The sequence below is a fragment of the Argopecten irradians genome, chromosome 4 (genome assembly GCF_041381155.1).
Source record: "Argopecten irradians isolate NY chromosome 4, Ai_NY, whole genome shotgun sequence".
Lineage (NCBI taxonomy): Eukaryota > Metazoa > Mollusca > Bivalvia > Pectinida > Pectinidae > Argopecten > Argopecten irradians.
This window is the reverse complement of record NC_091137.1, coordinates 36,795,766-37,063,762: the sequence shown is the minus strand read 5'-3', so window position 1 is coordinate 37,063,762 and position 267,997 is coordinate 36,795,766. Positions and strand designations below refer to the sequence as shown.

General features: G+C 35.3%; 11 protein-coding genes across 13 annotated transcripts; 4 read left to right on the top strand and 7 right to left on the bottom strand.

Annotated features, from left to right (window-relative positions):
* Nucleotides 1–5,153: 5,153 nt before the first annotated feature.
* Nucleotides 5,154–20,360, bottom strand: LOC138321532 (AP-3 complex subunit mu-1-like). Its single transcript, XM_069265280.1, has 13 exons — nucleotides 20,222–20,360; nucleotides 13,109–13,187; nucleotides 11,096–11,201; nucleotides 10,537–10,649; nucleotides 9,701–9,825; nucleotides 9,070–9,229; nucleotides 8,507–8,620; nucleotides 8,168–8,241; nucleotides 7,876–7,981; nucleotides 7,529–7,687; nucleotides 7,301–7,351; nucleotides 6,869–6,937; nucleotides 5,154–6,133 (listed from the first exon to the last, which is right to left on the bottom strand). Exons 1-13 carry the CDS (start codon nucleotides 20,254–20,256, stop codon nucleotides 6,068–6,070), a joined length of 1,257 nt encoding a protein of 418 aa, XP_069121381.1. The 5' UTR covers nucleotides 20,257–20,360; the 3' UTR covers nucleotides 5,154–6,067.
* Nucleotides 20,361–31,963: 11,603 nt separating this feature from the next.
* Nucleotides 31,964–101,152, top strand: LOC138321531 (collagen alpha-1(XI) chain-like). Its single transcript, XM_069265279.1, has 62 exons — nucleotides 31,964–32,430; nucleotides 53,880–54,044; nucleotides 54,597–54,822; nucleotides 56,720–56,879; nucleotides 57,566–57,829; nucleotides 58,476–58,523; nucleotides 58,759–58,821; nucleotides 59,262–59,336; nucleotides 60,126–60,191; nucleotides 60,596–60,652; nucleotides 61,183–61,236; nucleotides 61,807–61,860; nucleotides 62,476–62,529; nucleotides 62,911–62,964; nucleotides 63,415–63,457; nucleotides 63,586–63,596; nucleotides 64,420–64,464; nucleotides 64,933–64,986; nucleotides 65,451–65,495; nucleotides 66,068–66,121; nucleotides 66,445–66,543; nucleotides 67,631–67,675; nucleotides 69,945–69,998; nucleotides 70,443–70,487; nucleotides 71,047–71,154; nucleotides 71,444–71,497; nucleotides 72,196–72,249; nucleotides 73,077–73,130; nucleotides 73,853–73,897; nucleotides 74,347–74,499; nucleotides 75,534–75,587; nucleotides 75,936–75,989; nucleotides 76,128–76,181; nucleotides 76,515–76,568; nucleotides 77,091–77,180; nucleotides 77,694–77,747; nucleotides 78,249–78,302; nucleotides 83,738–83,791; nucleotides 84,064–84,117; nucleotides 85,304–85,357; nucleotides 85,896–85,949; nucleotides 86,751–86,804; nucleotides 87,091–87,252; nucleotides 87,811–87,864; nucleotides 88,059–88,166; nucleotides 89,799–89,906; nucleotides 90,435–90,488; nucleotides 90,878–90,931; nucleotides 91,295–91,348; nucleotides 91,886–91,993; nucleotides 92,459–92,512; nucleotides 92,981–93,034; nucleotides 93,380–93,433; nucleotides 93,815–93,922; nucleotides 95,084–95,137; nucleotides 95,388–95,423; nucleotides 96,087–96,122; nucleotides 96,578–96,902; nucleotides 97,668–97,780; nucleotides 98,929–99,003; nucleotides 99,357–99,566; nucleotides 99,965–101,152. The coding sequence occupies exons 1-62, from the start codon at nucleotides 32,313–32,315 to the stop codon at nucleotides 100,112–100,114; spliced, it is 5,076 nt and encodes a 1,691-aa protein (XP_069121380.1). The 5' UTR covers nucleotides 31,964–32,312; the 3' UTR covers nucleotides 100,115–101,152.
* A 386-nt stretch (nucleotides 101,153–101,538) lies between these two features.
* LOC138321528 (uncharacterized protein C05D11.1-like) lies at nucleotides 101,539–126,627 on the bottom strand. Its single transcript, XM_069265276.1, has 22 exons — nucleotides 126,318–126,627; nucleotides 123,731–123,813; nucleotides 123,012–123,170; nucleotides 118,463–118,672; nucleotides 117,759–117,881; nucleotides 117,097–117,237; nucleotides 116,361–116,471; nucleotides 115,867–115,958; nucleotides 115,256–115,427; nucleotides 114,315–114,425; nucleotides 113,757–113,900; nucleotides 113,405–113,587; nucleotides 112,751–112,853; nucleotides 112,467–112,603; nucleotides 111,971–112,151; nucleotides 110,982–111,067; nucleotides 110,213–110,364; nucleotides 107,686–107,922; nucleotides 106,351–106,444; nucleotides 105,468–105,628; nucleotides 104,402–104,554; nucleotides 101,539–102,653 (listed from the first exon to the last, which is right to left on the bottom strand). The coding sequence occupies exons 1-22, from the start codon at nucleotides 126,460–126,462 to the stop codon at nucleotides 102,593–102,595; spliced, it is 3,039 nt and encodes a 1,012-aa protein (XP_069121377.1). The 5' UTR covers nucleotides 126,463–126,627; the 3' UTR covers nucleotides 101,539–102,592.
* A 135-nt stretch (nucleotides 126,628–126,762) lies between these two features.
* On the top strand, nucleotides 126,763–143,560 carry LOC138321529 (cyclic AMP-dependent transcription factor ATF-6 beta-like). The gene is made up of 14 exons (XM_069265277.1): nucleotides 126,763–126,933; nucleotides 131,142–131,233; nucleotides 131,954–132,068; nucleotides 132,419–132,531; nucleotides 133,006–133,312; nucleotides 133,819–134,006; nucleotides 134,463–134,540; nucleotides 134,719–134,826; nucleotides 135,277–135,380; nucleotides 135,701–135,961; nucleotides 136,550–136,696; nucleotides 137,606–137,711; nucleotides 138,193–138,277; nucleotides 138,898–143,560. The coding sequence occupies exons 1-14, from the start codon at nucleotides 126,861–126,863 to the stop codon at nucleotides 139,026–139,028; spliced, it is 1,908 nt and encodes a 635-aa protein (XP_069121378.1). The 5' UTR covers nucleotides 126,763–126,860; the 3' UTR covers nucleotides 139,029–143,560.
* A 669-nt stretch (nucleotides 143,561–144,229) lies between these two features.
* Nucleotides 144,230–159,993, bottom strand: LOC138321530 (outer dynein arm-docking complex subunit 3-like). Its single transcript, XM_069265278.1, has 14 exons — nucleotides 159,851–159,993; nucleotides 159,258–159,378; nucleotides 157,158–157,279; nucleotides 156,046–156,123; nucleotides 155,574–155,738; nucleotides 152,967–153,071; nucleotides 152,637–152,759; nucleotides 151,971–152,093; nucleotides 151,468–151,498; nucleotides 151,114–151,226; nucleotides 150,426–150,586; nucleotides 149,890–150,052; nucleotides 148,875–149,000; nucleotides 144,230–145,224 (listed from the first exon to the last, which is right to left on the bottom strand). The coding sequence occupies exons 2-14, from the start codon at nucleotides 159,352–159,354 to the stop codon at nucleotides 145,012–145,014; spliced, it is 1,620 nt and encodes a 539-aa protein (XP_069121379.1). The 5' UTR covers nucleotides 159,355–159,378; nucleotides 159,851–159,993; the 3' UTR covers nucleotides 144,230–145,011.
* Nucleotides 159,994–168,004: 8,011 nt separating this feature from the next.
* Nucleotides 168,005–177,407, top strand: LOC138321526 (quinone oxidoreductase-like). 2 transcript variants are annotated; one of them, XM_069265272.1, is made up of 9 exons: nucleotides 168,005–168,222; nucleotides 169,252–169,360; nucleotides 171,227–171,379; nucleotides 172,787–172,950; nucleotides 173,344–173,395; nucleotides 174,120–174,269; nucleotides 174,941–175,042; nucleotides 175,502–175,594; nucleotides 176,725–177,407. In XM_069265272.1, the coding sequence occupies exons 2-9, from the start codon at nucleotides 169,268–169,270 to the stop codon at nucleotides 176,884–176,886; spliced, it is 969 nt and encodes a 322-aa protein (XP_069121373.1). In that variant the 5' UTR covers nucleotides 168,005–168,222; nucleotides 169,252–169,267; the 3' UTR covers nucleotides 176,887–177,407. The 2 variants fall into 2 exon arrangements, with proteins under 2 accessions (XP_069121373.1, XP_069121374.1); XM_069265273.1 differs by lacking the exon at nucleotides 168,005–168,222 and adding an exon at nucleotides 168,295–168,459.
* A 1,160-nt stretch (nucleotides 177,408–178,567) lies between these two features.
* On the bottom strand, nucleotides 178,568–206,468 carry LOC138321527 (ciliary microtubule inner protein 2B-like). Its single transcript, XM_069265275.1, has 6 exons — nucleotides 206,065–206,468; nucleotides 182,194–182,429; nucleotides 181,393–181,568; nucleotides 180,587–180,725; nucleotides 180,025–180,246; nucleotides 178,568–179,209 (listed from the first exon to the last, which is right to left on the bottom strand). Exons 1-6 carry the CDS (start codon nucleotides 206,124–206,126, stop codon nucleotides 179,118–179,120), a joined length of 927 nt encoding a protein of 308 aa, XP_069121376.1. The 5' UTR covers nucleotides 206,127–206,468; the 3' UTR covers nucleotides 178,568–179,117.
* A 5,885-nt stretch (nucleotides 206,469–212,353) lies between these two features.
* On the bottom strand, nucleotides 212,354–216,620 carry LOC138321525 (uncharacterized). Its single transcript, XM_069265271.1, has 2 exons — nucleotides 216,463–216,620; nucleotides 212,354–215,072 (listed from the first exon to the last, which is right to left on the bottom strand). Exon 2 carries the CDS (start codon nucleotides 215,022–215,024, stop codon nucleotides 213,450–213,452), a length of 1,575 nt encoding a protein of 524 aa, XP_069121372.1. The 5' UTR covers nucleotides 215,025–215,072; nucleotides 216,463–216,620; the 3' UTR covers nucleotides 212,354–213,449.
* A 2,179-nt stretch (nucleotides 216,621–218,799) lies between these two features.
* Nucleotides 218,800–225,548, bottom strand: LOC138321522 (probable peptidyl-tRNA hydrolase). The gene is made up of 5 exons (XM_069265269.1): nucleotides 225,256–225,548; nucleotides 222,414–222,630; nucleotides 221,374–221,473; nucleotides 220,943–220,994; nucleotides 218,800–220,519 (listed from the first exon to the last, which is right to left on the bottom strand). The coding sequence occupies exons 1-5, from the start codon at nucleotides 225,433–225,435 to the stop codon at nucleotides 220,151–220,153; spliced, it is 918 nt and encodes a 305-aa protein (XP_069121370.1). The 5' UTR covers nucleotides 225,436–225,548; the 3' UTR covers nucleotides 218,800–220,150.
* On the top strand, nucleotides 225,534–237,041 carry LOC138321523 ((3R)-3-hydroxyacyl-CoA dehydrogenase-like). Its single transcript, XM_069265270.1, has 8 exons — nucleotides 225,534–225,616; nucleotides 231,229–231,348; nucleotides 231,599–231,786; nucleotides 232,589–232,684; nucleotides 233,607–233,692; nucleotides 233,947–234,074; nucleotides 235,607–235,681; nucleotides 236,787–237,041. The coding sequence occupies exons 1-8, from the start codon at nucleotides 225,568–225,570 to the stop codon at nucleotides 236,801–236,803; spliced, it is 759 nt and encodes a 252-aa protein (XP_069121371.1). The 5' UTR covers nucleotides 225,534–225,567; the 3' UTR covers nucleotides 236,804–237,041.
* A 442-nt stretch (nucleotides 237,042–237,483) lies between these two features.
* On the bottom strand, nucleotides 237,484–257,435 carry LOC138321521 (band 7 protein AGAP004871-like). Of its 2 annotated transcripts, XM_069265267.1 has the most exons (9): nucleotides 257,281–257,398; nucleotides 250,045–250,224; nucleotides 244,865–244,995; nucleotides 243,892–243,964; nucleotides 243,565–243,647; nucleotides 242,765–242,968; nucleotides 241,839–241,894; nucleotides 240,388–240,466; nucleotides 237,484–239,922 (listed from the first exon to the last, which is right to left on the bottom strand). In XM_069265267.1, the coding sequence occupies exons 1-9, from the start codon at nucleotides 257,306–257,308 to the stop codon at nucleotides 239,713–239,715; spliced, it is 1,044 nt and encodes a 347-aa protein (XP_069121368.1). In that variant the 5' UTR covers nucleotides 257,309–257,398; the 3' UTR covers nucleotides 237,484–239,712. The 2 variants fall into 2 exon arrangements, with proteins under 2 accessions (XP_069121368.1, XP_069121369.1); XM_069265268.1 differs by lacking the exon at nucleotides 250,045–250,224 and having other exon boundaries at nucleotides 257,281–257,435.
* Between the last annotated feature and the right edge of the window lie 10,562 nt (nucleotides 257,436–267,997).

Genomic DNA, 267,997 nt, shown 5'->3' with positions numbered 1-267,997 from the left:
CATTTATATTTGCAATTTTTACAAACATACCCGTAACTAGAGAGATTTATGATGTAAGAGACTATACTCTGTATATGCACTGCTTTGACACATTTACATCAAAAAATATGTTTTTTCTTTTGATACACTGTACTGATAATCTAGTCAAATTATTTATACTTCATTTTAATTTATTTTTTGAGGTAGTTTTGCCAAAATTCTTTTATTTCATTTAAAAAATAGCATTCCATTATTTTAATGTCATGTGCAATCAAACATAGTTACAGGTATAATTCACTTTTATATTCTGATATTTTGACCATGCATGCAGTTTCCCATAAGTGTTCATTGTTTATTAAGTCTACTTTTACAAAATGATTTTATATATTATTTACATATAAAGCTAATTAATCTATTTTAACTCAAGAAGGTTGTCTCAAATACAGATTTACATATATTTCTTGGTTGGACTTAGTCACCTGACCAAGGCAGAGGTAGAGGGCTTGTTGTGGAATGTCAGACACCTTAACCACTTAGCCACCCTGAACCAGAGGTGGAGGGCTAGTGGTGGAATGTCAGACACCTTAACCACTTAGCCACCCTGAACCAGAGGTGGAGGGCTAGTGGTGGAATGTCAGACACCTTAACCACTTAGCCACCCTGAACCAGAGGTGGAGGGCTAGTGGTGGAATGTCAGACACCTTAACCACTTAGCCACCCTGAACAAGAGGTGGAGGGCTACTTAACCACTTAGCCACTCTGAAGCATAAGCTTTGGAAGGGGTACACTTTATCTATTTATTAAAACCTCTTCTCACAGCGAACTAATTACATGGCTCTGTGTATTATTATATATCACTGATAGTCATTTGAGAATTTCCGTCCCCATCTTTCTTATTGTCATATAGTTGTATAAAAATGTATCAAAAACTGTTGACCATCTTGTCAAATAAATTATTAATAATATTCACTTGTGTATGATTTATATTTGACTTTGATTGCTGTTACTTAACACAATTGATGTAGAGTCATGGGACTTAATTAAAACCATTGACACCTGTAATTTCATAATGGACTGTTCTAGTCCTGAAATTCAGAGAGTCTAAGTTTAGACTTCAGTGGTGAACAGTTGTGTATCAGTACAGCTTTGACGATACATTTATCAAGCAATGGTCACAGCTACTTCTGTTATCAATAACAGATGACAGTAATAATAGTTGTCTTTGCATTTTTATCCCCCGCTTTCTCCGAAACGGGGGATGTTAATTTGAGTTTGTCCGTCTCTCCGTCCGTCTGTCTGTCCTTCTGTCTGTAACACTTTGTTTCAGTGCAATAACCGTAACAAATTTTAACCGATTTTCTTCAAACTTGGTGACAAGGTTAAATGTCTTATGGGCTTGGCCAAGTTTGATCGCGAGTGTCAATGGAACTTATTTAGCGGAGTTACGGCCCTTTGAATTACTAAAAACGTCATTTTCTGCCATTTCCTTACAATGTGTAACAAATGTAAACCAATTTTCTTCAAACTTAGTTACAAAGTTGAATGCCTAAAGGACTCGGCCAAGTTCCATCGCGACTTTTAACAGACCTTATTTAGCGGAGTTATGGCCCTTTGCTTAAATAAAAAAAAAAATCAGTTTCTGCGACTTCTGTACAATAACTGTAATAAATATTAACCAATTTTCTTCAAACTTGGTAACAAGGTTGAATGCCCTAAATGTCTGGCCAGGTTCAATCAACTCTATCAGCAGATGTTATTTATCAGAGTTATGGCCCTTTAATTTACTCTAAATGTCACTTTTCTGCAGTTTCTGTGTAATAACTAACAAATGTTAAAACGAATATTGTTTAAACTTTGTAACAAAGTTAAATGCCTTAAGGGCTAAGCCAAGTTCGATCGCCACTTATGGCAGGTATTAAATAGCAGTGTTATGGCCCTTTGATTTAATAAAAAAAAAATGGTCATTTTCTGCCACTTCCGTACAATAACTGTAATAAATATTAACCTATTTTCTTCAAACTTGGTAACAAAGGTAAATGTCTTAAGGGCTCGGCAAGTTCGGTTGCCATTTTTGGCCGACATTATGTAGGGGAGTTATGGCCCTTTGATGTACTAGAAACGTCATTTTCTGCCATTCCCTGTACTTACGACGGACCTTATTTAGCAGAGTTATGGCCCTTTGATTTAATAAAGAAATGTCATTTTCTGCCATTTCCCTGAAATAACTCTAATAAATATTAACTGATTTTCTTCAAACTTGGTAACAAGATCAAATGCCTTAAGGGCTTGGCCAAGTTCGGTTGCCACTTTTGGCCGACATTATGTAGGGGAGTTATGGCCCTTTGATGTACTAGAAACGACATTTTCTGCCATTCCCTGTACAATAATTGTAACAAATGAAAACCAATTTTCTTCAAGCATAGTAACAAAGGTAAAAGTCTTCGATCGTAACTTACAACAGACCTTATTTAGGAGAGTTATGGCCCTTTGATAACAAATGTAAACCAATTTCCTTAAAAGTTAGTATCAAAGTTAAATGCCTTAAGAGCTCAGCCAAGTTTAATAGTCACTTTTAGCAGATATTATTTTACACATCTTACTTCTGAATAGGACTTCAGTTTATTTTTTCATGTTTCAACCAAGGTAAAACCTATCCTCAATAATGTTTACCTACAATATGTCTTGAGAGCGGGGGATTGAAATTCCACTTATTTGCTTGTTTAAAACAGCAATCTTAACGAAAATCATCTGTTCAACGCTTGAACATCTGGGTCAAATTAAACAACAATTTTTAAATCAAGATACTAGTAAATCATTTCTTTTGATTCGTTAAATTGACAAAATTTTACTTATTTCTGAAGTACTCTATTCATTATCATTTGCCAATTTGAGAGATGTAAGTGAAAATTTAACTAATCATGTGATTAAACTAATTAAAGTTAGAACAACTGGGCCAAGCATGAAAATGATCCCAAATATCATGAACAATCATTTGACAATGAACAGTGAATGGCAGACTTTTTGAACATCCTTGACCTTGGGAGGGAAAAAAACAACAAGAGTTCATAAGTCAATAGCTAAGTTTGAATTTCACATAATTATTGTCAATTTCTTCAACAATGTATGTTCATTGAAATCTTGTAACAGTTATTTCGTCAAATAAATAATTTTATGACCTAACTTGCAACAATCGTTGCCTTTGTGTCTCAGAAGACCTGAACAATGTTGTGTTAGTGTCTTAAGTTTCAGTAGATCATGCCACACCAAGAATTCCAGTGACAAAGCGCTGATTTGCAGATGCCAATGGTCATCAGATCCTGACCTTCAAATCCTTACCCATAACTCAAAAAAGGAAGATCAGCTGATTACAGCTGGTAAGTTGCAAAGGCTGTTTTTACAATGCTATGTACAGTCCGTATACCCTCTGGGTATCCATCGATCTCTACGGAAGTGGATAATGGCAGGTAATCTCAATCACCCTTCCTGCCACTTAACTCATTCATCCCTGAAATTTCATAATAGACTGGTCTAGTATTTGATTTCAAAGAACCTTTATGTTTTCGGAGGTGACTGAGATAATAAGAAATGAAGATTTAATCAGTTATATGAGGAGATGATCCTAAAATGTAGTGTCAGACGTTAGAATTCTAAAATTGGCTTCACATTTACAACACAATACAACACCTTGTTTAGATCAAGATTTTAATGTGAAGAAATCAACTAAAATATTACAGTTAATTTCAGAATGGTAACATATAATATACATGTACATGAATTAATGAATACAACATTTAAACAAAACAATCATATCCAATTGATATACTTTTTTAACCAACATTGAATACAACAATATACTTTTTAATTTAAAAACATTTAAAGGGGGGGAAATTCATTCATGTTTTTCTTTCTGAACTCTTTACTTTGTGTGCCTAGCAGGCTATTGTTCTGGTTCATTTTTGTATGTTGGGTAATAAGCAAGACATATCTTTTAAGGTAAGATCTATTCTGGTTCAGGACTATCTTATGTCCTCTTAACCAGACTCATATACATTAAACCCAGATGCAACCCACATTATAATGAATGTACCATAGTTATGAAAAACTCTAGAATCTATGTAGTATATCTGTTACTTTAATTTTGAAAACTGTTAAAGTTTTAAATATAAAATCGTTCATTTACGTATTATGGCAGTGAATCTATTTGAATATATACCTGATTATAAAGACAGGTTTCTAAATTATTGGTTCTTCAGCTTTCATTGCGTACAAACTAAAACCAAATCTCATTTAAACAAACTAGTTTGAGATATTTGTTATATGCTTTTTTTTTATATCAATTGTGAAACAAGAGACAACTACAGCATAAAACATGTCGCTTTAGTTGGTCTGGACGTAAATGTACGAGGGATCTTATAAGTAGAGAGGGAGGAAACCAGAGTTCCTGGTGAAAACCCACATGTTCGTGCAGGTGATCCCTGACCTTTACTCATCTGTGCCAGGGATTAAACCCTCAACAGGATATTGAAGTAAGAATAGCTTAACCACTGAACAAGCTACTCATTCATCAGTACATCCGTCCAGGGGTTTCATTATCTTTCAGGAGAGGCGGTACAATTTCATGGGGTACTTTTCTATACTATCTGTATGCTATCTAATGTAATTTAGCCCAAATCAGGCGGTACCACAGCCAGGTTCAACCGGCAAAAAGTACCGGGAACTGCTTGATATTGAAACCCCTGTCCTTCTCTTCATAAAGCTGTGCTATCTTTTTGAAAGATATGGACGATATATCACTCAGTCAAGCGATATACACAAATATGATAGAACAATAAAGATTTTTTTGTTCCAATATTTCAACAAAACATGGTATTAATTCATTCACCCCTGAAGACTGATTTGAGCTCTTCTGATTCAAAGATTGGAGCAGTTCATTATGAATTTTCAGGGGTGAATGAGTTAATAATATATAATAAATATAGTACAACAGAATATATATGTTCAGACAGGAACACAGTTTGTCCAATATCTAATTACTTCTTCATACATATACAATGCATAGCATATGTTATAAAACTAATTAACATAATTTCACAATTAAAACCATCAGTATAGCAGAACAATTAATTGGTATTAAGCACTTATATATTCTTTCATTCATACTTCCAAATTTCTACACATCTGTAACAACATCATACAGAATCGAGCACTTTAGTTCACAAAATACAGCGTAATGTATTGAATGACTAATGTGGAAACGATTAGATAAAACAACGACCTTTTAAACAATATCATGTGAACTATTTTCAAAACAAATTCAGACAAAATTTAAAAGATTGACTCATCTTACATGGTGAAGTTTGAATACATAATCTTTAGTCTCGATACAAGAATATATTCATGATTTTCTTTATTTTATTTTCTCATGAGTATTTGTTTAAATGTTGCTTGATAAATGTATAAATAAACACTTCTGCACCACATTTGTTCCCGATCAACTGATAATTTATTCTGAATTAATTAATACAAAGAAATGACATTTAGTGATACAATATATACCCTGGTTAACACACCTAGGAGCACTTTTTATGGTTTTTAAATATAATGTAAAGTTCATTCTGAATAAATTCTAAAAATCGTTCAATGAAATGGATGTGGAAAAAAGACATAGAACAAACTTGATTTACATCAGTATTCACCATCTGGTAAGCTACTGCCACACCAGGGTGAAATGAAGGGAAGTAACTCTGATAGAACAAAAATTGAGTTCTAGAATCTTGGTATTCATGTTGCCGAGATTGAGAATGATGAATTTTTTTGGGCTTATATGTCTTATTACAGTTGATAACTTCGGGTGATTCAGCTCAAAGTGTGTCCAAATACAGCCTTCTGAGTTTAAGGATGTCCCAGGAATATGATGTTGAAATACTTCTTTTAAGTCAGTGTGAAGAAGCATCAATCACTCGCATCACTTTACCTCATAGAATAATTATCACAGATTCTCTCAACACAAGTAGTCCCACATTTACCTGTAGTTTATTCAGCAGACATGATTTCACACAATACAGCTACACTATATGTCTTTTAATCATTATGTCCGTACCTGGAACTTGCCGGCTTTTGTGATATATTTTACTCCCTTGAATGGCTTGTATTTCTGATGGAAAATATAACACAAAAAAATATTAAACATTATTAAAACGTAAAAATAAACTAATTCACATACCACGGGATACCCGATAACGTTTGTGCGGGACTAGTATCTCCAGTGTTGATAGAATGTAATTCTTTGTAATCTTCCCGCTGAAATGACGTTATCCCGTGATAACGTCATTTGATGTCATTCCATCACCACTGGATATACTAGTCCCGCACAAACATTTTCGGGTATCACGTGGTACATGAATTAGTCCCATTGTGAGACATATTTTGTTCTACTAATATGATGTAGTAGGTGATAGGTGAAAGTAAAATCAAATGTGGACATGGAATGTATACTATTTAACTTGGTTTAGTTTAATTAGTTTAACATCCAATTAACAGCCAGGGTCATTTAAGGATGTGGCCAGGTTTAGATGGTGGAGGAAAGTTAAAGTGCCCTTAGGAAAACCATCGACCAGCAGTCAGTACTTGACAATTGCCCCATATGGGATTCTAGAACTAGAATGAACTAGAATTGTCATCCAGGAGTAGTTGTTCTTTTGATTTCTAACAAAGGGGCATAACCATATAAAAGGTCAATGCATATATCGTGTCCTTGTATAGATTATGTACATCTACACTGCATAAGGATTATATAAACCTTGAAATTCCTCACGCGTCTACAGATGGACAGACCAACAGATAGATGGGTATAAAAGCTACCAGTTATCGAGTACAGCGTCTATCTTACCTCTCCATACATGTCGAGTCGGTTGACTTTGATACCAGACAGGGCCAGCTGACTAATGGTGAAGTACATCTGTAACAGGAAGGTCACAATCAATGGTGGTGTACTATGTAGGTAACAATGTGCTCAGATTATATTTCTTAATCATAGAAGTAAAAATGTTCATAAACAAATTACCTCGTTCTATATATATATAGTACATTATCAGTTCATTATTGTTTTTATCATTATATCAGTGTCCCTAGAATTACACAATGAATTAAAATCTTAAAAGTCTCACAATAGACCCATGGCCAACTAGATCAACCCAATGGAATAACAAACATCGACCTTCAATTTGTCCTACATTAAGTCTAATATATGTGCTTCTTCTAGCTTATTGAAGTTTGTATTTGTATCCCATTTCTTCAGTTACGATGTTTTGTCTATACTTACATTAATGGTTGGATTTGATTCAGGTACTGGGGCACCAGTCTGTAGATTTACCTAGCAAGACAAAAAGTCAAAGACATCTTTTTGTGTGCAAAATACAGATTAATTTTGTTACTGGAAACCAACTTTCTTTTGCAGCTTCTAAATTTCTAGATTTCTGTATCAAAATAAGGTTGCAGAGAGTAACTTTTTATACAAACAGAGGTGGTCTCTAAGGCAATTGTTACTTACTGTTCCTTTAATACTAGGTAGCTTAGTGGTGTCTATACGACCTATATCCCAGGTCATCACCTTGGAGACGGGGTCAAAGGTGTACTTCCCTTGGTTGGGGGTCAAGGTAGCATTTAACACTGTCTTTGGAAAGGGAACTTCCATAACTACATTTTCCACCTAAAAATAGATTTGTGTATACAGTAAAGAAAAAGTAAAAAGAATGCATAATTTTAAAATGCAAACTTTTTCCATCTTATATAACTGAATCAGTGCTATTTCAATTTTTCAGATCCAATTTCAGTTGTGATATTAATTTGTCTTTAAAGGTTCCTGACTGTAGGTATTCAGTATCGTGATCTTATTACCGTTTTTCCCATGGTAGTCTTGGGTCCCACTGTCACCTCAAACCTGCCGGAAGACCCCTCTCGGAACATAATGCTGTGTTTCAGGTAAATCGGTATCGCTACAAGGCTGCAACAGTAAATGATCAATTAAGATTGATAATTAATATTCAAACTAACACATATATTGGTTATTGCATTCTGACTGTCATAAATTTCAAGTTGACATTTATAAAGTAATGATACACATTGTTGTTATAGTGCACAAAAAATTTATGATTTATTATTTTGTAAATGGAAATGTTAATTGACTCACTTATTAGATGTGATGTGGTAGGATATTAGTCTAAAGTTGCCATCGGGTGGTACAAAGGACAGGATTCTCTCACTCTGTTAAATTAAGACAAATCAATACAGAATGAAAGAAACACAAGGACAAAGTATGATTAAACCCATGAAAATGTAGTCAAACCTGCCTATAAAGACCCCCCAAGAGCTACAAAAAAGTTATCTTATAGCCAAGTACGTAAATGTCAGTTATTGATCTTAACTAAGCTTGCTCAAATTTATCTTAAGTAATTTTATTCAACATATAAAAGTTTTCTTTTGAGACACATTTGATGAATTTAGCTACAATCTGTATAATTAGTCTTACCTCCCATCTTTTGAATCGTACACATGGATGGAAACTGACGTCGTCTAGAAGACGCGAGTTGATGAAGGATAAGGTTAGATCAGGCATCCCAGTTAGTTTGATTAGGCAGTCAATCTGTATAATGATAATAAAACCTTGTGTCATCCTCACTTAAGTTAGCATCCACAGAACAATCACATGATTTGTAATGAATGATTTTCTTTTTGTTAGGTTTCATTTTATTTTCAAGGGTACATTTGAATTTATACTATAACAATTTAATATATGAACTCATATACCGAAACTGCTAACGTGGATATTTTCTTAAGCATTTTGACTTCATAATTAATGTAAATTTCCATCATACCACATTTACAGTACTATGCCTTTTGTACTTTTACACTAAAGATTTACGATCAAATAAAATGAACAAAAATCTTTGAACTTCCTGGTCACCATTGTTCAAAGTACATGTTCAATATGTCTACATCATTCCTGTTATAGTTTGTACATTTATATAATCCTGTATCTCTTTCTACACGACTATATACCTGTTATAGTTTGTTTCAGATTTGTACACTTACATAACCCTGTATCTCGCCTGTCACGGTTGTACCAGATTTGTCTATAATCGCATCAATCTCCTCAATAACATCAAAGTAAGCCTCATTGTTGGTATATTTGACTCCTGTCCGTCGCCAGGGAATGTTGGACAACTGACCAGTGGGCAGGATTCCACTGACACTGTAAACAAAATTTTGATATTTTTCTACATTGTTCATGACTCGATGAATGTCAAAACTATATCCAAATATAAATAGCAGGAAATACTACCCAGGAGATTGAGTTTTATCCCGCTGCAGGCAAAAATCTTGTATTCCTATTAGTTTGCCTCGCCCCATACAAGCTTAGACCCTATATTCTTCCATTTAGGCCAATGAAAAATTGTGTAACTAATAATATTAGACTAATCCATACAAGAATGAAAGTAATGTACATGTATACAATATTTTTGAACCCTCGACAAACAGGACAACTTTCATTCCAGCCTAAACTGTCTGCATTAGAAATTTTCCAAACTGCCGAATTTAGTTTCCTTATGAGTCAATATGTAATATTACTGTAATCCGTTCCCTGACATTTCATCTGTACTGCAAATTTTCTGGACCATTGGTGTCCAGATTACCAGGGTGCCAGTGTACTTGTATAACTGACCTGGTGTTTTTGCCTGTGACAGTGTCTGTAATGGTCCTGAGGAAATTTGGAGGTTTGATCAGCTCCTTCAGAATATTTAGCTCCACAGCCAATGGGAAACCATTATCAAGCATCTCATCAAGTAACTGAAATCAGTCAATGTCATTATTACTGTGATACAAATGTCAAAAATATGACATGATATTGTGATAAGAGATGTGATCATTGAAATAAACATTAGGCCATTGATTTAAGTATACAATACTCGGTAAGTCTGTATTTCTTATTCCATTAATAGCTAATATATGATCATTTTAGAAACAGCCAGGATCTGGTGGTAGACAAATATACTGATGTTCTACCAGAAATCCACCAAACTATGACCTGCAACTGCCATATAAAAATTGCGAGAGAGAAGTGGAGAGGTTATGGTAAAATGACTTTGACTTTAGATTCAGCCATGGCATTTTCTACTTTTGAGAATCTTGAGGTCTTTGACTACAGCGGTAATGTGTCTGCATACTTTAAGCAATCGACCACCGCTGCCAATAGGTGAATGGTCAGCAGTATAATCTTTGCACAATACAAATACTCTGCCACCACGGTATGACTATAAAATTCATATTATGATCTTTGGCATCAAAATCTTAAGGTTTCGACATAACGTCAATCTATGTAGAAAGCTAATAAGAATGTATTGCAAGGTCACTAGACAGATTTCAGTTGCCACCTTCATGTTTGTCGCCTATCACAATACAGTGAACATTAAAGGTATATTGCAACCTATGCTACAGGATATGCTACCATGTAAAAGGCATAAAAAATTATGAATAATTAAGCGAATACACAAGACCTACCTCGTAAACAATTACATAATGCTCCTTCAAAACACTCTCTGTGCATTCATTGAAATAATCTTCAAATGTGTCAAAGATCCGATGCAGGAACTCTATCACAAACATTGGAGGCACTGAAACAAAAATATCAAACTATCTACAGAGGAATTAACTCAAACAATGTCATTGTCATAGGCATTGATGGATCATTTAGGATTTAAAGAGGAGCAGAAAAATGCACTGCCAGACTGCTAGGGGCTTGAACCAAGGATCTCTGAATATTAGCCAAATGCTCAACATATTTTGCTACCTGGATGTCATCAACTGACATGCTCCAAAACTATTACCAGATTTTATTCAATATTTACAGAGTTGCAGGTAGGTATGAATTGTCATGACATGTTTTTTATGCTTGTAACATAATATTTTCCAGAATAAACAATATACTGTTTACTAAACAAAGTAATGCTTTTACAAATGATACCTATTTGCAAGGGAATAAATCTGTAATATGCAATGATAGAATAATGTGTATATATATATGTACTGACAAAAACAATCAATCGCTATCTGTACATACCTTCTGTAGTGACCACAGCCACATAATACAGCTGGTTCCTGTAGATATTGATGAGGTAATGATGTGGTGTGGATATCACAGGAGGAACATCATCAGCAGAGGCCGCCTAAACATAAGATATATAAACTTTTTATACTAGACATCATATAAAAAAAAAGGCATCACCAGTATCTGTACGCTCACCTGGTTTGTAATGCCAAGTAATATTCTGAATACAGGTTCATTGTTTCTTTTCTGAAGGAATTTTGATATTTACCTCTAAATCCCCTATTGGGTCCCACCCCTGCTGCCCCCAGGGGGTCAGAGCCAAAATTTATACAAGTTCTGTTCCCCTTCCCCCAAGGATGTTTATGGCCAAATTTGGTCACAATCCAAGCAAAACTCTAGGACAAGTAGCGATTTATAGGATTTACCTCTATTTCCAATATTGGGCCCCACCCGTCCTGCCCCTGGGGGGCCAGAGCAAAAATTTATACAAGTTCTGTTCCCCTTCCAAAAAGAATGTTTGTGATCAAATTTGGTTACATTCCATTCAGAACTCTATGACTAGTAGCGATTTAAAGAATTTACCTCTATTTACTCTATTGGGCCCCACCTCTCCTGCCCCCAGGGGGTCAGAGCCAAAATTTATACAAGTTCTGTTCCCCTTCCCCCAAGGATGTTTGTGGCCAAATTTGGTTACAATTCATGTAGAACTCTATGACTAGTAGCGATTTAAAAGATTTACCTCTATTTCCCCTATTGGGCCCCGCCCCTCCTGCCCCCGGGGGACCAGAGCCAAAATTTATACAAGTTCTGTCCCCCTTCCCCCAAGGATGTTTGTGGCCAAATTTGGTTACAATCCATGCAGAACTCTAGGACAAGTAGTGATTTATAGGATTTACCTCTATTTCCCCTATTGGGCCCCCTCCTGCCCCCGGAGGGTCAGAGCCAAAATTTATACAAGTTCTGTTCACCTACCCCCATGGATGTTTATGGCCAAATTTGGTTACAATCCATGCAGAACTCTAGGACAAGTACCAATTTATAGAATTTACCTATAATTCCCCTATTGGGCCCCGCCCCTCCTGCCCCCCGGGACCAGAGCCAAAATTTATACAAACTCAGTTCTTATTCTCCCAAGGATATTTCTGGCCAAATTTGGTTACATTCCATGCAGAACTGTAGGACAAGTAGCGATTTATAGAATTTACCTCTATTTCCCCTATTGGGCCACATCCCTCTAGCCCCCGGAGGGCCAGAGCCAAAATTTATACAAGTTCTGTTCCCCTTCCCCCAAGGATGTTTGTGGCCAAATTTGGTTACATTCCATTCAGAACTCTATGACTAGTAGCGATTTAAAGGATTTACCTCTATTTCCCCTATTGGGCCCCGCCCCTCCTGCCCCCGGGGGGTCAGAGCCAAAATTTATACAAGTTCTGTTCCCCTTCCCCCAAGGATGTTTGTGGCCACATTTGGTTACAATCCATGCAGAACTCTATGACTAGTAGCGATTTAAAGGATTTACCTCTATTTCCCCTATTGGGCCCCGCCCCTCCTGCCCCTGGGGGGTCAGAGCCAAAATTTATACAAGTTCTGTTCCCCCTCCCCCAAGGATGTTTGTGGCCAAATTTGGTTACAATCCATGCAGAACTCTATGACTAGTAGCGATTTAAAGGAAATGTTGACGGACGGACGGACGGACGACGGACGCCGCGCCATGACTAGACATCATATAAAAAAAAAGGCATCACCAGTATCTTACTATTTCCGATCGTTTTCATCATTTCTATATTTTTATGTATTACTTGAAACTAAAAGAAAATATTTTATTATCATTTCAATAGCAGCTACATAACAAAGCACATTTTTTGGAGGAAGAGAAGGGTTCAAATAAAGAAAATTATACTAATCCTATACTACTTTACAGGTGAAATTTATTACCTGTTGTTTTCTGTGATTTTACCACTATAATAATAGTATGAATAATAACATGGGCAATGGGGGGACATTAAGAACTAATTTAATACCAACCTTTCCTTGAACTTCGAAGAAATAGTCACATATTGATTTATGAATAACACTTTTCCAGTGTTTTTCCATAAACACATCTCTGCAAAAAACATTATAAAAAATAGTTATAAAAACATTTTCTTAAAAATAAGCAGTACACTATGAAAATACATTTAAAAAGTCCAAATTTTATCTAATTTTTTATCACATATATTTCATTCCTATAAGGTTTATAGACTGGAATAAAGTTTGGCACTATTTGTTATTCCTGGCAAAAACGAAAAACTTCTGAATTAACACAAAAAGTGACCTGTACTGTAGACAAAAAAAATGAGACATTTATGCCTTTATACTTAAATAAATTACTAAGAGATTCAAAGGTGATGATGACCTGTTCAATCAATAACATATAATCTAAAAGCTATCACAGACTTGCACAAACCTTTAAAGATTTACAGAGAGCGATGCTCAGCTTCCAAATCAGACAATGTATTGTTATTTCTCTTTGATGTACATCAAAGGACAAAAACTACTAATTAAACCATTGTCGCACAAAGAGCCTTCAGTTTTGCAATGCCATATTCCAGGGGTAGACATCACGGCAGTGATAGTAACCCCTGGAGTATAGAGGATGATGGAATGTATGTTCCGTGGTTATTAATTTGTCAATTAAAATATGCATCATCTTTATGATTGCAAACTAATTTAGTTTATTTCGAATAATTTCATTCAAGAAAAGTGAGATTGAATTTCTCAGATGCACACAACATCAACAAACCATTGTACTGATTTTTAAGTAAATCATCAATAAGTTATCTGATTATACAAACACAGATAGGTGTAAACTCGACGTTGGGATATATTTGAGCATTGTTTATGATGTATATGATGGCGATCATACACCAGCTTTCTTAACAATATACAACGATAAATATGGCTATAGCACAGTGTTGATACCATCATTTTACAGTCACGAGTTTGGCGGATGGTTAGAAATTTCCTCTGAAGATCGGCTGATCTAAATCGATCATCATCACACTTTATTTTACATTTTTCAGTGACATATTTTGGTAAAAATGTAGAACTGGTTATATTCTACCATATTTTTCGACTTTAGGCTGATTATAGAGACATATTTTTGCACTAGAATAGGATGATGTTGCATTTTACTGTCAAGTGATTTTCAAAAATCAAAATGGCTACCACCTGATCCAAATTGATCTTAATTACCTTTTCTTTACATTTTTCATTGTCATATCTTGATATAAATGTAGTACTCATCATATTATCGACCATATGCTGATATATGGACGCATTTTTTCCATATAGATTAGGATAATGTTACTTGCTACTGACATGTGTTTTTCAAAACTCAAAATGGCTAACTCTTGAGGACGAGTCGAGGCGACCTTCTGTGAGTAGACAACTTTTCTGTTCATTATTTAAAAATAACATTATATCATGTAATAAGAATGATACACCCCTAAATTTCACATTTTTTGCCCAATACTTTATAATTATCCCCATGAGTGTATCGAAACTCCAAAAATTTCTAGACAGAAACCCGCCCCAGCTAGATGTTCGTAGTGATCGTACAATCATTTTCGTCTCTGATAGTAAGGGCCTAAAACTAAGAGATGTAGCTGAGACGCCTATTGAAAAAAGTATTGTGTGGTACTGTCGCCCTGGCCAGAACACCCGAGTTTCGATTAACTATATAGTTGAGAACTTGGAGCCCTTCATTAGGCGTTACACTAAGGTGTCAATATTTCTCTGGACGGGCACGTGTGATCTTACCAAGAAGACTGGTCGATTCATCAGCCTACATGAGGCCCCTATCGACAATGTAATAGAGCAGTACAGCAGACTCGTCTCCCTCAGTAACAAATATGGAGACTCTGTAAAGTTCACTATTCTAGAGTGCCCTTACTACAGTATCCGGATATGGAATGCGAATAAAGGCTATGAAAATCCTGAAACACTCGCCGACTCAGACTCTATCTTAAGAGCAAAAATAGATGAGCTGAACAAAGGTATCCACGTCCTAAACCGCGAATTAGGAACAGCCTCTCCCAAACTAACCCTTGACATGTTGAAGTCGAGAGAGAGCAACAAAGCCTACACAACCGAAAAAATATCATACTCGCTTCTATCTGACGGGGTCCATTCCACCAAAGTTCTAAACAAATACTGGCTGAGAAGGATCATAGAGTACTTTGTTGCTGAACACTAACATTTATGTATACTAACTAGTTTCTGCTCAGTTGTTTGGGGATTGCTCCGCCACTGAGCTAGTAAACTACATATTTGTACAACATACAAGAACTGTCTTTAAATACCACATAGTATAGTTCATTTCTGTCTACCTAGTGTATTCACCATGGACAAAGACCAGCGCAATAAGAGGTCCAAACCAGAAGACTCACTACATCTGTGTGGCCAATGTGAAACAGAACTCAACACACACACGAATCATATTCAGTGTGATATTTGTGGGTTAAACTACTGCCAAAGATGTTCGAGGATTTCGGATATGGCCTATCAGTGTCTTATCAATAGTGACATAGATAACATGACCTGGTCATGCAGAGTGTGTAAAAGAACAAAACCAACTCTGGACCATATTAATAACTCCCTCAAAATGTTGTGTGAGAAAAACGAGGTCAGACTCGACAGCATAGAGAGCAGGCTAAACCAACTAGAAACCACCTCCAAAGAAACCAAGACGGAACTTCACAAAGCATCTACAATGATGGATAACCTCAGAGAAAATGTCTTCGATCTAGTTGACGAGAGAACGAAAGAACTTCAAGAACGACGTTCCAAGGAAGAAAATGTGATATTGTTTAATATGCCTGAATGTGAAAACCAAACACCAGATGAAATAAAAACCCATGACACCCAGGTCTTTAACCAGTTATGTACAGCCCTCACTGGATCCATACCGGAAACACTCTCCATGTATAGACTCGGCAAGCATAACAAAGACAAATCCAGGCCACTAGTAGCTGTAATGAAGGCAAAACAGGAGCGTAAACAACTCCTGGAGAAGGGAAGAAATATCAAAGACAGAGCACCTCCATCTCTAAAGAATGCCATATTGACAAGAGATCTTACCAAACTACAACGTGAGGAAAGAAAGGCAAAATTCAAAGCAAGAAAGACTGTGGAAAACTTAAAGGAGTCCTCCTCAAGCTCAAGCTCCTCTGCAACCAAGATAAACAAAAAATCTAAGGAGAAAGACCTGCTGTCTGGGGATAGCCCCGCCACAGGTCCTATCCGAAACCCTAGTCATCAAAACCCTTCAACCATCCAGAAATCAACAACCGTGGATGACGTTAGGTCACTACAATCAGTAGACTTTATAAGTCCTATAAGGCCCAGCCAAAGGTCAGCCAAGTTGAGAATGGTTACAGCTAGTGTATATAATGATACAACTCTCAACTCTTCCCAAATATCCATCATGGACGACCAAGAGGAAACACTAGCATATGCAATTGATTCGGACGATGACCCGGTCAACGATACCATTACCGAATCAGGTTCCCAAAAGACCATATTATAGGATACCTGTTTTACCAGTTTTACCCAAGATGATGTTCATAATGAAGTATGTGGGAAACTAACTACTATGTACTCGAACTGTGATACACTAACACAAACCAAAAAAGCTGAATTAGAAGACATTATACGGATTAGTCACCCTGACATAATATGTTTAACCGAGATTCTTCAAAAAACACCATCATATACTTATGACGATCGCCACTACAAGATAGAAAACTACCACCACTATGTAGCTAGCAACATGAAGAGAGGAGTAGTGATCTACATTAAGAGTAACATCAACTCGGAATACGTTGAGCTAGACCCTCTAGAAGATCAAGTATCCTGCACCATTAATCTACGAAATAGAGACCAACTCCTTATTTGGAATATCTATAGGAGCCCAAATAACACAGAAGAGAACAACAATAAAATACTAGAAATCTTTGACAGGCTGTATACTATGAACTTTACACATATATTAATAGTAGGAGATTTGAACTTCAAACAGATCAACTGGGAGACTATGTCAACAACGGTCGGAAACAACCACCCTGCTAACAAATTTTTGTCTACTATCGAGGACTGCTACATGTTTCAACACGTAAAGGATCCGACTAGATATAGAGAAGGCCAAGTAAGTAATATCCTGGACCTGATCATCACAAATGAGGAAGGAATGGTGGAAAATCTTGAGTATAATCCAAGTCTAGGTTCCAGTGACCACCTAGTACTAGCATTTGACCTAATCGTGTATGTTGATAGCAACCCTAAAGACAACACTAAAATAAGATACAACTTTCATAAAGGAGACTATGAAACTATCAGGCAAAATCTTACAAACATCCAACTACAAGACATTGAGAACTGTTCTAATGTATCGGAAGCCTGGGAAGTCTTCAGTCAACAACTCGATAGGGAAATTAGGGAGAACATTCCACTACATCAAACTAACAGCCAAAGAAATTCAAAACCATACATATCCAAAACAGCAAAGGATGCAGTTAGACGAAAACGGAAATGCTGGACCAAATACCTACATTGTAAATCTGCTCACAATTTTGCTGAATATAAAATGGCTAGGAACCGAGCTACACAAACTCTGAGGCATTCCAAATACTACTACGAAAAAGACCTGGCTGACAAAATAAAAAAAATCCGAAGCTTTTCTGGAAATATGTTCGAACTAAAACTAACACAGCTACAACGATTGGAAATGTTACAATGCCATCAGGAGAGCTAACATCGACCTCCGAAGAAATAGCCAACACTATGAATAAATACTTCGCCAGTGTGTTTACTGCAGAGGAAAGAATCAGAGAAAGACCACACCTTTCAACCAGAAATTATGCTGAACCCCTTGAGACGATTACTGTGACTGTCACACAAGTTGAAAAAGCCATCAATAAAATCAACCCTAACAAATCACCAGGTCCAGATAATATCCATCCAATGCTGCTGGCAAAAACAGTTAATGAAATAAAAAGTGTACTAACTATTATATTCAACAAATCAATCCAAGAAGGGACACTCCCAGACCCATGGAAAAAAGCCAACGTCTGCCCAATATTCAAAAAAGGTTCAAGGAAAGACCCAAGTAACTACAGACCAATCAGCCTGACCTCAGTACCTAGCAAGATTTTACAAAGAATAGTGAGAGACGAAATTGTCAAACATATGGATACCAACAACCTATTCACAAAAGAGCAACACGGTTTCAGACAGGGACGTTCATGCACCACTCAATTACTGGAATGCCTGGAAGACTGGACAATATCAATGGATGAAGGGCACAATACCGATGTGATATACCTGGACTTCAGCAAGGCGTTTGACAAGGTATGTCACAGCTTACTGCTACACAAACTGGAACAATATGGTATTAAAGGGAGAGTACTCCAATGGATCAGAAATTTTCTCACGGACATGGAACAACGAGTAATTGTTAACGGAACACGTTCCCATAGTCTACCTGTAACAAGTGGAGTTCCCCAAGGAAGTGTTCTGGGACCTGTACTGTTTCTGATCTATGTAAATGATATTCCAGAAGTTGTGCCATGCCTCGTTAAAATGTTTGCTGACGACACCAAACTTTACAAACAAATATCTACTCCGGGTAGCAGACAAGAACTACAAAATAGCATAGATAAAATGGTAAAGTGGGCAGAGAACTGGCTGATGACTCTCAATCTTACCAAATGTAAACATATGGAGATTGGTAACAACGAGAAAACATCCCAATACAACATCCGGAACGAATCCTCAAACATAACTATCCAGAAAGTCTCAACAGAAAAGGATCTAGGTGTGATCATAGATGAGAAGCTGAACTTCTCGGAACAAGCTAACATAGCAGCACAAAAAGGAAATCGTATCATGGGAGTAATTTTTAAGTCATTTACATACATGGACCAACATATATTCAGAACTCTTTACAAATCCCTGGTACGACCGCACTTAGAATATGCCACTACCATCTGGTCACCATTCCTACAAAAAGATATCATCAAAATCGAAAATGTCCAACGGAGAGCTACAAAGAGGATTAAAAATATCAAAGACTTGTCCTACGAAGACAGACTTAGAACATTGGGTCTCCCTACACTGGAGTATAGACGAAAACGTTGTGATTTGATTCAACTATACAAGATTATTAATAAGCATGATAAAATAGTCTCAGACACAATGTTTAGTAGTCGACCATACCAGTCAACCCGAGGAAATACCCACAAACTGTTCAAGAGACAGGTCAGGCTGAATACAACAAAAAATGCCTTCTCCAATAGAGTCGTCAACCACTGGAATGCATTACCAAACGAGGTAGTCAACGCCAAGTCAATCAACAGCTTTAAGACTCAGCTAAACAAATATTGGAAGACCAACAACAAGTTTGTCCTAAGCGAACATCCTTAGTGAGGCCGGTAGTGTAACTTTAAAATAGATTTGGTCTAAGGAAACTGCAAAAGAGACTCTATTAAACACATATGCAGCCTATAGACCAATTCTAATCGCCAGTCTACTCAGGTTTATATACTCATTTACCATTAAGTAGTACAAGTTGTTTGGGGATTGCCCCGCCACTTGTATCAGTGTTCCCCATTATATATCATTGTATCAATCTACCCTATAGATAGATCATAATTTTATGAAACTAAATCTATTAACTAGTACATATACACATAGGGTACCCTCAATTCATTTGACACCAATATTTTAAAATGATACATATTTTCAGTCCCTATGACTGGAATTTATAGATATTTTATTTTTTTGTTAATAGTGATACTTTTAAATTTTTGTAAATAACTCTATAATATCTGTGCGTGCGTATCCGGAACTCAAAAGTCGGTGTAGGAGGGGGAAAAACCCCTATCTCCACCAAGATCTATAATACCATCAATGCCTCTCTACAAGTGTGTACACTTTCAACGAGGCCGCCATCAGCGAAGTATCAGCGAAGTACTCATTTTACAGTCACGAGTTTGCTATCATTTTAGAAATAGGTTGCCATCGACAGCCAAATGTAGTTGGATGCTGTAACATTACGAAGAAGACTCATTCTTCGTTTGACGTCATCAAACAACTTACCCGCTATTGTTAATGATGAAAAGGCTGTGTATCATGGTGAAAATAAGAGAAATATGAATATTTTATCGAGAAATGTCATAAAACTACCGGGGAGGCAGGGCCACGACGAACCGGAAGTTTGTATTCTTCTGTGTCGTTCAGACGCTTGAAGTTTGCGTCAATTCTAATCAGCGCATCTAGTAATACTAGAATCCGGAATGTCAAAAATCTTTTGCAACGGTCGTGATAGAATTATGAATTCCAGCTGCACATAATGATTAACGATAGTCTCGTTTTTCACAAGGTTTTTTTCAAATGAACTGAATATTTGCATTTACAAAATATTTGGTTCTTTATGAGTTATAGCAGACAAAGTACCAGGGAAAAAGGCAATGGCACAGCACCGCACCTTGACATACCGCCAACAGAGCACATTTCTTAATTCCATATAGGGAATTAGTGCCATGGATTTATTTTTTCGGGACGCAATCAATTATTTTTAACAATTTTAAGAAGCTCAAACTTTTCAATGATAGAAATGGTGTAAAGCAAGCATTAAACTTTCGTAAATGAAGAAAAATACCGATTCGTTTGTTCCTGACTAATGATAGCGAAAAAAGACAACACAAAAATCTTCATTTATCGTTGTCAATTTTGACGATAACTCAATAATTCTGTATGTGTGCATAGGCGAGAGGGATTGATTTGTGTGGATTTTTATTTCAGCTTTAGAATAAAAGATAAAAACATGTGCAGTGGCTAGTGCAAATGAGGGCTTCAAGGGCTACGTAAAGGGAATAGTGAAGTCTTCGATTGTGGTGCATTGTACTGCTGATTAAAGAAAGAGATTCGAGTAGATACGGTAATATTTTGATGTTTCATAAGTGGATATTTACCCCTGGAAACATACATGTAGGTCAGTATTATGGATAATTCAACAACCATTTGATTGATTGCGGCATCTGTTGAGATGGAAATTTTGAGCAGAAGCAGGGCCGTTTTCGTTTATTTGGAACAACCGGTTGAACTGCTAGTTAAAAAAACTATTTCAAGTAAAAATTCCCGACGGACCTGATGTTTTTATACAGGCAGGCCTGAGAGGGCTTTGTCAAGGCTTGTCTGAAACCGATATAAACCACCAGCTCATAAACGAAAAACTGGGTCCAACAGGCCAAACCGTAAAATCGAAAACGACCCTAATCTTAACTAAAATAGTGGAGATTTGCTTAAGGATCTGCTCTGGTGAAAATTCAAAATTTTCTGATGACCAATTTTCTTTTACTAATATAGATTTTTGGAAATAGGAATTCATACCAAAGTTGAAAATGTAATAAAAATAATATGGTGGTGTGCTTGATTTCGAGCTATTATGAATCGAAGATAACTATTTGACGTAAATTATGATTTTACCGGAATTTCATTGTTTTAAGCATACACATACAAACTGAAGCAATATTTTGCAAATTGGTTGTTTGATAAATATGCATACACTGTTTTCTGTAAGAGAAATATAACAGTGTCAACTCATTATTTTTGCTTCACAGAAAAAGTTCTGATGACTGACTTTTTTTTTTGCAGTTTAAAAGAAAATAAGTTGCTGTTTCTAAAACCATCATCAAAATATGGGGCCAGTGTGCTTGTTTTTTTGTCCCGATACAAAATCGCTTATTTTTCAGCATTTCTTAATAAAAAATTGAATCACTTTATCTTCACTAAAATGTAAAAACTAAAAACCAATAGGTTAGGATTCCGACCTTAAATGATTATCATTTTCATCTCAGTGGACCCAAAAAAAGATTTACAACAAAAATTAACTTGATATAGCTAAATATGTTGTCACACGGTCGAGTAAAGTAAAAATATTGAGAAAAAAAAAGCGAAATTTTACCTCTTCACAAAGTGTAAGAAATGCACATTTTCTTAATGGCCGCAAAATTGGGAGAGGCTTCATCAAATTCGCACTGAGAGGTGTTGGACACAAGCAGCGAAGAACGCGTTCTGTTAGTTAAGGTTGAAGAGAAACGAGGTCAGAACATTGAGGACAGGAGACCGATAACCTCTTGTTGACCCACCATCTCGTGGATGTTCTGAGTTGGTTTGTTTGTTTGTTTGTTTGATTAATTAACGTCCTATTAACAGCTATGGTCATGTAAGGACGGCCTCCCATGTATGCGGTGTGTTGCGTGTATGTTGTGCGAGGTGCGTGTTTTGGGAGACTGCGGTATATTCATGTTGTGTCTTCTTGTATAGTGGAACTGTTGCCCTTTTTATAGTGCTATATCACTGAAGCATGCCGCCGAAGACACCAAGCAACACACCCCACCCGGTCACATTATACTGACAACGGGCGAACCAGTCGTCCCACTCCATGTATGCTGAACGCTAAGCAGGAGCAGAAACTACCACTTTTATAGACTTTGGTGTGTCTCGGCCAGGGGACAGAACCCAGAGCCTTCCTCACAGGGGCGAACGCTCAACTCAAGGCCAAAAGTGAGGCGGTGCCAAGGGAGGCATTAGGAAAGATAAAGTCAGTTAGGAAGAAGAGAAAAGATAAGATCCTAAATTTAGTCGCCTTTTACGATCATGCAATAGGGGCAGCAGGTACAATTCTAACGCCCTACCTGTTTAGTTGGTGGTTGAAACGTCAAGTGAGGATTGACTCAAATGGTGACACTCAACGGTCCCGCTGCATAGTCTTCAACATCGCAACTGTTTGTTCACGACACCATGTAAGATTATCGTGTTTATATTATTTTTGTTTATGATCAACACTTTGTTGCTGCTGTGAAAAGCTTGTTCGTGAAACACAAAGAAAAGCAAAGGACAATCGTCTTGAAGGAAGTATCATTAACATTCAATGCTTTGGCTATGAACGAAATTCCATTTTTGGAATGGTCGCTGTTCTTTTGATATATCTTTTTTCGTCTCCTTGTAATAGTAATACAGTACAATTTCATTGAAACACACTGCCAAAGATATTGAACGGAACATATCCGATCTATAATACTGAAAACGTCCCACTTCTAGTCGTCGAACTTCCTTAATGCTGAGCGCTAAGTAAGATCATAAACTATCATATTTATAGACTTTGGTGTGTCTCGGCCAGGGGACAGAACCCAGAGCCAACCTCACAGGGGCGAGCGCTTAACAGAAGGCCAAAAGTGAGGTGGTGTCAAGGGAGACCTTAGGAAGAAGAAAGTTAATAATATTTTTATTGAGAAGAAGAGAGAATATAATATCCCAATTTTAGTCGTCGCCTTTTACAATCATTCGATGGGGCACCAGGTACAATTCTAACGCCCTACTCGCATGGCCCATGTAGATGAAAGTAATATACGTCATAAAGGAGAAAAAGTCAGTCAAGAAAAACAGAAAATCGTTTACCAGATTTAGTCGCCTTTTTGCGCTCAGGGAATGGGCAGCAAGGAAACGTTTCTATGGTTAGTGTGATTTGACCGGATGTGGTATCCCGCTGATGCTGACCGGATGTGGTATCATCGCTGATGCTCGTTGTAAATCCCCGCCATTACTGAAGTATACTACGGTACACAATTTTTAGGCTATCATATCTTTAGGGCTTTGCTGACGTCTATCGGATATGTAAAACAATAAGAAATCGTCAGAATCACTGATACAAACTTCGAATTGTATGTCAAGCGATCACTTCTCATCCCACTGACTGTCAGTGGAGACTATGATTTAGCATGGATTTGACCTAGATATGTATGCAGTGTGTTGCATTATATGGACTTTTTGACCCAAATTATTCAAGTTCGACATTGTAATCTAGATTTGTGTGTTGGACGTAGTGACCTAGATTTGTGTGTTGGGCGTGTGTTCTAGATTTGTGTGTTGGGCGTAGTGACCTAGATTTGTGTGTTGGGCGTAGTGACCTAGATTTTTGTGTTGGAGGTAATGACCTAGATTTGTGTGTTGGGCGTAGTGACATAGATTTGTATACTAGGCGTTTAGACCTACATTGCATTTTTGACTTTGTGGCCTTGATTTGTATGATGAGTATTGTGAACTAAATTTGTAGACTTTGCATTATGATGGTGAATTATAATTTAGACATTATGACCTATATTTGTATGGTGGCTGTTGTGACCTAGATTTGTTAAGTGTGTTTTGTCAATGAAGCAGAAGACGCTTTATCTTTCTGAGCACATTCTTCATTACAAAAGCTTATTTTATTTTTACGCTTTATCTTTCTGAGCACATTCTTCATTACAAAAGCTTATTTTATTTTTATTAATATGCCGACATCATATATAGTTTTTCGTGTTTTACCATGAATTATTTGGGTTTCGAACCAATTTCATACATTTATTTGATATTCGAACTTTTGAAAAATGAACCTCCTAAATATTAATGCGGAACTCTTGTCTCTTGGCAACCAGTATATAATATAGCTACCCTTTTGGTAAGGAAGATAGGTCTACTGCCGGTACCACCATTTGTGCTATTTTAACTTTACCTTTACCGTTATCAGACAACGTGATATTTGATTCTTGCAGGCTTTTCCACTAGTCAACCCTCTTTATGTAAATTAAAAAAGAAACATACTGTTCTGTAACGTTTTCATGTCCATGTTCATTCATTTCTCAGACTTTAAATTTATTTATGTATAATTGCACAATTCAAAATTTAAATTTTATTTGAATGAATAATACACACAATGTACAAAAGGAACGTTGGTGATGCACAAAGCAAATGTAACGGGTTTAATCACTCAACCTGAATGAATTTGTGTTGTAAGTTGACTTAACATCTATACTTGGCAGAACCTTGTTTCCCACACTGTAAATGGCAGAGAAGCTCCGTCTCGTTCAAGGGCTCAGGCGATTGGTGGAAGACGATAGAGCAGTGAACCATGACAGTATACCAGATAGGCCATCAGGTGAATAAGATCTGTCAATCCAGCTGTCTCCCACATGTAAATGGCGCTTAATGTCTCTCGTTTTATTGTTTCAAAATTATGGAAACTAAATAGAATAATAAAAGAAAATATTAAATTGAAAAACCAAATTGTAATTGTTATACTCGGACGGCAACATACCAAAGTCATGACAAGCAGATTAACATTCGCAGTTGAATTTTTGGAATTCGAAATACTGAGTCAGCACATAATTCTTCTTTCAGAAATATCACCAGATATTCGACTCTTACCATGTCCCCCTTTTGGTATATACATAGCATCAACCTTGTGTTTTGTTCGTGGTTTATTAGTGATCGCGTGGCATATTTAACGAAGTATACAAAAGGCATCCTTGGTATTGAAAATCACCATACAAAGACCTGCTTTGTCTTATAAAGTTATGCAAACTGGAAAGTTTTGTAAATGGAAGGCGACTAAATATGAAGTTAACGAGTACAAATGCTGACTCATGTGACGTGGTAGTGCTCTTAGCTAACACCAAGGTGTCGACACTACAGAGCTTCCATACATTTACTTCCATATTAACTTCAAGAGGGTTGAACGATCTGATAAGCTTTCCTTACCGGTTGTGGAGGTCTCTGTTGTCTACATAGCCTATCGTGCATCTTTAAATGGTTTGCATGCTTGAATGCTTGAATGCAACTTTTTACTTTTTTTTTGTTGCGTATAGGTCATACCCAGGGTTTGTTTGGAATTTGGAGATACTTTCATGAATGAAAACTAATGAGTACAATACTGAGAAATGTAATTTCTTTATTGACCATTTTTAAGTATATTCAGTATCACCAAATTAAAAACAATACTGAATGACATTTCATCGTACAATATGTATATTGATGTTACATTTAAATACAATGTATATAACATGGCATAACATATTTTTCAATTTGTCTTTATCTACAAGCTAGATATTGTTTTCTTAATTTCAAAAGACCTATCAAATTATCCAGATGAAGGAATTTTATCTTTATATTCTATACATCCTGAATCGAGGTATTTGTATGATTCATTTTCCTCTTGCCTTCCATGAAAACTTTTACCTCCGCCTACTCAATGTGCAAAAATCATCTTTCATTTTTGTAAAGATTCAAATAAATGCTAGAGAAATAGAAATGGTGTCTTATTTCGTATTTCCTTACACATCATTTCATGTTCAGTAAATATTACATGATTGGTTATTTCCGGTGCGAAAAACCTTTCTAAAGCTTTAACATTTCATATTTCTGAAATTCAAACGTTGGACAAAAAGTGCTTAGTCACAGTTGGCAAGTTTGCCCAGCTCAGCATGCCACGTACTAACCCAGAGAACTGCCTCTCTCTCAATAAGGCGGGTATAAGCGAGTTGAAATATATACTATGTAAGCATTTCTTGATATAACATTGGCATCGTTTAAAATATGGATGTTACCACCCTACTTCTAATGGAATCGTGCGTTCATTATTTTAATAATCTTTTTGCTTCGAACCTTGACATATGTCTTAGATTTTCATTGTTTTCTTTTCGATTGGTATTTGTTATTTTGGAATAAATGACGCTATAAAGGACTCTGACGTTACCCTGTTTGCTTATTTGTGGTTTTTTTTTGTTGTTATATAAACGTCCTATTAACAGCCAGGGTTATGTAAGGACGGCCTCCTATGTATGCGGTAAGTTGCGTGTATGATGTGCATGTTGCGTGTTTTGGAAGACTGCAGTATATTCGTGTTAAATATTTGTGTGCTCAACCGAAAGCCAGAAGTGAGACGAAGTCAAGGCGTTATGAAGAAGAGAAAAGATAAGATTCTAAATTTAGTCGCCTTTTACTATCATGCAATAGGAGCACAATGTACTGTTCTAACGCCTTATCTGCAGAGTAGCTTATGTTCACGATAATGAGTTCTCATACGACTATTGGTTAGTTTTATCAATTCCATTTCTTTACCGCAATTTCGTTTCATAATCTGAACATTAAACTCATCAACTCTTAAAGACATATTTAGACTCTTCTAAATCAAAGACTAAACCAGTCCATTATGAAATTTCAGAGGTGAATGAGTTAAAATATTGATTACTTCAAACGAGACGGTGGCAAAAAAGACGTTTAGAAGAAAGAAATATCAAAAATCCAATTGGTACTGTAAGTACAATTCTAACGGCCTATCCAATATTCACTAACATAACGGACGAAACAGCAGGAGACAGCCTGCTTGTGTCATGCTGCAAGAAGGAAAAACTGAAAGATATCCTTAACATATACATATGTCGGACCATCTTATGTTCAAAGCTTTGATAGTATCTGAATGCAGAATCCTTTCACTATGTAAACCTATTGAAAATATAGTATAAATGCATTTTTGAAATAATACAGATTTTTTTTATTTTTATTGGTTTTGTTTCATTTTGTAATCTCTCTGCTCCTTTCCTATATCTGAATAGTATTCTAGAATTCAAACCTTATCCACACAGTTCCAGATTTTACAGCAGGACATATTATAAGTATGGGGAGAGCACACGTTTGCTACCACTTTTTACAATATTTCTTATCACCTAATATCTCAATTGGACAGTAATTACACATCCAGTCACTTGTAAAATTAGAATCACTTTTACAAAGGCGTACCGTAAATATGCACTAAACAACTGCTCACATATAGCTTTGTTAGTACAGATCATTCGTAGTGGTTTTTTTTATCAAAGTGGGAATAATGAGTCATTTTATTCTTCTTTTTAAGTCGGTAGTTATTGTACATAATATGTTTCTACAAACAGCAATTTCAAATATCATTTAATTTGAAGAAAATGACATTTTAATTACGTCATCTTCTTATTAATGTTTCTTTTCTATTGTAATATTTATTTAGTATCATTTTTGGTTTATGTGTTAAGTGTCGGTGTCAGTTAAAAAAAACAGGAAAGGAAATGTTTGCCGCAACGACACCACACCTAGCGCAAATATTTTTCATGCTTTGGATTACGTATTTGAAGTCATAAAAACCGCAATCGAGAACAAAGTGTTTATTCAAAAGCTATTCCATATTTTTTTTACTCCGCTCCTGTTGTCCCATCCTTGCTACCCAAAGTATTTATGGTAAGTGAGAAAGCATGTGTTATGTGGTTTCATCATAACGTTCGGTGTTAATAAGTCTAACAGTGTATTAATCTACAGTATTCATATGGGGATGTGTCTGTTAAATGCAAGACGAAATAATCGTATTTGCATCATATTTTTTTCTTATTATTTATTCATGTGTACTTTCTGTTGTGTTTTGGAACTTTGCTACAACTTCGTTCATAGAAAAAATCGTGGCTAGCAATAGTTGCGGATTTATAATACAAAATTCGTCTCACAAAAACATTATGTATAAAAGGCTAAAATTTATTGGTAGCATTTAAAATACATTGTAGTTTTATTTAGTTATATTGCGAATGCATCTTGCCTTCTTACTGTTAAAATTAAATTTGTATCAAAATAAATGTTGACATTCATAAAACTTAAAGTCGTTACGACCTACCAACAGCTAGTGTCATTTAGAGATGACGTCCCCTGCATGTATTGTGTTGCGCGCGTGAATATACATATGTATCTTCATGTTTTGGGGCGATAGCAATGACCGTGTTACCCTTAAATAAAAAGACAGGTAGTTGAAAACATTAAACTGGCTTTATATAAGTTACTGGTAAAAAATGATAAGTTCGTCACTTTAAATAAAAAAAATAGCTGAGGATTTACAATGACTTTATATGTTACCGATAATGAATGCAAGGCTTTAAACCAGAAAAAAAGAAATTGAGGAAGTTTTAAAATGACTATATATGACCTATAAAAAAGAAGAAATGAAAACAACCAAAATACTAAATAAAAAGAGAAGAAGTTAAGGGAATTTTAAAATTACATTTTATGTGACCGATAAAAATCGATGAATGCGTTACATTAAATCAAAAGAAAAAGAAGTTGAGGATTTTTTTGATGAATTTATATGTGACCGATAAAAATTAATAAATATTTCACTTTGAACAAAGAGAAATTCAAAACAGTTGGAAAATTTTTAAAATATCTATATGTATATGTGACCGTTCAAAATCAATAAATATGCACCAAAACATATAAAATCTACGGCGGCGTATTAGGGCCACTATGTAATTTTATTTATCTTGTATGTACGACTTAGTATCTTGGTGACCCTAATACGCCGCCGTAAAAATCAAAAGAAAAGTAGTAAGGAAAATTTTATAATGAATAATGATTTTATATGTGACCGATAAAAACATTAAATGTGTCCCTTTAAATCAAAAGAAATGAAATTAATTTTTTTATAATGTGGCCGATTGTGACCGATAAAATTAATGATTGTGTCCCTTTAGATAAAAGTAGTAGTGGAAATTTTAAAATGACTTTATATGTGACCGAACGTGACCGATAAAATCAATGAATGCGTCCCTTTAAATAAGAAGGATATGTTAGCCTGAAATTCCCGTGCGTGATGCCAGTGTAGGAGGGAAAGTCGTGAGTGATAGACCTGTGTGACTAGTCCACACTGTCAGCAGTTTTATAACCACTGGGGTTGGCACGGCTTGTTTCAATTAAATAAAATGCAACGTCAGCCAAAATGATTGAAACTCATAAACCCTAATATTTCCTTTAAAGTAGATATTAACACAATACCTTAATTAATAAATGGATAAAAATACAACCTCCCAAAACAAGTTGAAATAAAAGAGAACGACAGAAAAAATGTTATCATTTAGAGAAAATTTTGTGTATGTGGCCGGGAATGACCCGAGCATGCTGCACGTTTCCGATTGAAACACACCACGTGTTACATACAAACCAAACAGAGCACTGACATAGCCAAGCAAATTAAAACACATAAAGATGCATTTCACGGACAAACGTTTAAACTCCATACAGTCGAGGCAATGGTCGTATCACGGGGGAGAGATAGGAGTCTGTTTAACAAGGCCTGCTTCATTGTAGGGGGGTCATTCACCTGCTGCCCTGTAGACGTGGGGAGATGTTCTTCGATCCTAGATTACAGGGTTGTTAGTTTGCTGCCAAACTGGTCGTCTAGTCTCTTTAATTCATTGATAATCTATGATACGCATTAAGAACATTCCTTCGAATAAAATTGTTATAATTTGCGTCACATTATTATAGATACAATGTACTCCCGAAGACATTTTAATATTTATATTCCATATTCCATATTCGCAATGTTGCAATACTGGAATACATTCTGTAAAGAGTTTAAAGCACAGAAGAAATAAATTATTACAATTTACAGTTTTTGTTTGCAAACACTATAGTTTTAGTTTCGATGAATATCTTCCATATAAAGAAAGTCAATGTTCTCAGTAGGGAAGCCAGACCACCTGATAAATGTTAAGGTCAAGCTACTGTTGTCATGTTCTTCGGAACTGAAGTAACTGATAAAACGATAGCTAAACTAGTGTGTTTAACACTAAAAAGTATCAAATCTCTTGACCTAGAATACTAGAATAATTTTCTGTTTCATTTCACACGACTCCTAGTCATTCGGTAAGGCTGGGGAACTGTAAGGGGGACGATACTTTAAAAGTAGTGTTGATATACGCTTTAGTAGATCCACAGGTGCAAAATTATCAAATGTATTGTCAGTTTTCTTCCATATTAAAAAGCTTTGAAAATACTTATCAGAACAAGTGCCAGTCTGATGAACTCTAAAAGTTTATTCTACCAGAATTCATGCATTGTTAGATTAGACTTGATGTAGATTCTGTAACGTGCATTGTTATACTGTATAAAAAAAATGGATACCTAAAAATAAACATGGAAAAGTCAGCTTATTCAGAGCTCGTTAGTCAAAAGAGACAATGTCAGACAAGCCCCGCCTTGGTGGGGAATAGAAATGCTGACTGTGTTGGAGGCAGACCAGGAGGAATATGTTGCACAGGTTGTGCAAGGTTGATATAAATACCGTGTAAGGCCCTGTTAGGTTAACATCGCTGGTAATAGGCATACAGAGCTGTTACAGTTAAAGCAGGTGTTCAAGCTGAATGCAAAAAAAAACTAAACTGTTATGAAAGGAAATATGAAAGATATATTTAAATTTCAAAGTGAGATTGTGCAGATTCCCCTACTTTTTATTTATGTTTTATTTTTTTTTTTATTTTTGGGGATCATTTTTGTTTGTGTGTTTTTTTCTTATTGTGTTTTTCATCTCAAACCATAATTTTAACTCTTCAAGCTTTTTAAATGCATGTCTTTAGATAATCCAAAACTGGCTTAAATTTTAGTACTGACAGTGATTGCATTTTATTCTTCTTAGCCAAATTCGTGACAATATCTTAATTATTTGATAGCTTATATATCTTTTTATCCATTCGTTTCAATTGTAAATTGTCAATTTCTTAATGATAAGCACACATTATCTACTATCAGTAAAGGTAATTTCGCAAATTAAACTTTAAATTGTTTTTAGTCTGCAATATAGTTTTTCAAATGTGTAGATATTAATTTTCTAAAACGATATTTAAGATAACCTCTCTATACTATAACATTTTTACAATTTGAATCTTTAAAAAATACGTTTCTTGTATTTTTCTTTTCTAGAAAACTCTGTAAAGCATAGAAGCTTGAAACCCAATCTGTGAGGAAAGTGGGCCGAGTGGGGATGGTATTGGAGAGAAAAAAGTAAGATTTTGTAAAAGATCTGATACGGTGTCTGCCAATATGTGAGCCAGGGGTCAGGGGCCACAGAGCTAGTTCCAGGCATCGTCTTATCAACGTTACAGAGTATTCTCTAACATTTTATGAGTGATTTGAGTGTACGAGTAGGGAGACTGCCTGCCTGGTTGCTTCGCTTCCCTCCCTCCCTCGCCTGCAGATTCAGCCACTGAAACAGGCAAACTGACACATTTTTTGACTACGTCATCAGGAGGAGAAAAGCTGATTTTGTTGGTGGCGTTTAGTTGTAGACTGGTTTAGTGGTTACTGTAGCTCACTCCGACCGTTCCAGATCGGGGTTCGAGAGTCGGTAGTCACAATTAAACCAATACTTTGACAACTGTGACACGTGGCGAAGAAAGTCTTTTCTTTGTAAAAGACTTTCTGGAAATTGGGAATTGGAGGAAATGAAGTGAGGACACTAGATATTGAAGGAGGTGACAAGATTTAATAGATCTTTTTTGAAATTCCTATGTGAACTTCGGAAACAATGAGAAAACCTTTACAAAGTTGTTCCAGGACTAATATAAACATGGAATTAGTTCTCGTATCTATCCTGCTATTTTTTGCAGTACCGTCATCAGCTCAAGGCAGTGGACGTGATCCAAGTGAGTAGCCACTTCCCATAATACATTGCGACAGTCGCCACATCACAAAACCATTCGCCATCTTGCATCGTTGTCACCATGTTATGTGGTACCAAGGGTGAATAGAATCTAGGTCGATACATTCATCCTCCTTTAATACTTTGAATTGTCCTGTCCTTCAGCGTTTACATCTATTCTACCAACCTAAATCTTCTTTTACGCACTTTAAGAGTTATCCTTCCATAGTTCTGCATTTTCTTTCTTTCCATGGTTGTTTCCAAAACGATCTTGCACGACTAAATTTTCATTTTAATATTACAAGTTAAAAACCATGTCTCCCTGAATTAAGTATCATTTCAATACAAAATACCAAGTTTTATTACTCTACTTTGAAGCTTTTATCTTCACGAATTCTTATTTTTTTCATTTCATTCATTGAACTTGTAGAGTGTTTACATTGAATCAGAGTTGATGAAATTTTAGAACGAATCCATATTTTATTATAATTATAATCAAAATGAAACATTTTTAGCAAAATGTGCCTTGCATATCAATAAGTACACATATGGTACATTATCCTATATTTTTTCTTTTATTTCCGTATTTCATAAAGGTTTTCTGTCAAATGGATGATGTGGATTGATGAAACTTTGATAATAACGTTATCGACGAAATTAACATGAGAAGGCGAATAACTTTAAAAAGTATTTTTTTTATGTTTCAACGTATTTTGAAAACCGGAAATGACGTGTAGGCTTACCTACATCAGAAAAGTTGCAAAGATCAACAAAATTTGCGGCCGAATCTGATATTTGAAATTCCTTACAATTTGAAAGTTTTATAAATGCATCAAAATATTCGTTTATCAATTCAGATTACGGAAAACAGTAAATAGTTTATTTATACGGATATCTATGGATAGTGAAATAGTGTAGATCAATGGCCACGTCGACAATTCCAAACCTCACGCAAGGGTTATAAATCCACATTTATTTCCTACTTTTCCTGCAGCAAATCTACCATTTTGTCGGTTGAAGTATGTACAAATGTACTCTTTCAACACATGACCTTGACATTGATAAATACATTATCAAATGAATATTCCTCATAAGGAAGTATCGGAATCGTTCAAAGATTTACTTTTAAAACATTGATATATGCCTTAAGCAGAATTCACATTACTAAACATTGGACATATTGCAATATTTCTGGCAAGCTTGATGTTAAAACTTATGTCTCTCTATTTTACAATAGATTTACAATAGTTTGCCGGCTTAGATTCACATATTTTAAGTGGACATATTGCAACACATTCTTGGATGCTTTATGCCAAGATATCTGTCACTCAAAACTTTACTGTAGGTGTACAATGCTTTGCTGAGATTTGCATATTTTACTTTCTGGCAAGCTTAGACATCTGTCTCTCAAAACTATACAATAGTTCACTAAGTTTCATATATAGATTCGCATATTTTAAGTGGACATATTGCGACACATTCTTGGATACTTTATGCCAAGATATCTGTCACTCAAAACTTTACTGTAGGTGTACAATGCTTTGCTGAGATTTGCATATTTTACTTTCTGGCAAGCTTAGACATCTGTCTCTCAAAACTTTACAGTAGTTCACTCAGTTTCGTATATAGTTATTGACAATAACGACGGCCTGCTCTGAATATAATGTATTGCGTATGTGTATCGTTTTGGGCGACTGCGGTATTACTATGCTATCTCCCCTCACAATATTGGTTATATGTTTCTCTTGTAATTGATGAATTTGTGTCCGATGTTCTAATGATATAGATGAAGTTTACTGTAGCAGTTTTTGTACCACTAGATCATTTTTGATTGGTCATTTAACAATTTAAAGAACTATTGAGGGCAGATTAAATTTAAACTAAAGAAAAGTGAAATAGTTAATTAAAGTTTTAATGAACTACCATTTGTTTTCATTTGTACATGTAAATAATGACATGAAAAGTTATATTTTCAAATAATGATATGCAAATTCATTAGAACAATCTTAATTTAAACAGAAAGGTATGTTATTGAACATTAATCGACTTGTATAATAGCATTAACTAGCTGTTATATATTCGTTAAAAAGACGAATATTTGAAATTCAATGTTAATCAGACATAAACTTAAAGAAAACATATGATTAACCATATATCACCTGTGATTATAGTATTACCTGTTATAATTGGTAAACAATGAGGCGAGAATTTGATGTACCGTTGAGTGGCGCAATTAATTATGAGGTTAAAGCTATAACAGGAACACATGTCGACCGGCGAGTTTACTGACTTGCTGTCATAAACTTTGCTCCCCTCTCTCTCTCGCTACTGGTGTGATAAGACACGAGATAGCGGGGAGGAAACCTATATAAATCTTACACTTCTGAAGTTGCGCGAGTTTATGGAGAATTGTAGCTTGTTGTATCTGACTTAAATTACACGCTGTCAGCGTTTTGTATGAATTGTAAGGCTCTGGCTTTAAAATGGATGTTTTACGCTGAGGAAAGGGCCCAGACTCCGGAATAAAACAATACGGACAAATGTGTGGCTTATTAGAATGTTTAAAAACTTTGCAGAACAAAAACCAAATTTTATCTTCAACAAACACCGGATGTTACTTTAAATTAAATGAGAAGTTATAATATTGAATCGCATATAACAATGGAATTATGAATTATTTCTTTTGTGTCATTACTAAGCCATATGCTGTGCAATGCAAGGAGATACTTGTACAGACGCTATTGTGTGTTTTCAATATAATACAAAGTATTATTTGCAAACATGCCTTGGCGTTGTTAGAAAGGCCAAAATAACGTTAACCGAATTCAGCGATACGTCACTTTTTGTACAAGATATATCCGTATTTGCTGATTAAGGGAAATACAGCACTATAAATTTGTTTGATATTATCAAAGAATCGTATAATTTTTGTGCATCATACACACTATAAAACACCACCTCCCATGGCCTTAGTGGGTTCAGTCCAAGAGAAATTACACCTTGCTCATCTGTTTCTTATCAGTTATATTAGTCGGCTTGTCTTCATGGACAATTTGCTCAGTACACTAAAACTGCATCTTTTCAAATGAATAACAGTTTTCTTTCCTCGGTTTACTCTGCCTTTGTTACTAAGAGCGATTATTTTAAAATTTGACATTCGTTTCTGCATCTGTAGCCACAGACGGATTTAAAACATCTGATGTTTAGAAGGGTTTACGAGTAAAGTTCTGTAGACATTCGTCAGTAACATGATACAATAATCAGATGAGGTCTTCCCGGGCAAACGACCTCAAAATAACTAGGTCACATGGAGATAACAAAACACGTGGAATCCATCATGGCCGCACGATAATGACGTTTATAGTTTTGCACAGTTAGTGTTTTGCATATGAGTTATAGTTGTTTAACTTCCGGATACATAAACCATATCGTGATCTTTTAAGTGTTTATATATTTGATCTTTAATAAACATATGTTTACACATTCAGAATATTATTTTCCATTCCGACTAAAATGCATATCCTTATCAGCCCTTTATCAAACAGAACAATAATGTTTTTATTTTCATATGTGATAATAGCGTTTCATTTTTCGGTAAATTGTTCAACACTAATATTTCTAATTGATCAATAATATATTTTCCCTAGCTAAAAGCTAATTAAACGAAAAATAAAACACATTACAATCTAAAATCGAAAAATGCAAGAACAAGATCCAGTTGTCATCATCTAATTACCCGGTAGACAATTTTGGGATACAGTTTAACGAGAAAACATCGCACCTCTCTGACAGCAGAGCGCTTATCGATACAGACTATCATCCAGTGAGAACATGACAGAATAGAGTCCACATTACTTTCTAACTAAGAGTCTTCATCACTAGACATATCCATAGTAACTGTATTGTTTTGCTCTCATATTGCACCATATTGTAAAAGGCGACTAAATTTAGGATATAATATTTTCGCTTCTTCCTAACTGACTTTCTTCTTTCTAGTCTCCCTTGACACCACCTTAGTTTTGGCCTTCACTGGCTGGCTTTGGCTGGCACTCACGCTCGTTCTGTGAGGAAGGCTCTGGATTATGTCCCTTGGCCAAGACACACCTTAGTCTATAAAAGTCAGAATAAAGGGAGTGTGACGACGGTTTATTTTCATTTGTCAATGTAATGTGACTGGGTGGGGTGTGTTGCTCATTGTCTCTGACAGTATGCTTCAGTGAGATTATAACATTGCCAAACTATTACAAAGGCAGACAACAAGAACATACCGTAGGCTTCCAAAAGATACAGGCCATTCACACAAACACACCACCTACAGGGAGATCTTCCTTAAATGATCTTAACTGTTGACGTTAATAAACCAACCAACCAATTTACATTGGTCTTTCTGGATATACCTCAGATATAAATCATTTTTATTGTGTTATAATCTATTTAGTTCCGCCACCTTATATAACATTTTAGGGGACAACACAATCAATTTATAAGTCAGACGGTTTCAAACCAACCATTGTTACAATAGGCGAAGTTGAAATGACATTTAAAGACTTGACCATCTTGTTCCCCATGGCTCGAGCCAGTACAGAGACACCAAAGTTTTTTTCAGTCATTTTTGGCAGTAAGTGTATGATTTGGGTTCCTATCAATTACTGTGAAAAATAAACGTTGTTGTTCTTTCTTAGTATTTATAAACGTTTCTGTTCTTGCTCAGTATTTATAAACGTTTCTGTTCTTGCTCAGTATTTATAAACGTTTCTGTTATTGCTCAGTTTTTATAAACGTTTCTGTTCTTGTTCAATATTTTATAAACGTTTCTGTTCTTGCTCAGCATTTATAAACGTTGGTGTTCTTGTTCAATATTTATAAACGTTGCTGTTCTTGCTCAGCATTTACAAACGTTTCTGTTCTTGCTCAGTATATATAAACGTTGCTGTTCTTGCTCAGCATTTACAAACGTTTTTGTTCTTGCTCAGTATTTAAAAACGTTTTTGTTCTTGCTCAGTATTTATAAACGTTTCTGTTCTTGCTCAGTACTTTTAAACATTTCTGTTCTTGCTCAGTATTTATAAATGTTGCTCTTCTAACTCAATATTTATAAAACATTTTTGTTCTTGCTCTCAGTATTTTTGATAAACGTAACTGTTCTTGCTCAGTATTAATAAACGTAACTGTTCTTGCTCAGTATCTATAAACGTTTCTGTTCTTGCTCAGTATTTACAAACGTCGGTGTTCTTGCTCAGCATTTTTAAACGTTGCTGTTCTTGCTCAGTATTTATAAACGTTTCTGTTCTTGCTCAGCATTTATAAACGTTTCTGTTCTTGCTCTATTTGTTCAGTATTTATAAACGTTTCTGTTCTTGCTCAGTATTTATAAACGTTTCTGTTCTTGCTTAGTATTTATAAACGTTTCTGTTATTGCTCAGTATTTATAAACGTTTCTGTTATTGCTCAGCATTTACAAACGTTTCTGTTCTTGCTCAGTATTTATAAACGTACTGTTCTTGCTCAGTATTTATAAACGTAACTGTTCTTGCTCAGTATCTATAAACGTTTCTGTTCTTGCTCAGTATTTACAAACGTTCGGTGTTCTTGCTCAGCATTTATAAACGTTGCTGTTCTTGCTCAGTATATATATAAACGTTGCTGTTCTTGCTCAGTATTTATAAACTGTTTCTGTTCTTGCTCAGTATTTATAAACGTTTCTGTTCTTGCTCAGTATTTATAAACGTTTCTGTTCTTGCTCAGTATTTATAAACGTTTCTGTTCTTGCTCAGTATTTATAAACGTTTCTGTTCTTGCTCAGTATTTATAAACGTTGCTGTTCTTGCTCAGCATTTATAAACGTTTCTGTTCTTGCTCAGTATTTATAAACGTTTCTGTTCTTGCTCAGTATTTATAAACGTTTCTGTTATTGCTCAGTATTTATAAACGTTGCTGTTCTTGCTCAACATTTATAAACGTTTCTGTTCTTGCTCAGTATTTATAAACGTTTCTGTTATTGCTCAGTATTTATAAACGTTTCTGTAAACGGTTGCTGTTCTTGCTCAGTATTTATAAACGTTTCTGTTCTTGCTCAGTATTTATAAACGTTTCTGTTCTTGCTCAGTATTTATAAACGTTTCTGTTATTGCTCAGTATTTATAAACGTTTCTGTTCTTGCTCAGTATTTATAAACGTTTCTGTTCTTGCTCAGTATTTATAAACGTTTCTGTTCTTGCTCAGTATTTATAAACGTTTCTTTCTGTTTCTTGCTCAGTATTTATAAACGTTTCTGTTCTTGCTCAGTATTTATAAACGTTTCTGTTCTTGCTCAGTATTTATAAACGTTTCTGTTCTTGCTCAGTATTTATAAACGTTTCTGTTCTTGCTCAGTATTTATAAACGTTTCTGTTCTTGCTCAGATTTATAAACGTTTCTGTTCTTGCTCAGTATTTATAAACGTTCTGTTCTTGCTCAATTTATAAACGTTTCTGTTCTTGCTCAGTATTTATAAACGTTTTGTTCTTGCTCAGTATTTATAAACGTTTCTGTTCTTGCTCAGTATTTATAAACGTTCTGTTCTTGCTCAGATTTATAAACGTGTTTTGCTCAATTTATAAACGTTTTGTTCTTGCTCAGTATTTATAAACGTTTCTGTTATTGCTCAGTATTTATAAACGTTCTGTTCTTGCTCAATTTATAAACGTTTCTGTTCTTGTCAGTATTTATAAACGTTTCTGTTATTGCTCAGTATTTATAAACGTTTTGTTATTGCTCAGTATTTATAAAAATTTCTGTTCTTGTCAGTATTTATAAACGTTTCTGTTATTGTTCAGTATTTATAAACGTTGATGTTCTTGCTCAACATTTATAAACGTTTCTGTTATTGCTCAGTATTTATAAACGTTTCTGTTATTGCTCAGTATTTATAAACGTTTCTTGTTATTGCTCAGTATCTATAAACGTTGCCGTTCTTGCTCAGCATTTATAACTTTTACTGTTCCTGCTTTAATTAAAGGCAAGGTCGCTTGAAGAAGAAAAACCATTTTGACTTTTTAAAATTTAGTCTTTGTGCAATACGATTTATTTCCGCTGAAATAAAATCATATTTGTTTTTTTTTAAATACTACAAACTTATCTCATGATCATCTTACACTTAAGAATGTCGAGAAATGGGAAGTTCCATTGTATGACGGTCAATCAATTAGGAAAATATTTTATTCATCCATTTGTAATATTTTAAAGGTTAATGACCTTTCTATAGCCTAGGCTATATACTCTATCCGTTGCACTGTATGCTTGACCACTATGAGGTCTGACCACTGGTCAGTGTTTTATGTTTATGGATGAATAACACATGTAGGTTCACGTGGTGTTATGAGCCATGAACGATTACCAACTGTTACGGGAACATCCTCCTACTCGTAAATGTTGTTTCCTCTGAAGTTACTTGTGTCCGCATCAGGGACGAAATGCGTTCATAGCCAAACAGATCATTGTACTTAATAGCAAAGTGAGTCTTTTTCAAATTTCAAGCAGATACCATACGGCCAATCAAAATTGTGAATTATATGACCCTGGGGTCTCCGGTTTCCCCCTGGGGAGCGGGTTAAGTTTATTATAGTTTATATTGGGACAACACATTTTTGAGCATTATATGGCCATTTGTCATAGGAAATTAGTCAATTGTTGTCAGAATTATCAGTATGAGATGGCAATTAAACAAATTTTCTATGACTGACCCCAGGAACCTTAGGGGCGGGCTCAAAAGGGCTCAAATAGACTAAAACTTCAAAGATCTTCTTCTGAATTTCTGGAAATAGTAGAATCAAATACTTTTCATAGATAGAAAGGTCTAAAGGTCCTTTACAAAAATTGTAATTTTAAGAACATTATTTGCTTATTTTTTCATAAGAAATTAGTCAAACTGAGTAAGAATTATTAGCCTGAAATAGCATTTTAATACCATATCCATATTGGTCCTGGGGCATAAGGCCAATCAAAATTGTAAATTATGTAACCCCCACCCCCAGGGGGCTGTGGGAGGGGTCAAAAGGGGAAAAATTGGCTAAAATTTCAAAAATATTCTTCTCCACTCACAGATGTGGCAGAATCAAATACTCTTCATAGATAGAAAGGTCGTAAAGCTCTCTATAAAAAATGTGAATTATATGACCCTGGGGTCTCGTGTTTCCCTCTGGAGAGGGGGTCTAGTTTACTTTAGTTTATATAGGAAAAACACATTCATGAACATCATTTGCCTAGTTTTCATAGGAAATTAATCAATCTAGGTTAGAACTATTAGCCTGAGATAGCATTTAAATCTCATATCCATATTGGTCCTTGCCGACCCCCGGGGCCAAAAGGGGTCAAAATGGATAACATTTCAAAAATCTTTGTTCTGAATTCGCAGATTTGATGGAATCAAATACTCTTCATAGATTCAAAAGTCAAGTTTATAAAATAACTGACTGCCTTCAAGGGCCTGGTAGGCCAATACATAGTGGTTATATGTCTTTGTTTCATTCTGTATGTGAACTCAGGTGACGTTAAGGTCCACGGGCCTCTTGTTTTTTCTGGAACGCCTGTCCCTATGCCGGAGGCTCTTGGTCCTGCCCCAATTGTATACTATTAATATAGCGATAATAGTTGCTGTTCCTGTATGACACTCTGCTTATCAGGAATAGGAATATGACGACTGGTTTTGCTATACAGAGAAATGTAAACGATACATAGGGTGTATTAGGGATTTGCTCTCTGGTTTCTATGGAAATACGTGTTAGTGAGGCAGCACTGTAACGTAGTGAGGAGTTTCCGTCATCACAAAGAGACCAATAGCGAACATACCATAGTCTTCTAAACATTTTAATAACACAAGGACGTAAAGGTCTATTAAATTACCTTAGAATTAATTACTGAAGTCACTAATAATGTGACTTCTTCAGTTGCTTCGGTGAACAAGATAAAACAAATTGAACAAACACACCCCTTTTGAGACCACCTGCTCTGTATGAAGCCTCAGTTGTTAATATGGTGCAACACATATACACAAAGGTAATGTTAACAATAGATTGCACAGATGCGTGTAACCACTAGTTGCTACTTGTATTTAATTAGATTTAATTAGCACGCAAATGAGTCCTATCTAACGAAATGTGTAAAGAGGTCACGGACATTTTGAATTAACCTTCGCTTTTGGCCACAGGTGGTAAACACATGGTTTATTTTCACGGGTTATAAACATTTTATTTGTAATTTATTATCCGGTTTAACGTATATAATAGAAATCATAGAACAAGTGGCCTGCCCTTTGTATATCGTGACCTGGTCATATTTTTTACGTTATAATCCATATCTAATATAAATATAAAAGCCCTTTGATTCGGTCAATTTGGTGTAAATAATGGTCCTGGGCTTCGCCCTCGGTCATTACGTAATTCTACTGGGAGGTATAACACCGTATTAAAATTAAAGATACTCCAACGCTGACAAATCGTATTGTTTCAATATCAAGAAGAGGAGCAGACGATTTAGTATTTTTCTTCAGTTAAAAAAGTTACTTATTTTACACCATTACCTCCATTGAAATGTTTGAACTTCTAATTCTATTTTAAGCTAATAATAATATTAAAAATGATTAATTGCATCCCGAAAAAATTCCTTGGCACTATATCATATATGGAATGAAGTACTGATTGCCCATGCAACAAAGGCAAAATAAATTATTTCATATATATTTTTTGTGTTAATTAAACATATATATAGATGATTAAACATCAATTATTGTTCAAATGATTAATATGATATGTGCTCTGTCGGTGATGGAGCATCTTTAACAAATATCCATAACTGAAATCATACAAACTTGTATTTATAAGCTAGTGAGAACCAAAGTGTCCTCACATAGGGGAAAAGGTTTTTTACGAAGCGTAAGGCAGTTTAAAGGACTAAAATTTAGAAAGAGACAATATGAACTTTATAATCCTACAAGTCTCTGCGTATAATCTTGCTTTTTAATTTACAACATTTTAATACACAAAATAAAAACAAAAAGCATAAACGATAATAATACGAAAATAAATATTATAATGCACTTTACAGTGGTGGAATATACCACACTGTATTTCAGGATATATCTATACATTACTGGTTTAAGATTATGGTACCGAATTGAGTACTCAAACTTAGCCGGATTTAGTAAATGCACTTTGAGTTAAACTGCGGTTGAAACGCCAATTTTTGTTTCTTTAACAGCATCCACGTATAAACTCCTGCCAAAATACTAAGTCATCAAAGTAATGGGTGACTAATCAATGTGTACTGTTTGGAAATATATCAACTTCTGTCTAAGAGCAAGATGCAATCTTAATTCTTCTTTTAATGTACACAATATAAACTTTAAACAAAAGAAAAATGTATTTCACTGTTCTGATTTCCCATACCTTGGCCTTACAAGCGAGGATGTTTGAACTTTATTTGTTATATTCATAAAAGGCGACTAAATGTTGAATTTTAGATTTCATTTTCTTTCTTCTTTTGACCTTCAGTTAAGCATTCGCCCCGATGAGGACTTTTCTGGGTTCTGTCCCATTGTCGTGATACATCATAGTTTATCATTTGTAACTAATACTAAAATTTGATTTGATTAGATTTGATCAAAGTGAACGTTTCTGCTCAAGCCGACTCGATAAATAATCCTACATTACAGAATGGACAAGAGAGTTTCGCTATCACAGGAAAAGCAACATGATTATACCTCAGTCTCCCTAAACTCGCCACAGACAACACAGTCAAATGCTGTTCTGTTTAAAGGACGTTACGCTCGATCAACCAACCAAACTCCTCCTGTTTCATGATTTTTGATGCATGTCGCATTTCAGAATTATGGTTTGCCATTACCCATTCTCTGTCTTGTTGTGGTCAGTTTGGTATCGTGTCTGATGATCTACCAATTGATCTTCGCTACAGTGGGCGACAGTATAGAGTCTATCAGGCACTAATGTTTCGTTTCCGGCTTCGGCCAGTTGTTATGTTCTGCAATGACCGTAACTGTTACTAATTGGACATGCCTACTCTGACAATACAAAATAAAATGGTATGACAGCGGGTCAACTAATTTCATTTTCGTAATTCCGTAACAGATAAGCTAATATAGTTTTGTTTTGGTTTACGATTACGTCCTATCAACATCTTATGAGTTGTTTTAGGGACGGTTTATTCTGGCCCTGCAGGTAGGGCGTTAGAATTGTACCTGCTGCCCCGATTGCATGATCGTAAAAGGCGACTAAATTTAGGATCTTATCTTTTCTCTTCTTCCTAACTGACTTTATTTCTTCTAATGCCTCCCTTGGCACCGCCTCACTTTTGGCCTTGAGTTGAGCGTTCGCCCCTGTGAGGAAGGCTCTGGGTTCTGTCCCCTGGTCGAGACACACCAAAGTCTATAAAAGTGGTAGTTTCTGCTCCTGCTTAGCGCTCAGCATACAGGGAGTAGAACGACTGGTTCACCGTTGTCAGTATAATGTGACCGGGTGGGGTGTGTTGCTTGGTGTCTTCGGCGGCATGCTTCAGTGATATAGCACTATAAAAAGGGCAACAGTTCCACTATACAAAAAGACACAACATGAATATTCCGCAGTCTCCCAAAACACGCACCTCGCACAACATACACGCAACACACCACATACATGGGAGGCCGTCCTTACATGACCATAGCTGTTGATAGGACGTTAATTAATCAAACAAACAAACAAAGAACGGTTTATTCTTGATGTCGTATGAAAAGCGTTTTTTTTTTTTTTTAATTTGTTTTATTTTTTTATGTTGGGATACATGGACATGTATTGTGGTGTGATCGTCAAGTGTTCTCCGGTAATATTAGAAACTTCGCCCTCAATGATTTTGTTTGTTTGTTTTATTAAGTTTAATGTCTTATTAACAGCCAGAGTCATTTAAGGATGGCCTCCCATTTGTCCAATGAGTTGCAGTGTATGATTGTTTGCTTGGTGTGTCTCTGCTATGAGCCAGTACCCAGAGCCTTCCTCGCAGGGGCGAGCGCTCATCTGAAGACCAAAAATGAGGCCCTCAATGAACCAAACTATGAAACATCTTAAAAGTTAAAATAAATCTATAGCAACGAATTTTATACTAAATAATAGTTCTGAACTCGCTAACGCCTGAAAGTCCATAATGGACTGATCTAGTCCATGGTTAAGAAGAGTTTAACTGTGCTTTCAGAGGTAAATGATTAAACAATTGGACCATATACCTCTAGTCACCATTCATCAGTCCTCCCACTTTCTGAGTCAGTATAGTAATCTTTTCATAGACTTTGGCCCGGACACAGAATCAAAATTATTGATATTCGTAACATTTTCCAGAAATTGATATATAATGGACGGTGTCCTCTTGCGAAGAGTCTATGGAGCGCTTTAGCTAGTTGTGCTGCTGTTGCTCAGCGATCAGCAAAAACAGACGAGTGGATGAATTTTCCTCTTATGTTTTCTTTTATGGAATAACATTTGTGGTTGATATGCTATGTCACCCTACCCTTCAATTTTGAAGAAATATGACACGTTCAATGCTTCACATAAAAAGTTCTGACGATTTATCTTTTTGTTGCTTGTATAGCTTTAAAGAGAAAAGTTTGCTATTTATAATATTGACGTAAAAATTGAAAGGTTCTCGTGCTTATGTTTGTTTTAATTCTCTAGTTGTCGGTTCAATCACTTTGTTGGCGGTAGAATATAGTGTATAAATGTATAGTACAGAGTGTCCTAAAATATGTCATATTTAGAGAATATCTTCAGGGTGAAAACAAATTCATCAAATCACAATTTCAATGTACAGAAACTGATTAACCTAAATATGCATTATACAACTGTACTTTTATAAAAACATTAACCAACACCAATGACAACAAAAAATGAATATATCCACTTCATCTTATAGATGGTAGAATGCCCCCAGTAACTCAGCCGATAATAATATGCAGTAATATAATATAAGTACATGTATAAGGAACAATGATGTAATGATCAGTTAGAAAGACATGAAAAACGTAAGATGATATCATTTTGTAAACACGACAGACGGACACAGAGAGGTTTTACACTTATTAGTCCACCTTTACATAAGTCAGATTGATCAATTGTCTTTTTATATTACATTTGTACATGAACAATCAACATCTAAACAAAGTATATTTACACATTTCTGTATTTCTGTAACTAGAAGCTTCATTGATAAATCTTCCAAGTAAGTCCAATTACCTTTGAGTATATGTGCTTAATCATTAATTACATGTATTTTGATGACGGAAGGGTTTTTTTCCTCAAAATATTTCTTTTTATATAGTTTTGTCCAAGACTTGATTACATGTATTTTCCACATACGAGTAAAACATATTTTTTCTTCAACTGCTAATACATTACAGTTAATTAATATAATATCTACGACATATGGGAATATTCTAATACCATCATGATTCTATTGCTAAATTTATTGTGTGCTGAAAGTCTCAGACTCAATTGACTCGGTAACGGTTTTGTTAGGTAAGATTGCTGTGATACTTTATTCACCATTTGCTTGTACAGATCACAGTTACTCCATATATGTAATATCCTGAAACCTCCATGAAGTTGATTCCTAGTTCCTATTCCCTATTCCATTACTCATTCGAATCATAACCACTAATTAACATTAGAATTCAAAATGCATTATTATGAATCACAATCATCAATTTGACCTTTGGTCAAATACATCATTGTGATTCATAATAATGCATTTTGAACCATTTCTGATGTTAATTGTAGTTTGAATTTGAATAAGAAATCATGGAATCGAATAAGTAATGGGCCCTTAATGAGCAATTAAAAGGTAAAATACATCATTGTAATGCATAATAATTCATTTTGAACCATTTCCGATGTTAATTAGTAGTTAGAATTCGGATAAGTAATCAGGAAATCGAATAAATAATGGAATAAAGAACTAGGAACTAGGAATCGACATCACGGAGGTTGTCTAGAATTGTTTATACGTTCACTGCAATAAGTTTTTCGTCTCAATTGCTGCACACATATTTTCTAAAGAATGGACAACATTATTATTAAATAGACTTAGCTCCATTACATTTGTAGTTCGTGTACTAAGCTTTTTCGATACGATTGCATGGTCACTTTGGATGAACTTTGAAATCTGCATAATAGGAAGCCTGTACTGGCTTGTATAGATGCCTCTTGATTGCCATGGCTCGTTGTAGATGTGGTTGCCCCTTAGTGGATAACTTCACTACTTGTCAATACTTCTTCCGCTGTGACGTATATACTGGTATAAGTTTACATAATATTGAAAGTTCTTCTCCTTTTTAAAAACATGACAAAATATATAGACACAATGCCTCACTTATGATTAAAATATATTGATACTTAGAAACACTTACGGTCACTTTGACATTCTTTTGGAGTGTGGGGTACTTAATCCTCAAAATTCTGAGAAAGATGAAAAATAGCATGTAGAATTTCGTAATTCATTATTCCCACTGAAGAATAAGCATCTTTCTAGTTTTTTGTTGTTAAAATGTTGATATCATTGATGATTGGATTTTAAGTGGACTTACAACTGGCTCGACATTTTTTTCATTTATCTAAGTAAGACCAAAAGTAAGTCATTTATCAAAGAACCTTTAAATAATTTGACTAATATTCTAAGAACGCCACAAAATCATCTGCATTCAATAAAGTGGAAAACAATCTTGGTGATAAAAGATCTCCTTGAAACATACCTATCACATTTCATATTCGTATTCTGTTGAACAAGCTTAAGGCGCGCACATACTTGTAATGAATTGTATGTAGGAAAAAATACTATTTTTAAGTTCTATATACGATTCAGACATTGTATCCCACAAGTACTACATGTATGCTTACAACAATACAAGTATGCCTAGATAATTAACCTTCATTCTAAACAAGATATTCATTTTGGATGTGCAAGTGCTAGCCATGTTAGATATCATATTTGCTATGCAAACTATAATTACAAAATACTTTCATTCGGAAAAATATTCGAAAGTCATGTAAAATTACATTTCAAAGAGGATTATTGCTAAAATGTCCATTTTTTGCAAAAAGTTTAAACCGAACCCGCCGGTGACCACAATGTAATATCGAATGCTCCCAAATGGAAGCGTTTGTCAGACACTGATTTTGCCGCGCTCTTTCAATTTGACTCGAAGATGGTGGATCATTCAACAACTAGTCCTGCGTCAAGCAATATTTGTGATAATAGACTATCAGAGTCGGGATTTTTAAAAGAAATTATGTCTTTCCTTCCTATAAGATTGAAACAATTGACTTCAGGGTACTCAGAACGAATAGGAAATCGACATCTATCGCCGCGTCACATTTGGGGCGAAACCCCAAGATCCAACATAGTTGACCCTGCAGATGGCCTGTAAACATGTTTGAATATTTAGGCCAAGTATCCGATGTATGTAAACCTATCGATGAGTAGAGATCATGCGTGTGTCTTGTGTTTTGCTATCTGCTTTTAAACACGTTCATATACATGTACAATAGGAAGATAACTTCGATATGTAATAAAAGTTAATAAAAATATTACGATATTTTAAAGTGAAAAGTGACAAAAATCATGTGAAAGTTATATCATAAAGTATTCAGGCTATTGCAAGGAAAATGTTTTTAAACCGGCTATCTCACTGCTGATTGTAAATATTATTGATTGTATTAGAAAAAAATAATGAAAATCAGCTATAAACTAATTGACAACCATATTATGATATTCTTTTGTAACAATAGAGGAGAAAATGTAGTGGCCAGACCGGATTCGAACCTGAGACCCTTCAAACACTAGGCCTAGCCAAGTGCTCTACCGGCTGAGCTACCTGGTACCCATAATCGACCCAGTCCAATATCGCTACAGTCTCCTCCCTCCTTTCTCAAAGTCTTTGCACTCAAAGACATACTAGACCCTTCTAAACACCACCGCCGTGAGTTATTTAGTTTGGGAGTTAGTTCTGTAACAGGAGAGGAGAAAATGTAGCTGCCAGACCGGGATTCGAACCTGGGACCTTCCAAACACTAGCTGAGTGCTCTACTGACTGAGCTACCTGGCCTTTGGCCTTGTCACCAATGATCGACCAAGTCCAATCCAACTACACTTTGAAACTAGGACTTAGCTAACAGGCCTATATATTTTTCCAGTGTTAAGGAAGTGGTTCATCAAAAACCTTTGCCTTAGCAGTGTCTGCATCATTCAATCACATGTTGTGGTTAATTATTCCATATATGTGTTTAATCATTCTTTTGAAATTTTATTGTGACTTCATTGACCATAATAAGTTTCCAATCTCCCTAATTATATATATATATATATATATAAATAAACTCAAGTTATTTTTTATATAAAAGATGTTTTGGTTTAATTAGTTAAAGGTGGATTCACACAATCTTTGTAACTTTGTATTTATACTGGGAAAGTTGAACATACAGTTTTAGTAAATTGATAGATGTACCACCCATACCATGCAATTGGAACTATCCCTGGATGTTGATCTGACCTTTAATTAGAAATGCGAGGAATTTTAGTCTATTTTCCTAAACTGAGTTAAAATGATTTAAAAAATTATTTAAGGTAGCAGTATATAATTATTTTGATAGCTAGCCTAGGCCAAAGATATATTTTACTTATAATAGCTTTCAATTTAGTAACATTTTATTCATATAGTGGGTGATCAAAAAATTTAAAAAGGCACAGGGATTTGCTGTCACTGATGCTATAGTTATTTTGAAGACTTCTTTAAGAAACCTCAAGCAAAGTTTTGTCTTAAATGACAAACTTGAAGAATTACAAGAAGGTTTTTGAGGTTTTATCTTTAATTTCAGGAATTTGTTCTGATGTTTTTACTTTAATTACAAGAATTTCTGATGAGAACTTGATGTAATTTTTCATAACTACAATTCAGAATAGTACAATATGTTGATATCATTTTGCAATATGAACAATTCCTACAGTGCATAGATATCCTAGATAAATTTCAAGAGTAGTTTATCAACCATTGTTTCCAAAGAAAAATTCTCATCACAGTCACTTTTTTATATCTGTAAAGCAATTCAAGCTTGGTCATGGCATGTGTTTGTAAGACTTGTTTGACTTTTTGGCATGGTTCACAACCAGTAGATATCTGTATAAGGGCAAGAAAGGCTAGCAGGATGATCGGGTTGTGTAGCAGTTTAGCTACTGGACTTTCACTGGCCGGTTGGGGTTCAATCCCCGGCACAGATGTGGAAAGGTTCGGGGTCACCTGCCCGATCACATGGGTTTTCTCCCACTCTTAAGACCCCTCATGTACTTATAATTACATCCTGGCTATCAAAAGTGTATAACTCCCTAGAACCCTGTTATTTTCACATCCACGTTAATTTTACCAGAGATGCAGAGACCTGCATCTGGAAAAACTTTGTTATTGTTAATGTTAATTGATGTTTAAGGATTTGGTTTGGTTTTAATTAGTTTTAATGTCCAATTAAGGGGTCATTTAAGGATATGCCAGATTCAGATGATGAAGGAAAGTTGGAATACCCAATCTACCAGGGGTCAGTAGCTAGCAACTTCCCTACATGGGATTGGAACTTATGACCTAGTGGTGGAGGGCTTGTGGTAACATGCAGAGAATCATAACACTCCGCAACCATTGCCCCATATTTAGGGATATTGTTTGGTAATGGTTGCGGAGTGTTATGATTCTCAGCATGTTACGACATTGGAAATTTACAATGACATGTGATGCAGCAATTGAAATTAATGTAGGATTTTTAAGGCAAGTTCGGAATACTTAATTTTTAATTTGCTAAATTCCGGTACAAAGAGATAGAGAGTTTTCAAAATATTGGTGAGTTCTACAAGAAAAGTATGATTCCAGGACCCGCTAGTCTAGACGAATCCCATAAATCACTGCAATGGTAGGAAACTAAGAAAATCAGGCTTTTACCTTCAGATCTTTCTGTCTTGCTTCTTTAATCATTATTCTATGATCGCTTGTATTCGTTCATTGGAATTACATAATACCTGCATATGATTTATCTATTTCTAATGCTTCACATCAGTTGAGTCCCTCAGACTTCCATCATTTTATTTAGGAGTCCATGGCATCCAGTTGACTCTTGACTTATAGCAGATTCAGAAACTTGTCAAATAATCATTCTCAGAAATCTGAAGAGTCAAAACCTAGCTATCACAAATAGACATTTGCATCAAAGCCAAGAGTCGAATATGATATATTCAAGTTTAAAATTAAGATCCACAAAATAAATGAAAAATTAAAAAAGTTTAAAATTAAGATCCACAAAATAAATGAAAAATTAAAAAATTTGCTCTAAAGCTGGTAAAAAGTTGACCACTGTTTAGGTGATACAGATGAAAGCAGATGAAAGAGAAACTCATGAAAAATAATTTTACATTGTAGATTGACAATATTTATTGTGATTTCTTTTCCAAATAATGAACTATTTGTACATTCAATATTTTTCGCACTTACCGTAATTTGCATCATTAAGCTTGCCTCTTGAGGGATGAGGTGCATACCGTAATTTGCATCATTATGGCATTGGCATTCATTTTTAGTGCAAATTGTAAAATAATTTTATTAGTTATGATGTCAATTTTTTTTTTCTTTTTTTTTTGGGCGAGGATTGTATCTGTTGTGTTGGGTATGGGTACGTAATCATTTTACAAGAGAAAGCACAAGATTTTGAGAATTTCAAAAGGCCAAAGAGTCAAATGTATATGAATGATAATATTTGTCAATAGTTGTGGTGCAAGTGAAGAAACTTGTGTTTTTGAAACCTCTGACATTGGCTTCTGCCTACTAAAGGAATATAAGTGTTGTATTGGCAATGGAAAATCATATTGAGGAATAGAACGCATGATTTCGAGAAATTCAAGAGGCCCAGTGGGCAAAAATGTTCTTAGTTAAAGATGCTCCACCGCTGACAAATGGTAATTTTTCACTATCAAAAACAAGAGCAGACGACTTAGTATTTTTCTTCACTTAGAAAAGTTACTTACTTTACACCATTACCACCATTGAAAAGTTTGAGCTTCTAATTTTACTTCAAGTTAAAAATATGAAAAATAATTAATTGCATCCCGAAAAAATTCTGTGGCACTATATCTTATATGGAATGAAGTACTGATTGCGCATGCACCAAAGGCAAAATAAATTATTTTATGTTATTTTTTGTGTTAATTAGGTATATATATACATGATTAAACACCAGTTATTGTTCAAATGATGAATATCATTTATGCTCTGTCAGCGGTGAAGCATCTTTAAGCTTGTGTATTAGTAAAGGTTGTCATTTAAGCTTTGTTCAGTTACAGTTTGGATTCTCAAAATTTAACTTATTATGTATGTGATGAATGAATTTTCAAAACATTGTTGAATTTTTAGCTCACCTCTCACCGCCTTTGGGTCGGCCTTGGCGTTAGAAATAACCAGGTTAAGATTATGGTGTTGAAATACTGTTATCTAACAAGTGATATGGAATTCTGCATGGATATTGGATTACAAGTTTTCATTTTGGTATAAACTACGGACAAATATTTGAAGGATAAGAAAAATGGAATTTTGAGAATTTCAGGATGTCAAAAGGGCCAACTCGTACATTACTTTTCCTATACAACTGACATTAATTTCTGCCTTGATATAGGAGCTTAGAATTACATAATATATTGTTATGGATATGAGAAATCATTTTAGGGGTACAACTCATTATTTTAAGATTTTCAAGAGGCCCAATGGGCAAAAATGTACACTCGTGATCATGATCTTTAAAGCCAATAAAGGCTGCCAGAGGTGAGCTTTGATGCCCTCAAACAGCTCTTGTTACCAGTATTTCATGAAGTACATATTGTAAAGAAAATAGCGTTGGACCAATTTTCAATTTTAATCGATGATTGATCAATTATAATTTTCCAAAAGACTATTGATAATGAAAGTTAATAATCAATCATTTAAATGGGAGATAATTTGTGCTTATTTTATGCTGTTCTAATCCTTTATTATGTGTATATTGGTGTAAAACCACTTTTCAAAATGTCTTAGACATTTTAGACACACAATGATTTGAATTTTAAAAAATACTTCTTTATACTGTTGGTTTATTATATATCTTTATAAATTCTCAAAGAAACTAAAATGTTAAATATAGAAACATAGGACAATTTGCTATAAATGGTATCCTATTAAAAAATTAATAGTTAGTAGGTTGTCCTTAACCAATCATCGATTGTGATTTTACAACCGATTCCCAACACTAATAGTGAATGACTCCAAAGTTACATACAATGCCAGTATTTGAAAAAAAAAAAAACCCACTACAGATTCCTTGTTGCAATACATAACATCATAATGTAATGGCTATTTCAGTGTTTTTTACAATTTTCACCCATGCATAGATTTATTTTCTGCGCTACCATTAAACCAATACTAATCTATATTTTGGATTGAATGTATATGTCCCATTCAGTTTATACATGTATCGGTAATTGTCATTTACCAGAATATTTTAAGAACATAATAGGCATCTATAACTGCAATGTTTTCTTTGCTTTCCTAGAAAAGGTGTACATTCATGACAATGTATTGTATAGGTGGAATGAAAAATCCTCATGTAAATATAGTACAGTACCAGGTAAAACCCCTTTAACTTAACTCACATTCCTTGAATACACTCCATTTTTTGAGCTAGTCGCAAGGTCCCAACTATTTCTCATATATTTAATGTAAGGAAAACCTGGATAGCATAAACTGCTATTCGTTGAATACTCTTTTTTCCTTGAACAGAAATAAATTCCCTTTCCTTCAAATATATAGGTATTTTAACAATCTATAGTCAAATAGGTGTTTGGTCCTTAAGATTTTACAATATTTTCAATGTGCATTTTATGGGTTGAAAACCACATTTATAAATCATAAAATACTGTAAAACACACAAGTTCAAATGTTATTGAAATGCATAGTTTGTTTTAATTGATATGACAATGTTTGGCTGTCGCTAGCCAACCCCTAATCAGTCCTTGAACCATAGATGGGTCCCCCGCAGTTAGAATTAAAAATGCTTTACTGTATTTGTATTCTACATACAGTGTCTAGAGAGAATATGAATACAGTGTAGCTGTATACATTATTTCCATATCGCATTTAAAAGCATTTTTTAACAAAATTTAGAAGATATTTTGTCATGATTTCTATGAGCACCAGTTTTTTTCATTCAGTGTGTTCAATAATGATGTCCTGAACAGTTACGTTGCACTCACTATTAACTGAGCTAATAAAGTTATTCTTTTTGTATCTTTTCCACTTTCACGCGGCTGTTACAAACTATTGATCATTGTCATATACTATGTATGCTAATAATAAGAGTTAATCAATGGCTCTTTCTTTTTTTTCAGTTTATGTAAAAAGCCGTATATTGGAAATCGATGACAATTTCCAGAATGTAAGAACTGTACGAGGCTTTTGTGACAGAAGAGGGCCACATCTAAATGAAACGGATACAGCTACAGCTTTTGATGAGCAAACATCGCTTACAGCCAGTGTCAGTCAGGTTTTCCCTCGTAAGTTACATTTTCACACATTAGCTGAATTGGTATTTATTGAAATATTAGATTAAATAGATTATAAAAAATAATGTTGAATTCTTAAGGTAGATGTGAACTGATATTATTGTACATATTTACCCTAGGCTGTTTTTAAATTCAAACATTTGAAATTAAGTTTAAATACATCATTTTTGGTACATGTCATTTGAACCAAGTATAATAATTATAGTTGCGATGTAAATTAAAAAAAAATCTCTTGGCAGATGTGTACTTTTAATTTACATATTTAACTAAGGTTTTGTTATTAATTCAAATATTTGAAACTAAGTTTGAATTTATTAGTTTTAGTGTATGGTTGACTTTTCAGACTTTTTAATTTAATTGAAGTATACATATATGTATATATATGAATTGTAATTACAATTGTTAAAATATGAGTAATAAACTCATTCATATCTGAAGACTAATTTAGGCTCTTCTAAATCAAAGACTAGTGAAGTCCATTATGGAATTTCAGGGATGAATGAGTGCATATTTTTATGAATTTTATTTATTGTTTTTTTACAGAGTCTGGGGGACTATTTGTGGATGACTTTTCCATCATTGTTGTCTTTAAAAAAACTTCGGAAGTTGACACCACACTGTTTTCAATTTACTCTTCTTCGGAGGAGGACAGTTTAACAGAATTGATGAGTTTAACGATTGGACAAACAACACGATTTTTATTCAACGACAGACAATCTGTTCATCGAGAAGAAATTGCTTATGATTTGGGCATTGACACAAGTTCAGGGTAAGTTGTACTGGTGGGAATTTTCTGATGGACTTTAATTTTGGTTTGGTTTTATTAGTTTAATGTCCTATTAACAGCCAAGGATATTTAAGGACGTGCCAGGTTTGTTGGTGGAGGAAAGCCAGAGTACCCGGAGAAAAAACACCAACCAGCAGTCAGTACCTGGCAAATGCCCCATATTGGATTGAAACTCGCAACCTAGAGATGGAACGCTTCTAATAATATCTAAGGACGTCTTTACCACTCGTCTACCACGGCCCGTTTCTGAGGGTCCATTTTCATTTTCCTTATGGTCAGATAGTTTTGGATCTGACCATTTGATGTATATATGCCAGATGCCTTAAAAAATTTGCAAATACTGCCTAAAATTCCCAACTGATAACTTCTATAACTTCTATAAATAATACTTTGACTGACACCATCTTTAGTTGTCTGCACACCAAAATGTTGCACCAAGTAGTCCACAAATTAGTTTGAAAAAAAATTAACTACGAGTCATATTTTCATGATCAAAACCATGTCCCATGTAATCACAAAAATATCATTATGACTAAAAATGGCTATATGGTTTCAAATTTTTGGTTTGAATCAATTTAATAAATATTTAGATTCTTGGTCAGTGTACATAGTGCATTAGGACTCAAAAGCGAGGAAAGGCACTTATTGGGTTCTTATGATATATAGGCTCCAAATGTTACAAAATGTTTTGAAAAAACAGGAAAAGGTATGGCTTATGATGTAAATTATTCAATGCTGGCTCCTAAATCTATAAAGGAATCTCATCTTTATCCTCTTTAAATATAGGATCTATGATATCTTACTCTAACAATAATGTTATTCATAAGGTCACCTTATGATCTGACCTGAAGGCATCCTCAATATTCCAGGGGTTACAATAACTATTGTTATATCCACCCCTGAGATATTTCATAGCAAAACTGAAGGCAATTCAGGAGAAAAAATACTGACCTATTACAGACCTGTAGAGACTTGCTTAGAAAATTTAAAGATGCAGCAAAGTCAAAATGCAAAGTCTTACTGCAGTCAAAAGTGTACCGTCATTTGATTCCTTTAATGTAGTACAAACTACCTGTCTCATCTGATGTCATCCACAGAGCCTTCAGTTTTGCTATGGAATGTTCCAGAAGTGGAGTTAATTATAGTAATAGTAACCCTTGGAATATCGAGGATGACCTGAACAGTCATGATATCCTTATTAACCTGTCTCCTGTCATACATGTATAAAACTAAAGGTCAATCTGGTTCGGCCCCTGGGGACAGAGGGATGGGGCTCCATGAGAGAAAATTTCCTGAATTTTTCCATTAAAAACCTACTCCTCCTTAACGCTTACTTGCATTGGGTTCAAACCAACTTCATTGTGTGCTACATTATTGGGAGAAGACAATTATATGCTCCCACAATTCACTGATTTGTGACCAGTTTTAGCCATTGGAGATTTCTTTGTCAACCCCTAGGGTATGACAGATTGTGCGCGCTAAAAGTTTGAATCTGAAAACAATTATGTGACGTCATGACTTTATGTCGCGGTGAAAATGCTTGTTTTTTAGGCTATCATCTCATCTTTATCTTTTGTATTCGGGAGAAAAAGAATAATTCTCTACCTATGAGGGTGTGACAAAGAAATTCTAACCTTTGAGGGAATTCCTGAACATCCAACCCTCAGCAAGCCTTGGGTTGGATGTTCAGGAATTCACACGAGGGATGTGATTTTGTTGTTACACCCTCTCGGTAGGGAAAGATTCTATAAGTTTTAGCCAATGGGGAGATTTCTTGAAGTCTTCAATTGAATTGATTGGTCAGATGACAGTTAAGGCGATGGGACCTCTCGTCCTCCAAGTAATCACATGACCTAACATGTATTTCTTACATTCACAGGTGGCAAAGATTAGGACTGAGCATCCAGAAAAATTTATTGACAGTGAACTATAACTGTGAAGAGCTTGAACCTATCAATCTTAAAAACCGACCTACACAATTTCCACGAAAAGCTGAAATTTTCCTTGGAGCAAGTTTAGATGATGAGACAGTATTTCAGGTAAGTATTGTCGTTGAGTCACCATGATGAGTTTATTTTTCTGTGATTCATCAAAAGAATTTCGTCACATCAGCTTACTTACCCATGGAGATTCATCAAAAGAATTTCGTCACATCAGCTTACTTACCCATGGAGGATATTGTGAATGAAGTTGTATTGTCACCAAGTTTACCTGTATGGTGATGTCAGTTTGTATGCTTACCTGTAATTATAATGTAATTACTACTGGTTATTGATTTAATTCAGCCAAGCGCTGCAATTTATTGTTCTTTATGATTGCTACATTTCGTTGAAGTTCATTGAAGAAAATGGTAAACTTGCAACAAACCAAAATTGTATTTGATCATAAACTGATAAATACACCAAATCAAAATGTGATTTATTGAAAAAAACAAAGTTGGAAATTTTGACATAATCAATATTTATGCTCACATTTTTTGCTAGTTAGGTGTGATTTTACTACAGTGCAAATCCTACTTTTCCAGATTATAACGCATTCACCCCTGAAGACACACTTGAACTCTTCCAAATCAAAGACAGGAAAAGTTCATTTTGACTCTCCAGGGGTCATTGAGTTGGTTAATTCCTCATAATGAAAATGGAGCCTGTTAATCGATGTTTTTTCATCGGCTTTCTCTATCAGTAGGTAGACTCTTAACACTCTACAACAACTGTTTTCCTGACAGGGTCTATTCCAAGAACTGATTTTTGTTCCTGATGCCATGGCTGCTCAAGCTCTTTGTACAGAATTTGTACCAGAGTGCGGAGTGAGGATTGAGGCCGGTAGCAGCACCAAGTCTGATTCCATCCTCTTCCCAGATATGATTGTTGACAAGTCTGGTGCTGCTATTGAACTGCCACCAATTTCAAAGGGAGATTTAGAATTCCTGCCTATCGATAAATCTGGTAGAATGGAACCCGAGCTTCTCACCGACCAAGAAGGAAATGTGGTAAGTAAAAATATCTACCAATTTTAAATGTGGATAGGATCATCTGATTGCATGTAAGTGCTACCTGATTTTATTCTGATTTTATTCAGACAATTTAGGTGAAAACAGTGTAAACATACTCGGTATTCCAGGAGTTACTATCACTGCTGTATTATCCACCCCTGGACTACGTCATAGCAAAGATGAAGGCTCTGTGTATGACAACAGTTGAGACAGGTAATCTGGTTTTTTGATGAACATCAAAAGAATAGAATAACATTACATTGCTTGGCTTTAAAGTTTGATGGCAATCAGTAAATGTAGTCTTCTGAAATGCTGAAATAACTGTGGATATTACAACAGTGATAGTAACCACTGGAGCATCGAGGAAGGCAGTGTTGTTCAACGATGGTAGGTTGTTCTTATATGAAAAACTGATGTTCAGTCAAACCTGCCTATAAAGACAACCTATGGAGCAAAGGATAAAGTGATGTTTTTAGCTCTTTATACACAGGTAAAAATGTGATTAACAAGTATAAAAAGGATAAAATACCAACAAAAGTGGATAAAATGACCTCAGACTCCATCTTTTGTTGATATTTTATGTTAGGTCGATATATACTATGTATTATGTATAATGATAAACTTTTTTTGTTTTGCTTAACAGCTAGTGGAGTACGATAAATCAACTGGAGTATCTTATGCCTACAGATATGTAAGTATGAGATTGATTCTTCCGTAGCTATATGGTTACTTTGTCTGATTGACTGAAATAATTTTTTGAAATTTTTCCTTGTTAGTATTAAGAAATATTTCAACATTTTCATTAGTATTGAAGTTAACATAGAGAGCATTTGAATTAAAAAAATTGACTTCAGGACAGTAAACCTCAGTGATGACTTTATGTCAAAAATTTCAAATTCCATGAGTGTTTCACTTTCATTTTATAGGGACCACCAGGCCCCCCTGGCCCCAGAGGACCCACCGGACCAGCAGGACCCCCTGGAGAGCGGGTAAATATATATAAAAATATGTCAAAAAATATATTCAACAAGTCAATGTTTTCTACAAAATTTCATTTTGATATTTTAGAGAGCGGGTAATACAAAATTTCATTTTGATATTTTAGAGAGCGGGTAATACAAAATTTCATTGAGATATTTTAGAGAGCAGGTAATAAGAAATTTTATTTGGATATTTTGGAGGGCAGATAGTGTCAAAGAATTCATCCACTGAGTTAATGTGTTCTTCAAAATTTCATTTTGATAATTGAATATATTCATGACAAGGGGCCTTAATTAAGATTTTAACTTAAAATGGTCTGTTTATGAAGTCAGAAAGTATCATGTATGAAATATAACTGTATTTTGTATTAAAACTTCTTATATTTCCTGTTTATTTTATAGAATACAAAGTAAAAGACAGAGAATTATGTTGGTTATGATTATTTCAGGGATTTGCTGGACGTGACGGACTTCCTGGAGCTTCTGGAATCCAAGGATCACCTGGCCACGTCTTTATCATGCCAGTTAGTTGTGTTTTTTATACTTGGTCTTTTACCTTTGTACAGAACACAGCATTCCTTGTTATTGTAAACAAACTTTCTCTCGGCAATTAAACATTTGCAATTTTGATTTCAAAACAAGTTCGCGAAGATTAACATTTGCGGATTTAAAACTTAAATGGAGTTTTCTATCTATACAAATTATATAGATGGTATTTAATTGAGATCTTTGCGAATTTATTTAGATCTCAAAATCCGCGAGATTAAATTGCATGTGAAAGACATTTGTTTTAAAGTAGTTATCCTTGATTGTGGAAGCTCTATCTGAACTTTCTTCAGAAAAGTTTCAGTTTTATGGTGCCAAAATGAAGTACGATCAGTATTATGGAATTTTTCTGGTAAATGTTTCATATTTATTTGAAGTCTACATTGATACACCTCAGCTAGCCGAAAGTTCTTAAAAGTATTGAGACCTCAAAATTCATGAATTTTACCTAAGGCATCAGTATTCAGTTACCAATTACCATAAGAATTCATGAGAGCCTACAGGATTTGTTTGCCCTGTCTCCACTTCCTGCCCGATTTGTTAAGGATTCTATTGATGATAGGCATTTTAACTTGTGTTACCAACCTATTACTGTAATATCAATCAGATTTTTCGAATTTGGCACAACTTCATTATGTCTAAACAAAGGAATATCTCTGTGATACATTTAATGTTTCTGACAGCTATAGTTTGTTCTATTTTGAAGACTTAAAGAGAAGTAATGATTTTTTTTGTACTTTACATTAATTAACTTGAGTATATTTTAGCTCCCTGCTGAGGGTAAGACCTCCAACCAAGCTGCAGCTTTCAGAACTATGCTGGAACAACACATGGTAAAGAGAATTGTTATTCAATCCTGAATAAGTAATTTATAGTTGTACAGAACATCATGTATACATTCTTAAGATTTTGACTAATAATGAGGAAATCAAATTTTAGTGGTATGAAAATCCGTTTTATGCCAACAAGGGTACTAATACAAAGTTCATCCATTTCTCAACATTTTGCAGATAAAATGTTCCTGATCATACAATATCCTTGGAAAGTTGTGAAAATTATTTTCTCCCTTGAAATTAACATACTGGCATTTAGCAAAATACATAAGCATGACAAAGTACATAATTATATAAGAAATATAAGTTAAAATTCATATGCTAAATATACATAGAAAAAATTCATAGAATTTTTTAGAAATTGCTACAAAAGTATGTTAGTTAGATAATTCAAATTTTTCCAGATGGCAATGACTGGCGCCCGAGGTCCTCTTGGTATGACTGGTCTCCCTGGTGCCGTGGTAAGTTCTCAGAAAAATAGGTGTCTTATTACACAAGAAAATTGGTGTAGAAATAGGCGTCTTGTTGAACATGAAAATATGTCTTGTTAAATACGAAAATAGGTGTATTGTTGAATATAAAAATAGGTGTCTTGTTCAATATCAGGTGTCTTGTTGAATATAAAAATAGATGTCATGTAGAATATGAAAATAGGTGTCTTGTTGAAGGTGTCTTGTTGAATATAAAAATAAGTGTCTTGCTGAATACAAAAATAGGTGTCTTGTTGAACACAGAAAAGGTGTTTTGTTGAACACAAGAATGAAAATTGGCATCTTGTTGAACAGTAGGTGCTCTGTTTAACACAAAACTAAGTATCTTTAGTGTCTTGTTGAACATGTGTAGGTGTCTTGTTGAACATGAAAATAGGTGTCTTGTTCAACACGAGTGTGCTTAAATGCATGAATTCATTATTGTTCTAACTAAATTATCTTGTTTTGCATTGTTTTGAAAAGAAATAAGAGTTTATTTACCATGTATTTGATTTGTTTAGGGCCCACCGGGAGTTGATGGTGCTAAGGGAGACTCTGGAAATCCAGGAGAACAGGTATAACAGTCAAACAACTGTTCATATTTATTTATAGTTCAGGATTTTTAGAAGCAACCTTTGACCTTAAAGTAAATGATCCTCTGTAATTTTTATACCCCCTGCAATGGAGTTAGTAGGGGGGGGGGTATACTGAAATTGGCTTGTCTGTCTGTCTGTAGACACAACTTTGTCCGACAAACTCCTCCTAAACTACTTGACAGATTTTGATAAAATTTGGTACACAGAACCCTGACATAAAGGGGAGTTGAGTAAATTATATAGGTTCTGCAATGTCCCCTATTAATGGAGTTATTACTAAATTTGTGCAGTCGGGGTATTAGTCGTCCACTCCGGTGACAGTTCAAGTTTATGTTTATCTTTGAAGACATTGACATGCCTGATTTATAATAAAGTATAGGGTAGAATATTGGTGCCAATTTTATTCGTTTTTTGCCTAGACTAGGTTTGTTCTGTAGACAGGTTTTAAGGTATCAACAGTTTTATACGCTCATTGCACAATAAATTGTTATTTTAAGGTATTATAAAAATTATGTAAAAATGTGTATTGTGTGTCTTTTACATTAAAAGGGACTAACTGGACCCAGAGGTTTGACTGGTTCAAGAGGAAAGCCAGGAAAGAAGGTAAAGATGTCAATATATACGAGATATTAAAATGACTTGGTTAAAGTATGAATTACCACTGAATAGTCGCACCTTTTAGTGACTGTGACGTCACAAAAATCATGTAAAAATACAACATTGAAATCATCAGAAGATCATTTTGGTATCTCGAATTTGACATATTGGATAAATGTATTTTGTCCAAACCTTATTATTTCAAAGTCTCTGGCACTGTATTTAAGCTATTTGAGTTCAAATGTTACTGGCTGTGACCAACAGCATTCTTTGAATTTAATGGTGTCTTCAAATGGTATCAGTTTGACATTACAAAGTTCAGTCATATGTATTTATCATTATCAAGCGGGTTTGAGCATTCTCTTTGGCTTGTAACTTTCAACTCTAGAAGCTTTCTGAGATCTCGATAAAATGTAAAGATAACATCTTATTTCTTTATCTTAAATGGTTCATGGAATAATTCTTCTCAATTTCTGCAATGTACATCTCAAATGATGTCAGATGTTGTGTAGCAGTATTTACATGTATTTACATTCATATTTTTCTGTAGAAATTTTGAAGTGAAATACTTATGTTTACCTGTTTGTTGTGATGTGTGAGATGAATTTGGTTTCTTGATAGGGACGCGAGGGTCCAGAGGGAGAGCGAGGAAATATGGGCCCACCAGGAGATAAGGTATATCTCAACCTACTTGTCCGCTTACTTCCATGTGAGATGGTTATTGGTCTGTATACATTCTTAATTTAAACAAACGAAATTATGTGAATAAATTAACATCTGAAATAATGTAAAAGTGAATTTTTTTCTAAGTCAGCTTTTGATCTGTCCACAGTGTGATTACAGTATTTTAAAGATGTATTTTAAGTCTGATAACTGACACACTAAAACTTGAACTTTTCTATATGATCACACATGGAAATTTTCACAGAAATAACATAGAAAGGAAATATGCAAACAACTGCACGCTACAAATAGTTTTGCTGTACAGTATGTGGTTAGTTTGATTGTACATTTTAAGCAAAGTTTGCATTTTTTAAAATTATTTTTGTTTCTAAGGGTGACCTTGGATTCCCTGGACTTATGGGTATGCCAGGAAGCAAGGGAGAGAGGGTAAGAATATTCAACTAAAAACAAAAATCTACATCCATTGCCTGTACTGGATGTGGTGAAAACAACTCATTGATTGCCACCATTTAACAATTAATTTAACAGTTTGATTTTGTCATGCAATGAATACCTTTATCAAGATGATTTTAAGAGGAATGTCTGTTTGAACAAGAAACATACCTCTCTATAGACCACCCAAGGGAAAAAAAAAATAAACTCTTTATGACAATGTTGTCAGGCATCCAAAATACATTGAATTGGACAGTGTGGTACTCCATTAAGGGTTTTTATTATGTAAGAGGTTATTATACAGATGGTCACTAAGTCGGGTTTTACTGTAGGTACAGTCATAGATCACTGAAATGAATTCTACAGTCCACAATTAGAACAAACACAGTATGAAAGTTTGAAGTGAAGGCTCTAATATAATTGTAATGTTTCCTTGCTGTTTAGGGAGCTAATGGACCATCTGGCCAGCCCGGACCAACAGGACCCGGGACCCGAGGGAAAACAGGTAGGTCTGATAAACCTCATTGTTACTGTATTCATTGTAACAGACAATGAGGGAAAAACAGGTAGGTCTGATAAACCTCATTGTTACTGTATTCATTGTAACAGGACCCGAGGGAAAACAGGTAGGTCTGATAAACCTCATTGTTACTGTATTCGTCGTAATTAACACCCCTTCCCTGTAACCGCCACACTTTTCTTCTGGAGAAGGAGTTGAATCTATATAAACACCACCATTCCATGGCTTTAACAATGTTTTACAAGTGTGATGCTTGTAACATCGGCATTGTATCCCATATTACATGAATTTTCAAATCTTTCCCTTGTGAATCATGATGTAATAATGCATCTCAAGGCAAAAATGCATAAGCATCTTTACTGTGAACTAGTGCCATGAATATGGAACTAGTTAAAATATGGCTGACTTTTTTAAAGAGGTTTTTCATCCAAAACTTGCATATGTACACAATGTCATTAGTTCTTGCTAAAATCCAGGGGCCATAGAAGAGTAAATACCCAGTAACCTTTAAGGCCAATAAGCCTCCTGTTATATTCTTGAAATATAATTTTTAATCAGAAAGAAAAGCATTTAGATACATGCTTGTGTAAAGTATTGTTAGAGAATAATGCATAGAAGGGAGAAAAAAATCTGTAAATAAGTAGAAGTGTTAAATTTCATCACAATGCATTCATATCAATATTTTTTAATGATTCAATTTTTTATACATTTATGTAATTTTTGATACAATACAATATGATACATTAAAAAGGGGCTACAATTATGTTGACCAGGTATTTAAAGAATCAGGAACCTTCAAAATGATTTTATGAATTATGATAGAGTAGTCCAAAAGCCTTTTCATTTTATTAGCTGAAAAAGTTCCAGTAGAGCTATTGTGCTGTGTTGTACTAAATACCATGTCTCATTGATGTTTTTGATTGTAACAGGGAGACCCAGGAGAGGTCGGACCAATTGGAGCCCCAGGAGAGATGGTTAGTGACACCCACCAACACCTGACTTCATTTCACCAGACAATATACATTATTTCAATTGTTAATTTTAATATATGAAGTCATAAATCTGTTCTTCTGATATCAATAAGATCGAATTGTGATTCTATAAATACTGTTTTAAATAACAAGTATTTACAGTGCCAGCGGTCAAATATTTGACTGTAAAAGCGTAAAAATATTTCTGAATAATGTTTAAAATTTATGTAAAAAAATCTTTATTTCTAATTATATGGGGAAAAAAAGTATAAAAAAAATTGTTCATTATAGGAGAGCATATTTAATTATTCACCCCTGAACTTCCATAATAGACTATTCTAATCCTTGATTTAGGAGAATCTAAAAGTGATGAATGAGTTGAGTGTTAATTTTCTCATTTGTCAACATGAACTATTGTTTTAGATGTAAGCTGTAAAGCTAAGTATAACATGTTTGTATTTGATTTGACAGGGACCACGTGGCTTTATGGGTCCTCGTGGGAGGACAGGAAGCATAGGACCACCAGTTAGTAGACCTAGCATTATACATCTCATAATTATCGTTGTTTTAAGTAAAAATTCAGATTTATTTACTTCATTTTGGTTGGTTTAAGACTTCTAAACTACCGTGTACATTTATACTAGAAAATTTATTATTGTGGGGAGAATTTTGCAGGATAATGACCTGGTTTTCAATTGTAATAATGAATGAATGAAAATGATTAGATTTTAAATACACTTGTAATTAAGTAATGAATAATGAATTAGATATAAGTGATAAGACTTTGGAAAAAACTTGTATATTTTACAATGAAAAAAAAAGGGAAAAAACTTGTATATTTTGGAATGAAGAAAAAAAGGAAATACATTGTAGTTTGAAAAAATAAAAATTGAACAATTCAGCACATGTGCTAGGCGACAATTCAGCACAACAATGATGGATTGCATTTTATAAATACGAAGTAAAATCTAAAAAAATTTCTATCTTAGGGAATCCCAGGAACTGAGGGACCAACGGGACCAAAGGGAAACCAGGTAAGGGTGACGGGGCTATACTATCTCTGTTATATTGAGGTCAACAACAGATAAGGCAGTATTGTATCTCTCATGAATTACATCACATGACTTCCACATCTTAATGATGTATAAATATATTACCATGATCAACACTTAACTTTAATGCGGATGGCTACTGTTTCCAGGACCAGTCTTCTGTCTACCTATTCGATGCTAAAATCTGCCACTTTGTACCGCATTTTCGGTTTCGCTGATCGGTTTGGGCAAACATTTTCAAAATACAATAAATTTACACATGTCACACATAATGCTATTGGTTTGGAGGTATCAATCTACATATTTTTGATCATCAGAGGTGAGGATGCCTGATTATCTGTTATAAGTATATTTTATCTGTGTTGAAAAGTTCTTCAATGTAAAAACAAATTTGGAGATGCATATTTTGATTTTGAATTTGAAAGATTTAGTGGCCTCATATTTTGCATTATATCATGTAAAGGTTGAAAATTGTAGTTACAAATACCTGTTTATCTTCTGTACTTTAAATCTTATATTGCACATGAATTTGCACTGTATTTCTTGTGCTGTAGGGAGGAAATGGAGCCCCGGGAGCCCCTGGCCAGTCTGGTGCACCCGGTCAAACTGTACGTATCAATTCAAACTTATAGATTTTGTTATCCAATTACAATTTCTCAATTCTTAATTTTGGATGCCTGTTTGTTTGTTGTTTTTTTTCCTGAATGGAGTAGCAATGGAAATTCAATAGTCTGTAAAGTACTGAAATATTTACCTTCAGCACTTCTCTATTTCATTTTAACTGCACTTCTCTATTTCATTTTTTGTGGGAAAATTTTGATAAATATCAATTTCCACAATAAGAATTGAAATGACACTTTGCATTTAGAAATATTTGTCGAATGTTAACAGATTTATTGTTTAGAATTAAGTTTGTACCTTGTCTGTATAGGGACCCCCTGGACCCCCAGGAGCTATTGGCCCTCGCGGAATTCCCGGCCCCCAGGGAAAACCAGGTCTGCCAGGAATGCCTGGACCCATTGGAACACCAGTAAGTCAAACTCTCTGTTGTACCAGAGTTCTCACGGTGATCAAAATCTTCTGACTTTGTAATCTGCTAACAAATCTGACATATAACAGATTTCCTTTCAGTTTTCCAGTGTGATAGTCACTTTAAAAATGGCGACCAGGTAGACTTACAAATAGTGGTTGGGGTATAGAAATGTCTATATTCGGTATAACAGTGCAACAGTATCGTTTTGAATTTTGGATTTAACATGATTTGGGATAATTCTTTCAGGGTATAAAAGGTTAGTGTAAACACAACTTGAAATTTTGAATTTATATCGCGCCCATTTCTGCGCCGTGTGAATCCTGCCTCGATTGTTAGAGGTTAGACACGACGTAATGATCAAAAGTGTCTCGTCGTGCTATACCTCTAACATTGTTGGAGTATTTTCCAGTGTGATAGTAACTTGCCTAGCCACTGGAATTTTTAACACAAAATTATTCAATTTGTTGGGAAATGCACCCAACATTGTTTTGTCCTATAAATATTTCATATTCTGTTCATTTTCTCCCATACTTCACAGGGATTTCCCGCGGTTGCTAGGGAAAAAATATCTTTCTTACACAGGTGGGTGTACAGCTCACACGTGCTAGACAATAACGAGACGTCATCAATACATGTGGCGTAACTGCGGCGCTCATTGTAGTTGACGTCATCAATTTTGACGCATAACGACGCTCCTGCGATAATGCGGGATGAAATAGCTGGAAACAAAGTGAAATTTTATCATTTTTTCTACTAAGTATGGAAGAAAAAGAATCAAACATGGGTCTGTGAAGTGGACAGGGATATCTCAACCCTCGTGAAAGATTTTGGCCGTCAACCTTCGGCAAGCCTCGGGTTGACTGGCCAAAATCTTTCACTGGAGTTGAGATATCCCTGTCCACTTCACAGACCCATGTAAGATTCTATTAATCTTTAGGGATGGAAAATCAAATATACCTTATATCTAGATACCTGGTACATTACCCTTACTTGTGATTGTGATTTCAATGATATACAACATAGGTTTTGATTTTGATGATTAAACGGATGAGATTGTTTATTTGGAGAGATGTTTTGTTGACAGGGAGTTCCAGGACGTGCTGGAGATACTGGAACTAAGGGAGACACTGTGAGTACTTATCGTTATATTGATAGGAGTATTTTTGGTGAATTTGATGCAATCCTTTTCTTTGAGTCATATCAGCTGTGCTGTATTGGTAAAGGAACACTTTTGAATTTTCCATTACATTTTTTATTGTACTGTACAAATGGTATAAATTTGATAAGGACTTTTCCAGAATGATCCATGTTGGAGGAGTGGGAGTCACTTGTATTAAAATGTGATGGGTGGTGGGGGTAAATCCTCATTGTTCTAGTTACATAAAATAAAACGTTTTCATATTTCTTGGGTGGTTGGCTGTCTCAAAAAAAGGTGCCTCCTACCCCTCCCGTATGAATGATTTTGGAACAGTCCTTAAGGAGAACATAATGATGATTGACGAATTCCAAACATAATGACATAGATACTGTATACCAGCTTATTTTTCACCTACAATTAAAAATTTGTTTTAAAGATGCTTCACTGCTGACAAATGGTATTTTTTCACTATCAAAAACAGCAGCAGATGATTTAGTATTTTTCTTCAGTTACAAAAGTAACTTACTTTACACCGTTACCATCACTGAAAAGTTTGAGCTTCTAATTTGATTTCAAGTTAAAAATATGAAAAGTAATTATTTGCATCCGAAAAAATTTGTGGCAAAAAAATGATACTGATTGCGAAAAGGCGAAATAAATTATTTCATATTATTTTTTGTGTTAATTAGACATATATATATACACGATTAAACAACATTTATTGTTCAAATGATGAATATCATTTATGCTCCGTTGGCGGTTGAGCATCTTTAATATTTAGTGGGCAATAACAAATCAAGAAAATAGACCCTGCAAAAATGTTTCAAATACATATACAGTAGAACCAAAGAGATCTTGATCACGAAATAAAATCATTGTGGAAAAGTTCTGTGTGAAAATACAAAATAAGTCGCTGTGAAATTAAGTCACTGTGAAAATAAGTCACTGTGAAATTAATTCACTGTGAAATTAAGACACTGTGAAATTAAGTCACTGTGAAAATAAGTCACTGTGAAAATAAGTCACTGTGAAATTAAGTCACTGTGAAATTAAGTCACTGTGAAATTAAGTCACTGTGAAATTAAGTCACTGTGAAATTAAGTCACTGTGAAAATTAATTCACTGTGAAATTAAGTCACTGTGAAATAAGTCACTGTGAAAATAATCACTGTGAAAATAAGTCACTGAAAATAAGTCACTGTGAAATAATCACTGAAAATAAGTGTGAAATCATTGTGTCACTGTGAAATTCTGTGTGAAAATAATAAGTCACTGTGAAAATAAGTCACTGTGAAAATAAGTCACTGTGAAATTATTCACTGTGAAATTAAGTCACTGTGAAAATAAGTCACTGTGAAAAAAGTCACTGGAAATTCACTGAAATTAAGTCACTGTGAAAATAAGTCACTGTGAAAAGAAATAAGTCACTGTAAAATAAGTCACTGTGAAATCACTGTGGAAAATTCACTGAAAATAAGTCACCATGAAATAGTCACATGAAATAAGCTGGGTTACAGTATTGTGTTACAATGGCAATAAGTTATTTTGTCTTTCAATTCTTATGACATATTGTATAACAGCAAGGAATTCTTGTTGTTTTTATGTCGCCTGCAATGCAAGGGCGACACATAGGTATCACTATGTCGGCGTCGGCGGTGTCCGGAAAATTGTTTCCGCTGAATAACTTAAATATTTATTGTCTGATTTCAATCAAATTTGGTATATTGCTTTATATCAATGTGATGTCATATGAGTTTGATTAAGGTCATAATCTGTCAATATTTGCAAGAGATATGGGACTTTGAAATCGTCAAAACGGATCAATCTATGGTTTCCGCTGGATTACTTAAATATTTATATTGTCTGATTTCAACCAAATGTTATATGTTGTTTTATAACAATCAGATCTTGGGTGAGTTTGATAAAGGTCAAAATTCATCAATATTGCAAGAGTTATGGGACTTTAAAATCATCAAAATAGATAATTTCTTAGTTTCTGCTCAATAACTTTTGTATTTATTATCAATTTCAACCAAATTATGTTTATTGCTTTATATCAATGAGACTTAGATGGGTTTTATGCTAGTCAAAATCCATCAATATTTGCAAGAGTTACAGGACTTGATAACTTCACTTAGTTATTTACAATATTTTCAACTGTAAATAACTATTTTTTGTGATGGGTTAAACTGCTGTGCAGATGACACATCCACTTCCGTGGAATTCTTGAAATGTTAAAGAGTTTCTGTTTTTTCTTCAGGGTCCTCAAGGTCTGCAAGGTATGGTGGGATACCCTGGAACAAGAGGCCCAAAGGTAGGTCACTGCAGTCTGATATCACAGCACATACAAATATACTTCACAGTTAAGTTGTAGACATCTGTCTATAGGGTCTGTACAGACCTTAGAAAGTACTTTGATTGAGGTGTTCGCTTAGAAGTACTTTGAAACAATCTTGTTTTTAGAAAGTGTTTAGTTTTGACATAGCATGCTTATAATTAAGTGCTTACATTTCTTGATTTGACATTTTATTGATCAAAAGAAAATCATTAATTTCAGAAATATGTATTTCAGATATTGTTGGTTTTAGGGATGTCAAAAGTAAAAACTGGTCCAATTTCAAAAGCATCTTTTCATGTCAACAAAAGCCTTTGATTGGTCAAAATTTTGATATAGTTCAATTCTAAAGAAAATTGATAAGTAGGGTTTTTTAAAGGATGCTGTAAACAGTAAAAATTTGTTTTCTTTTTATCTCTGCAGGGTGATATCGGACCACCAGGAGCAGTGGGAACCAAGGGAGATAAGGTAAATAGAGAAAGAGAAGGGCTAGAACTTGTTTCCGTCAGAGGCCAACTTGCTTTTCCCTCTTCTGCCATAAGTATATATCTTTTGGTCGGCTGGTTTGTAGTTGTTCTACCTCTGGAAGGTCTTTTATACTACTTATTTATATCTATTCATTCTATAAAGTCATTACATTTTTTATTTGCTATTCGGTTTTATATTGGACTACTTGTTAGCTAATAAATCATCTGATTTTTAAAACTGCTGATGGCCAAGCAGCTTTATTAAAATAGATTCGGTGTTTACCCATCTCTTGTAGATGCGTGCACATCTCACTGACCAATCTCTTGTAGCTTCTGATTTTTGCTATTGACCTGTCGCCAGAAAAACAAGCATCAATACATATGATAATTATGGCACCACCCTAGTCATATTGTTATGTCCTCAAAATAAAAACAGGATTATCTTGATGTATTTTTCTGTATCATTGGCGTTTTACCGGCTGGTATGTGGATTTAGTCGATGATCTAGTGTTAGATATTTTATAGATTTATACAGTGATGAATGTTTGAATTTCTTTCAGGGATTCAACGGCATACAGGGAATCAAGGGTAGCATGGGATCTAAAGGAGACCGTGGATATAAGGGTATCGCTGGGCCTATGGGTATCGAAGGTATCCCGGGTTCCCGGGTCCTAAGGCAAGTAATCTATACAGTTATTACTCACAAAGGTCTTAGATTCATGAAAATGGTTGAACCATATTATACACCCTGAAATTCAGTTTTCCCTATTTTATCAGCTGGTTTTATCACGTAAAACACAGACTCATCTTTTCATTGCGAAACCATGGAATTGCCTTGTGAAGTATGCAAGAAATATAATTTGATAATCACATAATTTTAATATTTCATGAATATTTTATTGTAATTTCATGTAGGACATATTGAAAATTTTGGAAATGCATTCTTTTTTTTCACAGGGTAATGCTGGAGCAGTTGGAAACTCTGGACCTCAGGGACCAACCGGAGAGAAGGTAAAAAAGTGTTTTATTATACATCATAAGCCCAACTTTTCTGAAACTAAAAAAAAAAGATTCAAAAAATAATAACATCAGACAATGTCTATTGATAACCTAAGACAAGGTTAAAACACCAAACAAAATCAAAATGATTCAAAATTGCCTTCATAGGCAATGTTAACAGTGCAGATTCATTTTGCTGTTTTGCCATCTGATGCAGTGATAGTCTGATAACATGCTGAATTACAACAACGAAAGGAAACATAAGATGATCTACGTTATGAAAATTAACATTTAATTTATTTCAATTAAATTGTTCAGAAGGTGATGATAAGTGTCGTATTAATAATTAAAGCTGATGTCTTTTGCAACTCTACAAAATTACCAATTTTAATTAACAGTCCCATTTAAAAAATATAAATTTTCGGAAAGGTAGTGACCTTTAAAGTGTCATATAAAGACTTGCTGTACTTTTTTATGTTTTTCATCTGTTTCCATTAAATATTAGGTAATGTAAGTTTAATTTAGAATTATAGAAAAAAAACATTTTTGTATTATACACTAAAGAAGAACAGTCAGTTTTCCAGTATTATGTGATTATGTTTTGTTCTGGTGAAGAAAGAATTGGGTTTAGAATGAAAATTACTGTTACAAATTGATCTTTTTTCAATTTTGATCAAATAAAATGTTATTTATCCTTTTTTTCCTGACAGGGCCAGATGGGTATGCCTGGTATGCTTGGATTCCCAGGAGTGCAGGGCCCTAAGGTCAGTATTGTCACTTTATAAATAGAGCATAGATACGTTTAGTGTCTATAAATATAAGCAGTATTTTCGCTAGGGTTAAGAAAGACAAAAGACAAGCTACTTTTCCTTTCTGACCCAAGCGAAAAATACAGCTTATATTTTAGGAAGTGGCCATGTATACTTTTTACCCTGCACATTCATCAAAAACATATTTTAGCTAAAAGATACCAACGTTGTTACAAATATGTCCGTCTTTCAAGCAACGTTTCACCTCAAAACAGGTAAGTCAAATTGATACAGTTTAGAATTCTAAAACACACATTGATGCCGAATACAGCAAAATTATATGTGGTAGGTGTCCAATGTTTACTTTGTTAAATTAATCTTTTCATCAATATAGAACACATGTAGTGGGGTACAAAGATTTAGAAAAATATTTATTCCAGTTCTGACCCGAAGATCATGAAACTGTCTTACATGTAAAACAGTCTGAAGTTTAGACATAGCCAATTATAGATGACGTTACAATAATTACGTCATTTTTGATTGGCTAAGCAAAAACTAAAGCCTAAGGCTGTTTCGTGATCCTGGGGCCACATATTTTTGAGTTAACCACAGACTTTTTAATGGATTTTGAGAATCCGAGTTAATCCGTTACAGCTGTTCTGAAAATTGGTTAATATTACTATACATTATTAAAACAATAAAGACAAAGATTGATGAGAATAATTTACCTGATTCTAGGTACATGTTGTAAATCTTATGGAACAAATGTGTTTAGCCTGTTTTTCTTTATGTAAATATATATTGGCAGTAAATGTTTGACATTTTTTATTATGACTTTATAGGGTGAACCTGGTCGACCTGGACGCAGAGGACGACGTGGAGCAAGAGGCAAGAGTGTAGGTTTGCCAAATAAGGACTGTTTTTGTATTGAAGTAGCTTTTTAGTTAGTTATTGGTAGTGATGTTCCGATTAAACCAATTAATAAACTGATGATTGATCATAAAATTTCAATTGATTCCCAACACTAGTTATTGGTTTGTCACCAACATGACTTTGCCTACACTTCTACAACTGATGAAATGGCAAAAGAACTTTAATTGAAAGAGGACCATGCCGTAAAAATGAAGCATAGGCGTCAAGACTTTGTCTTGCAAACTAGTCTGTCGGCTTTTTTAAGTAGACATACTTCATAAAAAATTTACCTTATGTATACCATGGGGATACCAGGGGATCAACAGGAATCATCTCTGACAGTTGAGGAACAGGTTTTAAAACTCTTTGGAATATAGATAGTGAAATAAAAATTGAAGACACAATATCAATCAATATGTGTGCACATATAATGTGCTTTGTAAAAGAGAAAGCCATCATTTTTTATAGTCTAATAGGAAATGGTGTGATGAATTGCAAATCAAGCCATACTTGTTCAAAAAGCTTTCATAATTAATCTTGAGCAAAATATTAAATCTGTATAAGCAATTTCTATATCTTGATTAAAGTTGGCTGGGAAATGATATTTGCACTAGAAAACTTGTATAAACCTTAACAATAGATATGTTTTTTTATCTTAAGTTCTGGTTTATTGTCTTGTTGTATGCTATAAGTATTTGTTTTGCAGGGATTGAATGGACAAGCAGGTGACCGTGGAGAAAGGGGACCAATTGTAAGCATTCACTTTTGTCAAGTCTGATCAGAAGATGCTAACTGTATTTGCATATTCTGAAGAGTTATCAAGATAAAAAAAAGTCTTTTGTTATGCTAAATACCTTGCTTCTGGGAGTTTGCGTTGATTTTAACATAATTTGTTTCTTAAAATTGAATTTATCAGAAATCAATGTAGAGTCAAACTGCATTAACTCAGAAGTTGATGGAACCGTCATTATCTTGAATAGAAATTATTGAGTTATCTAGACCCCTTTTAAAAGAACAAAATGACTACCATCTGCATTCTGACCTGATTTTCTAAACAAACTTACGGGCAAAAAGTTATTTTAGACAAAAAATTTTAATTATTAAGCTTCATAAGGAGAAAAACTTCACTTTTGACTTCAATTGCACCTTTGTTTTTTAAAAATCATAAACTGTTTGCTTACTTATATTTTTCCTGTCTAGGGGCCACCTGGCCAAAGAGGAGGGGATGGTCCACAAGGAAAACTAGGTCCCAAAGGAGAGAGTGGTCCTCCTGGACCACCAGGTTTCCAAGGAGAGCAGGGACTCCAGGGAGTTCCCGGAGGAGTCGGACTGATGGGTCCCATGGGTCCTCCAGTAAATATCTATTTTCATATCATTTAATTGTTTGTCTTACAAAACACTTGGGTACTGTTTTCAAATTAGTAGTTCTTAGCTTATATCAGTTTGCAATATTTCCCAAAGGTTGGTTTTTCTTTAATAAATAGTATTTTTCTATCATTTTGTTTGTCAGCTAAAGTCCCTTTTTAACTCATTCATCCATGAAAAAACATATGAGCTCTTCTGCTTCAAAGACTAGAACAGTTCATTATGAATTTTTCAGGGATGAATGAGTTATATGATATTTTTTTAATTTAGTAAATTTCTAACATAATTGCAAATTTTGAAAGTTTGCTCCTATAAAAATGATGAACTGGCCCATACCATGTTTTCTGTGATAAAAGATTAAAGTAAATAAGATTATATGTAGTTGAAAACTAATTAATTTCAAAACATCTGACATGAAAAACACAACAATAAAGATATTAACTTGTTCACCACTGAAAATAATAACTCATAATTAAATGTTCCAGTCTTTGAATTAGAAGAGTTGAAATGTCTCCAGGATGAATGAGTTAAACTATTTAATGAGTATACATACAGTAAAATATTGATTAAGGAGAAATAGAGGATCTTACATGAGATCAATAATTTGATATGCCACGAGCCTTTTGGCATATCAAATTATTTAATGAGTTTGATAAATTTCATATCACATTATCACGTGTAAGATTCTATATATCACATAGCTTTTATTAATAGAAATATAAGTGAAACTTTTAATTTCGTCTCTATATGAAAAAGTAGAAATTTGGCTCGGATGTGACATTTCCGTCTACTGAAACAGTCATGCAACATCATATATATATTATGATGTCAAAACTACATGTAATGTCATAATAGTGTTATTACATATGTGTCTTACGATATTTATGACATGGTCGTATAACATGGCTGAACGGGCAGTTATGTGATATATAGGTGTATTGTCCTCTATATCAGATACATTTATCTACCTTGGCCATATCATTTGTCAAAAAAAAAACATTATAAAAAATTATCCCTTGTAGGGTCTGCCAGGAAAAGATGGTCTTAATGGATTGCCTGGAGAGCGAGGAGAAACTGTAAGTTATACTTCACAACAGTAACTATCAAACGCTGTAATGAAATGCCACAAAAAAAAACAGCACCAAAAACTTTCATTTAACTGTATTGATAAAGAATGATAGTGAAAAGAAACTGTTTGAATCTAAAGTAAAGATGAATATTTCTGGAGGAAAACAGATAAGCTCCCAACTTCTTTAAGCTGAACTGTACTCTACTAATGGTTTGAATGATCATTTTCTAATGTACCCTATCTTTACATATATATGTTCTGAATAACCAATTATAAGTTGAAGATATTAGCAGTGAGATAGGAAATTACATGCAGTTTGTTGAATGCTTTGTTTCCAATACAATTTTTGTTTTAGGGACTACCAGGAATTCCGGGCCAGCCAGGACAGATGGGTGTGATGGGACCTCCGGTAAGTCTCTCCCCAAAATTTCTTTCCAAATTACTTAAACGATCTTAAATGATGTGAGACTAAGAATTTTCAAATAGATTGATGTGTACAAATCTTGGAACATTTTATAGATTTTGTTTGGTTTGGTTCCTTTTGTAGGGTCAGTCGGGTGAACCAGGACCGCAGGGAGATACAGGAGCACCCGGAAACCCTGTAAGTAGATTGGCTCAAATTCCATTGATGAAGTATATGCTAGTTTGATTCAGTCACATGACTTAGGGTTAATCCACGGGTCATGTGACAGAAACCCACTCAACGTTAGTCTGTAGCTCTTAACTGACCACAGGTAAAGCTGAAAAAGGTTATCGAGGTTATTGCTGAAAGTTACTTGTGAGTAGATTTTTTTGTTGAGTGTTTCATCTATTAAACTAATCTATTGGGATAGGATTTCATTTTCATTACTCTAAAATTCAAGTGATTTTACGTTAATCTTTAATGAAATGATTTGTAGGATGGCATATGATGATTTTGTGTTTTATGTAACAGGGAGTTCCTGGAGATGTCGGACTGCCCGGACAAGCTGGAGATAGGGGTATTCCAGTAAGTGTACCAATAACCACAAATAATGAAAATCACATATAAATCACTTCACAAGCATAAAGAAAGGTCTTGGGGTTCATTCACAAATAATTCTTACACCTATTTAAATTTTAGATTTTGTTGGCTTAAAACTGCAAACAAGGATTTGACTTTCATCTAAATAAGAGCTAGGCTTCAATGCTTAAACAAGGATTCACTATGTTACATTAATACTGTTTTCAGTAGATATTCATTATGATATAGAATATAGATACTTTCATCTTACTGAACAATGTGTCCTAAACAGACTAGAAAACCTTGTAAAATTACTTTACAAACTTTGTAAAAATATCAGTAGGAAACCTGGCAATTGTTATTAAAATATCTTTTTGATGAAAATTGTAATTAAAAATAATTAAATGGATATTAATTGAATATAAACATGACTTTGAAAATATCAAAAGAAATTCTGACTTTGCCACAAGTCTTTTTGATGAAAATTGTCATGAATTAAATACAAATTGAGCCTAACCTTAAATTCAGGGTTTACCTGGACCAGCTGGAAACGACGGCATCATGGGACCACCAGGACCAATGGGATTTGATGGTGAGAGAGGATTCCCAGGACCTCAGGTAAGTCACCAGGATATATTGGATTCAGGTTAATGTAGACACAACGATCGACCAACTACTCGCCCTTATCTACTGAAAGAACACAAGTTTTATGAATAAAGCAGAATACTATTTTTGTCAAATGCAAATATTTCTCCCTGTGTGGATCATTTTGTTAGCATCTAACTCAATTCTGTATTTACATATTTCAATGATATCTGCCCTTTTGGTTAGGTATTGACGGATCTGCAGTTGTAAATCAAATTTCCCGGGGACAGCATATGATTTTGCATTTTTGTATTGTGTATGCTGCCATATTTGCTACGACATTGTACGTTTGCCAGCCGAGGGGTGGCTACATACTGCATGCATGGAGATCGGCCAATTGATTGTGACGTTATGTTTGCAAGTGTAAAATCCTACTTTTCAGAGAAAACAACGTGCATTAATCGATACCTACCCGTAAGGGAGGCAACTCTGTATTATGCAATAACAGAATAGATCAATAAATATGTCTGTTTCTGTACTTTCTAGGGTAAGGACGGCGCCCGAGGTGAGCCAGGAATGGAAGGACAACCGGGAGCAATGGTTAGTATCTCCCTTTATTTCAAATACATTCATGTTTCAATTCCTTTAGTTTTTTAATTGTGACAGAAAAAGATTATTTTCATGTAAAAAATTTCACTATAAAAAAAAATTCATGAATTGTGACAAAAACAATGTTAATTTTATGTGAATATTTTCACTGTGAAAGAAATTCATGAATTGGTTTAAAAAAATAATTTTGAATATCATTTCACATGTATTTCATGTGAAAAAAAATTGTGTGAAATAAAAGAAGATTAAAATTAATATATTGCTTTAAATTATGAAATTTATTTTGCTTAAATATATTATAGCAGATTCACACTTTTGCATTAAAATATTGTTTCTTCATATTGCTATGAAATTAAAAAAAAAAATAGTGACATCAATTCTGAAATAATTTGCTGCTATTGTAATTATGATATTGCTACATAGTGTAGTTCATAGTACACTGTTAAAACTATATGATCTTTCAGTGATGTGACTTGTATATATTTTCTACAGGGTATGAAGGGAGATGTTGGAGAGCCAGGAAACGCTGGACCACAGGGTATCCCAGTAAGTGAAACCTGTGTATAAAGGACACTTGAGGTGTTCGTTGTAGAGAGATGTTCTTTATATAGAGGGCCTTTTTTGAACAAATTACCACACAGTATACCAGTAAGTTATAGTGAAACCTGTCTATATAGGGCAGGGATGTGATTCTTCCTCTTTTCATAGGATTTCTTCAGATTGAACAATCTTTATGAGACAAATCATGTCAAATATGATCTGAAACATCATAAAATGACCATTTCATTCACAAAACAAAGTGGAGGGATTTCTTTACATTACTCGAGAGATTTCCTCCTTTTGCTGATAGGGTTAATCACAACCCAGAAAGTGTTCATTATAGAGAGATGTCCTTTCAAATGATTTTTGTTTACACAGGGATTAGCATATCTGGCCGGTATAACCAGGTTTCCGGCTTATACAGGTTTTAACCAATATAAATTATGAAGGAACAATGGCATTCAATCATGCTGGACTACACAAGGATCCGGTGTAGACAATTTGTACTCTTATTGTAGCAAGAATTAATAATTAAAACAACTTATCTATTAAAAGATATTTTTTAAATGGAGATGAAACTCCTCAGCCAATTGGCTGATTTCAGCCTTTTTGACTTTCAGAAAATAGCTACCTGGTAGATGTAATTCCATATAGTTTCCACAAAAACAGTAAATTTTAGCCTATGTTGAGATTTTCCATTGACATCTCTATTTAAATGAGAGTGATACGTGTGTACAGTGGACCCTTGATAATCCGGACACCTTCGTTCCCAGCCTAAACCGTCCAGATTACGAGTTTTCCGGACTACGGAATTCCGTGTTCTTAGTCAATTAAATTGTCACGTACGAGTTACTCCCCTTGACCTTGTAATCGATGATCGATGCTTTTATGTAATATACGTGTATTATAACTAATACTTAATTTGTTATGTTTTATAGGTATTTTTATATCATTACGTTAAGATCATTTAATACACGTAGTTTTTTTTCAAAACACGAAACCTAAAGCCATTGTTAATTGTGTATTATGTATTCATATAGCTACGTATCCCACTCTTGATCTGTCGTACGGCCAAGTGCCTAACCAACTACGTTCTTGGCATAAAAAAACTATGATAACAAACAGTTGCGAACATTTTATGAACTCGTATAATTGTTATTTTGTATAATGTGTGTTTTAATGACCATTTCCACAAGTCTTTGCTTTCTGACTTACAGACGTGTGTAACATATTATAACCACACGCCCTTTCACGTCTAACTTCGTGCACAATGTCACACACATGTAAATGGCATGTGCTGTAGCCTTTATATCTTATACCACAGAAGATAAATTTGAATAGATTTACATACATTTAAAATTCTTATTAATTTTGTGAGTATTATCTCACTGTATTGTATCCGATACCCATAGCGATATATTCTGCATGCGAAACAAGTAAGGTATCTACAGCCAGAGATTTAGATAGTATACATTAACTATGTCTCTTACAGCATACGTACCCGTACCCAAGCTCAAACTGCATGTTTAAAAGCGTGTGGCTTAAAATATATTGCGTATCTCAATTTCTACACTGAAGTTTGTTGATCTCCTATAGAAAACCAATGAACCGTTACATGACTGCATGTACCCATGTGAAAGGTGTTCAGGTAAATGACCGTGGCTATGACCTGGCAGCCGTCGTTATGACAACACACTCCGTGTCAAGTGATAAAGTGTGTATTGCACGTGGCGACAACAAATTGTCCAGATTATTGCGGGAGTTTATCAACGAAAATTACATTCCGTTCCCAAAATGAAGTTCCGGATTCGGAATACGAATTTCCGGACTAGTGAGTATTAATAACGTAACGGAAATCCGTTCCCTGACATTTCCGTCCGGATTGTGAGTTTTCCGGACTATCGGCTTCCGGATTATCGTGGGTCCACTGTATTACATAAAGATTGCTGCAGTTGTATTCCTTGTTATTAACTAATCATCATATCCAATCATGTGACCTCTGACCTTTTTTGTGTCCTTGATAACTAACCATTTGTAATATTTGACCTTTATTCATTCTTGTTAACTACATATGTGTTATATTTGACCTTTATTCGTCCTTAATAACTAAATATGTGTTAAAGGTAGGTTTCGCCCAATGAAATATAATGACTACAAAATTGAAATTTATCCTATACATAGATATAATCTTCAGATCATTTTCAATGCATACAGCGAACAATATGGGTGGTCAGTTGCCTAGCTTGACCAGGAAAATACTTCTCTAAAAATAGAGCGAAGTAAAGCTTTACATAGAACATGACGTATTTTTTCCAAAACGAGGCCACAGCAACAAACGGAAGCGTGCAACAAAATGTCAGATAGAAGTGACAGTCTTGCCACGGCATATTTTGTTAAAAAACAACAACAACAAATCGAAGTGCGAGGGACTGTTTATACATATCATATAATCTAAAACACTTCATGTTACTTACATACGCTCGCTAACTTTGTACACCAAATATACATGTAGTTAGTCTGCGGCTGTTTGTGCGCTGGCATATGTGTTGAAATTTAACTCACCACGTGCAATGCCGTTACACGAGTCCCAACAGATCCCGGCAAGTTCCGCTTGAGATATGGCTTCTGTTTCTTCTATTGCTACATGTCATCTCTGAATTTAAATCCCTATAGATATCCTAGGGTGCTACCGAATCCATTATAATTTCCTCCACTTTGTTGCCGATTCAGATATATTTTTTTCATCTCACACACTTTCGTTCAGCCATTTTGTTTACTTTAAGTGCGTGACAATGCGCATGCGCCAAACTTCGACAACGCAATCCATCGCAGCTTCATTTGCATATTATTTTGTCTGACGGACACCGTAATAAATCAAGGATTTCCTTCAATTTTGTATTCAAGACACATTTGTTCAATCTCAAACACATAAAGAAATTAAATTGAGATATTTTAATATGTTTTTTTCATCTTTTCTTCCGCTTATCGCATTTCACAAAAAATATTTATTTGGTTGGGCGAAACCTACCTTTAAGTTGACCTTTATTTGTCCTTGATAACTAAATATGTGTTATATTTGACCTTTATTCGTCCTTAATAACTAAATATGTGTTATGTTTGACATTTATTGGTTCCTCGATAACTAAATATATGTTATGTTTGACATTTATTCGTCCTTAATAACTAAATATGTGTTATGTTTGATTGATTGTCATTTATTTGACTTTATTCGTCCTCGATAACTAAATATGTGTTATGTTTGACATTTATTCGTTCCTCGATAACTAAATATGTGTTATGTTTGACATTTATTCGTTCCTCGATAACTAAATATGTGTTATGTTTGACATTTATTGGTTCCTCGATAACTAAATATATGTTATGTTTGACATTTATTGGTTCCTCGATAACTAAATATATGTTATGTTTGACGTTGATTAGTCCTTGAAACTAACTATTTGTAATATTTTACCTGTATTCATCCTTGATAACTTTATGTGTTATGTTTGACCTTTATGTGTCCTCCATAACTAAATATGTGTTATGTTTGACCTTTATTCGTCCTTGAAAACTTAATATGTGTTATGTTTGACCTTTATTCGGCCGTGATAACTAACCATTTGTAATGTTTGACCTTTATTTGTCGGTGATAACTAACCATTTGTAATGTTTGACCTTTATTCGTCTGTTATAACTAACCATTTGTAATGTTTGACCTTTATTTGTCGGTGATAACTAACCATTTGTAATGCTTGACCTTTATTCGTCGGTGATAACTAACCACTTGTAATGTTTGACCTTTATTCGTCTTTGATAACTAACCATTTGTAATGTTTGACCTTTATTCGTCTGTGATAACTAACCATTTGTAATGTTTGACCTTTATTTGTCTGTGATAACTAACCATTTGTAATGTTTGACCTTTATTCGTCTGTGATAACTAACCATTTGTAATGTTTGACCTTTATTCGTCTTTGATAACTAACCATTTGTAATGTTTGACCTTTATTTGTCTGTGATAACTAACCATTTGTAATGTTTGACCTTTATTCGTCCGTGATAACTAACCATTTGTAATGTTTGACCTTTATTCGTCCGTGATAACTAACCATTTGTAATGTTTGACCTTTATTTGTCGGTGATAACTAACCATTTGTAATGTTTGACCTTTATTCGTCTTTGATAACTAACCATTTGTAATGTTTGACCTTTATTCGTCTGTGATAACTAACCATTTGTAATGTTTGACCTTTATTTGTCCTTGATAACTAACCATTTGTAATGTTTGACCTTTATTTGTCTGTGATAACTAACCATTTGTAATGTTTGACCTTTATTCGTCTGTGATAACTAACCATTTGTAATGTTTGACCTTTATTCGTCTGTGATAACTAACCATTTGTAATGTTTGACCTTTATTTGTCTGTGATAACTAACCATTTGTAATGTTTGACCTTTATTTGTCGGTGATAACTAACCATTTGTAATGTTTGACCTTTATTTGTCGGTGATAACTAACCATTTGTAATATTTGACCTTTATTCTTCTGTTATAACTAACCACTTGTAATGTTTGACCTTTATTTGTCGGTGATAACTAACCATTTGTAATGTTTGACCTTTATTCGTCTGTGATAACTAACCATTTGTAATGTTTGACCTTTATTCGTCTGTGATAACTAACCATTTGTAATGTTTGCCTTTATTCGTCTGTTATAACTAACCATTTGAAATGTTTGACCTTTATTCGTCTGTGATAACTAACCACTTGTAATGTTTGACCTTTATTCGTCTTTGATAACTAACCATTTGTAATGTTTGACCTTTATTCGTCTGTTATAACTAACCATTTGTAATGTTTGACCTTTATTTGTCGTGATAACTAACCATTTGTAATGTTTGACCTTTATTCGTCTGTGATAACTAACCATTTGTAATGTTTGACCTTTATTCGTCTGTTATAACTAACCATTTGTAATGTTTGACCTTTATTTGTCGGTGATAACTAACCATTTGTAATGCTTGATCTTTATTCGTCCGTGATAACTAACCATTTGATATGTTTGACCTTTATTCGTCTGTTATAACTAACCATTTGTAATGTTTGACCTTTATTCGTCTGTGATAACTAACCATTTGTAATGTTTGACCTTTATTCGTCTGTGATAACTAACCATTTGTAATGTTTGACCTTTATTCGTCCATGATAACTAACCATTTGTAATGTTTGACCTTTATTCGTCTGTTATAACTAACCATTTGTAATGTTTGACCTTTATTCGTCTTTGATAACTAACCATTTGTAATGCTTGATCTTTATTCGTCCGTGATAACTAACCATTTGTAATGTTTGACCTTTATTCGTCTTTGATAACTAACCATTTGTAATGTTTGATCTTTATTCGTCCTTGATATCTAACCATTTGTAATGTTTGACCATAGGGACCACCAGGGCCAACTGGACCAGAGGGCTTAAGAGGCCAAAAGGGTGATGCTGTAAGTAGAAAATAGGGTTCTAAAACATACTGTTCAATATTCAGTATAGATCTAAATGGTTTTTTAAGATCTTTAGATTTTTAAGTTCCAATCAAGTATTTTTATTATGAGATGAGTATATTTCAAATTTTCTTAAAAAGATGTGTACTTGGAAATAGCTTACTGTAGAGTGAATAAGAAAATTTAACTTGATATACATGATTAATGTTGACCATTTTGAACAATTTGTGAATCTCATGTGAGGAGTTACAAAAATCTTGTTGATGTTTTAGGGTCTCGAGGGACCAAATGGACTTCCAGGCAACATGGGACAACCCGGACCAAGGGTAGGTTGGAGTCAAACAATGACAAGCCCGTATTTAATATTTCTATGTTACATTTCCAAAAAGGTGTCTCCGCCTTTAGAATTGATTATCATTGTTCAACACAATAATGCCTCCATGGTGCTTGAAAAATGTGTAAAAACAATCAATAGAAAGCTTAATTTAGACCTTTCACAATAGTATTGTGCTAAAACAGAACTCATAAATGAATTTTCTAAAGAGATAAACTCCAGAAACTATATTTTGATATTCAGGTTTTTGGTCTGTATTCAATAAAGATTCAATAAAGATCCTAATTCAAGGCACATACTGCATAAAGTGAACTTGGTCGTGTAAACTGTATAAAGTGAACTTGGGCCTTTATACTATATAAATGAAGTTCAGCCTGTATACTGTGTAAAGTGAACTACGGCCTGGCCTCTATACTATATAAAGTGAACTTGGGCCTTTATACTATATAAGTGAAGTTCAGCCTGTATACTGTGTAAAGTAAACTTGGGCCTTTATACTATATAAAGTGAACTTTGGCCTGTATACTGTGTAAAGTAAACTTCGGCCTGTATACTGTATAAAATGAACTAGGTCATTTATACTGTACAAAGTGAACTTCACCTGTATGCTGTATAAAGTGAACTTCAGCCTGTATAAGGTTGAGGGGCGCGTATAGGGACATGGGTAGTTATTGGGTTAAATGCGATAAATTAATGACATGAGAAAGAAATTTATCAATGGTACAAAGTAATTACAGCCCTGGAGATGGGAAGATATTGCCAGTATATTTGTTTTAGCAGTAAGGTTTTAATTTCAGTTTTTCTATGCTAAAATATAATGTCGCTACTTAAAGATGCTCCACCACTGACAAATGGTATTTTTTTCTTTATCAAAAAGAGGAGCAGATGAATTAGTATTTGTCTTTAGGTACAAAGTAAATTTCTTTATACCATTATCACCATTGAAAAGTTTTAGCTTCTAAATTTATGTCAAGATAAAAATATTAAAAATAATTAATTGCATCCCGAAAAATATCTGTGGCACTATGTCCTATATGGAATGAAGTACTGATTGGGCATGCACTAAAAGCAAAATTAATTATTTTATATGAATTTTTGTGTTAATTAGACATATTTAATAGTTTTGTTTCTAAGCTAGCTAGATTTATTTTTGTGTTAAAATTTGTTTGTGATTTCAGGGTTATGGTGGCCCACCAGGACCAGTCGGATCTCCAGGTGAAGATGGAGATAAGGTTTGAAACATTTCTCCTGTTACTCTAAAACTAGTCTTAATTGAGTGCATACTTTCAAATATATTTGCCACAATTTTATCACAAATTGACGTTCTAATGTAGTAAATAAAATGCCTGTGGTTATTTTTTCAGATGAAAGATTTCATTGTTTTATATCAAGATTAGAAAATTAAAATTTTAAAAACTTAAAGAATTGAATATCTGTAAATGATTTTCAAGAGTGTAATTTGATTTAATCATCACTGATTATTTCACAAATTAGATATTTGCAATGATACCAAAGTCCTGCAAAAGAAAGAGAAATAAATTACTACCCTGTGTAAAGTATTAACAATTTTACAGTAAGATAAATCTTCAGTTTCATGGCTGTGTGAACTACAGAAAAATATACACTGATAAAAACACATTTTTGTTGCCTACTTTTATATAATTTATTGGTTAAGTGATGCTAATCTCATTTGTTATAACTAAAAGTCTGGTAGTTTTGAGAATAATACCTTACCATTTGTGAAAAAAAAGTTGTACTGTTTGTTTTCAGGGAGAACAAGGTCCACCAGGACCTAAGGGATCCAAAGGAGAGTCTGGTGAGATGGTAAGAAAATCAAATCATCTTGTAGAAGTTATCCTTTGGTGGACAAGGATACATATAACAAAGCTTTTATTTTTGATGATTTTCTGTAAATATTTTTTTTGATCCATCACTCATAAACATGAATGCAGCCGTCATGGAGAATTACTTAATCCCATAGGTGGATGACCGAAGACTTATTGGCCAACATGGACTTTCTGGTCTGTACCCTGTGGGTGAAGTTATTTCCTTCATGATTGATGTGTTCTAATTTCCTTATTATTATACTTCTTGAAAAAACAAAATTACTATTCTTACATTAATATTATGGCGTTACTTAAGAATATCTTCTATATAAACTTTCTGAAACTAAACTACTGTTATACCATTAAAAAAAATGTTCACTGCATTTGTATATACATGTATACATTTTGTTACCAGGAAGAGAACTTACATAGGCATTGCCCCTTTTCAATTCAATTAAATTTTTACGGAAGCTGCTCAGTAAAAGATTTATTTGATAATTTCTCTGTTATCCCAGTATTAAGATTTGTGTCTTTAATTAATTCTTGACTGATTAATTCCTCCTTGACAGTAAGATTAAAAATAAAATCATGCATTTGTAGAATAAAATTGGAGGTAAAGAGCTACGGTAGTCCTTCTTGTTGAGGTTCTGTAGGTTCTATTGTCTTGGCTTGAATACTTCTCATTATGCAGGGCTATTGAGAAAATGGGTAAAACTAAAATGTATCTGTAAATTGATAGTGCATAGCAACCCAATAACAGAATGTAGACAGAAGATTCAATATTGAATTTCCATTTCAGGGACCACCCGGACCTTCTGGACCTATGGGAACACAGGGACCACTAGGACCTCCAGTAAGTAGTGTTATTAAGGTTTTTTTATGGCCCACCTTTGACAATAGTTCAGGAAGGCGAGAAGAAGTTGACTACAAATATGTGGTGTACCCAATCTCAAAGTATATTTTAAAGCTTCTTGTGTTCATTATTTTGATGACTTTCTATTGGTGGGTCTAGGAGATGACATTTAAAGAGTCCCTTGTGTTGATGATATTGATTATTTTCTGTTGACAGGTCTATGAAAAGACCTGTATGAGTCTTTCGTGTTAATGATTTTGATAACTTTGATGACTTTCTATCGTAGGGCCCCCCAGGTGATCCTGGCATTCAAGGTATCCAGGGACCAGGTGGAGTGAAGGGATCCGAGGGACCACGTGGACTGCCAGGGGCTACTGGACCTGTTGGTCTGCAGGGACTGCCAGGAGCAATTGGACCAAAGGGAGAAACTGGGGACCAAGGGTCGATTGTAAGTATCATCAAAATTAACCCCAAGTACAAGGCATTGCATTTAAAAAAACAAATCTTTCAGCTAGTCATTGTTTTAGATAAAATTTTGATTGCAAAAAAAATGTCTTCTGGTGCATATTCTGACTTGCATATTTGTACAAATTTTTGATTAGATTGTCATTGTCAGCCATGAAATACATAATATGTATATTCCATGTTTGATGTTTTTTTTAAAAAACCTTTTACTTCAACATTGCAGTATATTTGTAATGTATCCCCTTTATTTTTGGAATATGTATAACATTTATGTATTTATGTACTATTTGTGTAGCTTTTATGTATTTATGTACTATTTGTGTAGCCTTTATGTACTTATGTATTATTTGTGTAGCCTTTATGTACTTGTGTAATATTTGTGTAGCATTTTTGTACTTGTGTAATATTTGTGTAGCATTTATGTACTTGTGTAATATTTGTGTAACATTTCTGTACATGTGTAATATTTGTGTAACATTTCTGTACTTGTGTTATATTTGTGTAACATTTCTGTACTTGTGTAACCTTTATGTATTTGTAGGGAAGCCCCGGTGCACCAGGACCACAAGGACCCCCTGGGCCACCAGGCTCCACAGTAAGTACACTGTTCATTGTGGAGAGTTAAGATACCTGGTAGGTGCTGGATTTGATATGAAGTTTTATTGAAACAAATCTTTATTGATTCTGTCCTTTTTTGCATAGATTTACATTTTTCATATAATTTGAATGTGAAAAATAACATGCTTACTTATTTGAAGAAGTTAGATAATTCTTTTCTGAAAATTTCAGGGTTTGCCAGGTAACACTGGTCCAACTGGACCAGAGGGAAGACAGGGCCAGAAAGGAGAGATGGGAAATACTGGAGAACCAGGACAGCCTGGTCAAGACGGCACCGTGGTAAGTACTAGGGAACGCCTGGTCAGGACAGCATTGTGGTAAGTACTTGGTAAGTACTGGGGAACACCTGGTCAGGACAGCATTGTGGTAAGTACTAGGGAACATCTGCTCAGGACAGTGTTGTGGTAAGTACTAGGGAACGCCTGGTCAGAATGACACTGTGGTAAGTACTGGGGAACACCTGGTCAGGACAGTATTGTGGTAAGTACTAGGGAACACCTGGTCAGGACAGCATTGTGGTAAGTACTAGGGAACATCTGCTCAGGACAGTGTTGTGGTAAGTACTAGGGAACGCCTGGTCAGGACAGTGTTGTGATAAGTACTAGGGAACGCCTGGTCAGGACAGCATTGTGGTAAGTACTAGGGAACGCCTGGTCAGGACAGCATTGTGGTAAGTACTAGGGAACGCCTGGTCAGGACAGCATTGTGGTAAGTACTAGGGAACGCCTGGTCAGGACAGCATTGTGGTAAGTACTAGGGAACGCCTGGTCAGGACCGTATCGTGATAAGTACTAGGGAACGCCTGGTCAGGACAGCATTGTGGTAAGTAGGGGGGAACGCCTGGTCAGGACAGCATTGTGGTAAGTACTAGGGAACGCCTGGTCAGGACAGCATTGTGGTAAGTAGGGGGGAACACCTGGTCAGGACAGCATTATGGTAAGTACTAGGGAACGCCTGGTCAGGACAGCATTGTGGTAAGTACTAGGGAACGCCTGGTCAGGACAGCATTGTGGTTAGTACTGGGGAACGCCTGGTCAGGACAGCATTGTGGTAAGTACTAGGGAACGCCTGGTCAGGACAGCATTATGGTAGTACTGGGGAACGCCTGGTCAGGACAGCATTATGGTAAGTACTGGGGAACACCTGGTCAGGACAGCATTGTGGTAAGTAGGGGGGAACGCCTGGTGAGGACAGCATTGTGATAAGTACTAGGGAACGCCTGGTCAGGACAGCATTGTGGTAAGTACTAGGGAACGCCTGGTCAGGACCGTATCGTGATAAGTACTAGGGAACGCCTGGTCAGGACAGCATTGTGGTAAGTAGGGGGGAACGCCTGGTCAGGACAGCATTGTGGTAAGTACTGGGGAACGCCTGGTCAGGACAGCATTGTGGTAAGTAGGGGGGAACGCCTGGTCAGGACAGCATTATGGTAAGTACTAGGGAACGCCTGGTCAGGACAGCATTGTGGTAAGTACTAGGGAACGCCTGGTCAGGACAGCATTGTGGTAAGTACTAGGGAACGCCTGGTCAGGACAGCATTGTGGTAAGTACTAGGGAACGCCTGGTCAGGACAGCATTGTGGTAAGTACTAGGGAACGCCTGGTCAGGACAGCATTGTGGTTAGTACTGGGGAACGCCTGATCAGGACAGCATTGTGGTAAGTAGGGGGGAACGCCTGGTGAGGACAGCATTGTGATAAGTACTAGGGAACGCCTGGTCAGGACGGCACTGTGGTAAAAAAGTGTACAGCATTTGAACTTATACTTGTATTTTGTTATCATATATAAATGCATTAGCCCTTGGCATTCATTTCTATTTAGCTTAAATATCTTGAAGTGATACATTCATATAGTAATCAAATATATTTCTGGAAATGAAAATAAGATAATTGTGTAACCTATGTGATTTTAGGGACCACCAGGTCTGCAGGGTCCAAAAGGAATGGATGGGCGACCAGGTCTTCAGGGAGCTCCAGGACCAAGGGGACCTGCAGGAGTGATTGGCCCCAAGGGACACCATGTAAGTCTGTAACAGCTACCGGAAATCTTGTTCTTATTTCAACGAAGGACTTATTTATATGATTTTCATATACTTGACATTTTCCAAGAATCATATTCTTCAAGTTGAATTGCAATTTTATATTTGATATGCATTTGTGTACGTAAGATTAGATATCATCAGAATTCTCTTTAAGAGAGAAAAAAAAAACCATGAAAGTGGAATTATTGTTAAAGATTGATTGGAAGAATTTGATTTAGATTTTTTGGAATTTACAAATTTTTAGATTTACAACCTGACTTATTAGAAAACGTGAAATAAATTATAAATTAAATGTGATTACTGATGTATTAACTCACACTATTAATACAAATATTACTCAACTTTATTTAGATTTACAACCTTTTATGTTAGAAAGGTCGATGCATTAACTCTCATTTTATCAATTTTATGAACAGTGATCTACAATCTGTTAGGTGAGAATGTTTTATGTTTAGACTCGTTTGAAAGATTATTGCTATTTATACCTGATTACCTTTTGTATGACAGGGTATGCCCGGAGAAGAGGGTCTGCCTGGCCCAACTGGAGAGGCTGGACTGAAGGTACGGAGTATAAATCATTGGAATTCCTCTTCAGATTGAAATTTATTGTTTAATTAAGGTTTCAAAAATTCTTTCAAAACATTTTTAACAAATTAAACAGTAGTGTTGAATTCATATTTTTGAAAGTTTTTTGTTATTTTTCTTCAGATTGAAATAAATTGTTGATCTTTTTTGAAAAAATAATTTTTTTGGTCATAATATGCAATAGTAAATGACTCAAATACTAAAACTCTTTTGGAAAGATCTCTTATTTTATGTTTCTAAAAATGAAATTTGTCGATAATATCCCTTACGTTTGATTATCTTGATTACATCCCTTAATCTTGGTTATCTCCCCTAAGCTTGATTATTTTGGTTATTTCCCCTAAGCTTGATTATTTCCCTTATAGGGTGAGCCAGGAAAGGATGGCCCTGATGGACAGCGAGGACCGCCTGGACCAGTGGTAAGACAACGCATCCCTACAGGCTAACAGGATATATATAATTATAGTTAAATATTGGAGAAATATATTTCTATATCACTAATTTTTTGAGACTACTTGATACACAGATTTAAAATCACATGTTGTTCCATATCTTGTAAGAAGTCACTTTAATATTTATTTCCTGATGTTATCACCTCTATATTGATTGTCATGTGATTTGTATTAGAGCATTAAGATTTTGGAGAAAATGACATAATTTTCTCACACAACCATATGATGTAACAAATAATGCCTACATACAAGAGCAGACAACTCTGTAATACACAATGTTGGGATATTTATTCAGGATATTTATCAATAACATATTTTTTCATGTTACAGGGTTTGCCAGGAGTTCAAGGAGAAGCTGGATTGCCAGGCAGGTCAGGCAAAACGGTGAGTTCACTCAAACAGTATTTTCAGGATATGTATTATGAAACTCCGGTTATTTAAATCACTAGTCCAAATTAAATATATACAGCTGTTTTGCTTCAGCACTTCAGTCATCATCACTTTACAATTTTTGACCCAAAGTACAGTCTGAATAGATGCGTTCATGAATGCAAATTCTCACAAAATGATGCATTCAGAATGAAATAATCGCATACAGAATACATTGAAAATGTACCGTTTGAAAATGCAATTGACCATCGTCATTGTGAATTGCGTATATTATTCTGATTTTAATTGAGTGAATAACCACTAGTCCAATTGAACTAGTTCATTACAATTGGCACTAGTCTGGCCGTAAAATAACTAGTCATGGGCATCGCACTAGTGCTTAAAGTAGCAGACTACTTAATAATGTGATTAAAGTGACAATGTAAATATTGATATCTGACTATGCTAATGTTGCATTCTTCACCTCACAAATAATTGATATCTCTCTCTTGTTATATGTAATGCATTGAAAATTATTTTTCTTACATTTAGGGTGAGCAAGGCAATCCTGGACCACAGGGAGTTCAGGGAGAGATGGGCAAAAAGGGAGATCGGGGCTTGGTCGGAAATCGTGGCCCTCGTGGACCCGCAGGACCAACAGTAAGTTAAAAACCTGATAAAATAATATGAAACAAATCTAGAAGTTGTTGTAGTTTATTTCACTGAAAATTGTCCAGTTTTAGTTTAGTTCCTGTCCTAAATATTTTGAAATCTTCAGGTGGAATTTTTATACCATATTTTCTGGATTATAAGTCGCACCTGAGTATAAGCCACAAAGGCCTTTTATTACGATTTTTACAGTTTTTGTACACATCTATACTGCACAGATTAAGATCTTTCAAATTTACAGTTACAGAAGAGATTAGAGAAATGATGAAGACCAAATTCACCAAAAATGTATACAATCTGCATGCATGCTTTCTTTGACTTCTTATTTCTAGTTTGATGACAACTACAAAAATAATATGATTTTAAAATTAGTTATCATGCAACAGTAATCAGCTGAATACTATACTGTTGTGTTATTTTGATGAAGACATTTTGAGCCTTTTGTCTACTTTTCAGGGTTCACCAGGACCATCAGGTGCCCAAGGACCTCGCGGATCTCCAGGCCCTGTGGTAAGAATTCTTATCATTTTTACATTCATCAGTTTATGATTCAACAAAACTATAAAAAAAAAATCTGGCCTTTGGTAACGAAATTTTCGTTGAATATGTAGTGGCAGAAACATATATATAAGACAGATTGGTAACTCTGCCATTATTACAATCAGCAGATTTACCCCTGTATGTGCCTTGGGGTTTTTCTATATGCTCCATAACAGTTACATATAGGAGAATAACTTTGATGATATGTAGCAAAAGTTTTAGAATTTTCAGATTCTCTGGGCACAATTTTTGAAAGAAGTTGTTTTTTACTTATATGTTGATACCCTGTAAAAGAAAATGTACTTTGAGTTTTAAATGCATGATTTTTGAGAGTAAAATAGCTTAATATTTCAGTCATTTCAGACAATAATAATTACTACCATGATAGCATGTATATGTGTTTGTGGTAATGATAACGTAACTTGATGTTTTTAACAGGGAGAGGCTGGTGCCATGGGACCCTCTGGAATGCCTGGCGAGATCGGTCTTTTGGTGAGTGCTATGTTCAATTGGGGAGATGGGTCAATTATTTTCCATTAGGCCCTAAGAGTTACTAATTTAATTCTATCAAACTTATTAACATGTATTTATTTCACCGTTACTGGTACATGTATAAATGGAAATGCATGTTATCATTTAGAAAGGGTGTACCTATATAGGCTATGCCTTCAACCAAATCCAAATCAAATCGTCTCAATTTAATAAAATATTGAAAAACTTAACTTACAGCATTATTGTGAACTGAATACCTATATTTTCTGCCGACAAATAAACAGAAGTAAATCTGATAAAGTAAGAAATGTAATAGAATATTAATGTCTCCCTTTTCTGTTTTAGGGACCTCCAGGTCCCCCTGGACCAAAGGGAGAGCAGGGAGACCGTGGTATCAAGGTACGGCAAATCAGACAGTCAATGTGTTTACTGTATTCAACCCAGTAGGCACCCAAACCACTATAATATTGAGAAAATTCAGGGCTCCTGATGGGATCAATTTTATTCCTGTCACAAAATAATTGCAAAAAGCATGATACAAATCTCAAAACAAGATGAAAAAAGTAAATGGTATTCATATTTTCAGTCCTCATTGATAATAACAGAAAGTGGGATGGAGAACTATGAGAGACAGGGACAAACAAAATCTGACAACTAAACATAAGAATTCCTATTAACAAGGTTGGAACTGTGCATTGACAAAGCTTAAACATTTAGATTATGTAACAAATTTTCTGCTTGATCCTGATGTATCTCTAGTGTGATATGTATTAATTACAGGGTCACCCAGGAAGGGTAGGACCCCCAGGAGTTGTCGGTGACCCCGGACCAAAGGGAGAGCCAGGCCCTGTTGGACCACCAGGAATAAAGGGAGACCGAGGAGACAGAGTAAGTTATATATCCTAGTGGTGAGAGACAGGGAAATTTAAATGTCATGTCTTAGTGTTAAAATAATCAGATCTCCACATGAGGAGATAGGGTAAGTTATATATTTCATATCCGAGTGATGAGAGATGGGGAAATTTAAATGTCATGTCTTAGTGTTAAAATAATCATATCTCTGCAGGAGGAGACAGAGTAAGTTATATATCCTAGTGGTGAGAGACAGGGAAATTTAAATGTCATGTCTTAGTGTTAAAATAATCAGATCTCCACATGAGGAGATAGGGTAAGTTATATATTTCATATCCTAGTGGTGAGAGACAGAGAAATTTAAATGTCATGTCTTAGTGTTAAAATAATCAGATCTCCACATGAGGAGACAGGGTAAGTTATATATTTCATATCCTTGTGGTGAGAGACAGGGAAATTTAAATGTCATGTCTTAGTTTTGAAATAATCAGATCTCCACATGAGGAGATAGAGTAAGTTATATATCCTAGTGGTGAGAGACAGGGAAATTTAAATGTCATGTCTAAGTGTTAAAATAATCAGATCTCCACATGAGGAGATAGGGTAAGTTATATATTTCAAATCCTAGTGGTGAGAGACAGAGAAATTTAAATGTCGTGTCTTAGTGTTAAAATAATAAAATCTCCATGTGTTTTCTGTATTTATTCTCCAAAAATCATCCTGACATTTGGGTTAGACCCTGTTCCTGAATGACTAATTTTTTACTACAATTTCATCAGAAAATAAGAAGCCAAGTTAATTCACTGAACTGTACATACATGTTTAGTAATTCCTTTTGCATGTCAAAACAATTAAATTTTGAAATTTTGCAATATAAGAGTATGCATGATTTATCTACTATTATTACACAAATGAAATTTTAGCGATAACACCATTGTTCCATGAAATTGCGAAATTGTCATCCATGCGAAAACTAGAATGCAGTATTCTATATTCATGCCTCTGCTATGACATAAATATTGAGATCAAGTGTAACACATGTCCATTATATCTTGTCCCGTCCTGTCCCATCCTGTTTAACCGACATTCTAGCCACTCAATTAGCTGCACTTATGCGTTTGCATTCACTACCTAAACAAGACAAATCAAATATATTTCCTAGATTTAACCGTTTGTTAAATTTATATTGTTTTCCAGGGTTACCCCGGTGAGGCTGGAATCCAGGGACCAGACGGAGCCCCAGGACTTCCAGTAAGTAACCATAGGATGTCAAGGGAAACTTACTATAGTTTTGGTATTTTGATCTGTAGAGCTAGGATTTATTTTGTAGGTGTTCAATTCACCTCAATGTTTCTGTTAAAAATTCAGATTAACCATACAATTTATTTCTAGTATTTATAATAAGTTGTTCATTATAAATAGCGAAATTGAAAACCTGCAAATATTAGCAAATTTGCGGTACAAATGCTTTGTGAAACAAACCCTTTTTTTGTTATTTTAGGGACAAATTGGACCACCAGGACCAAAGGGTGAACCAGTAAGTCATTAATGATGGGAGGTGAAGATGTTTAGTGATGGTTTTATGAATACCTTCATTTCTTATTTTTAATCACTAGTGAAATGTGCAAAATTTGATCACTCACAGATATAAATTTAACAATACATGGACAAGTTTCTGCCATTGAATGTCTCCAGCATCTGGAACATTATGATCTGTATCAGCTTTTCACATTAATTGAAGGACATTAGAAATTGATAAAGTGATGTATATTTATTAAGTGGTGCCTTCTTATTTGGAAAGTAGTGAAAGTCAGTACAACTAGGTTTAAAATTTAGTTTTGAAAGGAATACCTGCTATAGACACTATTAAACTTAGTGACATGGTTTTTAAGAAATATTTCAATCTAAATAGATATTTTCAATCTGAATAGAGATTTTCAGTTTTACATGATGTTCAAGTTAATTTTATATGTATTTTCAAAAATGTTCATGTACATGTATAGTACATTCATGTTTTAACTGGCTAAATGAAGGTTTAATACCAGACATTATCATTAAAGAATGGAATTTATATCTGTACTGGTGATTTTTAAAGGGTTCTAATTAGGTTCCACTGTAAATGTATTTGAATAAATGTATCGATAAATATAGAATAACTATTGTTTGATACCATATTTGATTTGTGTACTGATTGTTACAGGGATTCCCAGGATCAAAGGGAGAACAAGGACACAGGGTAAGTCTGCTATATCTACAGAGAGTTACTTTTAATGATTTTACAATTGGGAATTTATATTTACCTGGTGTATATACCCAATGATTTACTGAAGACCGCCTACATAGCAAATTTGAGCAGGGGTTTTTGAAAAAGAACAAATTAAACATTCAAAAACTTATGGTTTTGAAATGTTACTATTGTACATGATAACATTTTCTGAGAAAAAAATATTTTCTTATCTTACATATGAATACCATTGATTCCATAGATTTATGATAATTTTAATTTAATACATGTTCATTATGGAGATCCAACACAAAAGTTTAACTCAATCACTTGTATAGATTATAAATGGTTGTAATTATGAAGTAAAGTATACATTATGAAGTAAAGTGTACATTCAAATGTTTACTGACCATAAACATTGTGTTGATATGAAACAAAGCTATTCATCTTCTACCTTTCCGTTACAGGGACCACCAGGACCTGTCGGAGCTCCCGGAGAGGCACAAGCTTTCCCATCGGAACTTCTCGGAGCTCCATTAAAAGCAGGCAGTGGATTCAGAAAGAGGAGAGCAGCACCAGGCTTTAACAATAAGTTCACTGAAATGTTGGCTGATATGTCCAAGAATGAGTATGAATTAAAGGAAGGTGTTACGATTGTCGTAGGACAGATGTTTACACATGTTGACGAAATTAAAGAGGAAATTGACCGACTGATCTATCCAACCGGTAAGGAAGGAAATCCTGCTTCCACCTGTCGCGACATTCTCCTCGGACATCCAGATACACAGGATGGTAAGACTGCAGTTATTTCGTATTTACTGTATAACACTGGATGTTTGTTTTGTGGAAACTTCTGTTATTTTTGTGGATGCTGTGATAACACACACACACAAAAATTCTATATCATATATTATTTGAATCGCTGTTTCATGTGGAAGGTGGAATATTTCTACACATGAAGTGCATGTTCTTTTAAGATGCTCCACCTCTGATGAATGGTATTTTTTCTCAATTAAAAACAAGAGTAGGCAAATAAGTTTGTTAGATAAGAGGATAAAAATAAAGGAAAATAAATACACACAAATATTTCATGTTATACAGTATCTCAGTTAGCTATTCCATCTTTGCATATTTTAGGTTTGTTTGACCTGCCAAGTTATTGTCAATTATGATGTCATTACTTTGTGAGCAAATTAAACTGATGGTGTTTTCTCTGAAAAGTCTATGTTAAATTTAGTGACTACGTTGTACTAGCAAGGGAAGATAACTCACTGGTCGTAACATTAGAGTTTGCATTAAAAAAGTTACTTTTCCTACATATTCCTGAGGTTTATTCTTACAAACCAATAACTAATAAAAAGTGGTATCATGTTTTCAATCTGAATTAATTAAAGATTTGAATTCAAGGTAAGCAAACTTTCGGCTTCAAAAAGGCGTATTTGTGCATATAAAACTAAGGGTAGTTATTGGATAGAATATGGTTAGGTAAGAATGACTGAAGCACAGAAAATTTCATCATTTGATTTGGATGTTTTAGAGTGTTGCAATATTTTCCAGGCTGGTACTACATTGATCCTAACCAGGGTAACCCTGACGATTCCCTTTACGTTTTCTGTAATATGACAGCTGGAGGCGACTCTTGCTTCTACCCATCAGATTCCACAAAACAGGTAAGCTGCATTTTGTAACTGCTTTCAGTGAATTAGGACAAGCTCACTCTGTCACTGCTCTCAGTGAACTAGGACATGCACACTTTGTCACTGCTCGCAGTGAACAAGGACAAGTTCACTCTGTCACTGCTCGCAGTGAACTAGGACAAGCTCACTCTGTCACTGCTCTCAGTGAATTAGGACAAGCTCACTCTGTCACTGCTCTCAGTGAATTAGGACAAGCTCACTCTGTCACTGCTCTCAGTGAACTAGGACAAGTTCACTCTGTCACTGCTCTCAGTGAACAAGGACAAGCTCACTTTGTCACTGCTCTCAGTGAATTAGGACAAGTTCACTCTGTCACTGCTTGCAGTGAACTAGGACAAGCTCACTCTGTCACTGCTCTCAGTGAATTAGGACAAGCTCACTCTGTCACTGCTCTCAGTGAATTAGGACAAGTTCACTCTGTCACTACTCTCCGTGAACTAGGACAAGTTCACTCTGTCACTGCTCTCAGTGAACAAGGACAAGCTCACTTTGTCACTGCTCTCCATGAACAAGGACAAGTTCACTCTGTCACTGCTCTCAGTGAACAAGGACAAGCTCACTTTGTCACTGCTCTCAGTGAATTAGGACAAGCTCACTCTGCCACTGCTCTCAGTGAACTAGGACATGCTTACTCTGTCACTGCTCTCAGTGAATTAGGACAAGCTCACTCTGTCACTGCTCTCAGTGAATTAGGACAAGCTCACTATTGTCAATGCTCCCAGTGAACTAGGACCAACTCACTATGTCACTGCTCCGTGTGTAGTGGGATAAGCTCACTCACGTGTTGTTGACCTTTGACATTAGTATTTGAATACCATTGAATTTCGTTAGTGCCTGTTTGTTATATCCCCAACAACAAAGTTAGGGTGGATATACTAGAATCACCTTGTCTGTCTGTTGTCCAGACGTCTCCTTAACTTCTAGATCATTTTCAATACCAAACAGTTTTAAAGACATAGCGATGACATTTGAAAAATTTCTGATTCACCTGTAGATGTTCAGTGAAATAAACTAAAATCTTATCATTACCAGGAATTCAAAGGCCAATAACTCTGTAAATTTCTGTTAACACAATTGCTGGATGGTTTTGTTATTGACCTTGTTTTCTATTGTATTTCTAGATTGATCTTAAATTCTGGAAGAAAGGAAAGTCTAAAGGAAACCAGTTATTTAGTGAACTGAAGAATGGATATGAGGTAATATATGACAAACCTGATTATTTAGCACACAACATAAGATTTTCAGGTGTTGAATTGTGTAAGTAAATCTTATATATCACTTTATGCCTTAATGACTGTTTATTTATTTACGTTGAATTGGGTATATATCATTTTTCAACTCAATTACCTATTGTCTTACCAGATTTTATGATGAGCAATACAGGCCCAACAGACCTCTTGTTTACTTGATATTACAGGAATTTAGTTAGATATAGATATACATATGTGTACAACATGCTAAGAATACAGGCCCAATAGACCTCTTGTTTACTTGGTGTGACAGGAACTGTATCTATACAGACTTAAATATTTTTGATGTTTTGATTTAGTTTGAGTACACATTTGGAAATCAAAAGAAGATGTTGGACCTGTACAGTTCGACAGCTCACCAGCAATTTACATACTACTGCAAGAACTCAGTAGCTTGGTTCAATGAGGAGAGAAATAGTTACAATGGCGCCATCGCCTTTATGGGCAGCGACAATAAACGTATTAATACAGAGGACCTTGCTCCAGAGAATGTTGTTGATGGATGTAGGGTAAGGACGATCTAAGATTTCTGTGGATAAACAGTTCTTAGAATTTTAGTCTTTTTGTATCAATATTACATATTCTTAATGAAAAAGTTTACATTAACATAACACATGATTTTTTTGATTTTTTTTTTCTAGATTGTTATAATAACGTTTGTTAGCCAATATGAATTTTGAAATTTTGAATTAAATTAAATAAAAAAAATCAAATGTTCATAAATTAAAAATTTTGTGTTGTGAGGATTGGTGTAAACATTGTACAAATTACCTATTTCTTAGTGTTTCACAGATTTAATTTTTGTAACCATATCAATGTCCTACGAAATCAAAAAAAGTATCATCCGGCACGAAAACTCTTGCTATATGATATTTGGTAACTAATATGTATGTTTTTAAATTTCTAGAACAAGCCTGCTGATGGCATTACAGAGTTTGTCGTTGACACAAAGAAGGTGGAGGACCTGCCTATTGTAGACTTTACTCCTAAGGACTACGGGGACGCCGACCAGGGCTTTGGTTACAAGTTAGGACCTGTATGCTTCCGACATGTATAAGGACGCAACCTTCGGGGAAATCGCAACATTTCCATTAAATCTATTTCATTTGTCTTTCTTAAATGCTATGGCAATAAGATAAAGAATTTTGAAACAGCAGACTTTACAACTTTTAGGGGGAAAATTTCATATATAAAAGGATATTTGTATGTCATGTGACCTGAAGTCAAGGTCATATCTCGTATTAACCTTTAGCGAGGTCAATCATACCATTATATACATAATACATGTTCTATCTCAGAATTTCACTTTCATATTATATATCTCTTACTAGTTGACTATCATATAATGTAATAGAATAATAAATAATATTTAGACATTTTTATACTGTTTTTAAATAAATAAAGAGATTCATTTTTGCTCAAAGATACATTGTAATCTTTTATCAATAATGACCGTCTACCGTTGGCTATCTTAGGTTCAACCAATTCTGCTTTTATCGCCATCCTATAAAAGTAGACAAATCAAAAAGAAAAGCTATCCATCAGTGATTCCAGTAAATATCTGCAACCACTATGGTCACTTTCTTCATGTTGCAACTCTTTCGTAAATCACCAGATGTATCGATAAAGTTTTTACAAGCTTACAGAGCTACATTATCATCTTTTAAAAAACTTTTATCAATATTTCATCCGTATCTTTTATGTTCAAACATCTTACTAAAGTATGCGAGTTGTAACATGGTCAGAAGGTTGATCAATCGTTAAACCATCACATGTACAATATGTAAGCTGTGGTTATAGGGACCAGCTGACCCCTTGACCATTGGTCAGTCTGTGTGTGCAGGATTGGTTGTTCTATTGATAGCCGACTAACTGTGGGGTATAGAACCTCCACAGTAGGACAAAGCTTTGCCAGCACTGTCTGTGATCTTAAGAAGTATCGGCCCCGGTACTTCCACATGTAGTAATTATCTTCCCCTTCTATGTCCATGACAAATCTGTTTTCATTCATTATCTTTCACTGGATCACTTAAGTTCACTCACTGAATAACTGTACCTAGACTTTCTGCTGAATAAAACAATTTCTTATAAGTCATCAATCTTTCTTTTCATTTTGTAGATCTTAGCCATTAATTGTAGAAACATGCAGTATTGTAACTGGACAGGGAAGAATGTAACAGTTTGTCATATGTACTCTTTCCGAGATATAGCGGTAGCAAACTTCAACTATCAAAATCCAAAATGGCAACCTCTCTGCCATCTTAACTGATTTGTCCCAAAATGCAATACAATACGATGCATGCACAATTAAGGTGCAATAATTAAAGATGGCTGTTCTGTCGGCCATTTCTAGTCTTTGTAAGCTTCATACATTGCGTTGATCTTGGCTTATAAAATAATTAACACAGCAGCTGTACCAAAAAGGAAAAATGTAAATTATCTCCCTTTGCAGGACTGTTTACTTACTGATAAAAGAAACAAAGAAGCTTCTAAATTAGTACATGATGTGCTTTATTTAGAACAATGAGTTTCTCATTTAAATCATAAATAGTACAGTTAAGAAATTCCTGCAACAAACCTACAGTTTCTTAAACAAAACAAATTTCAAATATTTGCAGACATGAAATTAAAATAAACATGTATATGTGTATAAAAAGTAGCACTTATATTGCATATTATGTAATTTCATCAACCTTGTTCAACTGCATACCCAGCTAAATGTGTATATTTCTTGCTTCTCCAGTTCATGTCTAGGTTAGTGACATGACCTACTTCAACACATGATCTTTTTGATAAGAAAATAAAGTAGTGATACTATACCATTCAGTCTGTTATGTATGCACTTCTATTGGTTTTGTGATTAAGTCAACTACATTTATACATGTAAATACATCAAAATTAAACCATATTATAAGTATTGTATTTCATAGGCTAATAACCATTACAGATTTTACCTACAACAGACTAGTTTGACATCCAAAACAGCAAAGACAGGAATAGTTCATGTTTTATGGTTAACTTGTATATTCCTGAAGACACTTTAGGCTCTTCTTAATCAAAGACTAGACCAGTCCATTATGAAATTTCATGGGTAAAATAGAGACGTTTGATACCAGGCATCATACAACCGAAAGTAAAGAAAAACTAAAAAGTGCATTGTACAACATCTCCATATTCGGAAACTGCCATGAAACTTTTCTACAAGTTCTTTCAACCAAAGACTTCCATTTACAACCAACTTCAGTTTATTCATAAATTACAACCAAGCACACAATGTCTAACGTTTTCAACCACAGTCAGTAGCAGTTCATACTCCTCTGGCTGATGTAGCACACATTACCTGTTTTATAAAGATTTATTGTTTTAAAGAAATCTCAATCTATGTTATACAATGTCAACTTTGCTTTACATCTTTCAAAATTTGATCATTTACAATGAAAATATCCATATTATAGGAGTAAGGTGTTGTTTCTTGGTCACTGACCATCAAAACAGTAACAGGGGTGGTATTGTTTCCATGTGACACTGTCCTGTTTCAATAATCACATAAAAATCCCTGCTCTAAGGATGGCAGCACCTTTAGGTTCAGTCCCATTCTGAAGTGAGAAAAAAAAAACCAATAGGTGTAAGTCTTCTGAAACTCTACACATGAATGACTATTGTTTTTAACCATTTTCATCAATCTTATTTCTTAATCTATCTCATAATTTTTTTTTTTTCAAAAATACTCCCCCCACCGTTACAATCTTTTCAAACATACCTTACTCTTTTTCCCCGTAACAAAGTCCCCTTAACCAATTTAATTAAAACTTGACCACTCCAATATGATGTTCAATGACATGCTCCTACATAAGATCCAACAACTCCCTATTTGGCATCATCCCTAACCTAATCAGTGTGTAAGTAAATCTTAGGTGTGGTTGATTCTCTCAAAAGTCTGAATGGCTACTAGAACATCCCGAATAGTTCTGATTCTAGGCCAGAGGCATGCTGTGGTGACCCCAATAGAGAGTTGTTAGATCTTGTATTGGACCATATTATAGAGTATCGTAGTGGAGAGTTATATAAACTGAAGAATGGACAGTATTGAAGCCAGATAAAAAGTAACTGGGTATAATAAAGTAACTTTTGCATGCAATTTACATTTACGAATTACTACAGCTTTAAAACTATAGAAAGTAAAAAAAAACAAGAGGCCTATGGGCCTTAACGGTCACCTGAGTAAAGATATAGAATGAAACAATATAAACACTATATACTGGCCCTTGATATCGGTCAGTGATTTTACAAATTTGATTTTTAATCTATGAAGAGTATTTGCTTCCATCAAACCTGTGAGCTCAGAAATGTTTTGAAATTTTAGTCATTTTGAACCTGTTTTGTCCCGCCCCTCTGGTCCTCCAGGGGGTCAGCGAGGACTGATATGTATATTAAATTTCTATATCTCAGGCTAATAATTAACTCTAATCAAGTTTGACTCATTTCTTAGCAAAATATGTTAATGAATGTGTTCTTCCTATATCAACTAAAGAAAACTTGACCTCTCCCAAGGGGGGAACGCGAGACCCAGTATGATATGATTCACAATTTTATAAAAAACCTTAAGACCTTTCCATCTACAAAGAGTATTTGATTCTACCATTTCCAGAATTTCAGAAGAAGATTTTTGAAGTTTTAGCCTATTTGACCCTGCCCATAAGGCCCCTGGGGGTCAGTCATGGAAAAATTGTTAATGAGATTCAAAGGCCATCTCATACTGATAATTCTGATAACATTTGAATTATTTCCTATTACAAAAAGACCAAAAAAATGCTCAAAAAATTTGTTTTCCCTATATAAAATTATAGTAAACTTAACCCCCTTCGCAGGGGAAACACGAGACCCAAGGGTCATATCATTCACAATTTTTTTAAAGGACCTTAAGACCTTTCTATCTATGAAGAGTATTTGATTCTATCACAACTGTGAGTGGAGAAGAATTTTGAAATTTTAGTAAATTTTACCCCATTCTGGCCCCACGCACAGCCCCTGGGGGTGGGGACCATTTAATTCACAATTTTGATTGGTCTTATGCCTTAGAAGGTTTGTACAAAATTTCATTGGAAATTGCTTCAGCCGTTTTGGAGAAGAAGTCGAAAATGTAAAAAAATGTTAATTGTCGCATGACGGACAAAAGGCGATTAGAATAGGTCACCATGAGACTTCATCTCAGGTGACATAAAAATATAATTGATGAGTCACTGAAAGTTGTTTGGTGATCTATTTCTCTGGCTTTTCCTGATTTTCCCTCCAAAGCCTGGTACATTTTCAAACAACCATTGATCTCATGGTCATATTTACTCACCGACTCATCTCCTTGGTCACCTCATCCACTTTGGTGGGGTGACAACAGACACTAGTTCTAGCCTTGGTAACATCAAACAGTGGGGACATATACTTAGGTCCAACTCGCTGGACGTCGGTTACAGTTACCTTGGCAACCTTGGCTAACAGATCCCTAAGAATGATAAATTAATTCACTATTTTGATTGATAAAAACTAAGAAGACATGTACAGATGTATATATGTGAATACAGTGAAATCCACCATTAGATAACATGATAGGGTGGACTAAAACTTTCCTTCATAGCTGGTATCATACCAAGATTGCATCCTCAACATCAAAGTATCTGATACAAATTTGATATAACACCGTCCCTCATTAAAGAAAATATTTACTCAACATATTAAGAACAAAAAAAGAAATTTACTAAAGTTTTATCTTCTCCTTTTAGCCTTTATCTCTTTATTATACAGGACAATAATTAATTTTTCTTTGTTTTCATACCAAATCTGGCTTTCTGATTGGCCAATATTTTTTTTGAATACCACTATGAAAAAAAATCCGAGAATGGCGCGAAACCCCAACGTTATCGGGACGTCACAATAGAGACATTGACGTTGCGTATTGATTCGGAAAAAAGAATCCCTTGAAAAACCACTATAATGTTACATTTAAATATACTTCATTTTATCAAATAGAGTATAAAATTAATTATAAGTATTGATGTTACTATTTTTTAATTTTATCGGGGTATGAAAAAAAAATTGTTTGCAAACTTTTGTGAGATTCCGCTACGCGGATTCACACAGTTTGCAAAAAAATTTTTTTTCATACCCCCGATAAAATTAAAAGTTAGTGACATCAATGCTTAAGTGTAGCAGGTTTAATTTACACAGTGATAAGGTCACCTTCTAGCTTCGAGCAAGGGTGAATTTCCCTTTAGCTTAGTTGATAGAGTGGCAGACTGCCAACTTTGCTCAAACCCGTGACCCTGGAGTTACTGCTCTGCCGCTCTACAGACTGAGCTAAAGGAAATTCCCTCTAATATGAAAGGATTCTCCAATCCTAATGTTTGAGGTCCACTTACTTGTTATAAGACAGACTGATCCCCTTGAAGTAGGACAACAGAGAAACCTGTGATACATCAGAAATTGTTTTCTCCTCCTCGATAATCTCAAATATCAGACTACTTCTAGCTGACTCTAGTTCCACTGTGGAGAATGGGGTCTCTCCGTTTACGTAGCCCATCTGTAACGGAAATAGTAACATGCTGTAATTTTAGCGCAATACTGTGTCCAAACACCAACTTTCTTTTTTTTTTTAATTTTCTTTGAATTCTGTTTTTTAATTAAATAAGGTAAATTCGCAATAGTTATAGATATCATTTATCTATTTCGATGATATTGAAAAATATTTCAATTCAGTTTGTGAATCCACGAAAATTTATGTCCACAAATTTGTTTTGAAAATTGAAATAGAGTTTATTTACAGTAATGCAATAATGAATTTGAATAGTCGCATTGCTTTCTATCGAAGATTGGTAGAAAAGACACTAGCACACTCATATCTTACTGCAAGTTTTAAACAGTTAATATGGTAACATCTAAATTAGGATGTTTATAGAATTTTAAATTTCAATTTTGAATAAAATGACAGTTTTATCAATTTTTCTCCAAATTTCAATTTTATTACTTTTACTACCACAGGTGGTAGGCTAGTTCCTGTAACTTGGAAATAAAAGATTTGAAAGTTCGGCCAATATACAGTATTAAGGACATGTGTATTGGCCGAACTTTCAAATCTTTTATTTCTGAGTCACAGGAACTAGCCTACCACCTGTGATTACTGCTACCTGAATGGCAAAAATTTGTAGGAATATTTTAGCTGATTTTTTTTTTCATTAAAATTATTTTATAATAAGCATGGAGAATGAAAATAGCATGAGGACTTAAAACCTGTGTGATGCGTACCACAATGTTTCTGCCTTCCTTGTAAGCCTCTGTAATGTTGGTAGATCTAGCCAGGAGGAACTTCAACAGTCCTTTCTCAGCATCAACGCTTATACTGCAAACAAATCAATGATTTCTTGTAAGATATAAATCTGAATGTCAAAAGTCCAGTATACATGGTACTAAAATGAGCGAATGAACTTGAACTAAAAGTTCACTATTTCCAAGCACACATTTACATTTCCGTGTTTTCATTGCTATACAACCTTATAAATTGCAAATTTATTTACACTTGCGTAAAGGCAGTAGTTGCCGCACAAGAAAACACACATCGGAACACTGACTCGCGTAAGTAGTATGAATGCGCATCCGCTTAGGCCTATTGTATCTGTATGACAAATCTTCAATATACTGAATGTATGAATGTAATGTAAATCTTTAATTATATATCAGCAAATAAATTTACTTAACAAATATTGTATAAATGGGATGACATTATTTTGCATATTATTGATATTTATATATCTCTGACGCGCTGCCAAAAATGCCGCATGCAATGCTACCACTTTTGAGTCAAAAATCTACCTCCGATGAAAAAAGCTAAAGTTAATGTGGAACTATATTTTGTGTACTCTCTGAATTTGACATTTTCCGCCAAATTGAAGCAAGCTGTTCCGGATTCTATCAAATAACCAGCTGTTTCAACAATCATATACCATTGAAAAAACAGAGTTTTATTTTATTTGAATACTTAATTTTTAATGAAATTGTCGGTCGAAATATAAATATAAGGAATGATTGTTATTGTTTGTTGTGTACTGGTGTGTAAACTGCATTTTTTGTACAGATATTTCAACATGACGGGCTAACACGCGTCATTTAAAATATCTGTGAAAAAAATGCAATTTACACACCAGTAAACAACAAACAATAAAAATCATTTCTTAACTTAGTGTAAGTCATGTCAAATGACAATAACTGGAAAAAGCAAAACAATTATGGGAACTAAAACATATACATGTACACACATATAATATCAGATAACCCAAAAATTATTATAAATGTTATACATTTCCTTCTGATGTTTTATGGGCTTTTTCATTTTTCATTTAATACCATGTTAATCTTACTTTGAATACTCAGAGAGATAATTTTCAATAAATGAGAAAAAAACAAAATACAAAAAATACACTAAGTTTTGAAATAGATATTGCAGTAAGAACACTTGATTGATGTATGATTCTACAAAAGAGCCATTCTGTTTCAGTGAGGTATATCATAACAAAGACACACTGAGCAGAGAGAGATAGGATAAATTTTGTATCTTTATTAAGTCTACAGCATCACACTACATACCCATAGTGATAGGAGAGTCCGAGGCCTCGAATCTGACGCCACAAAGGACCTTCGCACTGTGTCATATACTGTATGAAGACCATAACCGCCGGGAGATCGTCATCCATAAAGGACGTGATGCTGGGGACAACTTGTATGAGGTACGACGACTCTACTGATCCCACTCCGATGATCACACTTGTCTCCGGACTCTCATCGTACCCAAGATTATACTCGTATGTTTGCTTCATACAGGATCTGTAACAAAGGTCAAGGTCAGACAGGTATATAATATGACTGAAGGCAACGCCTTAAAGGGTGCAGCCAGATGTTTGAGTAACCATATATACAAATTGACAGAATTTTTACAATACGACAAAAGTGAATGTTGTCATACAATGTAGTATGAAGTCCGCAACCTGACAACAGATAAACTTGACAGAAAGTTTTTTCTTGAAATTAACAATAAATTTCAAAATGTGCAAGATGATATTCATTGAAAATATGTCTATATACAGTACATGTCTACAAAAATTCCTGGTTTCTTCACACAGCCTTTATCCTGAGATCCAGCCCTTGTAAGAGGCGTATCAACCGTACATCATAGTATGAATCCGCTGGTTTACCAAGGTGCTTGGATGGATTATGCTTTTTTAACCATTCAAGTGCTGATTGTACAGTATATCTTCGTACATTAAACTAGATACTGGTATCTTGAGTTGCCAACCAAACTTGTTTATCACTGCAGTTCAGTATGTTTCTTGTGTGTGTATGTCATGGTGAAGAGAACCATAATCCTTAAAGAAATATGTTCACAAATCATGAGACTAATGTCATTTGAGTGATTGAAATTCCCATGCATTAATACCTGACACACGAAAAGAAACAATTCACCTGGTACATCAACTACCCGATGAGGTGGTTTACATGGTTTGTGATTCGTCAGATTAACATCACCTTCTTTGGAATAAACATGATCATTTACGTTCATTTTCTCCTGCATGGTTGGATAAATTCGATTTGTTTGTATTAACACTTCAGCCGAGGATTTTGATCAATGGTAAACTGAAAGTGCATTAAAAAGATCTGTAAGATCAGATGAGTAACTGTTATGAGAAACTGTACTAAAATGAGCCAAATAACTATGGTTGTGCTTGATATTTGTTTCATCGAATTTCGCGAAATCTTTAAAATGGGAAAAATAATCAGATCATGGTTAATTAAGTTTTCAGTGGGCAGTGATGAACGTTTTGGAGATAAACTTGACTCTCTAATCACAAACTTGTGTTTAGAAAACATTACTAGTCTACTCAAAATCTTGATTACAAGCTGAATAGCGTACAGCACAAGACTGGTGTAGCAGACAACACGAATGTCAGATGTTTTGCCACAAAATTGGCTGTTGAGTCGACATGTCCCCGAAGTTTCGCCCAATAGCTAATTAATATTCTACATTCAAAATTAAGTTTGATTCGAATTTTATTAATCGATTCATTTTGTTATTTAAATAATACAAATGCATTAATTGAAATTAACACACTGTAGTTTACTATTCACAATTTTGGTATTAGGTTGAAACGTCAAGTTTGTTTTTATGTTGGGGACTAAGTGTCGTTAGCGAGGCGAAAGTCTGTTTTTCTTCCAAATCACTTGAATGCTTGCACTGAGTTTGCACTTGAATAGCACTGAGTTTCTGCCGGATGAAGATTATGTTCATCGCCTCATAAAAGTGTTTGAACCGCTCGATTATATAATGAGATGACTTCAAAGCATCGCAATCACGCTGATGGGATTTTTTACAGTGGGTAAATAATAGCGGCTGCAAACTGAAGCTGTCAGTTTGTAGGATTGAACTTGGAAGATTGTTTTATTTATTATATTTTCTTGTATGTGTTGCCTTAGAAGTGCTACACACTTTGTGCCCTGTGGGCATGAAGAGCCTCGCCATTATAAACTTTATTTATTTTACATTGATTGCAAAACAAGTTATACAACTTATACATTTCCAAGTTTTACTGTAGTGGTAATGAGCTTGAAATCAAATCCGCATATATATGTATTTAGGCTTTTGGCTTAATGAACATATAGATTTAAAATTGATGGTGCTTGAACTTGCAAAATTTGTTGGGAGAGCCCTAGGAGTTTTAACAACTAAATTCATCAGTGAAGGAGGGCTATCATATAATGTTTTCTCTAAATTGTATAAATCACTTGTAGAGCCCATTTTAATGTACTGTTCCACTATATGAGGCCAAAGCGAACACAGGCTTATCAATAATATACAAAACAGAGCCAGGAGACTATATCTTGGTGTTTCAAGGAATACCTCTAAAATCGGCAAGCGGGGGGATATGAGATACCTGCCATCAAAACCTTCTATATAAATTTATTACATATATATAGACCAGGTTTGAGGTTAACATGTAGTATGTTGAACCAAAATATATTGTGTGAGGGCATAAAAAACCCTGAAGACATTATAGACATAAACAACGGATATAATGCTAATTCTAATCACAACAACATAATATTGTACATGTATACTTACGTCATTGGTTGGTCTATGACATCACTGGGTACAAACTGTATCCATGGTGACTGAGGGGAGGCGGGAAGTGTTTCAACATTAGCTGACAGGTGTATTCTCATATTACCTGGTCTTGTTATAGTCTGTTTCAATAGCTCTATATCTTTCAACACCTGAAAAGATAATTCCCCAGTGTATAGTTTAATTAAGCATTAAAATATCTTCCTATGGCATCTATGGTCTAGATAGCACATTATGACATGATTGCCTGCAAAGTTCTGGCATCTCTAGATCTATAGACCATATATATGCCATAGGAAGATAGATTAATGCTTATATTTACTTTATCAATTCATTTTAGGGTTTTTGAATTTACATTATTTAAGTTAGACCAGGATAACCGCTTATCAACGACAATTTTATCCACAAGATGGAACAGCCATTTTGACGGTGATCAGTTGACGTCAATAGAACCATTTTTGTTGATAAATTATGGTAAGATCAATCTGTATTTTAATATCTTATTTTATATTTTATATAAAGTTTTCAGACAAGCCTTGACAAAGCCCTCACAGGCCTAGTTTTATATATTTCAACACCTGAAAATACAGATATACATTTCTTGCTAAAAGCATACAGAGTATACTGAGGAAATAGTTACAATGTACTTTGCAAGTTACAGGCAGCTGATGATGTGACGCTGTAAAACCAGTTGTTATTCTGACTACAGTAAGTTAGCCACAGAACTCTACCATACAAACTGATTCCAACCACCACTATAATTTATTACCTGGTCTGGGTCAGTTTCTAGTTGTTTCAGGATGTTCTTTAAAAACTTTTCCTGTCTCAGCATACTGGTAACAGTCACATTACAATCTACAACAAAACAATGATGCAGTGTCAACTCATTCACCCCCAAAATTTTATAATGGACTGGTCTAGTCTTTGATTTAGAAGAGCCTAAATGTGTATCCAGGGATGAATGAGTTAATCGTGTCAGTAATGTCATTATTGGATGGCATTAAAACATGGTCTATACACTGTTGCAGTACATTTATATCTTTCTACTTAGTCATTTTTGAATATATGTTTTTAATAATATTGCCCAAAAAGCCATTGCCACTTGGAGTCAAAGGCCACAGTACCTTTCTGTATCACTCTACATATCAACTTGATGTAACCCTGGTGGAGTACTAGCTGTAATATTATATAACTCTCTGCTACAGAAAACTTCCCTACAGCTCCATCGATTGAGGGTCAGACTTGTAACCCAGAGGTTCTAAGTTCTATCCCTAACAGAGGCAGTGATAATGTTTTCATGAAGTGTTACAATTATTCTATACGCTTGGTTGCGATATCTTTACCAATTAAAAATAGTTAAGGTCTGAACATACAAATCAATATCCATAATCCTCAATATTTCAGGGGTTACTACTACTGCCATATTATCCACTACTTGAATATGCAATAGCAAAACTGAAAGCATTTCAGGAGAGAAAATTGAAAAATCACTGGCCTACAGAGTCTCCCTTTAAAGATTATGTAGAGTGACGCCGTGCGCCTAGCTTCAAAACCATACAGTCAATCATTGTACACTTATTAAGATCCAGACATAAAGAAAAAATATTTCTTCCTCTAAAGGAGAGGAATAATTTATTGTGCCAAACAGGTTAAGGAAAGGTGATATTTTCCTATTCTAATCTGTTGTAAGTACCTTTGTGGTCCACCATGTGCCCAATAACAGTACGAACAACTTTGATCCCCCTTTGCGTTTGTTACCTTTGTGGTACACCATGTCTCCGATAAGAGTACGGACGACTTTGATCCCTTTGCGTTTGTTGCTGGCTACGTCACTAGCTAGTCTCTGGGCAACAATCTTCAGTCGATCCACTGTGAACTTTGATCTGTACAACAGTTCCTTCATCCACTGAATGCCCTTCTCATATTTGTCTTTCTCCAACTGAATATGAAACATTGAGTGATTTTACATCAAAGACTTAACACACTATGTTAACTAACTTTTTGGAAATAACATTTATTTTGGGAATATTTTGTATCATGAGTTAATATTTCAAAACATTTCATTAACTAGATGATTTCCCTTCCCCCGCCTGCCATTATGAAAGGACACCGTAGCTATGAATTCAATATAGTTTATGATGTATAACCGTTTTGTATTCAGTGGGTCATAAGGGATTAGTTAAATAATGGTTCTTTAAGATTTTTTGGGGGTGCATGTAGACTTTATTTAGCTCCTGTATAATAGATACCTTACCTGTAGTTGGAAGTGGACCACCTGTGGATAAGGTCCACATGAGAATGTTCCTCCTGAGCCTGTTACTCCTAAGCCTCCGCCGTAACTCAATGTGTCTGACTCCAGCTGTTTGATTATCTCCTCATGGGAAACAAGTTCTGGACAAAAAAATATTAATATATATTTATATATATATATATACACCAGACAAATCATCAGTCTTCTTATAATACCATTTATAGAAGTTACTTTTTTATAGAAGACACTGTAACACTAAGCCAAATATCTCCCAGAAGTAGATTTACCTCCATCTCTCATAATCGGGCTCTCAAACATAACCTGGCACATCAGCGGTAGGTACATTCTCAGATTCCTCGGTACACTACTGGAGTCAAGCAGGGCATCTATCTTTATAAACAGATGTTTTAACTTAGTAACAATACTGTAATGTTTACTGTAAAAAAAGATATGATGTACAATAACTGGTGATATTTAATCAATACTTTGAGTACAAGACACACTGTCTAACAGAGTTAAACCCATGATATGGGTAGAAAGTCTAGTGATAAGAGGTGCAGGAGATAGAACCAGAAAAGTTTATGTAATGAAGTATGGATGAACAGACAAATTATTAAGTATTTCAATCTGCAGTGACACCTATTTACGTGTACTACCCTTTTAATTAATTCCTGCTTATTTAGTTCCACAACTGTGAGTTTGGGGCGATCATTTTAAAGGAAATTAACACAAAATATTCAAATGAAAATAGAAAAATATTTGGAAAGATGCATGTAATATTATATTTTTCGTTTGTTATTTCACCAAAAAAATGATGCCAAAAGGATTTTTTCACCTTAAATGCTGTGTGGTCTGATTGGTTGAAAAATATCACCTGTATTTTCACCATAAAACATTATACTAGGTATTTAACTAAGAAAAAAATCATAAATTTCACGTACCTGGACAAAATTTGTTTTCATGTCATCAAGCTGAAATCTAAAAGGTACTTTATCCAAGGGGAACTTTGAATTTGCATTTGCTTTTTTTGGGTCAAGGTTGGAAGACGCATTGATGTGGTGAAAGTGTATACTAGCGACGTCTGGTACTGAAACTTGGGTCAGAACATCTTCAGGAGCCTCAATCTGAAACAATTTAATAATGTAACTCCAAATTATTCCAATAATTTTTCCCAAAGAAACAGTTACAAGCTAAATACTGTAAAATTAAAATTTGCACAATTTTTCCCAAACAAACAATTACACGCTGAAAACTAAACACATTTTGTAACAAGAAGTCAATAAAATGGCGCACCTCATTTTCCTCTGTTGCTTTCTCTAGTCTTTCTCCGAGTTTCTTCAGGGCATCTTCCCCTAACACTTCCTGTTGCTTAGTGACTCTGTCTTTCTCCTTCTGTCCAGATTCTTCCATGAAAGTTTTACTAGGAATCCCTTCAACCTATTAATGTATATATATCAAACATCTCATAACACGCTAGCGCTTATTATGAAGATTGTCTGAAAAGCTCTGGCATCTATATAGACCATAGATACCATAGCAAGATAGTTTAATGCTTAAGTAAAGATCATCGACCTGTACAGAAGTAGGTATTGTCTGTTACTTTTACAGATTCAAAATAATTATGAACGTTTTTAAAGTCCGATTATCCCTATCTGTCTTTTTTTCATGATTAGAAGAATGTTGAAAAACGTGGAACCAAACTTAAGCAAAGTTTCTTCGATCACAATATATGCTACAGTGAAATTGCAAGTGAAAGAAAATTTGCCTACTGTATGTGCAGTATCAAAGTACAGAAGAAAATAATGAAATCCTTATTAGAGTTACTTCAGAGATAAATAAAATTGATCTTACCACAACTTGTACATCATTAAGGAAGTACTTGGCCATCAGACCTTTCCAGAAGTCTTCTTTCTCCGCCTTCATCTTCTTATATTGTGTGACAACATTAACACGTGTGTCTGTCTGTCAACATTCAACAAAGGTTCAGAAAACAGTATCATCAGTCGAATAAAAAAAGTACTGACCATCTAGTACTGTATCTCATATGCGGAAAATCTCTGGAGACCTCTGGTTTGATTTTCTCAAACAGGACATTTTCACCAACACCAATCATTTATAATTAATAACAAGAGATCCCCGAGGGATATTGGCAGCAACCAAAGAAAAATTTGAGACAGATAACTTTATTACTTCCTGAGAAATAGTGGTAACAATCTCCAAGTATCAAAATACAAGATGGAGGCCTGTCGGCCTTCTTGCTCAACGTTAAGTCCCAAAATGTAATATGCAAAACTAAGGCCCTTGGGGAACTTAGATATGAAATTTGAGACAGATCTCTTCAGCACTTTCTGAGAAAAGTGGTAACAAACAACTTCAACTATCAAAATCCAAGATAGTAGCCTGTCAGACATCTTTTTGACCAATTGGTTCCAAAGCACAATATGCACAACTAGGGGAACCTACATATGAAATTTGAGATAGATCCCTTCAGTGCTTTCTGTAAAATAGTGATAACAAACTTTAACTATCCAAATCCAAGATGGCTGTTTGGAAGCCATCTTTTTTGACCAATCGGTATATTGCGATATACCTCTCGGCTAGAGAGAATTTCTCTTTAGGTTGATCGCTTAAGCGCAAAAGTTCTGGAGTTTGATAACTGGCAGAGGCAGTGATTAAATTTATGTAAAATCCTGCACACTGTTACACATATAGAACAGATGAATTCTCAGGTCCTTTGCAATTTGTTACTAAAAAGTTTTATTGTATAATGTGTCACACAGAACTCTACTTACGTCTGCTTTGTCTTGGCTGTAGAGGAAATCTCCGATGATAATGAAAGACATAGCATCATGTGGGGAGTCTTCTATACGTCGTAGCGACTCCAGAATCTTACGGTGGACTATACTGTCTATCCGTGACATGTCTAATGAGGCTTGATGTGTGGCTTTCAGCACCTCGTTAACTCTGACACACAAAGAGCAATTCAACTTAAATAAAGATTTAATAAAATAATTTGAATCAAGAATCAGAATTGCTTTTTTATTCAATTATACTGCAAAATATGTATCATCTAGACATTATATGCATCTTCGAAAAATACCTCTGGAAAATGATAGTCTCTGGGCAAATTCAGGTCAAAATTTCATATGCTGGTCATAGTTCCATACTTTTTATAAGTATTACTTTCCCTGGAAGAACTAATAACCAAAGATTGTGTTTGTGTGACTAGTAGTGATCAAGGTGACATTGAGCCCCAATAAGTTAAAGTTATCTATTACAGTAAAACAGACTTTCAAATGAATTTAGGTCAAATGTAGGTCACAATGACCTACTATTGATTTTGTACATAGCACTAGGATGGACAATGTCAAACTTTAGCCCCCACATAATATACTGTACTTACTTTTGTTTTACCTCTGTTAGTTTTGATGTGGTCACATTAGTGAAATTGAAGTATATTAATGTTTCAGAATTCTCAATGACGCTTGCTGAAACCTGAAAATTTTTTTTTTTAAAAATGGCAGCAATCAACAAGAGGAAATGACATACAAATTTGTATTACCCATAATTGGAAACAACTAATCTATTCTAACTCTAATTAGACACATCATATATTGCCTTACATAAAGCCTTATACAATTTGTAAGTGTTTTACTTTATACAATTTGTAAGTAATCAGAATTATGTCTGAATTTAATGTTGACCTATATTACAGACAATTGTAAATTACCTTGACCTATATCACAAATCGCTATACCTGACCTTTACCTATATAACACAGCTGTTTTCTGACATAGAGAGCTGTATCTCACCACCACCTACATGTATATAATGACCTTGACCTATATAACAAACAATAATACATGACCTTGACCTATATTACAGAGAGATGAGTACCTGACTACAGTAAGGCTCCTCGATTTCCACCAGTTCCTTCTGTAGTGGAGAGATGGCCGAGTCTGAGAGGTACTCCTGGAGTATGTGTAGTGCATTCATTATATACTGGTCCTGTTACAAAACACAAACATCAGTAAGTAAATATAATAAGCAATTATAATAATATTTGTCAGTGATTTTCACGATGATAAAATTTCCGCAATTTTGCAGGATACTGTTGTAGTTACTGATAAATTAAACCAGCTAAATAAGAAGTCATGGAAAAAATGTATATACTATGACAGAAAAATCCATTAATTTTTTGTTAGTTAAAATTAAAAAATTCAAATTTTCCCATAACAAGAACTCCATGGAATTGGATGTGTCGCCTGCACAGCAGTTTAAAACATCACAATAAAATAGTAATTATACATAATTTGGTTGAAATCAGATAATAAATACAAAAGTTATTGAGCGGAAACTAAGAAATTTTTTGTTTTGACGATTTTAAAGTCATTAACTCTTGCAAATATTAACAGATTTTGACCAGTATCAAACCCACTAAAGATCTTGTTGATTTAAAAAAATACACAAAATTTGATTGAAATCAAGACAATAATCAATAAAGTTATCACATAGAAAACTTTTCCCGGACGCTGCCGATACTGCATAGTGATTCCTATATGTTGCCCTTACGATGCAGACGACACAAAAATTGTGACAACAGCAACATGGTAAATACTTGAAGTAATTTTACCTTGACATTTGGGCCTCGCCAGGCCATGTTTACAATACCATGTGTCTCCTCATCAGCAGCATAAGGAATACTCAAGAGGACTGGCTTCTCTAGGGGAGGAACTTCAGTCATCCAGGGGCGAGTGAAGCTCGGACGATCTCCCTGTCATTTTAAAGGGAAACAGGTGAAACTTTAGAACAGTTGCATTAAGATCTGAACAGCCTTAATCAGCCAAATCAAAGACTGTGAACCACTGTATAATTGCGAATACAATGATTTCATTATTTTCAACATATTCATGAATATATAAATTCACGAAGAGGGCTTTTACTGACAATCGTACATTCACATAATCATACGTTTTATTCCCGAAAATCTGAACTTGCATTCAAGCTCTTTCACGAAATTAAGCAAAAATTTGTATCTTGTGAAAACAACGTGGTTTATTGTACCAAGAGTAGACTGGCAACCAGATCCTAAGTTGTTGATAAGACTTTTTCAGCAGAGTTCTTCACTAGATTATCTCCCCCTAGTTAGAAATTTAGAATCATGTAGACATGGAGTAGAGACAAAAATAATCAAGCCAAATTTTAATGGGTTTTTTTTTCAATATTGTAGAGACTGGTAGCCAGTCTATACTCTTTACCAAGAGATGAATCTATGAATTTTCATTAGATTAGTACCTTTGAGATAATCTTTTTCTCTATAGGTCGCAGTGCTTGGAACACTTCCTCGGCTGAAACTTGGCCCGTAATGATCAGACAGAGATTCTCGGGACGGTAAAACTCGCGATGATAATCACACACCTACACAAACATCACCAGATAAAATATACATGTACAACAGACTTCATGACTGAGAAAACAAAGATGTCCAATAAAATTTTATCTCATTCACCCCTGAAGATACCTTTAGACTCTTCTGAAACACAGAATACACTAGTCTATCATGAAATTTCAGGGGTGAATAAGTTAGTCTCATAGCAAATTGAAAAAGTTTTCCTTTCATTTCCATACCAAGAAAAAGATCTTAAATTTCTCTGTGGATATACATGCACAAATATCTCCTACATGCATGAGAGTAGTTGCCAGGTACTGACTGTTGGTTGGTTGTTTTTCTCCAGGTACTCCATGTACTTTCCTCCTGCTAAGTTATATTACTTGTTTCGCAATTGATGTAAGATAAGTGAAGTTTATATTATATTTCCTCTGCCTATAAACCTGACACGTCTTTTAATGAACTAGACTGTTAATAAGACGTTAAACTAATCAAACCAAATTAAAACACACTTGTCACTAACTCTGATCATTAAAGAACCTACAAAATAATTTCAGTCAGGGCATTATGAAACAGCTCCCAAACGTATCGAATGTGTATGATAACCCACCTTTTGATGAGAGGTGCTGTCACGAAGGTTTGCCATGATTCCACCAGTTTCCGATTTGTACCCACAATGCCCTGGGTACATGGCCCGTATCATTTCTAGATGACAGCGACTTTCTCCAGTATTCTCCCGAGCTTGCATCTCACAGTACACAACTCCAGCGTTCTCTCCTTCACCGTTAATGTGGTGAACCTCCGTCACATAACCCGACTCCTGGAAAAAATACCAAAAAGTTACCTCCCCTTAGATCTCAGTAGGAGATAACAAATAATTACCTCCCCTTTGACCACAGTAGCAGTTAACAAATAATTACCTCCCCTTAGACCTCAGTAGCAGTTAACAAATAATTACCTCCCCTTAGACCTCAGTAGCAGTAAACAAATAATTACCTCCCTTTAGACCCATGTAGGACTTTACAATCAATTACCTCCCTTTACACCTCAGCAGATGATAACAAATAATCCCTTAGACATCAGTCACATAAGCCTGACTCATAAGGAAATAGGAAACAATTATCTCCCTTTAAATATCAACACATAGCCAGACTCTTAAAGAAAAGAACCAACAAAACCTTCCCATACAATACTTTATATCAACATCAAATGGTTACCTCTCCTTACTTTAATCCATTATATATAAATATAAAAAAATTACCTCCCCTTATTAAATTATACATGTATCATAATAACTCCTTCCCCTTAGAGATCTGCCGTCATCAATATCAACTAATTACCTCCCCTTAGAGATCTGCCGTCATCAATATCAACTAATTACCTCCCCTTAGAGATCTGCCGTCATCAATATCAACTAATTACCTCCCCTTAGATATCTGCCGTCATCAATATCAACTAATTACCTCCCATTAGAGATCTGCCGTCATCAATATCAACTAATTACCTCCCTTAGAGATCTGCCGTCATCAATATCAACTAATTACTCCCTTAGAGATCTAATTACGCCCCACTTAGAGATCTGCCGTCATCAATATCAACTAATTACGTAACCTCCCATCACCTTAGAGATATTCCGTCATCAATATCAACTAATATTACCTTAATAACCCCTTAGAGATCTGTTGTCATCATTATCAACTAATTACCTCCCTTTAGAGATATGCCATCATCAATATCAAATACTTACTTACCTCCCTTTAAACCTCCATCATACCTAACAATGACATATGTAAATAGATAAACTATTTCAAACAACCGAAAAATGCAACACTATTTTGATTTTTCTGTATATTTTATATGTACTATTTTCTTTTATTTCAGTAATTATTTTACTTTATTGCCACTTCATTTCTTAATACGTGTCATAGCTCTACATATAACAGATATACTAATGGTCAGTAAGTTCCATGTATTTATTTATCTGGGGCCAGTTGTTCAAAGGTCTATTAAAAGTTAATCGAGGATTAAACCTTCATTAAACTGCATTAACTTGATGACGTTATTTCCAGAAAATATGATGTTGCACAAACGTCCATTAAAGATAACGGAGCATAAAGCTCTTATAAAGCGTTATTAAAATCTACGATATTTAATGGACCTATGGGGCTCCTTTAAACCACAATTAAATGCTAATTTGTGTGGTAAAACTTTTGTATAAACTCTTTTAGCAGAGTTCGGTTATCAAATTCACAAAGACGGTAAAAACAATGTCCAATCAGAGCATTTATATGTTTGAGGACATGTTGAGAAATGAAACTGGAAGAAGCAGAATTAGAAAGTGAACTTGCCAGGTTGTTGGATGTACATGTATGTATGTTTCCAATAAATCTACATGTACATATATGATAATCAACTTCTACATGTTCTTTATGGATACATTTTGAAAAAATGGCTTTACAGTGAAAACTAGTCATCATGTTAGAGACTTTTACACCTTCTTATTAATAACAGAAACAACAATATCAAGCAAATGAAATACATATTTCAATCAAACAAATGTCAAAGGGCATATATATGTAGCTCTGAATAAGTAGTAAATACACACTGTGATGAATAAAAAAAGGTGAATTAATTAATAGCAAATCAAATACGATCAAACAAGTGTACAATAATTGTCGACAATTGGAAAATCTGCCAAAGAACACATTGTAGTGCAGCTGACTTCGGAATTAGTGTGAGTTAGCTTGATAACTGTATGTTGATTCGGGGAGCAATCGGCTATGACTTTAATGAGACCCTTGATATTAAAAAGTTTCAGAAACCTCTATATCGAATTTCTGTTATAAACGAATTATTTACCTTCCTCTGGTCCCAAGTCCTGATTGGTAATTAGATTTGAAGAAAGATTATTTTTAAGTATAGATGAAAATTGAACTCCGTGCTCCGCTTTTTCTACAACATTTACATATGGAAGTTAACGAATATTAATGTAACCAGTGAGGTTCCCTGCCAAAAATATAAATCGTTCTTGACTTTTTAGAATATCACTTTATACAACGTCAACGTAATGTTGTAGACCACAACCAATCCCCATGACACAAACCATAATATACATGAGGCTGTATTATCTGTAGATAAGTTACTGGTACAAGGACAATACTGTCACATCACTCCGCTAATTACATTTTAAACAATTTGACCTCATATATTGGTTCCGCTTCTTAATCATTTTAGTTCTTTATATACATACTGTATTCGACGTAATTGGCGCCCCTATTTGTTTGTCTGTTTGTTTGTTTGCTTGCTTGTTTGTTTGATTAAATTAACGTCCTATCAACAGCTAAGATCATGTAAGGATGACCTCCCATATATGAAGTGCGTGGTGCGTGTTTTGGGAGACTGTGGTTTATTCGTGTTGTATAGTGGAATTCTTGGCCTTTTTATAGTATTATATCACTGAAGCATGCCGCCGAAGATATACTGGACGGGTGAACCAGTCGTACCCACTCCCTTAATGCTGAAGTTATATAAATAAATGCCCCCGTCCATCCCCATAAATTTAAGACGATGTTTTACAAACTGTGATGATGCTTACAGGCATCGTAATTCCATATTACATGAACTTGTGAGTCTTCCACATGTGAATCATTACCTACTAATGCGTAATCAAAAGGAAAGAAGGCATATGTATGTTTACTGTGACAGATTAATGTGCCATGAGTGTGTGGAAAGAGTAAAAATTCTCTGACTTTTTATGTTAGAGTTTTTTGTCCACAACTTACATTTTCATTACCTAAAAAGCGCCCCCTTTAATCTTTGTTATAATTTACAAGTATGAAGAAGGATGGAGCATCAACACCAAAGATTCCATGAATTTGTGGGTATTTATTAGTTTACATGTTCCGGATGGCTAGGCCAACCGTCATCAGAACAAATTTACAACAGCATTTCCATTTGTTATAATTTGTAAGTGCACTGGGCGCTAATTATGGTGGATATGGTAATTAATAAATAGTTATTCTGTAGTTGATGTCTATTTTTATGTGATTTTAGTTATCACACCACTGAGGTTAATTATATAACCAATGACCAACACAAAGGGAAAGATACAACCTTTGTATTAGACTACCTTCATCAAAGAAATCCCTTTGGCCAAAGTATAAATTATAGCAATGTCATTATGTAATTTAACCTTTTGGTCCATTGGGCCATTTGGAATTATCAAAATCCAGCATTTCCCCCTTTAAATCATTGTCCATATACCACAATTATAAACCAAAATTATTGCAGAAATAAATGTCAGTTTGTGACAGATTAACAGTATTTCAAAAAACACTTGCACCAAAACCTTAACCTGCCTACTTCGGCCAATGGGGCCTTTGAAATTCTCCAAATCCAGCATTGCCCTTCTTTAAATGCTTGTCCCATACTTATCACAACAATTTTAATCTACAGAATATTGTAGAAATCAATGTCAGTTGTTTTAAGAATAGCAGTATATATTACAAAACACAACCGAAACCTTAACATGGGATTTCCAACGCCGACACTACATGTAAACACCAAAGTGATTCCGTAAGCTCTGAGAGGCGAGCTAACAATGTAATGGGGACATTATATAGTTGCCATGGTTATATTTTGTAGTTTGTAAATCATTTATTTTAACTTATGTACAAAGATGAAAATGGTATAAGTGATATAATCGCATTATAAACCTACAACGAGAGTAAATCTGAAAACACTGCTGCTTTTTCACCAATTCGTCATTTTTTGACCTTTTATTTGACCTTCATGATAGGAATGATTTTTACAGAAACAAATATCATAACAAAGTTTAATCTATCTTTATTGTAAAATTGCAAGTATACAAGTAAATAATGTATACATATAAATACTTGTCCGAGAAAGAATAAGTTTATTACCCACCCCCCTTAATCTACAGTGCTTATTCTGCGAGGCATACATATGTCTTAGAAAAACTGATATTTTTCAATTTTCCCCTTTTGGGATGTATTTTGGGAATTTTTAATACATCATTTACTACATATCAAGGAGTAAGAAAAATGCATAGTTGCTTCTTTGTTGCAATTAGTTTGAGGTTCAGCTATTTTTTAGGCTAGATTGACTTGGTCTATACATAGAGAAATACTTTTCCATACTGTGATTGTTGGGTAGAGAATGTGGTCGAGATAGAAGGGGAGCAGCTTGAAGAAACCTTCACTGCCCGCATTGGTCATAGTGTAACAGGTATGGTCAGTGTCTGTCCAGGCATTCGTACCCGAGGCCAAACATCTGTTAGCCAATAGATCAAGCACTCCCTGTAAAAATACGATAGTAAGATGTCAAATGAGTCAGTCTCTGACATGAAGTCCTGTGAGAAAATGTTGGAAATATGAAAGGATTTTACCATTATAATTTAAAAGCCATTATGTCATCAATGGAATGAACAATGAATGTAAGCTTCAAAATTTTATAATTTGTTTCTTTAACACATACAGTATTTGACATAAACTGCAAGGGCACTTTAAAAAATGAAAATAAAACCATAGTTCAATTAATCAGATACAGAAACCTCGACAGTTTTCATATTATCAGTCTGCATTTAATTTGAGATACCTATAGTGAAATTTAGGTCTCAAAAAGGGAGTGGTCGAGTGGTGTTTTTAGAGATGAAGGCACTTATTGGGTGAATAAGGTTAAACTTACACATTAAATGTAAGCTTTTAGTGTTACTGTAGCAGGATTGGACAGGGTCAATATATGACTAGTCCAGGGATGGATATAGCAGCAGTGATAGTCATCCCTGGAATATCAAGAATGCAGGTTCAATCCATGATTTTGATAAGTTACATGTACAGAGTAGATGATTCCTTATTACCTTATAGGGGTAGTCTTCACTTCCAAGAAAGATAAGGTGCTCCAGAGTATGGGGAAGGCCATCATCGTCATGGGCTTCAGTAGCTGAAGTTGCAAAAAAATCTTTCACATTATCTTGAATTAATTTACATTATCTCATAAATTTATATTGTCTCTTGAATTAACATTATCTCTTGAATTTATATTATCTCTTGAATTTACATTATCTCTTGAATTTATTGCAACCCTGCATGGTCAATACTAGCGACAATAAGGCTAATTTCTTCAACAGAATAAAACCTGAATGACATAATTTGTCTTGCTTTTCCAACCAAAACTGAATGTATTTTCTTAAAGATGCTCCACCACCAACAGAGCCTCAATGATACTCATTATTTGAACAATAACTGATGTTTAATAATCGGGTATATATATGTCTAATTAACACAAAAAATTATTCCTTTTGCTTTTGGTGTATGGTCAATCAGTACTTCATTCCATATAGGATATAGTGCCACAGAATGTATTCGGGATGCAATTAACTATTTTTAATATTTTTATCTTTAAAAATTAGAAAGTCATACTTTTCAATAGTGGTAATGGTTTGAAGTAAATAACTTCTGGTATTAAATGGTGTAAAGTAAGTAACTTTTGTAACTGAAGAAAAATACCAATTTGTTTGTTCCTGTTTTTGATAGAGTAAAATTACCATTTGTCAGCGGTGAAGCATCTTTAATAAAATGAGTACTAGTATATATTATTAATGATTCAGAACATGACTTAAAGTTTTAATTTTTGTCCCTTATATTAAATATGATCAATTCAAATTTCATTGTCAGCACCATTACATAACAATAATTGGCCTTTTTCCAGTTGCGCAGTTTTATGTAGTTCCCAGTAGATTATCTTGTTATGCAAAACTGTCATGGCAGTTTCCTTTTTTTGTTTGTTTATTTTTACGTCCTATTAACAGCCAGGGTCATGTAAGGACGTGCCAGGTTTGTTGGTGGAGGAAAGCCGGAGTACCCGGAGAAAAACCACCGACCAGCGGTCAGTACCTGGCAACTGCCCCACATGGGATTCGAACCCGCATCCCAGAGGTGGAGGGCTTGTGGTAATATGTCGGGACATCTTAACCACTCGGCCACCGCGGCCCCCATGGCAGGTATTTTTCATATATACTGTATATATATGTTTGTGTTACATAATTAATAACTGAGAAAATGTCAAACTCCTTTAACTAACCATTATGACAAAGCCTTAGTCAATATACTGTGGAAAATGTTTGCAGGGCTTAATGGATAGTAATCATCAAAATGTATTGGAAAAGGAACCATGACATGTAGCCCGAGATACCGCGGTTCACCGGTATATTGGGGTATTGCAATGCACCACCAAAAAATATTGTACCGCGATACAGTCTACCTGTACCGGTTTTTTACGATATATTTTCTTAGTATCATAATTTCATTAATTTGATATAATTAAAACGTCCTGTCATTAAAACAAAACCAGCAAGTTGTATTTGTTTTCCTTTCCGATAATATTAAGCCATGTGGGTATCCCTTTCGTTTTAATTCGATTCAGATGTCGGTCAAATGTTTGTAACTAACGTGTATAATGTTCAAATGATTCAAACATTTGCATGACGTTGAATATAAACAATATGACATTAGGCTTAAAGTTTCTGAAGTATTATCAAGCTGATTCGCTCCATCAATCAACAATACCGGAATATCTAATTCTCTAAACACATTTAAGGCCCGGTGAATACATGGCTGCAGGGATTTTGCCAGCTTTTTCAGGCTTCATCGTCCGCCGCCATTTTCGATTTCCTACACGTGTCAAAACAACACTGCAAGCCGGTCAGCCCTTTGAAGTTTAATCACGATCGTAAGCTTATTTTGCCAGGACAATTGTACGTAAATTTGTTCATCATTTAGGTTCAAAAGTGTAAATATTTGCAGACACTATCATGTTTAGTTATTGCATTATTAGGTTACGATCGTCTGTAACAGTTAGCCTAGCGTTTTCACAAACAGACTCGTATTTTTTTTAAAACAAGAACACATTTGAACATTTTTGTTACTCAACAACATGGTTCAAATCGATGTAAAACTACATAACATAGCACTGTATGTTTGTATAATGTAAAGGGTGTTTTTATTATGGAATATATACAAAATAGACAACACATATGTTAAGTTCAAAATATTGCAATACATATCACAATACAGTAACGTTGTGTATCGCAATATATCGTGGTACGCTTCTGCTGTATCGCGGCAGCCCTAACATGTAGCCTGAGATACTCTGGCCTTGGCACCAGACGTAGACACTATGACTAATAGATGTCCGATGTGACTATCTGTCATAATGTCTAAGTCTGAGGACAGGGTCAGAGTATATATCTGGCTAGCTGGTATGTTAGTACTCCAACAATGTTAGAGGTATAGCACGACGAGACACTTTTGATCATTACGTCGTGTCTAACATCAGAAGTTTCTCAATATCGTGATCTAATATTATTGGATTAGTATGTTAGAAGCGAAAATAAGTCAGTTATAAAAAATCATAAATGAAAGTAAAATGCCACAAACTAATGTTACCCAAACAAAAATATCCGTTAACTAATGGCCCCTCGACTTGGGCAATAAATACAGATATGCCAGTATTCTTAGATCTATATTTTGAAACAGGAATGTTGCCGTCAGCAGTAACATCATAGAGGAACTCAAATCCAGTTTCACCCATGCTTCTTGTTTAGGTTGTTGTACTATTTGCCGGTAAAGGGAGATCACTCCAAGGAAAAAAGGAGACCATCTCAAAACCAAATTTAGGAATGTTGTGTTTTTTAAATAATTGATGATCAATTGATAAATAGACAAATCAGTTCATAATAATAAATATGTCATCAAAATAGTTTAATATAAAAATTAGAATTGGAATATCAAAACATAGCATATATATAATACATAGAAATAATTTTGATATGACCTTTTATCAAAAATGTCCAACTAGTTCCGGTTTAGTTTGAACGTGAAGCATTCTGGGAAAATAAAATAACCTACACGCGAAAAGGAAGATGTCAGACTCGGGAGAAACCAGAAAATTTATGTGAACCGACGTATTTACAATTGTTTTATAAAAACATGACCATGGATATGGTCTCAGAAGTGGACCGAAGGTTCTACTCGAATAATCTGCTTTCAAGTGAAGACTTGGGTAAGTTCTAGATCTACTGTTATGAAATACAAGACCGGTCATGATGTTGTTTATCGATTTTTCTCGATTGTTTGTTTTTAATTGATCCAATGTTATTGAACTACGATTTCTTTGTTACATGCAATCATCGTACATGTGAAACATTGTTGTACTTGATTGACAAATTAAATGGATATATCATAATGATGCGATTAAGTCGGCCCTTGCTGTAGCCCCCCCCCCCCAATCCCCTCCCCCTAATCCACTCCCCTCCTGAACCTAACCCCCTTCAGCCAGACGACGCTATTACATACTTGATGATCTGACAGTTTCCATAGATTGTTGATCATTATTAGATTATGTATATCGACCATATACATTTCGAACTTGCTTTTTATTTTGTCATTGTAATTTTATTTTAGATTTAAAAATTATATTTTTTAATTTGCTAAAAGGAGCAGGTTGTTCTGGCTTGTGATTGGTGTCAAAGTTTAAATATGGTCTCTATCATTCATTTGACAGAGCAGGCTTCTATGGCCTAGTCTGTAGTGCCAAAATTTTTCGTACCAGAGAAAAATTGGGTTTGATTGAGAAATATTCCTTAGGCTAGGGCACTCGACAGGAATCATGTGTATCTCCCAGGTGTTCTTCTTTGTTATGATATGGAAAACATCTGATAATGCTCAAATGTAAGCTTAGAGGTATTAATCAAAACAATTAACTATAATTATTAAAAACGTTTGAAAGGCAAATTTACTTATATTTTATATTACTTCATAATTATAGCGTTAGCTGATGAAGTTTCTTATATCTATTAAGATTAAGTTATTTTTTGTGAAGTTCCAAAGTCCCCATACTGATTGCAATTGTTAAAAAAGATATATATAAGTAAGTTAACAATTACATATATAAAAATTGTATATCATATACTGGTTGATTGCATTTAATTATAAATGAAAATTTAATATTCATTTTCATTTGTAAAGGTCTTTTATCCCATATGGTTTAATGTAATTGAAATTGAATTAATCGTTAGATATCTAGTATGTTAAAATTAATTATATTAAAATTTTTATTTATCAAATCAAAGGAGTTTGACGTTCTGTCAATAATATATAGTATACATATCTAAAAATACCCCTATATACTATATAAACAGTTATATAATAGTATATAGGGGTATTTTTTATATATATGTATACTATATATTATTGACAGAACGTCAAACTCCTGTGATCAAATTGACCACTAAAATAAATAGAAATAACCATAGGCCTACTTTATTTCACAATGACATATGATTTTAATGCACCTCCTGAATTTAAGATCAATATCTTATTAATTATAACTTTCTGTATGATGACTGATCAAATATCAAGTTTAACCGATCAAAACTCATAGTAATATTGTACCTATTTGTGAGAAATGTGAAATGTCAGATATTGAACTAATTTTACAGTCATTTTGCCATATAGCATTTCTTTTGGTAATGGGATTATTATTCATTACCATATCCTCTAAAGATGCAATAGTGTTAAAATGTTTTCATGGCTCAAAAAGTGTACCCTGTGGTACATGTGGTCATATATACTAATGCACTAGCTATATATAGCTGTCTGATGAAAGACTTAAAAGACAACAGTAAAAATTGACAATGTCTGCTTTTTTGGATCTTTTATGAGTAAAGGATGTGAAATTGTAAATGTGTCTGATGAAATACAAAAGTATATATAACAATGAATTGACAATTTTAACCATGCTTATGACAATAACTGTTAAAAAGATGTTAAATCTAATCATCTGACCAAATTTTGTTATGAGTGAAGAATGCGATAGCCCCTAAAGGCTATAAGCCTATATAAACAAAAGACATATATACATATGTTAACTGGCCTGGCCAACTAGAAACTGCTGGCCATATGCTTTGGTGATCATGATCTGTGCTTGTATGTTTGTATTATGATCATGACAGATAAATTAGATTGCTCTAGGCATAAAGATGTCAGATATGGTCTTCAATTAAGCTAGCTAGCTTCGTAAACATCTATATATCAAATCAAAATATTTCAATTCTTAGCACTGATGTGTTTTTAATGTTTATAAAGTCATATATTATGCATTAACTTAATTACAATAATCATTTACAATCTTTAGCTTGTAAACAACATCTGCCAATTGCAATATGTAATAATAGATTCATATAATTAATAGTTAATGTATATGTCAAAGACAATTTTTGTTAATAATAATGTTTCAGTTGGTAATTTATGATATCTGCTGTACCTTGTATTTTGTATTATCAAATTACAATAAAAAAGATCGAAGACTTGCCAATACAGAACTATTTGAAACGTGAATTATTTGATAGAACATGGGTTTTTTCCTTATGTTATTGATTTTAAGTCATGTTTTCAACAATATAAAACATTTTGATATGGGTATATATACACTAGAGTTTTATGGTGCAAACTGTAAAATTTCTATCAAGATTATCGATTATTATAAACCAGAGGTTTAAAGTGTAAAATGTAAATTTTATCAAGATTATTGATTTTCATTCGCTATAAAACATGCATGATAAGCTGTACCAACACTTGAACTCGACTATCTAATAATTATTGACACTAGTTTCCATCTACCTTTAAAGCTTCTGAATATATATACCAGTATGTACCTGTTCAGACCTGAATGTAAACAGGGAAGTAGTGATACTTGTACATATATATGCTGCTTAACAAATTCTATTGTATGCAAATAAATAATTTCCGGTTAGTAGCACATGTGTAACAGGACACAATACAGCAATGCTATTTATAATTTCAAAACCCAGGATATGCATGTACATTTACAAGCAATTTGTACCAATTAAATTGATTCCCTATAGTATATATAAAAGCCATATATATATGAATACATATGAATAGTGTTGTATTGATGATCAGCAATAATCGATTAATTGGCTAGATGACCCTCAACCGATCCGATGATCGATTGAAAATGTCATAATCGATCATCGGGGAAAAAATTAAACTCATTGGGAATCAAATATTTTTCTATTAAAAACCTAAAATACACTGAAAACTCCCTAACATTCCTCTCCATGTCAATAATTTTCACCAAATACAGTCAAAAACAGGCCAGAAATTTTTGTTTTCAACATTCTATCCACTGCTCATAACAGAGAGGGCAAAACAAGCTTTTAATATATAGATTATAGGCAATTTGAATAGAAAATTGAACCGATCATTTTGTGCGATTATCGGATGAGTCTTCCATTTCCAACCGATGATCGATTATCATTTTTAGCCGATTATACAACACTACATATGAATCAGAATGTATCTTAATTCAAGAAATGTTGTACATATATGCGGTATACATACTAATGTATATTGAACGACAGCCTATTATTATATGTAGGTTAGAATATTAAAAGCTGCTATTCATTATTGATGCAGCCGTAATGCAAGTTTCACTTTGTGTAACTGTAGTCTATTGGGCATGTGTGACAGTGTCACTTGGAACTTTATTGATCATGATACTGATGCTAGTGTAGTCTAAAGGTACTCATGTAGAAGCTGTTTAAATAACATGTACATACCGGTATTTACAGTATATAGGGGCCATTGGTTTATAAATTATATACTGATTTAGTATAATTTGCAACAATATCTTTGAAACTGATTGTCAATTAACAAAAAAATACAAGGCACTTTTATTTTTATTCAGAAATTAGCTAGTGCTGCATAGATATACAATGAAATTTGCCTTAATTAGCAATCACCTCTGTATCAATAAAGACCTTTTGCTTAAGCTTATTAAGACCCCTTTTTAGTGTCCCAATAGGTGCAAACACACCATTATAGATATGTTAGAACACCCAATGTGTGTTACACCAACAAATGTCAAAAATATGACAATCAATGTTTAAATGTATAATTTTGCAGAAAAAGAGGAAAATATGGAGAGGTTATATATAAAATATGTTCAATTTTAGGTAAATGTAATTTGTTTATGGTACCCAGAACTACATAATGGGAATATTTTTGGTACATGTACCAAATTTTGTTAAGGATGTTTCTTTTACTTCAGGTAAAAGCCTACTGTACATGTTTGTATATATCCACATCCGTCTGTCTCACCCTACTGTTTGTATATATCCACATCCGTCTGTCTCACCCATTGCTTTAGGATACACTGTTCTTACAATGCTCTGATTGATATTACAGAAGCTGACATGGACCTGTCAGAGATACTGGGGATGGACACGGCACTGAGCCCAGAGGACTTAGTACGAGATTTCCCTGATGACTTCCCTACAGTAAGTTTTATATAGATCACTATCAAAATGCTCAACAGGATTTTATCAGTCACATAACTGGCCTGTCCAGCCATATCATATATGGCCATGTTATAAATATAGTAAGACACGCTAATAACACTATTATGAATCACAGGCAGTTATGACGCCATAATCAACATACCGGTATGACATCATAATATGATTGACGGAATGTCACATCCGAGCAGGATTTCTCCTGTTTCATATATAGAAAAAAAATATTAAAAGTTTTACTTTGAAATGTTTACATTCAAATATATAGTTATGTGATAAATAGAATCTTAATATACACTCGTAGCTATGTAATGAGAAATTTATCGAAATCATTAAATAATTTGATATATGTCACTCACCTAAAGGATGGTATATCAAAATGATAAAAAAAAATATGTGTCCACCATTGAGTGATTCTTTGTAGTACTATAACAGTATATGTGCATTGAGAGATAACGGAACTACTTTATAATTAGATAAAACAATACATCCAGAACACAGCGTCAATGTATCACTCAATTATCCAACTGATTAATTCATCAGTGAAAACTTACCGGTATGCAAGAAATAATCTATTACATAACACTTCACATTCATGTGTATGATCGACCTACCAGTACTCTATAGTTGATTCAGTTAATATATGGTCTATGGGGATTGATTTTACTACAGTTCAATTTTCTATAACTGCTTGTTTGTTTACAGCTTACTCTGGATTCCCTAAATAACGACACATTTACAGCATTTGCTGATCCTGGTAACACATTCCATGACGATTTACAGCAGGAGTTCAGTGACAGCTCCGACAGTGGGATTAGTGGTGAGTATGTCTAAATATAGAAGTGGGATTAGTGGTGAGTATATTTAAATATAGAAGTGGGATTTTTTATCAGAATATTTATCACTTTTAATGTAGGCTATCTTTAGGTGTAATTTGACAAAAATTGAATATGAATTTATTGCACACAGTAAAATTTGAAAAAGTTATAAAAGAAGAAAAATTTAAGTAAAAATATGCAAACAAATTTGGAAAAATATATAAAAGCATTGGATAACAAACAAGATTTCAAAAATTATCAAAGCATGAAAGGAATTCCATAGTTAAATTTGTAATGAATAGTGAAAACAATACAATTATGATCCTCATGCTCAGAATTCCGTGTTTTACAGGTGTGACAGTGCAATATGAAAATCAACCCTCACCAGACTTACTGATAAAACAGGAGCCCCTGTCTCCCGCCTCCTCTCTGTCCTCTGAAGGATCAGAAGGAACCACCTCACAGGTAGGTCTTAACATCCTGTTGTACAATACTTCAAAGCTTTATAAGTCTAGACTGGTAAAACTGTGTCACTTTTGTGAAAAGTAGTCCCAGCTCTAGGATCAGAAAACAATATTTTAATCTTAGACCTCAGCTTAGACTAAAACGTCAGCTTTGATTGGCTAAGTCAGAGACCGTTCTGTACTTAAGACAGTTGTGGCTAAGTCTTAGACAGTTTTGTAGTTCAGATTGTTTCATGATCTTGGGGCAAGGACTTGCAATTTTTCCGATTTAAAATATTTTAGTATTTTGAAGCTGTAAACTGCTGATTACAATCTGAAAAAGGTTATAAGTCATTGGGCAACTTTACACAGTTTTACAAAAATCAATGATTAAAATGATGTTAGAATTATCAAACTGTTACTTGATGAAGACATTCCTGTCACAATGTATATAAACATAGTTTTCATCTCACCATGTTTATGCTTTTGTTTGCAGTCACATAAGATATTCACATTGGACCAGGACCTGAAGATAGAAGGTTGTCCGTCATCCCAACAGTCCATAATCGTGACGGGTCAGACCAGTCCTCAGTCATCATATACATATATCGGTGACCCCTCAGATTTTGGGTCACAAGTCGTCATCAATGCTCCAACAAAAACCTGTAGTACCGTACTCACGGGGTTTGATACATCCATCAACATCAACTCCATTCTCAATTCTAAAGTCAAGATACAGCCCAAACCCCTCTCTTCAGAGAAACCTACTACCACTGTACAGAAACCAGCTCTTCCAAAATCAGGTACATTACTGGTGATAAGATAACTATGTAATGTAGTAATGCAAAGTGATATAACATACAAATATATATTTGATATACATGATATATTTTGACCCTGACCAGCTTTAAGTTTATATCTACCATACCTTCTACTCAGAAAAGCATGTAGTCCATGCTTGTGTATATATATATGGATTCATGAGATTTAAATGGCAAGTGTACAATTAATGTTTTTATGCCCTTGCCATAAAAAATTAAGGACACATTGTCCCATTACATCCTATCCACCCGCTTTATTTATGGAGTAGGAGTCATTTATAACATACAGAAATTTCTGTTTTATAAAATATTTATTTATATACCCGGTGACTTCACCCATGATATAAACAATGATGTATGTCGCATCAGAGTTCAACAAAACAAAATGGCTCCTTCACTAGCAAAAATTGAAACCTCTAATAAAATCTCATATTAAATTAACAGCACTAGGACTCCATTAAGAACTTAATTTTTTTTCTTTAATGCAGAGCCAGGGAAACCATTAGTACTGACACCTGAAGAGTTTAAGAGGCTGACGTCACAGGGCGTCCTGAAATTCCAGCCTCCAGCCACAAATCAGAAAACTAAAGTAGAAATTCCCAAAGTTACCACAACAGTTATCACACCGCAGCAAATCAAGATGGCTGCCAGTCCTATAGTGCAAGTTGATCATGAGGTACGGTTAGCAGTAGTGGTCTGTAATGAAAGATATACAAGATATACATGTATATATATAGTTATTCTGTCTTTGCACATTACAATTATCTACCCTTGTGAGTAAGTATTGATAGTGACGTCCCTAATGTTGTGGTGGAAAGTTGCGTCATTTCTCTGAAATATTATGATGTTGCACAAGTTCACAATGTCGTATCAATTAATACCTACCAGTAAGAGCAGATAACTGCAATATATCATTTGAGAATTCAGTCTGAGTAACGTGAATTGATGGAGGACCTAAAATCTGTGTGCTATCTATGAATATTATTCATAACCCTTGCTTTTAAGCTATATATACCTGGTAGATGGTTTTTGGATTGATTCATTTAAAGCAAAAATTGATATGAAGATAAAACACTGAATTATCTGTTGGAACAGATGATGTTTGAAATTGATCATACTTCTTCATTTCCAGATGAAAAATGTGAAAAGACAACAAAGAATGATTAAAAATAGAGAATCTGCAAGTTTGTCAAGAAAACGTAAAAAGGAGGTTAGTAAAGTTTGTCAGTGTTTTCATGCCAGTTAATCCCACTTGTTAAAAATATAATGCTTTAATTTGAGTACTTTAATATTAATCCCTATTTTATGAATAAATAAACAGTTAAACGAGTAAAAATTTGTCATATGAAATTGATATGAAATATTAAGATGTTTGATGTTGTTTACAGTATCTTCAGACCTTGGAGGAACAGCTGAGTCAATATAATCAACTAAATCAAAAACTTCAACAGGAGAACGAGGAGTTGAGACGGCGACTGTGTATGATGCAATCAGAGGTAGGGAGAGATCATTTAGAACGTCTCGAGATTCAAAATGGCTTTAGATTCTTATAAAATGTATCTGATTAGCTTAAATAAGTTTGGTCAGTTTGGGAGATAAACTCGAATGTCTCATAAATTACTAAAGTGGTGCATGAGAATAATGGCTTCAGATTCTGATAAAAATTTGGTAAGCCAATCACTACATTTGTGTATTAGGGGATATATATTTTATTATTAAAAAAAACTCATGATAGAGCTTAGCTGGTAAGATTGTTGTTTCAGTTACTCTTTAATTTGACACAATTCAATTTTCTTTACCTGTTGTGCTTTCTTCACACATTTTCATTTACTTGACATCCATCCTTTATTATTGGTAGATTTCAGAATCACATTAAAAAATCTGATCAAACACGATAAATGATAATTTAACAAGCTTTTGATTTTATCATGTTGTTTGTCCACCAGAATGAGGAGTTGAAGAATAGAGGCGGTGGAATGGCATCACCTGCTAAGAAGATCTGCCTCATGGCCGTATTTGTATTTTTCACATTCAATTTTGGCACATTCAGGTAAAAAGAAGTTTAGAATACCAAGACATTATTATGCAAGTCGGCGTATTCAAATGTATAATCATAACCAACATCAAAGGCATATGTATCTTGATGTAGTTCCCAGTTAGTATACATTTCATCAATATATATGTCAGCTTATTGAATTTGGTTTTTGTTTGAAGTTGATTATCCAGAACTAATAATATATTGATTGTTCATAATGAATATGTTTGGAAATAAATACACATTCTGTTAATGTCCTGAGGATTCATTTAAAAAAATCTTCCACTGTTCATATTTGAACTGTGCAATAAATGAAGTTGTATTCTTCATTTCAGTAATCTGTTGTTAACGTCTCGGACTACGAACCTGAATTCCAATCCTAGTCCAGACCTGTTTGCTCATAAGGGCAGACAGCTCATGGCTGTAACTGAAGAAAAAGACACATTTTCTGTTGGAAGTTTTATGCCTGATTATCCATTTAGCAGACTAAAAAAATTCATAGAAGAAAATCCTGAACATGCTGAGGAAATAAACAATAAGACACTGTATCAGTTATATACATGTCCCTCATACTTCAACAAAACAGAGTCAATACGGTAAGGATTCACATGGTCTACATAATTATATGATTAGTTCAACAGGCTAAATCAGGCCGATTAAGGCATGGCACTGTTTATATAAATATTTTTTTTCTGAAATACAAGAAGTTAATACAATGTATAACATTACGGCAGTAGCACTTATATAACATTACCGCAATAGCACTGTTTCTGTGATAAAACATGAAAATCAACATTAAAACATAAGTGTAAAGTTTACATTTATATACCTGTGGGAGTCGTCATTGTAAAAGAGCTATATTGATTCAATACAGCTAGACATTATCCTATTAACATCTATCAATTATCCTCCTCATTACTACATTGGTTGCACATACCTGTGCTTTCATTCTCTGAAACGTTGAACTTACCGAATATTCATACTACTGCAAAAATAATTTACAAAAAAATCTGCAATAAAAAGAGAAAATATCACTACTGATTTGGAACAATCAAAGTCAAGGAAATTATTTTAGTAATTTATTAAAAAAAAAGTCTGTTCGTATATAATGATGTCTCCTCTAGAGCTACAATTTTATCTATATAGTTGACCAGTAGTCATATAAACCGCTGTTACTATTGTAGACTGGCAGATCAGTTGTCAGGCTGGATGAAGCGACATGAACAGCAGAAGAAGAAAAAACCAAGAAAGCCAGCTAACAGAGAGAGTCGTCCCATAACCTCATCACACTCGCTTAGAGAGCTCCGACACATGAGGGAACAACATTACAGGTATACCTATATAGCTAGCTGACTTGACAACAACATTACAGGTATACCTGTATAGCTAGCTGACTTGACAACAACATTACAGGTATACCTATATAGCTAGCTGACTTGACAACAACATTACAGGTATACCTATATAGCTCGCTGACTTGACAACAACATTACAGGTATACCTATATAGCTAGCTGACTTGACAACAACATTACAGGTATACCTGTATAGCTAGCTGACTTGACAACAACATTACAGGTATACCTATATAGCTAGCTGACTTGACAACAACATTACAGGTATACCTATATAGCTAGCTGACTTGACAACAACATTACAGGTATACCTATATAGCTAGCTGACTTGACAACAACATTACAGGTATACCTATATAGCTAGCTGACTTGACAACAACATTACAGGTATACCTATATAGCTAGCTGACTTGACAACAACATTACAGGTAAACCTAAAAGCTCGCTGACTTGACAACAACATTACAGGTATACCTATAAAGCTAGCTGACTTGACAACGACATTACAGGTATACCTATATAGCTCGCTGACTTGACAACAACATTACAGATATACCTATATAGCTAGCTGACTTCACAACAACATTACAGGTATACCTATATAGCTAGCTAATATGACAACGACATTACAGGTATACCTATGTAGGTAGCTGACTTGACAACAACATTACAGGTATACCTAAAAGCTCGCTGACTTGACAGATAACCTGCTGTAGTATTGCTATATTCGACCTAGTAAGTGCAAAGGCAAATTGAAGGGGTGCTACATTGGACCAAATTTAGACCTTCCACAATATTATTGCACAAATAAAGCTTCAAATTAATTTGCACAGAAAATAAAAATGTAACAAAATATATTGTATTTTATATATTTCATTTCAAACAGGGCTCAAGAGAACCAGCTGCAGTTATTCCAGGGAGATACTGTGAGAAACTTCTGGCAGTCTCTTCCACGACGCAATGACACATTCTACGTTCTCTCATTCAACACGGTATATTGACTATCATTATGTTGTATTTCAGTAGAGTGATCAATGCTATTTTGTGTATTACCATGTTGTATTGACACTAGCTCTGGCAGTGGTCTTGGATAAAAGATGTTAATTATATCTAATCAACCCCTAGTTTAGTTTTATAATGGTGATGACAAGGATATTGTGGATGTACAATTAAAAAAAATTTGTCTATATATATATATATATACACATAAAAGAAACTCACAACTATAAAACAGTTTTTTCAGCCCTAGCGCTTTCTCGGCTCATGCCGGTCTTCAGGGGTTTGAATTCTTTTATTTGTAAAACATGACGTCATAGTACTATATGTATATGGAAACCATCACATGGACATGGTTATTTTTTACTTATATATATTTCTAATGCTGCTTCTGGGGGGAAAATAAGAAAACAAACTGATTTATCCCCTATTAGTACAATAATTATGTATTCTATCCAGACTTACCTTTTGTTTTAGGATTATTTCCTCATCCCTGCTGTTGCCCACAACAAGACAATGAGACCCAGGATGTCCCTTGTAATGCCAGCTACTTCCCTCAATGGTAAGGATCCAGCCAAATAGTAGCATTACCGCCTTATTTAGAGGTTTGGCTGTTGTGTTGTGCCCGGTCGTTCAAAAGATGTCTAGAGATTACCTTCATCACTTGATTAGCAAAATTTTCTTTTCTCATTTGCTGCAAAACCTTTGATTACAATGTATGTCTTCTTTAAAATGGGCAAATATCTACATTATAATACTTCAAAATTCTGTAAATTTTTATCAGGTTTGTTTTACAAGAAAATATGTATATCTTGATTTGAAAATTGTTGTTAAACTGTAATTAGCCTATAAACCATCTTTTGAACAACTGGGCCCAGAAGCCAACACATAGAGGTAGACATGAATTATTAATGTTTTTTACATGCTTGACCGGCATATTTACTTACTTACCATATGTGGGATTTCTTTGGGGAAGGTAACGTACAGAAACAAAATGTACCGTCTTCAGCCCAATAAGTACATAGGGCAGCTAAAAATGGATAGCTGAAGGGGCGGTTACTGGGTCGAATACAGTTTTCAGATTTGATTTCATTGTTTTATACAGCTTATAATAGACATCAATTTTGTAACATATTGAAGTAAATAGAAGAATTTTCATCTGTTTATTTTTCTCTTTTATAGAAACCATGCAGCCCCCTGCTGGGAACATTGGTATGATGCAGATAGACTGTGAGGTCCTCAACACACAGCTCATCCATGTCCACAAGTCAACACTGCCGCGACACAACACATCCGAGTCATTCTTTCCTTGATTCCGTGTGACGTAACTAATTATTGGACATTAATAGCTGATGTGTCTACGTGTCTCAGATTGGAGGACTGAGAATAATGATCTCAAATTTTCAATGAATGGAGGATACACTTGAAGGGAAAAAGTCGAAGAAATATATAGTGAATCTAAACCTACATTGAAATTTCTACATTGTAGCTGCGGATCCCGATACTTACTAATCCCGTCTATGCCCAACATATATTACATTGTCTACTACACTTAAACTGTCATTTTTTTCAGTTTAAAAAGTTATTTTTTTGCCAGATACCAATAAATATTTTTGTATTATTTATTTTGTGAAACATATAGTGCAATTTAACTTAAGTTTTTCATGATTAAGCTCATACCAAACCTAAACAAATCATGTTGACAACTATTATCATTTTAAGTTATAATTCCCTGATTTTGGCATTTAAAAGTGAATCTCAATATAAAAGATATAAAGAGACAATTCATCATCTAATATTACAGTAAAAATAGCACAGAAAAAATGAATTAGATAGCTTATACTTTGTAGGTATTATTATTTCTTTTGACTTGAGCAGAATTTAGTGTACAATAAATTAACAATTTGAATACAATACACCTTAAGCGTTGCAAGGATTATTTGAAAATATGTTGCAAAGTCTCATGAAATCATTTCTTTTACACAATATAAGAGATCATTTAAGTTCTTGATTTCCAATCTTACATCCTTTTTCATAATTTTCAGAAATCCATATTTGTTAAGTAAATCTTTCTAGTTATGATATTGATTATGTAACTCACATTTTCCCAAATTGCTGCTGTTTTTTCTACAAATAATCAAGTGATTTTTAATTACCGGTAATATTTTTGCCAATAGCATTATCATTTTTAAGACGGTGCATTATACAATAAAGTTGTTTTTAACTATCATAATATCTGACGTGGCATGTGGACTTCATGATCATATAAAACAATAATGTAAATATTTCACTTTCACATTCCAGTATGATTGTTATGTAAGAAAATTGTCATAAAAGATTTGAACATGTGAATTTTAAAATCTTGTATTTGGTGCAAATTCATTTCATCATGTTACTTTTCACTGCTGCATCGTTATATATCTTTTATGAAAAAGTTATGTTCAACTTCAATCTCTCAATTCCAATGTCATTGATGAGCATGATTTTCTGACTTGTTGATTCTTGGCAGAATTCTAAGAAAATACAGTCGAGATTTTATTCATGTTTGACAATGAGAACTAGTCAGAAATATAAGTTTTGTGATGTTACTGTTGATTTTGTTAAAACCACTACCAATAGATATTCAATCTGGCGTATCCAATGTTCACACATTATGGTTAGCTGTGCTTGTGGACAGGTAATTGTTACGTCTGATGTGTTCACGAGTGTAACGTCATGATTTTGGAGAAAACAGCATAATTTTTGCCAACAAATTAATGACACCACAACAGAAACCTACCCGTATGGGCAGGGATTTTTGTTTAATATAAGTAAAGGCAGAATTGGCAAGCACTTTGGGTCTAACCCTTCATTTATGCATTACAAATCTGGACTGTGCCTTACCTTTCACCTCATATTGACCAATCATGGACGAAGTCTTCATGTGTGTGAAAATGGATCCAATAGCAAATATTTGATGTGCATGAAAAACTGTAAATAGGTTATTTGGTGAAATTTTTTTATGGTTACATATTAAAATGTTTTCTGTTGATTTTAGTAAGATTTGTACGCTGAACTGTAACTGAGTAAACTTCCTCGATGAATGTTTGACTATAATATATAAGGGATGACATCTTAAAACACTTTCTTTCATTGAAAATGATTTGAAGTATAACATGTGCAAAAATAGTCACATAAAGAGACAAGAGAGTAAAACTAACGTATTGATTGTGCATGGAATATTCAAATAGATTGTAGGTGAAGTAAGGGGGGGAGTAGGGAGGTATAGAAAATAACATCATTATATTAGAAGACATAGAATTTTGTTTGTGGATAACATGACGGAGCACATGCCCAAGGCAGCAGATAACTTATTTATCATTTATTCTTCATTATATATATATTATACATGTTACATTATTGAGTAGTTTCATATTTATATTATTAAGGTAGATATCAGATTTCTATATGTTATATTATTGGTTCTGTGTTTGAACCACTACTTTAAGGTTTGCCAGAGTAACCGTCGACCAGCTTATGTTTGGAATAAAAAATTAAGCCTAACGATTTCAATTCACGGTTTAAACTTATATGGTCCTACTGTTCCTGTACAGTTTGACTGGGATTGTTTTTCGCCCATTAAATTTATCTGCGCGCAGAAATGAGCTGGTTTAAAGTATGCTATAGATAGTTGGGTGGTTTTGGTTATTGTGTGTTTATATTATTGATGTGGTCATACACGCCTCTAGTCTGTATTTGTATATTACAGAGTTATCTGTCCTTGGGGTGACGTCATTTTTTTTGCGAGCGTAACATCATAGTTTTCGGAGAAAACGGCGTTAATATCGCTCAGAAAATAATGACGTCACAATCGATATTTACAGTATTTGCAAGGGAGGTTATTCTGCATTATGCAAAGACGGAACACATCTTATCAAGGTATACCTAGGTGGTATCAACATTTACAGGTTACATAAACATATGTTAGGGTTATATACCTATTGAAATCGTAAGGTAGTTCAAAATTTATTTATTTTTTTGTCTCCCAAAGCAACCACTGGATCTATGATCTTACATAACTTTTTATTTCTTCACAAAAATCGAAAATAAAAAACGGTGATTTGATCATTTGATTGAAAAAGATTGATAAATAATGATAACTTACAATGATTTTTAAATGATTAGTGCTAATCTGGATCATAATATAATTTATGACACACACCCAAAGATGCCATTTTGTAAATGTTTTGATTGATATTATTGTTTTGATATAAATTAGCGATTGGTACATTCTGATAATGATGATTATGTTGAAGTAACTTTTCTTCTATATTTGTTATATATGTGTATTGTTTTGTCTATTGAATGTTTTGGGTTTTTTGTGTGTGTAAAAATAAGTGATTGCCCCGACTATAAGTAATGTTCATACAGTGTACATGTATTTGCTGGAAGTCTTAGGCAGAGGTTTCTAATCATTTGTACATTTTACTTAAATGAAATGGGTTTGTGGATGTACATAAAACTTACATTATATGATAATGTACATAATTATAAAATGGGATCAATATATGTTCTTTCCCTTCTATGATTATGAATTGAATTATTAATCAGGATATTATATTGACAATATTGTAATTCAAATGATTTTTTAAGTGTTTTACATGTCTTATAACTTATTTTCATGATAAATTTTGTGAACTACACACACACAGATCCTGATATTTTTGGCAGAATACTAAATGTAAAAAGCCTAATGTACATACAATGAATCATTTTACAGCAATGACAAAATTCATTTTCCCAAAAAATGTGTGAAAATCGACAGCTCACAAGGGCATGTATGTACTTTTTACATTAAAACTAAAAGCCTATATAATAATAGCCATTCTTTTCGCGTAATCATTAAGAGGTATGAATGATTTTGGATAGAACATCCTGATTTTTTTCGTTTATTTAAGAAAGTTTTGTTCATAAATTGAAGATTTTTCCAATGTGATAAATAGGTGCAATCTTAGTTATAATGTTTGACATAAATTGTGATTTATAGTGTAGTTCTGTTTTTAACTGGCGAGTTTTTGATTTGCATTCTTTATTTCTATATTTGTACTTATATTACTGTTTTGTTATACAGATACTTTAGATGCAGACGTCCCAACACTTCGGCCAGATTCGAAGTGTCTCAACTCAACATAATTTCACCGTTTGATTTAACAATATTTGAATGATGGATCCAGATAATATTTTGGCAGATAACTATGATTTCTACCACAATAGTCAGTGTTATTCAACTCTCAGGGTATCAAATAAACGATGCAGCTGTTGATTAACAATTTATTTCGGTACGCATTCTGATTGGCTGACACGGTGAACTTTGACCGAACTACGTCTTTCTGAGTGTCGTGTCATCATTTGTCAACGTCATCAATAATCGAGTGACGTCATGCTATGCCGTGATCGCCGCTTGACGCCAAAATTGCTCTTGGATAGCGTACTTATCCTCGTCGTATTTTTATCGGCTAAAAGCGGATATAATTGTGGTAGAAACAGGTCACACGACTCGTGGTTGTTGGATATGGAATTTATTCCACACTCATAAGTTATTTTTTAAAAGTTACAAAAGACACTCGCTGAAGCTCGTGTCTTTTGTAACTTTTAGAAAATAACTCACTCGTGTGGAATAAATTTCATATCCAACAGCCACTCGTTGTGTAACCTCTATTTATGGAAATATTACCAAAGTGCTTCAACCAAAATAAGTTGATCGAGTCTATTTGTTATGAAGTGTTATTTAGGGGATATGGATTGTTATGTATTGTTACATAGATTGCTAATGCATGAATATGCCTTTGTTTTTGGGACACAAAAATTTGAAAAAATTCTCACAAATTTAATCAGTTTATCAAACAATCCATACCTATTTATATAGATATCCCTGTATTACCTAAAGCCTGAGCTCAAACGCTTTCTCCTTTAGTAATTATCAAAGAAAACAGTTGATTGCAGAATTCAGTTTTATCATCTCTTATGGTAGATTCTACTAAAAAAAAAAACATTGATACTTCATAATCATGTTCTTTTAAAGTAATTCGAACTTCCTATGGAACAGATATTATATTACATATACATGTATAGCAAGGGATTATTTGGAATTGTCGTCTTATATGCAATAGTAAACCTTTTGTCATTCACTGAAGTTATGAGTTTAGTTGCATTTATTGACACTAGGTGAAAATATAGATGTGGTGTAAATGTAGTAACATGTGAGTGACGTCAGCTGTTATGACATGTGAATAAACATTTGAACTTTTCTTACTGAAAAAAAATTGTTCATTCTCTGTTCATATCGCAGGTGCCTTCGAATTCAGTACTTTGTATTACACAGGGCATCTCACATACATTGTACAACGAACAATTATCCTCAAGCCATGGGAGAATAGAATTTGTTTACTTACCATCAGGGAGGCGATTATGGTCATTCAGACCTCTTCAATATGATGCATATAAGCTTGTCACAAAGCAAAACTAGGAGAGTTCATTCATTGCTTGAGTTATATTTATTTCTTCGTTGGTGTTGCATTCTTTTAAAGAGAAAAGTGACGAAAGAGGATACCTCGCATTGGTTACGTTGTTTTTTTAACGTGTCGCTAGAAATATTTGATTGCCTAAAATCATTGACGAAAAACAAAAACCAAAAACGCAAAAAAGAAGCGAAGAAAAAAAAATGGGGAAAAAAATCGTACAAACATTTTCACATGAAACTGGCACAACACTAAATGAAATAAAACAAGAAAACAACACAACAAATGATTAAAACATATTCGAAAATGCAACTCAGGTTAACAAGCTAAGGTTTAAACCTTTTCAAATTCATTTATATCGAAAAAGAGTTAATTTATTAGCTCAAATCAGATAGTATAAAATCGTGCACACAACTATTTTTTTGATTTTTTGTTATGACTTTCGATGAAGTTGAACCCCGATCTGGAAAACGATTATGACAAGGCATTGTTATTGGAATTGAAGTAATGATTTACAGTAAACTCGACATTTAACTACACATAGTGTCTATACACAAAAAAATACAAAAAAAAAAAGAATAAACACAAAAAAACAAATGCAGCATAGAAAAAAAAAATAATTTTGGAAAAAAAAAAAATCAAATGGGAGGAATTTAAAGATATTGAAAGAACCGGGAAAAAGTGGAAAAAAAATTGAATTTTATTTTACATGATTTTGAAAGGAAAGGAAAACAAAAACGATGTAAAAAAATAACGTAACCTTGCCAGTATATCCCCTATCGTCTGTTGCTATAGTGTTTTAGTTCGCGCGCTTTTTGGACCGCTTTTTCTTTGGTCTAAGTTTGGAGTTGAGCATTTCTTGACCCAAACGCTTGATATCCTCACGAGACAACAGACCTTCATTTTCCTGATCATGGTCGAAGTGGAAGTCGTCTTCATCACTTCCGTCATCCACATCGACTTTTATTCTGATATTGGAGGGTGGCAGACGACTCTCCAGGAACTCGTGAAGCTGAGGAAAGAATAAAATTCCTGTTTAATTGTACGGTCAAATAAAGTCATGCCAAAAAATATGGTCGTCATTTTTAGCTCACCTGGTCCGAAGGACCGAGGTGAGCTTATGGGATACCGCAGCGTCCGGCGTCCGGCGTCCGCGTCCGTCGTCCGTCGTCCGTCAACAATCGACTTCTTCTCCATAACCGCTGGTCGGATTTCAACAAAATTTGACTGGTAGCATCCTTATGGGCTACTAACTGAAAATTGTACAAATGATGGGGCTGATCCCACGGGGGCCTGAGGGGCGGGGCCAAAAGGGGTCAATTTGGCTATTTCCATATAAACGACTTCTTCTCTGAAACCAAGCATGGGATAGCACCCATAATGCAATGGTAGCATCCTTATAGGGTGGGGATTCAAAATTGTACAAATGATGGGGCTGACCCCCCGGGGGCCTGAGGGGCGGGGTCAAATGGGGTCAATTTGGCTATTTCCATAAAACGACTTCTTCTCTGAAACTAAGCAAGAGATAGCACTCATAATGCAATGGTAGTATCGTTATAGGGTGGGGATTCAAAATTGTACAAATGATAGGGCTGACCCCCGGGGAGCCTGAGGGGCGGGGTCAAAAGGGGCCAATTTGGCTATTTCCATATAAACGACTTCTTCTCTGAAACTAAGCATGGTATAGCACCCATAATGCAATGGTAGCATCCTTATAGGGTGGGGATTCAAAATTGTGCAAATGATAGGGCTGACCCCCCCGGGGGCTTGAGGGGCGGGGTCAAAAGGGGTCAATTTGGCTTTTTCCATATAAATGACTTCTTCTCTGCAACTAAGCGTGGTATAGCACCCATAATGCAATGGTAGCATCCTTATAGGGTGGGGATTCCAAATTGTGCAAATGATAGGGCTGACCCCCCCCGGGGGCCTGAGGGGCGGGGTCAAAAGGGGCCAATTTGGCTATTTCCATATAAACGACTTCTTCTCTGAAACTAAGCATGGTATAGCACCCATAATACAATGGTAGCATCCTTATAGTGTGGGGATTCAAAATTGTGCAAATGATAGGGCTGACCCCCCGGGGGCCTGAGGGGCGGGGTCAAAAGGGGTCAATTTGGCTATTTCCATATAAATGACTTCTTCTCTGCAACTAAGCATGGTATAGCACCCATAATGCAATGGTAGCATCCTTATAGGGTGGGGATTCCAAATTGTGCAAATGATGGGGCTGACCCCCCGGGGGCCTGAGGGGCGGGGTCAAAAGTGGTCAATTTCCATATAAATGACTTTTTCTCTGCAACTTAACATGGGATTACGCTCATAATGCAATGGTTACATCCTTATAGGGTTTGGATTCAAAATTTTGCAAATGATGGGGCTGACCCCCTGGGGGCCTGAAGGGTGGGGTCAAAAGTGGTTAATTTAGCTATTTCCATATAAACGACTTCTTCTCTGCAACTAAGAATGGAAGAGCACTTATAATGCAATGGTAGCATCCTTATAGGGTTGGGATTTGAAATTGTACAAATGATAGGGCTGACCCCCGGGGCCTTAGACGGCAATAGATGCGAGGTCAAAAAGGTCAATTAGGCTACTACTTTCATATAAATTACTTTGTCTCTGAACCTATGAATTGGATAGCATATTTGTATGGTATCAATAGCATCATTGTATGGTTGTGATTCAAAATTAAACTTTGGGAGTCAATTTTGCTTATTTTTCTAATTGTCAGAGTCTTGTGATAATTATTAACAAAAACCAGGTGAGCGATACAGGCCCTCTGGGCCTCTTGTTAACTTAATACATTACATAGTAGTTTGTGCATGATTAGACGGATCGCATGCTGGCAATTTAAACCGTCCAGGTATCGAACGTGATGTTGCATTGTGAATGCTCTGACACTGAATAATGACACGTGAGTGTGCGAGCACAATGTGGGACTACCTCTGGGGATCCATCCTGATCAGGCATTAAACTAAACAGTCAGGTTTTAACTATGGTTTCTATGAATTATGTACATGTACCTACAACCTGTATGGTGACGATGGCCATTTGCTTTGTGATTTTTACTGGATTCAGCATTTCCCCATAAATAACTATTTTATTATAAATGGAAGTATTTTCGCTGCAACCGGACGTACGTTCGATGAACATGTACATGTATCAAAATAGGTTTGAACACATATACATGTACTTGTGTAAATACAAATGTAGAAAAGTTACATTGTTTATGTTACTACCGTACCTCTTTGAGCAATGCTTCCGTGCGTATGATAAATAAATAATGTTGTACAATGTACAGTTTTGCACATTCCGATGACGTCGCAATGTTTACATGTTGTGTGTCTGTGAGTCTGTGTTGTTCTCTACAACATGTAGCCTAGATCTACATTATATTCGTATTTTTAACATCTTTGGTTGTACGCGAATGGATAAGATATGTCAGAACACGTCAGTATTTGAGTTGGATAAGTGTAACCAAAACGACCTAGCACGACAATGCATTTTTGTTCACCTCGGCGGACAGACAAGTCCTGTACGTTATCTAGAATCTACTGTGAATCGGCGAGAGTAGGACTAAATATCCTGCCACGTTATGAATTGTGTAAGCGTGTGAAATCATACGAAGCAAAATATTAAAACCAAACTGCTTTGCACCATGGTGTTTTTAACAACAGATAAATAAAATGATTTATAGTTCCATACCGGGAAAACCTCAGATATATGCTTCATCAGACGGAACTCATTTTATTGGTATGTTCATTGATAAATTGGCGGGAATTTCCGCCACTTCAAGTGGCTGTTCGAAATGCCTGTCGGAACCAAACGATATAATTCAATTTTAGTCTTATAAATGCCATAAACACTATTAAGGGTAAATTTTGAGCTATGAAAATAATAGTTAAGACTGTAAATATAAGGATTAAAGTCTCTTTCTGGTGGTTCTATCGAAGGATAAAGTTGAGTAGGGTATCGATATTTGTTTCATGGACCGCTTCGCGGTCCATTCCAAATATCGATACCCTACTCAACTTTATCCTTCGATAGAACCACCAGAAAGAGACTTTTCCCCATAAATAACTATTTTATTATAAATGGAAGTATTTTCGCTGCAAATTCATCCGATTTATGAAAAACTAACGCAACATCATTTTGGCCATCCTTTAAAATGTTTTGACATTCTTGCATTTTATTTTGTATGCGTAAATACTTCTATTGTTCCGACTTTGACCTACCTACTTGAAACCGTTTTGTTCGCCATCTTATAATGACCATTTACCAACCACGAGGTGGTATGTAGCCATGCTACGTGCTTGCACACGCACGGGTACCTATTCAATAACGTAGCATACACAAATCAAAATGCAAAGCTCTTTGATTGTCAGCTGGCGAGCCGTCAATTTCTGTTCAGCTACATGTATAAGTAGCCCCAATGGTTTTATATAGTACGAAATGGAATGGACCAGGAATTTAATCTTATTGATATACTTAAGTAGGATAATTACTTAAATTCTTCAACATATAGTGGGTGCTGCTTAAAGGGTTTCGAATTAGTACAGTGTCTGACAAATTAACACGAATATCACAAAGCGCACCATATCGCCACCTTCCTTCCATCATGCATTTGTAAGTTACCCGTATGATGACCCTTGTGTACTCTACCTTATTCTGATCCACTCGAGGGGCCGCTCCTTCCTGTAATGCCAGCTCCGTCTGTAGTTTGTCCAACTTCCGGGAGCAGTTGAGCAGATCTTTCACGGGATCTCCAGTCGTAAAGTTATGGAAGGGCTGAAATAGGAAGAACCAGGAGGCATTATAATGGTCAAATAAAGAGAACAACAAATAAAGTTTTTGTATTGTTTTAACACATTTTTGACCTCACCATTGTACCGCATGAATGTAGCACGCGACTGGACTGCACGTGTTCCTGGAGTAAATGATTTTGTCCTTTTATGGTTAAGTTTGTTCTTACTATATATTCTTTATGTTGCTACTTAGACATTACGTTGTAATTTTAACAATGTTTACATTTTCACTGCAGTCCTACTATGTAACCTTACCAAGCGCAGTTGGCAGTCATATAGAAAATGAACATCAATCGCTTATTATGATGTCAGTGTCATTGTGACGTCACAATTGTCATGCCAGCGATAACGGAAAGCGGCTGTTCAAATGGCTGTTTCATCCTTGACGATAAAGTGCTAGCGAGCTTCATGGAATTCGCCTCTGTTCAGTTGGCATTCATTTTGGCTATGAATGCCAACTGAAAGACGTTCGTCAATGCTTAAATAATACACAATGGGAAAAACCCCAGAAAACAGTATTCATAGATCTGGTACAATTTACTCTAATGACTATATAACTTCAAATGATACGTCCGTTTACGAAAGAGTTAAAAAAAGACACTCGTGTCGAAAGACTTCGGTTAATATTGCTGCCGTTATAACTTGGTTATCTTTAGTTTCTAGTCCAGTGTCCAGTCCAATATCTAAAGATATCATGCTTCTTCTGTTCATCACATGATAATGTACTTACTGTTGTAAGTTTAACATCCTTGAGTGCCAATATTGAAAGACTTTAGGCTTCTTCATTACTTGATAATGTACTTACCGATTTACGTTTTCTCATTCAGCCTAGCGATGCCAATATCGAACTTCAGGCCTTTTTAATTACTTACGGGCTTAAGTTTGACATCCTTGAGTTTCTCGTTCAGTGTAGCGATGCCAGACTGGATGTCCAAAAGGAGGCTGTCGCTGGCCTTTAGAGTCTCGTTAGTCTTCTCCCAGAGTTTATCTTTCCTAGCCAGACTCGCCTGAAGTTCGTCTAGACTTTCCCTGGCCCTGAATCAAATTACACCATGTGTTGTTTATTTTGAGACTTCCTTCACCATCACCATTTTCATAATAGCAGAGTCTGAATATCTCTGACTACCTGGTATCTGATTTAGTAAGAAATTCTATTGGTAACGGATCGATCGTCTTTGGACTACAATCCCATGTGTTATGAGCCAAAGGAATGAAAACATTAAACCCAAAATATTCAAATATTTGTCTGAATGATCAGACAAAGTTATTTTCAACTGACATAATATGCAAAAATGTCATTGCTTAAGTTAACCCTAGGTTGGGAAATTGGTCTAAATTTAGTTTCGATTTGAGTACGATACAGTTAAACTGGTTGTATTTGGCGTGGTATCCGTTTTCAGTTGCTTACTTTGTGAGCTGTCGTTGACTGGTAAACTTAATATCATCGAATACTACACAAAGTTTCTTTTGTTCGGCCAGAAGTTCTCTTTTATTATATATTTTTTCCTTCTCTTGCGCTTTGATTCTTTTGGTTGTATCGTCCTGGTTCAGAACACGCATCACCACGTCCTAAAAATACCCAACACGTGCATTGGTCACATGACATCAAAGAAAGTTTAACAATATTCGTGTGAAAGACACTGATATACTTTTATTGACAAATGTGTTTGAATTTTCTCGCTATACCATACAGAACAGAATTGAACTAAAGGTTTTCTTTGTAATTTCGAGATAAAACAACCATTAGTACATGTAATATTATTATATTAACGTATTATTAGTATATTAAACCGGACATGGCCATGAAGACTAAACGTGATGGTTATCATAATCGCTAGGATGGAACTAAACCGAAAGTAATCAAAACTGGTTATCATAAACTCTAAGATGGAACTAAACCGAAGTGATCAAAACTGGTTATCATAATTGCTAGGATGGAACTAAACAGAATTTTCCTGAACTTTTTGTATGCTTTCTTAAGGAGAATGACCCGGATTTGTTGTTTTTCGGATTCTACCTTAAGTGTACTTCGATGAATGATCTAATATGCACAATTTATGAAATTTTAGAGAACCATTGATACCAAAGTTACTTACATCAATGTCGGAAACATTAATGGCACTTTTAATCTTCTCGAATCCCATCTCCAGCTCCAGGATCTTTTCCTGACGCTCGGCTTTCTCCTGTTGGAGTCTGGCCGCCTTGGTATCTAAAAGTGGTAAAATGTGTTTCGAAATAAGCCAATTAGATTACCTTTTACTCGTGTATACTTAAACTAACTGCTTTCAAAAGGACTTCGAATTAGATCAAGTGTTTTGGCAACCGTTTGTTTGCGTCTATTATCTTAGGTGAAAATATTTTTAATGAATGGACTTTAACGTCGATGGCACATGCATGACTGAGGAAACGGTATATTTGTTGTAAAAAATGAAGTAACATATTTTACTCACCAGTCGTGTCAGCGATAAGATTGACTTTAGCCTGCAAAAACCATGAAAGAACGTAAATGAGCATAAATGAAAACAAACGAACGCATTACTATTAAAGTGAACAGTCGTGCAAGGATGGATAAAGTCGGTAAAAATGGTGTGAATGTATCCAGTATAATTTCTTTTGGAATGGAAAAATAAAAATCTCTCGTCAAAATCTGTCTGCGTACGAAGAAATTAATTTAAAGTATGGAAATTCTAAAACGTCCTCCCGGCTCACTATGTCCGTGGTTACATTTCCACACAGCCTCGCTTTCAATGCTTTCAACTTTTCTTTACTTTAATGGTCAGAACTGGGAAACTAAGCAGAACTTGACCGTCGTATTAATATGTGAGAACTTTTGGAAGGCAAATGAACGCATTTAGACTGGTTTTCTTTGCCCGACTATTCACTTTAAATAAATGTTTTTGGATCCACTAACAAGGATATAGTTTAACATGTCCCTTAATTCTTTACTACTCACCCGTTTTTCAGCGCGTTCGGATGTCTCCTTTCTTCTCTCCACTTCTTTCCTCGTTTCATTCAGTTGCATGTCCCGTGCACGTTTGGCCTGGTACATCTCTCGCTCCATCACGTGTAGGTCTTTCTGTAAAGGGAAGCAAAGGCACGTTCATATGATGTTTAGCCAATCAGAGAGGCGTTTTTATTATTTTTGTATGACATTATCTATCGGACTTCAGATGCTTACATAACTTGACAAGCTGTCTTTGTGATTAATTGAGATAGGACGAACCACAATGGTTGCTTTACAATTTTGCATTTGATATAAACGTACGTATTCTATTGCTGCCAAATTTAAGAATAAATGTGAAAAAATGTAAATTATGATAACCTAGCGCTGATATAAATTAGCTCAATTATTATCTGGTTTAATACCAGAATTACTATTTTCACGAATGTTGAAATGAAATAGAGCTTCGAAGACAGTGCGAAAAGTGCTGAAATAAAACTACCGCTAAATAAGTGCGTTGTACAGTAACGCTTTGTTTTTACTTGCAACATTTGAAAACCATACTTGCAACTAGAAACATGTCATGTGCGACTAGTATCTCACATTTTTACAACTAGGCTCATGTTGTAAATGTATGTTATAGTTTATGACTAACAATTTCTTTATATCTTTACTTACCCTTGACTCCTCGCTGGCTTTGATCGCCTTTTCATTCATCTGGTGTAATACACTCAGCTCTGACGAAGCGTCACTGACAATCTGCTCCAACAGATCAAGGCGTGCAGGATAGTTCCGCACCTCCTTCAAAAGCAACAAGTCATTTTCAAATATAAAAAAAATAAAACACGATGTAACTATTTAGCTTTCTTTTCTTAATTTGATGTAAATCCAAAAAGAATATACGTCAAAATTCAGATGGGGTCATTTGATGTCGGATTTGCGTTTGTTAACATGTTATGTTGCGCTAGTTAATTGCTTAACTTTCCGACATGTAGTTTTCAAACAAACCTCTTGCATGTGCATCATGATTTCCTCGTATCGCCGTGAGATGTTGCGGGCCGCTTCGTACTTAATTCGCGCTTTGTCCATCTCATTCTGAAGTCGACGGATTTCCTGTAAATTAAACAGCGAAGTGGTTAATCACATTTGTCTTTGTGTTTACTATGATTTGTTGGTGGTGCTACTATCCAAGTTCAAAAGCCTTATAGTATGTTTTGCAATGTCAAGTAATCACATAAAATATGTTAGAGTTTGTGTAAAATCTTCTTGGCATATGCTTTTATCTCAAAGAGATTTTCGTCATTTTCACAAACAAGTAAACATGAATAGTTTCCAAAAAGAACACATTTAGATTTGCAATGACATCATGAAACATCATGACAGAAATCAGTCAAAATTACTCAAAATACTGTCTTATTTTGGTTAATAATACAACTTATATTAGGTACATTGTACCTTTCCTGGTCTATATTATTGCTAGTAATAGTCTAATGGTGTCAGTGTTACCTGTCTTATTTCTATGTTTACATTATATCCTGCATTACATGTTGTATAGTGCACTGTATGCCTATTTTGTGTTGCGTACCTTGCCTCGGTCTATACTATATTATGCGTTGCCTACCTTACGTCGGTCTATACTATATTATGCGTTGCCTACCTTGCGTCGGTCTATACTATATTATGTGTTGCGTACCTTGCCTCGGTCTATACTATATTATGCGTTGCGTACCTTGCCTCGGTCTATACTATATTATGCGTTGCGTACCTTGCCTCGGTCTATACTATATTATGCGTTGCGTACCTTGTCTTTGCGTTGCGTACCTTGCCTCGGTCTATACTATATTATGCGTTGCGTACCTTGCCTCGGTCTATACTATATTATGCGTTGCGTACCTTGTCTTTGTCTATGTGTACCTTGCCTTTATATCGCGTTGTGCATTACGTGCCTTCTCGGTCTATATTGTATTATGCATTGCGTTTTCTTTTTTACTTTCTGTAGCTTTTCTTGGTCTCTAATGTATTTTGTGTTGTATACATTCTCTCGGTTTATGTATTTTTCCTCTGTCTATACTGTTATTGCGTTATGTGCCTTCTCCTAGTTTATATCATATTCTGTGTTACATACCTTTTCTCGGTCTTTATTATATTCTGTGTTACATACCTTTTCTCGGTCTATATTATATTCTGTGTTTCTCTTTTCTCGGTCTATATTGTATTCTGTTGCGAACCTTTTCTCGGCCGATATTGTATTCTGATGCGTACCTTTTCTCGGTCTATATTGTATTCTGTTGCGTACCTTTTCTCGATCGATATTGTATTCAGTGTTATGTACCTTTCCCAGTCTATATTGTATTCTGTGTTTCGTACCTTTTCTCGGTCTATATTGTTTTCTGCGTTACGTACCTTTTCTCGGTCGATATTGTTTTTTGTGTTACGTACCTTTTCTCGGTCGATATTGTTTTCTGCGTTACGTACCTTTTCTCGGTCGATATTGTTTTCTGTGTTACGTACCTTTTCTCGGTCGATATTGTTTTCTGTTGCGTACCTTTTCTCGGTCGATATTGTTTTCTGTGTTACGTACCTTTTCTCGGTCTATATTGTTTTCTGTGTTACGTACCTTGTCTCGGTCTATATTGTTTTCTGTGTTACGTACCTTTTCTCGGTCTATATTGTTTTCTGTGTTACGTACCTTTTCTCGGTCGATATTGTATTCTGTGTTTCGTACCTTTTCTCGGTCTATATTGTTTTCTGTGTTACGTACCTTTTCTCGGTCGATATTGTTTTCTGTGTTACGTACCTTTTCTCGGTCTATATTGTATTCTGTTGCGTACCTTTTCTCGATCGATATTGTATTCAGTGTTATGTACATTTCCCAGTCTATATTGTATTCTGTGTTACGTACCTTTCCCGGTCTATATTGTATTCTGTGTTTCGTACCTTTTCTCGGTCTATATTGTTTTCTGCGTTACGTACCTTTTCTCGGTCGATATTGTTTTTTGTGTTACGTACCTTTTCTCGGTCGATATTGTTTTCTGTGTTACGTACCTTTTCTCGGTCGATATTGTTTTCTGTGTTACGTACCTTTTCTCGGTCTATATTGTATTCTGTTGCGTACCTTTTCTCGGTCGATATTGTTTTCTGTGTTACGTACCTTTTCTCGGTCTATATTGTTTTCTGTGTTACGTACCTTGTCTCGGTCTATATTGTTTTCTGTGTTACGTACCTTTTCTCGGTCGATATTGTTTTCTGTGTTACGTACCTTTTCTCGGTCTATATTGTATTCTGTTGCGTACCTTTTCGCGATCGATATTGTATTCAGTGTTATGTACCTTTCCCAGTCTATATTGTATTCTGTGTTTCGTACCTTTTCTCGGTCTATATTGTTTTCTGTGTTACGTACCTTTTCTCGGTCGATATTGTTTTCTGTGTTACGTACCTTTTCTCGGTCTATATTGTATTCTGTTGCGTACCTTTTCGCGATCGATATTGTATTCAGTGTTATGTACCTTTCCCAGTCTATATTGTATTCTGTGTTTCGTACCTTTTCTCGGTCTATATTGTATTCTGTGTTATACGTACCTTTTCTCGGTTGATATTGTTTTCTGTGTTACGTACCTTTCCTCGGTCGATATTGTAGTCGGTGTTATTTATAGTCTTCATTTGTTTCGCAGTGACGTGTAACTCACTCAGTCTTGCCTCGCGCTGGTTGCGTTGGTACTGCAGATCATTCAATCGTTTACTCGCCTCGCAGACCTCCTGGTCCATCGTATTTATAGCTTGCTGTCAAACAAACTCAAAGATTAATAATATACATGTCAATTATACAAATAATATATTTTTTCTGCTATAAGGTAATCACACTTTTATTAAAAGACCGAGTCAATCATAGTTATAATTCCGTTTTGAGTCAATTATACTTATGATAGATGAGTGACTCAATCGTAATTATAATTCCGCTTGGAGTAAATTACACTTCTGATAAATGAGTAACTCAATCGTTATTATTATTCCGTTTTAGGTGAGTTAAGTTTAATATAAATGCGTGAACCAATCATACTTATTTTCCGGAATACGTGCCAATACATACCTCCACGGTGTATCTTTGCATAGAAAGGAGTTCTTTTCGTCGGTTCTGGAAAACAGACCGTATGACCTTCTCGTCGCCCTAATGATGAAATGAGAAGCAAATCATGTGATAACCTTCCTTAACTGAACTGAATAGTCATTTTCTACACATATTTCCAATTTTCTTGTGCAATAGCAGGGGCGTAGCTTGCTCTTTAAAAAAAAAGCCCGGGCTTGCACATAAAAAATCCTAGTATGGGTTACTCATTGTCTTGTAAAGTTAAAACATCTATGTAGATCCGTCAAAGTCTTGAATGTAAATTAAAATCAAAGTAAAATAACCTAAACGTTTACGTAGATGATTTATCTAAAATTAATAATACTGAAAAATACGTTATGCGTTAAATGCACAATCTACTGACACATACTCTTGTTGGAGCGATACATTGTATAGAGAATTAAAACTTCCCGTCAAGAAAGACTTTAAGAAGACAAAATACTATTTTTTCAATCAGTGCGACTTTTATGCCTTACAATATGAGGCGCTGTTTTTATATTCATTCATTTTTTCACATATATGTATAATTCGATTTTTACACATAAAAAAATTCGATAACGTAAGAAAGTTCCGTCAATCTATCATCAAATCCCATTAGAGTCACTCAAGATACATGCAGGACTTATCATGAGATTTTCATATACTTTTTAAGTACTAAATATTAACACATAATTATCAGGTACAGGTAGAAAACAGTCCTATACCTTTGATTTTAATAAATATAGTTTAGCAATACCAAGCATTATCAAATATCATTTTCGGTGCTAAACATTTCCTTAAAACGATTTTCCGTCGGGGGGGGGTCGCCCCCCTGAACCCCCTAACCCGGGCGCTGCCCTGGACCCGCTGGGGGCCTAGGCGGCCCCCAGACCCCTCGCCTGGGCTTGCACATGTAAAAGACTCTAGCTACGCCCCTGAATAGCATCACGCTGAAACGTTTTTTTTATTGTTTTTATCTTTATTTTTGTAGGCTAACTGTATATACATTGTTTCAAGTAAGATATAAACACATAAAATTTGCTACAACAATGCCATGCAGTCTTAATTTCATTGAAACTATACGAAGATATACTTACATTGATGCTTTTCGCAAGAGTAACACGCTTCAATTTGTTCTCGGCCCGTAGTTTCGCGATCAATTGTTCGAATTCGATCTTCTTGGTTTCAGAACTCTCATAAAAAGCTTTAGCATCGCGTTCTAGACAAATGAAAATGAAAGAATAACCAAAATTTTATTCAGCGTTAATTACTAATATCAAATATTGCACATGTGAAGATATTGTTACGTGGTTATGACTGGGAGAAAAATAGTGTCCGGTGATATACTATGCCGACACATGATCTTGCACACCTAACAGTTTCATAGTCGATAGATCGTTCATTAAATATTCATTAATTGTTATATCATGGTGACATCAAGGAACAAACATTTGTTTTTCACTACCTTCCAAAATCAAATGGTTTTTTTTCAGTTTTAATTCCAAAAATAAACTGGTAGTAAACACGGCACGTGATACACAATAATGCGCAATACACTATAATCCAATTTTGATCATATCGTGATATTCAATTTATTTAGCTGACCATTCAAATTTCAATGAAAAACAAAATGATTGAATTACAAATCAGTTCGCAATTTTTTTAAGTTATCAAATGAAAAAATGTTGGCGACTTTTTTAATCAGACGTCACTTTCCGCCATTCATCCACTATCGCCCAATTGTAACATGGTACGTCTGCATTTTAGACTAAAAACTGAGATTTATTAGAATTTACATTACCATTCTATGCTTTTTATGTCTTAACAATTTTGTTACTCTATTAAAATTAGCTGAAATTACAAGTGCGCAAGATCATGTGCCGCCCAAGATCATGTTCCTTTCCTGAAGGATCAAGGATCGTGCAGTGATCCCGTCCCCCGGGCGGATTGCCGGTGTAACGTTGAAAACGGACCCCCGTTGAAAACTGACCTCGGTCATTTTTCAACGTTTAAAAATGACCCCGAAAACCGTTGAAAAATGAACAATAGCGCACTGTTCACACCGACCCGTTGAAAATGGACCCCGTTGAAAAGTGACCCTTCTCAGGAGAAGACTAAGATAGGCTATGACTGATGTCTAATCCTATTGACACCTAACATCTTTTGTACAACACAACCACACAACACAACATCACACAACAACACACAACACAACACAAAATAAAACACCACAACATCACACAACATAACATAACACAACACAACAACACATCACACACAATATCACACTACACACAACACAACCACACCACAACACACAACCACGCAACAACAACACAACACCACCTAACAACAACACAACAAAACACAACCACACAAAACACGAAAACACAACACAACATCACAACAAAACATCACACAACAACACATCACACAATAGAACAACACACAACACAACCACACCACAATACACAACACAACCACACCACAACACACAACCACGCAACAACACACAACCACGCAACAACAATACAACACCACCCAACAACACACAACCACCACCAAAACACAACACACGACACCACCACACAACACAACATCACACAACACAACATCACACAACACAACATCACACAACACAACATCACACAACACAACATCACACAACACTACAATACACAACACAACCACAACACAACACACGACAACAACACACAACACAGCCGCACACCTCACAAAACCACAACACAACACCACACAACACAACAACACACAACATTTCACACAACAACACGACACACAACAACACAACACACATCTCAACCACACAACAAAAACACAACACAACACCACACAAAACACAGCCACACAGCATCCAACCAACAACATACAACACAACACACCAATAACACACAACATAACAAAACAACACAAAGATGATAACAATACAAAATTTCAATTCAAATCGCGGTGATTACGTAATTAAGATACCAGCACAGAAGGGGGGCTTATATTAGGAATGGCGATAACAGAATTCGAGAATTATGTTTATGCAACAGGTACTTATGTGAATGCACAAAAATGACCCGAGGTCAATTTTCAATGAAGGTCCATTTTCAACGTTACACCGGTCCAAAGATTTGTACAATAAAATACAGTATATTATTTCTACATTGAAGAATAATTAGAGTAAATACCTTGAAGATGAAGTTTTCCACGGACCTCGTCCACCTGTTCCGATGTTGTCCAGGCAGTTACGGCCAAACTTTTCGATTGAATGTTTTGCGGAGGCATTTCGCCACGAGCGCGAGGGATATGCTGTATGGGGAAAATATTGTATATCACTGTCATGTTTAATATTCTTTATTTTCATTTTTGATACTACGTCTACTGTTTATGAAAAGCATTCCTCGTTTTTTTACTTTAATTTTTACTATTTACTAAGAAGTGTGTTGAAATAAGCTCGTTATTGAAAGCGAATTCGATAGAAATACGCAACACCTATTCATACCTATTCACAGATTTTTGGATATTTCATGTGCCTACATGCGATGCGATATATTACCGGTACCTTATATTGATAATGAAAACCGCTTAAAAATGCCAAAATGATCAACACCAGCATAAAACATAGAAATCTACTAGGCCTATCTATCTATGTTTTTCTCACATTCGCACAGAAAAGTTCTAAAAAATCTTTTTATAAATTATGTTATTATATTGTGATGTTAAAATAACAAATGTTTAGCGGTATATTAGTCGAGATTTAAAAAAAAAAGTTTATACTTACAGTTACAGTCACTTGAAACGGGTCGTTTGACCCCGCGATGGGCACAAATGATGAGACGTCATCAGTTTTACGTCGGAATTGATGACGTTGCTATTTTGGCGTACGTCAAACGAAGTCGCGGCATTTCTTGAAACAGCGTGAAAGTACACGTACATTATCAAAGTATTTTAGATCTATTCTTGTCGAGAGAAAAAAGTGTCTAAAGTACCATTTTACTCTTATTGTTCAGGATAACGTTATGAATTGTATATGGCAAGGAAAAAATCCTAATCGTGTATGTCGAATTTTCAAGGCAGTCTACGCTTAATCAAGACACATATAACAAATACTGCATATATATTCTAAAGCCGATGTTAAGCGCATAAATCTCAAGCGCTTCAATGGGCCGCGATGGCCGAGTGGTTAAGATGTCTTGACATATTACCACAAGCCCTGGCCTCTGGTTTGCTAGTTCGAATCCCAAGTGGGGCAGTTGTCAGGTACTTACCGCTGGACCGGTGGTTTTTCTTCGGATACTCCGGCTTTCCTCCACCAATAACGACGGCACGTCCTAGAATGACCCTGGCTGATAATAGGCTGTGAATAAAACCAAAACCAAACATCAAGCGCTTAAAACTCAAAACAGGTGATAACCCTTTCTTTCGTAGATCAGTCTTGAACTTGATATTTTGAAATAAAACTGCACATACGCACCCCGTCTGTCTGTCTTTCTGTATCCCCGCGAATAAGTTCTCCAAATGGCGAAATTTTACACCCGCAAAATTTAACAACCATACAGTATATGATCTCCATCTACTTAAACATATGCATATACATGTACATACGCAGTGATTGTATAAATCTATATTTAACACATCTTAACATTCCATGTTATGATCTACCGAGTACAAAGGTTTTCAAGATGATTTTATGCAGAACTTTTAGTACCCTTACATAAACACAGGACTCGAATATTCCGCGACACGCTCAAGTACAGCTCGCATAGTGAATAACAGTCTCCACTTCAGAGGTTTAAGACAACCGGACTGATGTCACCTCTTTGGCGCACACCTTTGAGTTTAGAAATATAAATTTGTTTAAAATAATCAAAGTTACCTCAGAGACGTAAAGTCTAGGACTAATAACTCTTAATTTTCATTGGACATTAATATCAAGAAATTTTCGCAGATGAAAAATCCAACAATTTTGACAAAAAACCATGATATTAAATTTTTAACCAAGTTTCGCTGTCATGGTCATCAGTTTATTTGACCATGCCATCCCTTATATTTTTCTCGGGTAACACAAGTCCGCGAAATCAGGAAAAGTATAAAAAAAATGTTTTATGGAACTCACGAAATTCTAATATTCTGTTTCAAAGTGATTTTTCACCCTTTTGCACCAACAGTTTTGGTAAACAACCCATATATTTATACACACGTATAAAATTCATATCACACCCTTTTCAGATTTTATAAGAAAAAATATGTATTTTCGTTAAAGACGTTACCAAAGCAACCGCAAATTGGGACTTTCAAAAAATATAAAGTTTCTTACATGTTTAGCTCTTAAAGCCTATGAAAGTGATTTAATTGTTCTTTTAACAACTTAATAATCAAGTATATCATTGAATAAGAGATGAACGTTCTATAGAATGTCACATTTTCAATTTAGTTTTGGTTGTTACCATGGTTACCAAGAAATATTTATAACCGACGATTTTTGAAAATCTTTTGATTTAGCGCTGTGTTTGTCCTCCTTTAGCTGTAGCAAAAATGTTTTATTTTGAAATTTTGGTTACCTTTTAATTTTATAATGACTTTTGAAGAGAACAGGGTCAAAGTTGATGACAAATTATTGAGTTTTGGCACTAAAATGCTACCATGGCGACTGAAAGCGGGCCTATACAATTTTTTAGCATAAAGAAACATTTATGTGGGCCCCCAGTCGAATGGAAAGATATTTTTTATTATGTTGTACAACTTTTTGTTTGACTCATTACTGTTAGCAACATTAAATATTCTATATTTATGAACGGGTCTTATCATTTTAGATGAGTTTTTGAATGTCAATATTCAACATTACATGTATAATATCCACATAAATCCTCTATTTCGTCATAGTATGCAGTAATCCAATGGCATATATGTATGTGTTTCGAAAATAAAGATGTTCGGATTAATAGGTTTACATATGGATATAATCAAAATTGCAATGCAGTACCCTTCATATGTGTGTACACTGCAGTAATTTGTTAGTTACCAAGGCAACTAATTTATCAATTTACCTAGTGTCGCCTTTTCTTTATACCTCCGCACAAAAATTATCAATACCATCAACAGAATAAATGTTGAAAGAGCAAAAGTTTGTAACACTCAGGGACTTATATGGAAACAAATTATGCATTTCATCCGTACAAACGGAAACATGATAATAAAGCATGAATATATTTATGTACACTTTTCAATGTTTCATAGGGTTAGATTTATTATGCATGTGTACAATGCTCTCTTTATATAGCTATAGAGCTAAGGAAAAGAGATGTATAGGAGAGGAGCCTATATATTGTATATATACCCATGCAGTTGTACTTTTGTGTTGTGTCTTGTTTAGTTTGTAGAAACACTGCACCGTACATGTATGCTACACCGCATAGATATATGTATGTTATCCACCCGACAGGCCTTTGTCTCTATAAATACATTGTATATAGACACCTCACGGTGTGTTACACATACATATATATCGAGGTGTCGCATATCTGTATAGCCAAATGCTTGTCAAAAGGATTGGGCACAAGTTATTTCAACTTATATCAAGCCCTCTCCAACAATATTACATAATCAATATTTGAAGATGGCAGACTTAAAATGTTATTCAGAAACGCAATCTCATGCATACTCAAAATCAATATAAACATAGAATTAGCGTTGTAGTTTTAAACATATAGCGTTGTAGTTTTTAACATACAAAGTTCATTTCAATTTTTTCTTACATACTCCATGACAGATAGAGAGAGAGAGAGAGAGAGAGAGAGAGAGAGAGAGAGAGAGAGAGAGAGAGAGAGAGAGAGAGAGAGAGAGAGATTAAAAACTTTTTGTATCAAGAATGTATTTTTGAGTTTCATTAATAATAAATTCATTTTCGTTATATGTTAAGTTAGAATCACCGAACAAAAAAGGCCTGTTGTGTCTACCTGCATGTGTATTTTGTCTTGTCTAAATTGTAGATACAGTACTTAGATTACATGTTTCTTGTATCTTTGGCCTTTGTTCACATCATACATACACGTTTGATAGAATTACATACACTTTACCCTACTTTCAGTACACGTTTTCAATTGATTTAACTCTGAATATAAAATATCCACGTGAATGCATCTATACATTATGTCTGTCATGTTTTCTTTAAAAAAATAACTTGTGTATGTTCACAACTGTATAAATTAAATTAGAAAGAACTCAAAAGTCAGATACAAGTATGATATTTTTAATTAATAATGCAGATCGGGATAAGAAAAAGGCAAGTAAGAACTAAAACACTGATTGTAAACGTTGATTTTATAAAAAAAAAAAAAAAAAAAAAAAAGATTTGCAAAACGTTTCTTATTGGCCGACCAATCGGGGAACAGTATCGACGCGAGTGTAACACATGTAGCTACCAATCGGATCCCCTCGGAGAAATTTCCGGAAATCTTCGGAAATATAACACTATATTTCCGAAGATTCACGGAAATTACTCAGAGATGTCGCGATTGATGTAGCTACATGTATACCAAATGTACCCTCCACTAAGGGGAACCAAAACGCTTGCATATATTACATTGTATGTCCCTTTCGTATTCATTGTGTTGGAGACGAGCCTCACTATTTGTAAAAACGAGTTAATATAATAGCTATACACATGTAGTTTTATCCGCTGCGCACGAACCCTCTCTGTTTCCACTGTGGTGGAATTCATTGTAAAGGATGCAAGGCATTGTATGATGCGTTAGACACGGTTCTCGGTTTTACGATGGCCGCTGATTAAGTAGTTGTGCATTGTACATTTATAACTTGATAAAGAGTACATGACCGTTTACTCAAAGTAGATAAATGCACACAGTACAACTACTTCAGAGGAAATGGTCATGTACACTTTGTCAAGTTATAAATGTACAACTAGTTCTACTTCAATCAGAAGTAGTAATTTGATGGCTCAAACGTATGGCAAGCCAATCTATCCCGTATTTAATCGAATAAATTTATATAAGATATCTGATAAAATATATAAGATATCTTATAAAGTATATAAGATATCTTATATAACATTCAAGATATCTTATACTTTTTTTCTGGATTTTTTGGTCACTTCTTATTGGTCAAAAACACGCCACGTGATCACTGAAAAAAAACTATATTGCACGATTTTTCCGGAAGTAGTTTATAGAAAAAGTATTATTTTTAGATATCGTTACCAAAACGCTTCGTGTTCCTGGCGCTTTGAAACAAACGCATTGATGAGTTTGAAGCGTAACCACATAATGTGACAGACGACGTTGATTGTTTCGGTTTAGATGACTTCCAGCTGATGACTACAGTTTAAGCGGTTAAAGTTTCAAATATAAATACGGTAGGAGAGTAGAAAATAATCGAATAACTTTCATTAAGCGTCTGGAGCCATTGAATAGTGAATACGTTTGATATTTATTTTTAAAATTCCACCTAGCTATATCAGAAACATATATACATATATGCATGTATATATGTTTCTGGCTATATATAGGTTACTTGCAACATTAGGCCTAGGCTAATCCTACTGTATGTATACGATTTTTATTTTACGGAAATTGAGTACTAAGCATAAGATCTTAATGTCAATCTGAATCAGTTAATTTATGTTTGACGTCGAAATGTATTATTTCAACGGAGAACAAACTATACATTTAATTGACTGTGTCCGACATGGAGCTACATGTATAATGGAGTACATGTACATGTATGCAATTTACAAACACGCATGCACCAGTTCATGTAATAAAAGCTTGAAGTGCATCAATTGATACTGTTTTCATATGTTGTTTTTGAGTTTTGATAGGATTGTAACTGTCATCACGAAGCAGGTTTTAAAATGCGATGCTCATTTAGTTTCAGACTTATTTCAAAATGTAAAAAAATCCAGAAAAATAATAAAACAATTATAGCATTTTGATTTCGGTCAATACATGGTTATATCGAAGACAGAAAAAATATCGACCTCGGACGTAGTGCAAATCTTATAAAGCATCGCATTGTAAATTCTGCTTTGCTATGACAGTTACGATCTTATGATTTTGTAACATGTTTAATTTAAGAACAACATACGAAAACAGTATCAATTGATGCACTTCACGCTTTTATTACATGCACCCGGTGCATGCGTTCTTGTAAATTGCATACATGTACATGTACTCGATTATACCTGTAGCTCCATGTCGGACACAGTCAATTAAATGTGTAGTTTGTTCTCCGTTGAAATAATCCACTTCGACGCCAAACATATATTAAAAGATTCAGATTGACATGAAGATACATTCTATTATGCTTAGTACTCCATTCCGTAAAATAAAAATCGTATACATACTGTAGGATTAGCTTAGGCCTAATGTTGTTACTAGTCTAGGTGGAAATTTTCAAATAAATATCAAACGTATTGACAATTCAATGGCTCCAGATGCTTAATGAATATAATTCGATTATTTTCTACTCTCCTACCGTGTTTATGTTGAAAATTTAAAAGTTTAAACTGTAGTCATCAGCTGGAAGTCATCATCATCTTTGATAGAAACCGAAACAATCAACGTCGTCTGTCACATTTTGTGGTTACGCTTCAAACTCAGGTCATCAAAGCGTTTGTTTCAAAGCGCCAGGAACACGAAGCATTTTGGTAACGTAGATGATAACGTTATCTAAAAATAACCGTGCAATATACTTTTTAGCTCGCCTATTCGAAGAATAGGGGGAGCTAATGTTGTCACCCCGGCGTCGGCGTCAGCGTTGGCGTCCCATTTCACGTTAAAGTTTTTGAGCAAGTTTCTGTTTCGTCAATTGTTTAAGCTTAAGTCATCAAAAATGTTTATGATTTTATTTTCCTAATGTGTATGGATGCTGAACGTGATAATACAACCAATTTGGGGCCCTTTAGGGTTTTTTTGAGTCTGTTAATTTGTCATATTTTCATGTTAAAGTTTTTGAGCAAGTTTCTATTTTGTCAATTGTTTAAGCATAAGTCATCATAAATGTTTATGATTTTATTTTCCTAATGTGTATGGATGCTGAACGTGATAATACAACCAATTTGGGGCCCTTTAGGTTTTTTTTTGAGTCTGTTAATTTGTCATATTTTCATGTAAAATTTTTGAGCAAGTTTCTATTTTGTCAATTGTTTAAGCATAAGTCATCATAAATGTTTATGATTTTATTTTCCTAATGTGTATGGATGCTGAACGTGATAATACAACCAATTTGGGGCCCTTTAGGTTTTTTTTTGAGTCTGTTAATTTGTCATATTTCCATGTTTAAATAGTTAATACTTGAACATCAACTTCTTCTGAATAGGCGAGCTTTGCTGTTCTCCAACAGCTCTTGCTCTATAAACTACTTCCGGGAAAATCGTGCAATATAGTTTTTTATCGGTGATCACGTGGTGTGTTTTTGACCAATGAGAAGTGATAAAAAATCCAGAAAAATAATAATATAAGATATCTCATAAAGTATATAAGATATATCATATATTATATATCTTATATAGATATCTCATATAAAAAAATTAATAAGATATAAGATATCTCATATAGTATTTAAGATATCTTATTTAATTTTCTATACAAGATATCTTGTATCGTATATAAGATATCTTAATTAATATATAAGATATCTTATGTATTTGAAATCTCGTTGCTATATAAGATATCTTATATTGAATGGTATTTCGTAGCATTTAAAACCAGGAACTAATTTCTCCCTCGAGCATCATTCGGAGCACTTCGGGACACATTTTGGAATCGTTCGCAATGACAGAGATGGCACTGAAAAGGAGAATCAACCGCTGTTTGGTTGCATTCAACGATGTATTGAAAACACAAAAGCAGTTAATTCCATCACTCTAGTTGTCAATTCGTATATGGCGACAATAAATATATTGGCTATAATGGTGACCTATCTATACATGCATTCTTTTGTCTAGTTCAACCAAACGCTTGATACTGGCGTAGCATGCGAAGCCTTCCGCCTTCCGGGTAGGGAGACTTCATTTTTGGGCCTTTGTTGCAATCTCGTTCCTTTATAAGATATCTTATAAAGCAGCGAGATTTCAATTATATAAGAGATCTTATATAGATAACTTAAATGAGATATCTTATATAAGATATCTTATATATGATTAATTAAAAAACCCATAAGAGATCTCTTATATTATATAAGATATCTTATAATTCAATCAAGATATCTTATATATATGCAGTGAAGTTAAGGATCGACTTTGCTCTTTGAATAAATGTCATGTTGGCTTGCCATACAAACGGGCCATCGTACATTTGTGCTTTACCTGTACAGGATTTAAAATTATATAATGTTGATCTTTCATGCATAGTTGAAAGAACACACCTTGAAATGTCCTTTACACATACCAGTCTCGATATTTGATCTTTGGCTAAATGGAATTTTAAAAAACATGCTGTCACGCTACTGATCTTAAAATCTATGTCACTCTGTCGTCATACAAACAAAAATGAGATGAGTCATCACTGACTCTTAACCTGACGAATACAAGATGGTTATTGTGACATTGGGCAAGTCTTATTATATAATGTTGATCTTTTATGCATAGTTGAGAGAACACACCTTGAAATGTCCTTTACACATACCAGTCTCGATATTTGATCTTTGGCTAAATGGAATTTTAAAAAACAACGTGCTGTCACGCTACTGATCTTAAAATCTATGTCACTCTGTCGTCTTTCAAACAAAAATGAGATGAGTCATCATTGACTCTTAACCTGACGAATACAAGATGGTTATTGTGACATTGGGGAAGTCTTATGTAGTGTTACTGCACATTTTTTTCCCTAAAAGATGCATGTCTGGAATTTCAAGCAACACATCAACATGCCGTGTCAGATTTTGACCCGAAATGGAATCCAACACACATTTCTTTTTCTTCGTCACAGTTAACTGTGTAGTACACAATATGCTTCTTAAATGTACTTAATCTACGAGAAAATCGTTCTTTAAATTATATATAATACCTGTACACCATTATATAATAGTGTTGAGGTTACAATAAGATGTGACAAATGTCTAAAACGGTCAAGGTCGATGGGTCTATTCGTCTCGAGCGATAACAGATATCAAGCACAAGCTGCTGAAGGTTGACAGGTAGGTTAACCTGAACTCTTTGTTTTTATTATCCGTACAATAAGCTGAATTTTTTGTTCACCACTGCATTTTACATGTTCCACAAAAGTCCACACGCCTTACACGAGCACTGTTACTAGTACAGCGAGTTAGTGTTTCTGGACACCAACTCGCAGTGGTTTGGGAAATTGACTGAATGTGACGTTTTCTCGGAATACTCTATGTGGATGAAAGTGTAAGCAACGAGTGATACAGGAGGTAAAAGACTATTTCCTGAATACATTCGTATATAGTTTGTAAATCGTCATTTGGAACAAATGTGTGTTTAGGGGTTTGGGTTATATTAGTTTAATGTCTTAGTTCCAGGGTGTTTGGTAGTGATTGAAGCCTTGGCTTATAGAGTTAATCCCAAACAGCATCTCATGATCCTGGATCCTATGCTTTCTTTACAGGCCCACTACCTCTCCTAAAAATGTTTTTAAAAGACAATAGTAACATAAGAATATACATATTTATGGCAAAAAATGAGGTTAAAAAACCAAACATTGCAAGATGTTCTGCGTAATTTATCGGTGAAGATTCATTTTGCTGTCTAGCGCAGTGATAGTCAACCAACTAACGCGTGATAATTTGGACGACGGCAGGAAACATAAGACGACCCGCGTTATAAACATCTTATTCATTTAAATACATTGTTCAGAAGGTGGATCACTATATTATTAACGATAAGCTACTTTTGCGATTCTACAAATTACATTCCATTTTGAAAAATGAAAAGCCGTTTCGGAAAGATAGCGGGCCTTTAACCAGACATCCTACAAAAGAGGTTATAACCCTAATGAGTATGCACACTTACAATTTTTATTTATGGTAATCAAAAGTTGTTTGCCGTTTGGATAAGTCTGCAGAGAACAAAGTTTAACATTCGTGTTCATTTACACGGGACGTACAAATGTACCCTTGCATGATTGGGATGATTTGTTTTGTTACAGTGAATATGATTTTTTTTAAAAGCATCTCATACTCGTGAATAAACTGGTGTATTTTTAGCCCTGTCCTCAGATCAATGATGAAGGCTATACGCGTGACAGAGTTTGGGGAACATGACGTGATGAAGGTTGAAACGAATCTAACTGTACCAAAACCCTCTGGGAATCAGGTAAGGTTTACCAAACCCATGTTGGAATCAGGTAAGGTTTACCAAACCCATGTTGGAATCAGATACGGTGTACCAAATCCCAATTTGGAGTAGAGTTCCATCACACAACAAAACTGTCTACATCCTCGATAATTCAGAGTTTACTTTCACTGTCGTTATATCCACCCCTGGATATCATAATAACACTGACGGCTATGCTCGTGACAACAAATAAACAGATAGTTTGCTCCTTTGATGTAACTAATACATCAAAAGAAACTGAATAACGGTACACTGTGAGTTAAAGTCCAGTATTGCCAACTCACCCGATTTCCCCGGGTTGACCCGTTTTATAGACATTTTAGAAAGCATAACCCGATTGACCCGGGGGTCATCAAATAACCCTATTTTCAGCACTTGGACCAAAGTGTCAAAAAGCTCACAAACATTACGTCAGATCAAGCCTTTAGCGCAATTTTAATGACATCTCAGGGCTTAAGACTCATATCAGGCCCTTGTGTATTGTAGGTAGCTATGTTTGTGTTTACACAAACCTTAAATAAAGGTGTGAAATTGTAGCAATTAATCTATTCAGTCATGCATCACGATGTCTAAGCTTATGATCGTTTATAGCCAGAGCCAGCTAGCAAAATTAGGTATGGCCAATTAACACTGTTCAAAATAAGAAATTATCTCTTCAAAATTCTTCAACAGCACAAACACTTGTGATTACAGACAAAGATTTACTCACATGAATAAAACATAGTCAACGTGAACAGTATCCTGTTGCAGTAGCTATATAGGCACGCAGGCAAGCCAATCATAATGGCCGCCATTTTGTTTAGTCAAAGGTAATAATGAAATCCGGATTTTATTAAATATTATTTTAAAGATGTATATTATCACAAAAAACCCACCATAAATATTATTGAATAACTATATGAAAATAATAAATATATGCATATCTAAGGCTTTTGAAAGGTGTTAAAAATTACACTAAAATGTCTGCCCTGCAGGTAGGGCGTTAGAATTGTACCTGCTGCACCTATTGCATGATCGTAAAAGGCGACTTAATTTAGGATCTTTTCTTTTCTCTTCCTCCTAACTTACTTTATCTTTCCTAATGCCTCCCTTGGCACTGCCTCATTTTTGGCTTTGAGTTAAGTGTTCGCCCCTGCTATGGGTTCTGTCCCCTAGCCGAGACACACCAAAGTTTATAAAAGTGGTAGTTTTTGCTCCTGCTTAGCGTTCAGCAAACAGGGAGTGGGACGACTGATTCGCCCGTTGTCAATATAATGTGACCGGGTGGGGTGTGTTGCTTGGTGTCTTCGGCAGCATGCTTCAGTGTTATAGCACTATAAAAAAGGGCAACAGTTCCACTATACAAGAAGACAAAACACGAACATACCACAGTCTCCCAAAACACGCACCTCGCACAACATACATGCAACACACCACATACCTGGGAGGCCGTCCTTACATGACCATAGCTGTTAATAGGACGTTAAATAATCAAACAAACAAACAAACACTAAAATGTTGTTACGTATATATGACCCTTGTTTTGACACTTTAACCCGTTTTTCAAGGGTTATCACCCGATTCTACCTCATCAGAGGTTGGCAATACTGCGGGTTAATGTGTGGCTTTGAATTAAGTTGGGAATCGCTCTGCCTGTAAAATCTTCTCTACGTTAATCATTTAATAGACCATTTTAAATTGGAAGATAGGTTGGATTACCTGCCTTAGTACCAATTCTCTCCGCCAGACTGCGCTCATAAATACTACTTTCGAAGCGAAGCCTAGCGGAGGGTAGAAAAACTACGACAGGCAACCCAGTCTAGTCGGAACTTCGCACTAAAACCAATATGATATGTTGTATTGTAGGTTCTCATAAAAGTGAGTGCTGCTGGCGTCAACCCTGTTGATATTTTGATAAGGTCGGGGAACTTTTTCAAGTTACCAGTTCTACCGTACACGCCTGGACTGGATGTCAGTGGGGTCGTGGAGGAGGTCGGGTCAAAGGTCACTAAGTTCAAGGTAAGCCGGAATCCTTTGGCACCCATTAATCCGATAAACCTGCCTACATTATAAGGGTATTTTTTTGCATAATGTATTTTAGGCAAATTAAAAAAGCATAATAATTTAGGCAGGCTAAGCGGACAAGGCACCCATATGTATTTATTGTATATATTATTCAGATGCTATTTTGAGAAAGTTTGTAATCTGTACCTTCGTGCATAAAACATGAGTTAAAAACTAATATTCTTGAATATTAAACCATAAAGCTCTTTTTTTGTCAACGAGGTACATACAAGTAGTAACACAAATAACGAAATGTATCGGAACCCAACAAAATGGCCTTATTGTTATATTGTATGGCATGAGTTGAAGGGGTGACCGCAACATTTTTAAGTAGGTCAAAAATCTAAGATGGCCGCCATGACGTCACAACTAAAAGGTTTAAAACAGCCATAACTCAAAAACCGTTTAAGATACAGCAAATATTTTTGATGTTTTATTTAGATCGTTAAAAAGACTAACTTTTATTTATATACAGCAATTAGGTGAAAGGTCAAACAAAAAGGTTCGCTATGGGGTCAAAGTTCACGAATTTTTATTTTTTTGATTTTGCGAAATTTCTTTTTAAATATCGATGCAAAATGTCATTCTGATGAATTTGGTGTCTTTTATTTTTCGGTAGCACTTCCGGTTAATGCTGTATGCCATTTTGAAAAACAATTATTTGATCTTTGCTAAATTCCCGCCAAAATATTTAACATAACATTATATATTGTCGAACTGAATGACTAATATAGTCTGCAATTGCTATAGCAAAGACCCCTTTAATGTTCTCTAACATTTGATATGATTTTCATCTTCATCAAAAAAACAAAATGGCTGCTATGACGTCATATCTTAAAATTTTAAAAATGCTTATAACTCACTAACAGTTCTTTTCACAGATTTCATCCAATAATATTTTTTGCAGATAATCTTAAACTTTTTCTCTCTACATATTATTACAAAAAATGGCAACTTCCGGTTTTCGGTAAGGGTCAAATGTTAAAGGTCCTGTTTTTAACAATAAACTTGAAAACTTTTCTCCTGAAGTTCTGTAAGGTCTAGGATCTTCATATTTCATATATAAGATGTCCAGGGCATGGGCTATAAAGTCAGATACTAGGAATGACCTTGGATTAAGATGAGAGTTCTCTTCGGCTGATCAAACTTCATGCAGATCTTCACTAAAACACTTTTATTCAGGGCTGAAAGTCAAGGTCATTTATTGGTTACAACTTCAAAACCCATGCATTACCTAGTTCTTAATTTATCTGGCAATGACGGTATTGTAAACTAAATATAGTGAAAAGCCCACCAAATTGTCTATGACAATTTCTAGTTTATTTTTGTTTTTCTATGTATATAAACATTGTTTTTATACAGAAAGGTGACCGAGTATTTACTCTCAGTACAGACACTGGAGGTTACGGGGAATACACCCTGGCCAACTCCAGTCTGACCGGTAAACTAGATGACAATTTGACCTTTGACCAGGGGGCAGCCATTGGTGTGCCTTACTTCACTGCATACAGATCTATAGTTCAGCAGTAAGTTCATCCAACATCAGTCTTATGATAATACGACCTTAAGTTCAAGGTTTAGGACAAAGGACCCTGATTTCGTTATAAGTCTTTTATGATGAGAACCACAGTTGACAAAGATTCCACAGCGATAGTTTCAGTGACGACGATAAGCTGAAACACACTGCTAGTTTGAATACCATTTCTCCGAAATACTGAAATATTTCAGTAGGAAGCGAAAGGAATTATTGGAACATGAAATGATTACTATAAACCATAACTGTGGAAGAAATAGAGAACAGTTTTTTATTGCTATATTTTCATTTGCAACTTATTAATTAAAATCCTATCTGCACTTGTAAAATGATTACATTTCATAATGTATTAGGTTCTGATGTTTAACCTGTCCTTTGTTTCAAGTGGGAAAGCACAAAAAGGAGAGACGATTCTTGTTCACGGAGCAAGTGGTGGAGTAAGTATTTTGTTACCAATGATCTTCTTTCCAATGCCCTTGTGAGATGAACTAGTCTGATCTGATATTGTCTTAATCAGAAGATATTTCAAGTCATTCACAGTTTGCAAAGGGTAATTCATGTCTTTCTCACACAGCTGTGACAGAAGTGTTGCTTGTGTCCACTTCACTTTCAACAAATCTACTTCTTCATTGCTATTTAAAGTTTTTTTTTTCGTAGGGATGTCGTCTCATTTAACACAGTGTCATTTATGGAATAATGTCTGGCATTGACATAGCCTATAGCAGCATTCGTTTAAACTATGCTTAAGTCCTGATATCCGAGAAGAAGGCTTTTGGTTCTCTCGTTGTATGTGTAATACAATTATGGTAAAGCATCAGTATCTAGTTTGATATCATACTTATGAGATATCACTAAGATGGTTAATTATTAAGTACCAATGTATATATATGAACTTCCGGTGTGGATACTGGATGTCGCACAGACCAAATCTGAAATGGAAAGCTCTAACTGATTTTTTTATGACTCCCAACTTATGTTTATTTGTGGTATTGAGCAGAAATGATTTTTTCTTGTATGTGTAAGAGCTATCTGTATTTAAAATTTCGTCTGCCAAGTTGTTTTTGTGTGTGTGGAATTTTACAAATCGTTAATGGCCAACAAAGTATCAGATTTGATATTCTTCGATAAGCATACGTTATTTTTATGGCTGTCACAATTTAGGTAGGACTGGCTTGTGTACAAATGGCCAAGGCGAGAGGCCTGCGTGTTATAGGGACAGCGGGTACCCAGGCTGGACTGAACGTGGTCAGTTCTGTAGGTGCAGATGTGGTGGTGAACCACAGGGGAGATAACTACACCCAGTCTATCATCGTAAGTGGGTTCGTCGGTAAGGCTCGTGGTGAGAAGACAATATCTTCCATTCCTGTTGAGATAGCCCTGTCCACATAGCTGACCTATGTTTCATTATCCTCCATATCTTTAACGTAAAATGGTGATTAATATTGCACTGCACGAAATTAGCATTTTCGGAAATAATTTTTAAAGAATAAATATGCTTCAAAAGTAGTATATTGAGACGCTAACTGCACACGGGGCCAACTCAATGAAAATGGATGTTGTCAAACATTTTAATCGCTAATCACATGATTGTTATATATATTCATCAGTCCATCCACCAAATAAAAAAAAAATTGTGACAACATCCATTTCATTGAGTTGGCCCCCTGTGACTAACTGCAATGAATCTACGCCATAGACATTGGCTTTCTATTATGATTATGATAGAATTTGCTGAATAGTCCGACATATTATCTACCTTATCCTATACAATTAACTGATGTCATAGCAAATTCCAAGAAAATTCTGGTAATTGTCAAATTTTTTGTCAAACTAGCTAAAGATATTGTAAATTAAATATTGACCATGTTCCCGTAACCCACTTTTATCACTGTTGCAATTGTCCATACAAAGCCGCCCCAGTTGTCTGTTGTGAACTTTAGCCTGAGTTTGTGTTATATTAAATGTATAGATCTATCTTCCAGGAAGCATGTGATGGCTCTGGTCCAAATCTCATTATTGAAATGTTAGCGAATGTCAATTTGGAGAAGGACATCAAAATGGCAGCTCCACGAGCTCGCATTGTGGTAATTTACACAATTTCTCAATCCTTCTATAGTGTAAAACACGACATCAATATTTAGATAGTAACGTGTTGACTCTCTTCCATTTACACTTGATTTCACCTCTCAACACAATGTACATGTTTTTTGTATCATTATATTATCGTTGACTGACCTAGTAAATTTGAAAAAAAATTATCATTGACTGACAGTTATTTACATATTGAATATTTATATTATCGTAGACTGTCCTAGTTATTTAGTATTGTCACTGATTGTCTTAGTTTGGCTTGGTTGGGTCATTTTATATGAAGCAATTATTGTTTACCAAGAAAGTGAAATTGGAGAAACACATTCGACCTATGATCATTACCTGTCACTCAGAGTCAAGATATAATTAGGATGTAACATCAAAAGCCTTTACCATCAATTCTATTGTTGACATAAACACTGAAAAAATCAAAATGACATTTTCCCCTCCAGATCGTGGGATGTCAAGGTTCTGGTGAAATCAATCCTGTGGTTATGACAAAAGAGCTCACTGTTCAGGGAATTGCGTTGTTTGGAGTACCAGCCGTGAGTATCCTCTTAGAAAACCAAACTTTTTCTGTAGTCCATAAATACATCTGACATAACAAAAGAGAATGAACCGTTAACATTTACGATTAATAAGAGTAAGTCGTTATTACGAGATACTAAGTCGTTATAACGACATAATATTTTTTTCAATGTGACCCTAACAGGCTTCCGTAGTACACAGGAAACATTATCCGAAAATGGGGCGGAAAAAATAATTCCATGATAAATCAACGACATCATACATATTCTGACAAAATGATGATAAGCATTGCTGTCAATATCATTTTATCGGGCTATGAAAAAATTAATGACATCAATGCTTAAATAAAACAATGGAGATATTGTTATGCGTAGTAGACAAATGTTAATATTAATCCTCGCTTATAGTCTGGGCCCAGATCTTGAAAAGTTAATAAGGCTAATCACAACTTAACAATTGTCAAATCAAGATGAAATCCTTTTCAGTATTAAATATAAATTTACCCAATTTTATGACTCCATTCTTTACTGATTTTTGTGAATAAACGATAATTATTTTTGCAGTAAATGAGAAATGAAGATTTCACTGCTCATATGATTAAGCTATTCACGTTTTGAACACCTCGGCTCTGGGCGCGGCTCCTTTTTCATTAGCAATTTTCAAATCAAGATAAATTTATTGTGGTTAGAGTTAGCTTTACAAAATTGTACATACATGACATTTTAACGAAATCTATACTTTGCTTTTATTCTTGACCTTATTACTGATTTTAGTGAATGTATAAATATGGCTTTTGCAGTAGAAGAAAACTGAAAATTTCAATAATTATATGATTAGGTTGATCACCTTTTTGAACAAGCCCTTAGCACAGTTTAACGACAATTCAAGATAAATCAACTTGTTAGCGTTAACTTTACAAAATTATATGCGATTTTATATTAGTAGCGTTAACTTTACAAAATTATATGAGATTTTAAAGAAATCTACTCTTTACTCTTATTCTTCACCTAATGACTGATTTGAGTGAATATAAAAACACAGTTTTGCAGTAAAAGTGAAAATGAAAATTTCACTCATCATATGATTCAGCTAATCACCTTTTGAACAGCTTGCCTCAATTGTTATAAATGGAAATATTTGTAAACAGGAAGATCTGGAAGATATGCATGCTGGGATAAGAGAAGGGATGTCGGCTGGCTGGCTACAACCCCATATAGGTCACGCCTATTGCCTGGAGGACGCTCCTCAAGCTCATAATGATATCATCAACACCAAAGGGGCAACGGGAAAAATCATCATAAAAATGTAACAGGGTGATTAAGTTATTGATACTCTTGTTTTACAATAACTAGGGCATCATCGATACAAAACGGGTTACTGTCATTGACATTATATTTTCATTTCAAAATATTTTATTAAATCAAAATATTTAATTTTGGATCAACAGTAGGCAAATCCGATGTAAGCCCTCTCCACACGATTACATGTATGTATATACAATTTAGAAACATAGTTTATCGTCAAAAGCATATTCGCACTGGATTGAATCTATAAAATACTGTTTAATCATTTGTAAAATTAACACAAATCATAGATATTAGTGAAAAAAACTTATAAATATTTGACATATATAATAGATGAAATTACCTATAGCGATGACTAACATGCATATCCAGTTGCCAAACGAGAATCTTTGTTGTCTACTAACATGATTAATTATTGTGCATGGCTACAGCAAAATACATCTGACATGACAAAAGAGAATGAAGCGGTAACATTTACGATTAATAAGAGTACACAGTTCAATAAAAAGTATGTGAAATCATTCGTTTTCAGTTTGATATATTTTTTATCATCTTGCTTGACTTATCGTTATTTAGAAACCTTGGAAACTAAATCCGAAAATGGGGTGAAAAAATAATTCCATGATAATCAACGACATCATACATAAAAATCTGTTTCATTCTGACAAAATGATGATAGGCATTGCTGTCAATATCATTTTATCGGGCTATGAAAAAATTAACGACATCAATGTTTAAATAAAACAAAAGAAATATTGTTATGCATAGAAGGCAAATGTTAATATTAATCCTAGCTTATAGTCTGGGCCCAGATCTTGAAAAGTTAATTAGGCTAATCACAGTTAAACGACAATTGTCAAATCAAGATAATATCATTTTCAGTATTAAATATAACTTTACCCAATTTTATGACTCCATTCTTTACTGATTTTTAAAAAGATATATTATAATTGTTTTTGCAGTAATTCGTACTCATATTTTTATAATTACATGTTCATGTATGTAAGGCTTAATTTGGCCGCTCACCTTTGCGGTCCACATCATGTATTTTCTAATAAGTATTCTGGAATTTAAAAAAAACATATCTTAAGGAAAAATAAATCATAAAGGCCACTTGAAGTGTGCCAATTTCCGCCAAATAAGTGTTTGGTTTTATTATTTCACTCGCAAACAGAGCTTCGCAGCCTTGGGGTGGATTAGGTATCTTCTGTGTCATGCAAACAAGGCAAAAATACTGGTATGAATGATTGAATGTTATATTATGCAGATCGAGAGTTATCTCCCGTACGCCGATTAATCTATTTGGCACAAAAATAAGTTTACGACACGATAAATCATAGCCTAGAACTCTCTTTCACTTTGTTCAAAAGATAATTAAGGCTAATCATAGTTGAAAACAAAATTGGTGAAATTCTGCAATATTCCGTTCTTAACTGCTTGACCATTTTAAAGAAGATATGATCACAAGTTTACAACAAAGGAGAAATACAAATTTCACGAGTCACGTGATTAGGCTTATCGTCTTTTGAACAACCAGGTCCTGGATGTGTAATAAGGTTCTGTTTCTTCATTATATATACTGATATGTATGTATATCAAAATACATCGAAATATATTTGCAGGTTAGTATAGAACACTTAGTTCTCTTTCTTCCAGAAATGGCATTAAAATAACAAACGTATACTATATTATACTGAAGGTTTATATCACAGATCAACAGTTTATATGGAAAATATCAACCATATTTACAGTTTGAGCAATGTACAGATGCAGTTTAACAAAAATAAATACTTTCATTTTACAAAAATGATATAATTACATATTATATAAATATTTAAATGTTATGAAATTAATAGTATATACAATTGTATATATACAAATCAACAAATCTATATACAAAACAGAAAGTACAAAATGTATATCACATGAAGTCTGGTTTAAAGTCATGCCTACACTATCCGTGCATATTCCAACAAGCCACGTGTTTTCCGGCTTGCATTAACTATAAATCGTTCCCTTTCTACATTACCATGTAGGCAGTTCTCACCATCCATTAATGCTATCTTTGGCAGTATGAAGTATTTCAGTTCAATTAATTATCCAGTTAACTTCGAAAGTTCGACATAACTTCAATAAATGATAATAGAATATAATTATTCTTAAACATTAGTTCCATACGGTATCCTGTGATATTATGCAGGGTTCAGTTTTGAAAATAATAGAACGATTAAACATTTTAAATGGACGCGATTAGCTCCCTTGGTGGGGGTTGTGTTAGAGCATTTTCTGTGCTGTGGCCAAACGTCTCTCCATATCTGAACTTCTGGCCTGTAAACGAAAATGAATATATATAATTTCAAATAATCCATCATGTCTTTACATAATAGATGGTTGATTCAAAACAAAATACAACGTTTTACTCTAGACTATTACATATGTAATTGTTTGGTGTGCCAAAATTGTTTGTTTAAAATAATAACACAAAATCGAATTATCTTGGTTTTAACAAAGTAATCGACCAACAAAAAGAAGAATGTATTAAATCTAAAATTTGTTTCAAACGTGTGAATTGGACTGATTGACTGTATAGAGAAATAACTATCTTTTAAGTCTCACCGCCTTATATATTAGTATGTTGGAAGTGTAAGCATTCGTTTTAGAAAGGTGAAGTATTCAAGGTTACAGGAAACCAACTTTCTTTCGCAGCTATTTTCATTTCAAAACAAAAGCAAAGATTCAATGAAATTCCGGATTGAAAAATGGAAATTGCTATCGATAAAAATGACGTAGACGGTACATAATGTAGTTCGCGGAGATAAACTTTCGCAAATTTACTTAAATCGAATGCTAAAGAACGTTGATTTACAGATCTCATCATAGAATTTTTAAAAGGTCAATATGTCAGAAGTATAAACATTCGTAATTACGTATTTGCATATTATAGAGTTATCTGCCCTTGCGGGTAGGTATTGATTGTGACGTCATGTGTTTGCGAGCGTAACTTCATACGTTTCACAGAAAACGACATGAATTTTGCTCTCAAAATAATGACGTAACAATCGATACCTACCCTCAAGGGAGCTAAGTCTGTGATATGCAAAGACGGAATAGAGAGGTGACGGTATCCAGGGGTTCCTATTTACCTGGTATGTGTCCGGTGTAGTGTGGGACGAGTCCACTTTCTACAGGGTAGATAGGTTTGGTGTTGGTGGCCTTGGGTGCTTCCCTCTTTAGGTTCACATCTCTGCTCATGGCAGCCTTCATGTTCTTCAGGTCGTTGGTGAACTCGTTGAGGCCCTGATGCGTGATGATGGGATAGCCCATTCCTAACTGTCCTCTGCTGCGTGGCACGAACCCGGTGTAACCTGAGGACATTGAGATTATTTTACAAATTAGTTCACGTCCTATTTTCCCCCTGTCTATGGGTTATGACGTTTGGCGTGTACAAATGTACATATTATGTGCATCTTTGATCTCGAGATCAAGCAATGTATTGTAGCATATATTTAAAATTGTGTCATATATTCTGTAAGCAGAGTGCACTTTTCATCAAAAGGTTGTTTAATGATTACAGCAATTTGTCCTTTGACCTTCAGGCCAATGTTTCGATAATCCAATGAGAAGTATCAGATATGCAAAAATCCCCAAGGTATGAAATTTCTATAGGAAGATACCTATGATTATTATTTAACATTGTCTACTTACCCGACATGAAGCACTTGTTCGGGTTGTCGTTATCCATATAGTAAGGAGATTTTGAGTGCTGGAAACCATTGGCGGAAATGTATGGTTTGGGTTCCTTAGCAACGGCAGTGAGTGGGGTAAAGTACCTGCTGCGGATTGCCTGGAAATAGAGATGTGATAAAAATGTGATAAAATGTAAACAGTGATGATGCTTACTTGGTTGTGTTGGGAGAAGATCGGCCGCCTATAGTTGTCTATATATTAGGTCAATCAGCGGAAACCCATGGCTGGTTTTGATTTCTACTCATATGCGTGAAGTGAAGAAAGGAAAGCATTTTCATATGACTTTGGGAATTGTGACAACATTGTATTTTCAGCACAGAAATAACCACTGTTACTATTCGGTTTGTCCTTTGTGATATGGTTAACGACTAAGACCTTCGGTGGTAATTTAAAGTTGATCTAACTTCACAAAGCTTCCTAAGAAAAACATACTGATGAAATCATTACCAAAGTACACAGCCCAAACAGTCAACATGCCAAACGTTTAGCATTGATTTACAAGTAACTATCGTTTTTAGAGACTATGTTTTATATAGACAAGTAAAACTTACTCGAAGCTAAATACTAAAAGTGAAACAGTTGCAGTGAAGGGGAAAAAGTTTCATATGGGAAAATGAAATACTATATCGTATTGTCTTTATTAATCTTATACAAAATCAACGTACATATTGCTCCACTTTTACTGCAAGACTTCGAATTCACAATTTTAATTCCCTAAGTAGCTACAACACTGAATATATTTTTCTTTGATTTTCCAAACTTACAGGCATGGGTTTACCATCCTTGTCTAAGACTTTGCCCTGCTGTAACTCTGCTGTAAGTTTGAGATCCTGTAACTTCTCGTTGTGTAACCGATGGTCAAACTCGAAATCTGTGATGGCACTACGACAGTTGATGGCATATCTGTTTCCGAAATAATGTTGACTCCGGGGGATGAAACCTGGATCAGACATATGTTAACAATGTAAGGTAGATGCTTGAGGGTGCTACACGGCTAACAAAAAAGTATTTAACTTATTTAAAAGAACAAGAGCAGACAAAGACAAAGTTGGATGTCTCTACAAGTTACCCTCTAAACGATTTACCCATCGAACCATTAAAAAATTCTAGCTTCCCTTTATATACATATATAGATATTTTACTCCTTTAACTTGGCATTGGCTGAGCGTCGTATTTTTTGTTTTATGAATTTGAAGCTCTGACCCTGGTTCCTGCCACCACCATAAACTTTTCTGGTCTTTAACACCACAGAGGAATTCAAGCAGAATGAAACAACTGTTTGTTGCTGTTTTTAACATTTATAAAGCTATGGTTTTGAAATATTTTCAGTTATTCCGAAAAATATCTTTATCCAATTACAGTATATCCGTTTATATTTGCGGGACAAACAATTCGCGATTATCACATCAAATGATGAAATGAGCTTTTTGTTAGCTTTAGTCTTATATTTTTCTAGTTTCTGGTTATTTTAAATATGTATTTTTCACAACCAATAACCCGTATAATCGCGACAATTATCCTCACGAAATAAACCAGCTATACAGTGATGATAAACAGAAACTTACCCGTATACCCTGGAACCATCTTTTCCAACAGTTTCTGGTCACCCCAGCTTTGTGTGCGGTTCTTCAGAAGGTTAGACTTTGAGTGCGTGGGTTCAGAGCTAGGGCGTGGTTTGGAGAGATCAGCGAGTACAAGTTTTCCTGAGCTGGCTACAGCGTCGTTCTTGAGGAGGCGGGATGTTGTACGACCAAACGTCTCTCCAATTTGATACTTAAACTGCGGACAAAACCCTCCGTATCTGTAACATATAAATAAAGTACTTTTCTTAGCGACCACCTCCGTATTAAAACCATCTACTTTATAAGGCCACTTTCCGAAGATCCTAAATTGACAGTTTCAACACATTTTCTCCTGTGTACAAAGACCACTTGGCTATGAAAACCATTTTCTGGGTCCTTTGGATAGTCTATATAGACAGGTTTTACTGTATTTCTGGCATAAAATAAACAATTCTGCTTTTAAAGCAATGACATATGACCAATGTCCAATCATGTCTCTGGATTTATAATTTAAGTGCTATGTAATACATTAGGTTATCATCTTTGTACAACGTGAAACAGTCGATGGGCAGAACAAAGACGATATTTACTGCCTATCGCGATGAACCGGTAATAAGACATGTAGTTTAATAATTTAGAAACAATTTGTCATCTTTCATTGAACTTTATCAGGTGTAACAGTGATGGTTGTCTGGCAAGTAAACTAACTCACAAGCGTTTGGGTATTTTTAACGTTAATTAATTTGTTCCTGCACCAATCACCTCGTGATTGGTAACCTCTTATTTTATATAAGCCCGTTTCGATTGAGTGGATTATTCACAGAATTCGTTGTGTTAATATTGTAATGATAAAGTGTGAAACAAAGTAAGACCAAGCTTAAACAATATCCATTTACTTTTACATAAGTCATTGAAAATCAATAATGCCATGGGTTGCGCTTAAATTTCAACCATGGAACTTTCAAACCAATCCACATGGATATTTGTCTACTAATGGCTATAGCTGTATAATGCTTCCGTTCAATGTTTTTCTGTAAAAAGAATACCGGTAAAATATCTTCCGTCGCATCCTGTAACAATAAGGTATGGTAAACTAAACACAGGTAGATATCAATAATCAACAATACCCGACTGGGGGCACGATGTCTGGAACAATGACGTCCTATCGATTTTAAAACTTGTGAAGGCAGTTGCATACAATGTATGTTAACAGACGGGATTTTGTCAATATTTCTAGACCCAATTGTTATTATAAAGAATAGGCTAATATCACAGACACAATAGAACTAAACAGTAATAACATCACAGTAGCGAGAATATCCTCAGCTTCTTGGTTGGTATGACCCCTTGGAAACCCAAACTCCACTACGCCTCTTTAATATGTAGACTGACGTGGGTAACTGACAATGGGTACGTTTCTAAAAATGGACAGCAATTGCTTGGAATGATATACAGTGTATAGCTTCATCAAATGAAAATTGGAATGTTATACCATATAATTTACAAGAACAATTGTGATAAAAAGCTGTTTCAACATAAAATACATCTAAATTATTTTTTTAGTTATTTGCGATACATATTCTTCTTTAAAATATTTAGCACGTTCTCTTCTGCCATTCAATCTAATACCGATAATATATAGTGAAGGGTAGGATGTCATATTGGTTTCGTTTCTGATTCAATTATAGGATTGCTCACGTGGTCTTTCATTTGAGTAAAAGAACTTAGGTTCGCCATTGTTTATGAATTTTTGTTAATGCTAATGTTCATTCGACCTTCTGGAGTGCAATTCTCGAAGGAATTTCGGTGTTTGATGGTAATACTTCAGGCAACATGGAGCTTTAAATTTGTGTTCAACATACATTTATTCTAGATTAAGTATCTTAAGTTAACGAAGACGTCTAAATTTGCAATATTGTAGTGCTTGGGGCTTCTTTGTAAAATAATGATTCATTTTAAAACTTTTGAAAAGTAAACTCAGACGTTTCAAGTTTATATTGTTGAAATGAAATAAACCAGTTGGCGCCACCATGATTATAACATACAAAATAATAGCAATTAAGTACCCCTTGTGTTGTGTAGTGTTTAACAAACCAGGTATAAAACGCCGTTTGTAGGTTCTGTGATTAAGGTAAAAGGGCTATATGTTTAGTGGTACAATAGGCTAGAAGACAATTTTCACTGTTGAAATGAAAAATGTTTGAAGGTTAAGGACCATAGTTCGATAATTGTCTTAACATGACAATGCTGAACACTACCAATTGCCAAAACAATTGACTCTAACCTATAACTACAACGAACGATTTGCTTGGACTAATACACTCTAGTTGAATAGATCATAGTTGAGGTGACTATACTGTTTCTGCAGTAATGTTAAACCCGATAGCCTTCAGCGACGTTCAAACACTTCACTGACGAGGATCGATAAGCGTTTAAAAGACGCGATTGTTTAAAACTATAAGATTAACATAGAAAAGGGATTAGGCTGATTTACCATTATAACACCATAATTCTCGTTAGTCTATTATGTAGATTAAATAACCAAACACCCAGTAGGGAAAAGTATTGTCGAGTCTTAAAAATCAATTATCGGATTCAAATAATACTGGATACACAGACGTGTATTCTGAAAGGCCAATGTCGATTTTTAAACTGGAGTTATTTAGACCTCCAATAGTTAACTCTGCCAACCTTTGTCAAGAGACAAGTACCAGCACACTACGTTTTTGGTTTACATTTAACAATATAATGAATAGCATTTAATCAAAAATACTTTCTTTTGGTATTTATGTTAATTTTTTATTTTTTATTTTTACCATTTCGATCTTATTCAACTCCTAGTTAAACTTGAATCTCGAATGTAACAACAAAACGGCAAAGCATAAATCAACAAATATTCAAGACATCATATCACAACTCGAAAATAGTATCCCTAGCCAAACTATTGACCCTGTAACTTATCTAAAGTCTTCATGCAATTTACTTAAATTTACACTGACTAACTTTTACAAATAAAACAGAAGTTATAAAAACGATCGCCTTAAAATGATAATTAGTGTAGGTTTTGATGCTTTAGACTACTGTATAAATATTTCTTAAGTATTTCCTTGACAAACTCTCAAATGTTTCGATCAATATAGTATTTATCATAACGGGAAACAGAATATTCCTGGCCAAAACCATAGTATCAACTTTTCGGAAGTTTCATGTACCCATTTGACTTTCACAAATAAAACAAAAGTTATCAAAATTAATCGCCTTAAAATGATTATTAGTGTAGGTTTTTATGCTGTAGATTACTGAATAAATATCTCCATGACCAGCTTTCAAATGTTTCAATATAGTATTTATAGAAATTGACTTTGTTAAAAAAATTCAAACGCATAGAGCTAAATCTTAATCCCCCTGTAATTCTCAAAGGTCAATATTTTATCAATATTTTCTTGAGCCGTACATGGAATTCTACAAATACTCCTGCTTGGAATAATATTTAGCTGGTTCTGCCAAAAGATTATTCTTGAAGTTAAATATCTTAAGAAAACACTACATTTACAACTAAATAATCCTTGTGTATTTGACATTGGCTATCATCTGACACTTCGTCTACTGCGACACTGAAAGCAGAGCATATCTCAATTTCACAAGAATATATTTGTTCTGTGGTTTTAAAAAGTTATTAACATGTTATTTTAAAATTTGTTATACTCTATATTAAACAGAAAAGATATATTTTAATCCTATGAACTTTTCGATAGATTGTAACACCTCTCATAAAAGAAATGAAAATAATTTTTTTTAAAGATTAATCCCCAGCATAAACATGCATGCAAACTTTGTTAAGCATTGCAGCCGACAATTAGGCCAATATTTCAATGAGACCATAGGTTACAAACGAAACCCTCCGACCCAGGTATAAAAAGTAACCAATAAGTGTAGGATCAGTCTAATCACAGTTTGATGACAATTTTCGAATCAAGATAAAATGAATTCTTGTAAAAGAAACAAATATTTATAAAATTCCCAAGTTCTTTATTCCCTACTTTCTTGTATATTTTAAAGAAGATAAAAGCACAGGTTTTGCAACAAATAAGAAATAAAACTACTAATCTACTGGTACTGACGCATCATATTGTCAAGTTTGGCTTCTTTAACCACAATCTGAACAAAATACATATCCCTATTATCACCCTTTTTCATATAGGATCTCACAACATCATATGGAGGGTCACGTTTCGGTGACCTTATTACCCCCTATACGCCAGTTCAAATGTATTAGACGAAATTTCGTCCCAGCCCACATATACATTTAGTTTTGTTGTGCTTTTTGGACGAGATGACTACATACACGAAGATGTTTCAGCTATTCAAATTTTTCCGTTCCTTAACATTTACTTCCAAGATCGAAGATCGCCAGAACGTGATTCCTGATGGGATGTTGTTGGATCCTTTATGAAACGGAGTCAGAATAAGAATATGTATTTGAATCAGATTGCTTTAACTACTTTTGGTTTATGGACTTCAATGGTCGTCTCTGACAATAACTTGTTGGTTTTGTTCCGTGATCGAAAATGATTGCTTTCAACTAAGCGTTTAGCATAGAGGAAAAGGAACACAATGAAATGGACAATGTAAAATGACCAACATAATCTCCTACTGGATATAATCACAAGGGTGATTCAGAGAGATAACACTTAGGTGAATTGTGATAATAAAGGTTTTTTATTTGAAATATACACATAATGTGGATAAGGATATGTATTTTAATCAGATTGCTTAAACCACTTTTGGAGTTTAATGGCCGTCCCATTCGGTAAGCTATGGATCTGTTCCTTGGTCGAAACATATTATTTCCAAATATGCGTTGAACGCAGATGAAACGGAATACAGTGAAATGCAGTAAAACACGGTTATAACGAACTTCTTGGGACCAACGAAATTACTTCGTTATAAGCAAGATTCGTAACTTATATATACATATTGCAGATATCTTATAACAACCACGTTAGAGGAGGAAAATTGCTACGTTATAACCATATAATTCAATTTTGCTTGTTAAGAGCATTTTCATTGGCTTAAAAATTTACTTTATCAGCCCATAAAGGAAAAAATGGCGTCGCCGTTTATAACGTTGCTTCTGATTGGCTGAGATGACGGCGTAATGATTTCATAGACAAAAGAGTCCCTAAATGAATTTTAAATGTTGAAGAGATTATCTTTAGTAAATTGAGTTATAAGGATTAATTTGAATAGATTTTTTATGTTATGGGGATATAACACAAAAATCTGAGTGTACTCTCATCATAAACCGCTTCGCGGTTTATTTAGAGTACACTCAGATTTTTGTGTTATATCTCCATAACATAAAAAATCTATTCAAGTTAATCCTTAAGTATTTGATGTACGAGTATTCGTTTATAGCCGTGTTTTATTGTGGACAGTGTGACAAGTTGGTGTCCTTTTGAATATCCTCAGGAAGATGATGTCAGTATGACGTTACCAGGTAGGGTGTCATTCAACAGAATGACGTTACCAGGTAGGGTGTCATTCAACTGTATAACGTTACCAGGTAGGGTGTCATTCAACAGTATGATGACGTTACCAGGTAGGGTGTCATTCAACAGTATGACGTTACCAGGTAGGGTGTCATTCAACAGTATGACGTTACCAGGTAGGGTGTCATTCAACAGTATGACGTTACCAGGTAGGGTGTCATTCAACAGTATGACGTTACCAGGTAGGGTGTCATTCAACAGTATGACGTGACATGTTACCAGGTAGGGTGTCATTCAACAGTATAACGTTACCAGGTAGGGTGTCATTCAACAGTATAACGTTACCAGGTAGGGTGTCATTCAACAGTATGACGTTACCAGGTAGGGTGTCATTCAACAGTATGACGTTACCAGGTAGGGTGTCATTCAACAGTATGACGTTACCAGGTAGGGTGTCATTCAACAGTATAACGTTACCAGGTAGGTGTCATTCAACATATAACGTTACCAGGTAGGTGTCATTCAACATATACGTTACCAGGTAGGGTGTCATTCAACAGTGTAACGTTACCAGGTAGGGTGTCATTCAACAGTATGACGTTACCAGGTAGGGTGTCATTCAACAGTATGACGTTACCAGGTAGGGTGTCATTCAACAGTATAACGTTACCAGGTAGGGTGTCATTCAACAGTATAACGTTACCAGGTAGGGTGTCATTCAACAGTATAACGTTACCAGGTAGGGTGTCATTCAACAGTATGACGTTACCAGGTAGGGTGTCATTCAACAGTATACGTTACCAGGTAGGGTGTCATTCAACATATAACGTTACCAGGTAGGGTGTCATTCAACAGTATAACGTTACCAGGTAGGGTGTCATTCAACAGTATGACGTTACCAGGTAGGGTGTCATTCAACAGTATAACGTTACCAGGTAGGGTGTCATTCAACAGTATAACGTTACCAGGTAGGGTGTCATTCAACAGTATAACGTTACCAGGTAGGGTGTCATTCAACAGTATAACGTTACCAGGTAGGGTGTCATTCAACAGTATAACGTTACCAGGTAGGGTGTCATTCAACAGTATAACGTTACCAGGTAGGGTGTCATTCAACAGTATAACGTTACCAGGTAGGGTGTCATTCAACAGTATAACGTTACCAGGTAGGGTGTCATTCAACAGTATAACGTTACCAGGTAGGGTGTCATTCAACAGTATGACGTTACCAGGTAGGGTGTCATTCAACAGTATAACGTTACCAGGTAGGGTGTCATTCAACAGTATAACGTTACCAGGTAGGGTGTCATTCAACAGTATAACGTTACCAGGTAGGGTGTCATTCAACAGTATAACGTTACCAGGTAGGGTGTCATTCAACAGTATAACGTTACCAGGTAGGGTGTCATTCAACAGTATAACGTTACCAGGTAGGGTGTCATTCAACAGTATAACGTTACCAGGTAGGGTGTCATTCAACAGTATAACGTTACCAGGTAGGGTGTCATTCAACAGTATAACGTTACCAGGTAGGGTGTCATTCAACAGTATAACGTTACCAGGTAGGGTGTCATTCAACAGTATGGACCAGGTAGGGTGTCATTCAACAGTATAACGTTACCAGGTAGGGTGTCATTCAACAGTATGACGTTACCAGGTAGGGTGTCATTCAACAGTATAACGTTACCAGGTAGGGTGTCATTCAACAGTATAACGTTACCAGGTAGGGTGTCATTCAACAGTATGACGTTACCAGGTAGGGTGTCATTCAACAGTATAACGTTACCAGGTAGGGTGTCATTCAACAGTATAACGTTACCAGGTAGGGTGTCATTCAACAGTATAACGTTACCAGGTAGGGTGTCATTCAACAGTATAACGTTACCAGGTAGGGTGTCATTCAACAGTATAACGTTACCAGGTAGGGTGTCATTCAACAGTATAACGTTACCAGGTAGGGTGTCATTCAACAGTATAACGTTACCAGGTAGGGTGTCATTCAACAGTATAACGTTACCAGGTAGGGTGTCATTCAACAGTATAACGTTACCAGGTAGGGTGTCATTCAACAGTATAACGTTACCAGGTAGGGTGTCATTCAACAGTATAACGTTACCAGGTAGGGTGTATTCAACAGTATAACGTTACCAGGTAGGGTGTCATTCAACAGTATAACGTTACCAGGTAGGGTGTCATTCAACAGTATAACGTTACCAGGTAGGGTGTCATTCAACAGTATAACGTTACCAGGTAGGGTGTCATTCAACAGTATGACGTTACCAGGTAGGGTGTCATTCAACAGTGTAACGTTACCAGGTAGGGTGTCATTCAACAGTATAACGTTACCAGGTAGGGTGTCATTCAACAGTATAACGTTACCAGGTAGGGTGTCATTCAACAGTATAACGTTACCAGGTAGGGTGTCATTCAACAGTATAACGTTACCAGGTAGGGTGTCATTCAACAGTATGACGTTACCAGGTAGGGTGTCATTCAACAGTATAACGTTACCAGGTAGGGTGTCATTCAACAGTATAACGTTACCAGGTAGGGTGTCATTCAACAGTATGACGTTACCAGGTAGGGTGTCATTCAACAATATAACGTTACCAGGTAGGGTGTCATTCAACAGTATAACGTTACCAGGTAGGGTGTCATTCATTCAACAGTATAACGTTACCAGGTAGGGTGTCATTCAACAGTATAACGTTACCAGGTAGGGTGTCATTCAACAGTATAACGTTACCAGGTAGGGTGTCATTCAACAGTATAACGTTACCAGGTAGGGTGTCATTCAACAGTATGACGTTACCAGGTAGGGTGTCATTCAACAGTATAACGTTACCAGGTAGGGTGTCATTCAACAGTATAACGTTACCAGGTAGGGTGTCATTCAACAGTATAACGTTACCAGGTAGGGTGTCATTCAACAGTATAACGTTACCAGGTAGGGTGTCATTCAACAGTATGACGTTACCAGGTAGGGTGTCATTCAACAGTATGACGTTACCAGGTAGGGTGTCATTCAACAGTATAACGTTACCAGGTAGGGTGTCATTCAACAGTATAACGTTACCAGGTAGGGTGTCATTCAACAGTATAACGTTACCAGGTAGGGTGTCATTCAACAGTATAACGTTACCAGGTAGGGTGTCATTCAACAGTATAACGTTACCAGGTAGGGTGTCATTCAACAGTATAACGTTACCAGGTAGGGTGTCATTCAACAGTATACGTTACCAGGTAGGGTGTCATTCAACAGTATAACGTTACCAGGTAGGGTGTCATTCAACAGTATAACGTTACCAGGTAGGGTGTCATTCAACAGTATAACGTTACCAGGTAGGGTGTCATTCAACAGTATGACGTTACCAGGTAGGGTGTATTCAACAATAACGTTACCAGGTAGGGTGTCATTCAACAGTATAACGTTACCAGGTAGGGTGTCATTCAACAGTATAACGTTACCAGGTAGGGTGTCATTCAACAGTATAACGTTACCAGGTAGGGTGTCATTCAACAGTATAAACGTTACCAGGTAGGGTGTCATTCAACAGTATAACGTTACCAGGTAGGGTGTCATTCAACAGTATAACGTTACCAGGTAGGGTGTCATTCAACAGTATAACGTTACCAGGTAGGGTGTCATTCAACAGTATAACGTTACCAGGTAGGGTGTCATTCAACAGTATGAAGTTACCAGGTAGGGTGTCATTCAACAGTATGACGTTACCAGGTAGGGTGTCATTCAACAGTATGACGTTACCAGGTAGGGTGTCATTCAACAGTATGACGTTACCAGGTAGGGTGTCATTCAACAGTATAACGTTACCAGGTAGGGTGTCATTCAACAGTATGACGTACCAGGTAGGGTGTCATTCAACATATGACGTTACCAGGTAGGGTGTCATTCAACAGTATACGTTACCAGGTAGGGTGTCATTCAACAGTATAACGTTACCAGGTAGGGTGTCATTCAACAGTATGACGTTACCAGGTAGGGTGTCATTCAACAGTATGACGTTACCAGGTAGGGTGTCATTCAACAGTATGACGTTACCGGTGGGTGCCAGGTACAGGTGGGTGTCATTCAACAGTATACGTACAGGTAGGGTGTCATTCAACAATAGTTACCAGGTAGGGTGTCATTCAACAGTATGACGTTACCAGGTAGGGTGTCATTCAACAGTATAACGTTACCAGGTAGGGTGTCATTCAACAGTATGACGTGACCAGGTAGGGTGTCATTCAACAGTATGACGTTACCAGGTAGGGTGTCATTCAACAGTATGACGTGACCAGGTAGGGTGTCATTCAACAGTTTAACGTTACCAGGTTGAGGGTGTCATTCAACAAAATGTAACGTTAGGTAGGGTGTCATTCAACAGTATGACGTTTAGCCAGGTAGGGTGTCATTCAACAGTCGTATAAACCGTTTACCAAGGTAGGGTGTCATTCAACAGTAACGTTACCAGGTTGGGACGTCATTCTACAAGTGTATACCGTTTCCAGGTAGGATGTCATTCAACAGTAATTTAACTGTTCACAGGTAGGGGATGTCATTCAACTAAGTATATACGTTAACAGTTAGGGTTGTCATTCTAACAATGAGTAAAGTTTACCAGGTTAGGGTGTTCATTCACGTGACATGTAGGATCGTCATTAACAGTATAGACGTTACCAGGTAGTGGTGTCATTTAACAGTATAACGTTTACCAGGTAGCGGTGTAATTCAACTGTGGTAACGTTTACCAGGTAGTTGTCATTCAACTTATGATTCCTACCCAGGTAGGGTGTCTTTCATATATCAACAGTTACCAAGTAGGAAGTCACCGGTCAGCATGTTTACCAGGTAGGATGTCATTCAAACTGTATGCAAGTTGACGGTAGGGTGTCATATCTGTATAACGTTACAGGTAGAGATGTCATTTCGAGTATGACTAAGTATGTTGGAAGTTTAATACCCTGTGTGTGTAGATTAAACGGTGCCATTCTATTTATGCTTCATTCGGTTAGGCTGTCATTTCAACAGTATGTCCCAATATGTAACGTTAGCCTGCTTTATATGTTAGGAGCTCCATACATCTGTACTAGATGTGCAATAAAGCATACAATATTTGATTTTTATTGCCACCCACCGGTTCTGTGCATTCGTGCATTTCATACGTGTTAGCTTGCTCTTTTTTTAAAATTGTTGTTCTGACCTGCCACCTTTAGCGTGTATAAGTGCTCTTGTGCAATAAAACATGGATGGGATTCATTGCCATGGCCGGTTAGATGGGAAGTCGTAGCGTGCTCTTTTTTTAAAGCAATGGGCATATATTACTCTGGGGTGGTTGTGGGAGCTGAAATATTTTCGGAAGACCTGCTTATTTATAATCAAACTATGATACAGACTGTACAGTGATTACCTCAATGAAACTCTGCTGAAGACATTCAGTGGAAAACTTCGTCCGATCACAAGTCGCACTCCTAAAAATACTTTCGTATATAAACAATCTGTCTCGTACAAGAGAAGCGTTCAAATTAAAGGTCAATGGGGTTCAACTAAAGGTAACGGGGTTCAACTAAAAGGTCAATGGGTTCAAATAAAAGTCATTGGTTTCAACTAAAGGTCAATGGGGTTCATCTAAACGTCAATGGCGCGTATCTAACGGTCAATGGCGCACTAAAGGTAAATGACGTGCATGTTTAAGGTTAGTGACGCTCAACTAAAGGTCATTGGCGTTCAATTAAAGGTAAATGACGTGCATGTTAAGGTTAGTGACGCTCAACTTAAGGTCATTGGCGTTCAATTAAAGGTAAATGACGTGCATGTTAAGGTTAGTGACGCTCAACTAAAGGTCATTGGCGTTCAACTAAAGGTAAATGACGTGCATGTTAAGGTTAGTGACGCTCAACTAAAGGTCATTGGCGTTCAACTAAAGGTAAATGATGTGCATGTTAAGGTTAGTGACGCTCAACTAAAGGTCATTGGCGTTCAATAAAGGTAAATGACGTGCATGTTAAGGTTAGTGACGCTCAACTAAGGTCATTGGCGTTCAATTAAAGGTAAATGATGTGCATGTTAAGGTTAGTGACGCTCAACTAAGGTCATTGGCGTTCAATTAAAGGTAAATGACGTGCATGTTAAGGTTAGTGACGCTCAACTAAAGGTCATTGGCGTTCAACTAAAGGTAAATGATGTGCATGTTAAGGTTAGTGACGCTCAACTAAAGGTCATTGGCGTTCTAACTAAAGGTAAATGATGTGCATGTTAAGGTTAGTGACGCTCAACTAAAGGTCATTGGCGTTCAACTAAAGGTAAATGACGTGCATGTTAAGGTTAGTGACGCTCAACTAAAGGTCATTGGCGTTCAACTAAAGGTAAATGACGTGCATGTTAAGGTTAGTGACGCTCAACTAAGGTCATTGGCGTTCAATTAAAGGTAAATGACGTGCATGTTAAGGTTAGTGACGCTCAACTAAAGGTCATTGGCGTTCAACTAAAGGTAAATGATGTGCATGTTAAGGTTAGTGACGCTCAACTTAAGGTCATTGGCGTTCAACTAAAGGTAAATGATGTGCATGTTAAGGTTAGTGACGCTCAACTTAAGGTCATTGGCGTTCAACTAAAGGTAAATGATGTGCATGTTAAGGTTAGTGACGCTCAACTTAAGGTCATTGGCGTTCAATAAAGGTAAATGATGTGCATGTTAAGGTTAGTGACGCTCAACTTAAGGTCATTGGCGTTCAATTAAAGGTAAATGATGTGCATGTTAAGGTTAGTGACGCTCAACTTAAGGTCATTGGCGTTCAATTAAAGGTAAATGATGTGCATGTTAAGGTTAGTGACGCTCAACTTAAGGTCATTGGCGTTCAACTAAAGGTAAATGATGTGCATGTTAAGGTTAGTGACGCTCAACTTAAGGTCATTGGCGTTCAATTAAAGGTAAATGATGTGCATGTTAAGGTTAGTGACGCTCAACTTAAGGTCATTGGCGTTCAATTAAAGGTAAATGATGTGCATGTTAAAGGTTAGTGACGCTCAACTAAAGGTCATTGGCGTTCAACTTAAAGGTAAATGATGTGCATGTTAAGGTTAGTGACGCTCAACTTAAGGTCATTGGCGTTCAACTAAAGGTAAATGATGTGCATGTTAAGGTTAGTGACGCTCAACTTAAGGTCATTGGCGTTCAACTAAAGGTAAATGATGTGCATGTTAAGGTTAGTGACGCTCAACTTAAGGTCATTGGCGTTCAATTAAAGGTAAATGATGTGCATGTTAAGGTTAGTGACGCTCAACTTAAAGGTCATTGGCGTTCAATTAAAGGTAAATGATGTGCATGTTAAGGTTAGTGACGCTCAACTTAAGATCATTGGCGTTCAAAAGGTAAATGATGTGCATGTTAAGGTTAGTGACGCTCAACTTAAGGTCATTGGCGTTCAATTAAAGGTAAATGATGTGGATGTTAAGGTTAGTGACGCTCAACTAAAGGTCATTGGCGTTCAACTAAAGGTAAATGACGTGCATGTTAAGGTTAGTGACGCTCAACTTAAGGTCATTGGCGTTCAATTAAAGGTAAATGATGTGCATGTTAAGGTTAGTGACGCTCAACTTAAGGTCATTGGCGTTCAACTAAAGGTAAATGATGTGCATGTTAAGGTTAGTGACGCTCAACTAAAGGTCATTGGCGTTCAATTAAAGGTAAATGACGTGCATGTTAAGGTTAGTGACGCTCAACTTAAGGTCATTGGCGTTCTTACTAAAGGTAAATGACGTGCATGTTAAGGTTAGTGACGCTCAACTTAAGGTCATTGGCGTTCAATTAAAGGTAAATGATGTGCATGTTAAGGTTAGTGACGCTCAACTTAAGGTCATTGGCGTTCAATTAAAGGTAAATGATGTGCATGTTAAGGTTAGTGACGCTCAACTTAAGGTCATTGGCGTTCAATTAAAGGTAAATGATGTGCATGTTAAGGTTAGTGACGCTCAACTAAAGGTCATTGGCGTTCTACTAAAGGTAAATGATGTGCATGTTAAGGTTAGTGACGCTCAACTTAAGGTCATTGGCGTTCAATTAAAGGTAAATGACGTGCATGTTAAGGTTAGTGACGCTCAACTTAAGGTCATTGGCGTTCAATTAAAGGTAAATGACGTGCATGTTAAGGTTAGTGACGCTCAACTTAAGGTCATTGGCGTTCAATTAAAGGTAAATGACGTGCATGTTAAGGTTAGTGACGCTCAACTTAAGGTCATTGGCGTTCAATTAAAGGTAAATGACGTGCATGTTAAGGTTAGTGACGCTCAACTAAAGGTCATTGGCGTTCAACTAAAGGTAAATGACGTGCATGTTAAGGTTAGTGACGCTCAACTAAAGGTCATTGGCGTTCAACTAAAGGTAAATGACGTGCATGTTAAGGTTAGTGACGCTCAACTTAAGGTCATTGGCGTTCAATTAAAGGTAAATGATGTGCATGTTAAGGTTAGTGACGCTCAACTTAAGGTCATTGGCGTTCAACTAAAGGTAAATGATGTGCATGTTAAGGTTAGTGACGCTCAACTTAAGGTCATTGGCGTTCAACTAAAGGTAAATGACGTGCATGTTAAGGTTAGTGACGCTCAACTTAAGGTCATTGGCGTTCAACTAAAGGTAAATGACGTGCATGTTAAGGTTAGTGACGCTCAACTAAAGGTCATTGGCGTTCAATTAAAGGTAAATGACGTGCATGTTAAGGTTAGTGACGCTCAACTTAAGGTCATTGGCGTTCAATTAAAGGTAAATGACGTGCATGTTAAGGTTAGTGACGCTCAACTTAAGGTCATTGGCGTTCAACTAAAGGTAAATGATGTGCATGTTAAGGTTAGTGACGCTCAACTTAAGGTCATTGGCGTTCAACTAAAGGTAAATGATGTGCATGTTAAGGTTAGTGACGCTCAACTAAAGGTCATTGGCGTTCTACTAAAGGTAAATGACGTGCATGTTAAGGTTAGTGACGCTCAACTAAAGGTCATTGGCGTTCAACTAAAGGTAAATGACGTGCATGTTAAGGTTAGTGACGCTCAACTAAAGGTCATTGGCGTTCAATTAAAGGTAAATGACGTGCATGTTAAGGTTAGTGACGCTCAACTTAAGGTCATTGGCGTTCTACTAAAGGTAAATGACGTGCATGTTAAGGTTAGTGACGCTCAACTTAAGGTCATTGGCGTTCAATTAAAGGTAAATGACGTGCATGTTAAGGTTAGTGACGCTCAACTTAAGGTCATTGGCGTTCAACTAAAGGTAAATGATGTGCATGTTAAGGTTAGTGACGCTCAACTTAAGGTCATTGGCGTTCAATTAAAGGTAAATGATGTGCATGTTAAGGTTAGTGACGCTCAAACTAAAGGTCATTGGCGTTCAACTAAAGGTAAATGACGTGCATGTTAAGGTTAGTGACGCTCAACTAAAGGTCATTGGCGTTCAACTAAAGGTAAATGATGAGTGCATGTTAAGGTTAGTGACGCTCAACTAAGGTCATTGGCGTTCAACTAAAGGTAAATGACGTGCATGTTAAGGTTAGTGACGCTCAACTTAAAGGTCATTGGCGTTCAATTAAAGGTAAATGATGTGCATGTTAAGGTTAGTGACGCTCAACTTAAGGTCATTGGCGTTCAATAAAAGGTAAATGACGTGCATGTTAAGGTTAGTGACGCTCAACTTAAGGTCATTGGCGTTCAATTAAAGGTAAATGATGTGCATGTTAAGGTTAGTGACGCTCAACTTAAGGTCATTGGCGTTCAACTTAAGGTAAATGACGTGCATGTTAAGGTTAGTGACGCTCAACTTAAGGTCATTGGCGTTCAATTAAAGGTAAATGATGTGCATGTTAAGGTTAGTGACGCTCAACTTAAGGTCATTGGCGTTCAATTAAAGGTAAATGATGTGCATGTTAAGGTTAGTGACGCTCAACTTAAGGTCATTGGCGTTCAATTAAAGGTAAATGATGTGCATGTTAAGGTTAGTGACGCTCAACTTAAGGTCATTGGCGTTCAATTAAAGGTAAATGATGTGCATGTTAAGGTTAGTGACGCTCAACTAAGTCATGCGTCATAAGGTCATTGGCGTTAATTAAAGGTAAATGATGTGCATGTTAAGGTTAGTGACGCTCAACTTAAGTCATTGGCGTTCAATAAAGGTAAATGATGTGCATGTTAAGGTTAGTGACGCTCAACTTAAGGTCATTGGCGTTCAACTAAAGGTAAATGATGTGCATGTTAAGGTTAGTGACGCTCAACTAAGGTCATTGGCGTTCAAAAAGGTAAATGACGTGCATGTTAAGGTTAGTGTGACGCTCAACTTAAGGTCATTGGCGTTCAATTAAAGGTAAATGATGTGCATGTTAAGGTTAGTGACGCTCAACTTAAGTCATTGGCGTTCATAAAAGGTAAATGATGTGCATGTTAAGGTTAGTGACGCTCAACTTAAGGTCATTGGCGTTCAATTAAAGGTAAATGATGTGCATGTTAAGGTTAGTGACGCTCAACTTAAGGTCATTGGCGTTCAACTAAAGGTAAATGATGTGCATGTTAAGGTTAGTGACGCTCAACTTAAGGTCATTGGCGTTCAATTAAAGGTAAATGACGTGCATGTTAAGGTTAGTGACGCTCAACTAAAGGTCATTGGCGTTCTACTAAAGGTAAATGATGTGCATGTTAAGGTTAGTGACGCTCAACTTAAGGTCATTGGCGTTCAACTAAAGGTAAATGACGTGCATGTTAAGGTTAGTGACGCTCAACTTAAGGTCATTGGCGTTCTACTAAAGGTAAATGATGTGCATGTTAAGGTTAGTGACGCTCAACTAAAGGTCATTGGCGTTCAATTAAAGGTAAATGACGTGCATGTTAAGGTTAGTGACGCTCAACTAAAGGTCATTGGCGTTCTACTTAAGGTAAATGACGTGCATGTTAAGGTTAGTGACGCTCAACTTAAGGTCATTGGCGTTCAATTAAAGGTAAATGACGTGCATGTTAAGGTTAGTGACGCTCAACTTAAGGTCATTGGCGTTCAACTAAAGGTAAATGATGTGCATGTTAAGGTTAGTGACGCTCAACTTAAGGTCATTGGCGTTCTACTAAAGGTAAATGATGTGCATGTTAAGGTTAGTGACGCTCAACTTAAGGTCATTGGCGTTCAATTAAAGGTAAATGATGTGCATGTTAAGGTTAGTGACGCTCAACTTAAGGTCATTGGCGTTCAACTAAAGGTAAATGATGTGCATGTTAAGGTTAGTGACGCTCAACTTAAGGTCATTGGCGTTCAATTAAAGGTAAATGACGTGCATGTTAAGGTTAGTGACGCTCAACTTAAGGTCATTGGCGTTCAACTAAAGGTAAATGATGTGCATGTTAAGGTTAGTGACGCTCAACTTAAGATCATTGGCGTTCAATTAAAGGTAAATGACGTGCATGTTAAGGTTAGTGACGCTCAACTTAAGGTCATTGGCGTTCAATTAAAGGTAAATGATGTGCATGTTAAGGTTAGTGACGCTCAACTTAAGATCATTGGCGTTCAATTAAAGGTAAATGACGTGCATGTTAAGGTTAGTGACGCTCAACTAAAGGTCATTGGCGTTCAACTAAAGGTAAATGACGTGCATGTTAAGGTTAGTGACGCTCAACTAAAGGTCATTGGCGTTCAATTAAAGGTAAATGACGTGCATGTTAAGGTTAGTGACGCTCAACTTAAGGTCATTGGCGTTCAATTAAAGGTAAATGATGTGCATGTTAAGGTTAGTGACGCTCAACTTAAGGTCATTGGCGTTCAATTAAAGGTAAATGATGTGCATGTTAAGGTTAGTGACGCTCAACTTAAGGTCATTGGCGTTCAATTAAAGGTAAATGATGTGCATGTTAAGGTTAGTGACGCTCAACTTAAGGTCATTGGCGTTCAACTAAAGGTAAATGACGTGCATGTTAAGGTTAGTGACGCTCAACTAAAGGTCATTGGCGTTCAATTAAAGGTAAATGACGTGCATGTTAAGGTTAGTGACGCTCAACTTAAAGGTCATTGGCGTTCAACTAAAGGTAAAGGTAAATGACGTGCATGTTAAGGTTAGTGACGCTCAACTAAAGGTCATTGGCGTTCAACTAAAGGTAAATGACGTGCATGTTAAGGTTAGTGACGCTCAACTAAAGGTCATTGGCGTTCAACTAAAGGTAAATGATGTGCATGTTAAGGTTAGTGACGCTCAACTAAAGGTCATTGGCGTTCAACTAAAGGTAAATGACGTGCATGTTAAGGTTAGTGACGCTCAACTTAAGATCATTGGCGTTCAACTAAAGATAAACGACGTGCATGTTAAGGTTAGTGACGCTCAACTAAAGGTCATTGGCGTTCAATTAAAGGTAAATGATGTGCATGTTAAGGTTAGTGACGCTCAACTAAAGGTCATTGGCGTTCAACTAAAGGTAAATGATGTGCATGTTAAGGTTAGTGACGCTCAACTAAAGGTCATTGGCGTTCAACTAAAGGTAAATGATGTGCATGTTAAGGTTAGTGACGCTCAACTAAAGGTCATTGGCGTTCAACTAAAGGTAAATGACGTGCATGTTAAGGTTAGTGACGCTCAACTTAAGGTTATTGGCGTTCAACTAAAGGTAAATGACGCCCAACTAAAGGTCAGTAGTTCTTAACTTAGCGTCAAAGATAACTGTCGGTGGTTTAGGGAAATGGCAACACAAATTTGATAGGATAGTTTGCCTCTGGTGTAATTTATATGACAAATTGACACATTCTTGATTTTAAGTATCCATAATATGAATGTTTACAGTTCGATATTATAGAGTTTGTGTCGACTAATGTCCAACAAACCAATTAATTGTTTAACCTCGTGACAGGCGCGTTTATATATCACACAACTGATATACACGTCAATATAACCGTGATAAGTGTTTAAGGTCAATGTCAATGTACATGTCGCTTTTTCTTTCTTAACCCTCGCAAAAAATACAGCTCATATTTTCAGACACTGACCATGTATACTTTTATCCTGTAATATTCATTAAAATAATCTATATAACTAAGGTCAGAGTATTGCGAGTCGACATTGTTACGCCTCGGAAGTTTTAGGTTAGTCGAATTGGCGCACGTTCTGAAATTCTTACAGCAAAAAAGCGATGCTGGTTGCAGGATAAATTATTGAATAATTGAAGATTGATTTGAGATTATATCTTGCGCAAGATCTTTGGAACTGAAGGGAAGATAAGTTCTTTGTAAACTTATCAATTGAAATGAAACCATATTTTAATATAATATCGCGCATTGATAAAACTACAATCATTTCATTATAATGTACTAATGATTGGAACAGTCCCTATTTCATATGTTCTCAGACATACCGTGTAGCTATTTAAAATCATTAACCTTCACCTTTGGGTATGGAATATACATTAAGCCGATAAAATATTATCAAAGCTCATTTCACATTATGTAATAACATATTGAATATGTAATATTACAGTGTCCGAATGGTTTAATGAACTTGGATATCGCAGACATACACAAACAAAGAAGAGCTGTCAAAAGTTATAAGGGATCTAAATAATTCACGGATATACAAATACATATATCAGTATATTTTTATCCCAGTCGAACTTAACGTTTATCTTCCATAAATGTTTGATATAGTGGTGAATAAACTTTTAACAAAAGACAAGTTTTAAGCCGGTAATTGGTAGTTTGGCGTGAAATGTAACATGAAACTGCTTGAACAATCACAAAAGAGTTTCATTTCTGATTTAAATATTGACACAGAAATTATACTTAAATGGAAAATACAGACCTCTTTCGATATCTTAAACATAAACAGACTATCATTTTGTGTTGAGGGCGCACTTAACAGGATCTGTAGGCCATACCGAAACATAAACACCCGCCTTAGTTAATCAACGTACCATAAAAGGAAGCGTTTTATGTTAAATATGAACATGGAATTTATCTCGATTCATTTAACTTATTCGGTGCAAATAAGAGCCGAAATTATGACAGGTTAAATACCTTGAAATACTATTGATTTAGACATATTTTATTGTGATATTTTATATACTATGGGATCTGGCACACGTTTTCCAACTTATACAGCCCTCTTCCTAAGTTTGTATGCATAAAGAAATAAAATTTTTCTCAAAACACAAAAATTATTTTCCAAGGGTAACTTAATTTTCAATTTAAAGGCCTTTTTCCAAAACGACTTTTAATTTTTAGAATGGAAATATAAAACGAGGTTGATAATTTTGTAGAATCGCAAAAGTTATTAACTTACCGTTAATACTACATTTATCATCACCTTCTAAACAATAATGAATAAAATATTAATTTTCATAACGTCTTATGTTTCCTGTCTTCATCTTAAATACACTGCGGTATTGACTATCACTGCACCTGATGGCAAAACAGCGAAATGACTCTCCACTGTTTTCAAATATCACGCAGGAAATCTTGCATATGTATACATGTATTTGGTGTTGTAACCTCGTCTTAGGCCATCGGTATATATTTTCTGATGTTATTAATAATTTTCAAGGAACCTTTATGTTTTGCTCCGGAAAGGTAGTGGGTCATAAAGGGTAATCATAAAATGATGTGATTATTTATGTATGCATAAACTAGTAAGGAATGGTGTACAACCCTTAATTGTATTGATATTCGTTTTATAGGTGGAAGTTGTTGAGATGAAAGCCATTCCTATCTAACTTTTGTATAGGTCAGTGTAGCTATTTTAGATACCGTACGTAAATTGTTGATATTCTATTGAATGGCACTAACAGCTTGTTAGCATTTTTATTCTGTACTATCAAAGGTCGACGACAATCACCGCACCGCCATCGGGTTTATGTACACACGTATATGAGATATCGTAAAACAGAAAAAGACCGTGCCAAGTACAGCGCCCTGACTTACAACTCTCAAAAAATACAGAAAAGACATGGGCAGAGAAAAATTGTCTCGGCAAGTATCGGGTCCCGTGGTCTGGTGAATAGAGGACGGGGTCGAAAATATTGAAGAGAAAAGACGCAATAAGATTTGCAAATCCCATTGTAAGTAAAGGAAAATCGCAATATGAAAAAACTGGAGCCGGTTGAAAAGGAAGTTTTACCACGCCCCGATTTCTGGAGACAAAGAATCGCCAACTCAAACAAAAAATTATCTCTGATGGAAGTTATCTCAAACCTTTCGAATTTTTGGTATATAAAACCTTGTTTTAAACTGGAGAATTTCGCAAGAATCAACTCACAAAATGACACTTTTAGACTGTTACCTTGTAAATTGACTATTTAATGTGATTAACTGTATAGAACCTTCTTTGGACGGACACTGAAAACTACACTTCAAGGAATACCTTTACCAAGACATTATTAATAATTTTATCCTGTTCAAGGGTGAAATGGATTCAGCATCTTTAAGTCGACATTTTCGACGGCACATGCATCTTTAAGAAAAGTCCCTCCATTGGAGTCTCGACAAGCTTCATTAAACATGTACATATACATAGGGTTGTAACTACATGCGGGCTAGTTTCTTATGATTGATAGTACAAGAATTAATTTATAGGGACATAGAAATACACTAGGGCATAAAGTCGCAGGGTTAATTTTGATAGGGTCTGCAAGGTTAATATTACATTTGTTTGAAAGTGTAAAGAATCGATGATAGTGATATTAAAAGGAGTGGAGGTGAAAAGATTTTGCAATAAATTAAAGCGAGGACTGAAAACATAATGTAGGTCAATGGAGTTGGATCGATTTTAGGAAAAGGAGAAAATATGTTGTGTTACGGGTAGCTATACGCCAAGAGGAAACTGGCTTAATGGGAGTCTTATGTTGTAGGAAAATATGGAAGAGTTTATCAGAAACAGTCCTCCTAAATGTCGACAGTTGAACAAGTTGTAGATAATCTACACGAGAAATGAATCTACTAGGAAACAGTCATCTAAAACCTTGACATGCATACTGTCATCATTCTCCCAACGATACTATTATTACGTAACAATAAAGATGACGTCATGAACGCTAGCGTTCTTTTAGGTAGGGAAACGACAAAAACAACAGACTATTCTGGGACATATGAATAAATCACATACGTGTGAAGACTTTGAAAAATAACATGGTCCGACAATGAAACGTTTGAAAGGACTGTACCAGTACTGAAAAATGGAAGGTGTAAGAAACTTAACAGTTATCTTAGGAATTATTCTGTTTATGTCACTCAACTGCTCTCCACACATTCAGTTGACAGAGCCAAGTTTGTTCCCTCTCTCTAAAGCTCAGTTGTTTTCAGACGCTACATTGAATTGATATTTGAATACCCAAAGGGAAAGCGGACAAATAGTGCAATTTATGTGCGTTTGTGTGTATTAGAACTGGGTGCATAAATATGAGATATATTAATGCTTGATGCTTTCTACTTTTGCATACATTTGTTTTGTTGCAAATTGAAAAAAAACACAACGCAGAGCAGCACGCTACACAACAAGTAGATACCACAACACAAGTTCAGTACAAGACAGGATGGAAAACCTCAACTGGACCTCACTACAAACACGCAGAACAAGAACACGTTTAAAACTATTTTATAAAATCATACACCATCATGTGGCAATAAACTACATGTGTATAATCAAATTCTTAATCTGATAGACTACATGACTAGACAATCACACCCATTCACATTATAGATATATAGCTGTCACCAAGGACATATTCAAACATTCATTTTTTCCACACACAATTAAACAATGGAACATCCTCCCGGTTGCTACAGTACAAAGCACTTCACTAGAGGTCTTCAAGTCACATATCCTAAAAACAGAGCTTGAAGAACTAAACCCCACTCCCTAAACTCTATCACATTTTTATCTTATAATTATAACCTAAAAAATAACCCCATCTTCACAGTCACTGTAAATAACTTTTTTTCACAATCACGCCCCTTCGTATCCACACAATATATAATCATCGTCATCGATGGATTTTTGGCACCAATAAAAGAAGAAGAAAGGAACCGTCGTGTCGGAAGTAGTAACCACGGAAAGATCGGATATATCTTATGGATAATGGTCCGGAATCGGATACGTTACCGGATAAACCTATTTATCTTGATCCATATGGCTATTTATCAGGTTTTTTTGTTTTATTTTGTAGATAAAATAAAACAACAAATTCTGTCTTAGGTCTGAATAGTATTAGTAGGCATACAATAGGATGGTTTAAAGTGAAGGAACCAGCCACGACTATAATGTCTATTTCAATATCGTGTAGGTGGGAACCAGCCACGACTATAATGTCTATTTCAATATCGTGTAGGGGGGAACCAGCCACGACTATAATGTCTATTTCAATATCGTGTAGGGGGGCCACGACAATAATGTCTATTTCAATATCGTGTAGGGGGGGGGGGGGGGGGCCACACGACAATAATGTCTATTTCAATATCGTGTAGGTGTAGGAGTATAATGAGTAAACTTAACGGTGTGTAAATGAAACCCGGGATGTTAATTATTAAAATGAATATATCGCACAACATAATACTACTGACGTATCATTATTTTGTTACTTCAACGCAGATCAAAGTAATCCCATATAAAAGAAATACATAACGGGACACGTAATTGTTTAGTCCAGTAAATAATTGATATCCCCTACCAAGAACCAGTTACAGACATTTGGAAATATCGATTTCCAATCCCGTAATGGATAGAGACGTTAGAAATGCAAACAAATTATGTATCGGAGGAAAGGAACAGATTCTCGGAAGACGGGATGAAGAGGGAGTAGGTGGGACCGGGGAAGGGAATGGGCAAAGAAGGGATATTGATAATCAATGTTTCGGCGGTACATGAAACCGAAGTTCCCGGAAATAACTACATGACACTAGCGATCCAGAAGTCCCTATTTAACCACTCTACCAGTTGTAAAAGACAATCCTAATCAAACGGGGTCAACTTAGTAACAAGCAGTACAATGAATATCTTTTAAACTATTTTCTTGTCTTAATGCAAAACAATGACAACCACTTTTTTTTCTATTGTAATGACAGCTAAATCAATACAGAAACTGGATCAATACGGTTGCTACATGTACACGACATTTTGCCAAAGATTTAAACACTAACCTTTTTCCGATGTTAAATTTATTTTCCCGATTATCTATAATGATTAGATAAAACACTATGTGATGACTTTCAACTTGATCCACCGAGCGTGAACAGATATGTATATTGTAAAATCGTTCAACGTTAGTTTATAAATGAAAATAGGTTTTAAACGCATTCAAAACTAGAACAAGTTAATCTTTTAAAGGCTGTCTAACGGTGGGTCATTTTACTGACTAAATATCCAAATGACTTTTCAGTTATTTACTTACCCCGGTGTATGGAATGGGTCAGGTGTCATTAAAATACTTTTTCCATTTGGTGGTAGCGGCATTTTGCTCCTTTGCCTTATAAATCCAAACTAGTATTTAATTAATGGAGTTTTCCTATCTTTTTCACAGTATATTTCCTCCAAGAGAAAGTTCGACGTTCGATATCCAGTCGATCTTCTTAGCGTAGCTATGGAGCAGGCTTGTTACGTCATGCTATTGTTGTCGCAGGGGTGTGCGGGATACGTATTGTTTGACCCTGTGACCTCTCTAGTTGACGGACGTTTCGTTTTACGAAATCGACATCCAACGCAGCTTGAAATTGACATATGCCACCGAGATAAAAACAAATGAATGAGTAGAATTCGATAAATAGTCCACACAGAAGGCAAATCAATCAGGAATATAAACTACTAGGTATATAGTACAACACAGCCGCAGCTAACCTACCACAGGTAAAAAATCTTTAATGGAATATGGTATGTATTTCACAACTATAGAACGTGGAAACGGCGCGTGTCAAAAGGAATGAAACGGGATATCCAGTATTCATATAAACATATGTTATAGTGTATGTACATTACAAGTACACTGTAATTTAAATACTATCTATAAATTAAATTATATATGTACGCAATTTGACCCAACATAGTAATATATGACATTTTTAAGAATCCAAATTCAAAAACTTTGAAATTGAATATTCTAATCATACATAGATAGTACGTTGCCTTACAAAGACTACATTAAACTGATCGAGATTTGTTCATGGACAACGAGCAAGGTTGAAAGATGATACCTCAAATGGTTACCATCAATCAAAAGAATTATTTTGTATGCTACATGTACTATCCTACATGTATGTGTATACATTATGTTCAACATGTGCTTAAATTATGTTTGCTTCACCCATTTATATCATTTCACACAATTGCAGTTGCGTGTTTTTAAATGTCATTCGAAGGTTTATTCAACACAATTCTTACTATTTCTTCAAATGCCTGAAATCAATCCGGCCCTACACCACTGACACCTACAGACAGCTGTCTGTCTAAGTGCCTAACTCTGGTGGTAGAGACAGAAGAAACCCGGACATACCTATCATGAATTATTGTGTTACTCGTATGTAAACGGCATTATTTGTAAAAATGAAAGTAGCAATATTGTATTCTGCATTATACAGTTATGGACTTCTGTACTGGTTAATATTATGTGACATGAACTGGGAAAATAGAAATATTAACCGAGACGTTTTTTATTAAAAGCTAAATGGATAAACTGTTGTCAAGCTCTTTCATTTATGGGTTTATCGATGTAAAATATGTAATTTACGGCCAAAGGAGAAGGTTTGTAAAGGCATCGTTAACGATTTATATCGAGGTCTGTTCATGATGATTTATTTCGATTAATTCTCTTATGCTATGATAATAATTATACATTTACCCTTGCCGGAGAAATGGTTTCACCCAGCCTGGAATATGTTCTTAAATATTTTCTATACTGTACTCCCAAACACTTAAATCCATTCCGCTAATCGGATTCATTTCCAGACCATTGTTCCGATTGATTTAAACTTAAGTTAGACTTTTCTTCAGTACTGTCAGCTTCAGTCAATTTTAAGATTCAAGTTTCGAACTTCATTTGCAGCCCATTTGATAAATAATTAAAAATAAATAAATAAATAAATAAATAATAAAAACGTAACTCAGATATAACTTAGTCGAAAACGTGTGCACTCAAGTCTACGATTTTTTCTCCGTTTCAAACTTGAGGCGATTTTAGTCAAAATGACAATGCTAATTCCAATTGAAACAACCTGCACTATTTTTGTCGCACGAAGCCAAGCAATGCTACATGGAGTTGTGAGTTGTTGAACTACTGTGGAAGCTAATTCAAAGAAATTATAAGTTGTTTCTCCAATCGGCGCATTTTAAAAGTTTAACTATTTGTCACTCAGGTAGCAGTGTACAGTAAGGCCGAATGGCCATGGGATTTTTATCAAGCAGAAAGCCCCTGTTTTATTATATGCATAAAAAATTGAAAAATGAATATATCCTAAAATTGGTGAATTCAATCTAGAGAATTATATGCAGGCTTCACATTTGCATAAAGAAATTCCCCAAAATGGGTTCGAGATTAATGGTTTAGAGGGTATCCGAATGTGCGTCTCAGATGGAAAAACTCAATACTGTAGCAGCAGAAATTGATAGCCGGGGTACGAGGTAAGATTGCTCAAAAGTTTAATGATATACCTATGTCGAAATAGGCTCAGTTCCGCTATCACGGCAGTGATGCTTGGTTTTAAACTGTGTCCAAGAAAAAAAATTCTCCTAGAGGGGGTGTAATTTTGGGTTGAAAATCCCAATTTTTTGCATTTTTTCAAAAAAACAAATTTGGTTACCATGGTTTTTACAGGCTCACAAAACCACAAAAAGCAGACCTGTCCAAAAATGAACTCTGCATAACAATTGCAAATGTTGTGTAGATTAAAAATATATATACTTTTATATAGATGTCATTTAAGGTTAAAAAGCTGTGTGTACATAATTAAAGCCTGCATTTTATTTTGCTGAATTTTTCAAATCTACTGTACACTGCCACCTCATATTACAGAAAGTCAAGGTTTGTTCTTGTAATCGATACCTCTAAACAATACAGGTTACCTCCCTTTGTTCGTAAATTAATACTGAAGGTGATATACTTATAAGCTTCGAAAGTTATGTTTGTTTACTCAAGACTCATTTATGATCTAAGTTGTTTTTTAATCAGTCTTTGGTAATTGTAGACACATTCATTAATGCATAAACGTTTCTACAAATTCTTTTGAAATATCAATAAATTTGACATCTTTGTCTCCATCACATTGACGCACAATGAGGGCTAACAAAAGGTATAATTGGTTGTATTATATTCTCATTAAAATTCCATTCTAAAAGAAAATTGAAAATTATTATTCTAGAAATCGCGATTTTCTGGAGATGCGAGACTAAACCGGAGATTTTACAGTTATTGATAATTTTGCTCTGATTTTTCCGGAAAAGAAATTAATTGAAGAAAATGAAGACTCCTTTTTGGGAATTCGCTGAACATGGACTCGCTAAATTTAAATTCCTGATTAAGATATTTGAGTATAATTTTCACTGATAAATCGGGTCTTCATGTTTTGTTGAACATAATGCAATTACATGTACATGTACATGTACTGCATTAATAAACAGAACTTTGGTCGATCTTATCATTTTTTTTTCGGTCGTTTGCGAAATTTGTCCGGGCGTTGAATTTAGACTGTATCGTATTTTTGTTTTTATTTTTTGCCCTCTGGTGGGTCTAAATCGATATAAACTGTAACAAAACGGTTTATGGGCACTCTGGTGGGTCTAAATCGATATAAACTGTAACAAAACGGTTTATGGGCACTCTGGTGGGTTTAAATCGATATAAACTGTAACAAAACGGTCTATGGACCCTCTGGTGGGTCTAAATCGATATAAACTGTAACAAAACGGTCTATGGGCACTCTGGTGGGTCTAAATCGATATAAATTGTAACAAAACGGTCTATGGGCACTCTGGTGGGTCTACATCGATATAAACTGTAACAAAACGGTCTATGGGCACTCTGGTGGGTTTAAATCGATATAAACTGTAACAAAACGGTCTATGGGCACTCTGGTGGGTTTAAATCGATATAAACTGTAACAAAACGGTCTATGGACCCTCTGGTGGGTCTAAATCGATATAAATTGTAACAAAACGGTCTATGGGCACTCTGGTGGGTCTAAATCGATATAAACTGTAACAAAACGGTCTATGGGCACTCTGGTGGGTCTAAATCGATATAAACTGTAACAAAACGGTTTATGGGCACTCTGGTGGGTCTAAATCGATATAAACTGTAACTTATTCTCAGACCCCTGTGATTTAAAACTGCTAACCGTAGGTCGGTGATGTTTATCTGTGGAATCCAGCTTTCATTCATAAAAATATGAATAGAATAATCCCATAATAGATTTGATCATCTGAAAGTGTGAAAAAAGTCGAACTCCAGTAGAACTAACCTCGAGTTATCCAAGCAGTCGAGTAACTTAATTCGAAAGCTCCCCCGAGTAAACTTTATGGCATTTTTTTCTCGAAGTAATCGAGATTTTATCCATTTGTACGAAAAAGGAGAAACCATACCGGATAGAGCGAGAATTCACTCAGAATTATATATTATACACTGACCTAAACCTCTTACAATGGTCAATGTACACTTGGACAGGTCAAAGTACACATAAATTGTAACTAACTCTCAGCTCCCTGTAGGACGTGAATATATATTTAGAGTCAAATGTAAGGAATAGTTTGGTGTATGTTGTAGGCCTGTAAGTAGGCCGTCACTATCTGTTTAATTATGTATCGACGGCGAGTAAGAAATATATCTTTTAGTGGTAAATGAAAAAGTTAACAGGCGTGGTAAACATTGTTGAAAATTACCAAATGGACCAACTTCGCTAGCCAAGGGTGTTAGTCTGATTCTCTCTCAAGGGTGGGAGACAATGGTAGAAAAAGAATCGGACAAATACATTTAGCTAGCGAAGTTGTAAATGGACAGGATTCTCGTAATTTTGCTGCATTATTTATCAATTACGCATGTATGAGTATAAATGTCAAACGTAAAAACATTAATTTTAAAAGTTCATTTAGCAAACAATACTGAAAACCTATAAAAAGACTTAAAAGCATTTCCCTTACCTTTAAAGAACGTCAGATTTCAGATAGATATGTACAATGTACTAATAAGTAATATTTGGAGAATATTGGATAACATTACAGTTGAATGAACAGACGGCCCACAGCCGGGAATAGTTGCGTAATGAACAAAAGACTTTATTTGTTTCAGAAAGAAATGCGTTGAAATAATATAAGTGTGCCAAAACAAAAAGAGTAGTGGATGACAAAATCTATTGATACATATGTTGTTTAGAATATATACAACACGAACTTGTGCAAGACAATGTATTGCAAACAGCTGAGATTATTCAAGACTGTACATTGCAGTATATAATATATTCGATATATACGTGCTTTGCCGAAGAATGCCGGACAAGCCCGATCGGATTTCCGATTGTTTCGGCGATACCAAATGACATCAATATTGGAGTTGTACATACACCACGGTGTGAATATTGTCCGGAAGCAAAGTAACAAAGCATTATAAATCAATATCAAATAATTTTACAAATCGACGTCTGGTGTGCATAACAGTTTGACACTTAGATTTAAACCCACAGAGCGTGAGTTCATTGAGAATTAATTATGTGTCAGACAAGGTTTGGTATTGAAGCCATGCCTTTTGTTCTCCATAGGCAATAAACCATTGACTATGTGGTATCAGAGTCGTCTAGAGAATTTAATATACCGATGTACTAATAGAAGTACATGTATACAAAGTAGTTTTATGTTTTTTACTGATAGTACTTAATAATGGACCACATGCACATGTGTTAAATATAACAGTTAATAATTTTCCATTGTGTACTTAACAAAATCTTTTATTCATTTTACGCATTTAGCTATTTCGCATGTCTTAGTTTTTGGATACAAATAAAGTCTTTCTCGTTGGAAAATCAGTTAAATAATTTCATTCTAGATAATGGTGTTAACTGTGTTGAAGTCTTGGTAGAATTGAAATTATAATTTATTAATTTATATGAAAATGGTAAAATTGCATTATTCGACCGTTAAGCATAAAACATGTTAGCTTTTAGACCAGGGGCAAAACAGAGTCAATGAGTCCACACGTATAAAAAGGCATGTCCCATCAGTCCGCTAAACCTGCCTAGTGCAGCATAATAACATATACCACGGACTTTCCTGTACATGACAATATGTATTTCACGGACTGGTCCTAAAGTGAAAGATATATACCACAGACGTTTCCCTTATATGACAAGATGTATTTTATGGACTGGTTTTCAAAGTATAAGATATATACCACGAACCGTTTCACGTACATGTATATGGCATGATGTATTTCGCGGACTTGCCCAAAAATATCAGATATATACCACGTACTGTTTCACGTATATGACGAGATGTATTTCACGGACTAACCTTAAAGTATGAGATATATACCACGGACCTTTCCTGTATATAGTTCACGGACTGTCCCCAAAAGTACGAGCATTTCTATGGAGTTGATTTATATTTCGTAAGGTTTGATTGGTGATGACGGAAGTATGCAAAACTTGTAATAAAGATCACAAAAAATAAACGTAAAACGTAAAGTTAAAAATGTTTTTATTCCTCCACTCATTCTATACGTACATTTCAAATAACATTTATGCTGCAATCAGTAAATCATGAAACCATTTTTTGAAAGTGTACGTCTTTTATTTATTTTTTTATAACATAACCTTATGTTAATCCTCAAATAAGGTTTTAAATTCTTAACGACCTCATCAGCATAAATATTTTCTTTGCAAATGTGTGTTGATTCATAAAGTACATACGACAATAATCAAATAAGACGGTTATAGTTGGAATTACACTCACACCTTACTTTCAAATTATAACCGTCCTATTTGATTGGGTCATAAATGATGCCTATGAATAATATTGAAGTCTGGCCATAGGCCTTCGTTAAACAAGTTCTTTTTTCTTATGCGAATATCCTTTAAGAATGGTCGGCTCAAAAAGTAGTCTAAATTACTTTTCATTTTACATTCTGAACTCCATATCGTATAACGGTTTAGAGAAACCTAAATCTGTCACCACTTTAATTCACATATACCCTGTATCACTAAAAAGTGACCAACACAGTTGTAAGAATCAGGACAGATCCATTGATGCTAAGACAGCTTCCTAGGGTGATCGGGTGGTGTAGTGGTTAAGCCACCCGCCTTTCACCTAGGGGTCACCTGCCCGATCACGTGGGTTTTCTCCGGGCACTCCGGTTTCCTCCCACACTAAGATCCCTCGCGCGCTTACATCCGGGTCATCGAGTGTGATTTACATAAGTTGTATAACTTGTTTCGTAATCGATGTAAAATAAATAAAGTTTATATTTATATACTACAGCTTCATAAATTTCTCCCGGTATCGTCGAAAGCAATTTTAGGCGCGAAGTCGTGACACAAGATACTTTTGAAATCCGACTACATCACAAGATCTCGTTTCCGATTTTGCAGAGTAATTTCCCTTCTGGGTAGGTATTGTGACGTCATTATTTTGTTAGCACAAGTTGACTCGTTTTCTCTGAAAAAAAAATCAATCTCAATTTCAATGTGGGGACCGCAATGACAGATAACTCTACAATATACAAATACTGTCTGTAAACTGATGCAACTGTCCCTAAATATTAGCTTGATGGCCTTACAACTGTTCTGTTTCGTGAACATTCGTTAGCTATATCAGATAACGGAGGACCTTGACCTTGCCATTTGAGAACCCTACCCACAAGTCACCGTTGGGCTGTGTCCCACAGCTTGTCGGTAAATTACCGTCCCGCCATATACTTTTGGTGGCTCGTCCTCGCCTGTCAACCAACATTACGGACTTCGTACCAACGTCACACACTATAACATTGTTATTTCTGTCAAAACAGATAGCAGTCGGGATGAACCTGCTTCGACCTTGACCTTCGCCATCTTGAACGTGATTCTGGCGCTCGTCAAGTGTGAGATCTCCATGGAAACGGAATAATATATTGCTTCTTCTGTCCATAATGAGCACGTGGCGAGGAAGTGAGTCTTCAATAACTGCCATGTCACCCGTGCGTCTATTCACACGGACTTTGATTGGCATTGAGAAGAGTTTCCGACCGGACGGATCTGTGTGAATCGTCTGCGAAACCTCGCCTTCTTTGGAATATTTCACGATTTTACCATCATCTTGAGTGACCCAAATGCTCCCTCCCTCTGCCGACTCACAAAGGCTTGTGGCTGTGTTCCTGGTACGATACATCGGATTGGTTTTTCCAGTCTGCAGGATATTCCGAATGGATCCGTCGGAGCAGAGGATCACAGTCTTCGTGGAATCTGCCTTCACCATCAGATCAACAACATTGAGATAAGACTCCACTGCTGTCGTCTGCTTTGTATCCCCAGACTGTAACATGAGGTCGGCTTCACATCCACCGCCCTTCACCACCCAGGCCTTCCCGTCAAGGGTAGGAGCGACAATCGAGATCCGACCCTGAGTCACGTGACGGAAGGAAGCAATGGCCTTCACTTGAGCCGTCTTCAGCTTGCTTTTTCCAGTGACACTACTCGATACGTCCGAAATAAGGTCGTCCTCATTTGGGTCAAATATCTCTAGACGCCAGTCTTTAAGGCTCATTGAGCCGAACAAGATAAGCTGTTGAGCTGAAGGATCCTCTTCCGCAATAAGGCCAGGCGTTTGTAACACAGGGAAAGGTTTGAAGGGCCGAGAATTCTCCACTCGCAAGCTTCTTTCTAACGAACCCATATCCGCGTTCTTATCATTTGCGAGCGCGTTTTTACATTTGTTGACAATAGCTGTCAAGTCTGTTAATTGGGTAAGAAGCTTTTTCTCTATAGACTCCAGAATGTCCGTGTTCTTTTCACAAGTATCCCGGGAACGTTCGGTAAAATCTTTAACGATTTTATCAATTTCGGCTTTCAACTCTTCGCCCCTGTTCTCAACAGCTTGTATTGTGTGTTCCAACACCTTCTTGTTGTCCTGTCTGAACTGCTGTACTTTCTCCATCCGTTCATCGATTGTCTTTATCTTAGCCTCAGAGTCTACCAGGAGGCCAGACAGTGAGACTTTCTTCACGTTCAAGTAATCATCTGTCTCGACCAGACGATGACCGGTGTGGGCCGCCGCGATACACAACAAACACACGAATTGCTCCCCACACGTGTTGCACACGCTGACGATCTTCTTCCTGGGATGTTGGGGGCAGATCCGGATGGGGTTTCCGAACGCCTTGTTCTTTCTCACCACGGATGACGCCATTTTGTTTTCTGTTCAGATATTCCTGATTCTGGTAGAGAGAAACTTCATCTGTAAAGACATGAAGCACAATGAACGTCAAATGTTTTTGTGATCATTTAACTAATTAAAAAACGGATATCAATATAGTTTTATATCATCCGTACCAGGAAGATTTTAGAAGTGATAAAATTAACAATTAAATCAAATAATTTCAATATTATTAGTATTTGCTTTTGATTACATGTACATAATACAGTATAACAATTTCGATTTGAAATCATCTGTTATGGTTTCGTTCGTGGCTACGCCTGCGACGTACTGATTGCATGCATTTTATAGATATTTTTCAACTTTTAAGTATCTTGTTTTATGTGTACATACATTCCCTCCAAAGAGCTGAATCATTTAGTAACAGTAGTATAAAATATCAATGGAAGAAAGACAGAGTTCTAGGAAGAAACCATCGACGACCTTCAGCCAGTTTCAAAGAAGGGCAGGGTTTATATATTTGAGTGGCTTTATTTGTGTTTAAAAGTGTTCGACACAATAATGGAAATTTTAGCTGACTTTACAAGGAAAGGGCCATATAATGTATCCGATACACAATCGTGATACAGTGGACCCTCGATAATCCGGACACTTCGTTCCCAGCCTAAACTGTCCTGAATCCGAATTTCCAGACTTGTGAGTATAAATAACGTTACGGAAGTCCGTTCCGTGACATTTCCGTTTTCCGGACTATCGGCGTCCGGATTATCGCGGGTCCACTGTGCTCGTATTCGATACCGTGTTCGAATCATCCTTGGTAAGATTTGACACATGATCACCCACTGTATACGATTCAAGCGTTTAATACAAGAGAGGTTTACTGTATAGAGAACTTTTTCTTAACTTGATACCGCTACTGGATCAGTAACAATTGACACAGAAATAATAGTAGTTGTATGGGAATTGAGTGAGGCATAGCTTAATATGATATGTACTAAAATGACAGAATGAATGCATTATCATGTAATAGCTCAATTTTAACTTAAATTATGCATCATTTGGTCTGTTTGGGATAGGTAAATGAGAACAGTATTTAGATCTAACCTTTGGTTATAATTACGGACAATTTGTACTCGTGGGAATAGCTTATCCATGATAAATGGTTTGTTTGCTTTGTTTCACCACTATTAACACCCAGGGTCATGATAAACGATTTCTGAGTAATTGTGCAATACATTGTCTCGATAACATTTTACTACATTTAAAACAATGTTATTCTAATTTGAAGTATAAGAATTGTGTACCACTGTCCATTTAAACTAATAAATCAACGGAGTTGTGGATATCCAGCATTTAAATCGAGATATTGGTCTATCAAATTACTGCTTTTGTTGAAAGAAAATTGTCAATTTCCAAACTTATAGAGTTTTCTACAGAAAATATAATCATTTCCATACACATTCCTAAATACCTCTCTTTTGCCGCCTCCATTACGATAGTTAAAATGAACATGCTGCGGGTTTTCGCCTTCATTTTCTCATCATTCTTCATTTCTTCTGTAAATATCGAATCTCTGATGATCCGCCATTTTGTGTCATTGATAATCGATTATAGCCTCGTTATAAAGTTTATAAGACAATGGACACCCAACAACGACGGTACGAATATGGACCTTGTCAGTGCGGTAAATGTTCTATAATTTTACCATGTGTAATATGAAAAGAACCACGAGAAGACATTGTGTACGTCATAAAAACACAAACTTAAACTAAATTAAAAAGTCGCGACACCATACCGGTATGTTTCTGCTAGATTCTCGTATATCAAGTTTGAAAATCATGCTTGCTAGGAATGGTCTACGATTTTTCTCGTAGTACCTCGCCTTCTTATAAACATGACATGCCCTTGGTTAACCCCGTTTGTTATAGACAGTCATATGATATTTTTGGGATATACAGATATCTTGTTCACCTCTAAATTACATGCATTTCCATAAACGTATACATATACCATCCTCGATTTTCCAGGGGTTACTATCTCTGTCGTAATAATCACTTTGTCGTAATAGTGGATGTTACGACAGTGATAGTAGCCCGTGGAATATCGAAGATGTAAACGTACTAAAATGAAATCATTCGGGTTGCATTTTCATCATAATACATTGACTTAGGAAACTTAACTTAAGCGTATTACAAAAACCGAAAAAAGTCATGTTTTCCCGTGGGGGGAATGTTCCTAATAATAAACCAATATATTATTAAAACAAACAAATCTCATGATACTTTACCGTAACCAGATATATATGACGTGTTATCACTGTAATACAGTCGAGGGGTTAATTATAATTAACAGCTTACTGAATAGCCTAATTGATATGTTTAAGGTACATTGACTAGAAGTACGGCACTAGAACAATATGTTTCTTCAGGTACGTGACCAGGTGTACGGTAGCCTGACGGGTCTCACTGATACTATCTGTATGGGTATATACGTATAGTCCGGAGTCGTAAGTATAAAATCGTGCACTTTGTGATACATGTATGAAATATGGCACATTGTTACTATTACTTTATACAAGGTATTTGAGAACGGGACCCCAACTGGATCTTGCTGCTGACGGCCATGGTGGCCATTTTGAAAAATGGCCGCCATAAAATATTTAAAGCATAAAATTTTAAAATCAAATTGATGTAAATCCCAATTTTTTCTATACCTATATTTTCAGGTTCAGTGAATCCAAATACGAGCAATATTAAAAGCTGGTAAAAGCTGTCGGCCATCTTGATTTTCAAAATGACCGACATATTTCATATATCTTGGGAAACTAATTGATATAGATTTTAATTTTTGTTCGATACCTATATTTTCAGGGTTTCTGAATAAAATCCTCTGTTATGTTCCCTGGTGTTACATTCCGTTGTGGTATTTTTACTGGTGTTAGTTTTTGAGGTGTCATTTCCCCTGTTGTTATTTTCCTAGGTATAACTTTCCCTTATGTTATTTTCCCACTATTGTTAATCCTCTGGTGTTGTTATCATTAAAGTTTCTGTTACATTCCCTCTGTTATGTTCTCTGGCGTTACATTCCCTGATGTTACATACCCTGATGTTAAATTCCCCGGTGTTACATTCCCTGTTACTTTCCCTGATGTTACATTCCCTGATGTTACATTCCCTGATGTTACATACCCTGATGTTACATACCCTGATGTTACATTCCCTGATGTTACATTCCCTGATGTTACATATCCTGATGTTACATTCCCTGATGTTATATTCCATGATGTTATATTCCTTGGTGTTAGTTTTCCAGGTGTAATTTTCCCTGGTGTTATTTTCCTAGGTGTTACTCTCCCTGGTGTGATGTTCCCTGGTGTTATTTTCCTAGGTATTACTTTCTCTAATGTCATTTTCCCTGGTGTGATGTTCCCTGGTGTTATTTCCCCTGGTTTGATGTTCCCTGGTGTGATGTTCCCTGCTGTTATTTTCCAAAGTATTACTTTCTCTAATGTCATTTTCCCTGGTGTTACTTTCCCTGGTATTATTTTCCCTGATTTGATGTTCCCTGCTGTTATTTTCCAAGGTATTACTTTCTCTAATGTCATTTTCCCTGGTGTTATTTTCCCAGGTGTTACTTTCCCTGGTGTGATGTTCCCTGGTGTGACGTTCCCTGGTGTGATGTTCCCTGGTAATTTTTTCCCAGGTGTGATGTTCCCTGGTGTTTCTTTCCCTGTCAGATATTACTTCTATCCATACTTTCCATGCAATTACAATCACCGGTTTCAGTAAAAAATACTTTAATATATGTATAAAGTACATATTTGTTTATTTAAAAATATGTAACATGAACAAATAAACATGTAAAAAGTAAATTATCTGATAAAACACCTTATAATCACCATACCAATATCAACCAATTGTTTTTCAATACTGGCAGCAGATATTGTATTATGGAATATCATCAAAACTTCTGAATCATATGAGTTTGGTTTGATTAATATCATAAATTACTGAGTCTCATGAACCACATTTAATAAATAATACCTCCATGTTACAATGCATAAGCAGATACACATCATGACATGGTACTCGTTAAATTAACACACACAACCATTTATTCATTTTCAATTTTTTCATTAAATACTTCATCCATTTTCAAAATGCTAAAGCAGATGCATATAATAATTTTTACTTAATAAAGCTCACTATGTTTTTCATTTCATAATTCATCTTTACAATTACGCCTTCATAGGAAACAATTCATTCACCTTTCACATATTCCATTTTTCAACACTACTTGTCTCCCCTAGTTTTGTCCACTCTAACCATATATACCTGTATATTAATTCATTCACCTTTCATAGGTTTATTAATTGTCATTAGTTATCTCCCTACCCCTGCTTGCTCTGTTATACCCATAGAAGTTACTTGCTACTCTCTGTGTCCCTGTATATAAATGTTCCTCTGAAGATTGCACATTTTCTTCTGATTCGGCATGTTTCATTTCTAAATTAACAGTTATCTCCCCTTCTTGTATTCATTCTAAAATGCATGCTATTTCATATCACTAGTGATCCCCCCTTCTTCCGTTATTTCTATAATATCTGTTCCATTTCTGTATCACAAGTTCCCTCCCCTTAACCTTCTTCTCTATTTCTGGCCCTATATATAAATATTCCTCTGATTCTGTATGTTTCATTTCTAAATCAACAGTTATCTCCCCTTCTTGTATTCACTCTAAAATACATGCTATTTCATATCACTAGTGATCCCCCCTTCTTCCGTTAGTTCTATAATATCTGGTCCATTTCTGTATCACAAGTTCCCTCCCCTTTACCTACTTCTCTATTTCTGGCCCTATAACATAAATATTCCTCTGATTCTGTATGTTTCATTTCTAAATCAACAGTTATCTCCCCTTCTTGTATTCATTCTAAAATGCATGCTATTTCATATCACTAGTGATCCCTCCTTCTTCCGTTAGTTCTATAATATCTGTTCCATTTCTGTATCACAAGTTCCCTCCCCTTAACCTAATCCTCTTTTTCTGGCCCTTTAACATAAATATTCCTCTAATTCTGCATGTTTCATTTCTAAATCAACAGTTATCTCCCCTTCTTATGTAAAGTCTTTAGCATCTGTTTTATTTCACATCACCAGTTATCTCCCCTTAATTTCCTCCTCTGTCCCTGTATATAACTGTTCCTCTGACGATTGTCCTTCTGATGCTTCCTCACTTAGAGCTGTCGATATTCCTAACTGACTTTTGTCCGATAACACTCTCTCCTTTTTTTTCTGCTGTTTTTTCCTGACTTGGTTAAGAATTTTGGGATTGACCCCATACAAGTTTGTAAGAATGAGAACATCTTCACCTCGTGCCTCTAAATGCCATGTCAGTGACTGTAGGGACTTTAACACGCCCACCTGGACTCCAGCCGACTCGTCGGGTGTGAAGTTCTTTAACACATACTCAATTACTTCATCTCTACTGCTGGGTCTTCCTATCCCAAACCGTACTTTGAACATTTTCTACAAAGTAAACATAGTAGAAATGAACATGCATTTTCTATAAAGACACGATAATATATTTTTTATCATGGAAAGATACTGCATCTTATCAAAAAAGCAGCCAGAGTAATTAAGGCTAACATTTTAAGAAATTAATGCGTAAATAATATTTAAGACACAAAAATTCAAAAGATATAAAACAAACAACAATTTGTATTTCTCAAGTTGCTGAATTTTAAAAAAATCATCTCAGAATATTTTATTTATTTATTTTCTTTTTTTACAAAGGAATACTATTATATTTCTGAGCTGAAGGACAATAGTTTCCAATAAATGTAGGAATAAATATGGATTTTATAGAGGACAGATATTAAAGAAAAGATAATACATTTCTATTACACGAGTACCACACAGTTATGAGTTATGTTTTTTTCCTAAACTTACATCAGCAGCGGATCCCAACATACTCTGTACTGATTTAACACCATTATGACCACTGGAACAGAAATGAAAAATTGGTTAATATTTCATACATATTTTTTTTCATACTTATGAAACATCTGTATATCAAGAATCATGTATTACCTTTTATATATATCACCTTTATAAAGGCCTCATTTATAATTTGACAGGTTTTTTTTTTAATGAAACAGGGGAGACAATTCCCATATTTCTTTTATAGATTTTGTAGTAACATATCTTTTTTTCATTTTCTTTTCATTAGAGTCAAATCATTCAAATTCTGTAATAAACAAGAAATTAATTGATGTCCCACATTTGTTTTTATTCAAAAACATAATATATATATTAATAATAATTCATATTGAAAGGTGACTTCAGAAGTAATTGTTTTAAACCGGTTTTTTTCTACATACCTAGCACTTCCACCTTCCTTTATGCTGACCTTGCCCAAAGCTCTATCAAGATCATCGTGCATAAGGTACACTTTGTCGGTGTCAATATTAAAATGACGCACTGCAAAACAGACAAACTACATATGTACCAAAAACTTAGAAGTGTTTTTTATGATTTCCAATGGCAAAAAATATATTGACGTCTCCAGTAGCCCAATTAATTAATTAATTAACTGTAACTCAGTACAGTTATTCTGTATTTGCAGAGTTATCTGCCCTTGCGGGTAGGTATTGATTGTAATGTCATGTGTTTGCGAGTGTAATGTCATTCTTTTTTAAAGGGACAATTCACTCAGGCTAATTCTTTTACGTAACCAAGAAGCAAAATATGGCATAAATGTCTTGTTCTACATTTCTTGTTAACCATATAACATAAACTATTGACAAAATCCACGTCATTGTTTAGTATTTTAATTGATACCGTTGTAATTACAAATCGTCGATCAATACGATTAAGCAGGTACAATATGTATGCTGTACCCATATCCGAGTCAAAGTCAAGCGCGTTAAACAAATGAAATACATAACCACTGTGGAGGTGATAAAATGACTGTTTAGGCAATACAATTCACCTAATCAGGTAGACACACTACTGTCAGAGCGATTTGAGTAGTTCTAGACAAAAATTGGATTACTCTACGAGCAAGGGACAGGGTTCGGCATACAAGATATTCGACCACAATGTGTAATGGTGGATAGCGAGCGAGTTTGAACATCACCACCATGGGCTTTTCTGGCATATCACAGCAAAACCGACTGATCTAATTTCCATTAAAACTGGGTTTTTTTTTTGCGATATATGTACAAATCTTAATGGTTTTTTAGACTGAATTGTCCCTTTAAGAAAACGACGTGAATTGTGCTCACAGAACAATGACGTAACAACCGATACCTACCCCCAAGGGAGGTAACTCTGTAATATGCAAAGACGGAATACATGTAGATATTGAACAGTGGGAATGTGAATCATATTCTTTTAATCATATTGTTTTTTTACTTACCTGTTTTCAATACAGATTTCCCGTTCACATTCATGAACTGTTTTGGTTTTAACATTATAACTCTGGCCGATTCATTCAGATCAAATGTTGTTGTAAACCCGGCACAGTTCTTGTCTTTAGCCCATTTTAGGTCCAAATCTGTGGCCAGGCGGTCCAAAACCTGTGCACCGACACTGTGTCGTGTCTTTGGCATCCCATGATTGCATAAACCCACAATCTGCATAAAACAAAAGGAAAATGTTTGGTAATGTTGATGAGTATATTGTGAACCAAATCAGACCAACCCATAATTCAATCATAATTGTTTGTTTTACATTGTGTATCCTAATAACACAGGATTCATCATCATGTATTTTAAGATAGATCTATTAGATTTGTCCTGACTGAATGCAAGGAAATATAAATATAAACAAGAGGCCCATGGGCCTTAACGGTCACCTGAGTTCAGATACAGGATGAAACAAAGACATGCATTAATAAACAATATATATTTGCCCATCAGGCCCTTGAAGTCAGTCAGTGATTTTATAAATTTGACTTTTTAATCTATGAAGATTATTTGGTTTCATCAAATCTGTGAATTCACCCCTCTGGCCCCTGGGGGTCGGCAAGGACCAATATGGATATGATGTTAAAATGCTATCTCAGGCTAATAATTCTAATGATTGACTAATTTCCTATGAAAACTAAGCAAATAATGTTCCTAAATGTGTTATTCCTATATAAACTATAGTAAATTTGACCCCCTCCCCAGGGGAAATTCTGAGATCCCAGGGCCATGAAATTCACAAATTTTTGTAAAGGGCCTTAAGACCTTCCAATCTATCAAGAGTATCGATCTGGTTCCATCAAATCTGTGAATTCAAAAAGAAGATTTTTGAAATTACCAGTTTGACCCCTTTTTGGCTCCGCCTCTCTGGCCCCTGAGGGTCGGCCATGACCAATATGGATATGATGTTAAAATGCTATTTCAGACTAATAATTCTAACCCAGTTTGACTCATTTCCTATGAAAATTCAGCAAAAACTGCTCATAAATGTGTTTTCCCTATATAAACTATAGTAAACTTGACCCCCTCCCCAGGGGAAAACGTGAGACCCCAGGGTCATATAATTCACAATTTTTGTAAAGGACGTCAAGACCTTTCCATCTATGAAGAGTATGTGATTCTACCAGTTCCAGAATTTCAGAAGAAGATTTTTGAAGTTTTAGCCTATTTGACCCGTTTTGGCCCCGCCCCTAAGGCCCCTGGGGATCAGTCATGGAAAATTTGGTAATAAGATTCAATGGCCATCACATAGGGATAATTCTGATACAATTGACTAATTTCCTATTATAATGACTAAATAATGCTCAAAAATGTGTTTTCCCTATATAAACTATAGTAAACTTACCCCCTCCCCAGGGGAAAACTTGAGACCCCAGGGTCATATAATTCACAATTTTTGTAAAGGACCTTAGGACCTTTCTATCTATGAAAAGTATTTAATTCCATCACATCTGTAAGTGGAGAAGAAGATTTTTGAAATTTTAGTCAATTTTACCCCTTTTGGCCCCTCCCATAGCTCCCTGGGGGGTGGGGACCATATAATTCACAATTTTGATAGGCCTTATGCCTTAGTAGATTTGTGCAAAATTTCATTGAAATTGCTTCTGCAGTTTTGGAGAAGAAGTCAAAATGTAAATTGTTTACGGACATACGACGCACGACGGACGACGCATGACGGACGAAGGACGACGACGACGGACAAAAGGCAATTAGAATAGGTCACTTGAGACTTCGTCTCAGGTGACCTAATAAAATCAGACTATTAAATAAGACTGAAAAGTATGTGTTTCTAAGTTTAATAGTTTGTGAATGTACACACTGTATGTAGTATACATAAGCATTGAACGTCTTTCAGTTGGCATTCATAGCCAATATGAATGCAAATTGAACAGAGGCATATTCCATGAAGTGCGCTATTCATGTTGAATTTGCCTCTGTTCAGTTGGCATTCATATTGGCTATGAATGCCAACTGAAAGATGTTCAATGCTTATATTTACATTTGGTTACAATTTTATGATGAAATCTCAAGGAATTTTGCATCAATAATGAAATAATCAGGGATGGAACAGCCATTTGAACAGCCGTCTTCCGTGATCGCTGGCCCGACAATTGTGACGTCACAATGAAAATGATGTCATGATAGCACTTGAAGTTCATTGTTTACATGACTGCCAATTGCGCTTGGTAAGGTTACATTGTGGGACTGCAGTGAAAATGTAAATATTGTGGACAACAGTATGCTGTCACAAACTCTGACATCCTCGATAATCCAGGGGTTACTATCTGATGTTATATCCACCCCTGGACTACATGTATCTCATAGTAAAACTGAACACTGTTCATGAGGAAAATTCTTACCAATCACATGCCTGTAAAGACTTCCTTTGAAGACTACAGAGAGAAAGTGACACTCAACTTCAAAACCACACAGTTAACCACAGTATACCATTATACAATTCTTTTGGTGTACATCAAAGGACTAAATTATATTTACCTGCTATGTTGCATCCAGACTTACTACTGTAGGTGATAGTCCAGGGATGGATATAATCCAATAGTATTAGACGTCAATATTGAGTAGGGTGGATAACGATAGTGATAGTAACCCCTTGAGTATTAAGGATGCTAAAGGCTTACTGTAATATTAGGAATCATGTCAACGAAAGTTAAAAAGCGGGTTATGTTTGAATTATAAGATCATTTTAAGATAACTCGGACTATCTCAAATAGGGCATTGTTCAGCTTCTGTAACTTTCCCCCTTTCAGACTGACAAATTAAGTAATGTCTTACCAGGTATTTCTTGAATTTGGTAGTATCCGACATATTATTTGCCATTGACGTTGTTTTAACTGTCTTCCCTCGTGAAATTTGAATTCCGATATCATTTTCTATGACAAGGAAAGGTCTTCCAAGTGTAGATCGTATCACAGCTCTCAGTAAAGTAGGAAATGATCTGAACGCCGATCCCATGCTTTATAAAGGAATCATTTCACAACCATAGGGTATCCCCGCAATAGTGGTGCAATCCCCCGGCTTCATCCTGGCATTTGATTGGACGGTGATCCATTTCCGTTACTAAAAATACATATTATAGAGTTTACAATGGCTTCCGCTGTAGGTCTTCTCGCCGGTCGCCTGGCACTTGTTACAGGTAATTAACTTGAATAATCATTGCCATGTATTATTTTGTGTAACAAGCATACTGATATGAAGAATTTGAATCTTGAATTGGATAAGAGACTTGTCTTGGACCCACAGTTCGGTAACAACGGCCTTTTTGATAGATGGGTTTGTCATCAGGATCCAAAGGTTACATGTATATACAGTAAAACGGATCACGGATCCACACAGAATCACGGATCACTTTCTCATTAAATCGTTATATATGCATTGTAATTTAAACTGCTAACTGATGAAACAACGCTTTTGTTGTTTCATTTCACACCAGATTTTATATTGCAAAATAAGATCACTACTAAATTTTTGGTTGATCATTTTTGTCTCTCTTGCATGTTTAGGAGGAGATAATCTAACTGCTGTTATGTTCTAGTATTGGAACTCTTATCAACAACTTATAATTTAATTATGAGAACCTAATAAGGTCTGATGGCCGGTCAAATACTTGACATATACACTGTACATTGTTTGGGTCAAAAGTCTTTCGGTCTGCACTGTTAATTTTCCTGATACATGTGTGGAAGTTTCGATATTTTTGTATGTTGACCATGGCCATGGTGAAGTATGAGTGTATATATGAGCGAGTGATATTATAGAATGTTAAATACTTTAATTACCTGTGAATGCTTATTGTTTTGTAATGAATTGTCGTGTATGTGCACGTGGCTACCGGAAGGGCCACATATCTATATATATTCTACTTTCACTTTCAGTTCTATCCTTTGTTTCTATTGGTTGTTTCTAAACTATCCTTTCATTGGACCGGGAAACTATAAAAGAGCGTGTCTCCTTCTATTTCGTCAGTCTGTAGAAGCTTTCCTGCCTGAGCAGACTCACTCTTCTCTCTCTCTCTCGTTGTTGTCTCTATGTGTAGAGTGTGTGTTCGTTGTCGGGAGTAGCTATGTATTAGCTGACCTGTGAGTGGTGTATTGTGCACGTGCAATGTTGTAGTTTGCCATACGCTGTATGAGCGGGGCTTTGTGTCATGTATATATATTATGCGTCTTTCTACATGTTTGTATATAATAAATATCATTCGAATGTATTTCTGTTGTTCGTTGTAATTGCTTCACGGAACCCCAAATAGAACCTGGGTAGACGAGGTCACTCCTCCTACAAATGGTGCCGTGATACGAGTTTGGGTAATCCGTGTTGCAAGTTTTATATGTTGAATGTTTGTGTTTGTCATTTGCAGTTTTGTGTCTTGGGTTTAATCTTTCTGTATTTATAAACTAATATATTTTGGATATTTTCTCAGTATGACTTCTGATAGAGAACGACGGACGTTGGGTAAAACCTTTATTGGTGATATACTCACAAGTGATAAACATTCAGACAGACATGTAGATACTATTTCTGTCGTAGAGACTACAGAACGTATGTCAGCTTGTAATGGTGTAGGACGAGGTAGACATTTGTTTAACTTTCCAATTTCGTCCACTGTCGGTAGTAAAGGTCAAAGGTCATACGAGGTCCCGATTAAGCGTAGTGTTAGCGATATCGATGGAAATAATGACCACGTGTTTTCAGCTGTTGTTTCTCCCGAGCGTGAGGTTTTATATCAAGCTATTGTCAGACCTTCAGTGGCCAATAGTGTTCCTGTTTCCGGTACTAGTGGCCTTAGTTCTCAGTATTGTGGAATAAAAAATACAGATGTTTTACGGGTAGGAGAGGAACAGAATTTTGATTATCAATGCAGTGTGCCACATTGTCCAACACAGTCACTATCTGTCAGTACTACAGGGTTTACACCCATGTATTCGACCTCAATGGGAATGTCTAGTACGAATGTTACAAATTCAGTGTCAACAATATCATCATGTTGTAGTAGTTTGTCCAGTTCTGTGATTAGGCCTCAATCTAGTAAAGGTCTCAGTGCTGTAAAAAGGGAAGAAAAGGATCCTCAAAATTTCGATGGAACGACTAGTTTTCAGGATTTCTTGGTACATTTTGAGCATACATCTAATTGGAATAAGTGGACAGATTTAGAGAAAGCCCAACAATTAATTATGTGTTTACGGGGATCAGCACAAAGCTTTTATCAGAGTTAAAACCCTTAGAAATGACTTGTTTTGAAACAATAAAAGTGAAATTAACGAATAGATTTGATCCACCAGGTAGAGAAGTTGTATATAAGACAGATTTCAGAAATCGTCATAGGGAGGAAGGCGAGAGTTTGGTTGCCTATGGAGAAGCTTTAAGATCAGCTGCCCGTAAGGCCTACCCAAACAAACCTGTGGACGTTCTAGAAGGTGATATGGTTGATAGATTTATGGATGGTTTAAACAGTTACGAACTTGGTAGGCATGTACAGTTTTGTCATGCTAAAACGTTAGAGGAGTCGGTTACTGCTGCCTTGGAATTCGAATCTTTTAGTTCGAGACGTATAGGGCAGATTCCAACAGTAAAAAAGCCGCTAAATTCAAAACCGGAAATTTCAAGTTTTGTCCAGGCTATTTCTAATGACTCTATCAGAACCGTAGTAAAAGGTGAATCAGGGTCAGATTTAGCTTCTTTAATATTAGGAGAGTTTCAGAAGATAAACAGGAAATTGAACTCTATGAATAGAAATCATAAGGCTAGGAATAGTAAAAGACTTTCTCAACGACAGTGTTATATATGTGGTGAGTTTGGTCATGTGTCTTATGAGTGTTCATTTAAACAGGGAGCTAAAACTTTGTAAAAATAGTCAGAGACATTATATCAAGTGTTGTCAGGGTTTGAATTTAGTTCCTTTTTATAGAGTGAAAGGTCGTTTGTTTGCTGGTCATGGTGTTTATGGATTGGTTGCTAGTTTTTTTAGTGGACTCAGGATTGTTTGTTCTGTTAGTTGACTTATGCAGTCAATTTTATATATGGAGAGAAGGTATATGCCTGAGTTAAAAGAACTGGTGAGTTAAGCTAACAACAGCGTCTGGTAGTAATTAATAAGTTAGTGGTGTTTGACAAAGCAGATTTCTTTTTAAAGTTTGGTGACCGTAGTTTCGTGTGTGAAACTATTGTGGTGATACTTCAGGGGCTCAAACTCGATACCTTGTGTATCGATTTTCTCTAATGGCGTGAGAGAAATAAAGTTTGGTGATTTAGTGACCACTGGGTATTACTTTATACGGAACCTGCTAGTTAATGTGCTCAAGTAGAGTTTAGGGTACTGTTTCTATATATACCGGAAATTGATTCAGAGTGTTACTACCCAGATTATTGTTGATAAGAGATGTTGTTAGAGATGGTGTAACAAACGGGTGATCAGTTAAGATATGTATACATAAGGCAAAAGCGAAGGAAATAGGAACTGTATTTTTGATTAAATGTTTCCAGGACATTGTGCTTTTATTTAAACTATTTTGGGGGTAATTAAGTTATTACTGAGTGATGTATGGGTCACTATGTCGAAGTTGAAAGTAATTATAATCCTCAGATAGAAGGCGTTAATTTATACGAAAGCAGCCTGACTTATCTGATATGAGACTGGTGAAGAAAAAGTGATATTTTGAGCACACAAATACATTGTGATAGTGTATGTCTTTGTCGTGTGTTGTCCCTTATCGATGTATTGTGATAATTCAGGTTTTACTTTACAGCTTTCATGAAATTGGAGTGTTTCAACCTTATTTAAAGAAGGAGAAGAGGATATAATGTAATCCTTATACATGTATATATAGTTTTAGAACGAAGGAAGCTTTAATGCTGTCGTTAATGTATGTTCCGTGGTGAAGGCTATAGCCTGAATATGGGAAATGTTGTGTATAAATGTTTTTGTTATTTTCTTTGAAGCTCTATTGCTTGTGTAATTTTTGGATGAAGATTTTTTATTCTGTGTCATTTGAATTATGATAAGAACAAAGATTTCTGTTTTGAATTGAAAGGTGTGTATATGTATTATGAATTATTCCTCGTTGTAGATAATGAATAATTTGTTGTAAGAAAAATACTAATTAAAATTATGATTTTTCTTAAAAAGAAAGGGAAGTGTGTGGAAGTTTCGATATTTTTGTATGTTGACCATGGCCATGGTGAAGTATGAGTGTATATATGAGCGAGTGATATTATAGAATGTTAAATACTTTAATTACCTGTGAATGCTTATTGTTTTGTAATGAATTGTCGTGTATGTGCACGTGGCTACCGGAAGGGCCACATATCTATATATATTCTACTTTCACTTTCAGTTCTATCCTTTGTTTCTATTGGTTGTTTCTAAACTATCCTTTCATTGGACCGGGAAACTATAAAAGAGCGTGTCTCCTTCTATTTCGTCAGTCTGTAGAAGCTTTCCTGCCTGAGCAGACTCACTCTTCTCTCTCTCTCTCTCTCTCGTTGTTGTCTCTATGTGTAGAGTGTGTGTTCGTTGTCGGGAGTAGCTATGTATTAGCTGACCTGTGAGTGGTGTATTGTGCACGTGCAATGTTGTAGTTTGCCATACGCTGTATGAGCGGGGCTTTGTGTCATGTATATATATTATGCGTCTTCCTACATGTTGGTATATAATAAATATCATTCGAATGTATTTCTGTTGTTCGTTGTAATTGCTCCACGGAACCCCAAATAGAACCTGGGTAGACGAGGTCACTCCTCCTACACATGTACAGTAGAACTTGGTTGATATAAACTCGGATAATCGACAACCTGGCTTAACCTGCTTAAAATACAAAGAAAAAATTTTTGGTCCGAATGACAAAAATCATACATGAAATGTTCTGATAACTCGAAATGAGATTTTTTGGACAACGAGGTCGCCGAAACTGCCAATTTCTTTTTCATAAATATGCCGTAGAACGGCATTTCAAAATATATATCTCGGTTTTATTGTAATCATTTTGCAACTACCACAGGCGATTTTGACATCTCTCTTGTTTACATCGTTTTACGACATGGAACTATTCTATATATACCAAGTAAAGAGATCGTCAGTAGACATGCGAACTCGCTTAATTCAAACACTCGGATAACTCGAAGTTTTATGTCGGTCCCTTCGAGTTCGTATTAACCGAGTTCCACTGAATAATGTATAATCTATTTTAACTGATTTTATTTATGGATTTATTCTAACCAAATTATGCATAAACTTAAGGTTATTCTTCTTGTTCTTTACCATTATGTTGAAAAGAAATTTGTAACAAAATTTTAACAGTGCATAAAAAACAATGATATTAAAATGAAACATCAGAAAATTGTACAAATACACTGTTATGAGCTCTGCATCCAAAATTGGGTTAAAATCTGTCTAAACATAAGATTAGAAACATATTCAAAGATAAGAATGTATAAATGAATACAATATAATGATTATAATGAAAATTGATTAACATTTTGAAAAGACTTTTCACCCGACACTGTAAAAAAATCTGTATTTCAGTAGGTGTTCATGTTAGTAAAAACATTCTGAAGTTCTGTTTTAATATTATAAATAAAAAAATCATCACTCTTCCCCTCGAAGTGACGCACAGTTAAATCCCTTGAACAGAAGAAAATGTAACATATATATTGTGTAAAACTAAAAGTTGCACTGAATATGAAAAAAAACCTTGCAAACTTCAGGATTAGCTTGCATGATTACAAACACCAATAAATCTCGGAATGTTTTAGGTGCAGGCAGTGGTATTGGGAAAGCTGTATGTCAAGTGTTTGCTAAGGAGGGAGCCACAGTTGCGGTTGTGGATTTACATGCAGACACTGCCAAAAGTACCTTGGAAACCCTTCCTGAAGGTGAATTATTATCACAAATAATCTACCCTTTATCAAAAGTATATATCTCTAGCAAAGATTTTTATTTATAGAATTCTGTACCAATATTGTACTTCCCCACCATCACATAGAAAAATGCAAGGAACAATTTTAATTGATATAGTTTTATCTTGACAATTTTATGACAATGTATATAAAATTATACTAATAAGAATGTAAATCATGATGTTATGAATTATTTAAGGACATGATGCATTGTTTTACCACACAGGTGCCCATCAGGCATTTGGTGCCGATGTTTCCTGTTCAACATCCGTTAATGACCTGATTGGTCAGATGAAGGAGAAATTCTCCGCGGTACCAACAGTCACTGTCAACTCTGCTGGGATTACCAAGGACAAACTCATGCTAAAGATGGGGGAACAGGATTTTGATGATGTTATTGGAGTGAATCTAAAGGTATCACACAAAGAGCCATTTGATTTTCCTAATAAAGGGTTATTCTGTATTTGCATATAATTACAAAGAAAACAGACCAAAGTCTATAAAAGTGGTAGTTTCTGCTCCTGCTTAGCGCTCAAAATACAGGGAGTGGGACGACTGGTTCGCCCGTTGTCAGTATAATGTGACCGGGTGGGGTGTGTTGCTTGGTGTCTTCCAAAATACGCACCTCGCACAACATACATGTAACACACTACATACATGGGAGGCCGTCCTTACATGACCATAGCTGTTAATAGGACGTTAATTAATCAAACAATCAAACAAACAAATATGGAAAAATGGAATACGTTTGTTAGACTAAAAATCCCATAAAAATTATATTTGTAATTTTGCTCTATGACACGCTTCAATACAAGATCTAGCAATGCCCCGGTCAGAGTCACCTCAGCATGACCAATGGTCTAGAATAGGAACACCTCAAGATGTACTGTTAGCGTTTTATACTTGCAAGAGAATCAACCACTCTGAAGATTCTGTAGGCGAGACGCTGATTGGGTAATCACAGGGGTCATGCTGAGGTGACCCCGAACGGGGTGTTGTTTGATCTTGTATTGGAGCATATTGTAGGACATCGTAGTGGAGTGGTGTCTAATTTGGATTGTCAGACTATACTCCTTCACAGGAGAAGATGATTGATGTAGTACTTGATCTGTAAAATCCTTGAATAAAGAATTTATCAGTTGATAGAAGAGAACAGATCATTATCATGAAATTATGTGAACTCTTTGATCAATGATAAAATTATACTTTATTACAGGGTACATTCCTAGTGAACCAGGCTGTTAGCCGAGCTCTAGTGGAAAGTAAAGCTGCTGGTGGTTCTATCATCAACATCTCCAGCATATCAGGAAAGGTAGCTCACATGTCATCTGTCTGATTTATTACTGTGAGGACATGTTCATTGTACACTTATTGCAAATGTTTCAATCAAATCATTCTGATCTATTAGAGTTACTTCCCTTTGTTTCACTATGATAGATCAGAATCGATGGGGACATCGATAGTATTACTAAGCCTGTCTGACCTGTTCTGTCCTGTCCCGTCCCCTTTGATATATGGAGTCGCAGGGATATTTATGTCTTATAGGTGCTTCTAATTTTTCTTTTAAATCCCTTCACTTAAAGTTTAGATCTGCTACTGGTAAAAAATCAGACCAGTGTACATTGTATTGCTTTTTTTCTCATGATGTATCTGCCAGGGAGCATCTTCGTAAAGTTGGATGGTCAACACTCTTAAGAAACTTAAATAATGAAAAACATTCGAGTAGATGGCCCAGCTAGTGTATTGATACTGAATACATTAAAATGTAAATACAAGACACAAATCAGCTATAAGATGGATTCTGTACATTGTGAATTCTTGTTAGATATAGGTTCGTAAAATCACCATAGATAATCTGTTGGCACCTACTCAGTAATAAATTATCAAACATATAATTCAACACCATATATACTCACATGGATTTATATATCATATTTTAGCTTCTAATTTTCCTGATGAGTTGTAGAAAGATAAGACAACAACAATAAAAAGCTATTGTTTTGTTGGGTTGTATGATATGCTTTAAAATTCTTAAAAAGTAGTTTAATTTGCACTTCATACACATGTACATAGTCTATATAGATGATTCAGTAAGGACATTATAAGCATATGAATCATCTCCCCTTTCATAATCGATAGTCTATCTATTGATTAACAGATATAACTAGAAAATCTGTCCATTTTTTTTTAAATTTGTCCGACACTTGTTTCATTAATATGGATTTCCATCCTAGGTTGGCAATGTGGGTCAGACAAACTATGCAGCATCCAAGGCAGGAGTTGTAGGGCTGACGAAGACTGTGGCCAAGGAGATGGGAAGGTTTGCCTCTTCTATCTTCTGACAATGATAGCAGGATAATAATTACACAATTTAAAAAGATTTTTTTTAAAGTTTTATTTCATTTGTCAGCCACTATGTATGTCAATATCCTGCAAAATAGCAAAAATAACCAGTTTTATCAGTACAGAACTTCTGTTTATGTACCAAGTCTAAAAATCCTTATTTCTCATCATCAGTCCTAGAAAAGTCATATATTGATTGATCTAATTATCTGTTAATTTTTATTTTGTTAGATTTGGAATCCGTGTGAATGCTATCTTACCTGGCTTTATCGAGACACCGATGACAGATAAGGTACCAGACCACCTTATCCAAATGACCAAGATGCTCATCCCATTGTCCAGATTAGGACGGCCAGAGGGTAGGTGTCTTTCATTGTAGTTCACCAGCCATTGCCGCTTCCATGCAGGTAACCAGGCTTTCCTTGTCATGTTGCTAGTATGTTCAAGGCAAAAGAAAATGTATTTCCCATACTTCACAGGGGTATCGCGTGGTTGATATGGAAAAGATTAATAGAATCTTACATGGGTCTGTCAAGTGGACAGGGATGTCTCAACCAGAGTGAAAGATTTTGGCTGGTCAACCCGAGGCTTGCCGAGGTTTGATGGTTAAAATTTTTCCCAAGGGTTGAGATGTCCCTGTCCACCTGGCTGGCCCATGCAAGATTCCTTTTCTCCCATACTTTAACGAGAAATGGTGAAAATTCAGTCGACATGAAAGTCACTGTGCATAAAAATGGTAACCGTATTGATGCCATCACTTTCTAGTGCGTGTGAGCTGTCTATTCTCTATCCCAATAAAAGACAGAGTTATGTTTTCCAAGCAACTGCGGGATTAATGAAATCTGTTACCTGTAAGTGAACAAGATCAGGTTATCTCAGTCGAGGGCTAGGATTTTGTAACATAATCCCAAGCATGGCGTTAGCCGAGGTTGGGATGTTACAAAATCTTAGCCCGAGACTGAGATAACCCAATCTCGATCACTTAAAGGTAATAGATTTTTTTTTCTCGCGCCTCTAAGATATAACAAAACCCATCTATATACGCGTTCAGAGTGTAAAACTATCCCGTCTTGGGCCTCCTGGTTCAAAGCCGGTTAACCATTTCATCTGTGCTTCGATTTCAGTCATTCCGCATAAAACTATAGTTCGGTTATATCAAAGAGAAAACGATGATCAATCGGCACACACTGTTTTCATAATTATAAACAACAACCAAACAATGCATGGTAAATGACTGAATGCACATATTTCTAATAATATTGATTATCTGACGCTTGTGACGTCACCAGCTCGAGAGTTTGACGTCACATGCGCGGACTGTTACATGAATGGCGTAAAATTCCGCCAAAATTCGCGTAAAGGTACCAGACAGATCGGACGAGATAGAAAAATCTAGCACCGGGTATCATGTGAGATTTCCCTGTCCGAGGTGCGAGAAAACCCTGTCAAGTATGGGAGAAAACGGGATCTTACACAGGGGATGTAAGACAGACATGCACTAGACGGTTACATAAGATTTCCTGAAACTTTCCTCAATCACACATCCTGAGGTATCTATAACATGCAGATTAAAAAAAACATTTATTCACTTTATATCATTTGTAAATTGTTTCATTGCTTACTTATCTTATGTAATGATTTTTTAGAAAAGGTTTAAATTGGTTCCATTTACAATGCCGTCATCCTTGGTCACCTCCATTACTTTCTTAAATTTTTAAGTGTCTTGGGCACTTTTTTTATCAAATACAGTATCCTAGTTTGGCTACAACGTTCCTTCACTCTCCTGCTACTTATAGACTTAATACAATTTGACCTTTGTGAAGGTTCTTTTTAAATTCCTTATGTCCCTTGACATTCATACGATGCAATATTATTTATATTCATTTTGCAGAAATAGCGAATGCCTGTTTGTTTTTGGCATCAGACCACAGCAGCTATGTAACAGGAACAACGCTTGAGGTCACAGGTAAAATAAATTTTGATAATCCATTTGGGGACAATTAGCTTACTGATCATATTGTTGAAACAAGAGAAAATTTTTGGCATCGCCTTTTGTCCGTGGTCAGAGGTCCCTCCTTCTGTCAGTCCTTCCATCCATTAACAATTCTTGTTACTGCTATTTCTCAGAAAGTACTGAAGGGATCTGTCTCAAATTTCATATGTAGGTTCCCCTAAGGCCCTAGTTATGCATATTGCATTTTTGGGATCGATTGGTCAACAAGATGGCTACCAGGCAGCCATCTTAGATTTTGATAGTTGAAGTTTATCGCTATTTCTCAGAAAGCACTGAAGGGATCTTTCTCAAATTTAATATGTAGGTTCCCTTAGGGCCCTAGTTGTGCATAATGCATTTTGGGACCGATCAGTGAACAAAATGGCCAACAGGTTACCATCTTGGATTTTGATATTTGAAGTTTGTTACCGCTATTTCTCAGAAAGTACTGAAGGGATCTGTCTCAAATCTTATGTGCCGGTTCCCCTAGGGCCATAATTGTGCATAAAGCATTTGGACCAATCAGTGACCAAGATGGCTGACAGGCCGCCATCTTGAATTTTGATAGTTGAAGTTTACTATTTCTAAGAAAGTACTGAATGGATATGTCTGAAATTTAATATGCAGGTTGCCAAAGGGCCCTAGTTGTGCATAATGCATTTTGGGACCAATCAGTGAACAAGAATTTTGATAGTTGAAGTTTGTTACTGCAATTTCACAAAAAGTACTTTAGTGATATGTCTCAAATTTTTTATGTAGGATGTATTCAAAGTTTCAAAAGCAGAGATAGATCCCTCTTTCCATTGTCAAACAGATCATTCTTTGGTGGGCGCCAAGATCCCTCTGGGATCTCTTGTTTCCCATTCAAAAACATATACCTTGGTACCCATATCATATGTACATAATAAGTATATGAGTTATCTCCCTTTGGTACTTTGCATTTATTTTTGTATTTGAATGTAATCCTTAAATTCAATCTGTTGGAAGTTTGATCACAACAAGAGAAAATTGGTAGTATGGTATAATATACAATGGACCTTCTCTAAACTGTTCATAGTTGGATGGTTTTATTTCACAGGTGGACTGTTTCCTTGAGCCAACTTATTACTATGCAGTTATTACCTCTAGAAGTATGGAGTATACTCAGGAGGTACAGGAACAATGCTGGAATTGCTTCCTTAAAGTTAAAGGTGTACAAATCATGATGATACATACCTCTGTGGACTCTATACATTTGTAATTTTTTTTAATTTGTTGAATATTTTGGAATATATGTATATGTAATGCAATGATGTTATTATATTTTCAAATAAAAAGTTGTTGAAAATTTGAATGATTTTTTCAGAACTTTTTATTTAAGCTACCCTTTATCTGTTTTCATTGGTGAATATTACAAATATGGCTAGCATATGCAATGTGAGAAAAAGGACATGGTTGAACTTGCCTTTTTTTCTGGGATACATTTTCGTTTTTATACATAGTCAAGGAAAACGGATCTCCGGAAAAAGTTTTTATGCAAGTGGTGATATATGTAAAGAGGTGTACTGTATTTGTGTATTATTTACTTTCACGATCCAAGTAAATTTGCGAAAGTTTATCTTCGCGAATTAATATCTACATCATCTTTATTGATAGGAATTATCATTAAATTGTTAAATCTGTGAATATTTATCTTTGTGAACTTGAAATGGAAATCGCAAACTATAATACTGTGGTCGTGAAAGAAAGTTGGTTACAATATATCACTGTTACATTTCAAAACAAAGCACAAAGCGTTGGAGTATAATTCATTTTATTTCTGTAAGACAACACATAGTAGATTTACAAAAAAAAATATATATCACAGATTTTTTTTACATTGTACGGTATGTGTATTCAGATAATGAATCCATACTTGTAGAAACATAAAATATCAAACCTTTTAATTGTTTAATATCAATTGATTGTACTAGTCATGGATATAAGTTTGATCTTTGGACATGATTTATGATGAAGAAAAGTTGAGTCTGAGCTTCTAATATAATATTCAACAAAACTGGATAAATTAGATTATTTAACATCATTCTTAATCAAATATACAAACTAAGATGCAAAATTTTCTTTGTGAATAATGTCAAATTTTATTTCTAATGCACCACAACAGTATTACTTTCAGCAAGAACCCTCAAGGTCGTTCATTTTCTGTAGAAGACCTAGGGAAAGCTATATTTAGCTTTAAAAAATAAAAGCTACCCGTTCAGTTTGTAATATTGATGCCCAATATCTAAATATTTTTGTAAGATAAAGAATATGACCAGAAATCAAATAAAGATATTTTCATAAACTAATTGCCATTAGTAACATGTAGCAGAATGGAATGGTATTATAGGCAATGTTTACCTAAATAACATTGCGAATACTAGGAACACTTTGAAATATAAATACTCCTATTTCATAGAAATAAATAATGATATACATATTATACTGTGTCGTATATGAATTTGTTGTAAACATTAAAACTATAAATACAATGACCTCTACTGCTTATAAAAAACACCATATCAATGTAATTACCACAATAATAATGTAATTCATTTTCTCTTTGTTTCCGGCTTTCTGATTGGCCTATTCATTTTTTTCATTCCACGATGAAAAAAATCCGAGAATGGCGCGGAAACCCGACGTTATCATGACGTCACAATAGAAACATTGACGTTACGTATCAATTTGGAAAAAATAATCCCTCGGAAAATATCAATGGAATTGTACATGTAAACGTATTTCATTTTATAAAGTAGCCTGGAAAACTAATTATAAGCATTGAAGTGTAGCGGATTCTCACAAAAGTTTGCAAACAAAATTTATTTCATACCCCGATGAAATTAAAAAATAGTGACTTCAATGCTTAAGTAAAAAAATTTCTGATTTTGGTTTTTATCTACTTATAAGTCGCACTGGTGTATAGGTCACACTCCCAATTTCTAGGGAATAGTTTCTTACGGCTGATAACGATAATTAAGTTAATTAGTAGTTAATTAGTATGAGGCATTTTAATGAGAACTACACATACAGTGATAATTGCGAGGTATTATACAAATGGTGGGGTGCACTGGACAGTATAGGAATATTCTTACTAAACTGTTTGATAATCTATAGATTTACAGCAGTTCTGAAGTATTGAAAATTCACAAAAACACTTTTTTCAACACATGATAATTATTTTATTCATTGAGGCATACCTTTGCTAATAAAATTGAAAAAATGCAATGTAATGCTGTCATATTTCTAATATATATTATTGACATATTCGTTATATATATTGTGAGCATTTGATTTTCATGGTTTTTATTTCTGACCTGAATCAACGAAAATTACTTCGCCATGTAATAGAATTGCTTTGTATTAATTAACACAATATATGTTGTCACAGTTGTCTTAGAGAGGATACACATCTGCCTTTTACAAAAACAGCATTTTAGTCTCCATTCTATTTACTAGTAAAGGTGAAATTGCACGGAGATACTCGCCCAAATATGTTGGTTTTCCAATTCCCCCTCATGGACCTCAAGCACTTTTGTTGCCATCGATTTCAATTACAATGTATTATGTTTTCAATTAAAATATATTGTTGAAATAAAGTTTAGCAGAGTTATATCCCTTGGTGTTCACCCATATAATACATACATACCGGTATGTTACCATGTACAGTTTTAATTTTCAGTCAAAATTCATACTTCATGGCAAACGTTGATCTACTAAATATTGTGTGCACCAATCTATAAATAAAGCAGTGTATGTACACATATTGTTATTTATGGAACTATATAGACACACCAAATTACAGGTTCTTTACAGAATACCAGTATATATATATAAAGATATGTGACACGTCAAATTACACGTCTCATATCCATTATAAATCCCTATAAGATATGTGACCTTTCAGTCTATGACAGTTTATTTGCACTATTAATATTGATGATGTTGGTTTAGATCCCCTTCAGTAGATATATTACGTTATTTGGTTACATAGTAGTGCGGAGTGCACCCCCTTTACCCATGCCCTTCATCAAGTCAATCGGGATAGGAAACAAGATGGTGGATTCTCGTTCTGCGGCGACGCTGCTGAGAGTCTGTAAGTAACGGAGCTGGAGAGCAGTAGGTGATGAGGAGATGATATCGGCGGCTTCCTTCAGAGCACGAGACGCCATCTGTTCTCCCTCAGCAGCTAATACCTGTATCAAAATAATTTCTCAAATAGATAATCTTCAAATTAATTTTTGCTTGAAATAGTTTAATCTCTCAATTGGCCTATCATCTTCCTGTCTATTCTATTAGAAATGTTGTGATACATGTTTCTCTCTTGACATGATTATCCCGCAGTTGCTATGGAAAATATCACTTTTATCAGAGAAAGGAAAGAGACAGCTCACATATGCTAGACAATGGCATGACGTCAAAAATACATATGATAACCAATGTCATGATATCATACTTTTTGAAGCATTATGATATGCCTGTAATACAGCACTATGAAAATGCTTCTAAATGCAGGTACAAGTGTAAATGAAATTTCACTTATGTTTTTAGAAAATATAGGAGAACAATTTGGCTGGCAACACATGGCAAGACTCTTAGACTAGTTCAGTATAAGATTTCAGGGTTGATGATTGAAAATGAAATATAAATTTGTCCTTCACCTTTGCCTTGGCATCTCTGGCCGCTTCTGCCTCAGCTGCCATGGCACGCTGTAACATCTTGGGCAGACGGACGTCTTTTCTGTAAACATAAAAAAACCCATAAATATGCTGAATGAAGGAATATTATAACAGAGATAATTAAGTGTAAGTATGGATTAACTTGAATAGATTTTTTATGTTATGGAGATATAGCACAAAAATCTGAGTGTACTCTAAATAAACCGCGAAGCGGTTTATGATGAGATTACACTCAGATTTTTGTGTTATATCTCCATAACATAAAAAATCTATTCAAATTAATCCTTATAATTCAATTTACTAAAGATAATCTCTTCAACATTTAAAATTCATTTTGGGACTCTTTTGTCTATGAAATTAATGCGCCGTCATCTCAGCCAATCAGAAGCGACGTTACAAACGGCGACGCCATTTTTTCCTTTATGGGCTGATAAAGTAAATTTTTAAGCCAATGAAAATGCTCGTAACAAGCAAAAATGAATTATGTATGGGTAAGATTGGTTATATTACAAACAACACTTCAATATGGAAATCTTTATTTTGTTTTTTATGTTAAGACAAAATCAAATTATAATACATGAGCTTTGAGATACTAAAACAACACTCTGTCAGTTTGTGCTGTCATAAAATGTCAAAATATCACTGGAAGGTTGGACTTTATTATAAGACTCTTTTATATGTGGTTATAGATATTCTACCCGAGGGTCACAAAATGTTGTAAAACCTGAGGCTTGCAGAGGGTTTTACAACATTTTGTGATCCCGAGGGTAGAATATCCCTATCCTTCATATCTACGTATGAAAGAGTATTTTTCTCTTATACCTCAATGTTTTATTGCAATTTTACTTCTATGATTTTCTGCCATTTTGAAATAAATTCAGAAAAAAATGTGACTGCAAGTCAATTTTCCATACATGAAAGTTGCGTGATATTTTCAATGCAAATCCCGTTATTTGTATTTTGTAAATCCAGCCTAGTTTCTGAAAAAATTGATCGAATTGTACCCTAAAAATCATGTAGTAAATGCGTATCATTCATCAGAATCAACTAAGTCACAATGTAGATACATGAAGGTTATATTACACGTACATGTGTAATGCATAAAATTTATGAAATGGCTTTATTGAATGGGAAAACACGAAAGTAAATATATATATAACTTACTGACGCTTATTTTCTTTACCAAGGTTGTTTTGGTATCTCAAAACTATATTTCCTATTCTAAAAGATTTCTTTTTTATTTCCTTCACTCCAACATAAAAAACAATTTTTTATAATTTAAATTTATTTTTTAATTATTTTATATACGATTGTCAACATCGTTATATTTTCTATATACATGAATACTTTTTATTATATAGATATGTATTTCATTTAGATTTTATGTTTATAAAGATGTCACTTAGAATTTTTAGTTAACTTTTTTTACGTACATTTCCACACGCTCGACTCGGATTCCCCACTGGTTGGTTGCTTCATCCAGCATTTGCTGAAAAATATAAGACATATTAGTAAATACATGTATATGGCATTTGTTCTTATTCCTGGTTTTAAAGATAAATGTGCAATAAATATACTTTTCATGTTATAATACGTGATATAATAATTTGTATTCGTTTTAAATTAATTTAGATACAAAATTGTTAAATGCTACTCTGTCTTTGAATATGAAGAGTTATGTGCCCTTGTGGATAGGAAATGATTGTGACATCATGTGTTAGCGAGCAAAATGCTATATTTTTCAAATAAAACAATGTGAACTTCACTCAGAAAATAAAGAAATCACAGTTGATACAGATTCCTGCAAGGGACATAACTCTGTAAGTAAAGACAGTATAATGTTTATATTCTCCCATACAGGGATATCCTGTGGTTGCTAGGGAAACGATAAAACTCTATCTTACACATGGGGGTTTAAGACAGCTCATATGCACTAGATAATTACAAGACGTCATCATTACATGCGAAGTAACCATGGCATGCATTGACGTTATTAATTTTGATGCATAACAACGTTCTTGTGATAATGATGTAATGAAAAGCTGGAAAGCAACTGAAATTTCATAATTTTTTCTACTAAGTATTGGAGAAAAAGAATCAAATAAGGATCTGTCAAGTGGACAGGGATATCTTAATAAGCACGTAAAGCTTGTGAAAGATTTTGGCTGTCAACCCCGGCAAGCCTCGGGTTGACAAGCCAAAATCTTTCAGTCAGGTTGAGATATGTACACTTGATAGACCTATGTAAGATTCTATTAACCTTTTCCATAGCAACCAGGGGATATCCCTGTGAAGTATGGGAGATACATTTTCTTTAGCCTAGAACATACTAGCAACATGGCAAGGAAAGCCTGGTTACCTGCATGGAAGCGGCGATGACTTCTCTGTCTTGTAACATTTCCGCCATCGTGCGTGTCCCGAGGACGTTCCTAAGGGTCGTGGCTGACAGTAGAGTAGTGGCAAACATCGCGTTAGTGACGTTACACACTGATAAGACCGGATCAAATATTGACGCGTAAATCACCGCATCAACTGTTACTGTAACTGTGTCTTTAGACAAAATCTGGGGAGAGAGAAATAGAACAATATTAGTCATTTGTCCTTTATATTCTCAAACAAGCCCTCTCCCCTACCATCAATCATTCATATCGTATGTAAAGAAATGTCAGCATCAGAGAAGCATTACATGTATTCTGTATTTACGTATTACAGAGTTATCTGTCCTTGCGGGAAGGTAATCGATTGTGATGTCATGTGTTTACGAGCGTAACGTCGTACTTTTCAGAGAAATTGACATGAATTTCACAAAATAATGACGTCACAATAGAAATCCACCTACAAGGGAGACAACTGTGTTATATGCAAAGACGGAATTGGCAGATGTTATGATCAAAGTTGATATCGTTATTAGAGACTGTTTTTAAACTAGATAACATAAGTCTAATGAGAGATGTGCATCCCAGTACATGTACATGTATAATTTACAAAAATTCCGTCTTTGCATATTGAGTTAACTCCCTTGTGGATAGGTATCGATTGTTATGCCATTATACTCCGAAACATATGACATTACACTCACAAACACATGACGTCATAATTAATACCTACCAGCATGGGCAGATAACTGTTAAAATGGAATAGAAATTGAAGAGACCATACCTCCTGTGGGGGAATGTTGAAGGTCTTGGTCCTCAGATCTACCTTCTGAATATCGTCTATGCATGGCACGATGAAGAACATACCTACACAAACACAAAAAGTTTACATTACACATATTAACCATAGACTTGTCACCAGTCTCTAGAATATTAAAATTAGCATGAAAATTTGGTTTGATGATTTATTTTCTGCCACGTGTTCAATTAAAAGTACAAAATAAGGGGAGATAATTTATTAGTAGAATTCAGCTGAAAAAATTCTTATGTCTGATGCCATAAAATTATTCTGCTGAAAATATTTGATTATATTCCAAAAGATATAGCTTACCTGGGCCCTGTGCTCCACCAGCTTTGATCCTCCCGAGTCTAAATATCACAGCCCTCTCGTACTCTTGTACCATCTGTTAACAATTAAGAAATTAGTTTATTATGAAAGATTATAAGTTGCTTATAACCAGATATGGGCCAATTATCAGATATGTGCTTATAACCAGACATGGGCATGTTATAAGTTACAGTGTGTGCTTATAACCAGATATGGGCCTATTATCAGATATGTGCTTATAACCAGATATGGGCCTATTATCATATATGTGCTAATAACCAGATATGGGCCCATTATCAGATATGTGCTTATAACCAGATATGGGCCTATTATCAGATATGTGCTTATAACCAGATATGGTCCTATTATCATATATGTCTTATAACCAGAAATGGGCCTATTATCAGATATGTGCTTATAACCAGATATGGGCCTATTATCATATATGTCTTATAACCAGATATGAGTCTATTATCAGATATGTGCTTATAACCAGATATAGGCCCATTATCAGATATGTGCTTATAACCAGATATGGGCCTATTATCAGATATGTGCTTATAACCAGATATGGTCCTATTATCATATATGTCTTATAACCAGAAATGGGCCTACTATCAGATATGTGCTTATAACCAGATATGGGCCAATTATCATATATGTCTTATAACCAGATATGGGCCTATTATCAGATATGTGCTTATAACCAGATATGGGCCTATTATCATATATGTGCTAATAACCAGATATGGGCCTATTATCAGTTATGTGCTTATAACCAGATATGGGCCTATTATCATATATGTCTTATAACCAGATATGGGCCTATTATCATATATGTGCTAATAACCAGATATGGGCCCATTATCATATATGTCTTATAACCAGATATGGGCCTATTATCAGATATGTGCTAATAACCAGATATGGGCCTATTATCAGAAATGCAAATACAGAAAAATTAATTCAGACTTACCTTCATACAGATGCACAAGGAGAATGGGAAAAACATGAGGATAAGGAAACATGAAAATGCAAACAGAAGACAGCCACAGCAGCCTAGGGACGTCTCTTCTTCACTGTAGCTATACTTAGTATTGCCTCTATCTGGAAATGAAAAAATAATAGGACACCTCATCAATATTGTTATATTGTGTACAGACTCTATCTGGAAACGAAAAATATTAGAAGACGTCACCAATATCTGAAAATGGAAAAATATTAACCTCAGGTCTATACAATGGTTGTAACTTATATAGATCTAGTCAGATACTGTAGGTGTATTCCCAGCAAGGCAGTTTGGAAATGGATAAGGATGCAATAATGTTTAACAGAAGTCATCAATGAAAGCTATCATACTGATGTTACACAGTAAAATCTGTACATCTGAATGATGTGACCTCCTTATTATCAAACACCGGCATTTCACTGGATATGGTAATAATTAAACAATTGATAATGTATCATCATTTAATCATTCATCAAATCTGCACCATTTCTTTTTTGTTGGCACAATCAATTTCTTGTGTGAATTTGTGCATCTGCAATAACTTCTATACTAGCTATGTAAAGAAATTCAATCAGCCCTATTATATTTTAGTTCAACAGGTCTGGTGCGAAAATATGATTACCAATAAAAAAAAAAGTACATTTCCAATGCCGTATTTGACCCAATTGGCACCTCCATCCTTATAAGTGCCTCTCACTCTCTTTGAGGCCTCATTTTGACTGACCTCAAAAGATTGAAAATATGAAAACCAATGATATAATTAGCATTATATTTCTTTTGCAAATTGATTTATAGCTTATTTGTGCAATAATTTTTGAAATACTAAACCAAATTTTGGTTCTATTTCTATTTCTATTTTTTTAAACACTATTTAGGTCAAATACGGTATATGTTTAAATGATGCTATAAGGACAATGTATAAACAAAGTTTGGAAACAGTGTAATTAAGCAGATTGTTAAATTTTTTATGCTGATTTTTAATACGGGGGTTTTGAGATCCCAAAATGATGTAAGTAAAGTACAATTTACTGTAAATTAGTTCCACCATCCGGTACGATAAATTGTACTTAACTTAAGTCGTTTTGGGATCTCGAAACCCCTGTATTATTTTAGATCACCACTATTGTTTTTTTTATTTCTTTCTTGCCCAAAGACTTTTGACATCATACATGTTATCCATGTGGTATATTTCATACAAGGTATCCACTCTATATTACACTAAAAGATATATACCAGCGTGGTACATTTATATCAACTGGGTATCAAATTTTTCTGCCCAGCAACACAACATTTAAAATTTAAGGGAGATAATAAGTTTTCTTGACATCCCAATAAAAACAAGGATTTATATAAAACAGCAAAATTTTGACCTTCAACCAAAGATAGTGTATCTCCAGTTTATTGACTTACATGTTGGTGTTTGTCTGAAATCGGTTTCTAGGTTTGATTTAAATATCTGACATTGTATCTAAAATACATGAGGATTGGCCACAAAGTTATACAACTTTTATAAAGCCCTTAGCTAGCTTTCCTAAAGGTCACCAGAGATATAGCCCTTTGATTTTTTGTGATTGTCTTTATGTATTTTTTCAATGTCCCATATCTTTCATTATGTGGTGTCCGTTGTAGACAATTTACATTTTCAACTTCTTTTCAGTATCTGTATGAGACTTGATATTTGGTCGGTAGAAAATCCTGAAACCAACAAAGTTTATTCATATGATGACCTTAGACCCCTTTTAAGGTCAAATGGGACAACTGTGCAAAACTCTTCTCAATAACCAAAAGATCTGATAATGGACCTATGGATGCTGGGATTACTGGTAAGTGTTAACATATTAGTTACTAGTAGCTTAGGCCATATTCAGTACTTCATGTAGTTTTCCTTCCATTACTGTAACTGGTGGAGCCCGCGGTGACAAAAGAGTGATTAAGATGTCCTGACATATTATCACAAGCCCCTGCCTCTGGGCTGCGAGTTCGAATCCTTTGTTTTGCAGTTGCCAGGTACTCATCACTGGTCAGTGGTTTTTCACCAGGTACTCCAGTTTTCCTCCATCTATGCCAGCATGGCCTTAAATGACCTTGGCTGTTAAAAGGACGTTAAACTAATAAAACCAACATAAAAAACTCTAACTGATTTCTCAGAACTCTATACAGATATATATTATACCCCATATTTGCTCAATCATGGCCATAGTGTTCAGCTAGCCCTTTCCAGGTCCACAATGTATTCATCTCATGTTCTGTTGTCTTAATATAACTGTTGTCCTTGTCATAACTTGTATTGTCAATGTTATTTACTGTCCTTTCATTGTAGTCATCCCCCACTTTGATACCCAGTTTTTGTTTGATAAGTCAATAACAAATTGTCATTCTATATGTTGTCACTGGTTACTGGCAACACACTAATTCATATGTCAGATAATTCTGAATATCATCACATACAAAGTCTGGTTTTACATTAATCCAATGCGTACAGTATTTTCAATCTGTATACATGATCTAATGCCAGGCATATAAACTGTTATTCACAATCTAAGTACATATAAACCCCAGATTGAATATATGTATATGAATTTCCCATCAACTCTCGATGTTGCTGTGGGATACTGATCGGATGTAATGACCCATGTAGTTCATACTATACACAGTCCATAGTATTATGGTCTGGCGAGTATTATGGTCTGGCGAATATTATGGTCTGGCACTAACACTTTAGACATTGATTTCAGTATAGCAGGTGTATAGATCAGCTCAGGATCGATATCACAGAGAGTAGCTGCTTAAACATTTCGAGTAAAAAATCCAATATATTTCCTTTGTGCCCTATCCGAAAACAATAATCACCAAATTAAATGTTAGAGTAACTAAAGGTACTTAACAACAGGTATAATTACCTGAGATACAGAAGATAAAACTATACCAGAAATGGGTTATCTGAAATGGGACCTCATCTCATATTACCCTATTACCCAAGATGGGATATTTACAATGTGATCAAGACTTCATATTACTGTAGAAGAACAGGGAAAATACACATTCCTGCCGAGTGCCGCGACCAGGAATCGAACCAGGGTCTCTGTCGTGGAAATCTACGTCTCTACCGACTGAGCCAAAGAAGCATGATCCGTCAGCTGAGTGACAGAGACAGTATTGAACACTATGTACAAACCACACCGACCCGCTCCTTTTACATTAGGCAAGATAGAGATATTCACAATGTCTTCCCATCTCATATCACCCTCCTTAACGATATATACAATGTGATAAGCTTATCTCATATTACCCTACTTATGGATATCTACAATGTTGCTCCATCTCATATCACCCTACTTATGGATATCTACCATGTTGATCCATTTCATATCACCCTACTTAGGATATCTACAATGTTGCTCCATTTCATATCACCCTACTTAGGATATCTACAATGTTGCTCCATTTCATATCACCCTACTTAGGGATATCTACAATGTGAGCCATACTTCATATTACCCCAGATAGAGATAACTACCATGTTGATCCATCTCATATCACCCTACTTAGGGATATATACAATGAGAGCCATTCTTCATATTACCCCGGATACAGATATCTACAATGTGACCTTATCTCATAACACCATACATAGGGATATCTACAATGTGAGCCATGATTCATATCACCCTACTTAGGATATCTACAATTTTGCCAGTCTCATATATACCCAGATACAATATACATCTATCTTATATACAATGTACGATCAATCACCACTGAACTCATGTGCCCTTCGATCCCCTACTTAGGATATCTACAATGTGAGCCATACTTCATATTACCCAGATACAGATATCTACAATGTGACCTTATCTCATAAACCATACATAGGATATCTACAATGTGAGCATATTCATATCACCCTGGATATCTACAATGTTGCTCCATTTCATATCACCCTTCTTAGGGATATCTACAATGTGAGCCATACTTCATATTATCCCAGATAGGGATATCTACCATGTCGCTCCATCTCATATCACCCTTCTTAGGGATATCTACAATGTGAGTCATACTTCACATCACCCTATATATGGATATCAACAATGCGGGATGTCATATATTTTACTGCTATTATGTTTGATTTTCCTTATAAAGAAGTTCTAGTATATGAAATATTAAAAGTAAAAAAAGAAATCATTGTATTAAGTAATTCAAAGCAAGTTAGATTTGTGAAATAAAGTTCTTTTTGTGTACATACTACTATATCAAAATAATGAAGAACTGGATTAATTAAAACACAATCAATTTAGAAGACTAAACAAAATCTAATACAGGGGTGTCAGAGTATAATCAGGCCAAAAAAAAAATGTCTGTTTAGGGTTACACCGGCAAATAAACATAGGGTCGGTAGGTCAAGAGGATTTTATTTAGTGTCTTTCACTCTAAAATAATGGTCAGAACCGTAGTCCGAAAAAAGGGTCGGGGTAAAAAATTAGGGTCGGTGGGTTAACCCTAAACAGACATACTTTTTTTATTGGCTTCATGTGGTCATGTTACTCAAATAACTCTCTCTCATACAGTACAACTTAAACTTTTTGTACAAAGAATGCAGAGAAAACAATTGTTGCAGTTTTAGCTTATTTCTTTTTTCCAGCTAATGTTATAGAGGAGGCTATTTGAGAATAAGACTAGTGCACGATTAAAAAGAAAAGAAAAGGGAAGGTGTTAATGGTAGAATATTTCTGTCTCCTGAACTACATAGTGAATTATCCTATGGTAACTATTCTCTCTTTGCATATTGCAGTTATTATTTTGTGCGCCAATTCATGACGCTTTTTCCGAAAACAATGATGTAACACTCGCAAACACATGACATTATAACTGTCAGAAATTTAAATATGGTAGGAAAAAAATCAAAGGTCAGCGATGTATAAAGGAATAGTTTAACCCAAATAAAAGATTTTGACTGATCAGCACTCGGCATGCCCCATGCTGACAATTCAATACTTTTTTAATCAGGTTAATAAATCCGCATCTACATGAAAGACCCGTGCAAAATTCTATCACAAATAATTAACTTTTGTGTAATTTACAAAACATCACATGCAATACACAACGATTAACAATTTGTAGGTTCAGGAAGTTGTCATCTCAAATCTTACTTTCGTCGTACGATGTCATCTGTTGCATGCTTGACTGTTGTAACTCGATGGAGTGGTGGTTTTGTTGTGGCACAGTTTCTGACCCTTTAGGTGGCCAATGAGATGAAAGGTTCGGTTGGTACCCGGGAGGCGATTGACCTCGGGATGACTGGCCATTTTTCTCAACCAATGTTCTCTCATCTGCATGTATATATATACGTGGGGAATTGTCATGTAATTACTACAGATGGTAGTTGGGTTTTTTCACAGGCCTAAATTTGCAGACATTTAATTTCTGCGAAAAAACTTGCATACAATTTACAGTAAAAAAATCATGTCAAAAGACGACATCACAATCATCGGCAATCTGCGGTAAGATTTCAAAACTGCCTTATAAAAATGTGTGAGGAATTCTACCAGCAGGGCAGTTTACTGTAAAAGGGAAATTTTCAATAATTTGTCCCCATGAAAATAAACAACTACCAGTTTTTGATATGAATATGTACTAAGTCTTCTTTCATTTCTGTTTCATCCAGCATTGACCAGCAAGTGTTTACCTTTGATTCTGGGTTTGTAATTGGCTGTCTGCTATTTAGGATTTGTCATGAAAGTTTATTATCTGAAAATTATTGTTGCAATATTATAGATATATGTTTAAAAGACTGTGAACATACATAATTTTGCTGTAATTCATTTTTGAAAAATTAACAAAGATTCATCATAAAGTTTTTGTTTTTTATGAAATAATGAAGTACATGGTATGTTAACCAAGTTTATGTCACTCCTGTTAAGATTTAGTTTAGTCCCTAAAATTAAAACATCTAAAAATAATATACCGTATTTACCCCAATAAGCGTCCCCATTCCTATAAACGGCACTCCCCCTATTTTAGGCTTCTGTCACTTACTTCGAATATAATGCAGACTGAAAACATGAAAATTGTGTTGGTTTCTTTACTGATTTCTTTTGCAAATTGATTTATGGCTTTCTTTGTAGAGCAATTTTATGAAAGGCCAGTCCAAATTTGTTTCTATTAAGCACCTTCTTATTTGCTTCAATATTTTACACATATTAATGGGTGCTTATTGAGTCAAATACGGTAGTCACATTTTTCTCTTCACAACAAAACATTTAGCAAATGTAATAATGTGACCAAGGGAGACAACTCATTTGACATAGTAAAAAATAGCCACACTCACAAATCATCTTGCACACAATAATTAATGTCATTCTGTAAATGTTGTTAGTTTGAACAGAGCAGAAAGACAATAGTTCTGATATCAATCAAGCTAAATAGACTATATTATCATGGCAAAGTCTGAAAAAATATACCATATTTGACCCAATAAGTGCCCATGTCCCTATAAGCACCTCCTCCTCATTTCGAGGCCTCGATTTCAATTGCCCCGCCATAGATAAATACCAAAGCTGTATAGGTTTTCAAAACCTTTGTCTTATTAAGCACCTTTTTTTTCAATTGTTTAAATACTCTGGGCACTTATTGGGTCAAATAAGGTATATTTATTATGTTAGCAAATCAAAGAAAAGCACAAACGTCAATGATGTACATGTATTTCTAAGATTTAAGTACAATTTTCTTTTTTTGCTGAAGATTTCTATGGTTATTGTTTGAACACAGTGCATTTTTCAAAAATACAATTTACAAGTAAGTCACATGCCACAAAGAATATGAAAATCAAGCATATATTTGTATTTCTTTGTAAAGGATGGGTTTCTATGCCAAAAGTACTGCAAGCTCAAGATGACTACAAACTGCTACACTGACATCTTTTATTTTAAAATAGTTTATTTTACATCTTTTGCAAATCACTTTAGATGGCCCAGGTGTATGGTGTAATAGGAGAGGAGAAAATGTAGCAGCCAGACCAGGATTTGAACCCAGGACCTCTGAACAATAGCAAAATGCTCTACCGTTGAGAACCCTGGTCACCGATGATTGACCCAGTCCAATTCCACTACAACGGTAAGCATGTGAGGTGTTTTAGCACGGAAGAAACCATAGTAATGTACTCTGAGAAAACACACATGATCGAGCATGGCTTACAATCACCACCATACCAATCAATGACAATATATTTTCATTCTACGTAAGCTTTGCTCTCATGATGTAGACATTTCAAATACTGAATTACAAACTTCATCTCATCATTCGATTTTCCCCAAAACTGTCTCTAGATAACAGAGGCATTCATTCTGAAATAAGCCAGATGTTTTGCAAGTCATGTAAACTAGTTGAAGTTTAAATTCAAGGTCAAGGTCAATGCAAAGGTAATTTATCAACGAAAATATAATCCTCCATTATATCCCTTTAACTTGCATACATCTCTTCAAAAATGCCAGGTCAAAAGTCAAGGGTCAAAAAGGTCATCATAGGTCAAAATTGAAAGTTAGATTAAAGCTCAGTAAAGCGTATATCAGAATATCCGTAGTCAAAAGTGAGGGAATTAGTCCTCAACCATTCTCCTTTATCATAGTGAAAAATTTTGTGCTCTGAAAGTTTGCCCTATGTAATGTGCTTCTCCAAAACTCTGATATGTAGCGTTCTTTTCCAAAACTCTGATAAGTTTGCCCTGTGTAGCGTTCTTCTCCAAAACTCTGATAAGTTTGCCCTATGTAGCGTTCTTCTCCAAAACTCTGATATGTTTGTCCTATGTAGCGGCCTTCTCCAAAACCCATTCCAATAAATTCCTATTATGTAGTATTCTTTCTTCTTCTCCAAAACCCATATGTTTGCCCTATGAGCCTGCCTTCTTAAAAATCTACCATATTAAGCTCATCTAATGGTGAAATTATTTCAATTTCAGAAAAAAGTGATTATTGTTTTGAACCAAAGCTTCGCATACATGTTTAACCACATCAGTTATCAAATAATTCATTCTATAATATATTATTGAGTAAAAACTTATTATAGGAACAAAGACTGGAAAGACTATAGTGCTGCTGTTAACAAAATCAGAATGTAAAAAAAATACATGTATAAACAGGAACAAAGTCAATACACAAGCATCCTCTCTACATCCTTATATCACTAAATCTAAATTATATATACAATATCTATATGTAATATACATTTTCTAGACTTTCTATATCATATATTAATATCATGTATTTCAATAATATAGGGATATTACATAATTAATACAGTCATGAAAAATCTCCAATCTCAGAATAAAAGGCAATGAAAAGTTTAAGATATGGATAAATTGTAATTGAATTAGCAAGAAGAGACGGGTAAGTATTTGTAGCCATCCAGAGCTTTAGTACTTTAACATATACATGTACTAGTAAGTGACACAAGAGTGGATAAAGTAACATCATAGACAGGGTGGCTTCATATCTTATAGAAGGTGGATCAAGTAACATCATAGACAAGGTGGCATCATATCTTATAGAGGGTGGATCATGTAACATTATAGACAGGGTGGCATCATATCTTATAGAGGGTGGATCAAGTAACATCATAGACAGGGTGGCATCATGTCTTAAAGAATGTGGATCAAGTAACATCATAGACAGGGTGGCATCATATCTTATAGAGGGTGGATCAAGTAACATCATAGACAGGGTGGCATCATATCTTATAGAGGGTGGATCAAGTAACATCATAGACAGGGTGGCATCATGTCTTATAGAGGGTGGATCAAGTAACATCATAGACAGGGTGGCATCATATCTTATAGAGGGTGGATCAAATAACATCATAGACAGGGTGGCATCATATCTTATAGAGGGTGGATCAAGTAACATCATAGACAGGGTGGCATCATATCTTATAGAGGGTGGATCAAGTAACATCATAGACAGGGTGGCATCATATCTTATAGAGGGTGGATCAAGTAACATCATAGTCAGGGTGGCATCATGTCATATAGAGGGTGGATCAAGTAACATCATAGACAGGGTGGCATCATATTTTATAGAGGAGGGATCAAGTAACATCATAGACAGGGTGGCATCATGTCTTATAGAGGGTGGATCATGTAACATCATAGACAGGGTGGCATCATATCTTATAGGGTGGTGAATCAAGTAACATCATAGACAGGGTGGCATCATATCTTATAGAGGGTGGATCAAGTAACATCATAGACAGGGTGGCATCATATCTTATAGAGGGTGGATCAAGTAACATCAAACGTGCATCATAGACAGGGTGGATCAGGTCATATCTATAGAGGGTGGATCATTAACATATAGACAGGGTGGCATCATATCTTATAGAGGGTGGATCATGTAACATCATAGACAGGGTGGCATCATGTCTTATAGAGGGTGGATCAAGTAACATCATAGACAGGTGGCATCATTCTTATAGAGGGTGGATCAAGTAACATATAGACAGGTGGCATCATATCTTATAGAGGGTGGATCAAGTAACATCATAGACAGGGTGGCATCATATCATTATAGAGGGTGGATCAAGTAACATCATAGACAGGGTGGCATCATGTCATATAGAGGGTGGATCAAGTAACATCATAGACAGGGTGGCATCATGTCTTATAGAGGGTGGATCAAGTAACATCATAGACAGGGTGGCATCATGTCATATAGAGGGTGGATCAGTAACATATAGACAGGGATCATAGGTGATCAAGTAACATAAGACAGGTGGCATCATATCTTATAGAGGGGATCAAGTAACATCAGGTGCATCATTCTATAGAGGTGGATCAAACATCATAGACAGGGTGGCATCATATCTTATAGAGGGTGGATCAAGTAACATCATAGACAGGGTGGCATCATATCTTATAGAGGGTGGATCATGTAACATCATAGACAGGGTGGCATCATATCTTATAGAGGGTGGATCAAGTAACATCATAGACAGGGTGGCATCATGTCTTATAGAGGGTGGATCAAGTAACATCATAGACAGGGTGGCATCATATCTTATAGAGGGTGGATCATGTAACATCATAGACAGGGTGGCATCATGTCTTATAGAGGGTGGATCAAGTAACATCATAGACAGGGTGGCATCATATCTTATAGAGGGTGGATCAAGTAACATCATAGACAGGGTGGCATCATGGTGGCATCATATCTTATAGAGGGTGGATCAAGTAACATCATAGACAGGGTGGCATCATATCTTATAGAGGATGGATCAAGTAACATCATAGACAGGGTGGCATCATGTCTTATAGAGGGTGGATCAAGTAACATCATAGACAGGATGGCATCATGTCTTATAGAGGGTGGATCATGTAACATTATAGACAGGGTGGCATCATATCTTATAGAGGGTGGATCAAGTAACATCATAGACAGGGTGGCATCATATCTTATAGAGGGTGGATCAAGTAACATCATAGACAGGGTGGCATCATATCTTATAGAGGGTGGATCAAGTAACATCATAGACAGGGTGGCATCATATCTTATAGAGGGTGGATCAAGTAACATCATAGACAGGGTGGCATCATATCTTATAGAGGGTGGATCAAGTAACATCATAGACAGGGTGGCATCATGTCTTATAGAGGGTGGATCAAGTAACATCATAGACAGGGTGGCATCATATCTTATAGAGGGTGGATCAAGTAACATCATAGACAGGGTGGCATCATGTCTTATAGAGGGTGGATCAAGTAACATCATAGACAGGGTGGCATCATGTCTTATAGAGGGTGGATCAAGTAACATCATAGACAGGGTGGCATCATATCTTATAGAGGGTGGATCAAGTAACATCATAGACAGGGTGGCATCATTCTTATAGAGGGTGGATCAAGTAACATCATAGACAGGGTGGCATCATATCTTATAGAGGGTGGATCAAGTAACATCATAGACAGGGTGGCATCATGTCTTATAGAGGGTGGATCAAGTAACATTATAGACAGGGTGGCATCATATCTTATAGAGGATGTATCAAGTAACATCATAGACAGGGTGGCATCATATCTTATAGAGGGTGGATCAAGTAACATCATAGACAGGGTGGCATCATATCTTATAGAGGGTGGATCAAGTAACATTATAGACAGGGTGGCATCATATCTTATAGAGGGTGGATCAAGTAACATCATAGACAGGGTGGCATCATATCTTATAGAGGGTGATCAAGTAACATTATAGACAGGGTGGCATCATATCTTATAGAGGATGTATCAAGTAACATTATAGACAGGGTGGCATCATATCTTATAGAGGGTGGATCATGTAACATCATAGACAGGGTGGCATCATATCATATAGAGGGTGGATCATGTAACATCATAGACAGGGTGGCATCATATCTCTTATAGAGGGTGGATCAAGTAACATCATAGACAGGGTGGCATCATTCTTATAGAGGGTGGATCAAGTAACATCATAGACAGGTGGCATCATATCTTATAGAGGGTGGATCAAGTAACATCATAGACAGGGTGGCATCATGTCTTATAGAGGATGGATCAAGTAACATCATAGACAGGGTGGCATCATGTCTTATAGAGGGTGGATCATGTAACATCATAGACAGAATGGCATCATATCGTATAGAGGGTGGATCAAATAACATTATAGAAAGGGTGGCAAAATTTCTGTTGTTAGAGGATTGTGAATCACGTAGTGAAGAAGTTTTGAGTTCTGGAAGCAATTTGTGTTCTGCTCACTACTCATAGATTATCCTTACTTAGTGAATTGGGAAAAAAACAGTACAGTGGTAAATTAAAAAAAGCAAATCTCCCAAATAGAAAGCAAATGCACTATCATAATAGTTAATTTTGTTGTGAAAGCAAGTGAATTCATAAAAAAATTGTGGACTATACTGACCCTCTTTTAAGTTGAAGGAAATTTCCATATGAAGCATTGAAAAGAAAATCACAAAAATCTAATGCAATCATTTGATTAATTTATTATTATTCAATGTAACTTATATGTAGGTCATTAAGTATACTACATGCACTACATATCTTTATATTCCAATACACAAAACTGCATTATCACTGAAGGAAATTGTCAAAATTAATATGATGATATAGATATAATTGAAAGTGGTTATACAAGGATCTTACATTTAGCCTTATAGTACAGATTGATATTCAACACATATAGAGTTATAATATTGATCGGTTGATTACAATGGTATATCGTTACTACTCTTGTGTGTACATTTCCATCGAATATAGATATGTTTATTTCACCTGATATAGTTTGTAACATATATACAAACCATAGCAACTTAAACATTAAATTGTAACTATAGATATTGAAGGAACTAAGTTATGGGTTAGCACTTACCGTCATCCATGGTCCCAATCCTAGACATGTCCGTGAAGCGCCACCTCTATCCTTCCCTACCTGTCAGGTATAGTGCACATATACCCACTACATACACGCTCCGGTGACCACTAGAATTTTGCAATAAGCCGTCCCTGTGTTGTGTATTGACACTTCTAAAAATAGGTCACCGTATGGGATACACCTTGTACACACACGACTGGAGTAGGAGTATGGGTATATTGTTCAGGTGGAAAATGATCCACAGGAAATATTAATGTACATGGTTTTCTCGGCTCATGTGGACGCAATGGCGATGCTTTTGAGCACATCAACCAATTAAAACCCATATACACAAGATATGTGACTCTGAAATACAAAGACCACACGTTCAGAAAGGTTTAGCGTCCTGTGTGCGAGTAATTTCTGAAGAACTTCTTAATTGTTTTGTAAAATAAATGTTGTCGCTATAAAGATCGCTTATATTGACATTCACCGATATCAATTTAGCGTTTATACGCAATATGATTTTTTTTCGAATATCAATATACATGTACATGTACGTATTTCTAATTTTAACGAACATTTCGAAATAATCAAATTGTATTCTTCAACAACATATTCTAATAAAGTCAATGGTTCGCATTAATTACTTTTACTTTGAAACTATTTTGACTATTTATTCAAGAACAAGGATGTTGCCATCAAGAAAAGGTTAATTGAAATCACTGGCCTGAACAATTGAATGTAAGATTATTGCTTCAATGTGTTAACTGCCCTTATGTGTAATTTTGCTTGCAATGAGGAATCTTTTCAATACATAATTTTTTGTTTTAATTAGGGCCGCGGTGGCCGAGTGGTTAAGATGTCCCGACATATTACCACAAGCCCTCCACCTCTGGGATGCGGGATCAAATCCCATGTGAGGCAGTTGCCAGGTACTGACCGCTGGTCGGTGGTTTTTCTCCGGGTACTCCGGCTTTCCTCCACCAACAAACCTGGCACGTCCTTACATGACCCTGGCTGTTAATAGGACGTAAAAATAAACAAATAATCAAACAAACAACAAACAAACATTGTTTTAATTAAGCATTGAAGTCACTATTTTTTAATTTCATCGGGGTATGAAAGAAATTTTGTTTGCAAACTGTGTGAATCAAAAAGCCAGAAACAAAGAGAAAATTAATTATTTCCTTTTGCCTATAGAAACGGGACGATGGGCTAATATACCACGCAATGAGAGAATTTGTCCCCTTTGGGTATTGGTGACGAATTTCATTACTTATTTAATTGTACTCACATATACGTTCATCAAATTAGGCAAATACATATACCAAAATATTATTTTACGAACCCTAATATAACAAAAATGAAAGGTCTAATCTCACTGTGTAACGTACGTATTCTTTCGCAACTTAGCAGGTTTATTGAGAAATTAGAGAAATTTGTTTATGATAATTAGATCAATTAAGTCCATTATATTCTGTATTATACAGGTTTATTGCGAAATAAGAGAAATTTATTAATAATATTTAGATCAATTAAGTCCATTATATTCTGTATTACACTTATGTTGTGTTGATTGTATTATACTAATGCTATGTTGTTCCGTCATGTCAAAATGTAATACACTGATTTGACCTCTTGTTACACACGTAAGTGTGTCAGAGCGTAATAAAGAAATCTGAAATCTGGAAGAAATTTTTTTAAAAGCATTGAAGAAATCGCTTGCGAAATCGCGAACTTGTGAAATACGCTGCATTACAAAATTCGGCGGGGCTGACAGTGACTAACTACAAACACGTACCCGTGTGGATACCCATACAAACCACTTCTATTATCTATCAAACTGCGATAAAGAGCTCTATAAATTTAGAAATACATATGTACTGTACATACTATGCTATTTCAGCTGATTGAATGTAAAATGATTTATCGGGATCCTGGTTCTAAATATGCAATTTTCTTTTTTTTTCTTTAATTATTATAATTTAACTTAATTTTTTAATCAGATGACCGACGTTATGGATTAATTGTTGGGGTATGTAAGTATATATATAGAACACATTATTGTTTCAAAGCAAATCGTCCTGTCAAAGTAAAATTGCTGAGTGAATTTGCGACCCGAATTTTAGTCCTATTCTTGCTGCAAATTTGGCTAAATATCTTTGCCATTACCATGATGCACTTTGATACAATAATGTACTAAAGTTAAAAGTTCACAGTATGCTAAACTGACAGGCACTCATTAGGGTAGTAATCTCCGAGGACTTAAAGAACTAATTTCACCACAATGGTCAAAGGGGTTAATGTACTTAGATTATCTTACAATTCAGTGAATGTTCATGACGCTAGAAAGACGTCACAACATGAAGGTGGAAGGGCGCATATAGGAACAGACGGGCTTTTATTGGATCAAATGGGGTAATATTATTACGAAGCAAATGATCGAGGGGTTTATACAAAAATATATTGTTTTTTTTTAAATAAATGTGAAAATTATCTGTAATTCTATTGACGAGGGAAGACTGTACCGATAATGATATAGGCATTGATAAAGCGCACGGATGTGTTATATAAATAGCATGACCTATGGATGTTTATATCGTTTCCAACGGCCGTATTATAATGTGAATACATGTAGAGGCTAATTTATATACATGTAGGAGGACTATCGGGGCAATATGTAGAACACCATATTGTTAAGCGGTCGGCCGGAACAAGCATTTAAAAAATTGTGGCAATGACATTTCCATTCGAACGCACAAGGTACCAAGTGGAAAGCAATCTCTTAAATACATTACCGTATTAAACTATGCTGGATGGAACTCCAACAAAAAAGTTAAAGTTGAAAGTTGAATATGAAAATAAATCTTAGAATTGATTAGATGATTACCATATATATTTATGTCATTTCGCTGTTTCGTTTCACAAAAAATAAAAATCAACATTTTATAAAATCTGATGTCCTCAGCTTTTCGCCCCGGAAAGATAAAAAATATCAATACTTAATTCTTCTTTTTTTCCACTCGAAAAGACGTGAATTAATTATTTTTAATTTAAATTCTCGTCGTTTGGGACGAATAGACAAAGTACGCGAATTAAAAAACTAAAAAAGGAAAATGAAAATATTAGATTTCCTTTTTTAGATTAACCATCATTTTTGTAATGAGTTTTATTTTTCAATATGCCCAACGATTGAGCATAGATGGAATGCATTTCAATTAAATCGTCCTTCTAATGAACTCGAACAATGGCTAATGCGTTATTCAAATATACATAATATCGAAATCGATATTTGTTTTGTCCATGTGGTCTACTGTATATCAATGGGTCTATCGGTAAAGAAAGGATCTCGACATTTCTTTGCATACATATTCTGTGTGAGTCTGTTTTTGTTATAGTATGAACACATAATCCATTATAAGTTCCTCTATATATGAAAGTACGTACCTATCCATATTGGCATTGCTCTATATATGAGTGGGACGCTTTTGCTTACATTGATCAATTGCTTTAATAAAAAAATGAATAAGATTTTATACCTTGTATGTATTAAATATCTCAAACACAAAGTGTGAAGGTACCTTTCGTAGTAATTGCGCACCTGGTATTCTTGCTGAAATACTGCTGGTCGGTCAATGTATTATTCTGCGGGAATTCTGCTTTCATCCAACACGGTATCATCGTACGCCCAGATAACATAAACATGTAGTCCGCTAAACCTGCCTATATCAGTAGTGGGTTTTTTTTTAAATATGCATCAATTATAGACCTTTGTTGAGGTCCATATGGTGTTATATCACCCGCGTAGAATAAACATGAGGCCCATAGGGCCTGTATCGCTCACCTGGTTTGTAATGCCAAGTAATGTTCTGAATACAGGTTCATTATTTCTTTTCTGTAGGAATTTTAATATTTACCTCTAATTCCCCTATTGGGCCCAAAATTTATACAAGTTCTGTTCCCTTTCCCCCAAGGATGTTTGTGGCCAAATTTGGTTACAATCCATGCAGAACTCTAGGACAAGTAGCGATTTATAGGATTTACCTCTGTTTCCCCTATTGGGCCCTGCCCCTCCTGCCCCCGGGGGTTTCAGAACCAAAATTTATACAAGTTCTGTTCCCCTTCCCCCAATGATGTTTGTGGCCAAATTTGATTACAATTCATGTAGAACTCTAGGACAAGTAGCGATTTAAAGGATTTACCTCTATTTCCCCTATTGAGCCCCGCCCCTCCTGTCCCCAGGGGGTCAGAGCCAAAATTTATACAAGTTCTGTTCCCCTTCCCCCGAGGATGTTTGTGGCCAAATTTGATTACAATTCATGCAGAACTCTAGGACAAGTAGCGATTTATAGGATTTACCTCTATTTCCCCTATTGGGCCCCACCCCTCTTGCCCCCGGGGGGTCAGAGCCAAAATTTATACAAGTGCTGTAAAATTACAATACTGTCTTCCTATATATAATTTAGATTCTATTGATAATATTCCAGATAGTAACCTTCAATTTGTAATACAGTGTAAATGATCAACTTTTTCTTGATACACTTCTAATGGAAATAAGGGGCAAATCAATTTCTTATTCATCATATAAAAAGAAACAAAGTTTGTTGAGAGAAAACAATCTTAGAGATGATATAAGTAAACTTGAAAACCAGAACGCAGTTGATACAGAGGAATTGAACAGAAAACAAGTAGCCATTTAAAGGAATTTCCTCTATTTCCCCTATTGGGCTCAGCCCCTCTTGCCCCAGCGGGGTCAGGGTCACCATTTATGCAAAATCTGATCCCCTTCCCCCAAGGATGTTTCTGACCAAATACTTTATGACAAGTAGGCCTGGCGATTTAAAGGAAGGATCTCTATTTTCCCCATTGGGCCCAGGCCCTCTGGCCCCAGGGGGTCAGGGTCACCATTTATGCAAAATCTAATCCTTTTCCGCCAAGGATGTGTCTGACCAAATTTGGTTAAACTCCATCAAGTACTTTATGACTAGTAGTGGTTTAAAGGAATTATCTCTATTTTCCCTATTGGGCCCAGCCCCTCCTGCCCCGTGGCGGGGGGGTGGGGGGGGGGGGGGGGGGGGGGGGGTCAGGGTCACCATTTATGCAAAATCTGATCCCTTTCCCCTAAAGAAGTGTCTGACCAAATTTTGTTAAAATCCATGCAGTACTTATTTATCTTTATGACAAGTAGCGGTCCATTCCAAATATCGATACCCTACTCAACTTTATCCTTCGATAGAACCACCAGAAAGAGACTTTAATCCTTAAATAAACTATCCTGATCACATTCGTATGTTAGACATATAGTTATTGTTTCTAGACAGTAAAAGTCTTCAAACCAACACAGCCAAACTAGCAAACAAAACGACCCTTTATGACCATATGAAACAATGTCCCATTATATATTCTCATAGCTGAATCGTAGATAATTGTAAAACGAGACCTATTGTTGTGATTACTCGACTCCCTGAAGCAGAACCATGGTTTCATGCTACTCGGCTCATACAGTCTCTTTATATAAATACAATGAACATATTATAATTTATTTCACTATCTTTACATCGCCGGGCCTACCGGACCCACGAGTCACTGGTGATACAAACGATTGAGTGGTGATTATTGAATCGGGAAGATATAGAAATATTGTTGGAAATGAGCGATTTTGCAGGATCTGTAACTCTGGTGATGTTGAAGATGAATACCATTTTTTATTTTTATGTCCAACTTTCCATGATATTCTTTCAAAACGAATTAGAATATATTATTGGAAAAAAACCATCGGTGTTTAAAATGATACAATTACTAAGCTCAACTAATTTGAAAGATTTGTCTATGTTAAGTAAATACATTTACGAGGCTAATCAAATAAGGAGAAATTTATTGCCATGAGAAAAAAACAAAAACAAAAAAAAACCTGTCCATTCTCTGTGTATTATATCATACATGTGTAGGTGTAACCTGTCCTCTCCACACTGCTTTAGTGCAGTGCCTGCTCTGTAAAAATGTTGTATTTTGTACTGATGGGCTGTAAAGCCTAAAGTAATAAAAAAAATGAATTGATTAGTGGGTTCCTGCTATGACGATGCAGGATTTGGTGAAATCATCAAACAAGCACAAAATGCAATGAGACTCCAACAGAACTGATTGTCTTTAGCCTATTGAGGTGTACGATGAGTTTGTCGGGCGCAAAAACATTCAAGCATAAGGTGGTCGACAGTGATATTATGACGAAGTTTAGACAAACGCCAGGAAACAACAGGTCTGATTTTGTAGAAAGAAAGAAGATAAGCCGACAGGGGGAACAATACAGACGAAAAAACTATCCCTTTCAGAGTTTATTGTTGTCCCTTGAATAAGGGAAGGTAATGAACCCTGTCATGGGATAGTTTGACGAGAGGAGTCGGATGGATATAAAGCTGTTCAAGCAGGGTCAATATGAAATATGAAAATACTATACGAGAGTACACTAGTGAAAGGAAAATTGTAATATTAAACCAATTTCAGAAGAATGTTTTTGTATGTAAGAGCATCGTTGGTTAGCCACGTTAATCAGCCTACGGATATGGAGTTTAGATACTAGATTTCCGAGGATGATGTAAAAGGGAATATTCAGGAATGTTTAGAGAGTCACAGGTTTAAGTAGGGGTGTAGTTACTACTGTAGCGGAAAAGATGTCACACTTCCGACGAAAAAGTTACAGTAGTAGCTAGGAGAAGAATATACCTTAGGGATGCTTATAATGGCATGACAGGGACACGCCATTTGGAGATAAAAGCACTTTGATGAAAGCACCACTACCAACTAAATCGTTAATCGTGAAAATGGTAATGTTTCAACACTGACAGCTATCTAGACTGGCCTGGCCACTGACGTTATATGAAGTCGTGCTGACTACTGTGGAGAAGAAGAAGAAGCAAGTCATATGAAATCTCGGACAATGATGGGGTACTATCAGTGCACCCAGGTAAACTGCAGAACATATCAGCTGCAAAAACTACCGAAAATTACAGCTCATATTGTCTTCATTTGAGAAGGTTGCAAGATGTCACACTATCAAGGATTCGCTAGATGAGAAATTCGGCAGAGCAGGTTCCAATCGAGAACAGGGAGAAAGTGATTGGGAACCAAGACTATAGACAAGATATATAGATGTTGCGAGTACAGAGTGACAACTGGGCAGACCAGGACTTGGGCAGAACGAAGGTACTAGATGGAAGGATGATATCATGAACGAGAGAAGAAGAGAATGATCAATCCATAATGTATTAGAAGGTACAATTATAACGCCCTAACGAGCTTCGTGGCTGAATTTCTTCTTCCTAACGCCTTACTTTACATCGCCTCACATTTGACTATGAGTTGGGCACTCGCCACTTTGAGGAAGCCTCTGGATTCTGTCACCTTGACTTGACACATTCTAATCAATGAAAGTGCTAGTTTCTACTCCTGTTTAGTGTTCATCATGCATATGATAGAACGGAAGCTGGACGGCTTATTTGTCAGTACAATGTATAATGTTACCAGATGGGATGTGCTTGTTCGGTGTCGTCGGCGGCATACGTCAGTGAGATAGCACTCTAAAATGGAAGATTTCCGCAATTGACACAGCACTAGTCCATAGCCTCCTAAAACATTCAGACATTCACACACCGCAACAAATTATACAGGTGTAACTAATAGACCAAACCAAGCCAGTGAGAGAATGAGTCTAATGTCTGCAACAGGTGATCCGGCTCTTGGAGGAAGAGAGATGGTAAGTTAAGCAGTAGAGATGGGCAACCAAGGTCATGTGCAACGCGATAAGAAACGACAGGAAGCTCAGCCTTGATCAAATATGTGTCTTCCTGACCTACCAGTAGAGATGGACAGCCAAGGTAGTGGACAACACAATTAAGGAAGCTCAAACTTGGCCAAATACATGTATGTGCCTTACTGACCTACCAGTAGAGATTGATAGCCAAGGAAGTGGACAACACAATTAAGAAACGAGACGAAGGAAGCTCAACCTTGACCAAATACATGTATGTGCCTTACTGACCTACCAGTAGAGATTGACAGCCAAGGTAGTGGACAACACAATTAAGAAACGAGACGAAGGAAGCTCAACCTTGACCAAATATGTACCTTCTTGACCTACCGGTAGAGATGGACAGCCAAGATAGTGGACAGCACAATTAAGGAAGCTCAAACTTGGCCAAATACATGTATGTGCCTTCCTGACCTACCGGTAGAGATGGACAGCCAAGGTAGTGGACAACACAATTAAGGAAGCTCAAACTTGGCCAAATACATGTATGTGCCTTCCTGACCTACCAGTAGAGATGGACAGCCAAGGTAGTGGACAACACAATTAAGAAACGAGACCAAGGAAGCTCAACCTTGACCAAATATGTGCCTTCTTGACCTACCAGTAATAGTGGGCGACCAAAGTCGCGGGCAACACAATAAGAAATGGGACGAAGGACCCTCAACATTGAACAAATATGTGCCTTCCTGACCTACCAGTAAGATGGAAACCAAGGTCGTGGGAAACAACAGAATTGGGAGGTATGTGCCTTCCTGAATTACCGTTCAGATAATAGTTTACAGTGATGTTTGTGCTGTTGGGAGGTTACATTACATAATGACAGTTCTGGTGTTTCCTATTACTTGCTATATATTGGAGTTTGGAAAATGTTAAAGCTTCCCGATATAGTACTATACAAAGAACAATATGCACAATGTACTTCAGACAGTGAATGTAATAAACCATATGTCTCGATTTATTTGTAAGTAAGTATTGATATTCACGACCACTGATAATAAAACTACGTATAATACCATAACATGTGTTACACTGTTTACATAGGAAGTGTTTCAATTCCGACAAATGAACAGACTATGCTAGGTTTGAATCACACAGATAGCCTCGGCCCCAGATGCAAATCGCACTGTTGCTTTCCCTGGTAACAAAAGTCATGTTTGCTGCGTTATAAATACAGAAGTCATTATAATCTGCCCTGCATGTAGGGAGTTAGAACTTTACCTGTTTTCATATTATTGAATGAATGTAAAAAAAGGATTAAACATTATATGAGGTATTTACTGTTTTCTACATCTTCTAGTTTCTTCTTCCTAACGTCTCCCGCGACACCGCCACACTTTGATCTCAAGTTGAACGCTCGCCCTTGTAAGTAAGGTTATTGGTCTTGTCTCCTGGTAGAGACACACCATTTATAGTTTTTAAAAATGATAGGTTTTGCGCTACTTTATTTACGCTCGGCATCAGATTGTGAACGGATGGAGAGTGTTGGCTGGTTATACCAATACAAAAACGGCAAGCGTTCTCCTCATAATGCAGCCTCACAAAACATGCTGAAATCCACACACGATGCGCATTGCACACATGTTTGGTGGCCCGTTAGTGCCATTTACTAATATCGCAATATCGCAACATCGCACTGTTCACTTAGGTCGACATCGCGAGATCTTGACTACTCGATGGCGACAACACGACAACACGACAACTCGACGGCAACAGAGCGGTATTATCGCCGATATTCTCGAGCGTCGCCAACACGGGAGACCGTCCTAAATGCCTCCCAAACATTCAGAGAGTCGGTGTTTTGTAGTCAAAGTCGTTGCACTACTATGTTTTTGTGTCCAAGTAATTTCTGCATGTTAGGATATATGTGAGAAATAATTACCTTGTGTAAGGCGTTCTTACGACTTTAAGTCGGCCAGATAAAAAAATAATGGGTCACCCCATTAAGAAAGATTGGCCACAAGTTTGTTTTCAGTCTGTGTTATTTCCTTTTACAAGCTTCTACCGAACGGTTTATTTATTCCATATCTCATTAGTGTTTATTTATTCCATATCTCATTAGTGCTTGTCACCTATGGGTGAAAAAACTAATTTTTTTTTGTTTTGTTTTCATTATTCTTCTTCACAGAAAGTTGTATACAAAGCAACTCCAAAATGGTAAGATATCAGCTGTGATGACGTAGCTCTGAACGACGGACTGAAGATTTCTGACAGATGGTCGTCGTCAGAAAGGAGTGGAGGCAGGGTATGATTATTCGTTCTGTTAAGAGATATGTCAATGATCGTGGCACCAAATTGTAGGGCATGAGTTGAAGGTGTGACATCAGCATTTTTGTGTTGGTCAAAAATTCAATATTGCCGCAATCACCTCACTTGCGTAAAACGTCACCTTCCGGTGGGAAATAAGTGTCGAAGTTCAAAAGTGCAGTTTTTCTAAAAAATCATTAAAAAAACTTCATCTCAAGTTCTAGAGGGCCCAGGGACCGAATATTAGGTCTGTAGCATGCTGACATAAATGACCACCAAGGTTTTAAATATGAATGACCTTGATCTTTGTTCAAGGTCACATGGTCCAAAAAGATAAAAATCTTCAAATGACTACTTATGAAGTTCTAGAATGCCTAGAAGCCTAATATTAGGCCTGCAGTATGTTGACATAAATGCCTTCTATGTTTGTTAACATAAATGACCTTGACATTCATTCACGGTCACATGGGTCAAAAATCCTGAAATCTTCACATGACTTTTTATGATGTTCTAGAAGGTATAGATACCTGATATTAGGCTTGCAATCTGCTGACATAAATGGCTATAAAGTTTGTTAATAAGATTGACCTTGGCCTATATCAAAAGTCACAGGGGCCAGAAAACCTGAAATATTTAAATGACTTCTTGCTAAGTTTTAGAAGGCCTAGAGACCTATTATTAGAG

Bases quoted from the DNA above. Each gene is read 5' to 3' on its own strand.
- LOC138321529 (XM_069265277.1), top strand. From the start codon at position 126,861: ATGACCATGGATATGGTCTCAGAAGTGGACCGAAGGTTCTACTCGAAT. The intron at 132,532-133,005 runs GTAGGTCTTAAC...TTTTGTTTGCAG, and splicing joins CAGAAGGAACCACCTCACAG to TCACATAAGATATTCACATT. The intron at 134,541-134,718 runs GTTAGTAAAGTT...TGTTGTTTACAG, and splicing joins CAAGAAAACGTAAAAAGGAG to TATCTTCAGACCTTGGAGGA.
- LOC138321522 (XM_069265269.1), bottom strand. From the start codon at position 225,435: ATGGGATCGGCGTTCAGATCATTTCCTACTTTACTGAGAGCTGTGATA. The intron at 222,631-225,255 runs GTAAGACATTAC...TGTTTTATGCAG, and splicing joins CCAAATTCAAGAAATACCTG to ATTGTGGGTTTATGCAATCA. The intron at 220,995-221,373 runs GTATGTAGAAAA...TTTCTGTTCCAG, and splicing joins AAGGAAGGTGGAAGTGCTAG to TGGTCATAATGGTGTTAAAT.
- LOC138321530 (XM_069265278.1), bottom strand. From the start codon at position 159,354: ATGCCTCCGCAAAACATTCAATCGAAAAGTTTGGCCGTAACTGCCTGG. The intron at 152,760-152,966 runs GTTTGTTTGAAA...TTGCTTTTGAAG, and splicing joins TCATGATGCACATGCAAGAG to GAGGTGCGGAACTATCCTGC. The intron at 150,053-150,425 runs GTAAGCAACTGA...AATTTGATTCAG, and splicing joins AGTCAACGACAGCTCACAAA to GGCCAGGGAAAGTCTAGACG.
- LOC138321525 (XM_069265271.1), bottom strand. From the start codon at position 215,024: ATGGCGTCATCCGTGGTGAGAAAGAACAAGGCGTTCGGAAACCCCATC.
- LOC138321521 (XM_069265267.1), bottom strand. From the start codon at position 257,308: ATGTCTAGGATTGGGACCATGGATGACG. The intron at 242,969-243,564 runs GTATGGTCTCTT...CTCTCTCCCCAG, and splicing joins TCAACATTCCCCCACAGGAG to ATTTTGTCTAAAGACACAGT. The intron at 241,895-242,764 runs GTAACCAGGCTT...TATATTTTTCAG, and splicing joins TCATCGCCGCTTCCATGCAG to CAAATGCTGGATGAAGCAAC.
- LOC138321523 (XM_069265270.1), top strand. From the start codon at position 225,568: ATGGCTTCCGCTGTAGGTCTTCTCGCCGGTCGCCTGGCACTTGTTACA. The intron at 225,617-231,228 runs GTAATTAACTTG...GGAATGTTTTAG, and splicing joins TCGCCTGGCACTTGTTACAG to GTGCAGGCAGTGGTATTGGG. The intron at 232,685-233,606 runs GTAGCTCACATG...TTTCCATCCTAG, and splicing joins TCTCCAGCATATCAGGAAAG to GTTGGCAATGTGGGTCAGAC.
- LOC138321532 (XM_069265280.1), bottom strand. From the start codon at position 20,256: ATGATACACAGCCTTTTCATCATTAACAATAGCGG. The intron at 9,826-10,536 runs GTAGGTCTTGTG...GACTGATTTCAG, and splicing joins ATTATGTAATTGTTTACGAG to TTACTTGATGAGATGCTTGA. The intron at 6,134-6,868 runs GTAAGATAGACG...ATTTTCCATCAG, and splicing joins GACTCGACATGTATGGAGAG to AAATACAAGCCATTCAAGGG.
- LOC138321531 (XM_069265279.1), top strand. From the start codon at position 32,313: ATGAGAAAACCTTTACAAAGTTGTTCCAGGACTAATATAAACATGGAA. The intron at 59,337-60,125 runs GTTAGTTGTGTT...AGTATATTTTAG, and splicing joins GCCACGTCTTTATCATGCCA to CTCCCTGCTGAGGGTAAGAC. The intron at 78,303-83,737 runs GTAAGTGAAACC...GTTTGACCATAG, and splicing joins CTGGACCACAGGGTATCCCA to GGACCACCAGGGCCAACTGG.
- LOC138321528 (XM_069265276.1), bottom strand. From the start codon at position 126,462: ATGGGTGAAACTGGATTTGAGTTCCTCTATGATGTTACTGCTGACGGC. The intron at 118,673-123,011 runs GTATGGAAAAGT...TATTTTTTCCAG, and splicing joins TTCTCTACCCAACAATCACA to GAGTCGGGTTATGTGACGGA. The intron at 115,428-115,866 runs GTAAGTACAGTA...TTTGTGTGTCAG, and splicing joins CTAACAGAGGTAAAACAAAA to AGTTAACGAGGTGCTGAAAG.
- LOC138321527 (XM_069265275.1), bottom strand. From the start codon at position 206,126: ATGCCGCTACCACCAAATGGAAAAAGTATTTTAATGACACCTGACCCA. The intron at 182,430-206,064 runs GTAAGTAAATAA...TATATGTTACAG, and splicing joins GACCCATTCCATACACCGGG to ATACGGAGGGTTTTGTCCGC. The intron at 179,210-180,024 runs GTAAATAGGAAC...TTTCGTTTACAG, and splicing joins CTACACCGGACACATACCAG to GCCAGAAGTTCAGATATGGA.
- LOC138321526 (XM_069265272.1), top strand. From the start codon at position 169,268: ATGATGAAGGCTATACGCGTGACAGAGTTTGGGGAACATGACGTGATG. The intron at 171,380-172,786 runs GTAAGCCGGAAT...GTTTTTATACAG, and splicing joins CAAAGGTCACTAAGTTCAAG to AAAGGTGACCGAGTATTTAC. The intron at 175,043-175,501 runs GTAATTTACACA...TTTCCCCTCCAG, and splicing joins CTCCACGAGCTCGCATTGTG to ATCGTGGGATGTCAAGGTTC.